Source organism: Heptranchias perlo, chromosome 40, assembly GCF_035084215.1.
Source record: "Heptranchias perlo isolate sHepPer1 chromosome 40, sHepPer1.hap1, whole genome shotgun sequence".
Lineage (NCBI taxonomy): Eukaryota > Metazoa > Chordata > Chondrichthyes > Hexanchiformes > Hexanchidae > Heptranchias > Heptranchias perlo.
In genome coordinates, this window is record NC_090364.1 from 16,800,579 (window position 1) to 17,027,242 (window position 226,664).

Consider the following 226,664-nt stretch of genomic DNA (forward strand, 5'->3'; position numbering starts at 1 on the left):
TCCCCCTCTGGATGTGTAACCCTCACTTTTTTTTTAACAGCCGTCTCAACTTGTCCTGCCACCTTTAATGATTTGTGTACACACACCCCCAGGTCTCTCTGTTCCTGCATTCACTTTAACATTGTGCCCTTTCGTTTTATTGCCTCTCCTCATTCTTCCTGCCAAAATGTATCACTTCACACTTCTCTGCATTAAGTTTGATCTGCCACCAGTCTAGTCTGTCTCTGTCCTCCTGAAGTCTGTTACTGTCCTCTACATTGTTTACTACATTTCCGAGTTTCATGTCATCTGCAAACTTTGGAAACATCTTGTGTATACCCAAGCCCATTGATATAATACTTGTAGAAATATGAGGGGATGTGACATTTATGCACATGAACTCCAAACCCACCCTTGTCTCCCTCTCATTTCCCCCCCCGAGTGCTCCCTCCTACTTCTGAACTGGTCTTTCTTCTAATTAACCAATCTGAGTGACGTGGGCTTTAGAACCGTTCACCCCTTTTGCTGCCAACCAGTTCCAATTCACTGGACATCTCTGAAACACGGATTTCTGGAGAACCTCTCCATTTTACAACCCACCTTGCCTATCTGTAAGGGTGTCGCCTACAAATATTAGGAGATGTGACCTCTTTATGTCTCACTAAGTGCCCTGTTTAGGGTGTATTTCTTCTTTCAGTCAGGTTTCCACACAGGACCAAATAAGGTGTGACATGTTTATGTCACCTCCTGAGGCTAGTCTTTCAAATGGCTTTCTAACACTGGCCTTTTCACATCGTTCACCTGACGAAGGAGGAAGCCTCCGAAAGCTTGTGAATTTAAAATAAAATTGCTGGACTATAACTTGGTGTTGTAAAATTGTTTACAATTGTCAACCCCAGTCCATCACCGGCATCTCCACATCCTGGCAATGAATGTCTTGTTTGTATACACAAGCCTTCGTGGTGTGATTAACTTCGAAGCTTCATGGCTTAATTAGCTTCAAAGCTTGTATGACATTTAGCTTTGCTTCTCAGCTACTTCCCAGCACTCAGTTAAGTTACTGACTCCGTCTTGTGGATAGCGTTCAAGCTGAAACTCCATTTTGAGAACACGTTCAGGCAGTTTACAGGGCATTTTGCCGACCAGTCTTGAAGGCTCCCTTCAGGCAATTTACGGGGCGCTCTCTCTGCGAAAGCATGGGGAGAAGAGACGTAATTACCTGAATCTTTTCACACACAGTGATAAGCGGGGAGTTCTCTGGGAACCGAGTGCCCGCGGACTGTTTATAGTGGGGCAAATACTGGGGAGCAGCTGATGGGCATGTGACTATATTTGCAGTAGTTTGGATTTGCCAGCTGGCACCTGTGTACAGTACTCTAATTTCAACAAGAATAACTGCCTGCCCCACCCTGCACCCAACTCCAGTCTGACCTCAGCTACTTTGCCCTATAACCTGAGATTTGGTAAGGTTATTTAATAATGTTACTTCCTGATACTGCCCCCGATCTTGGTTCCTGACACTATTGTTTCCTTCTAAATTCAGAATTAGAAGGTTCCATTTTGAAGCTGGGAATCTGAAACTTGAGTCAAATGGTTTAATTGCCTTGCCACACACTCACTTCAATATTAATAGCAAACAAGGAGCCCTTATGTGTCGCGATGTTTGGCGTGTTGGTGTGCGCTAATCTGATGAACGTCCCCTTGCCCGTTGCTGCGAATTTTGCAAGGGGGCGTGATTGGGCTCAATAGTAATGGCTCAAATAACGTACTGAAACTTGTGGTGTGGGATCGTATATGGCCGAGCCCCATCCTGCCCTCGTCCACTGTTCACACACACTTTGTAGCAATAGTCACCGGATAATGATCAGGTGCGGAAACCCTGCCCAGCCCTGGTCCAGAGTGTATGTTTGAAAATGGGGGCTCCTCAACGTGAACTGCTTATTTTCTCTCCGATGTGGTGCTTTCCCATTTCTCAGGCTCCCAAGTCTGTGTCACTTGGCTCTGATGTTGGCTGCTGGGAAGTTTTCAAGAATGGCCTTGACTAGGTTTGAAAGGGAGAGGGGATGGCCGAGGTACTAAATGAGTACTTTGCATCTGTCTTCACCAAGGAAGAAGATGCTGCCAAAGTTACAGTAAAAGAGGAAGTAGTTGAGATAGTGGATGGGCTAAAGATTGACAGAGGAGGTATTAGAAAGGCTGGCTGTACTTAAAGCAGATAAGTCACGCGGATGGGATGCATCCTAGGTTGCTGAGGGAAGTAAGGGTGGAAATTGCAGAGGTACTGGCCATAATCTTCTAATCTTCCTTGGATATGGAGGTGGTGCCAGAGGACTGGAGAATTGTACGTGTTACACCTTTGTTCAAAAAAGGGTGTAAGGATAAACCTGGCAGCTACAGGCCAGTCAGTTTAACCTAGGTGACGGGGAAGCTTTTAGAAACGATAATATGGGACAAAATTAATAGTCACTTGGACAAATGTGAATTAGTAAAGGAAAGCCAGCACAGATTTGTTAAAGGCAAATCGTCTTTAACTAACTTGATTCAGTTTTTTCGATGAGGTAACAGAGAGGGTTGATGAGGGCAATGCGGTTAATGTGGTGTATATGGACTTTCAAAAGGCTTTTGATAAAGTGCCACATAATAGGCTTGTCATCAAAATTGAAGCCCATGGAATAAAGGGGGCAGTGGCGGCATGGATACAAAATTGGCTAAGTGACAGGAAACAAAGAGTAGTGGTGAACGGTTGTTTTTCAGACTGGAGGAAGGTGTACAGTGATGATCCCCAGGACTAGGACCACTGCTTTTTTTGATATATATTAATGACTTGGACTTGGGAGTACAGGGCACAGTTTCCAAATTTGCAGATGACACAAAAATTGGAAGTGTAGTAAACAGTGAGGAGGACAGTGATAGACTTCAAGAGGACATAGACAGGTTGGTGGAATGGGCAGACACGTGGCAGATGAAATTTAACGCAAAGTGCGAAGTGATACATTTTGGTAGGAAGAATGAGGAGAGGCAATATAAACTAAATGGTACAATTCTAAGAGGGGTGCAGGAACAGAGAGACCTGGGGGTATATGTGCACAAATCTTTGAAGGTGGCAGGACAGGTTGAGAAAGCGGTTAGAAAAACATATGGGATCCTGGGCTTTATAAATAGAGGCATAGAGTACAAAAGCAAGGAAGGTAGATAAGGTAGATAGTCACAATCTTTTCCCAAAGGTAGGGGAGTCTATAACGAGGGGGCATAGATTTAAGGTGAGAGGGGAGAGATACAAAAGGGTCCAGAGGGGCAATTTTTTCACTCAAAGGGTGGTGAGTGTCTGGAACGAGCTGCCAGAGGCAGTAGTAGAGGCGGGTACAATTTTGTCTTTTAAAAAGCATTTGGACAGTTACATGGGTAAGATGGGTATAGAGGGATATGGGCCAAGTGCAGGCAATTGGGACTAGCTTAGTGGTATAAACTGGGCAACACGGACATGTTGGGCCGTAGGGCCTGTTTCCATGTTGTAAACTTCTATGATTCTAAGTTATGTTGAACCTTTATAAAACACTGGTTTGGACACAACTGGAGTATTGTGTCCAGTTCTGGGCACCGCACTTTAGGAAGGATGTGAAGGCCTTAGAGAGGGTGCAGAAGAGATTTACTAGAATGATTCCAGGGATGAGGGACTTCAGTTACGTGGAGAGACTGGATAAATACTTGAAGGGAAAAAATTTGCAGGGCTACAGGGAAAGAGCAGGGGATGGGGCTAATTGGATTGCTTTTATAATGAGACGGTATGGGCTCGATGGGCCGGATGGCCTCCTTCTGTGCTATAACCATTCTACGATTCTATTATACTAAATAGTTAATTTCTATCGGACTTCATGGTAGAGGATGAGGATAAAGTACCAGGGATACAAGGAAAACTAAAACTAAATCAAGGGAAGGAACTAACGAGATTCATTATAAGTTTTAAAGAAAAAGGTGATGGAGAAACTAATGTTGTTAAAGATAGACGAATCTCCAGGACCCGATGGTCCCCCCACCCCGGGTATTAAAGGAAGTCGGTGAGGAAATTGTTGATGTATTCGTCATGATCGTCCAAAACTGTCTCAATTCAGGAATTGGATTGGAAAATTGCCAATGTCACTCCATTATTTAAGAAGGGTGGGAAAGGTAAAGAAAGAAATTATAGACCTATTAATGTAACGTCAGTTGTGGGGAAGTTACTAGAATCTATTATTAGGGACAGAATGACTGAGCATTTGGACAAATATGAGCTGATCAGAGAGAGTCAACGTGGATTTGTAAAGGGTAAGTCATGTCTAACGAACATAGCTGAATTTTTTGAGGATGTAACTAACGTGGTAGATAAGGGAGTGTCGATGGATGTTATTTATTCAGACTTCCAGAAGGCATTCGATAAGGTTCCACATTAGAGAACCATGGAGGCACCCTATTGGCTTGGATAGGGAATTGGTTAGGAGGTAGGAGACAGAGAGTAGGGATAATGGGTATGGACTCCAATTGGCAGGATGTGACTAGTGGCGTCCCCCAGGGATCTGTACTGGGGCCTCAGCTTTTCACTATATTTATAAATGACTTGGATGAAGGAATAGAGAGCTTTATATCTAAGTTTGCTGACACAACTAAGTTAGGTGGTAGATGGGAACAGAAAGTTGCAAAGGGACATTGATAGATTGAGTGAGTGGGAAAAACTGTGGCAGATGGAGTTCAATGTGGGGAAGTGTGAGATCATCCACTTTGGACCTAAGAAAGACAAATCCGGGTATTTTCTAAATGGTGAGAAGCTCGGAACTGTGGAGGAGCAGAGAGATTTAGGGGTCCAAGTACAGAAATCACTAAAAGCAAGTGGCCAGTACAAAAAATAATTAAAAATGCTAATGGAATGTTGGCCTTTATCTCAAGAGGGCTGGAATACAAAGGGGTGGAAGTGATGTACAGCTGTACAGAGCTCTGGTTAGACCCCATTTAGAGATACTGCATTCAGTTCTGGGCATCACACCTCAGGAAGGATATATTGGCCTTGGAGGGGATGCAGCTCAGATTCACCGGAATGATGCTGGAGCTAAAAGGGTTAAATTATGAGGACAGGTTGCACAGACTAGGCTGGTACTCCTCAAAGGAAAAAACATTAGTTCAGTATAAATCACTGTTGCATTTAGAATACTGTGTACCGTACAGAGAGGATATTGAAAGGATACAGAAGAGAGCAACCAGAATGATTGAGTGATTATATAAACTGGGCATGTTCTCACTGGAAAAGGTTGAGAGGTTGAGAGGTGATATGATTGCTGTTTTTAGGAATCTAAAGGGACTGGATAATGTAGAAGCAGAGGACAGGGCCTGCTCTTGAAAGGATAAATTCAAAACCAATCAGTGGAAGTATTACTTCAGCGAGCGAGTGGTCAATCTGTGGAACAGAGGGAGAGGGTGGAAGCAGATAGTGTTGATTCGTTCAAATGCAAATTAGATGGATTTCTTTCAGAAAATAATAGTTTGGGATACAATGTATGAGCAATTTGAGAACAAGCCCAAATTACATAATCGCTTGTCACAATCTGATCCCTCCATTCCCTCCATCACTCTTCTGTATCCTTTCAATAGCTGCAATATCCCTTTGTGTACGGTGGCGACCAAAACTGTACACATTCTAAATGCAACAACGATTTATAAAGTGGGATGATTACTTTATAGGTAAACTCACGGGTAATGATAGCGAAATGGCAGGAATATTGAATAATTACTTTGCCTCAGTATTTGGTAAGGTGACTAATGGGGTGGACATGACATTAGATAAAGAGATCAAAAAAGATATCAAGACATTTAAGATAGAAAGGAGGAGATAATTGATAAACTAGTTAAACTTAGAGGACAAAACTCCTGATTCGGATGGATTGTATCCATGCATACTAAAAGAAGTTAGGGAAGAGATAGAGGTACAAGAAGATGTTAATAAACTTTCAGAATGGGTGTGTGAATGGCAAATGAATTTCAGTATCATAGTAGGTTAAGCACAGGAGGAGGCCATTCGGCCCATCGTGCCTGTACCAGCTCTTTGAAAGAGCTATCCAATTAGTCCCACTCCCCATCTCTTTCCCCATAGCCCTGTCAATTTTTTTCCCTTCAAGTATTTATCCAATTCCCTTTTAAATGTTAATATTGAATCTGCTTCCACCGCCCTTTCAGGCAGCGCATTCCAGATCATAGCAACTCGCTGTGTAAAAAAGCTTTTCCTCATGTCGCCTCTGCTTCATTTGCCGATCACCTTAAATCTGTGTCCTCTGGTTACCGACCCGTCTGCAACTGGAAACAGTTTCTCCTTATTTACTCTATCAAAACCCTTCATGATTTTCAACACCTTTATTAAATCTCCCCTTAACCTTCTCTGTTCTAAGGAGAACAATCCCAGCTTCTCCACATAACTGAAGTCCCTCATCCCTGGCACCATTCTAGTAAATCTCTTCTGCACCCTCTCTAAGGCCTTCACATCCTTCCTAAAGTGTGGTGCCCAGAATTGAACATAATACTCCAGCTGCAGCCGAACCAGCATTTTATAAATGTTTAGCATAACTTCCTTGCTTTTGTACTTGATGCCTCCATTAATAAAGGCCAGCGTCTCATATGCTTTTTTAACAGCCTTCTCAACTTGTCCTGCCACCTTCAAAGATTTGTGCATGTGCACCCCCAGGTCTCTTTGTTCCTGCACCCTCTTTAAAATTGTACCATTTAGTTTATATTGCCTCTCCTCGTTGTTCCTACCAAAATGTATCACTTCACACTTCTCTGCGTTAAATTCCATCTGCTGTGTGTCTGCCCATTTCACCAGTCTGTCTATGTCCTCCTGAAGTCTGTTTCTTTTTGTTCATGGGATGTGGGCGTCACTGGCGAGGCCAGCATTTAATGCCCATCCCTAATTGCCCTTGAGAAGGTGGTGGTGAGCCGCCTTCTTGAACCGCTGCAGTCCGTGTGGTGAAGGTTAGACCACACTTGGAATACTGTGGACAGTTCTGGTATCCATTTTGCAGAAACGATTTGCACTGGAGAAGGTGCAAAATGATTTACAAGGATGATACCAGAACTGAGAGGTTTTACTATCGGGAAAGACTGAAAAAGTTGGGACTGTTTTTGCTAGAAAAGAGCAGGCTGAGGGATGATCTGATAGAAGTCTTTAAAATTATGAAGGGGTTTGATAGACGTGGAGAAGATGTTTCCACTTGTGGGGGAGCCCAAAACTAGAGGCTGTAAATATAAGATAGTCACTAATAAATCTAATAAAGAATTCAGGAGAAACTTCTTTACACAGAGAGTGGTGAGAATGTGGAACATGCTACCACATGGAGCGGTTGAGGCGAATAGCACAGATGCATCTAAGGGGAAGCTGGATAAGCAGATGAGGGAGAAAGGAATAGAAGGAAATACTGATAGGGTGAGATGAAGTAAGGAGGGAAGAGACTTGTGTGGCTGGTTTCTATGCTGTAAATTCCATGTAATATGTGGTAAGTGTAACAGGCTTGGGAAGAATAGGTGACTTTGGATCTGATTCCCAAACTCTCCATCACTGGGAGTCTCTTCGCCTCATGTCTGGGTCTGTTGTAGACTAATTGATAGAACTTGATTACTCTGATTAGTCAACAACTCCATTACACAATTTGAAGTTGTACGAGGCCAGATCGAGGTTAGATGTCGGGAGGTGGTTCTTTTCCCGGGGAATAGTGGGCCTCTGGAACAGGCTGTCGGCTCGTGGGGTGGAGGCCGATTTTCTGAATTCCTTCAAGCGAGAGCCGGACCCGTTTCTGGCTGGGGCGGAGATCACCTCGTAGAAAAGGACGGTGATGGATAGAATCCAGGGCCAGAGTGATCTCCTGGACTAGTTACAATCGCCAAAGGGGTCGAAGAGGAATTTCCTAGATTTTTTTCCCCCCCAAATTGACCTGGACTTTTATCTTTTTTTGCCTCGCTCAGGAGATCACATGGTTTTAGGTGGGGTGGGGAGTGTATATATCGTGATACACAAGGTATCTCAATTGTGTGTGATAGGATGGATGGACCAAAGGTCTTTTCCTGATCGTATGTTCGTATTATCATGCGACTACCAGAATAATGGAAGGTGAACTATATGGACCTTGTCTCTTTTTGTCCAGCAATTCCTATGTTCCTATGTGAGCTTTAATATTTTATATATGTGACAATAAAAGATTTACCACAAAGAACATCTGGAATGGGTCATGAGAGATGGCAAAGGTAAAAGGGGCAGAAGTCTTTGTGAAGGGTTTGGGAGGGAACGCAGGTGGGTGGGTGGGTGGCCAGAGAACTGTAGAGAAACAACCAAAATAAGCTTTGGACGGAAATATTACCTGGAAGGTGAAAACAACACTCAAGAAGTTCGACACTATCCAGGACAAAGCAGCCCGCTTGATTGGCACCCCATCCACCACCGGCGCACCGTGGCTGCAGTGTGTACCATCCACAGGATGCACTGCAGCAACTCGCCAAGGCTTCTTCGACAGCACCTCCCAAACCCGCGACCTCTACCACCTAGAAGGACAAGGGCAGCAGGCACATGGGAACAACACCACCTGCACGTTCCCCTCCAAGTCACACACCATCCCGACTTGGAAATATATCGCCGTTCCTTCATCGTCGCTGGGTCAAAATCCTGGAACTCCCTTCCTAACAGCACTGTGGGAGAACCTTCACCACACGGACTGCAGCGGTTCAAGAAGGCGGCTCACCACCACCTTCTCAAGGGCAATTAGGGATGGGCAATAAATGCCGGCCTCGCCAGCGACGCCCACATCCCATGAACGAATGAGAAAAACAATAAGAGAAGGATCCTGTGTCCTTATTGAAGAGGCCAGCTGAGAGGAATGTCACGCTGACATTTATAAATTTAAATCTATGGATTAAAGCTTAGATACTAAAGAATTTACCTTCAAGAGTAGAAATCCAACATGGTAGAGAAAGACCTTTCAGAAAATGAAAAATAAATTGCTCCTCAGTGCAATTATTGATGTATATAAAATATTAAAGCCTTCACCCAGAGGCTGGAGCTTGTAATTGCCTGCAGACTCAAAGCAATTCTTTAAAGAATTTCATTGTTGCAGGGATGTCATAGGAACACAGGAACAGGAGGAGGCCATTCAGCCCCTCTAGCCTGTTCCGCCATTCAATTAGATCATGGCTGATCTGTATCAACTCCATTTACCCGCCTTGGTTTTGTAACCCCTAATACCCTTGCCGAACAAAAATCTATCAATCTCAGTTTGAAATTTTTAATTGACCCCCAGTCTCAACAGCTTTTTGGGGGAGAGAGTTCCAGATTTCCACTCCCTTGTGTGAAGAAATGCTTCCTGACATCACCCCTGAACGGCCTGGCTCTAATTTTAAGGTTATGCCCCCTTGTTCTGGACTCTCCCACCAGAGGAAATAGTTTCTCTCCATCTACCCTATCAAATCCTTCAATCATCTTAAACATTTCATTTAGATCACCCCTTAATCTTCTATATTCAAGGGAATACAAGCCTAGTCCAGGCAAACTGACCTCATAATTTAACCCTTTTAGCCCTGGTATCGTTCTGGTGAACCTGTGCTACACCCCCTCCGAAGCCAATGGATTGGACTTCCAGATAGAGTAGTGGAGATGAAAACCCTGGATTCATTTAGGAGCTAATTGGATGCTGCAATGGGAGGCTGTTCAGGGTTATTCTAATTGGATGAACAATGATGGGCTGAATGGCCTTCCTCATCTGTAATTATCTTGATTCAAGATTTCCAATCCCCCATTATGTAACTTTTTTTCTCTCAGTCCTTTGGCAAGTGGAGCCAAAGCCAAGCATGGAGTCTACTGCATTGAAGCATTGAGCCCGAAGAGGCTCCTGTGTCCTTACTGAAGTGGCCAGCTGAGAGGAATGTCACACTGACATCACTAACCTATGATTTGTGTGTTATAGTAATAGCAAAGCAAATGTTTGAGAATATAGCGGCAATTCTCAATGCATGTTTGGTTATGTGAACAGGACAGAGAGAGCCTCCGTTTAATGTCTCCTCCAAAAGACAGCACCTCTGACAGTGCAGCAGTCCTTCAGTACTGGACTGTCAGCCTAGAACATGCTGAAGTACTGGACTTTCTGACTCTGAGGTGAGAGAGCTATTGCCGATCCAAGCAGAAACCTTTACAACCTGTGGAGCGTTTGCTGCCTGCTCCCCTACATCTGTAGCCCTCAGCTGACTTGCCTTGGGGCTTCCATTCTTGATTGAGCTGGGATTCTGGTCTGTGGGATTGACTGAGCTAGGATTCAGGGCTGTGGGATGTTGATTGAGCTGGGATTCGGGGATGTGGGATTGACCTGAGCTGGGATTCGGGGATGTGAGATTGACCTGAGCTGGGATTCGGGGATGTGGGATTGACTTGAGCTGGGATTCGGGGATGTGGGATTGACCTGAGCTGGGATTCGGGGATGTGGGAGTGACCTGAGCTGGGATTCGGGGATGTGGGAGTGACCTGAGCTGGGATTCGGGGATGTGGGAGTGACCTGAGCTGGGATTCAGGGCTGTGGGATGTTGACTGAGCTGGGATTTGGGACTGTGGGATGTTGACTGAGCTAGGATTCGGGGCTGTTTTTCACTCTTGCCTCATCATCACTTGGGAACAGACCAGGGCAATCTTGAAATCAGGAGTTGGCTGTGTGAGGGGATCTCGGGCTCAGAGCCTCCATCCTATCTCTGGGGGGGGATTGCAGTCACTGATCGTGAGGCGATTGCAGACACAGATCTACTTTGTATCTGCATTGAAAGATCACAATTGCATAAACCTTGTCCCATCTCTCCGTGGAGGGATTCCAGGTGGAGACCTGTGTTTCATCTCTCCATGGTGGTGAGGGGAGATCATAGGCCCAGACCTGCACCCATCTGGAAATCATAGGGATAGATCCATGCGCCATTTCTCCATGGGGGGACGGGGTCTCAGGTGCAGACCCACCTCCCATCTCAACGTGGGAGATTGCAGACGAAGACCTCCCTCCCATCTCTCTGTATTGCAACATTCCTGAGAGCGGCCCTTAAACAGGATGTTGGTTGGAGTTGTAGTCCTCAAAGTTGTGAGTTGCATGAACAAAGTGGTTGAAAGACAGATTGGAGCATCCTGACTTTGGAGGCATGGAATAGATCAGATACTTTAGTACTTGAATAAAGCGCTTGTTGGCAGGCTATTTGATTATAGGGAGGGAGGGAGGGGGGGGATAATTTCTGAGCCTCATCCTCATTTGATGATCACACATTTGCGATGGTCCCTGGAGCAGGTGTAGCGACTCCACCTCTCATTGTGGAGCCCCCCCTTCGTCCTGGGTCAATACCCTGGCTAAGATTAACTGTCTCAGCACAGCCCAAGGATTGACCCTTTCCGAGTGTACAGCTCAGCCTCACGTTTACCAAGGAGTCAGAAAAGGAGCTCTGAAGTTATTTTGGTTTAATGCTCAGTCTTACCTTCTTTAGTGGAGATGCGGGGCTTTGATGTTATGTTGTGCTGTTACAAAGTGCTGTATTGCTCTTCCTGTGGGGGAGAGGGGTGGTGCACAGGTAAGTGCACCTTGTGGAGGGTCACTGAGCCGTCCAGAGCAGGGATTTTTTGATCTAAGTTGAGTTTGCTGACCTTAGGCAATCTATTGGGGGGGTTGGGGAGGGAGGCTACAGTTAGTAAATTCTTTACAAGAGGGAGTTGCCCCCAGATCACCCTATTATATCCTCGGGCCACTTGCTCAGCCAGCATTGGCACAGGGACGACCCTCAGCTCCAGGAAAAATGAGGAAGAAACAATGGTCCATTTTAAGTTTATATAAATTCTATCACCATTTGTCACATTGCTGGGGCAGCACAAGATTCCCAAGAGTGACAGAGAAATGTGGTAACTGGCATTTGTACTGATGTGTGAGACTTCCGTCCTGTAGTACTCATCATAGTAAGTACAGCACAGGAGGAGGCCATTTGGCCCATCGTGCTTGTGCAGGCTCTTCGAAAGAGCTATCCAATTAGTCCCATTCCCCCGCTCTTTCCCCATAGCCCTATAAATCTTTCCCCTTCAAGTATTTATCCAGTTCCCTTTTGAAAGTTACTATTGAATCTGCGCATTCCAGATCATAACAACTTGCTGCGTAAAAAAATGCTTCCTAGTGTCGCCTCTGACTCTTGCCGATCACCTTAAATCTGTGTCCTCTGGTTACCGACCCCTCTGCCACTGGAAACAGATTCTCCTTCTTTAATCTACGAATCCATTCATGATTTTGAACACCTCTATCAAATCTCCCCTTAACCTTCTCTGCTCCAAGGAGAACAATCCCAGCTTCTCCAGTCTCTCCACATTACTGAAGTCCCTCATCCCTGGTACCATTCTAGTAAATCTCTTCTGCACCCTCTCTAAGCCTTGACATCCTTCCTAAAGTGTGGGGCAGTTGAACACAATACTCCAACTAAGGCCTAACCCCTGTTTTATAAATGTTTAGCATAACTTCCTTGTTTTTGTACTCTATGGCTCCACTAATAAAGCCCAGGATCCCATATGCTTTTTTAACAGCCTTCTCAACTTGTCCTGTCACCTTCAAAGATTTGTGTATATATACCCCCAGGTCTCTCTGTTCCTGCACCCCCTTTAAAATTGTACCATTTAGTTTATGTTGCCTCTCCTCATTCTTCCTACCAAAATGTATCACTTCACACTTCTCTGGGTTAAATGTCATCTGCCGTGTGTCTGCCCATTTCACCAGTCTCTCTCTGTCCTCCTGAAGTTTGTTACTGTCCTCTGCATTGTTTACTACATTTCTGAGTTTCGCGTCGTCTGCAAACTTTGAAATTATACCCTCTATACCCAAGTCCAGGTCATTGATATATATCAAAAATAGCAGTGGTCCTAATACTGACCCCTGGGGAACACCACTGTATACTTCCCTCCAGTCTGAAAAAGAACCGTTCACCACTACTCTCTGCTTTTTGTCTCTTAGCCAACTTTGTATCCACGCTGCCACTGTCCCTTTTGATCCCATGTCCTTCGATTTTGCTAACAAGTCTATTATTTGGTACTTTATCAAATGCCTTTTGAAAATCCATAAACACAACATCAACCGCACTACCCTCATATGTGGGACATCCACCCTGTTGTGCTGATGGTGAGGGATGTTAGTGACAGGGGAATTAAACACTTCAGGCACCCATGTTGCCATCAAGAACGCCCAGGTTAGATACAGCAGGGGTTGGATGCAGAGTAAATCTTTATTCTGCCCCAAACCTGGAATATCACCCCTGATGCCATGTGAAATTTCTCCAGTTGCATAGCAGCTATCCTGTGGCCTCCATGACTCAGATCGCCAGTTAATACCAAATTATTGGCATTTCTGTGCTGTAGGCCGACGTCCAGTGGAAAGTGGAATGACACAGCCCAACCTTATCACATAGGATTCTTACAGACAGTGTGGTCTGAGCTGGATTTGAGAGTTTTATGATTATTTTGATGGTGAATGGATTAGAAAATTGGTAATTATATGTACTGGAAGATAATTTCTTCACTAGAGGTTGGTGGGAAGATATTATGGTAAAGACCTGCCTGGGTTTCTATTGGTTGCTGTACCCTGAAGATACAGAACATTAAAACCTTTGCTTTCAGTTTGACATTAAACTCCTGCAGTGACTGAAGAAAGGAGCCTGGCCTTACAGGCAATCTGCAATGACCAAAACAGGAAAAGCCTGTCTACCCATTTCAGCTCACATCTTGCAATCAACTCGAGTTACCAGTGAATTAATTACAAAATGGAGAAGGAAGCTTGTTTTTTATTTGGGGAAATGTAATTTCGATGATACAGGGACACCTGAGTCAGCAATATCCTCACTACTGAGCAGCTTTTCAATTAGAGATCGACCTAAACTTTACCTAAACTAGTGACAGAATTGGTCAACATGATGATGTGGAGGTGAACTAGTATATGTGCACCTGGGGATGTTGTTGTGCTGGAAGTCATTCAACAACAACAACGTGCATTTATATAGCGCCTTTAACATAGTTCCAAGGTGCTCCACAGGAGTGATTATCAAACAGAATTTGATGCAAGCCACATAAGGAGATATTAGGACAGGTAACCAAAAGCTTGGTCAAAGAGGTAGGTTTTAAGGAGCATCTTAAAGGAGGAGAGAGAGGCGGAGAGGTTTAGGGAGGGAATTCCAGAGTTAAAACCTAGGCAGGAGGAGTGCCAAGATCTCAGAGGGTTGTGGGGCTGGAGGAGGTTACAGAGATAGGGAGGGGTGAGGCCATGGAGAGATTTGAAAACAAGGATGAGAATTTTAAAATGGAGGCGTTCCTGGACCGGGAGCCGGTGTAGGTCAGCGAGCACAAGGGGTGATGGGTGAACGGGACTTGGTGCGAATTAGGATACGGACAGCAGAGTTTTGGATGAGCTCAAGTTTACGGAAGGTGAAAGATGGGAGGCCGGCCAGGAGAGCATTGGAATAGTCAAGTCTGGAGGTAACAAAGGCATGGATGAGAGTTTCAGCAGCAGATGAGCTGAGGCGGGGTGGAGACGGGTGATGTTAGGGAGATGGAAGTAGGCGGTCTTGGTGATGGAGCGGATATGGGGTCGGAAGCTCACCTCAGGGTCAGATAGGACGCTGAGGTTGTGAACGGTCTGGTTCAGTCTCAGACAGTGGCCGGGGAGAGGGATGGAGTCGGTGGCAGGGACTGAAGACAATGGCTTCAGTCTTCCCAATATTTAGTTGGAGGAAATTTTTGCTCATTCAGTCGGACAAGCAGTGTAACAAATGAGAGACAGTGGAGGGGTTGAGAGAGATGGTGGTGAGGTAGAGCTGGGTGTCGTCAGCGTACATGTGGAATCTGATGTGTTTTTGGATGATGTCGCCGAGGGGCAGCATGTAGATGAGAAATAGGAGGAGGCCACGGATAGATCCTTTGGGGATTATTCACTTGGGGGTAGGGTTACCATCATTAGTTTTACATCAAAGAAAAGGTGTGAAAAATACGCAAAGTCCTTGGGTTTCAGGTGCTCCACAGCCCGACACACTGCAGCCCTCCTCTTTACTCTTGTCTTGAGCATTAAAGTATTGAGTTGACTCAGGAGCAGTGCGAGGACAGGCTTCAAGCCTCTTGTATTGCACTCTTGAGAAAATGTTTGCGAAATCATTTTTGTTCAAGGACAAAGCGTGATGAGTTTCTTCCTGATTGTCTCTTAAGCAACCCAATGTCAAAGTTTCCAAAGAAGATTTTGCAAAAGATTGCTCACGTTTAATTGTCAGAATTTTCTGGTGATTCACCACCACCTTCTACAGCTGAATCACAAACTTGCTTGCGTGAGTGGAGATTCGAGTGGGCACAGATATTACACAGTGAGCAGGATGTTCTGACCTGCCTCCATTGATTTCTGGAGCGAATGGCAGCTGAAATTAGGACCAGCATTCACTCCTCCACATTGTCGCCATTAGATTTTGTGCTGGAAGTTCATCTGTAGGTGGGTGTGTTTTAATGATATTAAAATGACGGGAATGCATCGTCCAACGTATTTCCTGTCATTTGATCCGAAGCAGTGCTGGAGGCCAGGGCCACCTGTTCATTCTTGGTGTTCTGGAGTGCGAGATTGAACTTTTAAAAGCTGGGAAGCTTGCGATTGCACAGACCAGAGCAAAACTAAAACATTTTTTAAAAGTGGGCTTTTAGCAGCATCTCAGTGGGCGCTGGCGTGGTTATGCTGCAGATGCTAGATATCTGAAACAGAAAATGTTGGAAACACTCAGCAGGTCAGGCAGCTTCTGTCTAGCGAATACAAGTTGAAGTTTCGGGTATGTTGAACTCTATTGCCAAATCATAGTGTTAAAGCTGTCTGATGTTCTGGGCAGGCTGCACCTTGAATGCTGTGCTCAGTTCCAGTCACTAAGACACAAGCTGAAAGGTTGTTTTGCAATTCTTTCTCTTTTCAACAGCAAACTTTTCCTCTCCTTTGCTCTGGCTCTCTTCTTGTGCCCTGAGAGACGGGCAGTGATACAGAGCCAGGAGTTTGGGTGCACGAGCACAGATTACACGTAAAGGGTGTAAAACAGAAGGCAGGAGAAACTTCTTCAGAGAGAAGTGAGGCTGTGGAATTCACTTCTAGAGTTGGTGGTTGAGGCAGAAATTACGTCAACATTCAATATTAGATTGGATAGGTGGATAAAGAAACAGAGGTTGAAGGAATCTGGGAACAGGGAGGGTAAATGTGGTTAGGACTATTTGCTTGTGTGGAGGGTAAACACTGACACGGATTGGGATGGGCCGAATGGCCTGTTTCTGTGTTATAACTTCCATGTATTTCTATGATCTAGGGTTTATGCAGGGATGCTGCCTACACAAAGCACAGGTAGCCACTGATAGCATGGAGTGACTGGGATTGGGGCATAATGCAGGCTCGCAATGAATTCATCGAATGATACAGCACAGAAGGCCATTTGGCTCACCATGCCTGCACGGCCTCTTTGAAAGAGCTAACCAATTAGTCCCATTCCCCTGCCCTTTCCCCATTCACTCCCTCCACCACCGGCGCACTGTGGCTGCAGTATGTACCATCTACAGGATGCACTGCAGCAGCTCACCAAGGCTTCTTCAACAGCACCTTCCAAACCCTCGACCTCTATCACTTAGAAGGACAAGGGCAGCAGGCACATGGGAACAACACCACCTGCACGTTCCCCTCCAAGTCACACACCGTCCTGACTTGAAAATATATCGCCGTTCCTTCATCGTCGCTGGGTCAAAATCCTGGAACTCCCTCCCTAACAGCACTGTGGGAGAATCTTCACCACACGGACTGCAGCGGTTCAAGAAGGCGGCTCACCACCACCTTCTCAAGGGCAATTAGGGATGGGCAATAAATGCCGGCCTCGCCAGCAACACCCACATCCCATGAATGAATTAAAAAAAATAACCCTGCAAATGTTTCCCCTTCAAGTATTTATCCAATTCCCTTTTGAAAGTTATTATTGAATCACTGCCCTTTCAGGCAGTGCATTCCAGATCATAACAACTCGCTGCGTAAAAAAAGTTCTCCTCATCTCCCCTCTGGTTCTTTTGCCAATCCCCTGAAATCTCTGTCCTCTGGTTACGGACCCTTCTGCAACTGGAAACAGTTTCTCCTTATTTACTCGGAGTGGTTGAGAGGCCTGTTGTGTTTTGTGTTTGATGTGATTGCTCTCGGGGGCTGTCCTTGAGAGTAAAGGTGTTACTGAAATAAAAATTAAAATCGTAACCTGCCTTGTGCGGTTAACCCACCGAGGACAGACTGCAGTGTATCTGCAGGTTTCAAACTTCAGTAAAACTGGGTTAATTTTCAAATTCTCTTGAGTGGAATGATAAAATGTCTGAACAAAGCAGCATGCGCAACTTTGGTCTCACTGTCCTGTACATCAGTGGACATGTTAACCTGCTCCAGCACTGCAAGAGTTAACATTGTGTCTGATCCTTTGAGAGAAAGCAGATGTATGATGGAGACAAGCCTGTGAGTAATCCAGGCCACGGCTCTCCCTCTGTGACTTGTGGTTTCAGGTATAGCGAACTGTAATGGACTGACAGCACCATCTCCGATATGCCAAGAGTTTGATTTGATGCGGTGATTGGTGTATTGTGTATGCAGGGATTACTGGTTGGTACTGAAACTTGTCACACTGAACTGAAGCTGCTAGTTTGATTTCTGATGCTCGCGTTAATAGATTTAAGCCTGCATTAGACTCCATGCTGCACATCTTCACAACTGATCAGGTTTTCTTCTTCCTAGTGCACTGAGCGACTGAATCCAGAAAAGCTTACGCACAACAGGAGCTTGTAAAGTGAGAAATCCCTACATTCGTTGGCAAAATGATTTCAGGTATGGTACTGCATTGCAAGCAAGAACTAAGGAAGGGGAGGGAGTTTGGAAATAGCATGAAGATGGTGAAGAGTCTGTTGTAGGGTAGGGTGCAGTGAGCCTGTGTTGTGTCGACAGGTTGGTGAGAGCTTTAATAGTTCCTGATCAGTTCAGTTCAAGTAATTTAACCAATAAAATTGCATTTCACGAAAGCGAGGCAGGCCTTTGGCCCATCTTTTTACAGAACCTACCTTCCCCCCCCATCACAACATCTAATTGTCTCTTGAATAACTCCAGAGTTTTTGCCTTTATTCCCCTACCTAGCGACCATTCCAGGTAATAGTCTCAGTGTGAAGAAGTGTTTCCTGACATCAGTACTGAACTCTCCTTTTACCAGTCTCTCTCTATCTCATTTTGTCCTGCATTTTGGTTTAACTCGAAACAGTGCTTCTGATTAATCTTTTCTACTCTATATCGAATCTTATATTCTTCTATAAGGCCCCCTCTCACTTGCTTCTTTTCTAGTCTGAAGAGCCTGCGTTTTTCTAGCCTTTGCTCATAACTCAATCTCTAGAATTATAGAATGATTACGGCCATAGAAGGAGGCCATTTGGCCCGTTCAGCTTGTGCCAGCTCTCTGCAAGAGCAATCCAGCTCGTCCCACTCCCCCGCCCTTTCCCCGTAGCCCTTCAAGTACTTATCCAATTTCCTTTTGAAAGCCACAATCGAATCAGCGTCCACCTCCCCCTCGGGTAGTGCATTCCAGATCCTAACCACTCGCTGTGTAAAAAAGTTTTTCCTCGTCACGTTTGGTTCTTTTGCCGATCACCTTAAATCTATGTCCTTTAGTTCTTGACCCTTCTGCCAATGGGAACAGTTTCTCTCTATCTACTCTGTCTAGACCCTTCATGATTTTGAACACCTCGATCAAATCTCCTCGCAACCGCCTCTGTTCCAAGGAAAACAACCCCAGCTTCTCTAGTCTGTCTACGTAACTGAAGTCCCTCATCCCTGGAACCATTCTAGTAAATCTCTTCTGCACCCTCTCTAAGGTCTTCATATCCTTCCTAAAGTGCGGAGCCCAGAACTGGACACAATACTCCAGTTGTGGCCGAACCAGTGTTTAATAAAGGTCCATCATAACTTCCTTGCTTTTGTACTCTATGCCTCTATTTATAAAGCCCAGGATCCCGTATGCTTTTTTAATCGCTTTCTCAACCTGCCCTGCCACCTTCAATGATTTGTGCAAATACATCCCCAGATCTTTGTTTCTGTACCCCATTAGAATTGTGCCCTTTAGTTTATATTGCCTCTCTACATTCTTCCTACCAAAATGTATCACTTCACACTCCTCTGCGTTAAATTTCATCTGCCATGTGTCTGCCCATTCCACCAGCCTGTCTATATCCTCTTGAAGTCTATCACTATCCTCCTAACTGTTCACTACATTTCCAAGTTTTGTGTCATCTGCAAATTTTGAAATTGTGCCCTGTACACCCAAGTCCAAGTCATTAATATATAGCAAGGAAAGCAGTGGTCCCAGCACTGACCCCTGAGGAACACCACTGTACACCTCTCTCCAGTCCAAAAAACAACCGTTCACCGCTACTCTCTGTTTCCCATTACTTAGCCAATTTCATACCCATGCTGCCACTGTCCCTTTTATTCCATGGGCTTCAACTTTGATGACAAGCCTATTATGCGGCACTTTATCAAATGCCTTTTGGAAGTCCATATACACCACATCAACTGCATTGCCCGCATCGACCCTCTCTGTTCCCTCTTCAAAAAACACGATTTGCCGTTAGCAGTTCCGTGCTGACTTTCCTTAATTAATCCATAGTTGTCCAAGTGACTGTTAATTTTGTCCTGGATTATTATTTCTAAAAGTTTCCCCACCACCGAGGTTAAACTGACCGGCCTATAGTTGCTGGGTTTATCCTTGCACCCTTTTTAGAACAAGGGTGAAACATTTGCAATTCTCCAGTCCTCTGGCACCACCCCCATATCTAAGGATGATTGGAAGATTATAGCCAGTACCTCCGCAATTTCCACCCTTACTTCCCTCAGCAACCTAGGATGCATCCCATCCAGACCAGGTGATTTATCTACTTTAAGTACAGCCAGCCTTTCTAGTACCTCCTCTTTATCTTGGTAAAGACAGATGCAAAGTACTCATTTAGTACCTCAGCCATGTCCTCTGCCTCCATGAGTAGGTCTCCATTTTGATTCCTAATCAGCCCCACCCCTCCTCTCACTACCTGTTTACTATTTATATGCCTATAGAAGACTATTGGATTCCCTTTTATGTTAGTTGCCAGTCTATTCTCATTCTCTTTCTTTGCCCCTTTTATTTCCTTTTTCACTTCCCCTCTGAACTTTCTATATTCAGCCTGGTTCTCACTTGTATTATCAACCTGACATCTGTCATATGCCCCCTTTTTCTGTTTCATCTTACTCTCTACCTCTTTCATCATCCAGGGAGCTCTGGCCTTGGTTGTCTTACCTTTCCCCCTTGTGGGAATGTACCTAGACTGTACCCGAACCATCTCCTCTTTAAAGGCCACGCATTGTTCGATTACAGTTTTGCCTGCCAATCTTTGATTCCAATTTACCCGGGCCAGATCTGTTCTAACCAACAGAAATTGGCCCTCCTCCAATTATGTATTTTTACTCTAGATTGCTCCTTGTCCTTTTCCATAACTAATCTAAACCTGATGATACTATGATCACTGTTCCCTAAATGTTCCCCCACTGACACTTGCTCCACTTGACCCACCTCATTCCCCAGAACCAGATCCAGCAATGCCTCCTTCCTCATTGGGTGGAAACATACTGATCAAGAAAGTTCTCCCGAACACACTTCAGAAATTCTTTCCCCTCTCTGCCCTTTACACAGCTACTATCCCAGTCTATATTAGGATAGATTAGGATTCATCTGACGAAGGAGATAATCTCCGAAAGCTTGTGATTTTAAAATAAATTTGTTGGACTATAACCTGGTGTTGTAAAATTCCTTATATTAGGATAGTTGAAGTCCCCCATTATCACTACCCTATGGATCTTGCACCACTCTGTAATTTTCCTGCAAATTTGCTCCTCTACATCCTTCCCACTAGTTGGTGGTCTAAAGAATACAGCCAGTAGTGTAATGGTGCCTCTATTGTTTCTTAACTCTAACCAAATAGATTCTGTTCTTGACCCCTCCAGGACATCCTCTCTCCAGCACTGCAATATTCTCCTCAATCAATACTGCCACCCCCCCTTCCTTTCTTTCCTGCCCTATCCTTCCTTCTCTAAGACGAGGGATCAGCCTGTTAGCCCATCGCTGCACTCATCACAGTTCTTGGGATGTTTCTCTTGCGCCTTGGTGACCAGAACTCAATGCAGTATTAAAAGTGCGGCCTGACCAGAGCACTGTGCAACTTCATATGAGGGTCTCAGACTTGTATTCTACTGATCCTGTAATCTAGCTCAGTACTCTGTTTCCTTCGTTAATTGCTAGTCAGCAATCTCTCTTAGCGCCTCCCTGTTCATTAAGTGTGTCTGCCATTCTCTCTTCCTATATGTTCTAAACGAGTGGGACCTCCCTGTATTCATTGGCATCCCTCCTGGGTTTTGTCTGCAATCCCATTTAACACTCTGGTATATACAGGTTCCTGGGACCTTCTTGGTTTTGAGCCCTTTCAGCCTGTACTTGTTCTCCATGAAAATGATGAGCAGTCACTAAGTTTAGTGTAGTCCTCCCCCCGCACCGATGGTTAACATTTCACTGGTGTGCACTCTAGTGAATATTTCCAGGAAATAGTCATTTAGTGTTTTAACCATTTTTAGTTCATCCTGAGTTCATACCCTGTTTATATCCTTAACAAAGATTGATTCTTTTTTGATAATCCTTTGCCCCTCTGGTCCCCTTTTCAAAACTATTTCTTCCTATGTTCCTCTTGGTGCTTTCCAAGTAAATAAAGTACCTTCCTGTCTTCTGTCACTAACGGGAGAAAGCAGGAGGCTCTGACCTGTGTCGTGTCATATCAAATATTTCTGCATCTTGTTCATTTGATATTCTAGCTGAGCCATCGTACTAAGAGTTTAAACTGGAACTCTGTCAGTTGTTTATGAAAGAATTTCTTTTGCCTTTGCCTTGGGACCAAAGTTTAATACCTGGTTCCGTGGAGATAATAGCTGCTAGTTCAAAGCAAGACTATCCTAATATAGACTGGGATAACAATAATATAAGGGGCACAGAGGGGGAGGAATTTTTGAAATGTGTTCAGGATAACTTTCTTAACCAGTACGTTTCCGGCCCAATGAGGAAGGAGGCTTTGCTGGACTTGACTCTGGGGAATGAGGTGGAGCAAGTGTCAGTTGGGGAGCATTTAGGGATCAGCGATCATAGTATCATAAGGTTTAGAATAGCTATGGAAAAGGATACGGACCACTCTAAAGAAAAATACTCACTATGAGGAGAGCCAATTTCAATGGGATGAGAACAGATCTGGCCTGGGTAAATTGGAATCAAAGATTGGCAGGCAAAACTGTAATTGAACAGTGGGCGGCCTTTAAGGAGGAGATGGTTTGGGTACAGTCTAGGCACATTCCCACGAAGCAGAAAGGTAGAGCAACTAAAGCCAGAAGTGCCGAGTAGATAATCTATCTCTGCCTCCTCCCGATATCCCCACCATCACAGAAGCCGGTCTTCAGCCAATTCGATTCACTCCACGTGATATCAAGAAATGGCTGAGTGCACTTCTCAAGGGTAATTAGGGATGGGCAATAAATGCCGGCTTCGCCAGCGACGCCCACATCCCATGAATGAATAAAAAAAAGAGATAGTGAGTAAGGTGAAAAGGAAAAAAGAGGCGTATGACAGATGTCAGGTTGATAACACAAGTGAGAACCAGGCAGAATATAGGAAGTTCAGAGGGGAAGTGAGAAAGGAAATAAAAGGGGACAAAGAGAGTGTCAGTCTATTCTTATACAGCCAACATAAAAGGGAATCCAAAAGTCTGGACAGAGCAGAGAGAGAGAAACTTTCCTGTTGGAGGAAGGGTCAAGAACCAGAGGTCATAGATTTAAGGTGATTGGCAAAAGAACCAAAGGTGACATGAGGAAAAACTTTTTTACACAGCGAGTGGTTAGGACCTGGAATGCACTGCCCGAGGAGGTGGTGGAGGCAGATTCAATCATGGCCTTCAAAAGGGAACAGGATAAGTACTTGAAAGGAAAAAAATTGCAGGGCTACAGGGATAGGGCGAGGGAGTGGAACTAGCTGGATTGCTCTCGCATAGCGCCGGCACGGACTCAATGGGCTGAATGGCCTGCTTCCGTGCTGTAACCTTTCTATGAAGACGACTCATCTCTGTACGTTGTTACATTAAAGAAAACCTAATCACGTTGAGGTTATCTGGCTGGTAGCTCTTGTTTGTAAAATGATGATGTGGACAGTTTGCGACTGTGAGAAGTGAAGCTCACTGTCTGGGATTGCAGCAATCACTAAGACTGAGTCATGACAGGCAGAAACCCCAAAAGACTTTGACTCGGGTCGGACCTGGGGAACATTGCTCTAACAACAACTTGCATTTATATAGCACCTTTAACGTGGTAAAACGTCTCAAGGCGCTTCACCGGAGTGTTGTCAAACAAAATTTCATACCGAGCCACATAAGGAGATACCAGGACAGGTGACCAAAAGCTTGGTCAAAGAGGTAAGTTTTAAGGAGCAACTTAAAGGAGGAGAGAGAGGTAGAGAGGTTTAGGGAGGGAATTCCAGAGCTTAGGGCCTAGGCAGCTGAAGGCACGGTGACCAATGGTGGGGCGAAGACAATCAGGGATTTGCAAGAGGCCAGAATTGGAGGAGTGCAGAAACTTAGGAGGGTTGTCGGGCCGGAGGAGGTTACAGAGATAGGGAGGGGAGAGGCCATGAAGGATTTGAAAGCAAGGATTTGAAAGCAAGGATCAGAATTTTAAAATGGAGGCGTTGCCAGCCCGGGAGCCAATGTAGGTCAGTGTGCACATGGGTGATGGGTGATGGGTGAACGGGACTTGGTGCAAGTTAGGATACGGGCAGCAGTGTTTTGGATGAGCTCAAGTTCACTGAGGGTGCAAGAGGGGAGGCCGGCCAGGAGAGCATTGGAATAGTCGAGTCTAGAGGCAACAAGGGCATGGATGATGGGCTGCTCTCCACCACCCTTGTTTCCGCCTATTTGTATATGTCCTCCCACTTGTGTGTATTTCTGTTTCTCTCTGGGCGTGTGTGTGTCCCGGCCTCTCTGGGGTTGGGTGATCCTAAGAAATAGAAGCAGGAGTAGGCCATACGGCCCCTCGAGCCTGCTCCACCACTCAATAAGATCATGGCTGATCTTTGGCCTCAACTCCACTTTCCCGCCCTATCCCCATATCCCTTGATTCCCCTAGAATCCAAAAATCTATCTACCTCAGCCTTGAATATAAAGAATGACTCAGCATCCCCAGCCCTCTGGGGTGGAGAATTTCTCCTCATCTCAGTCTTAAATGTCCGACCCCTTATCCTGAGACGCTGACCCTCGTTCTAGACTCTCCAGCCAGGGGAAATAACCTCTCAGCATCTACCCTGTCAAGTCCCCTCAGAATCTTCTATGTTTCGATGAGATCACCTCTCATTCTTCTAAACTCCAGAGAATGTAGGCCCATTATACTCCATCTCTCCTCATAGGACAACCCTCTCATCCCAGGAATGAATCTAATGAACCTTCATTGCACCACCTCTAAGGCAAGTATATCCTTCCTTAGCTAAGGAGACCAAAACTGTACACAGTACTCCAGGTGTGGTCCCACCAATTGTAGTAAGACTTTGTTACTCTTATACTCCAATCTCCTTGCAATAAAGTCCAACATGCCATTTGCCTTCCTAATTGCTTGCTATACCTGCACGCAAACTTTGTGTTTCTTGTATGAGGATGCCCAAAACTCTCTCAACCCCAACATTTAATAATTTCTCACCATTTAAAAAATATTCTGTTTTTCTATTCTTCCTACTAAAGTGAATAACCTCACATTTCCCCACATTATACTCCATCTGCCACTTTCTTGTCCACTCACTTAATCTGTCTATAATCCTTTGCAGACTCTTTGTATCCTCCTCACAGCTTATTTTCCCACCTAGCTTTGTATCGTCAGCCAACTTGGATACATTACACTCGGTCCCTTCATCTGAGTCATTAATATAGATTGTAAATAGCTGAGGCCCAAGCACTGATCCTTGCGGCATCCCACTAGTTACAACCTGCCAGCCTGAAAATGACCTGTTTATCCCTACTCTCTGTTTTCTGTCCGTTAACTAATCCTCTTTCTATGCTAATATGTTACTCCCAACCCCATGAGCCCTTATCTTGCAACCTTTTGTGTGGCACCTTATCGAATGCCTTTTGAAAAACCAAATATATTACATCCACTGGTTCCCGTTTATCTACCCTGCTAGTTACATCCTCAAAAAACTCCATAATAAATTTGTCAAACACGATTTCTCTTTCACAAAACCAGTGAGACCAAAGTTGCGCATGCTGCTTTGTTCAGACATTTTATCATTCCACTCAAGAGAATTTGAAAATTAACCCGGTTTTACTGAAGTTTGAAACCTGCAGATACACTGCAGTCTGTCCTCGGTGGGTTAACCGCACAAGGCAGGTTACGATTTTAATTTTTATTTCAGTAACACCTTTACTCTCAAGGACAGCCCCCGAGAGCAATCACATCAAACACAAAACACAACAGGCCTCACAACCACTCCGAGTAAATAAGGAGAAACTGTTTCCAGTTGCAGAAGGGTCCGTAACCAGAGGACAGAGATTTCAGGGGATTGGCAAAAGAACCAGAGGGGAGATGAGGAGAACTTTTTTTACGCAGCGAGTTGTTATGATCTGGAATGCACTGCCTGAAAGGGCAGTGATTCAATAATAACTTTCAAAAGGGAATTGGATAAATACTTGAAGGGGAAACATTTGCAGGGTTATTTTTTTAAATTCATTCATGGGATGTGGGTGTTGCTGGCGAGGCCGGCATTTATTGCCCATCCCTAATTGCCCTTGAGAAGGTGGTGGTGAGCCGCCTTCTTGAACCGCTGCAGTCCGTGTGGTGACGGTTCTCCCACAGTGCTGTTAGGAAGGGAGTTCCAGGATTTTGACCCAGCGACAATGAAGGAGCGGCGATATATTTCCAAGTCGGGATGGTGTGTGACTTGGAGGAGAACGTGCAGGTGGTGTTGTTCCCATGTACCTGCTGCCCTTGTCCTTCTAGGTGGTAGAGGTCGCGGGTTTGGGAGGTGCTGTCGAAGAAGCCTTGGCGAGTTGCTGCATATTATGATTTTCTAAGTGTCCTGTTACCATTTCCTTAATAATAGATTCCAGCATTTTCCCCGACGACTGAAGTCAGGCTAACTGGCCTGTAGTTCCCTGTTTTCTCTCTCCCTCCTTTCTTGAATAGCGGTGTTACATTTGCTACCTTCCAATCCGCTGGGACTGTTCTAGAATCTAAGGAACTTTGGAAGATCACAACTAATGCATCCACTATCTCTGCAGCCACCTCTTTTAGAACTCTCAAATGTAGGCCATCAGGTCCAGGGGATTTATTGACTTTTAGTCCCATTAGTTTCTCCAGTACTTTTTCTCTACTGATAATCACTTTAAGTTTCTCACTGTCAATTAGCCCTTTGGTTCCCCACTATTTCCGGTGTGCTTTTTGTGTCTTCTGCTGTGAAGACAGATACAAAATACTTGCTTAACATCTCTGCCATTTCATTATTCCCCATTATAATTTCTCCTGTCTCAGCCTCTAAGGGACCCATGTTTACTTTTGCTACTCTCTTCTTTTTTACATACTTTTAGAAGCTCTTACAATCCATTTTAATATTTCTTGCTAGTTTACTCTCATTTTCTATTTTCTCCCTTTTAGTCAATTTTTTGGTCATCCTTTGCTGGTTTCTAAAATTCTCCCAATCCTCAGGCTTACTACTCTTCTTCATAACATTATAAGCCTCTTCTTTTAATCTAATACTATCCTTAACTTCTTTAGTTAGCTACGGATGAATCACCTTTCCCGTGGATTTTTTATTTCTCAATGAAATATATATTTGTTGAGAATATTGAATTATTTCTTTAAATGTTTGCCATTGCTTTTCAACCGTCATACCCTTTAATCTAATTTCCCAATCAACCTTAGTCAACTCACCCTTCGTGCCCATGTAATTGACTTTACTTAAGTTTAAGACTCTAGTTTCGGACTTAAGAACGTCACTCTCAAACTCAATGTGAAATTCTATCATATTATGATCACTCTTCCCCAGACTATCCCTGTTTCTCTGTGGGTGTGTATGTGTGTCTCCCTGTTTCTCTTTGTGTGTGGGTGGGTGTGTGTGTGTCCCTCTTTCTCTGTGGGTGGGTAGGTGCATGTCTCCGTCTTTCTCTGCGGGTGGGTGGGTGCGTGTCCCTCTTTCTCTGTGGGTGGGTGGGTGTCCCTCTTTCTCTGTGGGTGGGTGGGTGCCCTCTTTCTCTGCGGGTGGGTGGGTGCGTGTCCCTCTTTCTCGGTGGGTGGGTGCGTGTCCCTCACACTCTCTCTCTCTGGGCGTGTGGGTGCCCCTGTCTCTGTCTCTCTCTGGGCGTGTGGGTGCCCCTGTCTCTGTCTCTCTCTGGGCGTGTGGGTGCCCCTGTCACTTTGGGTGAGTATGTATCCTAGTTACTGCAAGCATACAGTCACATACACTGTGTATGATATGCAGTGTCTGGTGCTGTTGCTAAAAGCCCTGTTCCTGGGGTTCAGTACATTGCTGGTCTGTTGAAAGAGTGCTGGGCTCCACTTTAAAGGATGTGAGAGGTGTATCTTGGCAGCTGTGTTGGAATGTCTAGTTCACTCAATTGAACCCTGTTTCTATGTTGAGCAGGTACGACAGATCTCTGTGAAACAGAGACATGCACCTATGTAAATGATAATCAAAGAATCTAGTTTAAAGGCTCTGAAAGTAGACTCTAAGAATCTGAACGTGTTATTTTGGTTTTGGAAGTAGTTTAAAGTATGGTGTGTGTGTGCCCACATGAAAATACGTGCCTGTCTGCCTCTGTGTGTATGTGAGTGCCTCCATCTGCCTGTGTGCGAGTGTGAGTTTGTGCCCCAGTGAGTGTTGTGTCAGTGTCTCTGTGTCTGTGCGTTCCCATTTCTGACTGTCCGTGTGAATCTATCTGGGTGTGTGTATCCTGGTTACTGTACGTATACAGTCACATACACTGTGTATGATATGCAACCCATGGTGTTTTATGAAGGGCTCTGTAGATTTCTCGTGCACACTTTCTGCTTGTAAGTGAGCATTAACAGGTAGGAAACATTTTTTTAGTGAATTTTGGGAATTTGCAAAGTGTTACTGAAGCTGCCAATTAACCTCAGAGTGAATGCTAATTCTGGGGCATCCAGTGAGGACTGTAGTGGACTGGGTGGTTCTGTGCTGGGCTGGCCATGGACCAAACTAACAGGTGCTGCTGCTGTTACCTGTATTGTTGCTAAGTCACTTTTCTACCAAGAAAGTTCAATTTTTTTTTTGCTCCTTTCCCAAACTCTCTGGGTTATCGGTTCCACAGGTATTGGCAGCTCTCTATTACCTCACCCCAGTGGCTCACCCCTTAATGTAGGAGTTTAGAGATTGAGTGTCAGCAGGGTATTCCACCTGATGTTCATCGCCCAGTGGTGCTAAAGTCAACTGTGGCATCTAATCTACTTCCCTGACTGAGTTCAGCACAGATCAAGGATTGGACCTGGGACCTTCTAATCTGTCGGAATCAGTCACATTTAACTCTCTTTGAATAAAATGTCATACACCAACATGCTGTATGCAGTGCATGGTCCAGAATGGACCCTCTCTCCAGTGACGGTTCTCAAATTTACAAATTGTTCTAAGTGCATGAAGCTAGTGACTGTCCTGAGACCCAGTACATGCAAGCTTTGATGTCCTGTGTGCTAATGTCCTTGCCTTTCCTACTAATGGTGTCCTGGTATTTCTGCTGCTTGTCTGATCTCCTTTAACAGCTTTTGTTTTCTCCAGGGAGTTCCGTGCCTTCTGCTGGTGGCGCCTTTTCAGCATTGACTCCGAGCATGTGGCCGCAGCATATAGTGACCAAGTACCCCCAGGTAAGAGAACACCTCGTACTACACCGCACACTGAATCCGACCGCTGGGTAAATGTTCTTCACAGTTTTAGAGCTAGGATGGATCTGAAACCTCAGCATTGTGCTCTCAAAACGCACTTTGTTAGTCCTCATCAGTTAGCCGCAGTATAGAAACAAGGCATGAGTGCACTCCAGCCTGGGATGTACAGTCACTGCACATTCGTTGCAGGTCAGTCACACTGTGGGCCTCTTATTTCATTTCTTTTTCCCTTTTGTTTTTCTTGCCCTCCCCTCTCCTCTTTTCAAGCTGATGACTTTTACTGAGTTTTGATTCCAAAGGTACATTGAAACATATAAGATCCTGAGGGGATGTTTCCCCTTATGGGAGAGATTAGAACTAGGGGCCACAGTTTAAAAATAAGGGGTCTCCCACTTAAGACGGAGATGAGGAGAATTTTTTTCTCTGAGGGTCGTGAGTCTGTGGAACTCCCTTCCCCAGAGAGCGGTGGAGGCAGGGTCACTGAATATTTTTAAGGCTGGGTTAGATAGATTCCTGATTAACGAGGGAGTCAAAGGTTATAGTAGGTAGACGGGAAAGTAGGGTTGAGGTCATAATCAGATCAGCCATGATCTTATTAAATGGCAGAGCAGGCTCGAGGGGCCGAATGGCCTACTCCTGCTCTTAATTCGTATGTAGGTCACTGCCTGATCCCTTGATTAAGTAGCATTAAGTCGCCAACTGACCCATCAAGGAATGGTGTGGGGAGATTTGCCTTTCTTTGGGAGCTTTATCAAAGAAAAAATGTACAAATGCTCAATGGCTCAAAGGGTAAATGTGCTGCCTGGATTGTAACCCAGCGCAGGTCCAAGGCTTGATCCCCAGCCTGTTCTGAGTTGCTTGATTTCACCTTGAACAGCAGCAGGGTGTTCCAAGTGGTATTGTCGCCTCTGACCAGTGGGACAAATCAGCCAGGATTCCCATAGGCCGTTTTTGGGTTTTAATACTAAATATTTCCTTGGGTTCAGCATAACTGCCCCCACTCTTGTAAACATTTCTTGCATCCCTCGCAACCCAGAATGTGTCTTTACCTGCCCAATCTCTAGGCCTTTATTCCATGGTTTATTGGAATGCAGCAGTGTGATCTGCACAGGTGGATGAATGGATATGCTTTTATCTAACTGAGGTTTGGGTTATTAACCAATTAATTGAATATAGATCAGATAAATGAACATTGTGAATAAACATAAATTGATCCTTGAAACATGGCTGTTCATTTCATGCGTGGCAAAACACTACCACAAAGCTACTGCACAGCTTTCAATCCCTGAAGACTTGATACTGACTGAGCTGAGCACAGGTACCAAATATAACCTACAGTCAGAAGTTCCTGGTCACCGAGCTATACTGCAATGAATCACTGACCGTTCTCCTGTCACAGTCCAACCCATGCCCCTGGGCACAGCTGTCAATCCACCCACTATCGCAAAAAGACCCCAGGCTGTCAGTCATGTGGAATATTTGTCGCAACCACCTGGAATGATCTATAATTGCAGTGTAATATTATTTTGTCCAGATGGCCATTCGGGAAACTACTAGGTAGAATGTCACCAATAACTATGCAAAGATATTAGTACACGAAAAGCAAAATACTGCGGATGGTGGACATCTGAAATAAAAGCAGGAAATGCTGGAGAAGCTCAGTAAGTCGGGCAGCATCTGGGGAGAAAGAAACAGAGTTAACGTTTCAGGTCGAAGACCTTTCGTCGGAACTGGAAGATGTTAAAGAGTTAAAGTTTTTGAGCAAGTACAGAGCCAGGGAAAGGGGGGCGGGGAGGTGGGAAGAACAAAAGGGGAGGTCTGTGATAGGGGAGAGGGCAGGAGTGATTAAATGACAAAAGGGATGAGGGTGCAAGGCAGGGAAGGTGGTAATGGGACAAGTAAAGAAACAAAAGATCGGTTTAGAGGAGCTGCAATTGGCAGGATGTGAAACCCTCTTCTATTTGGTGTGAACCAGCCACAGACGCATATTTGCATAGCTTCCATAAATAGCTCGCAGTAGTGGTGTGCCATAACCAGCAAGCAAGAACCCAATACCAAATCTTTCATGGACTAAAATGCTTCCGTTTTAGCCACATCTCACCCTGATCACTGTTCACTAACCCGTTAATGAATCTGTACATGTGGACTTCGGGTGACGACTGGATCAGGCTTAACTGTGATGCACTCTCAGTTGATCGGCCTGCTGACACTCGATGCCCGGGCGCACAGATGAAGAGTAGCCACTTGGGCGAAGTATTGGAGAGTGGGTGACACTAGTGGGTCTGTGGCCCAGCGAGAGCAGCTTGTGAGAGTGTAGTGCGGAGGGCAGTGCCTGAAATGCACTTGGGGAAAGTCATTAGCTAAGCCTGGTCTTTCCTTCCCAGTTATGCACCTGACTGTGTGCCAGTTACCTTGTGGTGAATGGAGCTGATGGAGAGCCTTTGAACTGAGACAGGTACATTTTCTAGTAGAATGGTGGTGTGAGTGGCAGCAGGGAATGTGTTCCAATGCAGTGTATGTCAGACTCTGCACTGAGCCCACCTGTCACCGCTCCTGCTGCTGTTATTTCTTCAGCTTTTTCAAATATTTTAATTGTTTACTTGCACAGTGACATGTATGCTTTCTCTAATAGGATTTCCAGTGTTAATCTGAGATCAAATGGAGAATGCAGTTTTTAAAAAAAATGCTTTGAATCTGCAAGTATTTGCATTTGGAAGCACTGCAGTCTGGCGGTGTTGCACTGCAGTTTTTATCTTTTGGAGGCCTGATTCTCTCCGCCTTGTTTTCTGCTGTGCCAGGTCGGAAACTGTGAAGTCAGGGAGTAATCGTACACGTTACGCAGCCCCTAAATTTGAAACACGGCCTGCTGCCTGCGTTTTTTTCATTATAGAATCATTTTTTGTTGGGCCTGCTCTCTCGCTGTGAGTCAAATGATGCCATCCGATCCACCTCATGCACTGTGTTTCAAGAGAGAAATTTTAGATGGCTTCTCAATGTTTAATCTTATTATTTTGCTTCCTAAATAATTTTTGATGTAATTTTTTTCTGCTGTGCTCTTTGAAGTTAGCAGCAGCCCTCTATGTGTCAGTCCCATTTGCACGATAGCACCGAGGGGGACCTTTCAGCCCACCGTGTCTGTGCCAGCTCTTTGCTAGGACAATCCGAAACTTGCCCTGCTGGCCTTGGAAGGACTACAGCACAGATTCATCAGCATGATACCTGGGCTGAAAGGGTTAAATGAGGAGGGCAGGTTGCATAAACTTGGCTTGTATTCCCTTGAGTTTAGAAGGATGCAGGGCGATCTAATTGAAGTATTTAAGATGATAGAGATTCAATGCAGAGAAACTATTTCCTCTGGTGGGGGAATCCAGAACAAGAGGGCATAGTCTTAAAATTGATGTTAGGCCATTTAGGAGTGAAATCAGGAAGCAATTTTTCATACAGAGGGTAGTGGAAATTTAGAACTCTCTTCCCCAAAGGACTGTGGATGCTGGGGGTTAATTCAAATTTTGAAGACTGAGCTTGATAGATTTTTGTTGGGTAAGGGTATACAGGGGTATGGAGCAAAGACGGGTGAATGGAGTTAAGGTACAAATCAGCCATGATCTAATTCAGTGGCGGAACCAGCTCGAGGGACTAAATGGTCTACTCCTGTTCTTGTACACTCTCCACAAAGCTCCATATATACCAGGGCTTCAAATATTTATCCAGTTTTTCCTTAAAAGATACGATGGTCTCTCCATGTGGCAAATCATTCCGTGCTCCAACAAACCCTCTAAGAAATATCTCTTAACCTCCCTCCTCACTTTCTTAGTGATAGTTTTAAATTGATGATCCTGGGCTTTATAAATAGAGGCGTAAAGTACAAAAGCAAGGAAGTTATGCTAAATCTTTATAAAACACTGGTTAGGCCTCAGCTAGAATATTGTGTCTGATTCTGGGCATCACAATTTAGGAAGGATGTCAAGGCCTTGAAGAGGGTGCAGAGGAGATATACCAGAATGGTACCAGGAATGAGGGACTTCCCCGAGAGACTGAAGAAGCTGGGGTTGTTACCCTTAGAGCAGAGAAGGCTAAGGGGAGATTTAATAGAGGTGTTCAAAATTATGAGGGGTTTTGATAGAATAGATCAGGAGATAAGGGTATCAAGGGGCAAAGAGAGTGTATGTGAATAGACTGGCGGCCAACATAAAAGGGAATCCAAATGTCTTCTACAGGCATGTAAACAGTAAACAGGTAGTAAGAGGAAGGGTGGGACCGATTAGGGACCATAAAGGAGATCTACTCATGGAGGCAGAGGGGATGGCCGAGATACTAAATGAGTACTTTGCACCTGTTTTCACCGAAGAGGAAGATGCTGCCAGAGCCTCAGTAAAGGAAGATATAGTTGCGGTACTAGATGGGCTAAAAATTGATAAAGAAGAGGTACTTGAATGGCTGGCTGTACTTAAAGTAGATAAATTACCCGGTCTGGATGGGATGCTTCCTAGTTTGCTGAGGGAAGTAAGGGTGGAAATTGCGGAGGTACTGGTCATAATCTTCCAAACATCCGTAGATACGGGGGTGGAGCCAGAGGACTGGAGAATTGCAAATGTTCAATAAAGGCTGTAAGGATAAACCCAGCAATTATAGGCCAGTCAGTTTAACCTCAGTGGTGGGGAAACTTTTAGAAATGGTAATCCGGGACAGAATTAACAGTCATTTGGACGAGGGTGGATTGATTAGGGAAAGCCAGTACGGATTTGTTAAAGGCAAATCGTGTTTAACTAACCCGATAGAATTTTTTGATGAGGTAACAGAGAGAGTCGATGAGGGCAATGCAGTTGATGTGGTGTATATGGACTTTCAAAAGGCGTTTGATAAAGTGCCACATGGTAGGCTTATCATCAAGGGGGCAGTAGCAACATGGATAAAGAATTGGCTAAGGGACAGGAAACAGAGAGTAATGGTGAACGGTTGTTTTTCAGACTGGAGGGAGGCGTACAGTGGTGTTCCCCAGGGGTCAGTGCTGGGACCACTGCTTTTCTTGATATAAATGACTTGGACTTGGGTGCACAGGGCACAAAACTTGGAAGGGTAGTAAACAGTGAGGAAGATAGTGATAGATTTCAAGAGGATATAGACAGGCTGATGGCATGGGCGGACACATGGCAGATGGCAGATGAAATTTAACGCAGAAAAATGTGAAGTGATACATTTCGGTAGGAAGAACGAGGTGAGGCAATATAAACTAGAGGGCACAACTCTAAAAGGGATATAGGAACAGAGAGATCTGGGGGTATATGTGCTCAAACCGTTGAAGGTGGCAGAGCAGGTTGAGAAAGTGGTTAAAAAAGCATACGGGATCCTGGGCTTTATAAATAGAGGCATAGAGCACAAAAGTATGGAAGTCATGATAAACCTCTATAAAACAATGGTTCGGCCACAACTGGAGTATTGTGTCCAATTCTGGGGACCGGACTTTAGGAAAGATGTGAAGGCCTTGGAGACGGTGCAGAAGAGATTTACTAGAATGATTCCGGGATGAGGGACTTTAGTTACGTGGATAGACTGGAGAAGCTGGGTTGTTCTCCTTGGAACAGAGACGGTTGCGTAGATAGAGAGAAACTGTTCCCATTGGCAGAAGTGTCAAGGACCAGAGGACATGGATTTAAGGTGATTGGCAAGAGAATCAAAAGTGACATGAGGAAAAACTTTTTTACACAGCGAGTGGTTAGGATCTGGAATGCACTGCCTGAGGGGGTGGTTGAGGCAGATTCAATCATGGCCTTCGAAAGGGAACTGGATAAGTACTTGAAAGGAAAAAATTTGCAGGGCTATGGGGATAGGGCGGGGGAGTGGGACTAGCTGGATTGCTTTTGCATAGTGCTGGCACGGACTCAATGGGCTGAATGGCCTCCTTCCGTGCTGTAACCTTTCTATGATCCTAAAGAACCCAGGACTCAAGATGACCCAGATGTTCACCAATGAGCAAGTACCAGTGGTGCAGCAACACTGCCACACCCTACACCTCAACAAAAAGTATCTCCCACCCCCAGGGGAACTCCTCATCCTCCCAGACACAGAGAGCGCAAGGATGACACTCCCCCGCCCAACACAGGACTTTTAGTGTCCAGAGTCTACCGCTTGTTAATTACCTCACCTCTGGTTCTAAGTGTGGGTGGGCCACACCCACATCGGAATGTAGCAGAGCTCGGCCTGAACTAGTACACCGTGACTAATGTTAACAACTGTAAGTCAACAGCGGAGGAACTTCGTGCCCCATCACCAACCTTACGGACTCATAAGCCTTGGCCTACCAGCGAACCAGACTGGATACAATTCTCATACTCTCTCTTTGCCCCTCTTAGGAACATAGGAACAGGAGTAGGCCATTCAGCCCCTCGTGCCTGCTCCCCCATTTGATAAGATCATGGCTGATCTGTGATCTAACTCCATATACCTGCCTTTGGCCCATATCCTTTAATACCTTTGGTTGCCAAAAAGCTATCTATTTCAGATTTAAATTTAGCAATTGAGCTAATATCAATTGCCGTTTGCGGAAGAGAGTTCCAAACTTCTACCACCCTTTGTGTGTAGAAATGTTTTCTAATCTCGCTCCTGAAAGGCCTGGCTCTAATTTTTAGACTGTGCCCCCTACTCCTAAAATCCCCAACCAGCGGAAATAGTTTCTCTCTATCCACCCTATCCGTTCCCCTCAATATCTTAAACTTCGATCAGATCACCCCTTAACCTTCGAAACTCGAGAGAATATAACCACAATTTGTGTAATCGCTCCTCGTAACTTAACCCTTGAAGTCCGGGTATCATTCTAGTAAACCTACGCTGCACTCCCTCCAAGGCCAATATGTCCTTCCGAAGGTGCGGTGCCCAGAACTGCTCACAGTACTCCAGGTGCGGTCTAACCAGGGTTTTGTATAGCTGCAGCATAACTTCTGCCCCCTTGTACTCCAGTCCTCTAGATATAAAGGCCAGCATTCCATTTGCCTTCTTGATTATTTTCTCTTACTTCCTTTTTCACTTCCCCTCTGAACTTTCTATATTCTGCCTGGTTCTCACTTGTGTTATCAACCTGACATCTGTCATACGCCCGTTTTTTCCGTTTCATCTTATTCACTATCTCTTTTGTCATCCAGGGAGCTCTGGCTTTAGTTGCCCTACCTTTCTGCCTCATGGGAATGTACCTAGACTGTACCCGAACCATCTCCTCCTTAAAGGCCGCCCACTGTTCAGTTACAGTTTTGCCTGCCAATCTTTGATTCCAGTTTACCCGGGTCAGATCTGTTCTCAACCCATTGAAATTGGCCCTTCTCCAATTGAATATTTTTATTTTAGAGTGGTCCGTGTCCTTTTCCATAGCTATTCTAAACCTTATGATACTATGATCGCTGCTCCCTAAATGCTCCCCCACTGACACTTGCTCCACTTGGCCCGCCTCATTCCCTAGAACCAAGTCCAGCAATGCCTCCTTCCTCATTGGGCCGGAAACATACTGGTTAAGAAAGTTCTCCTGAACACATTTCAAAAATTCCTCCTCGTCTTTGCCCCTTATATTATTATTGTTATTGCAGTCTATATTAGGATAGTTGAAGTCCCCAGTTATCACTACTCTATGGCTTTTGCACCTCTCTGCAATTTCCTGGCAAATTTGCTCCTCTATATCCTTCCCACTAGTTGGTGGCCTATAGAATACACCCAGTAGTGTAATGGCACCTCTTTTATTTCTTAACTCTAACCAAATAGATTCTGTCTTTGCCCCCTCCAGGACACGCTCTCTCTCCAGCACTGCAATATTCACCTTAATCAGTTCTCCTAACTCCTTAGGGTGCCCCTTTAGAAGTTGTTGCTTTAAGTTTGGGAAGGGCATCTTCGAGGTGTCATGACATGGAAGTCTTTGTCTTTAACATAGAAATTGCAACATGGAAACAAGCCTTCCGGCCCAACCAGTCTGTGTGGTGTTTATCCTGCATGCAAACAGTATCTGAATCCCACGTCCCCGTCCTGTTCCCACATCCCTTTATCCCCCTTTCCTTAAGCACCTAAACCTATTCTTAAATGTTGCCACGGTCTCTGCTTCAATCGCTGCATTCCACAGCCTCACAACTCGCTGTATAAAAAGGTTTCTCCTGCTCTCTATCCTGAATCTCTTACATTTAATATTATGTCAATGTCCCCTCATTCTAGATCCCCCAACCACATGAAACATCCTGTTTCTACCCTGTCCTATCCCTTCATAATATTAAACGATTTTATCAAATCATCCCTCTTATCTCCTCTGTTCTAACAAAAAGAGCCCCAGTTTTTCACGTTTTTCTCTGTATTTCTATTCCCTCAAACCAGGCGGTGAATCTGCACTGTACCCTCTCTATTGCCTCAACAACCCATGCCTCAACTCAACATGCTCACTGCTTTGGGGGTATTGACGAACAGGAAGGTGTCCTCCATCATTAGTTTTAGCTTGGCAGAGTAGAGGGTCCTACATTCAATGTCCTGGTTGTGGAGGGTTGTTTGTGTGACTTCAGTGGTGATGCTGCAGCATGGTATAGTGATTGAAAGTTGAAGACAAACACTTTGCTGTTACCTCTGGGCCCTGGCCTGCAACTTAAAGCTCTTAGCTCCTGATGTCGGCATTAGAGTCAGACTGTAGTTCGTCCTGGCAGTACTAAGTCTGGGAGTTTGTGTGGAACTTGTGTCCTCTGTGTGAATTCATGAAGGTATGACTGAGTTTGGTCATGAGCTTGTAGGTGTGTCGTATACTCTGCCTGGCTATTGTCTGCCCCAAATCCAGTATCTCAGTGCTGTTTTTGGTGTTTGCTGAGTTAATTAGTTGTGTGCTGAAGGGTGTGGGTTCCTGGAAGCCAAAGGAATTGTCTGGGTGTGGTGGAGCTACAGTCACGTTAGCTGTCGATTGAGTGTTGGCCCAGAGACAACAGCGAAGATAAACAATCTCAACGAGTGAGGATGTTGCAATAATGTTTGTATTTTTAGCATCCCCAAGGGCTGGGAAATAAAGGCTCATCCCCGTTACCCAGACCCTCTTGGACCCCAACAAGCAGAATGGAAGTAAAATTGCACAGGACGTTCCTCCCCAACCCCACTCGGCCCAAGTCTGCCTCCTGTTAAGTGTGAGATGTTGTCATTGGGTGTGCTTTTAGGTTGCTGCCCTGTACTTGTGGATGATTTTTGCTTGTGGGGGACTTTAATATGATCTGTGTTCCATTGGTTGGTGTTATGGATACTTGTTTTTGCTGGGAAATGGAGAATTTTCTGGGGAGAAGATCAGTAGGTGAGATTCAGAAACCCTTTGTGCCAGCTGTACCTAACCTGGGAGTGCTTGATGCTAACATTTATCTTTTGAAGTTGCAGTGTTTACCATTCTGGGAGTAGTGCCAGCCCCAAAATTATATCGCGTCTACAGCACAGAAACAGGCCATTCAGCCCAACTGGTCCATGCCAATGTTTATGCTCCACACGAGCCTCCTCCCTCCTTACATCATCTAACTCTATCAGCATATCCTTCTATTCCTTTCTCCCTTATGTGCTTATCTAGCTTCCCCTCAAGTCCATCTATGCTATTTGCCCAAACTACTCCTTGTGGTAGCGCGTTCCACATTCTTACCACTCTTTGGGTAAAGAAGTTTCTCTGAATTCCCTATTGGATTTATTAGTGACTGCCTTATATTTATGGCCCCTAGTTATGGACTCCCCCTCAAGTGGAAACCTTTTCTCTGCGTCTACCCTCTCAAACCCTTTCATAATCTTAAAGGCCTCTATAAGCTCACCCCTCAGCCTTCTCTTTTCTAGAGAAAAGAGCCCCAGCCTGTTCTGCCTTTCTTGATAGTTATATCCTCTCAGTTCTGGCATCATCCTTGTGAATCTCCTCTGCACCTTCTCCAATATCTTTTTCATAATATGGAGTCCAGAACTGTGCACTGTAGTCTTAAGTGTGGTCGAACCAAGGTTCTGTACAAGTTTAACATAACTTCTCTGCTTTTCAATTCTATCCCTTTAGAAATGAACTCCAGTGCTTGGTTTGCCTTTTTTTGTGGCCTTATTAACCTGCCTCGCTACTTTTAGTGATTGTGTATCTGCACCCTGAGATCTCTCTGCTCCTCTAGTCTGCTCCATTTAGCCTCTTATTATCTAAGCATTATGCAGCCTCCTCATTCTTCCTACCAAAGTGTACCACCTTATCCATATTGAAATTCATTTCACGCCCATTCTGCAAGTTTATTAATGTTGTCTTGCATTTTGACACATTCTTCCTTTGTATTAACTATACCTCCCAATTGTACTTCCGATTCCTGAATCCAAATCGTTAATGTAAATTGTGAACAACAGTGGTCCCAGCACCGATCCTTGTGGAACACCACTTCCCACCTTTTGCCAGCCTGGGTAGCTATCCTTAACCCCTGCTGTCTGTTTTGTTTTGTAGCCAACTTGCTATCCATTCTGCTACCTGTCCCCTGACTCCACATGCTCTGACCTTAGTCACGAGCCTACAATGCGGTATCTTATCAAAGGCCTTTTAAAAATGCAAATATATTACATCTACTGCATTACTCTTGTCTACTCTTTCTGTTACTTCTTCAAATAATTCAATAAAGTTGGTTAAGCATGAGTTCCCCTTCTGAAATCCGTGCTGACTATTCTTTATTATATTTTTGTTTTCTAGATGTGTTTCTTTTACTTCTTTGAGTGAAGATTCCATTATCTTTCCTACCACTGATGTTAAGCTAACTGGTCTATAGTTCCCTGTGGATTTGTTCTATCTCCCTTTTTTTAAATATAGGAATCACATTCGTTGTCTACAGTCCTCTCCCATTACTAGATCCCCTATTCTAATGAATTGTTATATATAGGCACCTCTGCTACCTTTTCCTTAGCTGCTTTTAATATGCGTTAATGCAATCCATCCAGACCAGGGGTTTTATCCTCTCTAAGTTTGATTAGTTTATCAATTATCTCCCCGCTTTCTATTTTATACTTCTTCATATCATTTTTGATCTCTTCTTCTAATGTTATACCCATCTTGTTAGTCTCCCTGGTAAATACTGAGGCAAAGTAACTATTCAATATTCCTGCCATTTCGCTCTCATTACCTGTGAGTTTATCTTGTGCGTCCCTTAGTGGCCCTATCCCTATCCTGATTTTTCTTTTGTTATTGATGTGTCTGTAGAATACTTTACTACTTCTTTTTATATTCTTTGATAGTTTAATTTTGTACTTCCTCTTTGTCTTCCTGATTGTTTTTTTGACTTCTTTCCTAACCTCTTTTCCCTTTTGTCATCCTATGCTTTATTGTCTATTTACTTAGTGTATGCCTTTTTCTTTCATTTCAATTTTATCCTTATATCTTTATTCATCCTTGGTGATTCATTATTGGCCAGGTCCTTCTTGTTCTAAAGAGGAATGTATTTCTCCTGAACTCTCTTCATCACCTTTTAAAATATTTCCCACTATTGTTCAATCTCTGTCAATTTTTTTTCCAATTTACCTTCCCTAGTTCCAGTCTCATCCCCTCAAAATTAATTTTTTCCCTATCTATTACTTTGGTTTTTGTCTTACTTATGTCTCTCTCAATCATTATTTTAAACCGTATTATGTTATGATCGCTATTGCCTAGATGTAAACATAACAAGAGAGGAAGTACTAGAGGGACTGGAATCCTTGAAAGTTGATAAGTCACCAGGGCCGGATGGATTGTTTCCTAGGCTATTGAAGGAAGCCAGGGAGGAAATAGCGGATGCTCTGAGGATCATTTTCCAATCCTCACTAGATACAGGGGAGGTACCGGAGGACTGGAAGACTGCAAACATAGTACCATTGTTTAAAAATGGTACGAGGGAAAGGCTGAAAAATTATAGGCCGGTCAGTCTTACCTCGGTGGTGGGCAAACTATTAGAAACAATACTGAGAGATAAACTGTCACTTGGAAAGGCATGGTTTAATCGGGGATAGTCAGCATGGATTTGTTCAGAGAAGATCATGCCGTACAAATCTGATTGAATTCCTTGAGGAAGTGACAAGGAGGATTGATGAGGGTAGTGTAGTGGATGTTGTCTACATGGATTTTAGTAAGGCATTTGACAAGATCCCACATGGCAGACTGGTCAGAAAGGTAAAAACCCATGGGATACAGGGAAATGTGGCGAATTGGATCCAAAATTGGCTCAGTAACAGGAAACAAAGGGTAAAAGTCGATGGATGTCTTTGCGAATGGAAATCCATTTCCAGTGGTGTGCCACAGGGCTCAGTGTTGGGTCCCTTGGTATATATTAATAATTTGGACTTGAATGTAGGGGGCATGATTGGCAAATTTGCAGACGACACAAAAATTGGCCGTGTAGTTGTAGACTCCAAGAAGATATCAATTGGTTGGTGGAGTGGGCGGAAAAGTGGCAAATGGAGTTCAACCCGGAGAAATGTGAGGTAATGCACTTAGGGAGGACAAACAGTAAAAGGGAATACGCAGTAAACGGGAATATATTGAGAGGGGTAGGGGAAGTGAGAGACCTTGGAATGCATGTGCACAGGTCCCTGAAGGTGGCAGCACAGGTCGATAAGGTGGTGAAGAAGGCATACGGAATGCTCTCCGTTATTAGCCGAGGTATAGAATACAAAAGCAGGGATGTAATGATTGAACTGTATAAAATGCTGGTAAGGCCACAGCTGGAGTATTGTGCACAGTTCTGGTCACCACATTACAGGAAGGACGTAATTGCTCTGGAGAGAGTGCAGAGAAGATTTACAAGAATGTTGCCAGGGCTTGAAAATTGCAGCTACGAGGAGAGATTGGATAGGCTGGGGTTGCTTGCCTTGCAGCAGAAGAGGCTGAGGGGAGACTTGATTGAGGTGTACAAAATTATGAGGGGCCCAGATAGAGTAGACAGGAAGTACCTGTTTCCCCTAGCGGAGAGTTCAAGAATTAGAGGAGATAGATTTAAGCTGATTGGCGGAAGGATTAGAGGGGACATGCGGAAAAACTTTTTTACCCAGAGGGTGGTGGGTGTATGGAATTCGCTGCCCGAATTGGTGGTAGAGGCAGGGACCCTCAACTCTTTTAAAAAGTACCTGGACCTGCACCTAAAGTGCTGTAAGCTGCAGGGCTACGGACCGGGTGCTGGAAGGTGGGATTAGAATGGGCACCTGCTTGTTCTTTGAGCCGGCACGGACACGATGGGCCGAATGGCCCCCTTCTGTGCTGTATCTTTTCTCTGGTTCTATGTTTCCCTACTTTTACTTCTCTTATCTGCTCTGGTTCATTTCCTTACTCGATCCAGCAGTGATTCCTCTCTTATTTTTATCCTATCCAATATTGCTACTACTTCCTCCTTTACTGCTGCATTGGCAGCATCCTCTTTAGTGAAGACTGATGCGAAGTATTCATTCAGTACCTCAGCCAATCCCTCTGCCTCCACAAGAAGATCTTTTTGGTCCCTAATCGGCCCCATCTTTCCTTTGACTGTCTTTTACTATTTATATGTTTATGAAAGACTTTTGGATTCTCTTCTATTTTAGCTGCTAAACTATATGCATACTCTCTCTCTGCCCCTCTTATTCCCTTTTTTTAGATCTCCTCTGTACTTTCTGTTTTCAGCTTGTTTCTCTACTTCTCATAAGCCTCCTTTTTCTGTTTCATTTTAATCTCTATATTTTTAGTTACCCAGGGAGCTCCAGCTTTAAATGCCCATCCTTTCCCCCTCGTAGGCATGTGTTTATTCTGTACCCGGCCCATCCCCTCCTTGAGGGCTTCCCATTGGTCAGTTACTGTTTTGCCTGCCAATTTCTGATTCCAATCCACCTGGGCACGATCCCCTTTTAACTCACTGAAATTAGCCCTCCTCCAGTTAAATAATTTTCTGCTTGATTATTCCTTGTCCTTTTCCATAACTATTCTAATCCTAATATTATGATCACTGTTCCCCAAATGCTCCACTCCTGAAACATGCTCCACTTGCCCCACTTCATTCTCCAGAACTAGATCCAGCAATGTTTCCTTCCTCGTTGGGCTGGAAACACACTGATCAAGAAAGTTCTCTTGTACACATTTCAGGAATTCCTCCCCCTCTTTGCCCTTTACACTGTTACTATCCCAGTCTATATTGGGATAATTGAAGTTTCCCATTATCACTACTCTATAGTCCTTGCATCCTTCTGTAATTTGCCTGCAAATTTACTCCTCTATCTCAATCTATTTGGTGCCTATAGTCTACACCCAGCAGCATAATAGCTCTTCTGTTCCTTAATTCTAACCAAATGGTTTCTGTCTTTGGCCCCTCAACTACATCATCCCTTTCCAATGCTGCAGCTGTACACTGCTGTACAGGCAATTAAATTTTTAAATAATTGTTCCCCTTACTTTATTTATCATTTTGAGCTTATATTCTATAACTGTATTTGTTCCCTGACTGTTTATGTTACCTTTGTTCCTTACCTTGGTCTGCCCTTTATTCTCATCTCCTATTTCTTTTATGTTCAGACTTATCTTATTTCCACCAGATCCCTCTCCCTGTCTTACTAGTTTACAGTCTTATCCACAGCCCTATTTATCCTTTCCTCTGGGACTCTGGTCCCATTCCGGTTCAGGTGGAACCCGTCCCAGCGGTACAGCTCCTTCCTGTCCCAGTACTGGTGCCAGTATCCCATGAAATGGAACCCCTCCTTCCCACATCACTCTTTCATTGGAGAATCCTTTGTTGGACCATTCTTGCATCCACACCAGCAGTTTCCCCATGTATTTTGTTTTCTTTTAACCCTGATAGTGTAACTTACTTGTTTCGAATGGTGTCTCTAGCTGCCATCCTTGCTTCTAATGGTGTCTCATTACTTGTGCGTATTGATTTGCTGGTAGGAGGCATCATGTGGCACTGATCCACCTCTGCTGTGCTTTCCTTTCAGAAGGAAGAGTCTTTGGAGCAGCCAGAATTCCGATATGATGAGTTTGGATTTCGAATAGACGAAGAAGGTAAATGAGCATTTTGCTACCCTGTTAGACCTCCCAGCAGCCCATCTGTTCGCCTACCATTGCCATCTTGGTAATGGCAAGTAAGGAAACTCTTTACAGTGAGCTCCTCCATGGTATCTTTTTTATTGCCGCTGTCTGGTAGGAGGTGGAGTGTTGTTCAGAATATTATCTGGTATGTTGAGTCAGTTAGTTTCAATATAGTGTAAAAAGTACCTCTATTTCACTAACAAGTAGTGACTCACCTACTGAAGGGGACAGTGGTGTAAGTGGTTATGTTGCTGGACTAGTAATCTAAAGTCCTGGACTAGTCTTTCAGAGAACGTGAGATCTGATCCCACCGTGACTGTTTGAGAAATGATTCAGTTTAAAATTTTAAAAAATGGTATCAGTAAAAGCGACCATGAAACTGTCAGATTGTCGTAAAAAACCCAACTAATGTCCTTTTAGGGAAGGGAACCTGTCGTCCTTACCCGGTCTGGCCTATATGTGACTCCAGTCCAGTTCCACACCAATGTGGTTGGCCCTTAACTGCCCTCTAAAGTGGCCTAGAAAGCCACTCAGTTCGTATCAAACTGCTACGGGAAACTAGGAATGGGAATAACTGCCGGCATTGCGACGCCCACATCCCGAGAATGAATGACTTTTTAAAACAAAAAGTATATTTGGTTTGGATTGTGAAACTTACTTTTGGGATGACAGTTTGAGGGAGCTACTTGACCAAAAGTTTGTTCAAGAGAGAGATCCCTCGGGATATGGGCTACTGGTTACAGAACAATTAAAAGGGAATAACGATGTGCAATCAAACCCTGCCACAATTTGCAGCCAGTAGAAAAACATTCCTATTTTTAATATTTCTTTTGTCTCGTCCTCTCCTAAAAGTGCTAGCTTTTATGGTTACACAAGCACCAACATATCTCCGATATCTCACCCAAATGACTCCTCTTGCTGTTTGAGCAGAGACAGAGTGTTGTGCTTGATTCTGTCATCCCCTGCTATCCAGTTGTGAACTTTGCAGCATCAATGATTGGATAGAACGAGCTGAGAACATCCCGCCCTGTTTCAGGTTGCTGATGACAGTTGCTGCCCAACTTGTTCTCCTGGCTGATAGCTAATTCAGCAAAGACTGGGAATGGAATGTGGACCCTTCCACACACAGGTTACCTTCTTGGTCTCTAACAGGCCCTACTCTTTCCTTAGTTATCCTCTTGCTCTTAATGTATTTATAAAACATCTTTGGGTTTTCCTTGATTTTACCTGCCAGTATTTTTTCATGCCCTCTCTTTGCTTTCCTAATTTCCTTTTTAATTTCACCCCTGCACTTTGTATACTCCTCTAGACTTTCTGTAGTATTGAGTTCTCGATGTCTGACATAAACTTTCCTTTTCTGCCTTATCTCCCTGTGTGCTCCTTGTCATCCAGGGGGCTGTAGATTTAGCAGCCCCACCCTTTTTCTTTGCAGGAACATGTTTACTCTGCACCCCTTGAATGCCTCCCACTGCTCTGCCACTGATTTACCTTCAAGTAGCTGTTTCCGGTCCACTTTTGCTAAATCACTTAGCTTAGTAAAATTGGCCTTTCCCTAATTGAGAAGTTTAACTCCTGTTCTATCTTTATCCTTTTCCATAACTATGCTAAATCTAACTGAATTATGATCACTTCCACCAAAATGTTCTCCCACTGATCCTCCTTCCACCTGCCCAGCCTCATTTCCTAAAACTAAATCCAGAACTGCCCCCTCTCTTGTTGGGCTTGCTACGTACTGGCTAAAAAAGTTCTCCTGATTGCAATTTAAGAATTTTGCACCCTTTATACCTTCACACTGATTGTGTTCCAGTTAATATTCGGGTAGTTGAAATCCCCCACTATTACTGCGCTTTTTTTTGCACTTCTCAGAAATTTGCCTACATATTTAAGGTGACATATTTGCCTACATTGATTTAAGGTGATCGGCAAAAGAACCAAAGGTGACATGAGGAAAAACTTTTTTACACAGCGAGTGGTTAGGATCTGGAATGCACTGCCCGAGGGGGTGGTGGAGGCAGATTCAATCATGGCCTTCAAAAGGGAACTGGATAAGTATTTGAAAGGAAAAAATTTGCAGGGCTACGGGGAAAGAGCGGGGGAGTGGGACTAGCTGGATTGCTCTTACATAGAGTTGGTGCAGACTCGATGGGCCGAATGGCCTCCTTCCGTGCTGTAACCTTTCTATGATTCTATATTTGCTCTTCTTTCTCCCTCTGATTGTTTGGGGGTCTATCGTACACTCCCAGTAATGTGACTGCCCCTTTTTTGTTCCTTAGCTCAACCCATATGACCTCATTTGATGATCCTTCTAACATATCATCCCTCTTCACAGCTGTAATTGTTTCTTTAACCAAAATTGGCACCCCCTCCTTTTTTATCCCCTTTTCTATCTCGTCTGAAAACCATGTAACTAGGAACATTGAGCTGCCATTCCTGCTCCTCTTTAAGCCATGTTTCTGTAATAGCTAAGATATCTTACTGTCATGTGTCTATCTGAGCCCTCAGCTTATCTGCCTTATTCCTTGCATTGAGGTCTATACCTTTAAAGCACTGCCAAACTCCCTTGCTGTTTATTTCCTAATCTTTGTTTCCTCTGCCTTTCTCAGTCACTTACTAATTTTCTGCCTTCTATTTCCAGTTCTGATTCTGTCCCATCTGAATCTACACTCGGGTTCCCATCCCCCTGCTACCTTATTTACCATTCTACGTGCATTTACGCACATGCACTCCAAACTTATCTTAGACTGCCTCGAGTTTGCCTCCTCTGATGCCTCCTATTTCTGAACTGTTCTTTACTCTAGTTCTATTTGTCTCTCCTCTGTTTCTCCTTTCTAATGTTTCATCCTGGTGCCCCTCCCTCTGCCAAATAAGTTTAAACCCTCCCCCACAGCACTAGTGAACCTCCCCATGAGGACATTGGTCCCAGCTCTGTTGAGGTGCAACCCGTCCGTCTTGAACAGGTCCCTCCTGCCCCAGAACTGGACCCAATGTCCCAGGAATCTGAAGCCCTCCCTCCTGCACCGTTGCTCCAGCCACGCAGTAACCTGTCTTATCCTACTATTCCTATACTCACTAGCACGTGGCACTGGGAGTAATCCAGAGATGTAACCTCATGGCCCGGCATATTCCTCACTCTACCATTACCAACAAGCCAGGGGATCAACCCTGGTTCAATGAGGAGTGTAGAAGAGCATGCCAGGAGCAGCACCAGGCGTACCGAAAAATGAGGTGCCAACCTGGTGAAGCTACAACTCAGGACTACATGCATGCTAAACAGCGGAAGCAACATGCTATAGACAGAGCTAAGCGATTCCACAACCACATCCAGTCGTGAACGGTGGTGGACAATTAAACAACTAACGGGAGGAGGAGGCTCTGCAAACATCCCCATTCTCAATGATGGCGGAGTCCAGCACGTGAGTGCAAAAGACAAGGCTGAAGCGTTTGCAACCATCTTCAGCCAGAAGTGCCGAGTGGATAATCCATCTCAGCCTCCTCCCGATATCCCCACCATCACGGAAGCCAGTCTTCGGCCAATTCGATTCACTCCACGTGATATCAAGAAACGGCTGAGTGCACTGGATACAGCAAAGGCTATGGGCCCCGACAACATCCCAGCTGTAGTGCTGAAGACTTGTGCTCCAGAACTAGCTGCGCCTCTAGCCAAGCTGTTCCAGCACAGCTACAACACTGGCATCCACCCGACAATGTGGAAAATTGCCCAGGTACGTCCTGTCCACAAAAAGCAGGACAAATCCAATCCGGCCAATTACCGCCCCATCAGTCTACTCTCAATCATCAGCAAAGTGATGGAAGGAGTCGTCGACAGTGCTATCAAGCGGCACTTACTCACCAATAACCTGCTCACCGATGCTCAGTTTGGGTTCCGCCAGGACCACTCGGCTCCAGACCTCATTACAGCCTTGGTCCAAACATGGACAAAAGAGCTGAATTCCAGAGGTGAGGTGAGAGTGACTGCCCTTGACATCAAGGCAGCATTTGACCGAGTGTGGCACCAAGGAGCCCTAGTAAAATTGAAGTCAATGGGAATCGGGGAAAACTCTCCAGTGGCTGGAGTCATACCTAGCGCAAAGGAAGATGGTAGTGGTTGTTGGAGGCCAAGCATCTCAGCCCCAGGGCATTGCTGCAGGAGTTCCTCAGGGCAGTGTCCTAGGCCCAACCATCTTCAGCTGCTTCATCAATGACCTTCCCTCCATCATAAGGTCAGAAATGGGGATGTTCGCTGATGACTGCACAGTGTTCAGTTCCATTCGCAACCCCTCAGATAATGAAGCAGTCCGAGCCCGTATGCAGCAAGACCTGGACAACATCCAGGCTTGGGCTGATAAGTGGCAAGTAACATTCGCGCCAGATAAGTGCCAGGCAATGACCATCTCCAACAAGAGAGAGTCTAACCACCTCCCCTTGACATTCAACGGCATTACCATCGCCGAATCCCCCACCATCAACATCCTGGGGGTCACCATTGACCAGAAACTTAACTGGACCAGCCATATAAATACTGTGGCTACGAGAGCAGGTCAGAGGCTGGGTATTCTGCGGCGAGTGACTCACCTCCTGACTCCCCAAAGCCTTTCCACCATCTACATGGCACAAGTCAGGAGTGTGATGGAATACTCTCCACTTGCCTGGATGAGTGCAGCTCCAACAACACTCAAGAAGCTCGACACCATCCAAGGTAAAGCAGCCCGCTTGATTGGCACCCCATCCACCACCCTAAACATTCACTCCCTTCACCACCGGCGCACTGTGGCTGCAGTGTGCACCATCCACAGGATGCACTGCAGCAACTCGCCAAGGCTTCTTCGACAGCACCTCCCAAACCCGCGACCTCTACCACCTAGAAGGACAAGGGCAGCAGGCGCATGGGAACAACACCACCTGCACGTTCCCCTCCAAGTCACACACCATCCCGACTTGGAAATATATCGCCGTTCCTTCATTGTCGCTGGGTCAAAATCCTGGAACTCCCTTCCTAACAGCACTGTGGGAGAACCGTCACCACACGGACTGCAGCGGTTCAAGAAGGCGGCTCACCACCACCTTCTCGAGGGCAATTAGGGATGGGCAATAAATGCTGGCCTCGCCAGCGACCCCCACATCCCGTGAACGAATAAAAAAAAACTACCTGTAAGGTCCTGCTTTTTAACTTCCTCCCTAGCTGCTGAAATTCCGACTGCAGGACCTCAACCCTTTTCCTTCCTGTCATTGGTTCCCACATGGACCACGACTTCTGACTGTTCCCCTTCGCCCCACAGAATGTTCTGCACTCCCTCAGTGATGTCCTTTACCCTGGCACCAGGGAGACAACACACCATGTGGGACTCACATCGACGGTCACAGAAACGCCTATCTATCCCCCTGACTATCGAATCCCCTATAATAACTGCATTTCTTTTGCCCCCTGTGCAGCCGAGTCTCCCATGATGCTGTGGATTTGCTCCTGACTGCACTCCCCGAGGTGTCAACACCCTCACTGGTATTCAACACTGAATACCAGATTGTGAGTGCCACACTCCCAGGGGACTCCTGCACTGCCTGCCTGGTCCTCCTAGTCTGTCTGGTGGTCACCCATTCCCTCTCCACCCGAACTCTCTGTAGCTGCGGGGTGACCACCTCCTGAAACGTGATTTCAAGAAACTCTCAGCTTCCTGTATGTACTGTAGTGACGCCAGCCGCCCCTCAAGCTCAGAAACTCTGAGCTCGAGCAGTTGGTGGCACTTCCTGCACATGTGGTTTTCCAGGACACATGAAGTGTTCTGGAGTTCCCACATGGCACAGGATGTGCATGCGATGGGCCCCAGCTGTCCTGCCATGTTAGCTATAGTTATTTAAACTGTTTGTTTAGCTTTAAGGCTATTTACTGTTTATCTAACACTAAAATACTGAGCACTAAAAACATAAACCAACTCCTAAAGACACTAACCAATACGGTAACTACTGACTTACCCTTGGCGCTCCTCCTTGTGCTGCGATGTCACTTTTTGACTTTTTCTTGATTGTTTGATCCCGCTCTCGTTCCCTCCCTCAGTTCCACAGCCCTCTCTATACTCACCGTGTCTCCCGCTCTCGTTCCCTCCCTCAGTTCCACAGCCCTCTCTATACTCACCGTGTCTCCCGCTCTCGTTCCCTCCCTCAGTTCCACAGCTCTCTCTATACTCACCGTGTCTCCCGCTCTCGTTCCCTCCCTCAGTTCCACAGCCCTCTCTATACTCACCCAGTCTCCTGTTCCGTTCCACCACTCTCTTTATGCTCATGTTGTCAGACTGCTTGTCCGACATCCAGTCTTCGATGACCTGCAATTTGCTTTGGTCAATCATTGGGCAGACCAAAGCCATCAGGGGAGAAAACCAACTCATGGCTGCCCTTCCTTTCGATCTAAAATTGCCAATAGACGTCCGAATTTTTCACCATGACCTGCTGCCACTGATGTGCCCTGGAGGTGTGCTGGACATCAAATAGGCTTGAGCGACTTTTAGTGATCCGGGGTGCCTGCCTGAAACAGATGCTAGGCTCCTTAAATATGCAAATCGGAGTCCTACATCGATTGTAGGTGCCCAAGTGCAAAATTCATGTACAAGTGGGTGGAGTTTGTACCATGAAGTGGCCTAAACAGCGATTTCACCCCATGTACCCTCCATAAACTCATCCCAAACTCTGCTGCCCGTGTCTGAACTCACACCAAGTCCCATTCACCCATCACCCCTGTGCTCGCTGACCTACATTGGCTCCTGGTCCAGCAACGCTTTTATTTAAAAATTCTAACCCCTGTGTTCAAATCCCTCCATGGCCTCGCCCCTCCCTATCTCTGTAACCTCCTCCAGTCCTACAGCCCTCAGAGATCTCTACCCAGTGTCCTGTTCAACCCTGAGCTGAGTCTGCGACCCCCTAACCTCTCCATCACCAAGACTGCCAACTTCCACCTCCGTAACATTGCCCATCTCCGCCCCTGTATGAAACTAAAACCTGCATTTGTGCCTTTGTCAGCTCCAGATTCATCTATTCCAATGCTCTCCTGGCCGCCTTTCAACCTCCACAAGCTTCAGCTCGTTCAAAAATCTGATGCCCATACCCTAAACTGCACCAAATCCTGCTCACCTATCACCCTGTCCTCACTGACCTACATTGACTCCTGGCCCACCCCATGCCTCAAATTTTAAATTTTTATCCTCGTGTTTAAATCCCTTCATAGCCTCACCCCTCCCTGTCTCTGTAACCTCCCCCAGCCCCACAACCTCCCGAAAACTCTGCATTTCTCTGACTCTGGCCCCTTGTTCATCCCCTCCCTCCCCACCATTGGCGTTTAGGCCATTTAGGCGCTACGCTCTGGAAATCTCTCCCTAAACCTCTCCACCTCTCCCTCACATCCTTTAAGAGCCTCCTTAAATAAACCTCTTTGGCCAAGCTTTAAATCACCCATCCTAATATCTCCGCCTTCGGCTCAGTGCTCACTTTTGTCTGATTAGGCTTTTGTGAAGTGCTGTGGGTTGTTTTTCTACGTCAAAGGACCTAAATAAATGCAAGTTGTTTTTGTTGATGATGAATAATGAATTTCTCATGATTTATTAAAGATCAACTCTGTGTTTCCAGCAGCTCATCCACTCACTGATGAGAGGAGTTAAAGAACCCTCACAACATCACTCACTGACTGGGAGAAGAGCTCGCTGACATGCTCCTTCATTCTTCTCTTGACTCGCAGTAGTAACATTAATTAAATAAAATCTGGAATTAAAATACTGGTATCAGTAATGATGGCCATGAAACTACCGGATTGTCGTAAAAACCCATCTGGTTCACTAATGTCCCTTAGGGAAGGAAACCTACCGTCCTTACCTGGTCTGGCCTACATATGACTCCAGACCCACAGCAATGTGGTTGATTCTTAATTGCCCTTTGAAATGGCCTAGCAAGCCACTCAGCTGTGAAACCTCGCTTAAAAAAAGTCATAATAAGAATAAAACTGGACCACCCAGCATCGGTCCTGTATAACTGCAGTAAGACATCCTTGCTCCTGTACTCAAATCCTCTTGCAATGAAGGACAACATACCATTTGCCTTCCTAACTGATTGCTGCACCTGCATGTTTGCTTTCAGTGACTGGTGTACAAGGACACCCAGGTCCCTTTGTACATCAACATTTCCCAATCTATCACCATTTAAATAATACTCTGCCTTTCTGTTTTTCCTTCTGAAGTGGATAACTCCACATTTATCCACATTATACTGCATCTGCTATGTATTTGCCCACTCACTCAACTTGTCTAAATCGCCTTGAAGCCTCTTTGCATCCTCCTCACAACTCACGATCCCACCTAGTTTTGTGTCGTCAGCAAACTTGGAAATATTACATTTGGTTCCCTCATCCAAATCATTGAGATATATTGTGAATAGCTGGGGCCCAAGCACTGATCCCTGCGGTACCCCACTAGTCACTGCCTGCCACCCTTAAAAAGACCCATTTATTCCTATACTCTGTTTCCTATCTGTTAACCAATTTTCAATCCATGCCAGTATACTAACACCAATCCAACGTGATTTAATTTTGCACACTAACCTCTTATGGGGGACTTTATCAAAGGCCTTCTGAAAATCCAAATACACCACATCCACTGGTTCTCCCTTATCTATTCTACCAGTTACATCCTCAAAAAACTCCAGTAGGTTTGTCAAACATGATTTCCCTTTCATAAATCCATGTTGACTTTGTCTAATCCCATTGATATTTTCTAAATGTCCTGTTATCACATTCTTTATAATTGGCTCTAGCATTTTCCCTACTACTGATGTTAGGCTAACCGGTCTGTAGTTCCCTGTTTTCTCTCCCTCCTTTTTTAAAATAGTGGGGTTACATTTGCCACCCTCGAATCTGCAGGAACTATTCCATAATCTATAGAATTTTGGAAGATGACAACTAATGCATCCACTATTTCCATGGCTGCCTCTTTTAGTACCCTGGGATGCAGATTATCAGGCCCTGGGGATTTAGCGGCTTTCAGTCCCATTAATTTCTCTGGCACTTTTTTTTTACAATACTAATTTCCTTTAATTCCTCCTTCTCACTAGTCCCTTGGTTCCCTAGCATTTCTGGGAAGTTATTTTTGTCCTCTTCCGTGAAGACAGAACCAAAGTATTTGTTTAATTGCTCTGCCATTTCCCTGTTCCCCATTATAAATTCTCCCGTTTCTGACTGTAAGGGACTAGAACTTGACAGGAGAGTCGAATGGTGTAGTTGGTTAGACATTGACCTTTCACCTCTGGCACCTGAGTTCAAAACTAGTCAGATCAATGAAATAGAAGTTTCCTGTGTTGAATCACCTCCGACAGTGCAGCGGTCCCTCAGTACTGACCCTCCGACAGTGCAGCGGTTCCTCAGTACTGCACTGAAATGTCAGCCTGGATTATGTGCTGAGGTATCTGGAATGGGGCTTGAACCCATGACTTTCTGGCTCAGGCCAGAGTTGTACCATTGAGCCAAGGCTGACACTTTATGTACTGATGGTGTATACAAGTTGATGGTTTACTCCACGTACTGATGCATCTGTTATATTTCCTCAGATGGAGCTGAACCAAATTCCAGGAGAATTCTCGGAGTCCCACTCCCTGAAGACCCACAGCAGCGGCTGAGGTGGCAAGCACACCTCGAATTCACACACAACCATGATGTCGGTGACCTGACGTGGGATAAAATTGATGTCATGCTGCCACGCTCTCAGAAATTGCAATCCCTGATCCTTGTAGGAATCCCACACACCATGAGGCCACAGGTACACTTGCTGGGGGCTCTTTTTCCTCTCTTTAATTTCTGGGTTTTTTTCCCCCACTATATTCAGGTGAAACTATAATCCGCTTCCCTTCTGGTGATAATCTCCATCTCCCACAAGCGACCCCTCCAGTCTAACCCTCACTTTCCTCATGATCCATTCCTTTCCATCGACCTCACTTTGCATTTTTCTGTTTCTTTTCTAATTTTGCCCCCTGCACTGAAGGTTCTGGATGTTCCACAGGTGCCACCTCATCCAAGTACAGTTTTTCTTTAAATATTTGTTCTCGGGATGTGGGTGACGCTGGCAGTGTCACATCTATTGCCCATCCCTAGCTTCCCTGGGAAGGTGGCTGTGGGTCTTCTCCTTGAGCCGCTGCAGTCCTTGTGGTAACAGTACCCCCATGATGGCGTTCGAGAATTCCAGGATAACGGTGCAGCGATAATGAAGAAATGGTGAAAGTCAGGATGGTGTGTGACAGGGAGAGATACTGGGAGGTGATGGTGTTCCCTTGATATTGCTGCTCTTGTCCTTCTCGGTGATAGAGGTCACAGGGGAGGGAGGTGCTGTCAAAGTAACTTCGGTGAGTTGCTGTGGTGCATCTGTAGGTTGTACATACTTCAGTCACAGTGCACTGGTGATGGAGGGAATGGATATTCAATCCAGTGGCAGGGGCACTGATCAAGCGAACTGCTCTGTCCTGGATAGTGTTGAGCTTCTTGAATGTTGTGGCTGTATCTACGCAGGCAAGTGTTGCATCACACTCCTGACTTGAATCTTATAGATGGTGAATAAGCTTTGAGGGGTCAGGAGGTTTGCCACTCATTGCAGAGTACCCAGCCTCTACCCTACTCTTCTTGCCATGGTGTTGATATGGCTGGTCGGGTTAAGCTTCTGGTTAATGGTGTCCCCCACCCCAAGATGTTGTTGGTGGGGGACTTGGCCTTTGAAGGTTAAGGGGAGTTGGATGGGCTTTCTCTTGTTTGAGATGGTCATTACCTGGCATTAATGTGGTGTGGACGTTACCTGCCTCTTGTCAACCCAACCCCAGATGTTATCCAGGTCCTACTATAGACTGGCATGGGCTGGTTCATTATTGGAGGAGCTGTGAATGGAGCTGAACACGGTGGAATATGTCAGTGAACAGCCCCGCTCCTGACATTATGATATAGGGAAGGTTATTGCTGAAGTAGCAGAAGATGGTTGGGTCAAGAATGCTTCCGAGAGTCCTGGATCTGTGAGGACTGGCCTCCAAGAGCCACAATTCTTTTCCTTTGTGTTAGGTATGACGTCAGCCACTTGAGAGTTTTCTCTGGCCCCCTTTTGTCCTCATAGAATCATAGAATCATAGAAGTTACAACATGGAAACAGGCCCTTCGGCCCAACATGTCCATGTCGCCCAGTTTATACCACTAAGCTAGTCCCAATTGATAGAATCATAGAAGTTACAAGGACTCCTTGGTGCTAGGACTCCTTGGTGCCAGACTTGGCCAAATACTGCCTTAGTGTTGAGGACTGCTACTCTCACTTCTCGCCTGGCGTTCACCCCTTGGGCCAATGTTTTGACAAGGTCTGGAACTGAGTGGTTTTGGCGGAATTATTGGTGAGCAGGTGTCACTATTGATGACTCCTTCCATCACTTTACTGGTGATTGGGAGGAGGCTGATAGGATGGTAACTGGCTGGGTTAGATTTATCCTTATTTTTGTGGCTAGGACATAAATGCAATCTTCCACATTGTCGGATAGATGCCAGTGTGCTGGGACGGGTAGCTTTGGGGTGCAGGTCTTCAGTATGACAGTAGGGATGTTGTCAGGGTCCCCTTGCTGTGTCTAGTGCACTCAACTGCTTCTTAATCTTACCTGGCTGAACATCGGCACTATGGTGGGGATCTCTGGAGACGGCGGAGTAGAATCATCCAGTCGGCATTTTTGGCTGAAGACACTTGCAAACACTTCAGCCTTGTATCTTGCACTCATATGAGGGACTCCACCGTGGCTGAGGATGAGGATTGAACCTCATCATCCTGTTAGTTGTCTGGTTGTCCACCACCATTCTCAATTGGTTGTTGTAGGGCTACAGTCTTTGCTCTGAACTGTTGGTAGTGGCACTGCCTGACTGTCTTATAGCCTGTTGCTTTTGGTGTTTGGCCTTCATGCGGCCCTGTATAGTAGTGATACTAGGTTCATACCTCATTTTAAGGCATGCTTGGTGCAGCTCCTGGCCTGCCCTTCTACACTCAGCATTAAATCAAGGTTGGTGTCCTGGCTTGATGGTGATTAAGGAGTGAAGGATGTGCCAGGCCGTGAATCATAGAATCATAAAATGACACAGCACAGAAGGAGGCTATTCAGCCCATCATGCTTGTTTTGGCCCTTTGAAAGAGCTTTCTAATTAATCTGACTCCCCTGCCCTTTCCCCATAGCCCTGCAAATTTTTCCTCTTCAAGTATTTATCGAATTCCCTTATGAAAGTTACAATTGAATCTGTTTCCACCGCCCTTTCAGGCAGCACATTCCAGATCATAACAACTCGCTGCGTTAAAAAAAAAATCTCCTCATCTCTTTTGTCAATTACCTTAAATCTCTGTCCTCTGGTTATCGACCCTTCTGCCACTGGAAACAATTTCTCCTTATTTACTCTATCAAAACCGTTTGTGATTTTGAACACCTCTATCAAATCTCCCCTTAACCTCCTTTGTTCTAATTTGGCAGGGGACGGGCACCGGGATGAAACTTTGGAGAGGGGAAACAAGGTGCACAGACGACTGGGAGAGGCAAATAGCGCTAGAGTAAAGAATCGTTCAGAAGTAGGAGGAATCAGACATGGGGCAAATGCGAGACAGTCGAAGATGAGTTTGGAGTGCATGTAGCATGGTAAATAAGGTTGGTGAGCTGCAGGCTCAAGTCGCCACATGGGACTAAAAAGGAAGAAAGAATGACTTGCATTTATACAGCGCCTTTCATGACCTCAGGCCACCCCAAAGTGCTTTACAGCCAATGAAGTACTTTTGATGCGGCAGCCAATTATGATTTAGTGGCAATACCAGAGACCAGGCTCAAAGAAGGGGAGGATTGGGTACTTAATATTCCTGGCTACAAGGTATTCAGGAAAGATAGAGAAGGAAAGAAAGGAGGGGTGTGGCAGTATTGATCAAAGAAACTATTATAGCACTGGAAATGGATGATGTAGTTGAGGGGTCATAAACAGAAACTATTTGGTTAGAATTAAGGAACAATAGAGGAGCTATTACACTACTGGGTGTAGACTATAGGCCACCCAATTATGAGAAGAAGATAGAGGAGCAAATTTGCAGGCAAATTACAGAAAGATGCAAGAACTATAGAGTAGTTATAATGGGGGACTTCAATTATCCCAATATAGACTGGGATAGTAACAGTGTAAAGGGCAAAGAGGGGGAGGAATTCCTGAAATGTGTACAAGAGAACTTTCTTGATCAGTGTGTTTCCAGCCCAACGAGGAAGGAAGCAGTGCTGGATCTAGTTCTGGGGAATGAAGTGGGGCAAGTGGAGCATGTTTCAGTGGGGGAGCATTTGGGGAACAGTGATCATAATATCATTAGGTTTAGAATAGTTATGAAAAAAGGTAAGGAGCAATCAAACTTAATTTCAGTGAGTTAAAAAGGGATCGTGCCCAGGTGGATTGGAATCAGAAATTGGTGGCAAAACAGTAATTGAACAATGGGAGGCCTTCAGGGAGGAGATGGTTCGGGTACAGAGTAGACACATTCCCACGAGGGGGAAAGGAAGGGCATTCAAAGCTAGAGCTCCCTGGATGACTAAAGATAGAGAGATTGAAATGAAACAGAAAAAAGAGGCTTATAATAAATGAAAGATTCATATTATAATAAAGAACCAAGCTGAATACAGAAATTACAGAGGAAATCTAAAAATGGGAATAAGAGGGGCAAAGAGAGAGTATGCGTATAGATTAGTGGCAAACATAAAAGGGAACCCAAAAGTCTTTTATAAACATATAATTAATAAAAGGGTAGTTGAAGGAAAAATGGGGCCGATTAGGGACAAAAAGAGATCTGGAGGCAGAGGGTATGGTTGAGATAATATGAATACTTTGCATTGGTCTTCACTGGAGAAGAGGATGCTGCCAGTGTAGCAGTAAAGGAGGAGGTAGGAGCGATATTGGATAGGATAAAAATAGATAAAGAGGAGGCAACAAGGGGGCAAGCCGTACTAGATTTGGTAATGAGTAATGAACCAAATTTAGTTAACAGCTTAACTGTGCGTGAACATCTATCCATTAGCGATCATAACATGATCGAGTTCAAGGTAGTGTTTGAACGGGAATAAAGGGAATCAGCTGCTAAGATTCTAGACTTGGGTAAGGCCGACTTCAATGGGATGAGACAGAGACTGTCCACAGTAAACTGGGCAAATCTGTTAATGGGTAAAACGACTGATGATCAGTGGGAAATGTTTAAAGAAACATTTAACGTGATACAGAATCGGTTTATATCCCTGAGGGGCAAGAACTCTACTTGCCAAAAAAAACAGCCATGGACAACTAAAGAGGTAAGGGACAGTATAAGACATAAGGAAAGGGCATACAAAAAGGCAAAAAGTGGCGCAGATCCTGACGAATGGGAAAGATACAAAGATCAACAAAGGGTCACAAAACAGATAGTAAGAGCTACAAAAAGAGAGTATGAAAAGAAACTCGCAAGGGATATCAAAACCAATAAGAACGTTTATAGTTATATTAGGAAAAAGAGAGTGGTCAGGAGCAGTGTTGGCCCCTTAAAAACTGAAAGTGGGGATATTGTCATTGACAATGGGGAAATGGCGGACACGTTGAACGATTACTTTGCCTCAGTATTTACAGTTTAAAAAAAAGAGGATAGCATGCCGGAAATCCCAAGAAAACTAATATTGAATCGGGGTCAGGGACTCAATAAAATTAACATAAGTAAAGCAACAGTAATGAAGAAAATAATAGCACTAAAGAGTGACAAATCCCCAGGACCAGATGGTTTCCATCCCAGGGTTTTAAAGGAAGTAGGTGAGCATATTGCAGATGCCCTAACTATAATCTTCCAAAGTTCTCTAGATTCAGGAACTGTCCCTCTAGATTGGAAAATTGCATATGTCACTCTGCTTTTTAAGAAAGGAGAGAGAGGGAAACCAGGGAATTATAGACCAGTTAGCCTAACATCTGTTGTGGGGAAAATGCTGGAGTCTATAATTAAGGACAGGGTGACTGAACACCGAGAATTTTCAGTTAATCAGAGGGAGCCAGCACGGATTTGTGAAAGGTAGGTCGTGCCTGACAAACCTGATTGAATTTTTTGAAGAGGTGACTAAAGTAGTGGACAGGGGAATGTCAATGAATGTTATTTATATGGACTTCCAGAAGGCATTTGATAAAGTCCCACATAAGAGACTGTTAGCTAAGATAGAAGCCCATGGAATCGAGGGAAAAGTACGGACTTGGTTCGGAAGTTGGCTGAGCGAAAGGCGACAGAGAGTAGGGATAATGGGAAGGTACTCACATTGGCAGGATGTGACTAGTGGAGTCCCGCAGGGATCTGTCTTGGGGCCTCAATTATTCACAATATTTATTAACGACTTAGATGAAGGCATAGAAAGTCTCATATCTAAGTTTGCCGATGACACAAAGATTGGTGGCATTGTAAGCGGTGTAGATGAAAACGTAAAATTACAAAGGGATATTGATAGATTAGGTGAATGGGCAAAACTGGCAAATGGAATTCAATGTAGACAAATGTGAGGTCATCCACTTTGGATCAAAAAAGGATAGAACAGGGTACTTTCTAAATGGTAAAAAGTTAAAAACAGTGGATGTCCAAAGGGACTTAGGGGTTCAGGTACATTGAAGTGTCATGAACAGTTGCAGAAAATAATCAATAAGGCTAATGGAATGCTGGCCTTTACATCTAGAGGATTAGAGTACAAGGGGGCAGAAGTTATGCTGCAGCTATACAAAACCCTGGTTAGACCGCACCTGGAGTACTGTGAGCAGTTCTGGGCACCGCACCTTCGGAAGGACATATTGGCCTTGGAGGGAGTGCAGCGTAGGTTTACTAGAATGATACCCGGACTTCAAGGGTTAAGTTACGAGGAGAGATTACACAAATTGGGGTTGTATTCTCTAGAGTTTCGAAGGTTAAGGGGTGATCTGATCGAAGTTTATAAGATATTAAGGGGAACAGAAATGGTGGATGGAGAGAAACTATTTCCGCTTTGGGGATTCTAGGAGTAGGGGACACAGTCTAAAAATTAGAGCCAGACCTTTCAGGAGTGAGATTAGAAAACATTTCTACACACACAGGGAAGTTTGGAACTCTCTTCCACAAACGGCAATTGATGCTCTAAATCTGAGATAGATAGCTTTTTGGCACCCAAAGGTATTAAGGGATATGGGCCAAAGGCAGGTATATGGAGTTAGATCACAGATCAGCCATGATCTTATCAAATGGCGGAGCAGGCTCAAGGGGCTGAATGGCCTACTCATGTTCCTATGTTACTTAAAAGGTTGACCATGCTCAATGTCGAAAAATCACCCAGTCCAGATCCTAGGTTACTGAGGGAAGTAAGGGTGGAAATTGTGGAGGCTCTGGCCACAATCTTCCAATCTTCCAATCCTCCTTAGATATGGGGGTGGTGCCAGAGGACTGGAGAATTGCAAATGTTACACCCTTGTTCAAAAAAGGGGAGAGGGATAAACCCGACAATCACAGGCCAGTCAGCCTAACGTCAGTGGTGGGAAAACTTTTGAGAGACAGTTATCATAGTAGGTACAGCACAGGGGGAGGCCACTCGGCCCATCCTGCCTGTGCCGGCACTTTGAAAGAGCTATCCAGTTAGTGCCATTCTCCTACTCTTTCCCCATAGTCTCTTTTTTTCTGTTTCATTTTAATAGAGTCATAGAGTCATAGAGTTATACAGCACGGATAGAGGCCCTTCGGCCCATCGTGTCCGCGCTGGCCATCAGCCCTGTCTACTCTAATCCCATATTCCAGCATTTGGTCCGTAGCCTTGTATGCTATGGCATTTCAAGTGCTCATCCAAATGCTTCTTGAATGTTGTGAGGGTTCCTGCCTCCACAACCCTTTCAGGCAGTGAGTTCCAGACTCCAACCACCCTCTGGGTGAAAAAGTTCTTTCTCAAATCCCCTCTAAACCTCCCGCCTTTTACCTTGAATCTATGTCCCCTTGTTATAGTACCCTCAACGAAGGGAAAAAGCTCCTTAGTATCCATATCCATCTTAATCTCGATATCTTCAGTCACCCAGGGAGCTCTAGCTTTGGATGCCCTTCCTTTCCCCCTGGTGGAAATGTGTCTAGCCTGTTCCAGAACTATCTCCTCTTTGAAGGCCTCCCATTTACTGTTTTACCTGCCAATTCTTGATTCCAATCTACCTGGGCCAGATCCCTTTTCAACTCACTGAAAGTCACCCTCTTCCGGTTGAGTATTTTCATGTTTGTTTGTTCCTTGTCCTTTTTTATAACTATTCTAAACCTAATAAAATTGTGATCACTGTTTCCTTCCTTGTTTGGTAGAAAACATATTGATCAAGAAAGTTCTCCTGTACACATTTCAGGAATTCCTCCCCCTCTTTGCCCTTTACAATGTTAGTTTCCTAGTTCTTTGTTAGGATAATTGAAGTCCCCCATTATCACTACTCTATAGTTCTTGCATCGTGCTGAAATTTGCCTGCAAGTTTGTTCCTCTATCTCCTTCCCACTATTTGGTGGCCTATAGTACATAAGAATATAAGAAATAGGAGCAGGAGTAGGCCATACGGCCCCTCAAACTTGCTCTGCCATTCATTAAGATCATGGCTGATCTTCTACCTAAACTCAACTTTCCTGCCAGATCCCCATATCCCTTGATTCGCTTAGTGTCCAAAAATTTATCAATCTCAATCTTGAATGTATTCAACGACTGAGCATTAACAGCCCTCTGGGGTAGAGAATAGCAAAGATTCAGAACCCTGTGAGCGTAGAAATTTTTCCTCATCTCGGTCCTAAATATCCAACCTCTTATCTTGCGACTATGCCCCCTCGTTCTAGACTCTCCAGCCAGGAGAAGCAGCCTCTCAGCATCTACTCTGTCAAGCCCTCTAGGGATTTTATACGTTTCACTGAGATCACCTCTCATTCTTCTAAACTCCAGAGAGTATAGGCCCATTCTACTCAATTTCTCCTCGTAGGACAACCCTCTCATCCCGGGAATTAATCTAGTGAACCTTTGTTGCACCCCCTCTAAGGCAAGTATATCCTTCCTTCGGTAAGGAGACCAAAACTGTACTCAGTACTCCAGGTGTGGTCTCACCAGAGCCCTATATAATTGCAGCAAGACCTCCTTATCTTATACTCCAACCCTTGCAATAAAGGCTAAAATACCATTTGCCTCCCTAATTGCTTGCTATACCTGATGTTAACTTTTTGTGATTAGTATACAAGGATACCCAAATCATCCTGAATACAAACATTTCTTAGTCTCTCACCTTTTCAAAAATATTCTGCTTTTCTGTTCTTCCTATTCCACACTTCCCCACATTATACTCCATCTGCCACCTTCTCACCCACTCACTTAACCTGTCTATATCCCTTTGCAGCCTCTTTGCATCCTCCTCACAGCTTACTTTCTCACCTAGCTTTGTATCGTCAGCAAACTTGAAAACATTACACTCAATCTCCTCATCTAAAAGTCATTAATATAGATTGTAAATAGCTGAGGCCCAAACACTGATCCTTGCAGCTCCCCGCTACTTACAACCAGCCAGCCTGAAAATGACCCATTTATCTCTACTCTCTGTTTTCTGTCCATTAACCAACCAATCCTCAATCCATGCTATTATATTATCCCCAATCCCTTGAGCCCTAATCTTGTGTAACGACCTATAGTGTGACACCTCATTGAATGCCTTTTGAAAATCCAAATATCCTACATCCACTGGTTCCCCTTTATCTACCCTGCTAGTTACATCCTCAAAAAAACTCTATTAGATTTATCAAACACGATTTCCCTTTCATCAAACCATGTTGATTCTGCCTAATCATATTATGATTTTGTAAGTGCCCTGTTACTACGTCCTTAATAATAGATTCTAGCATTTTCCTGACTACTGATGTCAGGCTAACTGGCCTGTCGTTCCCTGTTTTCTCTCTCCCTCCTTTCATGAATAGCGGGGTTACATTTGCTACCTTCCAATCCACGGGGACCGTTCTAAAATCTAGGGAATTCTGGAAGATCAAAACCAATGCATCCACTATCTCTGCAGCCACCTCTTTTAAAACCCTAGGACGTAGGCCATCAGGTCCAGGGGATTTGTCGGCTTTTAGTCCCATGAGTTTCTCCAGTAATTTTTCTTTACTAATATTAATTACTTTAAGTTCCTCACTCTCATTAGCCCCTTGGTTCCCCACTATTTCTGGGATGTAGCTTGTGTCTTCCACTGTGAAGACAGATACAAAATATTTGTTTAACGTCTCTGCCATTTCCTTATTCCCCATTATAATTCCTCTTGTCTCAGCCTCTAAGGAACCCATGTTTATTTTTGCTACTCTCTTCCTTTTTACGTACTTGGAGACGCTCTTACAATCCATTTTTATATTTTTTGCTAGGTTGCTCATATATTCAATTTTCTCCCTCTTTATCAATTTCTTGGCCATCCTTTGCTGATTTATATAACCCTCCCAGGCTTACTACTCTTTTTGGGAACATTGTAAGCCTCTTCTTTTAATCTAATACTATCCTTAATTTAACTCGATAGCCACGGTTAGATCACTTTTCCCGTGGAGTTTAATTATTTTTGTTTAAATGTTCGCCATTGCTTATCTATTTTCATATCTTTTAATATGAAAGTAGATAAACCTCCCCTTGACATTCAACGGCATTACCATCGCCAAAACCCCCACCATCAATATCCTGGGGGTCACCATTGACCAGAAACTTAACTGGACCAGCCACATAAATGCTGTGGCTACAAAAGCAGGTCAGAGGCTGGGTATTCTGCAGCGAGTGACTCACCTCCTGACTCCCCAAAGCCTTTCCACCATCTACAAGGCACAAGTCAGGAGTGTGATGGAATACTCTCCACTTGCCTGGATGAGTGCAGCTCCAACAACACGCAAGAAGCTCAACACCATCCAGGACAAAGCAGCCCGCTTGATTGGCACCCCATCCACCACCCTAAACATTCACTCCCTTCACCACCGGTGCACAGTGGCTGCAGTGTGTACCATCCACAGGATGCACTGCAGCAACTCGTCAAGGCTTCTTCAACAGCACCTCCCAAATCCGCGACCTCTACCACCTGGAAGGACAAGGACAAGGGCAGCAGGCACATGGGAACGCCACCACCTGCACATTCCCCTCCAAGTCACCCACCATCCCGACTTGGAAATATATCGCTGTTCCTCCTTCATCGCTAGGTCAAAATCCTGGAACTCCCTACTTAACAGCACTGTGGGAGAGCCTTCACCACACGGACTGCAGTGGTTTAAGAAGGCGGCTCACCACCACCTTCTCGAGGACAATTAGGGATGGGCAATAAATGCCGGCCTCGCCAGCGACACCCACATCCCATGAATGAATAAAAAAATAATAATTTCCTAATCTACCTTAGCCAACTTGCTCCTCATACCTACTTAATTCGCTTTGTTTAAATTTAAGATCCTAATTTCGGACTGAACTACATCACTCTCAAACTCAATATGAAATTCTATCATATTATGATCACTCTGCCCCAGAGGATCCTTAACTATAAGATTACTAATTAACCCTACCTCATTACACAATATTAGATCTAAAATAACCGGTTCCCTAGTTGGTTCCTGGACATATTGTTCTAGAAAACTGTCTCGAATGCATTCCATGAACTCATCCTCCAAACTACTTTTGCCAATTTGGTTTCCCCAGTCTATATGAAGATTAAAGTCCCCCATGGTTATTGCATTACCCTTGTTACATGCTTCCCGAATTTCCTGATTTACACTCTTTCCAACACTATAATAACTACTGATAGGGGGCCTGTAAACTACTCCCACCAGTGTTTTCTGCCCCTTGTTATTTCTTCGCTCCACCCAGGCTGATTCTACATCCTGATTTCCTGAGCTAGCCAGTAGCGTAATAGCTCCTCTGTTGTTCCTTATTTCTAACCAAATAGATAGTGGCTTTGAACCCTCAAGTACATCATCCCTTTCCAGTGCTGTGATAGTATCTTTGAGATTACAGATTGTGATGCTTTCCAATTCTGTTACTGCTGCACCTCATGGCTGCCCAGTTTTGGGCTGGTAGATCTGTCCTTAATCTGTCCCAGTTGAGCGGGGCATTAGGAGGTGGTCAACAGGAAGTTTCCATGACCTCCTTTCACCTGAAGCCATGAGACTTTATAGTGTCTGAGGGCCATTCCATCCGACTGGACGGAGGAGTCTTTGATTATTGATATAATTATACTCACAGAATGATGTCAGTCTGTTGCTTGACTAGTATGTGATACAGTGCGCCCAACTTGGACCCCAGTCCCCAAACGAGGTGGACCTGGTAGAGTCATAAGAACATAAGAAATAGGAGCAGGAGTCGGCCATCCGGCCCCTTGAGCCTGCTCCGCCATTCAATAAGATCATGGCTGATTTTCTACTTCAACGCCATTTTCCTGAACTGTTCCCATATCCCTTGATGCCTTTAATATCTAGAAATCTATCGATCTCTGTTTTGAATGTACTCAATGACTGACCCTCCACAGCCCTCTGGGGTAGAGAATTCCAAAGATTCACCACCCTCTGAGTAAAGAAATTTCTCCTCATCTCAGTCCTAAATGGCCTGCCGCTCGATGGGGCTGAGATTGCCTGGTTCTTATCCTGATACGATGCCTAGGTTCTTACTGATCAGTCCATCCATTTTTCTTTGCACTGAAAATTGTAGCAATTGTTTGTAACTGGGTGGCTTCCTGGGCCGCTTCAGAGGGTATTAAGAGTCAACCACATAGTGTGGGACTGGAGTCACATGTAGGCCAGACAGAGTAGGGATGGCAGGTTTCCTTCCATGAAGGACATTACTTAACCAGTTGGGTTTTAGGACAATTCGGAAGCTTTTATGGCAATTATTCTGGCGCTAGCCCACAAGTTATCGGATTTATTTAATTCAGTTTCACAATTTGCCATGGTGGATTTTGCTGGGGCTCATTGGTGCCATACTTGATCCTGCTATAGACTGGCATGGGCTGATTCATTATTGGAGGAGATATTGCTGGTCAGGTACCGTCACCACGAGGCTACTGTATCCATGTATTTTCTTCATGCATGAACCAAGAGGCTATTTGATCTTGGAGAGCATCACAGCCAAGGCTTTTTCCTGTTTTCACCCAAAGTCCATGTGTATACTTTATAGCACAGGTCCATGAATAGGGATTGGGATTGGGAACATGGGAAATCTGCCTGATTGTATTTCCTAGCACAAGAGTGCGGAGAACTATTGTTGTGCCCCAGCTTAAGAGCAGTTAACTCAACATAGACAAATGTGGGACTTTCTGGTCTATGTTGGTCAGTCCCACAGCAAGTGGGAATATTGATTTACCTTCCGAGCATTTGGGGAGCTCTCCACCTTTATGTTCTCCGACCTCTGGCTTCTTTGTTCTCTCGTTCTGTTGTGCTCCTTTTCGCTCTCGTTTTTAATTTGCTGGCATTCTTACTTGGTTTATCTCTCTCTAGATGTGGATGCGGTTGTCAGGCGCTCTGCAGAAGAAGCGGAATACGGAAACTTCGTACCGTGACATTGTCAAAAACAGCTCCAACGATGGTAGCATTGCAGCTAAACAGGTGAGGGAGTGAGAGCACTCTATATAAAAACAACTTGCATCTATATAGTGCCTTTACCGTTCCAAGGTGCTTCACAGAAGCGTAATCAGACTAAAATGTATGCCAAGACATAGAAGGAGATATTAGGCGAGGTGACCAAGAGCTTGGTCAAAGAGGTGGATTTTAAGGTGGGCCTTAAAGGAGGAGAGGCAGAGAGGTTCAGGGAGAGAATTCCAGAATGTGGAGTTTAGCTGACTGAAGTGAAGGGGGGCTGGTGGAGGGGGGGTGCATAAAAGGCCAGAGTCAGAAGGATGGGGAGTTCTGGGAAGAGATGTGGATGGGCCGGAGGAGGTTCCAGAGATGATAGGGGGAGAGACCATGAAGGGTTTTAAACATGAGGATTTGAGGCGTTGCTTGACGGGGCGTAGTTCCTTGCAAATGACCTTCCTTTCCTCTCCAAGGTCCTTGAACGTGTTGTCGCATCCCATCTTTCCTGCAACTCCATGTTTGAATCCCTCCAATCAGGTTTCCGCCTCTGCCACAGTACTGAAACGGCCCTTATCAAAGTCACAAATGACATCCTATGTGACTGTGACCATGGTAAACAATCCCTCCTCATCCTTCTCAAAGTATCTGCAGCCTTTGACACGGTTGACCACGCCATCCTCCTCCATTGCCTCTCCTCCATCGTCCAGCTGGATGGGACTGTGCTCGACTCGTTCCACTCCTGTCTATCCAGTCGTAGCCAGAGAATCATCTGAAATGGCTTCTCTTGCCGCTCTTGCACAGTTACCTCAGGAGTCCCCCCAAGGATCTATCCTTGGCCCCCTCCTATTTGTCATCTACATGCTGCCCCTTGACGACATCATACGTCGGATTCCATATGTACGCTGACGACACCCAGCTCTACCTCACTAACCCCTCTTCCAACCCCTCCACTGCCTCTGATTTGTCACAGTCCTTGTCCGATTGGATGAGCAGAAATGTCCACTGATTAAATTTTGGGACGATGGAAGCCATTGCCCCCGCCACAAACACCGACCCATAGCCATTGACTCCATCCCTCTCCCTGGCCGCTGTCTGAGGCTGAACCGACCGTTCGCTACCTTGGCGTCTTATTTGACTCTGAGCTGAGCTTCTGACCCCATATCTGCTCCGTCACAAAGACCGCCTACTTCCACGTCCGTAACATCACCCGTCTCAGCCCCTGCCTCAGCTCTTCTGCTGCTGAAACCCTCATGCATGCTTTTGTTATCTCTAGACTCAACTATTCCATTGCTCTCCTGGCCGGCCTCCCACTTTGCACGCTAAACTTGAGCCCATCCAAAACTCTGCTGCCCGTATCCTAACTCTCACCAAGTCCCGTTCACCCATCACCCCTGCGCTCGCTGACCTACACTGGCTCCCGGTCCGGGAATGCCTCAATTTTTAAAATTCTCATCCTTGTTTTCAAATCCCTCCATGGCCTCGCCCCTCCCTACAACCTACTCCCTTCTCCAGCCCTACAACCCTCAGAGATCTCAGCACTCTTCCAAATCTACCCTCTTGCGCATCCCCAATTCAATTGTTTCATCACTGGCGGCTGTGCCTTCAGCTGCCTAGGCTCTAGGCTCTAGGCTCTAGGCTCTAAGCTCTGGAATTCCCTCCATAAACCTCTCTGCCTCTCTCTCCTCCTTTAAAACCTACCTCTTTGACCAAGCTTTTGGTCACCTAATATCCTAATATCTCCTTGTATGGCTCGGTGTCAAATTTTGTTTGATAATCGCCCCTGTGAAGTGCCTTGGGACATTTTACTACTTTAAAGGTGCTATAGAAATGCAAGTTGGTGCTGTGGGAATAAAACCAATGGAGGTCAATGAGCACTAGCTGAAGATTACGGAGGGTGCTAGGTGGGAGGACAGCCAGGAGAGCATTGGAATGGTTGAGTGTGGAGGTGACAAAGGCATGGATGAGGGTTTCAGCAGCAGATGAGCTGAGGCGGGGTGGAAACAGGTGATATTTGGAAGTGGAAGTTGTCATTTTTTGTGATGGAGATGATACGTTATTGGATGTTCAGCATGGGGTCAAATGGGTGTCAAAGTTTATGCCAATAGTCTGGTTTAGACTGAGACAGTGGCTGGAGAGAGGATACGATCGATGGTGAGGGTACAGAGTTTGTGGCGTGAAGACAAAGTCTTCAGTCTTCCCAATGTTTAACTGGATGAAATTGCAGCATATCCAAGACTGGATATTGGACAAGTTATTAGGTACAGCACAGTAGGAGGCCATTCGGCCCATCGTGCCTATGCTGGCTATTCGAAAGAGCTATCCAATTAGTCCCATTCCCCTGTTCTTTCCCCACAGCCCTGTAAATTTTTTCCATTCAGGTATTTATCCAATTCCTTTTTCAAAGTTACTATTGAATCTACTCCCACCACCCTTTCAGGCAGCGCATTCCAGATCATCATAACTTACTGCGGAAAAAAAATGTTTCCTCATCTCGCCTCTGGTTCTTTTGCCGATCACCTTAAATCTGTGTCTGCTGGCTACCAACCCTTCTGCCACTGGAATCAGTATCTCCGTATTTACTCTACCAAAACCGTTCCTGATTTTGAACACTTCTATCAAATCTCCTCTTAACCTTCTCTGTTCTAAGGAGAACAGCCCCAGCTTCTCCAGTCTCTCCACATAACTGAAGTCCCTCATCCCTGGTATCATTCTAGTAAACCTCTTCTGCACCCTCTCTAAGTCCTTGACATCTTTCCTAAAATGTGGTGTCCACAATTGAACACAATACTCCAGCTGTGGCCTAACTAGTGTTTTATAAAGGTTTAGCATAACTTCCTTGCTTTTGTACTCTATGCCTCTATTAATAAAGCACAGGATCCCATGTGCTTTTTTAACAGCCATCTCACTTGTCCTGTCACCTTCAAAGATTTGTGTACATACGCCCCCAGGTCTCTCAGTTCCTGCACCCCCTTTAAAATTGTACCATTTAGTTTATATTGCCTCTCCTCATTCATCCTACCAAAATGTATCACTTCACACTTCTATGTATTAAATTTCATCTGCCCTGTCTGCCCATTTCACCAATCTGTCTATGTCCTCATGAAATCTGTTACCTCCACATTTCTGAGTTTCGTGTCATCTGCAAACTTTGAAATTATACCCAAGTCCAGGTCATTAACATATATCAAAAAGAGCAGTGGTCCCAATACCGACCCCTGGGGAACACCACTGTATACTTCCCTCCAATCTGAAAAACAACCGTTCACCACTACTCCCTGCTTTCTGTCCCTTAGCCAATTTTGTATCCATGCTGCCACTGTCCCTTTAATCCCATGGGCTTCAATTTTGCTAACAAGTCTGTTATGCAGTACTTTATCAATTGACTTTTGAAAGTCCATGTACACAACATCAACCGCACTACCCTCATCAATCCTCTCCGTTACTTCAAAGAACTCAATTAAGTTAGTCAAACACGATTTTCCTTTAACAATTCCGTGCTGACTTTCATTTATTAGCCCAGACTTTTCCAAGTGCCAGTTAATTTTGTCCTAGATTATTGTCTCTAAAAGTTTCCCCACCACTGACGTTAGGCTGACTGGCCTGTAATTGCCGGGTTTATCCCTCCCCCCTTTTTTGAAGAGGGGTGTAACATTTGCAATCCTCCAGTCCTCTGGCACTGTCCCTGTATCTAAGGAGGATTGGAAGATTGTGGCCAGAACCTCCGCTATTTCCACCCTTCCTTCCCTCAGTAACCGAGGATGATCCCATCCGGACCGGGTGATTTTTCTACTTTGAGCATTGCCAATCTTTTAAGTACCTCCTCTTTATCTATTTTTATCCTATCCAATATCACTATCACCTCCCCCTTTACTGCTACAATGGCAGCATCCTCTTCTCGAGAGAAGACCGATGCAAAGTATTCACTTAGTACCTCAGCCACGCCCTCTGCCTCCACAAGAAGATCTCCTTTATTGTCTCTAATCGTTCCCGCTCTTCCTTTGACTACCCTTTTACTATTTATATGTTTATGAAAGAGTTTTGGATGCCCTTTTATGTTAGCTGCTAATCTATTCTCATACTCCCTCTTTGCTCCTCTTATTTCATCTTTTTAAGATCTCCTCTGTACTTTCTGTATTCAGCCTGGTTCTCTACTGTATTATGAACCTTACATTTGTCATATATCTTCAGTCATCCAGGGAGTTCTAGCTTTGGATGCTCTTCCTTTCCCCCTCATGTGAAAGGAGGCCACATCTTACACAACTTCCCGCTGGACTTACTCCACCAAGTTGGGGCGCTGTTCCCGCTGCCGTCCCCCTCAGAGCTCCGCCACTTTGGGACGAGGCAGGCTTTAAGAAATAGAGAACTTCCAACAGTTTCCCCTCAGGGAATGTGCCTACTTTGTACCCGAACCATCTCCTCCTTGGAGCCTCCCATAGTTCAATTACTGTTTTGCCTACCAGTTTTTGATTCCAATCTACCTGGGCAAGATCCCTTTTTAACTCACTGAAATTAGCTCTCCTCCAGTTAAGTATTTAGCACCTCCTTTCTACCTATTTTTATCCTAACTTGGTCTGCTAGGGGAAGGGAGGGATGCTGCAGAGGCAGCTGAAAGGATGGCCCCAATCTTGGTGATAAAGCAGTTGCATCTGTTGTTGGAGGTGAGGGTAGAGTGGGAGCGGGAGAGGGGTTTAGGGAGATGGTTGATAATCTTACATGGAAAGGCTGTTTGGTGCCCCAGATGGTGGTGTGGGAGGAGGTAAATGGACCATTGTTGCATTTTCTGCATATACACAGGAAGATGCCAAGGAAAAGACAAATGGAAGTGTTGGAAGAATGGACCAGACTATCGTAGAGGGAGAGTTCTTCCTCCATAGGGCAGTGTGGGAGAGAAAGAAGGAAGCAACAAAATGACTGGTGTGGTCACCATAAACAGATGAACTGAGTACAGGGGCAGAATGGTCATGTTTCTTCATGGACCATGCGCAGGAGATGATAGAAAAATTGGGGGAGGTGACTGTGAACATAGTCGAAGAGACATGCTTTTGCAGGAGAGTTTTCAATTTGAGAAGATAGATTGTGAGGTAGGTGGGGATAAGGGAGAGGGTCCCAGAGTGGTGGAAGTGTGTTGGATGAAAACTGCACCAGTGGCATTGGAGCGGAGAGATGAGGGACAATAGGGCTGGAGGAGCTGAGTTCGGGACGGTGTGAGCTGGAGGATGTCAGTGAGGTAGAGATGGTGTGAATTGGAGGATGTGAATGAGGTAGGGAGGGTGTGAGTAGAAGGAACTGACTGAGGTAGGGTAAGTGTGAGCTGGAGGTAAAATGAGTGAGTTGTAGGGTGTGATAAGTATGGAGGGTGTGAGTTGGAGGAGGTGACTGAGGTAGGGAGGGTGTGAGTAGAAGGAACTGACTGAGGTAGGGTAAGTGTGAGCTGGAGGTAAAATGAGTGTGAGTTGTAGGGTGTGATAAGTATGGAGGGTGTGAGTTGGAGGAGGTGACTGAGGTAGGGAGGGTGTGAAGTGCAGGATATGACAGGTATTGGAGGATGAGAGTTGGAGGAGATGGCTGAAGTAGGGTGAGTGTGAGTTGGAGGATGTGACGGGTATGCAGGGTGTGCGTTGGGTAGGGAGGATGAGAGTTGGAGGAGGTGATTGGTAGGATGAGTGTGAGTTGGAGGAGGTGACTGAGGTAGAGAGGGTGTGAACTAGGATTAAGATGTTGAAGAGGGTGGTACAAATCTATGTTGAGATTTGAAAGTGAGGACACATGTTTTGAAATTACTTCACTGGGGAATTGGGAACCTATGGAAGTTGTGGGGGCTCCAGTAATGGATGGGTGGAATTTGCAGTGCTATAAGATATAGGCAGTGGACTCCTGCTGTATCGGAGTCCATGTAGGGGAATAGTCCTTCTCTCCAGTAGGTTGAGCATCTTGGGGTGGGCAGGAGGTGATCTTGAAACTCAGGAGATGGAAAAGTTTTGTCCTCTGGCCAATTGGCTAAACTTTTCATGTGCCAGGAAGCACTGTCTTTATGTGAGAGTGTAGGGATTGATGGAGCAGCGATGGTTTGCCACTTAGATCAGATTGATACTTGGTGGTTCAATTGCCTATGATTTCTTTTCTGTTTCAGATCGAGAAAGACCTGCTCCGCACAATGCCAAGTAACACCTGCTTCTCCAACATGAACAGCATTGGTGTTCCCAGATTACGAAGAATCCTACGTGGGCTGGCGTGGCTCTACCCAGAGATTGGCTACTGCCAGGGGACTGGAATGGTATGGAACATAATTAGAATCTACCAGCCTTTGCTCCATATCCCTTGATACCCTTATTGGATGAGACAATGCCATTTGTATCGTCAGAGCCCATCTCTCTAGTACCCTAACTCCCATCAAAGCCCACCCTTCTAGAACCTTAACTCCCATCAAAGCCCACCCGTCTAGAACCTTAACTCACACCAAAGCCCACCCTTCTAGAACCCTAACTCCCATCAAAGCCCACCCTTCTAGAACCTTAACTCACACCAAAGCCCACCCTTCTAGAACCTTAACTCCCATCAAATCCCACCCTTCTAGAACCTTAGCTCACACCAAAGCCCACCCTTCTAGAACCCTAACTCCCATCAAAGCCCACCCTTCTAGAACCTTAACTCACACCAAAGCCCACCCTTCTAGAACCCTAACTCTAATCAAAGCCCGCCCTTCTAGAACCCTAACTCTAATCAAAGCCCACCCTCTAGAACCCCAACTCCCATCAAAGCCCACCCTTCTAGAACCCTAACTCCCATCAAAGCCCATCTCTCTAGTACCCTAACTCCCATCAAAGCCCATTCCTCTATTGCCCTGACTCTCCCATCGAAGCCCATTGATCTAGAAATCAACTCCTTGTAAAAATGCTGTGATTAATCAACTCAAACTCTGCAAGGAGTTTAAATCAAAGGGTACCAGATGGATCTTTAATCCCTTCACCTTAAGTTCTTACTAAAGAGTAGCTGGAGATTTACTTTCTATGTCCAGGGTTTGTTTGGTACCTAAACTGTAGCTTGATTGAACTGTCTTAGATTAAGAGGTCCAAATTATACGAGCAATTATTCCTGAGTGGGTCAGTTAATCTCCTCTTGACACAGCCATTAAAGAGGTCAGACAATGAAATCATGAACTGACTTTTCTTTATTGACCCACTTATTATATGATTGACAGCATCTGAAGACTAAACATTAAAGAGTGTGCGAGGCACTTGAGGAAATGTTATTCATTAAATGTATCACTAACTAAGCATCAACTGGGCTCTACTTAGTACAAAATAAAGTTATGCTCAAAGTCCAAGATTGAACATAAAGTCAGCAAGGTTAATTTACATTTAGATTCCTTATATAGAGGACAAGTTAACAGCTTTGAATAGCAAATCCAACAGATATGTTTCAAGTCTAGTTCAGCATATTGCTGATAAGATTATAACTTTAACAGTATGATTCCTTGATTTCATACAGCTGTGTTCTCCTCAGTTGGCATAGTACAGCTGGCTGTTTCACCTCCCTCTGCTCACTTGTGTTTGCCTCCGGGGAGGTTAGCTTGATAAATCTCCATCCATAGATGTGGTACTCAATTCTCTCCTGGGTCATTTGCCTTTCTTCTGGGTAGATCCAATCTTGCATGCTTGTTATATCTGAACTAGGGCTACTTCTACAGTAGAACTTGCCTTGGAGGCGGTACAACAAAGGTTCATTAGATTAATTCTTGGGATGAGAGGGTTGTCCTTTGAGGAGAGGTTGAATAAAATGGGCCTATTCTCTCTGGAGTTTAGAAGAATGATAGCTGATCTCATTGAAACATATAAGATTATTCGGGGACTTGACAGGGTAGATGCTGAGAGATTGTTTCCCCTGGCTAGAAAGTCTAGAACTAGTGGGCATAGTCCCAGGATAAGGGGTCGGCCATTTAAGACTGAGATAAGGAGGAATTTCTTCACGTAGAGGGTTGTGAATCTTTGGAATTCTCTACCCCAGAGGGCTGTGGATGCTGAGTCGTTGAATATATTCAAGGCTGAGATGGATGGAATTTTGGACTCTAGGGGAATCAGGGGATATGGGGATCGGGCGGGAAAGTGGAGTTGAGGTCGAAGATCAGTCATGATCTTATTGAATGGTGGAGCAGGCTCGAGGGGCCGTATGGCCTACTCCTGCTCCTATTTCTTATGTTCTAATTTCTGTTTCCTTGTGCTTGGGGAAATTTAGCTCTTATGTACAAGTGATACATTTAAATATTTGCCAATCTCTGGCTAGATTTTCTACCATCCTAACTCTTCCATCAAAGCCGATTCCTCTACTTCTCTTACACTTCGAGTTCAAAAGTCTTGCTTCATAAGCTATTCCTTTTTTAACCTCCTGAACTCTTCTGCAGAGATATCCAAGACTCTCTGAGTTCCTATAACTTTTCTCTCTCACGCTCGTACTCAAACTATTTCTGCTTTGGGTCTTTTTATAAAACAACATCTTTTACACATTTAATTACACAAGATAAAACCCTGTTTTCCACCAATTCAGATAACTGATCAATCTGAGGGATACAGTTTATTGCAAGGTTTCACCTTAAGGTGTTAATGACTTTAAACAGACTCATGTCGAGGACGAATGAAGAAATTTTAATTATGAGAAAAATCAGACTCACTTTTGGCTGGTAATTCGTTTCACTTTCCTGGCTTTGAATAATGACAAACCTGGACAACACCAGATAGAAGTGTCTTTCCTGTGAGCCCCTCCTGGTCCAGTGTAACCTACACTGTATGTCTGGGCTTGGTACCCTGACCGCCTAGGTTTACTGCCTGTGGTTGTGGAAGGTCCTTTGTCCTGAGACTACCACCTGAAGTACCCATCGGGTGAATTTTCAGGGCTCCTGCCCAGTGGAAACCGAGCGATGGCTTCAAAAATGGTGGCCAGTGACCTCGTGGCCAGTGACCTCACGCCCCGTTACCGCCATCGCGGGGTCTACCGTTGGGTGAAGCAGCCGTCTGAGTCAGGCCCATTTAAGATGCAGATATAGGCCTGACGACATACTGATGAATGGAGGGATGGTGGTGTCTATTTCTCACGTTTGCTGTCGGTGCACGTGAGAAAGGAAGCCAGCACCATTACCCAGCACGCTTTGGGAAAATAGGCTAACAGGGCAGCAAGGGCTCATGGGGGTGTTCATGAATAAAAACCAGAGGCAAAGATTTTGGAAAACTGCAGACTTATAGTGGGAAAAGGAGAATGCTTTCAGCTTCAAGGTGTGCGGTAAGACAGCCTTGTGTGTGTTAGCGTCCCTCGTCTGGTGGGTGAGGTCATCTCTGTGCTAAGAATGATAGTGTGGTGCATGCACACTAAAGAGGATGGAGGGGAGTGGGGGAGTGTGCAAGACATTCGCACTAACCCAGTATAAGGTCAGCCAGAGACCCCAGTTAGACAGATTTGTAGAGACGATTCGTGACGTGGGTGCTGAAAGGATGAAGACGGATCAACTCCGCCCCTTGGCACAGCTTTTGACGTTGTACTGTTTAAACCTGTGTATGTCTGATATTATTGCTTGTAATTGGTCGTAACATTTACGTTTAAGTAGGTCAATAAAACTAGCGCTTTCGAGTTCAGTGGCTCAAACTCTTTTATTTAATCAATACTGAGTGGACAAATAAAATTATACCACTCTTGCAGCGCCCCCCCGTGCCGTGCCGCCTGTCGCCGCCGCCCCCCCGCGCCGTGCCGCCTGTCGCCGCCGCCCCCCCGCGCCGTGCCGCCTGTCGCCGCCGCCCCCCGCGCCGTGCCGCCTGTCGCCGCCGCCCCCCGCGCCGTGCCGCCTGTCGCCGCCGCCCCCCGCGCCGTGCCGCCTGTCGCCGCCGCCCCCCGCGCCGTGCCGCCTGTCGCCGCCGCCCCCCGCGCCGTGCCGCCTGTCGCCGCTGCCCCCCGCGCCGTGCCGCCTGTCGCCGCCGCCCCCCGCGCCGTGCCGCCTGTCGCCGCCGCCCCCCGCGCCGTGCCGCCTGTCGCCGCCGCCCCCCGCGCCGTGCCGCCTGTCGCCGCCGCCCCCCGCGCCGTGCCGCCTGTCGCCGCCGCCCCCCGCGCCGTGCCGCCTGTCGCCGCCGCCCCCCGCGCCGTGCCGCCTGTCGCCGCCGCCCCCCGCGCCGTGCCGCCTGTCGCCGCCGCCCCCCCCCCCCCCCCCCGTGCCGAACCGCTGGGTGTTGGTGTCAGTTTCTTCTGTTCCGATAGAGACTTTGGTAATCTGTCTGATTTAGGTTGAGAATCACCAAAATACACTGCAGGTGGGCACTGCGTTCAGGCAGTGGTCTAGATGGGTCACCAGCCTGGGCTCTCCTGGTCCATGAGGTCTGATGATGTTCAGTGGTCGTGCTATGCTTAGGTTTAATTCCTCTGCTTTTCTTGCTGTCAGGTTGCAGCTTCCCTGCTGCTGTTCCTGGAGGAGGAGGATGCTTTCTGGATGATGTGTGCCATTATTGAGGACCTGGTTCCTGCTTCATATTTCAGCACCACACTGCTGGGTGTGCAGACAGACCAGCGAGTTCTCCGACACCTGATTGTACAGTACATTCCCCGACTGGACAAACTGCTGCAGGAACATGACATTGGTAAGAGAGGAGGTGGTCTTTTGATCAGGCTGACAATCCTCGCTTGGCAGATTGACGGGGTGGGTTTGATGTAAGTCACAACACTAGACAAAGTCAGTGCAAGTTAACCCCTGCTCATACTGTGTTCTCACCTCCCACTCCCTGGCCTTGCACACAGCAGTGGGACAGCCAGCAGACATCTCCCCTGTTCTTCATCAATTAAGAAGGGTACAAGAGTGACCTGGGTGGGATCCATCTGATACTCCCCCCACTCCCTGTGGGAAATGCCCTATTAAGAGTATGTATCCTACCACTCTATGCTGTAACATGTTGGAGTTTGTAAACCTGCACTGCAGGGTTTCTTATATGGAAAGCTGCCTGGTTAATCCATAAATCACCTGCCTTCACCTGTAGTTTAACCCTCACTCTCATCGGCTACTCAGTTAAGTTTTATTTCCGAGCGCTCCTTTGCTGCTAACTCGTGCTGGGGTACAGGTTACACAGGTCCTGGTCGCCCACCAGTACTTGGCTCGTTTCAGGTGTGAGCCTGGATGGTGGGTGTTGGCAGACGATTTGGTTCGATCTTTTCAAACATCCGCTTTCCAGCAGCGGTCCCTTCGTTCTCCGCAGTGGCACTGATTTTATTTTCCTCGCGTCCAGATTTCCACTGCCCTTTGTGTGAAGAAGTGCTTTCTAATGTCGCCCCTGAACGGCCTAGTTCTAATTTTAAGGTTATGCCCCTCTTGTTTTAGACTCCACCCCCACCTGAGGAAATGGGTTGGATCGAGAGAAACTACCAACTCGTTAATCGTCTTAAACACCTCGATGAGATCACCCCTTAATCTTCTATATTCAAGGGAATACAAGCCTAGTCCATGCAAACTCTCCTCATAATTTAACCCTTTTAGCCCCGGTATCATTCTGGTGAATCTGCGCTGCACTCCCTCTAAGGCCAATATATCCAATAAGGACAGTCAGCATGGATTTGTTAAGGGAAGGTCGTGTCTGACTAACTTGATTGAATTTTTTGAGGAGGTAACAAGGAGGGTCGATGAGGGTAGTGTGTTTGATGTAGTCTACATGGATTTTAGCAAGGCTTTTGACGAGGTCTCACATGGCAGACTGGTCAAAAAAGTATAAGCCCATGGGATCCAAGGGAAAGTGGCAAATTGGATCCAAAATTGGCTCAGTGGCAGGAAGCAGAGGGTAATGGTCAACGGGTGTTTTCGTGACTGGAAGGCTGTTTCCAGCAGGGTTCCGCAGGGCTCAGTACTAGGTCTCTTACTTTTTGTGGTATATATTAATTTAGGGGGCATGATTAAGAAGTTTGCAGATGATACAAAAATTGGCCGTGTGGTTGATAGTGAGGAAGAAAGCTGTAGACTGCAGGAAGATATCAATGGACTGGTCAGATGGGCAGAAAAGTGGCAAATGGAATTCAATCCGGAGAAGTGTGAGGTAATGCATTTGGGGAGGACAAACAAGGCAAGGGAATACACAATAAATGAGAGGATACTGAAAGGTGTAGAGGAAGTGAGGGACCTTGGAGTGCATAGCCACAGATCCCTCAGAGTAGTCTGAGAGCGAGTGGGGGAAGAGAGTCCGAGAGGTGAGCGCGTTGTAAAAGGAGAGTCCGAGAGGTGAGCGTGTTGTAAAAGGAGAGTCCGGGAGGTGAGTGCGTTGTAAAAGGAGAGTCCGGGAGGTGAGCGCGTTGTAAAAGGAGAGTCCGGGAGGTGAGTGCGTTGTAAAAGGAGAGTCCGAGAGGTGAGTGCGTTGTAAAAGGAGAGTCCGGGAGGTGAGTGCGTTGTAAAAGGAGAGTCCGGGAGGTGAGTGCGTTGTAAAAGGAGAGTCCGAGAGGTGAGCGCAGTGTAAAAGGAGAGTCCGAGAGGTGAGCGCAGTGTAAAAGGAGAGTCCGAGAGGTGAGCGCAGTGTAAAAGGAGAGTCCGGGAGGTGAGTGCGTTGTAAAAGGAGAGTCCGAGAGGTGAGCGCAGTGTAAAAGGAGAGTCCGAGAGGTGAGCGCAGTGTAAAAGGAGAGTCCGAGAGGTGAGCGCGGAGTAAAAGGAGAGTCCGAGAGGTGAGCGCGGTGTGAAAGGAGAGTCCGAGAGGTGAGCGCGGAGTAAAAGGAGAGTCCGAGAGGTGAGCGCGGAGTAAAAGGAGAGTCCGAGAGGTGAGCGCAGTGTAAAAGGAGAGTCTAGAGAGTGGGAAGAGAGTCCAAGAGGTGAACGCATTGTAAATCTAAGGCAAGTGGATCTGTGTAAAACAGTTGGAGTACTGTCTACAGTTCTGGTCACATTACAGGAAAGATGTGATTGCACTAGAGAGGGTACAGAGGAGATTTACGAGGATGTTGCCAGGACTGGAGAATTTTAGCTGTGATGACAGATTGGATAGGTTGGGGTTGTTCTTTTTGGAACAGAGGAGGCTGAGGGGAGATTTAATTGAGATATATAAAATTATGACAGGACTAGATAGAGTGGATGGGGAGGACCTATTTCCTGTAGCAGAGGGGTCAGTGACCAGGGGGCATAGATTTAAAGTAATTGGTAGAAGGATTAGAGGGGAGCTGAGGAGCAATTTTTTCACCCAGAGGGTGGTGGGGGTCTGGAACTCACTGCCTGAAAGGGTGGGAGAGGCAGAAACCCTCAACTCATTTAAAAAGTACCTGGATGTGTCCCTGAAGTGCCGAAACCTACAGGGCTACGGACCAAGTGCTGGAAAGTGGGATTGGGCTGGATGGCTCATTTTCGGCCGGTGTGGACACGATGGGCCGAATGGCCTCCTTTTGTGCCGTAAATTTTCCATGATTCTATCCTTCCTGAGGTGCGGAGTCCAGAACTGAATGCAGTTCTCCAGATGGGGTCTGACCAGAGCTCTCTACAGCTGGAACATAACTTCCACCCCTTTGTATTTCAGCCCTCTTGAGAAAAAGGCCAATATTCCATTTACCTTTTTTAATTATTGTTTGTACCAGCTTTTAGTGATTTCTGTACTTGGACCCCTAAATCTCTCCTCCACAGTTCCGAGCTTCTCACCATTTTAGAAAATACTCTGATTTGTCTTTCTTGGGTCCAAAGTGGATGATCTCACCCTTCCCCACATTGAACTCCGTCTGCCAGTTTTGCCCACTCACTTAATCCATCAATGTCCCTTTTTGTGTATTCGTTCATGGGATGTGGGCGTCGCTGGCGAGGCCGGCATTTATTGCCCATCCCTAATTGCCCTTGAGAAGGTGGTGGTGAGCCGCCTTCTTGAACCGCTGCAGTCCGTGTGGTGAAGGTTCTCCCACAGTGCTGTTAGGAAGGGAGTTCCAGGATTTTGACCCAGCGACGATGAAGGAACGGCGATATATTTCCAAGTCAGGATGGTGTGTGACTTGGAGGGGAACGTGCAGGTGGTGGTGTTCCCATGTGCCTGCTGCCCTTGTCCTTCTAGGTGGTAGAGGTCGCGGATTTGGGAGGTGCTGTCGAAGAAGCCTTGGCGAGTTGCTGCAGTGCATCCTGTGGATGGTACACACTGCAGCCACTGTGCGCCGGTGGTGAAGGGAGTGAATGTTTATGGTGGTGGATGGGGTGCCAATCAAGCGGGCTGCTTTGTCCTGGATGGTTTTGAGCTTCTTGAGTGTTGTTGGAGCTGCACTCATTCAGACAAGTGGAGAGTATTCCATCACACTCCTGGCTTGTGCCTTGTAGATGGTGGAAAGGCTTTGGGGAGTCAGGAGGTGAGTCACTCGCCGCAGAATACCCAGCCTCTGACCTCCTCTCATAGCCACAGTATTTATATGGCTGGTCCAGTTAAGTTTCTGGTCAATGGTGACCCCCAGGATGTTGATGGTGGGGGATTCGGCGATGGTAATGCCGTTGAATGTCAAGGGGAGGTGGTTAGACTCTCTCTTGTTGGAGATGGTCATTGCCTGGCACTTGTCTGGCGCGAATGTTACTTGCCACTTATCAGCCCAAGCCTGGATGTTGTCCAGGTCTTGCTGCATGCGGGCTCGGACTGCTTCATTATCCGAGGGGTTGCGAATGGAACTTTCTGCTCCATTCTACACTATTTACTGTGCCACCTAACTTAGTGTCATCAGCAAACTTGAATATTCGGCTCTATATTCCTTCATCCAAGTCGTTTATAACTATCGTGAAATGCTGAGGCCTCAATATAGATCTCTGGGGGACACCACTGGCCACATCCTGCTAATTTGAGCATGTTCCCATTATCCCTACTCTTTGTCTCCTACCTCCTAACCAATTCCCTATCCAAGCCTCCAATTCCATGCACTCTCATTTTTGTTAACAGTCTCTTATGTGGAACCTTATTGAATGCCTTCTGGAAGTCCATAAATCCATAGTTAATCCCTTATCTACCACGTTAGTTACTTTGTCTAAAAATTCAACTAGGTTTGTTAGACATGACTTACTCTTTACACGTCCATGCTGACTCTCTGATCAGCTCGTATTTGTCCAAACGCTCAGTCACTCCGTCCCTAATTTGTTCGGCAAGGGTATTAAGAGTTACGGAACCAAGGCAGGTGGATGGAGTTAAGACACAGATCAGCCATGATAAAATTGAATGGCGGAACAGGCTTGAGGGGCTGAGTGGCCAACTCCTGTTCCTATGTCCCTCTGTTGTTTTAACTTAATATGTTTTGGAAGTTTCCCTGTTCTATGTAAAAAGAAAAAGATTAGTGAAGACAAATGTAGGTCCCTTGCAGTCAGAAACAGGAGAATTTATAATGGGGAACAGGGAAATGGCAGAGCAATTAAACAAATACTTTGGTTCTGTCTTTGACAGAAGAGGACACAAATAACTTCCCAGAAATGCTAGGGAACCAAGGGTCCAGTGAGAAGGAGGAATTAAAGGAAATTAGTATTGGTAAAAAAATAGTGCTGGAGAAGTTAATGGGACTGAAAGCCGATAAATCCCCAGGGCCTGATAATCTGCATCGCAGAGTACTAAAAGAGGCAGCCATGGAAATAGTGGATGCATTGGTTGTCATCTTCCAAAATTCTATAGATTATGGAACAGTTCCTGCAGATTGGAGGGTGGCAAATGTAACCTCACTATTTAAAAAAGGAGGGAGAGAGAAATCAGAAACTACAGACCGGTTAGCCTAACATCGGTAGTAGGGAAAATGCTAGAGTCTATTATAAAGGATGTGATAACAGAACACTTAGAAAATATCAACAGGATTAGACAAAGTCAACATGGATTTATGAAAGGGAAATCATGTTTGACAAAGCTACTGGAGTTTTTTGAGGATGTAACTGGTAGAATAGATAAGGGAGAACCAGTGGATGTGGTTTATTTGGATTTTCAGAAGGCCTTTGATAAAGTCCCACATAAGAGGTTAGTGTGCAAAATTAAAGCACATGGGATTGGGGGTAATATACTGGCATGGATTGAGAATTGGTTAACAGACAGGAAACAGAAAGTAGGAATAAATGGGTCTTTGTCGGGGTGGCAGGCAGTGACTAGTGGGGTACCGCAGGGATCAGTGCTTGGGCCCCAGCTATTCACAATATATATCAATGATTTGGATGAGGGAACCAAATATAATATTTCCAAGTTTGCTGATGACACAAAACTAGGTGGGATCATGAGTTGTGAAGAGGATGCAAAGAGGCTCTAATGTGATTTAGACAAGTTGAGTGAGTGGGCAAATACATGGCAGATGCGGGAGAATGTGGATAAATGTGAAGTTATCCACTTTGGAAGGAAAAACAGAAAGGCAGAGTATTATTTAAATGTAAAGAATCTTACAACACCAGGTTATAGTCCAACAATTTTATTTGAAAATCACAACCTTTCGGAGGCTTTCTCCTTCGTCAGGTGAATTCACCCGACGAAGGAGAAAGCCTCCGAAAGGTTGTGATTTTCAAATAAAATTGTTGGACTATAACCTGGTGTTGTAAGATTCTTTACATTTGTCAACCCCAGTCCATCACTGGCATTTCCACATCATGGCTATTATTTCAATGGTGATAGATTGGGAAATGTTGATGTACAAAGGGACCTGGATGTCCTTGTACACCAGTCACTGAAAGCAAACATGCAGGTGCAGCAAGCAGTTAGGAAGGCAAATGGTATGTTGGCCTTCATTGCAAGAGGATTTAAGTACAGGAGCAAGGATGTCTTACTGCAGTTATACAGGGCCTTGGTGAGACCACACCTGGAGTATTGTGTGCAGTTTTGGTCTCCTTACCTAAGAAAGGATATACTTGCCATAGAGGGAGTGCAGCGAAGGTTTACCAGACTGATCCCTGGGATGGCAGGACTGTCGTATGAGGAGAGATTGGGTCGACTCAGCCTGTATTCACTCGAGTTTAGAAAAATGAGAGGGGATCTCATTGAAACGTATAAAATTCTGACAGGGTTAGACAGACTGGATGCAGGGAGGATGTTTCCCCTGGCTGGGGGGTCCAGAACGAGGGGTCACAGTCTCAGGATACAGGGTAGGACATTTAGGACTGAGATGAGGAGAAATGTCTTCACTCAGAGGGTGGTGAACCTGTGGAATTCTCTACCCCAGAAGGCTGTGGAGGCCAAGTCACTGAATATATTGAAGAAGGAGCTAGATAGATTTCTAGACACAAAAAGCATCAAGGGGTATGGGGAGAGAGCGGGAATATGGTATTGAGATAGGATCAGCCATGATCATATTGAATGGCAGAGCAGGGCCGAATGGCCTACTTCTGCTCCTATTTTCTGTGTTTCTATGTTTCTCCTTCTGAAGCTAAAAACTGTTCATTTGAGACCACAGGAATAATTAAATAAATACTCAGCTCTTTCTGGCCCGCGCTCCTCACTTGTGGATTTTGGATTTTCTGGTGAGTGGGGAAAAACTGTCCAGTAATGAATTGTTGGGCCGGCTGATTCTCCTGCTCACACTCCAAGGACTGGTGACACCGCACGCAAATATACAATCTGCGTCTCGCTGGATCCTAATTAGCAAATGTGAGTGTTAGGGAAAGAGCCCAGCGTTCGTCCAACTCGTTCACATTGCTCGAACTCTATGCCCCTGTTTATAAAATGCTAAATTCTCTTGGCCTTTTTATGGCTTTAATCTACCTGCACTCGCACTGTGGGACCTGAAACTGGGAAATCGCATTCACTTCAGAGTCCTGGTGCAAACTGAATCTGATCTGTCCGGTGATGCAAACGGTGTTTGTGAAAATTCTCCGGATATTAGCTCCGGAATAATGGATACCATTCGGGCTGGAGCTGCGATGGCTGGATGGACATGTACACTAGCTGTCTGATACAGTGTGACCATTTCTCTGTTCTCATACTGTCCTGTTTTTGTGTCTCTCAGAGCTGTCCTTGATCACCCTGCACTGGTTCCTGACTGCATTTGCCAGTGTTGTACACATCAACATCCTCCTCCGAGTCTGGGACCTGTTCTTCTACGAGGGTTCTGTTGTCCTCTTCCAGATCACATTGGGCATGCTTAAGATGAAGGTACGCGGGCAGCAGATGGGAAACGTTTGGGAAGAAACATGCAGTGCAGCCCCATCCCTACTGTGGAAGTGTGTGTACCCCATCCGTCTGGGCTACACAGGTTCCACAAATTGCGGGTGGCACAACGCCAATTCGCATTATTTACAGAGGCGCTAATAGAGGGCAGGATGTGGGCACGGGGGGCAGGATGTGGGCACAGGGGGGCAGGATGTGGGCACAGGGGGGCAGGATGTGGGCACGGGGGCAGGATGTGGGCACGGGGGCAGGATGTGGGCACAGGGGGCAGGATGTGGGCACGGGGGCAGGATGTGGGCACGGGGGCAGGATGTGGGCACGGGAGGCAGGATGTGGGCAAAGGGGGGGGAGGATGTGGGCAAAAGGGGGGCAGGATGTGGGCACGGGGGGCAGGATGTGAGCTAGCAGCTCGAGTAACTGGATATGTTCTCAACTTTTTGCAAATGTCAGTGAGCACTGACCCTGATTCTGTGGGGCTGGGTGTGTATAGTGAGCGCTGATACTGTGGGGCTGGGTGTGTATAGTGAGCGCTGATACTGTGGGGCTGAGAGTGTATAGTGAATACTGACCTCGATACTGTGGGGCTGGGTGTGTATAGTGAGCGCTGATACTGTGGGGCTGGGTGTGTATAGTGAGTGCTGATACTGTGGGGCTGGGTGTATATAGTGAGCGCTGATAATGTGGGGCTGAGAGTGTATAGTGAATACTGACCTCGATACTGTGGGGCTGGGTGTGTCCATGACAGTATTGGTAGGAGTGACCACCGCACAGTCCTTGTGGAGACGAAGTTCCGTCTTCACACTGAGGACACCATCCAACGTGTTGTGTGGCACAACCACTGTGCTAAATGGGATAGATTCAGAACAGATCTAGCAGCTCAAAACTGGGCATCCATGAGGCGCTGTGGGCCATCAGCAGCAGCAGATTTGTATTCCAGCACAATCTGTAACCTCATGGCCCGGCATATTCCTCACTCTACCATTACCAACAAGCTAGGGGATCAACCCTGGTTCAATGAGGAGTGTAGAAGAGCATGCCAGGAGCAGCACCAGGCAAACCTAAAAATGAAGTGCCAACCTGGTGAAGCTACAACTCATGGCTGCATGCATGCGAAACAGCGGAAGCAACATGCTATAGACAGAGCTAAGCGAGTCCATAACCAACGGATTAGATCAAAGCTCTGCAGTCCTACCACATCCAGTCGTGAATGGTGGTGGACAATTAAACAACTAACTGGAGGAGGAGGCTCTGTGAACATCCCCATCCTCAATGATGACAGAGCCCAGCACGTGAGTGCAAAAGACAAGGCTGAAGCGTTTGCAACCATCTTCAGCCAGAAGTGCCGAGTGGATGATCCATCTCGGCCTCCTCCCGATATCCTCACCATCACAGAAGCCAGTCTTCAGCCAATTCGATTCACTCCACGTGATATCAAGAAACGGCTGAGTGCACTGGATACAGCAAAGGCTATGGGCCCCGACAACATCCCGGCTGCAGTGCTGAAGACTTGTGCTCCAGGATTAGCTGCGCCTCTGGCCAAGCTGTTCCAGTACAGCTACAACACTGGCATCTACCCAACAATGTGGAAAATTGCCCAGGTATGTCCTGTCCACAAAAAGCAGGACAAATCCAATCCGGCCAATTACCGCCCCATCAGTCTACTCTCAATGATCAGCAAAGTGACGGAAGGTGTCGTCGACAGTGCTATCAAGCGGCACTTACTCACCAATAACCTGCTCACCGATGCTCAGTTTGGGTTCTGCCAGGACCACTCGGCTCCAGACCTCATTACAGCCTTGGTTCAAACATGGACAAAAGAGCTGAATTCCAGAGGTGAGGTGAGAGTGACTGCCCTTGACATCAAGGCAGCATTTGACTGAGTGTGGCACCAAGGAGCCCTAGTAAAATTGAAGTCCATGGGAATCAGGGGGAAAACGCTCCAGTGGCTGGAGTCATACCTAACACAAAGGAAGATGGTGGTGGTTGTTGGAGGCCAATCATCTCAGCCCCAGGACATTGCTGCAGGAGTTCCTCAGGGCAATGTCCTAGGCCCAACCATCTTCAGCTGCTTCATCAATGCCCTTCCCTCCATCATAAGGTCAGAAATGGCATGTTCGCCGATGATTGCACAGTGTTCGGTTCCATTCGCAAACCCTCAGATAATGAAGCAGTCCGAGCCCGCATGCAGCAAGACCTGGACAACGTCCAGGCATGGGCTGATAAGTGGCAAGTAACATTCGCGCCAGATAAGTGCCAGGCAATGGCCATCTCCAACAAGAGAGAGTCTTACCACCTTCCCTTGACATTCAACGGCATTACCATCGCTGAATCCTCCACCATCAACATCCTGGGGGTCACCATTGACCAGAAACTTAACTGGACCAGCCATATAAATACTGTAGCTGCAAGAGCAGGTCAGAGGCTGGGTATTCTATGGCGAGTGACTCACCTCCTGACTCCCCAAAGCCTTTCCACCATCTACAAGGCACAAGTCAGGAGTGTGATGGAATACTCTCCACTTGCCTGGATGAGTGCAGCTCCAACAACACTCAAGGAGCTCAACACCATCCAGGACAAAGCAGCCCGCTTGACTGGCACCCCATCCACCACCCTAAACATTCACTCCCTTCACCACCGGTGCACAGTGGCTGCAGTGTGTACCATCCACAGGATGCACTGCAGCAACTCGCCAAGGCTTCTTCGACAGCACCTCCCAAACCCGCGACCTCTACCACCTAGAAGGACAAGGGCAGCAGGCACATGGGAACAACACCACCTGCACGTTCCCCTCCAAGTCACACACCATCCCGACTTGGAAATATATCGCCGTTCCTTCATCGTCACTGGGTCAAAATCCTGGAACTCCCTTCCTAACTGCACTGTGGGAGAACCTTCACCACCTGGCCAGCAGCGGTTCAAGAAGGCGGCTCACCACCACCTGCTCAAAGGCAATTAGGGATGGGCAATAAATGCCTGCCTCGCCAGCGACGCCCACATCCCATGAACGAATAAAAAAAAAGTATGGTGAACACTGACCTCGATACTGTGGGACTGGGTGTGTATGGTGAGCACTGACCCTCGATACTGTGGGACTGGGTGTGTATAGTGAGCACTGACCCTGATACTGGGACTGGGTGTGAATAGTGAGCTCTGACCCTGATACTGTGGGACTGGGTGTGTATAGTGAGCACTGACCCTGATACTGTGGGACTGGGTGTGTATGGTGAGCACTGACCCTTATACTGTGCGACTGGGTGTGTATGGTGAGCACTGACCCTGATACTGTGGGACTGGGTGTGTATGGTGAGCACTGACCCTGATACTGTGGGACTGGGTGTGTATAGTGAGCACTGACCCTGATACTGTGGGACTGGGTGTGTATGGTGAGCACTGATCCTGATACTGTGGGACTGGGTGTGTATGGTGAGCACTGACCCTGATACTGTGGGACTGGGTGTGTATAGTGAGCACTGACCCTGATACTGTGGGACTGGGTGTGTATGGTGAGCACTGACCCTTATACTGTGCGACTGGGTGTGTATGGTGAGCACTAACCCTGATACTGTGCGACTGGGTATGTATGGTGAGCACTGACCCTGATACTGTGGGACTGGGTGTGTATAGTGAGCACTGACCCTGATACTGTGGGACTGGGTGTGTATGGTGAGCACTGATCCTGATACTGTGCGACTGGGTGTGTATGGTGAGCACTGACCCTGATACTGTGGGACTGGGTGTGTATGGTGAGCACTGACCCTGATACTGTGGGACTGGGTGTGTATAGTGAGCACTGACCCTGATACTGTGGGACTGGGTGTGTATGGTGAGAACTGACCCTTATACTGTGGGACTGGGTGTGTATGGTGAGCACTGATCCTGATACTGTGGGACTGGGTGTGTATGGTGAGCACTGACCCTTATACTGTGGGACTGGGTGTGTATGGTGAGCACTGATCCTGATACTGTGGGACTGGGTGTGTATGGTGAGCACTGACCCTGATACTGTGGGACTGGGTGTGTATGGTGAGCACTGACCCTGATACTGTGGGACTGGGTGTGTATGGTGAGCACTGATCCTGATACTGTGGGACTGGGTGTGTATAGTGAGCACTGACCCTGATACTGTGGGACTGGGTGTGTATAGTGAGCACTGACCCTGATACTGTGGGACTGGGTGTGTATGGTGAGCACTGATCCTGATACTGTGGGACTGGGTGTGTATAGTGAGCACTGACCCTGATACTGTGGGACTGGGTGTGTATGGTGAGCACTGACCCTTATACTGTGCGACTGGGTGTGTATGGTGAGCACTGACCCTGATACTGTGGGACTGGGTGTGTATAGTGAGCACTGACCCTGATACTGTGGGACTGGGTGTGTATAGTGAGCACTGATCCTGATACTGTGGGACTGGGTGTGTATGGTGAGCACTGATCCTGATACTGTGGGACTGGGTGTGTATGGTGAGCACTGATCCTGATACTGTGGGACTGGGTGTGTATAGTGAGCACTGACCCTGATACTGTGGGACTGGGTGTGTATGGTGAGCACTGACCCTTATACTGTGCGACTGGGTGTGTATGGTGAGCACTGACCCTGATACTGTGGGACTGGGTGTGTATAGTGAGCACTGACCCTGATACTGTGGGACTGGGTGTGTATAGTGAGCACTGACCCTGATACTGTGGGACTGGGTGTGTATGGTGAGCACTGACCCTTATACTGTGCGACTGGGTGTGTATGGTGAGCACTGACCCTGATACTGTGGGACTGGGTGTGTATAGTGAGCACTGACCCTGATACTGTGGGACTGGGTGTGTATAGTGAGCACTGATCCTGATACTGTGGGACTGGGTGTGTATGGTGAGCACTGATCCTGATACTGTGGGACTGGGTGTGTATGGTGAGCACTGATCCTGATACTGTGGGACTGGGTGTGTATAGTGAGCACTGACCCTGATACTGTGGGACTGGGTGTGTATGGTGAGCACTGACCCTTATACTGTGCGACTGGGTGTGTATGGTGAGCACTGACCCTGATACTGTGGGACTGGGTGTGTATAGTGAGCACTGACCCTGATACTGTGGGACTGGGTGTGTATAGTGAGCACTGATCCTGATACTGTGGGACTGGGTGTGTATGGTGAGCACTGATCCTGATACTGTGGGACTGGGTGTGTATGGTGAGCACTGATCCTGATACTGTGGGACTGGGTGTGTATAGTGAGCACTGATCCTGATACTGTGGGACTGGGTGTGTATGGTGAGCACTGACCCTGATACTGTGGGACTGGGTATGTGTGGTGAGCACTGACCCTTATACTGTTGAAAATAAATCTGGAAATTTATGGGTTATTAGCAGAAAAAATCTCATGAAAAGCTGCTGGATTTTGGTAAAATCCCAACTGGTGCACTGATGTCCTTCAGGGCACCAGTTGGGATTTGACCCTTAATGCCCCGCTCCGAGTATAGAAGTTTCTCCTAATCTCCCTCCTCCCTCTCAGTGACAATTTAAAATTGTTACTCCCTCAGCAATAGTCCTTTTCCTATTCGCAGAATCAAAACTCTTCATAATTTGAAAAACCTCTATTAAATCCCCCCTTAGTATTCTCTGTTTGAGTGGAAATAGTCCCAGTATCTTGAGCCTTTTCTCATAACTATATTTTCCCCATCACTGGCCTCATCCTGGGGAATCTATGGCTTTAATGTCCTTTCTATAATGGAGTGCCTGAAACTGCAGACAGTACTCTAGCTGTGGCCTAATCAGTACTTACTTTGTAGAAATTTATAATTACTTGTGTGTCCTTGTGCTCTGTGCCCCAGTTTATAAAACCCAAAATGCCGATGCCTTTTTTTATGACTTGATCTACCTGCACTGGCATTAACAAGAATGATGAATTTCTGCTCTAGGTGTCCCTGTTGCTCCTCATGTCAGTGTATTCCCATGGAGTGTCTTGCTCTCATTTCTTGTTTTTCCACCCAAGATGTATTACTTCACACTTATCCACATTAAATTGCGCCTGTCCCACCGACCCGACCCGTCCGCCCCGCCACTTTCAACCCTTCTCCCATCCGAGCCACGTTCATTTACCCTATCCCTTCGTTTTATGTCCCATCAACCAATTCGCTGTCTCTGCAGCTACACTTCCTCTTATACCAAATACTTGAATATTTCTAACAAGCCTCTTCAGAGGCTTCATCAGACGCGTTCTGAAAATTGATTTATAATATATTTCCCACATTCTCTTTATCTTTCCAATTGGTCACTTCTGCAAAAATCTATTGAATTGGTTGAATACAAGTCGCCTGTAACAAGCCCTGCGGGCTATCCCTGATTAAATCCTGCGTTTTTAAACGCACACTAATCTTATCTTGAATAATGGATTCTATCAGCTTGCCCACAGCTGATGTTCGACTAACTGCTCTGTAGTTACCCGGCCGATCTCCCTCGACCAAACGTCACCCGCTGCTCGTCAGTCATAACTCACCCGAGCTTCTGGGCATAAACTTGCTTCAACGGAGCTCTGCAAAAAGTGCAGCGTTCTTTCCCAGGCGTCTCAGAGCGGGGAAAGGATCTCGCTCTCCCCTCAACCAATCAGCTGGAAGTGTCCTCGACGAGCCGCGCAGTCGGAACCAGGAAGTGAAAGCCACAACGGTGAATTCAAATTTAAATTCAGTTGGAGAAAGCGAAATAAAGAGACAGAAAGACAAAATAAAAATATTAAATTAAAAAAAAAATTAATATCAGGAGGAACGAGACTCTACATTTTTAAAAGTTAATTTTCAGTCCCAGAGAGATTGTTTGGCCATCATTAAGACTTAGACTTAACTAAAAGTTAGTTTAGACCTAAAAAACCCAGTGTGCCTATTTTTTTGGCGAGATTAGTTCGTTTCTAGCTGGCCCATTCGGTCAGCCAGCGAGCTGCTCTTCCCACGCAGCTTTCAAACGAGCAGGGAAAATGGCGGAGCGAGTTCCGCGTTTGACTGCGCACGTGCGCTCTCCGGAACTCGCTCTTCCGTTTGCCCTGAAATGACGATGACCCCTGTTAGCCTCGCCGTTATTTCATGAGCCGTTTCCAGGTCAAAGTGTTAAATTGGCTAAGCTTGAACAGCAGAATTTGCATATTTAAGGAGATTGAAATATTCTGGCCAGAATTTTTGATATCTCCTCTCTTTCAGAAGATTTGAAAATAAGGTTGAGGGCCCAGCACGGTATCATAGAATCATAGAAAATTTACAGCACAGAAGGAGGCCATTCGGCCCATCGTGTCCGCGTCGGCCGAGTATGAGCCACCCAGCCCAATCCCACTTTCCAGCACTTGGTCCGTAGCCCTGTGGGTTACGGCACTTCAGGTGCACATCCAAGTACTTTTTAAATGAGTTGAGGGTTTCTGCCTCTACCACCCTTTCAGGCAGTGAGTTCCAGACCCCCACCACCCTCTGGCTGAAAACATTTCTCCTCAGCTCCCCTCTAATCCTTCTACCAATTACTTAAAACTATGCCCCCTGGTCACTGACCCCTCTGCTAAGGGAAATAGGTCCTTCATATCTACTTTATCTAGGCCCCTCATAATTTTATACACCTCAATTAAATCTCCCCTCTATTCCAAAGAAAACAACCCCAGCCTATCCAATCTTTCCTCATAGCTAAAATTCTCCAGTCTTGGCATCATCCTTGTAAATCTCCTCTGCACCCTCTCTAGTGCAATCACATCCTTCCTGTAATGTGGTGACTAGAACTGTACGCAGTACTCAAGCTGTGGCCTAACTAGTGTTTTATACAGTTCCTGCATAATCTCCCTGCTCTTATATTCTATGCCTTGACTAATAAAGGAAAGTATCCCGTATGCCTTCTTAACCTCCTTATCTACCTGTCCTGCTACCTTTAGGGATCTGTGGACATGCACTCCAAGGTCCCTCTCTTCCTCTATACCTCTCAGTATCCTCCCATTTATTATGTATTCCCTTGCCTTGTTTGCCCTCCCCAAATGCATTACCTCACACTTCTCCGGATTGAATTCCATTTGCCACTTTTCTGCCCACCCGACCAGTCCATTGATATCTTCCTGCAGTCTACAGCTTTCCTCCTCACCATCAACCACACGGCCAATTTTTGTATCATCTGCAAACTTCTTAATCATGCCACCTACATTTAAGTCTAAATCATTAATGTATACCACAAAAAGCAAGCGGCCTAGTAATGACCCCTGCGGGACCCCACTGGAAACAGCCTTCCAGTCACAAAAACACCCGTCGACCATTACCCTTTGCTTCCTGCCACTGAGCCAATTTTGGATCCAATTTGCCACTTTCCCTTGGATCCCATGGGCTTATACTTTTCTGACCAGTCTGCCATGTGGGACCTTGTCAAAAGCCTTGTCAAAATTCACGTAGACTACATCAAATGTGCTACCCTCATCGACACTGCTTGTTACCTCCTCAAAAAAAAATTCAATCAAGTTAGTCAGACACGACCTTCCCTTAACAAATCCATGCTGACTGTCCTTGATTAATCCGTGCCTTTCTAAGTGACGGTTTATCCTGTCAGAATTGATTCCAATAATTTGCCCACCACCGATTTATCCACTGCTTTTTTCCCATAGTTATCTCTAGCAACTGTTCCATATCGACCTCTAGTGCATCTACATTCTTACTGCCGCCGTTATTTTAAAAACTGCTGCAAAATGTTTATTTATTATCTCTGCCATATCATCATCCTCCATAGTTAGACTCACCCCTTCATCTCTGAGTGGTCATATTATCTGTCTAACTATTCTTTCACTTTTTATAAGCTTCTAAAGGCCCTCACTAGTTCCTTTTATCAGAAGAGACCTGAGCACATAATGCCAGCTGACACTTCAGTGCAGTACTGAGGGAGTGCTGCACTGTCGGAGGTGCCGTCTTTCGATTGGTGTGGACATGAAACATCCCGTGGCACTGTTCGAAGAAGAGGAGTTGAGTTGTCCTGGTGCCCTGGCCAAAATTTACCCTTCAACCAACACCTAAAACACATTGTCTGGTCATTTATCTCATTGTTGTTTGTAGAACTGTCTGCAGATCTCCCCCTTTAACAACAACAACTTGCATTTATATAGCGCCTTGAACATAGAAAACGTCCCAAGGCACTTCACTGGAGAGTAGTCAGATAAAATTTGACACCGAACCAAAGAAGGAGACATTAGGACAGGTGACCAAAAGCTTGGTCAAAGAGGTAGGTTTTAAGGAGCGTCTTAAAGGAGAGGTAGAGAGGTTTAGGGCCCAGGCAGCTGAAGGCACGGCCGCCAATGGTGGGGCGGGATAAGCGGGGGTTGCCGAAGAGGAGGAGCGCAGAGATCTCGGAGGGTTGTAGGGCTGGAGGAGGTTACAGAGATAGGGAGGGGCGAGACCAGGGAGGGATTTGCAAACAAGGATGAGAATTTTAAAATGGAGGCGTTCCCGGACCGGGAGCCAATGTAGGTCAGCGAGCACAGGGGGTGATGGGAGAACAGGTCACGGTGCGAGTTAGGATACGGGCAGCAGAGTTTTGGATGAGCTCCAGTTTACGGAGGGTGGAAGATGGGAGGCCGGCCAGGAGAGCATTGGAATAGTCAAGTTTAAAGCTAACAAAGACAAGGATATGAGGGTTTCAGCAGTCGATGGGCAGCGGTGGAGACGGGCGATATTGATGTTTTATTACCTTTAAGGTGTTAAATAAATGCAAGTTGTTGTTGATGTTCCGGAGATGGAAGTCGGTGGCCTTTGTGATGGAGATGCTGTTTGTCGCCAGGGTGCAGTTCTGGCCGATTCCAGCACCTTAACAAAGCAGCTGTTCCTCGTTTGTGAGCCTCACCACATTGAGTTCAAAATCGTTCTTCTCGTTTGCAAATACTTTCATAGCCTCGCACAATCCTCAGCCCCAGCCAAGGTTCCCTCGGATTTCTTTCGGCCATGTGCGGAATGAATTTGAGTTTGTGTACCGATATAAAGGCTGTGTGCACCACCGCAATAAAAAATCACAACTTTAAATAGAAGATCTTTTAAAAAAATATTATTCAGGGTAAATAACAAACAGAACAAATGTACAAAATAATGGATAATTGTAACAATTTAATGTTATATTGGCTGATAAATTTATACAGTTTATGAAATGGGTTTCTTAAGTTTCACTAGGATTGAGCAGGCCAGTCTCGTTATATTTTATTAAAAATTATCTGATGGGAACGATTACAGTCAGCTTTTGTTGAATCAGCTTAATGACTGATTCAAACAGAAATAAAATCATGTGCAATCAGAATTTTTAAATTGAGTCACTGTGAATTTGTGGATAGGGAACAGTTTAATTAAAGCTCTCCCTCCCTCTCCCCCTCCCCCTCCCCCTCCCCCTCCCACCCCACTTCAATGTCTCCTCAGAAGAATTTAACAAATTATTGCATTCCCATTGTATATCTTGCAGGTCTCATTAGTTTTGGCTGCCTTTATGTATGGGTGCCTGGTCTGCGATTGGGTGGAGGGTGCCTGGTCTGCGATTGGGTGGAGGGTGCCTGGTCTGCGATTGGGTGGAGGGTGCCTGGTCTGCGATTGGGTGGAGGGTGCCTGGTCTGCGATTGGGTGGAGGGTGCCTGGTCTGCGATTGGGTGGAGGGTGCCTGGTCTGCGATTGGGTGGAGGGTGCCTGGTCTGCGATTGGGTGGAGGGTGCCTGGTCTGCGATTGGGTGGAGGGTGCCTGGTCTGCGATTGGGTGGAGGGTGCCTGGTCTGCGATTGGGTGGAGGGTGCCTGGTCTGCTTTCCACGTAGCCAATCAGCTACTCGCTGACTGCATTTCCTAGCAACAGGGCGAACAATGCGGTGGCTGGGGCCGGAGCTGCGGGATTGGACACTTGGACCTCCGGACACTCCCCAACACCAGAGGCAGAGCAGCCTCCCTGGGGCTGGAGCACTGGGGACTAGGGGAGGCAGAGCTGGAGAAGGGCTGGGGTCTGGGCACTGATCAGTGTGAGGGAGGGGCCGAGAGCACTGGTGTGGCGCACGGACAAAATGTTTAAGTGCGCGGCCCACAACAGACTGCTGCACGGCCGCACACTCGCAGCTTAGAGGGAACAGTGGTCCCAGCTCACACCTTCCAATCTCTGCACAATCCTTCACACTTCTGAATGACTGGACTTTGGTGCCCCTCATCACCCCGCCCCCCCCCCTACTTCCCCATCTCTCCCCTCTTCCCCCTCGCCTACCCAATCCTTCAATCCCCTGCATTCAGGAATTCTTGCCCTAAACCCCGGTCCTGTGCTTTCTCTTTAACCTCTCCCAGCCCTCAGTCAGTTCCTCTAGTTCTTCTGCCACTTCCTGCTCATTCCCGTTACATTGCCCCCGCCTCAGGTAAAGATTGTAAATTGTTGCCGACAGCGAGTGTCGGTGAGATATTTATCCTAGGGCCTCAGAGCTGGGCTCAGTCCTCCACCCGGTATCTCCACACCTGCACTTTCTAGCAGGGCTCACTCGATGGCAGTGGTGAGCCTTGTTCCCTCCTCCATGTCCCAGAGATGTTTGAAGGATTCAGAGCTCCTGAATTGCTGCGATCGGCTCCATTTGTACAGACTGGGGATGGAACTCAGACCCTGCTGGACTGAGTCAGCCACGCGTAATATTAGCTGGAGTGCGAATTATTTCCGTAGATCAGGTGTGCGTCCAAGGAGCGGCCCATTTACTGGGGTTAAAATCCTGAAGCTGCTTTCACTGTGGGCAAATTATTGGCTGGGGGGGGGGCGGGGGGCTGATTGTACAGGAAGCCTCGAAGAATCCGTAACTGTGATATTGTCAGAAACTCTATCACAAACATTATCCAACGGGGGAGGGAGCTGCCACCGAGCTTTGAATATAAGTGGCAGAGCTGGGTAACATTCGACATTGTGATATTTCTGGATTTCAGCCTGAAAGGCATTCTACCAAAGAGTATCGTCAGTCCCTTAATCACTTCTTAAGCGACTCTTCGGCCTCAGCCTGCTCGGTCATAACTCTCTTACTGAGCAGTTTGACTTGCATCTCCCCCCAGGACAGAGTGCACAGCCTAACATACACCACGGTGCACTACTGAGGGAGTGCAGCAGTGCTGGTGGCCCAGTCTTTTGGATGAGACATTGAACCAAGGCCCTGTCTGCCTGCACAGGTGGATGTGAAAGATCCCACGGTGCTCTCTGAAGAAGAGCAGGGAGTTCTCGCGGTGTCCTGGCCAATATCCCTCTGTGAAGAAACACCACCAAAACACATCAGCTGGTTATTCGTTGATTCGCTGCTGTTTGCACGATCTTGCTGTACGTGATTGGCTGCCATGTGTGCTTACATAACAGCAATGACTGCACTTCAGTGAATGTGACGGGGCGCGGGGGAGAGCGCGACGGGGTGCGCGACGGGGTGCGCGGGGGGAGGGCGCGACGGGGGGCGCGACGGAGGGCGCGACGGGGGGCGCGGGGGGAGGGCGCGACGGGGGGCGCGGGGGGAGGGCGCGACGGGGGGCGCGGGGGGAGGGCGCGACGGGGGGCGCGGGGGGAGGGCGCGACGGAGGGCGCGGCGCGGGGGGAGGGCGCGACGAGGGGCGCGGCGCGGGGGGAGGGCGCGACGAGGGGCGCGGGGGAGAGCGCGACGGAGGGCGCGACGGGGGGCGCGGGGGGGAGCGCGACGAGGGGCGCAGGGGAGAGCGTGATGGGGCGCGGGGGGGAGAGCGTGATGAGATGCCATATAATCGGAACTTCATTGTTTCTTTAGGAAGAGGAGCTCATCCAATCAGAAAATTCCGCTTCCATCTTCAACACATTGTCGGACATTCCATCGCAGATTGAAGACGCTGAGTTCCTCATCAAGGTCAAGTGCTGTTCGAAGCCTTTAAACGGGCCCAAGTCAGGGCAGCTCAGAACATCAATCCTTTTATTGGGAGAGTTAAAATCACAGTGTTTAGTGTGTGATGGAACAGTCAGTAATAAATAACTCTAATAGCACCAATGAGCTTGGTGAGAGTTGGGTGAATCTTCTAAACAGAGTGATGACTGGAATCTGGTGAGAGTGGGCATTAGCTGCAGAGGGGGAAGGAGGTACTAAGTAATTTAAACCAAGGGGCAACAGTGAATATATAAATAAATAATCCGTAATTAGTTAGACCTAACGGGATAAAATTAAAATGAACTAAATAGAGGATGCTAATATTCAAGGTTTCCGAACTGCATTAAGTAAAAATCTGGTATACATAAATAATAAATAGGAGTTACGGGGATACTAAAATAAAGAAGTTAATAAACAAAAAAAACCAAGACTAATTAATTACAGTTTAATCTGAAATTAAGCTAAATCCATCTCCTAAATAGAATCTAGGTCTGAAGTAATTCTGTTATCTCTAGAATGAAATTACTACGAATAAATAAAAACTAGAAATGGCAGCACAGGCTATGTGTCGGGACTGCAGTATTTGGGATTTTGTGAACAGCAAGACTGTCCCAGATTGCCACATCTGCAGGAAATGTCTCTGCCTTGAGACACTCCGGCTCAGAGTTGTTGAGCTGGAGTGTGAGTGACACGCTGACACATAAGGGAAGGGAAGGAATTCCTGGATAGTTTTCTCCAGAGTACAGTCACACCTCAGAGGAAAGCACAGGTATGTAAAGAGAAGAGTGTGAGTGTTAATCAGCAGGGTAGGGGGAACCGAGGGGAGTAGAGGAGGAAGCCTCGCACACACTGGTCCTGTCCAACAGGTACAATGTACTTGATACCTGTGAGGATAAGGAGAGAGATCGTGGGGAGGACAGCCACAATGCTGACCCAGGCGCTGTGGAGCAGAGGGCTGGCCAAAGTGGGAGGAGCAGAATAGAAACGTGCTAGTTATAGGGGATTCAATAATTAGGGGGATTGATAGCATCCTCTGCAGCCACGACCGAGAGTCCCGAAGGGTGAGCTGCCTCCCTGGTGCCAGGGTGAGGGATATCTCGATGCAGCTGGAAAGGAATTTGGAAAGGGGGGAGATCTCCAGTTGTCCTGGTCCATATCAGGACCGGTGACATAGGGAAGAAAAGGGAGGAGCTCCTGCTGAGGAAGAGTATCAGGAGCGAAATTAAAAAGCAGGACCTCCAGGGTGGTAATCTCAGGATTATTACCCGAGCTACATGCTAATTGGCAAAGGGACAAACTAGGAAGGTGAGCCCATGGCTGCAAGAGTGATGTGGGAAGGAGGGGTTCCAGTTCATGGGACACTGGCTCCAGTACTGGGACAGGAGGGAGCTGGACCGCGGAGACAGGATCCACCTGAACCAGAATGGGACCAGAGTCCCAGTGGAAAGGATAAATAGGGTGGTGAAAAGGACTTTAAACTAATAATTGGGGGAGAGGAGGTCTCAGTCAGAAACAGTAATAAAAACGATAGTTTATAGATTTTACAAAAAGGGATGAGAGCAGAGTTCAGGTCACAAACAGTTCTATAGATATTCCGGGTGAAGTGAATACTAAAATACCTAAAGTAGTTACAGCGGGAGTGACAAATAAGAAACGAGTTAAGTTGAAACGTTGTGAAAAAGACAGCATCAGGGCAGAAGGACGGGCTAGGGACTCTTGCCCATATTAGAGTTTTACATACTAATGTTTTATATAAAAAATAAATTGAGTTAATTAGAGGCTCAAATGCGTCTTAGAGGGTACGACATGGTGACCATTACTGAGACATACTGGTCATGATTGGGAGTTACATATTCCAGGTTATAAGGTCTTTAGAAAGGATAGGAAGAGGAGGAGGGGTAACCTTATTGATTAAATATACTATTACAACATTAGTAAGAGAGGATATAGCTAAGGGAAAACATTCAGCGGAAACTTTATGGTTCGAATTGAGGAATAAGAGAGGACTTAAAACCTCTCGTGTTGACAACAGGCCTCCTGATAGTAGCAATGGAGTGGCAGTATGTTTTAATTCAGAGAATAGAGAGGCATGAGAAAAGCAGCTTTGTTTTAATGGGAAACTTTAATTTTCATATAGGTTGCAAAGAGCAGAATAGCTCGAGTCAGAAAGGTAGTGCATTCAAGGTAGTTTTCTGGAGCCATATGTTCTAGAACCAACAAGAGGGCAGGCCATCCTAGATTTAGTAATGAGTAATAGTATCATAGTATGTTACAGCACAGAAGGAGGCCATTCGGCCCATCGTGCTTGTGCCGGCTCTTTGAAAGAGCTATCCAATTAGTCCCACTCCCCTGATCTTCCCCCATAGCCCTGTAAACGTTTTCCCTTCAAGTATTTATCCAATTCCCTTTTGAAAGTTACTACTGAATCTGCTTCCACCGCCCTTTCAGGCAGCGCATTCCAGATCATAACAACTCACCGCGTAAAAAAATGTTTCCTCATGTCCCCTCTGGTTCTTTTGCCGATCACCTTAAATCTGTGTCCTCTGGTTACCGACCCTCCAGCCAGCGGAAACAGTTTCTCCTTATTTACTCCATCAAAACCCTTCATGATTTTGAACATCTCTATCAAATCTTCTCTTGACCTTCTCTGCTGTAAGGAGAACAACCCCGGCTTCTCCAGTCTCTCCACATAACTGAAGTCCCTCATCCCTGGCATCATTCTAGTAAATCTCCTCTGCACCCTCTCTAAGTGCGGTGCCCAGAATTGGCCACAATACTCCAGCTGAGGCCTAACCAGTGTTTTATAAAGATTTAGCAAAATAAAAGTAATGGCACTAAAGACTGACACATCCCCAGGACCTGATGGTTTCCACCCCAGGGTTTTACAGGAAGTAGGTGAGGAAATTGCAGATGGTTTGGTCATAATCTTCCAAAGCTCTCTCGATTCAGGAATTATCCCTTTAGATTGGAAACTTGCAAATATAACGCAATTATTTAAGAAAGGTGATTCAGGAAATTATAGACCTGTTAGTCTAACATCTGTTGTGGGGAAGTTATTGGAATCTAGAATTAAGAACGGAGTGACTGAGCACTTGAGAAATCTGAGCTGATTAGAGAGAGCCAACATGGATTTATAACAGGTAGGTCATGTCTAACGAACCTAATTGAATTTTTTGAGGAAGTAACTGAAGTAGTAGACGGAGAATGTCTGCGGATGTAGTTTATATGGACTTCCAGAAGGCATTCAATAAGGTTCCACATAAGAGACGGTTAGCTAAAATTAAAGCCCATGGAATTGAAGACAAATTATTGACCTGGTTAGGAGATTGGCTCGATGATAGATGACAGAGTAGGGATAATGGGTATATACTCGAATTGGAAGGAAGTGACTAGTGGTGTCCCACGAGGATCTGTGCTGGGGCCTCAGCTATTCACTGTATTTATTAATGACTTAGATAACACAATAGAGAGCCATATATCCCAGTTTGCCGATGTCACAAAGATTGGTGGCATAGTAAGTAGTGTAGATGGGAGCATAAAATTACAAAGAACCATTGATAGATTAAGTGAGTGGGCAAAACTGTGGCAGATGGATTTCAACACAGGTAAGTGTGAGGTCTTCCATTTTGGACCAAAAAAGGATCGATCCGAGTATTTTTTAAATGGTGAAAAGCTCGGAACAGTGGAGGCCCAAAGGGATTTAGGGGTCAATGGACACAGATCATTGAAATGTAGGGGTCAGTTACAAAAAATAATCAAAAAAGCTAATGGAATGTCAGCCTTTATAACTAGAGGGCTAGAAAATAAACGGGAAGTAGTTTTGATACAGCTGTACAAAACCCTGGATAGACCACATCTGGATCACTGTGTACAGTTCCGGGTACAACATCTTAGAAAGGATATATTGGCCTTGGAAGGAGTGCAGAGGAGATTCACCAGAATGTTACCAGGGTTCCAAGGGTTAGATTACGAGGAGAGATTTCATAAACTAGGCTTGTATTCCCTGGAATATAGAAGGTTAAGGGGTGGTTTGATTGAGGGTTTTAGGATTTTGAAAGGAATTGATAGGGTAGATGGAGAGAAACTTTTTCCCCTGGTGGGGGGAGTCTAGGACACGGGGACATAACCTTAAAATCAGAGCCAGGCCATTCAGGAGAGAAGTTAAAAAACACTTCTTCACGCAAAGGGTGGGAGAAGTGTGGAATTCTCTCCTACAAAAAGCAGTAGACGCTAGCTCAATCAATAATTTTAAATCTGAGATCGATAGATTTTTGCTAGCCAAGGGTATTAAGGGATCTGGAGCCAAGGCGGGTAAATGGAGTTAGGATACAGATCAGCCATGATCTCATTGAATGGCGGAACAGGCTCAATGGGCTGAATGGCCTCCTCCTGTTTCTATTTTCCTGTGTTCACACAGTATGTGATGGAACAGTCAGTCAGTAATAAATAACTCAATAGCACACAGTGTGTGAAACTTGTGGAAAAACCCAAACTGCTGGAAATTAGGTTCATCAGGACCTGAAGCAGAAAAAAGGCGTAAATGTTTCACATGAAATCCTTCATAGGAAAAGTGAGTTAGGGGCTAGCTGACTGGCTTCCTGGCAGGTGCGTTTATTTTGAGGGGTGGGTAATTTTTGGCGACATCATCTGAAAACACATCAGGTTCCACATGTATGCTGACGACACCCAGCTCTACCTCACCACCACCTCCTCCACCCCTCCACCGTCTCTCATTTGTCACGCTGCTTGTCCGACACTGGATGAGTAAAAATTTCCTCCAACCAATATTGGGAAGACTGAAGCCATTGTCCTTGGTCCCCGCCGCAAACTCCATTCCCTAGGCCACCGAATCCATCCCTCTCCCTGGCCACTGTCTGAGGCTGAACCAGATCGTTTGCACCCTTGGCATCCTATTTGTCCCTGAGCTGAGCTTCCAACCCCATATCCACATTTCCAAGACCGCCTACTTCCACCTCCATAACATCGCCTGTCTCCGCCCCTGTCTCAGCTCATCTGTTGCTGAAACCCTCATCCATGCCTTTGTTGCCTCTCGACTGGACTATTCCAATGCTCTCCTGGCCGGCCTCCCATCTTCCACCCTCCATAAATTTGAGCTCATCCAAAACTCTGCTGCCCGTATCCTAACTCGCACCAAGTCCTGTTCACCCATCACCCCTGTGCTCGCTGACCTACATCGGCTCCCGGTCCGGGAACACCTCAATTTTAAAATTTTCATCCTCGTTTTCAAATCCCTCCATGGCCCTCGCCCCTCCCTATCTCTGTAACCTCCTCCAGCCCTACAACCCTTCGAGATCTCTGCGCTCCTCCAATTCTGGCCTCTTGTGCATCCCTGATTTTAATCGCTCCACCATTGGCGGCCGTGCCTTCAGCTGCCTAGGCCCTAAGCTCTGGATTTCCCTCCCTAAACCTCTCCGCCTCGCTACCTCTCTCTCCTCCTTTAAGACGCTCCTTAAAACCTCCCTCTTTTACCAAGCTTTTGGTCACCTGTCCTCATATCTCCTTATGTGGCTCGGGGTCAAATTTTGTTTGATAATCGCTCCTGTGAAGCACCATGGGATGTTTTACTACGTTAAAGGCGCTATATAAATGCAAGTTGTTGCTGCTGTTGTTTAGTTTTGGAAAACGTTGAAATATGTTTGCTGTGGAACAGTGTGAGAAATGTACTTTATTAAATATAATGATGAGGTGTATACGGACTTCCAAAAGGCATTTGATAAAGTGCCACATAATAGGCTTGTCATCAAAATTGAAGCCCATGGAATAAAAGGGGCAGTGGCAGCCTGGATACCAAATTGGCTAAGTGCCAGGAAATAGAGAGTAGTGGTGAACGGTTGTTTTTCGGACTGGAGGGAGGTGTACAGTGGTGTTCCCTAGGGGTCAGTGCTGGGACCACTGCTTTTCTTGATATATATTAATGACTTGAACTTGGTTGTACAGGGCACAATTTCAAAATTTGCAGATAAGGTTAAGGGGGGGATTTGATAGAGGTGTTCGAAATCATGAACGGTTTTGATAGAATAAATAAGGAGAAACTGTTTCCAGTGGCAGAAGGGTCAGTAACCAGAGGACACAGACTTAAGGTGATCGGCAAAAGAACCAGAGGCAACATGAGGAAACATTTTTTTTGCAGCGAGTTGTTCTGATCTGGAATTCACTGCCTGAAAGGGCGGTGGAAGCAGATTCAGTAATAACTTTCAAAAGGGAATTGGATAAATACTTGAAGGGAAAAAATTTACAGGGCTATGGGGAAAGAGATGGGGAATGGGACTAACTGGACAGCTTTATCAAAGAGCTGGTACAGGCACGATGGGCCGAATGGCCTCCTGTGCTGCAGCATACGATGAAATTCCAAAAGGAACGGAATGATCAGCTGTTTCGGTGCCATTAACTGAACGGTGAGCACCGTGTTAGTGTGATGCTGGAACATTTCCAGGGATTGGTGTTTGGCTGGTTCCCAACTAGTGGTACAGAGAACTCCCACTGTGAGTAGGCATGGGAGTAGATGGCACAAACTACGACCTCTCGCCTCCTCTCTCAGTCGAACCATTTCAATTATATTAAGACACTAAACATTTCTGCTAGGTTAATGCCCACCGTTCAGCTCACTTTTACAGACTGGTACAATAAACTGCTGAAAATTTCTCTGCAGGAGTCGATGAAGATCGCTGGTTCATTGACAAATGTCGCGATTGAAACCCAGAGAAGGAAACACTTGGCCTACCTGATAGCAGACCAGAGCCAGCTCATCAACTCCGAAACAGCACTGCCCAGCTACTCAAAGGTGTGTGTAGTGGGGGAGGGGGCAATATATGTCAGTCCTGCGCAAACGCACGTTGTAGCATTCAGGGCACAACGTGCTGTAACTTTGTGGCGAGGAAACTGTGCTGTGGCTTTGGGTGCGGAAGCGCTGGGCGCAGTGAGCGGGCGCCAGAGCGCTGGGCGCAGTGAGCGGGCGCCAGAGCGCTGGGCGCAGTGAGCGGGCGCCAGAGCGCTGGGCGCAGTGAGCGGGCGCCAGAGCGCTGGGCGCAGTGAGCGGGCGCCAGAGCGCTGGGCGCAGTGAGCGGGCGCCAGAGCGCTGGGCGCAGTGAGCGGGCGCCAGAGCGCTGGGCGCAGTGAGCGGGCGCCAGAGCGCTGGGCGCAGTGAGCGGGCGCCAGAGCGCTGGGCGCAGTGAGCGGGCGCGAGAGCGCTGGGCGCAGTGACTGGGTGCAGTGAGCGGGCGCGGTGAGCGGGCGCGAGAGCGCTGGGCGCGGTGAGCGGGCGCGAGAGCGCTGGGCGCAGTGACTGGGTGCAGTGAGCGGGCGCAGTGAGCGGGCGCGAGAGCGCTGGGCGCAGTGAGCGGGCGCGAGAGCGCTGGGCGCAGTGAGCGGGCGCGAGAGCGCTGGGCGCAGTGAGCGGGCGCGAGAGCGCTGGGCGCAGTGAGCGGGCGCAGTGACTGGATGTGGGAGCCCTGTGTGTGAGTTTGGAGGGGGCAGAATGTGCTGGGACTTGGGGACTGTGTCGATGCTTTGAGGAGAGGCACGTGTGCATTGCATCGCACTGCAGATGGCACAGTGCAGAGTGTGCTCTCTGCTTTGGTGGGAGATGCCCTGTAATGACCTTAGTTACTTTTTGTAAAATATCAGAATAAAAACTGCCTGTCCCCAACTTTCAAAAGCTAAACTCGGGAGATGCTTGTCGACACCAGCACCAAGTGTCTGTCGAAGGAAATATGAAAAATCATTTAACTAATTGCTGTCATTCCTTCCTTTTCCCTGTAGATTGTTCGGCGCCAGACCCAACGCAGGAAGTCTGGACTGGGAGGTCTGCTCTTCGGTAAGAATATTACATCGAGTTACATTGAAACTACAGCGCAGAAACAGGCCATTTGGCCCAACTGGTCCATGCCTGTGTTAATGCTCCACACGAGTCTCCTCCCTCCCAACTTCCTCTAACTCTATCAGCATATCCTCTATTCCTTTCTCTCTTGTGTTTATCTAACTTCCCCTTAAATGCATCTAATCTATTCACCTCGACTACTCCTTGTGGTAGCGAGTTCCACATTCTCACCACTCTCTGTGGAAAGAAATTTCTCCTGAATTCCCTATTGGATTTATTAGTGACTATCTTATATTTATGACTCCTAGTTTTGTGTCCCCCACAAAAAGGGTAGACGTAGAGAAAATGTTTCTATCAAACCCTCTATCAGGTCACCCCTCAGCCTCTTTTCTAGAGAAAAGAGTCCCAGCCTGTTCAGCCTCTCCTGATAAAAATATCCTCTCAGTTCTGGTATCATCCTTGTGAATCTTTCTTGCACCTTCTCTAGTGCCTCTATATCCTTTTTATAATATGGAGACCAGAACATTGTACCAGTGCATTGTACTCCAAGTGTGGTCTAACCTAACCAAGGTTCTATACAAGTTTAACATAACTTCTTTGCTTTTCAATTCTATCCCTCTAGAAATGAACCCCGGTGCTTGATTTGCCTTTTATTTATGGCCTTATTAACCTGCGTCACTACTTTCAGTGATTCGTGTCTCTGTACCCTGAGATCCCTTTGCTCCTCTATCTCGTTTAGACTATTATCCAGGCCTCCTTCCTACCAAAATGCACCACCTCACTCTTATCTATATTGAAATTCATTTGCCAATTACAGGCCCATTCTGCAAGTTTATTAATGTCCTCTGGCATTTTGATGCATTGTTCCTTTGTATTAGTTACACCCCCCCAATTTGGTGTCATCCACAAATTTTGTAATTGTACTTCCGATTCCTGAATCCAAATCGTTAATGCAAATTGTGAACAACAGTGGTCCCAGCACTGATCCCTGTGGAACACCACTTCCCACATTTTGCCAGTCTGAGTAGATACCCTTAACCCCTGCTCTCTGTTTTCTGATTTGTAGCCAGCTTGCTATCCATTCTGCTACCTATTCCCCCAACTCCACATGCTCTGACCTTAGCCATGAGTCTACAATGTGGTGCCTTATTGAAGGCCTTTGCAAATCCATATATATTGGGTCTACTGCTTTACCTGTGTCCACTCTTTCTGTTACTACTTCAAAGAATTCAGTAAGGTTGGCCAAGCATGACCTTCCCTTCTGAAATCCGTGCTGATTATTTTTTATTATATTTTCGTTCTCTAGATATTTTTCTATTACATTTTGAGTAAAGATTCCATTATCTTTCCTACCATCAACATTAAGCTAATTGGTCTATAATTCCCTGGACTTGTTCTATCTCTCTTTTTAAACATAGGAATAACATTAGCAGGTCATTTTCAGGTTGGCAGGTTGTAACTAGTGGGGAGCCACAAGGATCAGTGCTTGGGCCTCAGCTATTTACAATCTATATTAATGACTTAGATGAGGGGACCGAGTGTAATGTATCCAAGTTTGCTGATGATACAAAGCTAGGTGGGAAAGTAAGCTGTGAGGAGGACACAAAGAGTCTGCAAAGGGATGTGGACAGATTAAGTGAGTGGGCGAGAAGGTGGCAGATGGAGTATAATATGGAGAAATATGTAATTATCCACTTTGGTAGGAAGAATTGAAAAGCAGAATATTTTTTAAAAGGTGAGAGACTAGGAAATGTTGGTTGTCAGAGGGATTTGGGTGTGCTTGTACACGAGAGTTAACATGCAGGTACAGCAAGCAATTAGGAAGGCAAATGGTATGTTAGCCTTTATTGCGAGGGGGTTGGAGTATAAGAGTAAGGAAGACTTGCTGCAATTATATGGCGCTCTAGTGAGACCACACCTGGAATACTGTGCTTAGTTTTGGGCTCCTTACCTAAGGAAGGACATACTTGCCTTAGAGGGGTTGCAACGAATATAGGAACAGGAGTAGGCCACTCAGCCCCTCGAGTCTGTTCCGCCATTCAGTGAGATCATGGCTGATCTGTGACCTAACTCCCTATACCCGCCATAGCCTCATATCCCTTAATACCTTTGGTTAATAAAAATCTATCAATCTCAGGTTTAAAATTAACAATTGAGCTAGCATCAACTGCCATTTGTGGAAGAGAGTTCCAAACTTCTACCACCCTTTGTGTGTAGAAGTGTTTCCTAACTTCAATCCTGAAAGTTCTGGCTCTAATTTTTAGGCTGTGTCTCCTAGTCCTGGATTCCCCAACCAGCGGAAATAGTTTCTCTCTATCTTAGTTCCCCTTAATATCTTGAAAACTTCGATCAAATCACCCCTTAATCTTCTAAATTCCAGAGAAAATACCCCTAGTTTGTGTAATCTCGCCTCGTAATTTAACCTTTCGAGTCCAGGTATCATTCTAGTAAATCTACGCTGCACTCCCTCCAAGGCCAATATATCCTTCCTAAAGTGTGGTGCCCAGAACTGAACACAGTACATGGACCCCTAAGTCTCTTTGGACCTTCACTGTTTCCAGCTTTTCACCATTTAGAAAGTACTCTGATCTATTCTTTTTAGTCCAAAGTGGATGACCTCACACTTGCCTATATTGAAATCCATTTACCACAGTTTTGTCCATTCACTTAATCTATTAATATCTCTCTCTAATTTTATGTTTCCATCTACACTGCTTACAATGCTGCCTATCTTTGTGTCTTTGGCAAATTCGGATTAGTGGCTCTCTATCCTGTCATCTGAGTCATTAATAAATACAGTGAATAGTTGAGGCCCCAACACAGATCCCTGTGGGACACCACGAGTCACACCTGCCAATTTGAGCACCTGCCCATTATCCCTACTCTCTGGCTTCTGTCGCTCAGCCAATTTCCTAACCAGGTCAATAGTTTGCCCTCAATTCCATGAGCTTCAACTTTAGCTAACAGTCTCTTACGAGGGACTTTATCAAATGCCTTCCTGAAGTCCATATAAACAACATCCATAGACATTCCCCTAACCACTACTTTAGTCACCTCTTCAAAAAAAAATTCAATTAGGTTCGTCAGGGATGACCTACTCTTTACAAATCCATGCTGGCTCTCCCTGATCCGCTGAAAATTTTCAAGGTGTTCAGTCACTCTATCCTCATTACTCTAGTAATTTCCTGATAACAGATGTTAGGCTAAATGGTCTGGGGAACAGATAGGGTGGATAGAGAGAAACTATTTCCGCTGGTTGGGGATTTTAGGAGTAGGGGGGCACAGTCTAAAAAATTAGAGCCAGACCTTTCAGGAGCGAGATTAGAAAATATTTCTACACACGAAGGGTTGTAGAAGTTTGGAACTCTCTTCTGCAAACGGCAATTGATACTAGCTCAATTGCTAAATTTAAATCTGAGATAGATAGCTTTTTGGCAACCAAAGGTATTAAGGGATATGGGCCAAAGGCAGGTATATGGAGTTAGATCACAGATCAGCCATGATCTTATCAAATGGCGGAGCAGGCACGAGGGGCTGAATGGCCTACTCCTGTTCCTGTGTTCCTATAATTCTCTGGTTTCCCTCTCTCACCTTTCTTAAATAGCGGAGTGATGTGCAATTTTCCAATCTAAAGGAACAGTTCCTGAATCGAGGAAACTTTGGGAGATTATAGTTAGGGCATCGGCAATGTGCTCACTACTTCCTTTAGAACCCTGGGATGGAAACCATCTGGTCCTGGGGATTTGTCACTCTTTAGTGCCATTATTTTCTTCATTACTGTTAATTTGCTTATGTTAATTACTGTGAGTCCCTGATTCAAAATTAGTTTCCCTGGGGTGTCCGGCATGCTCCCTCGTCCTCTACTGTAAATACTGACACAAAGTAATTATTTAACATGTTCGCCATTTCCTTATTTTCATTTACAATGTCACCATTATCAGTTTTTAAGGGGCCCACATTGCTCTTGACCAAAAGCAAAATACTGCAAATGCTGGAAATCTGAAATAAAAACAGAAAATGCTGGAGAAGCTCAGTGAGTCAGGCAGCATCTGTGGAGAAAGAAACAGAGTTAACGTTTCAGGTCGAAGACCTTTCGTCAGAACTGGAAGATGTTAAAAGAGTTAAAGTTTTTAAGAAAGTACAGAGCCAGGGAAAGAGGAGGGAGGAAAGAACAAAAGGGAAGGTCTGTGATAGGGCGGAGGGCAGGAGTGATTAAATGACAAAAGGGATGAGGGTGCAAGGCAAGGAAGGTGGTAATGGGACAGGTTAAGAAACAAAAGATCGGTTTAGAATAGCTGCGACTGGTAACAGCAGAACCATTACCAGCATCTCATCTTTCGTTTAGGCACTTTACAACCTTCCGGACTCGACATTGATTTCAATAACTTCCAATCATAACCACTGTTCCCGTTTTTTCGGACAGCAGTGCTGGTAGTTATGGAAAAGGACAAGGAGCAATCTAGAGTGAAAATACTTAATTGGAGGAGGGGCAATTTCAATGGGATGTGAACAGATCTGGCCCGGGTAAACTGGAATCAAAGATTGGCCGGCAAAACTGTAATTGAACAGTGGGCGGCCTTTAAAGAGGAGATGGTTCGGGTACAGTCTAGGTACATTCCCACAAGGGGGAAAGGTAGGACAACCAAGGCCAGAGCTCCCTGGATGATGAAAGAGATAGAGAGTAAGATGATGCAGAAAAAGGGGGCGTATGACAGATGTCAGGTGAATGGATGTTTTTCAGACTGGAGGGAAGTATACAGTGGTGTTCCCCAGGGGTCAGTATTAGGACCACTGCTCTTTTTGATATAGATTAATGACCTGGACTTGGTTGTACAGGGTAAAATTTCAAAGTTTGCAGATAACACGAAACTTGGAAATGTAGTAAACAATGTGGAGGATAATAACAGACTTCAGGAGGACAGAGACAGACTGGTGAAATGGGCAGACACATGGCAGATGACATTTAACGCAGAGAAGTGTGAAGTGATACATTTTGGTAGGAAGAATGAGGAGAGGCAATATAAACTAAATGGTACAATTTTAAAGGGAGTTCAGGAACAGAGAGACCTGGGGGTGTGTGTACACAAATCTTTGAAGGTGGCAGGACAAGTTGAGAAGGCTGTTAACAAAAGCATATGGGATCCTGGGCTTTATTAATAGAGGAATAGTGTACAAATACAAGGCAATTTTGTTGAACCTTTACAAAACACTGGTTCGGCCACAATTGGAGTATTGTGTCTAATTCTGGGCACCGCACTTTAGGAAGGATGTGAAGGCCATTGAGAGGATGCAGAAAGGATTGACTAGAATGGTTCCAGGGATGAGGGACTTCAGTTACGTGGAGAAGCTGGGGTTGTTCTCCTTAGGGCAGAGACGGTTGAGAGGAGATTTGATAGAGGTGTTTAAAATGATGGCAGGTTTAGAGAAAGTAAATAAAGAGAAACTCTTCCCATTGGTGGAAGGGTGGAGAACCAGAGGCACAGATTTAATGTGATTGGCAAAAGAATGACATGAGGAAAAAATTTTTTACGCTGCGAGTAGTTATGGTCTGGAATGCTCTGCCTGGTGGAAGCAGATTCAATCGTAGCTTTCAAAAAGGAATTGGATAAATACTTGGAGAAAAAAATTGGCCAACCCTGCAGATGTCCCCGGTGGCACCCTGGAACGATTCAGAGGCGAAGAAATGGATGGCAGTGGTTCCTTTTACTGCAGTGATTGGTCTCCAGGTCGAGCCGGGAGCAGCTCTTCCTCAAGGAGGCTTCGGATGTCTGCGGCAACCTGCCGATTCAATCTGAGCCTGCATGGACACTGCTCCTCATAGAGGTCCAGGAAGCTCAGCCTCTGTCTGTAGAGACCCTCTCACGTGGGTAGTGCCTCCCGCGACCTCGGCCCCTCTGTTGGTTCCCTCCCTGCTCGTCTCCAGGTTCTTGTTGAGCACCTCTGTCTTGCGCACCTGCAGATTCCAGAAGTGCACGACAGCCGTGCCTGTCATGGATGGTGATGTTCCTTCTCTTCAGATGTCCTCTGGAATAGATCCATTCTGCACCCCCCCCCTATCCTGATCTCGTCAGTTTGAGAAGCTCCAAGATGTTGGTAAATTTGTCTGAACACAATAATTCTCAGTCTCAACATAAAGAACTCCCAGCCGAAGGTTTGCCTGAGAGAACTGAGTGACCAGCTGCAATGCCTTCCCTTTTATTGAGATGTGTCAATCACAGGTTTAAAGGGTCAAAGGAGCTTTGACTGGACCTGTCCTCCGTTTTAATGGCGTGTTTCAGTAGCAGGAGACGGTACATCCGTTTTTGTTGCAGAATCCTCAAAAAAATGAATCACCTCAACTATTTAAATGACCTACATTGCCTCTTTAACAAACTGGCCGCTGGTATTAAGTGGGGACGGGACTTTCGGGTGTCTGTTGGGCGAGCATCCTAACGCACCTGTGTCAAACCTGGAATTTGGAGCTGAGATCTGGTCCCACTTCCAATATCGACTGTTTCTACCTCCCACCCAACCTCAACCCACCCCGTTCTTTGGGGTTAAAAGTCACCCCCCCCCCACAGTCTCCATATTAGAAAAAGGATATAGAGGCATTGGAGAAGGTGCAAAAAAGATTCACAAGGATGATACCAGAACTGAGAGGATATCCTTATCAGGAAAGGCTGAACAGGCTGGGGCTCGTCTCTAGAAAGGCTGAGGGGTGACCTCATAGAGGTCGTAAAGATAATGAGAGGGTTTGATAGGGTCGACATAGAGAAAATATTTCCACGTGTGGGGGAGACCAGATCTAGAGGTGATAAATATCAGATAATAAATCCAATAGGGAATTCAGGAGAAACTTCTTCACCCAGAGAGTGGTGAGAATGTGGAACTCACTACCACAAGGAGTGGTTGAGGCGAATAATATAGTTGCATTTAAGGGGAAGCTGGACAAACACATGAGGGAGAAAGGAATAGAATGATATGCTAGTAGGGTGAGAGGAGAGCATAAACACCAGCATAGACCAGTTGGGCCGAATGGCCTGTTCCTGTGCTGTAGATTCGATGTAACCCCATCCTCTCATCTCCGTGCTGCCCCAGATTGTGCATTTACACATTGAGCCATCAGGATCCCCCTAGCTGTAGGACCGAGCACCGGGATCTTGGGTTCATGTCACGCTACACGTAACCCCACCAGCAAAAAGGGGGAAAAAATTTATATGTTTTTTAAAATTCTCTCTCTCTCTCTTTCTGCCATTTTGAGTTTCTTTCTGCCTGCCTGTGTAATTGACACAATGTATATCGAGTGTACTGGGACGTGCTGTTCTCCGTGACTGGCCTGTTTGAATAACAACGACACCTTTTGATTGGTGTGATGCTGTCCCAACATAGTATAAGATATGCGATTTGAGAACCTTTTCATTCAATCATCTGACGAAGGAGATAATCTCCGAAAGCTTGTGATTTTAAAATAAATTTGTTGGACTATAACCTGGTGTTGTAAGATTCCTTACATTTGTTAATGAAGAGACCTTAATAAGGTCATGACGAGAGTGAGCTGGTGCAAAGTGACTGGATTATTGTGTTTAAACCGCGCTGTTCTCCTGATTGTTTGCTGAAGTGCTTCACTCGCCCTGCTCGCCCTCGCCCTGCTCGCTCTCGCCCTCGCCCTGCTCGCTCTCGCCCTGCTCGCTCTCGCCCTCGCCCTGCTCGCCCTCGCCCTGCTCGCTCTCGCCCTCGCCCTGCTCGCCCTCGCCCTGCTCGCTCTCGCCCTCGCCCTGCTCGCCCTCGCCCTGCTCGCTCTCGCCCTCGCCCTGCTCGCTCTCGCCCTCGCCCTGCTCGCTCTCGCCCTCGCCCTGCTCGCTCTCGCCCTGCTCGCTCTCGCCCTGCTCGCCCTCGCCCTGCTCGCTCGCTCACCCTCGCCCTGCTTGCTCGCTCACCCTCGCCCTGCTCGCTCGCACACCCTCGCCCTGCTCGCTCTCGCCCTGCTCGCTCGCTCACCCTCGCCCTGCTCGCTCTCGCCCTGCTCGCTCTCGCCCTCGCCCTGCTCGCTCGCTCACCCTCGCCCTGCTCGCTCGCTCACCCTCGCCCTGCTCGCTCTCGCCCTGCTCGCTCGCTCACCCTCGCCCTGCTCGCTCTCGCCCTGCTCGCTCGCTCACCCTCGCCCTGCTCGCTCTCGCCCTCGCCCTGCTCGCTCTCGCCCTGCTCGCTCTCGCCCTCGCCCTGCTCGCTCTCGCCCTGCTCGCTCGCTCACCCTCGCCCTGCTCGCTCTCGCCCTGCTCGCTCGCTCGCTCGCCCTCGCCCTGCTCGCTCTCGCCCTCGCCCTGCTCGCTCTCGCCCTGCTCGCTCGCTCACCCTCGCCCTGCTCGCCCTCGCCCTGCTCGCTCGCTCGCTCGCCCTCGCCCTGCTCGCTCTCGCCCTGCTCGCTCGCTCACCCTCGCCCTGCTCGCTCTCGCCCTGCTCGCTCTCGCCCTCGCCCTGTTCGCTCGCTCGCTCGCCCTCGCCCTGCTCGCTCGCTCACCCTCGCCCTGCTCGCTCTCGCCCTCGCCCCTCTCGCTCTCGCCCTCGCCCCTCTCGCTCTCGCCCTCGCCCCTCTCGCTCTCGCCCTCGCCCTCGCCCTGCTCGCTCGCTCTCACCCTCGCCCTGCTCGCTCTCGCCCTCGCCCCTCTCGCTCTCGCCTTCGCCCTGCTCGCTCTCGCTCTCGCCCTGCTCGCTCTCGCCCTCGCCCTGCTCGCCCTCGCTCTCGCCCTGCTCGCTCGCTCTCGCTCTCGCCCTGCTCGCTCTCGCCCTCGCCCTGCTCGCCCTCGCCCTCGCCCTGCTCGCTCGCTCTCGCCCTCGCCCCTCTCGCCCTCGCCCTCGCCCTGCTCGCTCTCGCCCTCGCCCTGCTCGCTCTCGCCCTCGCCCTGCTCGCCCTCGCTCTCGCCCTGCTCGCTCGCTCTCGCTCTCGCCCTGCTCGCTCTCGCCTTCGCCCTGCTCGCTCTCGCCTTCGCCCTGCTCGCTCGCCCTCGCCCTGCTCGCTCTCGCCCTCGCCCTGCTCGCTCTCGCCCTCGCCCTGCTCGCCCTCGCTCTCGCCCTGCTCGCTCGCTCTCGCTCTCGCCCTGCTCGCTCTCGCCTTCGCCCTGCTCGCTCGCCCTCGCCCTGCTCGCTCTCGCCCTCGCCCTGCTCGCTCTCGCCCTCGCCCTGCTCGCCCTCGCCCTCGCCCTGCTCGCTCGCTCTCGCCCTCGCCCCTCTCGCTCTCGCCCTCGCCCTGCTCGCCCTCGCTCTCGCCCTGCTCGCTCGCTCTCGCTCTCGCCGTGCTCGCTCTCGCCTTCGCCCTGCTCGCTCTCGCCCTCGCCCTGCTCGCTCTCGCTCTCGCCCTGCTCGCTCTCGCTCTCGCCCTGCTCGCTCGCTCTCGCTCTCGCCCTGCTCGCTCTCGCTCTCGCCCTGCTCGCTCTCGCCCTCGCCCTGCTCGCTCTCGCCCTCGCCCTGCTCGCTCGCTCTCGCCCTCGCCCTGCTCGCTCGCTCTCGCCCTCGCCCTGCTCGCCCTCGCCCTCGCCCTGCTCGCTCGCTCTCGCCCTCGCCCTGCTCGCTCTCGCCCTCGCCCTGCTCACTCTCGCCCTCGCCCTGCTCGCTCTCGCTCTCGCCCTGCTCGCTCGCTCTCGCCCTCGCCCTGCTCGCCCTCGCCCTCGCCCTGCTCGCTCGCTCTCGCCCTCGCCCTGCTCGCTCTCGCCCTCGCCCTGCTCGCTCTCGCCCTCGCCCTGCTCGCTCTCGCTCTCGCCCTGCTCGCTCTCGCCCTCGCCCTGCTCGCTCGCCCTCGCCCTCGCCGTGCTCGCTCTCGCCCTCGCCCTGCTCGCTCTCGCTCTCGCTCTCGCTCTCGCCCTGCTCGCTCTCGCTCTCGCTCTCGCTCTCGCCCTCGCCGTGCTCGCTCTCGCCCTCGCCCTGCTCGCTCTCGCCCTCGCCCTGCTCGCTCTCGCTCTCGCCCTGCTCGCTCTCGCCCTCGCCCTGCTCGCTCTCGCCCTCGCCCTGCTCGCTCTCGCCCTCGCCCTGCTCGCCCTCGCCCTCGCCCTGCTCGCTCTCGCCCTCGCCCTGCTCGCTCTCGCCCTCGCCCTGCTCGCTCTCGCTCTCGCCCTCGCCCTGCTCGCTCTCGCCCTCGCCCTGCTCGCTCTCGCTCTCGCCCTGCTCGCTCGCTCTCGCCCTCGCCCTGCTCGCTCTCGCCCTCGCCCTGCTCGCTCTCGCTCTCGCCCTGCTCGCTCGCTCTCGCCCTCGCCCTGCTCGCTCTCGCCCTCGCCCTGCTCACTCTCGCCCTCGCCCTGCTCGCTCTCGCCCTCGCCCTGCTCGCTCGCTCTCGCCCTGCTCGCTCGCTCTCGCCCTCGCCGTGCTCGCTCTCGCCCTCGCCCTCGCCCTGCTCGCTCTCGCTCTCGCCCTGCTCGCTCGCTCTCGCCCTCGCCCTGCTCGCTCGCTCTCGCCCTCGCCCTGCTCGCCCTCGCCCTCGCCCTGCTCGCTCTCGCCCTCGCCCTGCTCGCTCTCGCTCTCGCCCTGCTCGCTCGCTCTCGCCCTCGCCCTGCTCGCTCGCTCTCGCCCTCGCCCTGCTCGCCCTCGCCCTCGCCCTGCTCGCTCTCGCCCTCGCCCTGCTCGCTCGCTCTCGCCCTCGCCCTGCTCGCTCTCGCCCTCGCCCTGCTCGCTCGCTCTCGCCCTCGCCCTGCTCGCCCTCGCCCTCGCCCTGCTCGCTCTCGCCCTCGCCCTGCTCGCTCGCTCTCGCCCTCGCCCTGCTCGCTCTCGCCCTCGCCCTGCTCGCTCGCTCTCGCCCTGCTCGCTCTCGCCCTCGCCCTGCTCGCTCTCGCCCTCGCCCTGCTCGCTCGCCCTCGCCCTGCTCGCCCTCGCCCTCGCCCTGCTCGCTCTCGCCCTCGCCCTGCTCGCTCGCTCTCGCCCTCGCCCTGCTCGCTCTCGCCCTCGCCCTGCTCGCTCGCTCTCGCCCTCGCCCTGCTCGCTCTCGCCCTCGCCCTGCTCGCTCTCGCCCTCGCCCTGCTCGCTCTCGCCCTCGCCCTGCTCGCTCGCTCTCGCCCTGCTCGCTCGCTCTCGCCCTCGCCGTGCTCGCTCTCGCCCTCGCCCTCGCCCTGCTCGCTCTCGCCCTCGCCCTGCTCGCTCGCTCTCGCCCTCGCCCTGCTCGCCCTCGCCCTCGCCCTGCTCGCTCTCGCCCTCGCCCTGCTCGCTCTCGCCCTCGCCCTGCTCGCTCTCGCCCTCGCCCTGCTCGCTCTCGCTCTCGCCCTCGCCGTGCTCGCTCTCGCTCTCGCCCTGCTCGCTCGCTCTCGCCCTCGCCCTGCTCGCTCTCGCTCTCGCCCTGCTCGCCCTCGCCCTCGCCCTGCTCGCTCTCGCCCTCGCCCTGCTCGCTCTCGCTCTCGCCCTCGCCGTGCTCGCTCTCGCTCTCGCCCTGCTCGCTCGCTCTCGCCCTCGCCCTGCTCGCCCTCGCCCTCGCCCTGCTCGCTCTCGCCCTCGCCCTGCTCGCTCTCGCCCTCGCCCTGCTCGCTCTCGCCCTCGCCCTGCTCGCTCTCGCTCTCGCCCTCGCCCTGCTCGCTCTCGCCCTCGCCCTGCTCGCTCTCGCCCTCGCCCTGCTCGCTCGCTCTCGCCCTGCTCGCTCGCTCTCGCCCTGCTCGCTCGCTCTCGCCCTCGCCGTGCTCGCTCTCGCCCTCGCCCTCGCCCTGCTCGCTCTCGCCCTCGCCCTGCTCGCTCTCGCCCTCGCCCTGCTCGCTCGCTCTCGCCCTCGCCCTGCTCGCTCTCGCCCTCGCCCTGCTCGCTCTCGCCCTCGCCCTGCTCGCTCGCTCTCGCCCTCTCGCCCTGCTCGCTCGCTCTCGCCCTCGCCCTGCTCGCTCTCGCCCTCGCCCTGCTCGCTCTCGCCCTCGCCCTGCTCGCTCTCGCCCTCGCCCTGCTCGCTCTCGCCCTCGCCCTGCTCGCTCTCGCCCTCGCCCTGCTCGCTCTCGCCCTCGCCCTGCTCGCTCTCGCCCTCGCCCTGCTCGCTCGCTCTCTCCCTGCTCGCTCGCTCTCGCTCTCGCCCTCGCCCTGCTCGCTCTCGCCCTCGCCCTCGCCCTGCTCGCCCTCGCCCTCGCCCTGCTCGCTCTCGCCCTCGCCCTGCTCGCTCTCGCCCTCGCCCTGCTCGCTCTCGCCCTCGCCCTGCTCGCTCTCGCCCTCGCCCTGCTCGCTCTCGCTCTCGCCCTCGCCCTGCTCGCTCTCGCCCTCGCCCTGCTCGCTCTCGCTCTCGCCCTGCTCGCTCGCTCTCGCCCTCGCCCTGCTCGCACTCGCCCTCGCCCTGCTCGCTCTCGCTCTCGCCCTCGCCCTGCTCGCTCTCGCCCTCGCCCTGCTCGCTCTCGCCCTCGCCCTGCTCGCTCTCGCCCTCGCCCTGCTCGCTCGCTCTCGCCCTGCTCGCTCGCTCTCGCCCTCGCCCTGCTCGCTCTCGCTCTCGCCCTCGCCCTGCTCGCTCTCGCCCTCGCCCTGCTCGCTCTCGCCCTCGCCCTGCTCGCTCGCTCTCGCCCTCGCCCTGCTCGCTCTCGCCCTCGCCCTGCTCGCTCTCGCTCTCGCCCTCGCCCTGCTCGCTCTCGCCCTCGCCCTGCTCGCTCTCGCCCTCGCCCTGCTCGCTCGCTCTCGCCCTCGCCCTGCTCGCTCTCGCCCTCGCCCTGCTCGCACTCGCCCTCGCCCTGCTCGCTCTCGCTCTCGCCCTCGCCCTGCTCGCTCTCGCCCTCGCCCTGCTCGCTCTCGCTCTCGCCCTCGCCCTGCTCGCTCTCGCCCTCGCCCTGCTCGCTCGCTCTCGCCCTCGCCCTGCTCGCTCGCTCTCGCCCTCGCCCTGCTCGCTCGCTCTCGCTCTCGCCCTGCTCGCTCGCTCTCGCTCTCGCCCTGCTCGCTCGCTCTCGCCCTGCTCGCTCGCTCTCGCCCTGCTCGCTCGCTCTCGCCCTGCTCGCTCTCGCCCTGCTCGCTCTCGCCCTCGCCCTGCTCGCTCGCTCTCGCCCTGCTCGCTCGCTCTCGCCCTGCTCGCTCGCTCTCGCCCTGCTCGCTCGCTCTCGCCCTGCTCGCTCGCTCTCGCCCTGCTCGCTCGCTCTCGCTCTCGCCCTGCTCGCTCGCTCTCGCCCTGCTCGCTCGCTCTCGCCCTGCTCGCTCGCTCTCGCCCTGCTCGCTCGCTCTCGCCCTGCTCGCTCGCTCTCGCTCTCGCCCTGCTCGCTCGCTCTCGCTCTCGCCCTGCTCGCTCGCTCTCGCTCTCGCCCTGCTCGCTCGCTCGCTCTCGCTCTCGCCCTGCTCGCTCGCTCGCTCTCGCTCTCGCCCTGCTCGCTCGCTCTCGCTCTCGCCCTGCTCGCTCTCGCTCTCGCCCTGCTCGCTCGCTCTCGCTCTCGCCCTGCTCGCTCTCGCTCTCGCCCTGCTCGCTCGCTCTCGCTCTCGCCCTGCTCGCTCGCTCTCGCTCTGCTCGCTCGCTCGCTCTCGCCCTGCTGCTCGCTCTCGCTCTCGCCCTCGCCCTGCTCGCTCTCTCGCTCTCGCCCTCGCCCTGCTCGCTCTCGCCCTCGCCCTGCTCGCCTCGCCCTGCTCGCTCTCGCCCTCGCCCTGCTCGCTCGCTCTCGCTCTCGCCCTCGCCCTGCTCGCTCTCGCCCTCGCCCTGCTCGCTCGCCTCTCGCTCGCTCTCGCTCTCGCCCTGCTCGCTCGCTCTCGCCTCGCTCTCGCCTCGCCCTGCTCGCTCTCGCTCTCGCCCTGCTCGCCCTCGCCCTGCTCGCTCTCGCCCTCGCCCTCGCCCTGCTCGCTCGCTCTCGCCCTGCTCGCCCTCGCCCTGCTCGCTCGCTCTCGCTCCGCCCTCGCCCTGCTCGCTCTCGCCTGCTCGCCCTCGCCCTGCTCGCTCTCGCCCTCGCCCTGCTCGCTCTCGCCGCCCTGCTCGCTCTCGCCTCTCGCCTGCTCGCCCTCGCCTGCTCGCTCTCGCTCTCGCCCTGCTCGCTCTCTGCCTCGCCCTGCTCGCTCTCGCCCTGCTCGCTCTCGCCTCGCCCTGCTCGCTCTCGCCCTGCTCGCTCTCGCGCCCTGCTCGCTCTCGCCCTCGCCCTGCTCGCTCTCGCCCTGCTCGCTCTCGCCCTCGCCCTGCTCGCTCTCGCCCTCGCCCCTGCTCGCTCTCGCCCTCGCCCTGCTCGCTCTCGCCCTCGCCCTGCTCGCTCTCGCTCTCGCCCTGCTCGCTCCTCGCCCTCGCCCTGCTCGCATGCTCGCTCTCGCCCTCGCCCTGCTCGCTCTCGCCCTGCTCGCTCTCGCTCTCGCCCTGCTCGCTCTCGCCCTCGCCCTGCTCGCTCTCGCCCTGCTCGCCCTCGCCCTGCTCGCTCTCGCCCTCGCCCTGCTCGCTCTCGCCCTGCTCGCTCTCGCTCTCGCCCTGCTCGCTCTCGCCCTCGCCCTGCTCGCTCTCGCCCTGCTCGCTCTCGCCCTGCTCGCTCTCGCCCTGCTCGCTCTCGCTCTCGCCCTGCTCGCTCTCGCCCTCGCCCTGCTCGCTCTCGCCCTGCTCGCCCTCGCCCTGCTCGCTCTCGCCCTCGCCCTGCTCGCTCTCGCCCTGCTCGCTCTCGCTCTCGCCCTGCTCGCTCTCGCCCTCGCCCTGCTCGCTCTCGCCCTGCTCGCTCTCGCCCTGCTCGCTCTCGCCCTGCTCGCTCTCGCCCTCGCCCTGCTCGCCCTCGCCCTGCTCGCCCTCGCCCTGCTCGCCCTCGCCCTGCTCGCCCTCGCCCTGCTCGCCCTCGCCCTGCTCGCCCTCGCCCTGCTCGCCCTCGCCCTCGCCCTGCTCGCCCTCGCCCTGCTCGCCCTCGCCCTGCTCGCCCGCGCCCTGCTCGCCCTCGCCCTGCTCGCTCTCGCCCTCGCCCTGCTCGCTCTCGCCCTCGCCCTGCTCGCTCTCGCCCTCGCCCTGCTCGCTCTCGCCCTCGCCCTGCTCGCTCTCGCCCTGCTCGCTCTCTCTCGCCCTCGCCCTGCTCGCTCTCGCCCTCGCCCTGCTCGCTCTCGCCCTCGCCCGGCTCGCCCTCGCCCTCGCCCTGCTCGCTCGCTCTCGCCCTCGCCCTGCTCGCTCTCGCCCTCGCCCTGCTCGCTCTCGCCCTCGCCCTGCTCGCTCGCTCTCGCTCTCGCCCTGCTCGCTCTCGCCCTGCTCGCTCGCTCTCGCTCTCGCCCTGCTCGCTCGCTCTCGCTCTCGCCCTGCTCGCTCGCTCTCGCTCTCGCCCTGCTCGCTCGCTCTCGCTCTCGCCCTGCTCGCTCGCTCTCGCCCTGCTCGCTCGCTCTCGCCCTGCTCGCTCGCTCTCGCTCTCGCCCTGCTCGCTCGCTCTCGCTCTCGCCCTGCTCGCTCGCTCTCGCTCTCGCCCTGCTCGCTCGCTCGCTCTTGCTCTCGCCCTGCTCGCTCCCTCTCGCTCTCGCCCTGCTCGCTCGCTCTCGCTCTCGCCCTGCTCGCTCGCTCTCGCTCTCGCCCTGCTCGCTCGCTCTCGCTCTCGCCCTGCTCGCTCGCTCTCGCTCTCGCCCTGCTCGCTCGCTCTCGCTCTCGCCCTGCTCGCTCGCTCTCGCTCTCGCCCTGCTCGCTCGCTCTCGCTCTCGCCCTGCTCGCTCGCTCTCGCTCTCGCCCTGCTCGCTCGCACTCGCTCTCGCCCTGCTCGCTCGCTCTCGCTCTCGCCCTGCTCGCTCGCTCTCGCTCTCGCCCTGCTCGCTCGCACTCGCTCTCGCCCTGCTCGCTCTCGCTCTCGCCCTGCTCGCTCTCGCCCTCGCCCTGCTCGCTCGCTCTCGCCCTGCTCGCTCTCGCTCTCGCCCTGCTCGCTCGCTCTCGCTCTCGCCCTGCTCGCTCTCGCCCTCGCCCTGCTCGCTCGCTCTCGCCCTGCTCGCTCTCGCTCTCGCCCTGCTCGCTCTCGCTCTCGCCCTGCTCGCTCGCTCTCGCTCTCGCCCTGCTCGCTCTCGCCCTCGCCCTGCTCGCTCGCCCTCGCCCTGCTCGCTCGCCCTCGCCCTGCTCGCTCTCGCCCTCGCCCTGCTCGCTCTCGCCCTCGCCCTGCTCGCTCGCCCTCGCCCTGCTCGCTCGCTCTCGCCCTCGCCCTGCTCGCTCTCGCTCTCGCCCTGCTCGCTCGCTCTCGCTCTCGCCCTGCTCGCTCTCGCCCTCGCCCTGCTCGCTCGCTCTCGCCCTCGCCCTGCTCGCTCTCGCTCTCGCCCTGCTTGCTCTCGCCCTCGCCCTGCTCGCTCGCTCTCGCTCTCACCCTCGCCCTGCTCGCTCTCGCCCTCGCCCTGCTCGCTCTCGCCCTCGCCCTGCTCGCTCTCGCTCTCGCCCTGCTCGCTCTCGCCCTGCTCGCCCTCGCCCTGCTCGCTCTCGCCCTCGCCCTGCTCGCCCTCGCCCTGCTCGCTCTCGCCCTGCTCGCTCTCGCCCTCGCCCTGCTCGCTCTCGCCCTGCTCGCTCTCGCCCTGCTCGCTCTCGCCCTGCTCGCTCTCGCCCTCGCCCTGCTCGCTCTCGCCCTCGCCCTGCTCGCCCTCGCCCTGCTCGCCCTCGCCCTGCTCGCCCTCGCCCTGCTCGCCCTCGCCCTGCTCGCCCTCGCCCTGCTCGCCCTCGCCCTGCTCGCTCTCGCCCTGCTCGCTCTCGCCCTGCTCGCCCTCGCTCTCGCCCTGCTCGCTCTCGCCCTGCTCGCCCTCGCTCTCGCCCTGCTCGCTCTCGCCCTGCTCGCTCTCGCCCTGCTCGCTCTCGCTCTCGCCCTGCTCGCTCTCGCTCTCGCCCTGCTCGCTCTCGCCCTGCTCGCTCGCTCTCGCTCTCGCCCTCGCCCTGCTCGCTCTCGCCCTGCTCGCTCTCGCCCTGCTCGCTCTCGCCCTGCTCGCTCTCGCCCTGCTCGCTCGCTCTCGCTCTCGCTCTCGCTCTCGCTCTCGCTCTCGCTCTCGCCCTGCTCGCTCTCGCTCTCGCCCTGCTCGCTCTCGCCCTCGCCCTGCTCGCCCTCGCCCTGCTCGCCCTCGCCCTGCTCGCTCTCGCCCTCGCCCTGCTCGCCCTCGCCCTGCTCGCCCTCGCCCTGCTCGCCCTCGCCCTGCTCGCCCTCGCCCTGCTCGCCCTCGCCCTCGCCCTGCTCGCCCTCGCCCTGCTCGCCCTCGCCCTGCTCGCCCTCGCCCTGCTCGCCCTCGCCCTGCTCGCCCTCGCCCTGCTCGCTCTCGCCCTGCTCGCTCTCGCCCTCGCCCTGCTCGCCCTCGCCCTGCTCGCCCTCGCCCTGCTCGCCCTCGCCCTGCTCGCCCTCGCCCTGCTCGCCCTCGCCCTGCTCGCCCTCGCCCTGCTCGCCCTCGCCCTGCTCGCCCGCGCCCTGCTCGCCCGCGCCCTGCTCGCCCGCGCCCTGCTCGCTCTCGCCCTCGCCCTGCTCGCTCTCGCCCTCGCCCTGCTCGCCCTCGCCCTGCTCGCCCTCGCTCGCTCTCGCCCTCGCCCGGCTCGCTCTCGCCCTCGCCCTGCTCGCTCTCGCTCTCGCTCTCGCCCTCGCCCTCGCCCTGCTCGCTCTCGCCCTCGCCCTGCTCGCTCTCGCCCTCGCCCTGCTCGCTCTCGCCCTCGCCCTGCTCGCTCTCGCCCTCGCCCTGCTCGCTCTCGCCCTCGCCCTGCTCGCTCTCGCCCTCGCCCTGCTCGCTCTCGCCCTCGCCCTGCTCGCTCTCGCCCTCGCCCTGCTCGCTCTCGCCCTCGCCCTGCTCGCTCTCGCCCTCGCCCTGCTCGCCCTCGCCCTGCTCGCCCTCGCCCTGCTCGCCCTCGCCCTGCTCGCCCTCGCCCTGCTCGCTCTCGCCCTCGCCCTGCTCGCTCGCCCTCGCCCTGCTCGCCCTCGCCCTGCTCGCCCTCGCCCTGCTCGCTCTCGCCCTCGCCCTGCTCGCTCTCGCCCTCGCCCTGCTCGCTCTCGCCCTCGCCCTGCTCGCCCTCGCCCTCACCCTGCTCGCTCGCCCTCGCCCTGCTCGCCCTCGCCCTGCTCGCCCTCGCCCTGCTCGCCCTCGCCCTGCTCGCCCTCGCCCTGCTCGCCCTCGCCCTGCTCGCCCTCGCCCTGCTCGCCCTCGCCCTGCTCGCCCTCGCCCTGCTCGCTCTCGCCCTCGCCCTGCTCGCTCGCCCTCGCCCTGCTCGCCCTCGCCCTCGCCCTGCTCGCTCTCGCCCTCGCCCTGCTTGCTCTCGCCCTCGCCCTGCTCGCTCTCGCTCTCGCCCTCGCCCTGCTCGCTCTCGCCCTCGCCCTGCTCGCCCTCGCCCTCGCCCTGCTCGCTCTCGCCCTCGCCCTGCTCGCCCTCGCCCTCGCCCTCGCCCTGCTCGCTCTCGCTCTCGCCCTCGCCCTGCTCGCCCTGCTCGCTCTCGCTCTCGCCCTGCTCGCTCTCGCTCTCGCTCTCGCCCTCGCCCTGCTCGCTCTCGCTCTCGCCCTGCTCGCCCTCGCCCTCGCCCTGCTCGCTCTCGCCCTCGCCCTGCTCGCTCTCGCTCTCGCCCTCGCCCTGCTCGCTCTCGCCCTCGCCCTGCTCGCTCTCGCCCTCGCCCTGCTCGCTCTCGCCCTGCTCGCTCGCTCTCGCCCTGCTCGCTCGCTCTCGCCCTGCTCGCTCGCTCTCGCCCTCGCCCTGCTCGCCCTCGCCCTGCTCGCCCTCGCCCTGCTCGCCCTCGCCCTGCTCGCCCTCGCCCTGCTCGCCCTCGCCCTGCTCGCCCTCGCCCTGCTCGCCCTCGCCCTGCTCGCCCTCGCCCTGCTCGCCCTCGCCCTCGCCCTGCTCGCTCGCGCTCTCTCGCTCACACTCATTCTCTTTCTCACTCTCATTGACAGGTGACAATGAAGATGCCGAGGCACTGAAGGCAAAAAACATTAAACAGACGGAGGTGGTTGCAGATTTACGAGAGGCCATTCTGCAAGTAGCTCGACACTTTCAGTGCCTGGACCCCAAAAATTGCAGCATTGTGAGTAAACGGCAAAGGAGGAAGAGCCTCGTGATACAGAGCCACATCCCAGCTCTACCTCCATTAGAGCCCCTGCCACAGCGGTCAGGATACATCCCAAGGTGTATATTGATACACACACAAAGCAGGGCCGGAGCGCAGAACTTTTCCCACCCTGTGGGGGGGGTACAGCAGCCACCCAGGGGCTGCTGTATCTTTGCAGCAAGTTGTGCGACTTCCCAAAGTTGAACCGGTTTGGAGTCTCATCTCCACATCACTGGAGAGACCTAACTGGGAGGTTGCCCGTGCCCATTGACCCCATGGATTGGCCTGGCAGGGGGAGGGGGAGGGCCTGCCCATTGACCCCATGGATTGGCCTGGCAGGAGGAGGGGGAGCCCCTGCCCTTTGACCCTGTGGAGTGGCCTGGCAGGGTGTGGAGGGAGAGGCGTAGCCTCTGCCCTTTGACCCTGTGGAGTGGCCTGGCAGGGTGTGGAGGGAGAGGCGTAGCCTCTGCCCTTTGACCCTGTGGAGTGGCCTGGCGGGGGGGGGGTAGAATCCCTACTCCAGGGTCCCCGTGGCCATAGTAGAATTAGCAGCTTTTAAAATAAAGTCAAAGACATTCCTTGTAAGAATTTCTTCTCTTAATCAGGGGCCTTATTTGGAACAAAGAATTATCTCTCCAAGTTCTGTGGGGAAGTTAAGGATGTGGGTTTATCCCCTTTGGATATGAGGGGAGTGTGGAAATAACTGATCGACAAATTTAATAGCGATTTTGAGTTTTTTGAAGAAGTGACTGATTTGATAAAGACGTCCCACGGCAGGCTCATTTTAAAAAGAATTCATGGTATCAGGGGAAATGTAGCAGCATGGATAAATAACCGGACGGGGATTATTTCAACAGTTTGTAACTTGAGAAATGTGTTCTAAAGTGTCACGACACGGAGTTGGGATAAATGGGTGATATTCCGATTGGAAGAGTGTTCGACGTGTGCACCCTGGGGGTCTGTCCCTCGAGGATTTGGACTTGTGCCCAAGGAGCAGGATCTTGGAATTTGCTAATGGATGTATTTTAATGCAGATAAGTATGAGGTGATGCATTTTGGGAAAAAAATGAAGACTGGAACTATCGTGTTTAGTGATTTTTAAAGCTAATGAACTTGCACAGATTTAAAAAGGCCGCAGGCTGCAGGCGTTTGCAGAATGGGCATTAAAGCCAGACATTGATAGTGTTATCTAGGACAATTGGGAGCAATAGAGGAGTTGTTATCTTATCCCAGGGGCTCCCAGAAAACATTCACACAGTAGGGGGATGGAACGTCCCTTTCTGCACGAAGCTGGTGTTCTGTAGGAGGGGGCACGGTGGCAGGATTAGCAGCTGCTTTGGCCAAACCCTGGACAAGGGAGAAGGGTCACGAACTAAGCTGCAACTTCTGCGGTGATGGGAAGGAAATGAAAAAAGATCCACGTGCTGGCGGTCAGGTTTGTTAAAGGGAATGCTGTGAGGGCCTTCACTGAGGTAAATGGGTTAGAAATGCTGAGAATAGTTAGAAGACCCTTTACGTAAAGTAACGTGACCCACAGATATAGAGATGTGTGGCATGTTCTTTATTTTGTATCATTATGCAAAGATAAGTTGAACTAAGTGAATCTGATCATAAATGTTGTTCTGTTTATTCACTGTACTATGACATTAATCTGTTTAATGATTCATATCAAGACGAGGCTCACCTTGCCTCCATTTAATTGGCCTCATTGAAGAAAGCTACAAATATCAGGTTCAGGTCTCAGGGTCAATATGGTTACACCCTGAGTTATGCTCTTGCACAGTAGATATAGAGCATAAGAAATAGCAGCAGGAGTAGGCCCCTCGAGCCTGCTCCGCCATTCAATCAGACCGTGGCTGATCTTCGACCTCAACTCCACTTTCCTGCCTGATCCCCATATCCCTTGATTCCCTTGGAATCCAAAAATCTATCGATCTTATTCTTGAATAAACTCAACGACAGAACATCCACAGCCCTCTGGGGTAGAGAATTCCAAATATTCACCACCCTCTGAGTGAAGAAATTTCTCCTCATCTCTGTTCTAAATGGCCGACCCCTTATCCTGAGACTATGCCCCCTAGTTCTAGACTCTCCAGCCAGGGGAAACAGCCTCTCAGCATCGACCCTGTCAAGACCTCTCAGAATTTTATATGTTTTCATGAAACCACCTCTCATTCTTCTAAACTTCAGAGAGTATAGGCCCATTCTTCTCAATCTGTCCTCATAGGACAACCCTCTCATCCCAGGAATCAATCTAGTGAATCTTTGATGCACCCCCTTTAGGGCAAGAGACCAAAACTGCACACAGTGCTCCAGGTGAGGTCTCACCAAAGTCCTGTACAATTGTAGCAAGAATTTCTTACTCTTGTACTGCAACCCCCTTGCAATAAAGGCCAACATATCATTTGCCTTCCTAATTGCTTGCTGTACCTGCATGCTAACTTTCGGTGTTTCTTCTGCAAGGACACCCAAATCCCTCTGAACACCAACATTTAATAGTTTCTCACCACTTGAAAAAAATTCTATTTTTCTGTTCTTCCTACCAAAGTGAATAACCTCACATTCCCCCAAATTATACTCCATCTGCCACCTTCTTGCCCACTCACTTAACCTGTCTATATCCCTTTGCAGACTCTTTGTGTCCTCCTCACAGCTTACTTTCCCACCTAGCTTTGTATCGTCAGCAAACTTGGATACATTACACTCGGTCCCTTCATCTAAGACATTAAAATAGATTGTAAATAGCTGGGGCCCAAGCACTGATCCTTGCGGTACCCCACTAGTTACAGACTGCCAGCCTGAAAATGAGCCGTTTATCCCTACTCTCTGTTTTCTGTCCGTTAACCAATCCTCTATCCATGCTAATATGTTACTCCCAATCCCATGAGCCATACAGGGCAGTGTGACTCAACCCTTATAAAAAGTTAGATGGTCAGGCCGTTTCTGAGAACGACTGACACCACTGACCCCGAGAAGGTGTCTGGATTTGTAACGGAGGATATATGAACGATATATACAAGATAGTGAAGATTGTGGCGGTGGGGTCCAAATGCAAGATTTCTTGAAATGCAAGTACAGATGGATATAAAGCCTTTAAAAGGTCAATAGCTATTTGGGTTTTATAAAGGGAGCATAAATTACAAAAGCAAAGAGATAATGATAAATGGTTAGACAAGGCAGTGGTTAGACTATCATTAGAGTACTGTATGCAGTTTTGGGAACCCCATTATGGAAAGGACAATCAAATTATAAAGAGCATGGATTCACCAGGATAACAGCAGAAAGTCTAATTACGAGGAGGGAGGAGATACTGAAAGAGGAAATTCTATCGAGGTTTTTTACAATTGTGAAAGGTTTTGCTAATGTGAATGGGGAATTTCCTCTGGTTATAGAGTCAGCCGCTACAGGCCATCAATTTAAAACTGTCACTTGAAGAGAGGTTAAGAGTTTTTTTTAACGCAGCGGACTGTTGGAAACAAAGAACGCTTTGGCACAGGGAGTGGTTGGTGCGGAGACCGTTATCTTTCAAGGGAAAAGTAGCTAAGCATTTGAAGCAGAGGAAGATGCAGAGCTAATGGAAGGTTAATTTTGGTTGCTCTGGCAATGAGCTAGCTCAGACTAGGTGGGCTGAATGGCCTCCTTCTGTGGTTCTTTGAAAGGGAAATGGTGAAATGGGAACTGATCCAGATCATTATTCATTGCGATGAAGGTTCAAAAAGCAGGGACTGGAGTTACCAATAAAAAATCAGGAGTACGAAGGGAAATCAAGGGAAACTTTTTCACCCAAAGTGTAATAAAAGTGTGGAATAAATTAGCAGAGAGTATAAATGGGGTGAAGAGACAATAAGATGTGTTTCTGGAGAGAGGAGAGATTGAAGGATCTGAGGACAATGTAGGTAGATGTGGTTAAATGAGCTGGGTTGGGGGGGTGGTGAAATATGTGGGGTTAAAGAATATATTGGGTAGGTGGGGTTAAGGGAGATAATATCATAGTATAGTACAGCACAAAAGGAGGCCATTCAGCCCATCAAGCCTGTGCCGGCTCTTTGCAACCGCTATCAAATTAGTCCCACTCCCCTGCTCTTTCCCCAGAGCCCTGTAAATTTTTTCCCTTCAAGTATTTATCCAATCTCCTTTTGAAAGTTATTATTGAATCTGCTTCCACCGCCCTTTCAGGCAGCGCATTCCAGATCATAACAACTCGCTGCGTAAAAAAATGTTTCCTCATGTCGCCTCTGGTTCTTTTGCCCATCACCTTAAATCTGTGTCCTCTGGTTACCGACCCTTCTGCCACTGGAAACAGTTTCTCCTTATTTACTCATCAAAACCCTTCATGATTTTGAACACCTCTATCAAACCTCCCCTTGACCTTCTCTGTTCCAAGGAGAACAACCCCAGCTTCTCCAGTCTCTCCACATAACTGAAGTCCCTCATCCCTGGCACCATTCTGGTAAATCTCTTCTGCACCCTCTCTAAGGCCTTGACATCTTTCCTAAAGTGCGGTGCCCAGAATTGAACACAATACTCCAGTTGCAGCCTAACCAGTGTTTTATAAAGGTTTAGCATAACTTCCTTGCTTTTGTACTTTATGCCTCTATTAATAAAACCCAGGATCCCATATGCTTTTATAACAGCCGTCTCAACTTTTCCTGCCACCTTCAAAGATTTGTGTATATATACCCCCAGGTCTCTCTGTTCCTGCACCCCCTTTAAAATTGTACCATTTAGTTTATTTTGCCTCTCCTCATTCTTCCGACCAAAATGTATCCCTCCACACTTTTCTGCGTTAAATTTCATCTGCCATGTTTCTGCCCATTTCACCAATCTGTCTATGTCCTCCTGAAGCCTATTACTATCCTCCTCACTGTTTACTACATTTATATGTATATAAATTTGGATTCCCTTTTATGTTAGCCGCTAATCTATTCTCATACTCTCTCTTTGCCCCTCTTATTTCCTTGGTTGATGGGTACATTTACTACAGGAGTTCCTCAGGGCAGTGTCCTAGGCCCATCCATCTTCAGCTGCTTCATCAATGACCTTCCCTCCATCATAAGGTCAGAAATGGGGATGTTCGCTGATGACTGCACAGTGTTCAGTTCCATTCGCAACCCCTCAAATAATGAAGCAGTCCGAGCCCGCATGCAGCAAGACCTGGACAACATCCAGGCTTGGGCTCATAAGTGGCAAGTAACATTCGCGCCAGATAAGTGCCAGGCAATGACCATCTCCAACAAGAGAGAGTCTAACCACCTCCCCATGACATTCAACGGCATTACCATCGCCGAATCCCCCACCATCAACATCCTGGGGGCCACCATTGACCAGAAACTTAACTGGACCAGCCATATAAATACTGTGGCTACAAGAGCAGGTCAGAGGCTGGGTATTCTGCGACGAGTTACTCACCTCCTGACTCCCCAAAGCCTTTCCACCATCTACAAGGCACAAGTCAGGAGTGTGATGGAATACTCTCCACTTGCCTGGATGAGTGCAGCTCCAACAACACTCAAGAAGCTCGACACCATCCAAGATAAAGCAGCCCGCTTGATTGGCACCCCATCCACCACCCTCAACATTCACTCCCTTCACCACCGGCGCACTGTGGCTGCAGTGTGCACTATCCACAGGATGCACTGCAGCAACTCGCCAAGGCTTCTTCGACAGCACCTCCCAAACCCGCGACCTCTACCACCTAGAAGGACAAGGGCAGCAGGCGCATGGGAACAACACCACCTGCACGTTCCCCTCCAAGTCACACACCATCCCGACTTGGAAATATATCGCCGTTCCTTCATTGTCGCTGGGTCAAAATCCTGGAACTCCCTTCCTAACAGCACTGTGGGAGAACCTTCACCACACGGACTGCAGCGGTTCAAGAAGGCGGCTCACCACCACCTTCTCGAGGGCAATTAGGGATGGGCAATAAATGCCGGCCTCGCCAGCGACCCCCACATCCCATGAACGAGTAAAAAAAAAAGTTGATTGCTGGAAAAGGTACAGAGTTTTTTGTGCCCGATGGCCCTTTTCTTCTTAAACATTCTTATTTTGTTTAATAGCCTCTAGATTGTGAAATATTTAAAAGTTATTCCATATTTTGCAGTAAAATTCTGGTTGACGGTGACCTTTACCTTAAGCTGTGCGAGGTTCAGATTGCGCCCACCACTTCCTCATATCCCTAAATCCCTTCGGTCTCCAGCGACTCACCTCTCACCTTGCCTGACCTGCTGTGTTTGAGGTGTGTACTAAGCAAGAGAGTGAACCATCTCTCCCTTAACAGGAGCTGACCCCAGACTACTCCATGGAGAGCCACCAGAAGGACCATGAGAACTATGTTGCTGTGTCCCGTAATCGGAGGCGCAGAGCCAAGGCGCTGTTAGATTTCGAACGTCACGATGACGATGAGCTAGGATTCCGTAAGAATGACATCATCACGGTAGGTGTGAGGTACTGCTGGGTGGGACAGGTAATGTACCCCGAAAACATCCACAGGGGGAGAATTTCCATCCTCACAGCCTGGGCAGTATCCGGGCAGAGCAGGACCACCCCCGCTCTTCATACAAACCATCCAACTGTCAACATTGTGTAGAAAGGTGGAAGGAGGAGGCTCATGTGGAGCATAAACACTGGCATAGACCAGTTGGATCGAATGGCCTGTTTCTGTGCCGTAAATTCTACGTAATTTTCAATTGAGTCAAAATTAGGTGAGTTCTAGAAAGAGTGGGAGATCCACTCCCTCGGATTACTACCCAAAGGTGAGAATGAAAATCTACTCCATAGTGTGCAGAGCCCCTCACAATGGGTACAGTACCCAGAGACCATACACTGTGCAGAGCCCCTCACAATGGGTACAGTACCCAGAGACCATACACTGTGCAGAGCCCCTCACAATGGGTACAGTACCCAGAGACCATACACTGTGCAGAGCCCCTCACAATGGGTACAGTACCCAGAGACCATACACTGTGCAGAGCCCCTCACAATGGGTACAGTACCCAGAGACCATACACTGTGCAGAGCCCCTCACAATGGGTACAGTACCCAGAGACCATACACTGTGCAGAGCCCCTCACAATGGGTACAGTACCCAGAGACCATACACTGTGCAGAGCCCCTCACAATGGGTACAGTACCCAGAGACCACACACTGTGCAGAGCCCCTCACAATCTGTACTGTACCCAGAGACCATACACTGTGCAGAGCCCCTCACAATGGGTACTGTACCCAGAGACGATACACTGTGCACCAAGCACATCTGTAAAGAAAAGACTTGCATTTATACTGACCGTTTATATCTTCAGGATACCCTATAGCACTTTACAGCCATTGAAATAGTTTTGAAGGGTAGTCACTGTTGTGATGTATGTAAATTTGGCAGCCAATGTGCGGACCGCAAGGCCCCACTAATAGCAATTAGATAAATGACCAGTTTAGTTGTTATTGGTGATGTTGGTTGAGGGATAAATATTGGCCAGGATGTCGGGAGGAACTCCCCTGCTGTTTTTGGAATAGTGCCGTGCGATCTTTTACATCCACCTGAGGGGGCAGACGGGGCCTTAGTTCAATGTCTCATCCGAAAGATGACACCTCCGACATGGAGCACTCCCTCAGCCGAGATTATGTGCTCAATTCTCTAGAGTGGAGTTTAAGCCCATGATCTTCTGACTCCGAAGCAATTGTGCTCCCGCTGACCAAGGCTGACACCCGAGACCAGCACTGGCCTCGCCAGTGACGCCCACATCCCATGAACGAATAAAAAAAAGAAGCACCGTTTGAACCGAGCTCCTTGTGTTGAATCTTGTGTGCAAAGCTGCTCCTGATAAGGGATCTGTCTTGGGGCCTCAATTATTCACAATATTTATTAACGACTTAGATGAAGGCATAGAAAGTCTCATATCTAAGTTTGCCGATGACACAAAGATTGGTGGCATTGTAAGCAGTGGAGATGAAAACATAAAATTACAAAGCGATATTGACAGATTAGGTGAATGGGCAAAACTGTGGCAAATGGAATTCAATGTAGACAAATGTGAGGTCATCCACTTTGGATCAAAAAAGGATAGAACAGGGTACTTTCTAAATGGTAAAAAAAAGTTAAGAACAGTGGATGTCCAAAGGGACTTAGGGGTTCAGGTACATAGATCATTGAAGTGTCATGAACAGGTGCAGAAAATAATCAATAAGGCAAATGGAATGTTGGCCTTTATATCTAGAGGACTAGAGTACAAGGGGGCAGAAGTTATGCTGCAGCTATACAAAACCCTGGTTAGACCGCACCTGGAGTACTGTGAGCAGTTCTGGGCACCGCACCTTCGGAAGGACATATTGGCCTTGGAGGGAGTGCAGCGTAGGTTTACTAGAATGATACCTGGACTTCAAGGGTTAAGTTACGAGGAGAGATTACACAAATTGGGGTTGTATTCTCTAGAGTTTCGAAGGTTAAGGGGTGATCTGATCGAAGTTTATAAGATATCAAGGGGAACAGATAGGGTGGATAGAGAGAAACTATTTCCACTGGTTGGGGATTTTAGGAGTAGGGGGCACAGTCTAAAAATTAGAGCCAGACCTTTCAGGAGTGAGATTAGAAAACATTTCTACACACAAAGGGTTGTCGAAGTTTGGAACTCTCTTCCGCAAACGGCAATTGATACTAGCTCAATTGCTAAATTTAAATGTGAGATGGATAGCTTTTTGGCAACCAAAGGTATTAAGGGATATGGGCCAAAGGCAGGTATATGGAGTTAGATCACAGATCAGCCATGATCTTATCAAATGGCGGAGCAGGCACGAGGGGCTGAATGGCCTACTCCTGTTCCTATGTTCCTATGTGCTCGGTTCCAGCTCTATAAATATGAATGTCTGAAAACCATGTGGGGAAATGTTGGGCTTGGGTTTGTCGGCCATGTGGCCTGGCATCACTTACTGTCTCACATTGGGAATGGCGACTTGAGTGAGCCACATAAAAGATTACAGCACAAGATAAGAGCTGGGGGTAATATACTGGCATGGATAGAGGATTGGCTAACTAACAGAAAACAAAGAGTCGGGATAAAAGGGCCATTTTCAAAATGGCAATCTGTAACTAGTGGGGTGCCGCAGGGATCAGTGCTGGGGCCTCAACTATTTCCAATATATATCAATGACTTGGATGAAGGAACAGAGTGTCTTGTGGCCAAATTTGCTGAGGATACAAAGATAGGTGGAAAAGCAAGTTGCGACGAGGACACAAAGTGTCTGCAAAGGGATATTGACAGGTTAAGCGAATGGGCAAAAATTTGGCAGATGGAATGTAATGTGGGAAAATGTGAAGTCATCCACTTTGGGAGGAAAAATAAAAAAGCAAAATATTATTTGAATGGAGAAATACTACAAAATGCTGCGGTACAGAGGGATCTGGGTGTCCGCGTACATGAAACACAAAAAGTCAACATACAGGTGCAGCAGGTAATCCGGAAGGCAAATGGAATATTGGCCTTTATTTCTAGGAGGATGGAGTATAAAAGCAGGGAAGTCATGCTACAACTGTACAGGGTGCTGGTGAGACCACACCTGGAGTACTGCATACAGTTCTGGTGCCCTTATTTAAGGAAGGACATACTTGCATTGGAGGCAGTTCAGAGAAGGTTCACTAGGTTGATTCTGGGTATGGAAGGGTTGTCTTATGAGGAAAGATTGGACAGTTTGGGTCTATACTGATTGGAGTTTAGAAGAATGAGAGGAGATCTTACTGAAACATACAAGATTCCAAGGGGACTCGATAGGGTAGATGCTGAGAGGATGTTACCCCTCATGGGGGAATCTAAAACTAGGGGGCATAGTCTCAGAATAAGGGGTCACCCGTTTAAGACGGAAATGAGGAGGAATTTCTTCTCCCAGAGGGTCGTGAATCTTTGGAATTCTTTACCCCAAAAAGCTGTGGAGGCTGAGTCATTGAATACATTCAAGGCTGAGTTAGACAAATTTTTGATCAGCAAGGGAGTCAAAGAATATGGGGAAAAGGCGGGAAAGTGGAGTTGAAGTAAAAATCAGATCAGCCATGATCTCATTGAATGGTGGGAGCATGCTCGAGGGGCCGAATGGCCTACTCCTGCTCCTATCTCTTATGGTCTTATGGGGCTGCTGGCAACTGGGGAATTTACACAGCAAGAGTCCACTCCTTCAGGAGAAGAGGGGGCAAAACTAGGGAAAATAAAAATAAGATGAAATTGAAATTATTGTAATTCCATCCGGTCTTTTTACAGCATCCTTGGAGCCCTGAATGAGACTATTGGTGTCATCAATGCCAATCACACAACAGGGTCAATCAGTGCCTGTAAACAGAAATGCAGCTGAGATATGTCCTCAGGCACTGTCTGAAATTCTGGCTCGGTAGATTGCCCTCTTGTGTGTGAGTCAGAAGGTTGTGTGAGTCGAAACCCCTCTCCAGAACTTGATTACACGATCGAGGCAGACACTTTGCTGCATTCTCAGAAGTGCTGTCCCGGTGATTACATCAAGCCTTGTCGGGATGTTAACGATCCCATGGCACTATTTGAAGAGCCCGATGTTCTCCCAGTATCTCTGCAACATTTCTCCCTCAACCAACGCCACCAAAAACAGATTAACTGGTTGTTCACCTTATCGCTATTGGCGGGATGTTGCTGTTTGTAAAATGGCTTCCGTGTTTTACCCTTTAAAAACAGAGAGTGTGCTTCAAATTGTAGATCGGACACTTTGTTTTTGAAAACCATGATGAGATGCTATATAAGTGCAAGTCTCTCTCTTATTTTGGATTGCCAATGTTGTGGTTCTGTTAGTGAATGTTTAACATCCTGTTTCTGCCTGACTGAGCTGGCCATTTGTCTCTCTTAGATTATATCTCAGAAGGATGAGCACTGCTGGGTGGGAGAGCTGAACGGCCTGCGAGGTGAGTGGGAGTACGTTACTGTCAATTCTGATCGAAGCCCCGCCTCTGCCAGCTCAGCTGGGCAGGACGAGCTGTCGTGATAAATCCAACCCTGACAGCTTATGGGTGGTGACGAGATTCTTTATTGAAGTCATCAAACCAAGCACAAATTAAGACAGTTACAATGCTGGAGCGCGAGTTATAAGAACAAAACGATATTAACTCCGGGCCCTTCTTGAGTAGAGTCGTAACCCAATCCTCCGTAGCTTTATCTCTGCTACTGACCCCTTACAATCACTAGTACTTAAACTGGTCTTATTATTGGTACCAGCCTGACCCTTGCGCAGCCTCGAAATGTGACATCGTTTTTTTCCACCATAACAAGGTCAGGGAAGGTAAGGTTGATTGGTTATTGTCAGCTTGATGAGTTTAGACTGAGGGGGACAAAGCCGATCAGCCATGAGCAGCTTATCTCAACAGGCTAAACTCTTTGAGACAGGACCTTGTCCAGAGCCACAGTGACCGAGATCAGGCTGGTTGACCATGAGCAGCTTACCTCAACAAAGCATTCTTACTAGATTCTTTTAAAGACATTACTTAGGACAGCAGCAGCTACGCTAAGCACAGGTTATTTCAGCCTTTTAGTTGTAACTATGTCATTGCCAGGCACTGTAATTAAAATTATATGCACACCAAATCTTCATGGGCTCTTTGCTCGAATCTTCCTAGACCTGTCCATTCTTACAGTTGTCACCTGTTTCTCCACAGTCTGACCAGCTGACTTTTTGAAATTGCTGCTGGTTTGGACATTCTTAAAAATCACCAGCTGATGGCAGCAGTAAGCATTGAGTAAATATAAAGGCTTCTGTAAAGCCCACAGACTGGAGGCACATGTACCCTCTTGGAATGTTGCTCACAGACCCTTATTCCAAACAAATTGTGATCTTTCTCTTGTTCTCTGCCTGCCTCTGACACTTTCTCTCTCTGACTCTCTTTCTCTCGTCTTTCTGCCTCTGTGCATTTTCTTTCTCTCTCTCTCTCTCTCTCTCTCTCTCTGTGTGTGTCTCTGTCTGCCTCTCTCTCTCTCTCTCTCTCTCTCTCTCTCTGTGTGTCTCTGTCTGCCTCTCTCTCTCTCTCTCTCTCTCTCTGTCTCTCTCATAGTATCATTGTAGGTACAGAACAGGAAGAGACCATTCGGCCCATCGGGCCCGTACCGGCTCTTTGAGAGATGCTGTCCAATTAGTCCCACTCCCTGCTCTTTCTCCATAGCCCTGTAATTGTTTTCCCTTCAAGTATTTATCCAATTCCATTTTCAAAGTTAATATTGAATCTGTTTCCATCGCCCTTTCAGGCAGTGCATTCCAGATCATAACAACTCGCTGTGTGAAAAATGTTTCCTCATCTCCCCTCTGACTCTTTTGCCAATTACCTTAAATCTGTGTCCTCTGGTTACCGACCCTTCTGCCACTGGAAACAGTTTCTCCTTATTTACTCGATCAAAACCCTTCATGATTTTGAACACCTCTATTAATTCTCCCCTTAACCTTCTCTGCTCTAAGGCTTCTCCAGTCTCCATATAACTCAGGTCCCTCATCCCTGGTTCCATTTTTGTAAATCTCTTCTACACTCTCTGTAAGGCCTTGACATCCTTCCTAAAGTGTGGTGCCCAGAATTGGACACAATACTCCAGCTGCGGCCTAACCAGTGTTTTATAAAGGTTTAGCATAACTTCCTGGCTTTTGTACTCTATGCCTCTGTTAATAAAACCCAGGATCCCACATGCTTTTTTAACAGCCTTCTCAACTTGTCCTGCCACCTTCAAAGATTTGTGTACATACACCCCCAGGTCTCTCTGCTCCTGCACTCCCTTTAATATTGTACCATTTAGTTTATGTTGCCTCTCCTCATTCTTCCTACCAAAATGTATCACTTCACACTTCTCTGCATTAAGTGTTATCTGCCATGTGTCTGCCCATTTCACCAGTCTGTCTAAGTCCTCCTGAAGTCCGTTACTATCGCTGGTGGGGGAGTCTAGGACAAGGGGACATAACCTTAAAATCAGAGCCAGGCCATCGAGGAGAGAAGTTAGGAAACACTTCTTCACGCAAAGGGTGGTAGACGTGTGGAACTCTCTCACACAAAAAGCAGTAGACGCTAGCTCAATTAATAGTTTTAAATCTGAGATTGATAGATTTTTGCTAGCCAAGGGTATTAAGGGAGATGGAGCCAACGCGGGTAAATGGAGTTAGGATACAGGTCAGCCATGATCTCCTTGAATGGGGGAACAGGCTCGATGGGCTGAATGGCCTCCTCCTGTTTCTATTTTCCTGTGTTCACACAGTTTGTAATGGAACAGTCAGTCAGTGATGCGGGGCCGGGAGTCGGGGAGTGATGTGGGGTCGAGGGTCAGGGAGTGAATCGAGGTTCAGGGAATGATGTAGGTTTGGGGATCGGGAGTGATGTGGGGTCAGCGGTTATGGAGTGATCGAGGGTCAGGGAGTGATGTAGGTTCGGCGTTCGGGGAGCGGCGCGGGGCCGGCGTTCGGGGAGCGGCGCGGGGCCGGGGAGCGGTGCGGGGTCGGGGAGCGGTGAGCGGCGCGGGGTCGGGGAGCGGCGCGGGGTCGGGGGTCGGGGAGCGGCGCGGGGTCAGGGGCCGGGGAGCGGCGCGGGGTCGGGCCGTGTTGGATAACACTGAATTCAGGAGGGAGATTATTGGGTGTAGAGTGGGGGAGAGCAGGTGTTGGTGTTGAGATATACCCATTGCCACATGCTGTGCCCACCCCATGGTGAAGTCGATGAATGATTGAGGAATAAGGCTCCATGTTCGTGCTCCATTGCTGAGCTGAGTGGGTTCAGTTCAATCGATAGTCATTCTCAGCAATGTCATTGACAAAAACCACTTAGTAAATAAGTATTTGAGTAGATTGTGTGGGACTCTGGCTTGTTAGATTGGCACAGCTTCCAAATGTTACAAATTGGTTATTTTTCTTCTGAACAATCCATAAAACTGCTGAGCCATGCAGTACTGAACACTCAAATATAATGAGATTTTACAACAGGTCGAGGGCAATTTGCATATTTGTCAAGTAATATAGATTATTGTGCATCTTTTATGTTCTGCTCTGTCGTTGGATGTTACTGAAATTGTTAACACAAGAGCTGCCATATTTTGAAATCTCGACCTGCTGCTGGCCCACTGTTCTCAGTCCCTCTGTGTAGAACGAGAAGTAAATCTGAAGAACAGAAATTAAACATTTGTGCTGTGCTTGGGATTGCCGTGAGGATATGAGGACTGTTGTGTTTGCCGTACATTAACTAATCGGTACAGAAAACAATGCCAATCTCACTCTGTTTACTGCAGGTTACGTTGCCCCAGGCTGCCCTCCGCTGTTTATATCATGCTACTGCAGGATGGCTAACCCAGTACACAGAAATGAGACCCCAAATCCACCAGGAGCACTTGGAGCTCTGCACTATCTCAACCCACAGTGGCTGGCAACTTTGGCTGCTACTTACGATTAACCTTTGACTCTTTCTCCCTACAGGCTGGTTTCCTGCGAAATTTGTTGAGATTTTGGATGAACGAAGTAAAGAGGTGAGTTCAGTGATGGAGTGGATGTGTTCGTACTGAGTGAGAGAGACCTGGGGGTGTGGATGTACACACATCTTTGAAGGTGGCAGGACAAGTTGAGAAGGCTGTTAAAAAAGCATATGGGATCCTGGGCTTTATTAATAGAGGCAGAGAGTACAAAAGCAAGGAAGTTGTGCTAAATCTTAATAAAACACTGGTTAGGCTGCAGCTGGAGTATTATGTTCAATTCTGGGCACCGCACTTTAGGAAAGATGTCAAGGCCTTAGAGAGGGTGCAGAGGAGGTTTACTAGAAAGGTTCCAGGAATGAGGGACTTGAGTAATGTGGAGAGGCTGGGGTTGTTATCCTTAGAACAGAGAAGGCCCCCTCGGGTCAAGGGGAGACCTTTTGTGTCCGACTCTGGGAAGAATCTCTCCCCCAAGCCACTTACAACAGCACTTTCAAATTCCCAACTCTCCAGCCATTGGCCCTCCATTCACCATGACATTTCTGCAGCTACCGATCTGCTCAATCACACCCTCACCTCCACCTTTAATGCCCTTATCCCCACTGAAACCATCACTCTCTCTCTCTCACCCTGATCGTTCCCCCTGGTACGGCCCTCATCTCCGCTCCTTTAAGTCCAAGGGATGCAGACTTGAACGTTTATGGTGGACAACTGGTTTAGCCATTCATCGCCAGATCTGGCTGGACCACATAAAGCAAATCGGGTCCTGCTCTCCTCTTCCAAAACTGCTCACTATTCCAGGATCATCCTGGAATGCAAAGATAACCCCCGGCTTCTCTTCTCCACAACAAACCCCTCTCCACTGCCTTCTCCACCCTCACCTCCAACAGCAAGTGTGAGGAGCTCATGGATACTTTGTCACTATGATTGAGATCATTCCTTCAGCTTGCCAAATATTGGTAAGTAAAATCAAGGAAAATCCAAAGATGTTTTATAAATACATTGAGAGCAAGAGGATAACTAAGGAAAGAGTAGGGCCTATTAGAGACCAAAAAGGTAACCTATGTGTGGAGGCGGAAGATGTTGGTATGGTTCATAATGAATACATTGCGTCTGATTTCACAAAAGAGAGGGACGATGCAGACATTGTAGTTAAGAAGGAGGAGTGTGAAATATTGGCTGGGATAAACATAGTGAGAGAGGAAGTATTAAGGGGATTCGCATCTTTGAAAGTAGATAAATCACCAGGCCTGAATGAAATTTATCCCAGGCTGTTAAAAGAAGCAAGGGAGGAAATAGCGGAGGTTCTGACCATTATTTTCCAATCCTCACTGGATACAGGTGTGGTGCCGGAGGATTGGAGAACTGCTAACGTTGTACCGTTGTTTAAAAAGGGAGCGAGGGATAGACAGAGTAATTACAGGCCAGTCGGTCTAACCTCGGTGGTGGGCAAATTATTGGAATCAATTCTGAGGGACTGGATAAACCATCACTTAGAAAGGCACGGATTAATCAAGGACAGTCAGCATGGATTTGTTAAGGGAAGGTTGTGTCTGACTAACTTGATTGAATTTTTTGAGGAGGTAACAAGGAGGGTCGATGAAGGTAGTGCATTTGATGTAGTCTACATGGATTTTAGCAAGGCTTTTGACAAGGTCCCACATGGCAAACTGGTCAAAAAAGTACAAGCCCACGGGATCCAAGGGAAAGTGGCAAATTGGATCCAAAATTGGCTCAGTGGCAGGAAGCAAAGGGTAATGGTTGACGGGTGTTTTTGTGACTGGAAGGCTGTTTCCAGCAGGGTTCCGCAGGGCTCAGTACTCGGTCCCTTGCTTTTTGTGGTATATATCAATGATTTAGACTTAAACGTAGGGAGCATGATTAAGAAGTTTGCAGATGATGCAAAAATTGGCCGTGTGGTTGATGGTGAGGAGGAAAGCTGTAGACTGCAGGAAGATATCAATGGACTGGTCGGGTGGGCAGAAAAGTGGCAAATGGAATTCAATCCGGAGAAGTGTGAGGTAATGCATTTGGGGAGGGCAAACAAGGCAAGGGAATACACAATAAATGGGAGGATACTGAGAGGTGTAGAGGAAGTGAGGGACCTTGGAGTGCATGTCCACAGATCCCTGAAGGTAGCAGGAAGGTAGATAAGCTGGTTAAAAAGGCATATGGGATACTTTCCTTTATTAACCGAGACATAGAATATAAGAGCAGGGAGATTATGCTAGAACTTATAAAACATTGGTTAGGCCACAGCTTGAGTACTGAGTACAGTTCTGGTCACCACATTACAGGAAAGATGTGATTGCACTAGAGAGGCTACAGAGGAGATTTACGAGAATGTTGCCAGGACTGGAGAATTTTAGCTATGAGGAAAGATTGGATAGGCTGGGGTTGTTTTCTTTGGAACAGAGGAGCCTGAGGGATGATTTAATTGAGGTGTATAAAATTATGAGGGGCCTAGATAGAGTGGATAGGAAGGACATATTTCCCTTAGCAGAGGGGTCAGTGACCAGGGGGCATAGATTTAAAGTAATTGGTAGAAGGATTAGAGGGGAGCTGAGGAGAATTTTTTTCACCCAGAGGGTGGTGGGGGTCTGGAACTCACTGCCTGAGAGGGTGGGAGAGGCAGAAACCCTCAACTCATTTAAAAAGTACCTGGATGTGCACTTGAAGTGCCGTAACCCACAGGGCTACAGACTAAGTGCTGGAAAGTGGGATTAGGCTGGGTGGCTCATTTTTGGCCAGCGCAGACATGATGGGCCGAATGGCCGCCTTCTGTGCCATAAATTTTCTGTGATTCTATGATTCTTTCCCCATAGCCCTGCAAATTTTCCCCTTCAAGTATTTATCTAATTCCCTTTTTAAAGTTATTATTGAATCTGCTTCCACCGCCCTTTCAGGCAGCGCATTCCAGATCATCACAACTCGCTACGTAAAAAAATTCTCCTCACCTCACCCCTGGCTTTTTTGCCAATTATCTTAAATCTGTCTCCCCTGGTTACTGACCCTCCTGCCACTGGAAATAGTTTCTCCCGATCTACTCTATCAAAACCGTTCATCATTTTAAACACCTTTGTTAAATCTCCCCTTAACCATCTCTGATCCAAGAAGAACAATCCCAGCTTCATCACCCCCTCCTCAAAAAATCCACCCTTTTCTCCTCCGCCCTTGCAAACTATCGCCCCATCTCCAATCTTCGTTCCTTTCCAAAGTTGTTGAATGTGACGTCACTTCCCAAATCCGTGCCCCTCTTTCCCGCAACTCCATGTTTGAATCCCTCCAATCAGGTTTCCATCCCTGCCACTGTACTGAAACGGCTCTTATCAAAGTCACAAATGACATCCTGTGTGACTGAGACCGTGGTAAGCTATCCCTCCTCATCCTTCTCCACCTGACTGCAGCCTTTGACATGATTGACCACACCCTCCTCCTCCATCGCCCCTCCTCCATCGTCCAGCTGGGTGGGACTGCACTCACCTGGTCTCATTCCTATCCATCCAGTCGTAGCCAGGGAATCACCTGAAATGGTTTCTCTTCCCACCCCCGCACCGTTACCTCTGGAGTCTCCCGAGGATCGATCCTTGCCCGCCTCCTATTTCTCATCCACATGCTGCCCCTCGGCGACATCATCTGAAAACAGAACGTCGGATTCCATATGTACGCTGACGACACCCAGATCTACCTCACTCCCCCTCTTCCGACCCCTCCACTGTCTCTGATTTGTCACGCTGCTTGTCCGACATCCGGTACTGGATGAGCAGAATTTCCTCCAACTAAATATTGGGAAGACCGAAGCCATTGTCTTTGGTCCCCGCCATAAACTCCGTTCCCTCACCACCGACTCCATCCCTCTCTCCGGCCACTGTCTGAGACTGAACCAGACCGTTTGCATCCTCAGCGTCCTATTAGACCTTGAGCTGAGCTGCTGACTGTATATCCTCTCCATCACCAAGACCGCCTACTTCCACCTCCGTAACATCGCCCGTCTCTGCCCCTGCCTCAGCTCATCCGCTGCTGAAACCCTCACCCATGCCTTTGTTAGCTCCAGACTGGACTATTCCAATGCTGTCCTGGCCGGCCTCCCATCTTCCACCCTCCGTAATCTTATCCAAAACTCTGCTGCCCGTATCCTAACTCGCACCAAGTCCCGTTCACCCATCACCCCCTGTGCTCGCTGACCTACATTGGCTCCTGGTCTGGGAACGACCCGATTTTAAAATTCTCACCCTTGTTTTCAAATCCCTCCATGGCCTCGCCCCTCGCTACCTCTGTAACCACCTCCAGCCCTACAACCCTCCGAGACCTACGCGCTCCTTCAATTCTGGCCTCTTGCGCATCCCCGATTTTAATCGCCCCAGAATTTGAGGCCGTGCCTACAGCTGTCTAGGCCCTAAGCTCTGGAATTCCCTCCCTAAACCTCTCCGCCTCTCTCTCCTCCTTTTAAGACACTCCTTAAAACCTACCTCTTTGACCAAACTGTTGGTCACCTGTCCTAATATCATCTTATGTGGCTTGGTGTAAAATTTTGTTTGGTAATCGCTCATGTGAAGCACCTTGGGATGTTTTACTATGTTAAAGGCGCTATATAAATGCATGATGTGGAGATGCCGGTGATGGACTGGGGTGGACAAATGTACGGAGTCGTACAACAGCTTTATTTGAAATCACAAGCTTTCGGAGCTTTGCTCCTTCGTCAGGTGTTGTACGACTCCGTATATAAATGCAAGTTGTTGTCTTTCTCCCCTTGCCCTCAACTCATACTCACCCTGTTCGATGCAGTGTGTTGGGTGCAGGTGCCTCGTACTCACCTTGTTCCAGGCTGGATTATCTACTATGCTCTGAAAGGTTTTCTTTGCTGTGTATTTGCTGCTCACGGTGTGATTTATTTTTTTTGTCTGCAGTACTCGGTGGCTGGAGATGATTCTGTAACAGAAGCAGTAACAGACCTGGTCCGAGGATCCCTGTGTCCGGCACTCAAGGCGATATTTGAGCAGGGTTTGAAGAAACCATCGATTCTCGGCGGCCCCTGCCATCCCTGGCTTTTTATTGAAGAGGTAATGGAGGGTGTCCCTGAAATCTGAGAAACATTTCAGCCTCCCCACTATTTCTCACACTTTTCGTTCTTAAACAATTTGTGGCGTAATTCTCATTTTTGTTTCTTTTTCCCCTCGACCGCTCTCCCTTCCCGCCCCCGACCTCTCTCCCTTTCCCCTCCATCTCCCGACCTCTCTCCCTTTCCCCTCCATCTCCCACCGCCCATCCCTTATTTCATAGGCTGCTGGTAAGGAGGTGGAGCGAGACTTTGACTCTGTCTATTCCCGACTAGTGCTGTGTAAGACGTACAGGTACATTTTGCTGTTCAATTAATATCAAGTCATTATGTGCAAAAAGTTAAAACAAGGTTGTGCAGTGGATTTGACACTGGCCTTTCATCTTTGCACCTGGGATTAAATAGAGCCCCAGCTCCCAGCTGTAAAGGTCATAACGTGACATGAGTTTGGGCATCAAGCCAGTTCATAAATGTCACCAATTTAGCTTTAATGACTCACTCAGGCCACAGACTGGCTGGTGTGGAAAATGGTGCAGTAGCTCTCGCCCTGCGTTGTACAGAGGCATATCATTAAGATCGAGTGGAGGGAGCTTTACTCTGTATCTAACCCCTGCTGTACCTGTCCTGGGATATACATCACTTCTACAGCACAGAAACAGGCCAGTCAGACCATTTATGCTCCACACGAGCCTCTTCCCTCACTACTTCATCTCACCCTATCATCATATCCTCTGCTCCTTTCTCCCTCATGTGTTTATCTAACTTCCCCTTAAATGCATTATGCTATTCGCCTCAACTACTCCTTGTGGCAGCGAGTTCCACATTCTTACCATTCTTCTGGTAAAGAAGTTTCTCCTGAATTCCCTATTGGATTTATTAGTGACTATCTTATATTTATGACCTCTAGTTTTGGAGTGTTTGATGGGACAGTATAGAGGGAGCTTTACTCTGTATTTGACCTTTGCTGTACCTGCCCTGGAAGTGTTTGATGGGACAGTGTAGAGGGAGCTTTACTTGCATAGAACGTACAGTGCAGAAACAGGCCATTCGGCCCAAATATTTATGTCCCCCAGTTTTGGACTCCCCACAAGTGGAAATATTTTCTCTGTCTACCCTATCAAACCCTTTCATAATCTTAAAGACCTCAATCAGGTCATCCAGAGAAAAGAGCCCCAGCCTATTCAGTCTTTCCTGATAGGTATAACCTCTCATTTCTGGTATCATCCTTGTAAATCTTTTTTGCACCTTCTCCAGTGCCTCTATATCCTTTTTATAATATGGAGACCAGAACTGTGCACTGTACTCTTAAGTATGGTCTAACCAAGGATCTATATAAGTTTAACATAACTTCTCTGCTTTTCAATTCTATCCCTCTAGAAATGAACCCCAGTGCTTGGTTTGCTTTTTTTAATGGCCTTATTAACCTGCCTCAACTACTTTTAATGATTTGTGAATCTGTATCCCCAGATCCCTTTGATCCTTTACCCCATTTAGACTCTTATTTTCCAAGCACTATGTGGCCTCCTTTTTCTTCCTACCAAAATGTACCACCTCACATTTAATTATATTGAAATTCACTTGCCAATTAGACGCCCATTCTGCAAGTTTATTAATGTCGTCTTGCAATTTGTCACAGTCCTCCTCAGTATTGACCATATCCCCCAATTTGGTGTCATCCTCAAATTTTAAAGTTGTACTTCTGATTCCTGAATCCAAATCATTTATGGAAATGGTGAACAACAGTGGATAAAACTGCGGATGAACAGTGGCAGGTGTGAAAAATGTATTTGGTAAAATACAAGACCTGTGCATACCCCTAAGGGACAAGAGCTGTACAAGTGTAGTTAAACAACCTTGGTCAACAAGGGAAGTGAGAGATAGTATAAAACTAAAAGAAAGGCCTTATACAAGAGTAAAGAACTGTAGAGATCCTGTGGACTGGGAGAGATGTAAAGAACAGCAAAGGGATACAAAGAAAGTGTAAGAGCTGCAAAAAGGGAATATGAGAGAAAGCTTGCGAGGGATATCAAGGACAACACTAAAGGTTTTTACACGTATTAAAAGAACGAGGGTGGCTAAGGGTAATGTGGGCTCCTTAATGACAGACGCAGGTGATATTGTAATTGGAAATCAGGAAATGGCAGACCTACTAAATACTTACTTTGTATTGGTCTTTACAGTAGAGGAAGAGGATAAAGTACCAGAGATACGAGGAAAACTCAAAATAAATCAAGGGGAGGAACTTATGAGATTCATTATAAGTTTTTTAAAAAATGATAATAGAGAAACTAATGTTACTAAAGATAGACAAATCTCCAGGACCCGATGGATTCCCCCCCGCCCCCCCAGGGTATTAAAAGAAGTCGGTGAGGAAAGTGTCGGTGTTATTTATGATCTTCCAAAACTGTCTCGATTCAGGAATTGTCCCCTTGGATTGGAAAATTGCCAATGTCACTCCATTATTTAAGAAGGGTGGGAAAGATAAAGAAAGAAATTATAGACCTATTAATGTAACGTCAGTTGTGGGGAAGTTACTAGAATCTATTATTAGGGACAGAATGACTGAGCGTTTGGACAAATATGAACAGAGAGAGTCAACGTGGATTTGTAAAGGGTAAGTCATATCTAACGAACATAGCTGAATTTTTTGAGGAGGTAACTGATGTGGTAGATAAGGGAGTGTCGATGGATGTTATTTATTTGGACTTCCAGAAGGCATTCGATAAGGTTCCACAGAAGAGACTGTTAACAAAAATGAGAGCACATGGAATTGGAGGTAACCTATTGGCTTGGATGGGGAATTGGTTCGGAGGTAGGAGACACAGAGTCGGGATAATGGGTATGTACTGAAATTGGCAGGATGTGACCAGTGTCCCCCAGGGATCTGTACTGGGGCCTCAGCTTTTCACTATATTTATAAATGACCTAGATGAAGAAATAGCGAGCTGTATATCCCAGTTTGCCGACGATACTAAGTCAGGAGGCACAGTGTATAGTGTAGATGGGAGCAGAAAGTTGCAAAAGGACATTGATAGAATAAGTGAGCAAGCAAAACTGTGGCAGATGGAGGTCAGTGTGAGGTCATCCACTTTGGACATAAGAAAAATAGATTTTCTAAATAGTGAGAAGCTCGGAACTGTGGAGGAGCAGAGAGATTATGGAGTCCAAGCACAGGAATCACTAAAAGCTAGTGGCCAGGTACAAAAAAAATTAAAAAGGCTAGTGGAATGTTGGCCTTTAACTCAATAGGGCTGGAATACAAAGGGGAGGAAGTTATGTACAGCTGTACAGAGCTCTGGTTAGACCCCATCTGGAGATATTGCGTTCAGTTCTGGGCACCGCACCTCAGGAAGGAGATATTGGCCTTGGAGGGGGTGCAGCGCAGATTCACCAGAATGATCCCTGGGCTAAAAGGGTTAAATTATGAGGCCAGGTTGCACAGACTGGGCTTGTATTCCCTTGAGTAATGACGATTAAGGGGTGATCTAATTGAGGTGTTTAAGATGATTAAAGGATTTGATGGAGTAGATAGAGAGAAACTATTCCCTCTGGTGGGAGAGTCCAGAACAAGGGGGCATAACCTTAAAATTAGAGCCAGGCCGTTCAGGGGTGATGTCAGAAAGCACTTCTTCACACAAAGGGGAGTGGAAATCTGGAACTCCGTCCCCCAAAAAGCTGTTGAGGCTGGGGGTCAATTGAAAATTTCAAAACTGAGATTGATAGATTTTTGTTAGGCAAGGGTATTAAGGGTTACAGAACCAAGGCGGGTAGATGGAGTTAATATACAGATCAACCATGATCTAATTGAATGGCGGAACAGGTTTGAGGAGCTGAATGGCCTCCTCCTGTTCCTATCTCCCAGCACCGATCCTTGTGGAACACCACTTCCCACCTTTTGCCAGTCTGAGTGCTACTGTTAACCCCCACGCTCTGTTTTCTGTTTTGTAGCCAGCTTTACTATCTATACTGCTACTTGTCCCCTGACTCCACATGCTCTGATCTTAGTTATGATGCTGCTATGCGGTGCCTTATCGAAGGCCTTTTGAAAATCCAAGTATATTACATCCACTGTATTACTCTTGTCTACTCTTTGTTACTGCTTCAAAAAATTCAGTAAAGTTGGTCAAGCATGAGTTTCCCTTTTGAAATCCGTGCTGATGATTCTTTATTATATTTTCCTAGATGTTTTTCTATTACATCTTTGAGTAAAGATTCCATTATCTTTCCTACCACCGATGTTAAGCTAATTGGTCTATAATTCCCTGGGTTTGTTCTATCTCCCTTTTTAAATACAGGAATCACATTAGCTGTCCGCCAGTCCTCTGGCACTGTTCCCTTTTCTAGTGAATTTTTATATATATGTAATAGTGCCTCTGATATCTCCTCCTGAGCTGCTTTTAGTATGCACGGATGCAGTCTGTCCGGACCAGGGGTTTTATCCCCTCTCAGTTTGGTTATCGCTCCACTTTCTATATTAAATGTCTTTATATCTTTTTTGATCTCTTCTAATGTCATCTCCACCTTGTTAGTCTCCCTGGTAAATACTGAGGCAAAGTAACTATTCAATTTTCCTGCCATTTCGCTGTGATTACCTGTGAGTTTATTTTGTGCGTCCCTTAGAGGCCCTATCCCTATCCTGATTTTTCTTTTATTATTGATGTGTCTGTAGAATACTTTACTATTTGTTTTTATATTCTTTGATAGTTTAATTTCATAGTTTCTCTTTGCCTTCCTGATTTTTTTTTTTACTTCTTTCCTAACCTCTTTGTATTCCCTTTTTTCATCCTCTAATTTATTTTCTATGTACTTAGCCTATGCCTTTTCATGTAGATTCAATTTTACCCTTATCTATTTATTCATCCTTGGTGTCTGTGGTTAGTTTGTTCTTTTTTTTAGCTGTATCTATTTCTCCTGGACTCTAATGATCACTGTTTTAAATATTTCCCATTACTGTTCTATCACTTTGTTTATCAGAACATTTTCCCAGTTTATTTTCCCTAGTTCCATTCTCAACCCCTGAAAATCAGCTTTTTTTCCAGTTTATTACTTTGGTCTTTGCCTTACTTATGTCCTTCCCAATCTTTGTCTTAAACCTTATTATGTTGTGATCGCTATTATCTCGATGTTCCCTTACACTTACTTCTCTTATCTGCTCTGGTTCATTTCCCATTACGAGCAGTGATTCCTCTCTTGTTGGGCTTCTTACATACTGGGTAAGAAAGGAGTCCTGTACACACCCTTTCCCTCCCTCCTCTTGCCAGTTTATGTGGAGGCAGTTGAAATCTTCCATAATTATTATTCTATGTAGATTTGCCTATGTATTTCTTCCTCCACCTCCCTTCCACTATTAGGTGGTCTATAGAATACCCCTATTAACGTGATCAATCCCTTCTCATCTTGTATCTCAACCCATATGGATTCTGTTTCTAATTAGTACAGCTACCCCATCCCTTTTCTTCCTTCCCTATCCTTTCTAAATACGTTATACCCTTCAATATTTAATTGCCAGTCCTGTTCTTTTTGTAACCATGTTTCAGTTATTCCTTTACTATTGGCTCCTCACCTCCATTTTATTGCCCCCAGTTCCCCCGTTTTGTTCCGGGTGCTGTGCACATTACTCTACAGGCAAGTTTTTATTAATCGTTCCTCTCACTTTATTTTTAAGTCATTTTCTACTTATGTTCTAAAACTGTATTTGTTCCCTTACCGTTTCTTACCCTTATTCCTTGCCTTGGTCGGACCTTTACTCTCATCTCCTGTTTCTTTTATCATTAGGCTTATATTATTTCTACTAGATCCCTCCCCCCGTCTTACTCGTTTAAAGTCTTATTCACAGCCCCATTTATCCTTTCCGCTAGGACTCTGGTCCCATTCTGGTTCAGGTGGAGCCTGTCTCCGCGGTCCAGCTCCCTCCTGTCCCAGTTCTGGTGCCAGGGTCCCATGAAATGGACCCCCTCCTTCCCACACCACTCTCTCAGCCACACATTCACCTCCTGATCTGACTATCCCGTTGCCAATTAGATCATGGCTCGGGTAGTAATCCTGAAGTCCTGATTTTTAATTTATTTCCTAGCTTCTCATACGCCCTTAGCAGGACCTCTTCCTTGTTCTTCCATATGTCATTGGTACCGACATAGACCACGACAACTGGACCTTCCCCCTCCCTTTCCAAGTTCCTTTCCAGTTGCTCCAAGTTATCCTTTAACCTTGCACCAGGTAGGCAACACACCCTCCTGGACTTATGGTCGTGACTGTAGAGGACACTATCTAACCCCCTAATTATAGAATCCCCTATGACTGCAACCTTTCTATTCTGACCCCCCCCCACACCTTGGACTGCCTCCTAGCTCCACGGTGCCATCATCAGCAGCCTGCACCCTTCATCCTTATCCTCACAGGTAGCAAGTACCTCGTACCTGTTGGATAGGACCAGTGTCTGCAGGACCTCCTTCTCTATTTCCCCTAAGTTTCCCTACCCTGCTGACTAACAGACGCACTCTCCCCTTCCTGCACCTGTGCTTTCCTCTGAGGCGTGACTGTACTCTAGAGAAAACGATCCAGAAATTCCTCCCCCTCCTTTATCAGTCAGAGTGTCTCTAACTCGCACACTAGCTCAACGACTCTGAGCCAGAGTGACTCGAGGCAGAGACATTTTGTGTAGGTATGGCAATCCGGGACGGTCCTGCTGGCCACAAATTCGCACATACTGCAGTCCCAACACACTGCCTGTGCTGACATTTCTAATCTTTATTTGTTAATAATAACTAACCCATGACCTGGGAGTACCTGACTGGAAGTGTTTGATGGGACAGTGTAGTGGGAGCTTCACCCTGTATCTGACTCTTGCTGTACCTGCCCTGGTAGTGTTTGGGACAGTTTAGAGGGAGCTTTACTCTGTTTCTAACCTGTGCTGTACCTGCCCTGGGAGTGTTTGACGGGACAGTGTAGAGGGAGCTTTTCCCTGTATCTAACCTGTGCTGTAGATGACCCTGGGAGTTTTTGATGGGACAATATGGAGGGAGCTTTACTCTGCATCTAACCTGTGCCGTACCTGCCCTGGGAATGTTTGATGGGACAGTGGGGAGAGAGCTTTACTCTGTGCAGGTTAATGCATGGCTGGAGAAATGGTGCAGGAAGGAGGGCTTCAGATTCCTGGAGCATTTTGACCAGTTCTGGGACAGGAGGGATCTGTATAGCAGTGGAGTAAAGAATAGTTTAGAAATTGGAGGGGTCAGACAGGTGGCAAATGTGAGGCAGTCTAAGATGAGTTTGGAGTGTATGTGTGCAAATGCAGGTAGCACGGTAAATAAGGTCGGTGAGCTGCAGGCTCAACGCAACATGGGACTATGTGGCAATAACAGAGACCAGGCTCACAGAATGGGAGGATTAGGAACTTAATATTCCTGGCTATAAGGTATTCAGGAAAGATAGGGAAGGAAAGAAAGGAGGGGTGTGGCAGTATTGATCAAAGAAACTATTATAGCACTGGAAAGGGATGATGTAGTTGAGGGGTCAAAGACAGAAACTATTTTGTTAGAATTAAGGAACAATAGAGGAGCTATTACGCTACTGGGTGTAGACTATAGGCACCAAATAGTGGGAAGGAGATAGAGGAGGAAATTTTCAGGCAAATTACAGAAAGATGCAAGAACTATAGAGTAGTTATCATGGAGGACTTCAATTATCCCAATATAGACTGGGATAGTAACAGTGTAAAGGGCAAAGAGGGGGAGGAATTCCTGAAATGTGTACAAGAGAACTTTCTTGATCAGTGTGTTTCCAGCCCAACGAGGAAGGAAGCAGTGCTGGATCTAGTTCTGGGGAATGAAGTGGGGCAAGTGGAGCATGTTTCAGTGGGGGAGCATTTGGGGAACAGTGATCATAATATCATCAAGTTTACAATAATTACGGAAAAAGAGAAGGAAAATACAAGGTAAAAATACTTAACTGGAGGAGGGCTAATTTCAGTGAGTTAAAAAGGGATCGTGCCCAGGTGGATTGGAATCAGAAATTGGTGGCAAAACAGTAATTGAACAATGGGAGGCCTTCAAGGAGGAGATGGTTCGGGTACAGAGTAGACACATTCCCACGAGGGGGAAAGGAAGGGCATTCAAAGCTAGAGCTCCCTGGATGACTAAAGATAGAGAGATTGAAATGAAACAGAAAAAGGAGGCTTCTGATAAGAATCATAATATAAAAGAGAACCAGGCTGAATACAGAAAGCAAAGAGGAGATCTTAGAAAAAAAAGGGAATAACAGGGGCAAAGAGAGAGATTGAGAACAGATTAGCGGCTAAAATAAAAGGGAACCCAGATGTCTTTTATAAACATATAAATAGTAAAAGGGTAATCAAAAGAAGGGTGGGAATGATTAGGGACAAAAAAGATGATCTTATGGAGACAGAGAGCATGGCTGAGGTACTAAATGAATACTTTGCATTGGCCTTCACTAGAGAAGAGGATGCTGCCATTGTAGCAATAAAGGGGGAGGTGATAGTGATATTGGATAGGATAAAAATAGATAAAGAGGAGGTGCCTAAAAAGATTGGCAGTACTCAAAAGTAGGAAAGTCACTCGGTCCGGATGGGATGAATCCTCGGTTACTGAGGGAAGGAAGGGTGGAAATTGCGGAGGTTCTGGCCACAATCTTCCAATCCTCCTTGGATATGGGGACAGTGCCGGAGGACTGGAGGATTGCAAATGTTATGCCCCTGTTCAAAATACCTGGCAATTACAGGCCAGTCAGTCTAACATCGGTGGTGGGGAAACTTTGAGACAATATTCCGGGATGAAATTAAAGTATAGCTTGTTAAATGAAAGTCTGCACAGATTTGTTAAAGGAAAATCGTGTTTGACTAACTTGATTGAGTTCTTTGATGAAGTAACAGAGAGGGTTGATGAGGGTAGTGTGGTTGATGTTGTGTATATGGACTTTCAAAAGGCATTTGATAAAGTGCCACATAATAGATTTGTTAGCAAATTAAAGCCCAAGGGATTAAAGGGACAGTGGCAGTGTGGATACAAAATTAGCTAAGGGACAGAAAGCAGAGAGTAGTGGTGAATGGATGTTTTTCAGACTGGAGGGAAGTATACAGTGGTGTTCCCCAGGGGTCAGTATTGGGACCACTGCTCTTTTTGATATATATTAATGACCTGGACTTGGGTATAGAGGGTATAATTTCAAAGTTTGCAGATGATACGAAACTCGGACATGTAGTAAACAGTGAGGAGGATGGTAACAGACTTCAGGAGGACATAGACTGGTGAGTGAAATGGGCAGACACATGGCAGATGGAATTTAACGCAGTGTGAAGTGATACATTTTGGTAGGAAGAATGAGGAGAGATAATATAAACTAAATGGTACAATTTTAAAGGGTGCGCAGGAACGGAGAGACCTGGGGGTGGACATACACAAATCTTTGATGGTGGCAGGACAAGTTGAGACAAGCATATACGATCTTGGCTACGATCGTTCCTCCTCACCCCCCCCCACCTCTCCCCGTCCCCGTCCCCCCTCTCCCCGTCCCCGTCCCCCCTCTCCCCGTCCCCGTCCCCCCTCTCCCCGTCCCCGTCCCCCCTCTCCCCGTCCCCGTCCCCCCTCTCCCCGTCCCCGTCCCCCCTCTCCCCGTCCCCGTCCCCCCCTCTCCCCGTCCCCGTCCCCCTCTCCCCGTCCCCGTCCCCCCTCTCCCCGTCCCCGTCCCCCCTCTCCCCGTCCCCGTCCCCCCTCTCCCCGTCCCCCCTCTCCCCGTCCCCCCTCCCGTCCCCCCTCTCCCCGTCCCCCCTCTCCCCGTCCCCCCTCTCCCCGTCCCCCCTCTCCCCGTCCCCCCTCTCCCCGTCCCCCCTCTCCCAGTCCCCCCTCTCCCCGTCCCCCCTCTCCCCGTCCCCCCTCTCCCCGTCCCCCCCTCTCCCCGTCCCCCCTCTCCCCGTCCCCCCTCTCCCCGTCCTCCCTCTCCCCGTCCCCCCTCTCCCCGTCCCCCCTCTCCCGTCCCCCCTCTCCCCGTCCCCCCTCTCCCCGTCCCCCCTCTCTCCCGTCCCCGTCCCCCCCTCGTCTCCCTCCCCCTCTCCCCGTCCCCCTCAATGGACACTCTGTCTGCCTGTGGAGCCCAAAGCAGAACAAATCAGTGCATTCAGGAGGGGACTGGATGAAAAAGGGAGCACCCAGTCCACAGTTGTGAATCCCAGCAGGTGCTGCAGAGGGCGGTGGTGAATCCCAGCAGGTGCTGCGGAGGGCGGTGGTGAATCCCAGCAGGTGCTGCGGAGGGCGGTGGTGAATCCCAGCAGGTGCTGCGGAGGGCGGTGGTGAATCCCAGCAGGTGCTGCGGAGGGCGGTGGTGAATCCCAGCAGGTGCTGCGGAGGGCGGTGGTGAATCCCAGCAGGTGCTGCGGAGGGCGGTGGTGAATCCCAGCAGGTGCTGCGGAGGGCGGTGGTGAATCCCAGCAGGTGCTGCGGAGGGCGGTGGTGAATCCCAGCAGGTGCTGCGGAGGGCGGTGGTGAATCCCAGCAGGTGCTGCGGAGGGCGGTGGTGAATCCAGCAGGTGCTGCGGAGGGCGGTGGTGAATCCCAGCAGGTGCTGCGGAGGGCGGTGGTGAATCCCAGCAGGTGCTGCGGAGGGCGGTGGTGAATCCCAGCAGGTGCTGCGGAGGGCGGTGGTGAATCCCAGCAGGTGCTGCGGAGGGCGGTGGTGAATCCCAGCAGGTGCTGCGGAGGGCGGTGGAGAATCCCAGCAGGTGCTGCGGAGGGCGGTGGAGAATCCCAGCAGGTGCTGCGGAGGGCGGTGGTGAATCCCAGCAGGTGCTGCGGAGGGCGGTGGTGAATCCCAGCAGGTGCTGCGGAGGGCGGTGGAGAATCCCAGCAGGTGCTGCGGAGGGCGGTGGAGAATCCCAGCAGGTGCTGCGGAGGGCGGTGGAGAATCCCAGCAGGTGCTGCGGAGGGCGGTGGAGAATCCCAGCAGGTGCTGCGGAGGTCGGTGGAGAATCCCAGCAGGTGCTGCGGAGGGCGGTGGAGAATCCCAGCAGGTGCTGCGGAGGGCGGTGGAGAATCCCAGCAGGTGCTGCGGAGGGCGGTGGAGAATCCCAGCAGGTGCTGCGAGGGCGGTGGAGAATCCCAGCAGGCGGTGGTTATTTTCAGTAATTAGAATTGATCTGTTAATGAAGGTTCATTTTTTCAGGTTGGATGAAGATGGGAAGGTGCTGACTCCAGAGGAACTTCTGTACAGAGTGAGTACAGTGGGGTGTACGGAGTGAGGGCTGGGGGGGTGTGTATGGAGTGAGGGCTGGGGGGGGTGTACGGAGTGAGGGCTGGGGGGGGTATGGAGTGAGGGCTGGGGGGGGGGTGTATGGAGTGAGGGCTGGGGGGGGTATGGAGTGAGGGCTGGGGGGGGGTGTACGGAGTGATGGAGTGAGTGCTTTGGGGGGGGTGTATGGAGTGAGGGCTGGGGGGGGTACGGAGTGAGGGCTGGGGGGGGTACGGAGTGAGGGCTGGGGGGGGGTACGGAGTGAGGGCTGGGGGGGGTACGGAGTGAGGGCTGGGGGGGGTACGGAGTGAGGGCTGGGGGGGGTACGGAGTGAGGGCTGGGGGGGGTACGGAGTGAGGCTGGGGGGGGTACGGAGTGAGGGCTGGGGGGGGTACGGAGTGAGGGCTGGGGGGGGGTACGGAGTGAGGGCTGGGGGGGGTACGGAGTGAGGGCTGGGAGGTGGTGTATGGAGTGAGGGCTGGGGGGGTACGGAGTGAGGGCTGGGGGGGGTACGGAGTGAGGGCTGGGAGGTGGTGTATGGAGTGAGGGCTGGTGGGTACAGCGTGCGTACTGGGTGGGGAAGAGAGAGAGAGTACTGGGGGGGTACAGAGTGGGTATGGGGCGGGGTGGGGGTACAGGTGACTGAATTGGTAGGTGGTGTCGAGAGTTAATTACCGGGAGAGAAGGTGGAGGGGAATAATTGGGGAGAAACAAAACCAGACTGGTGGGGGTCTGGATGGGGAGGGGCGCCTGGTCTGGTTGGGGGGAGGGGGGTGGTTAGTCTGGAGGGGATTCTCGACTTGGAGTCTGGTGGGGCGAGTCTGGTGGGGCGAGTCTGGTGGGGCGAGTCTGGTGGGGCGAGTCTGGTGGGGCGAGTCTGGTGGGGCGAGTCTGGTGGGGCGAGTCTGGTGGGGCGAGTCTGGTGGGCGAGTCTGGTGGGGCGAGTCTGGTGGGGCGAGTCTGGGATGAGAGTAGACTGGAGTCCAGGATTGTGACTGCAGTGAAAGAATGTGGAACAAATAGCACAAAATGCAGGAAACACAACGGGACAGTCAGCGGCTGTGGAGAGGAAAAGGAAAGTTAATGGGCTCGATTTTCCCAGGAAATTGCAAGTGCGTTGGGGATGGGGGTCTCTGAAAATCGGGGAAATCCCGTTCGGGTTCGGAGCCCGGCTCCAACCCACCGCCTTCCGTCTGGGTGTGTGCGTGCCTCCCAAATGCAGAAGTCCCACCGGCAATTAAAGCCAGCGGGATGATACTTTACATAATTGTTCAGTTACTTTAAGTACTTGATGTACTTAATTTTCTCCAGATTTTGGCAGGGGTGCGATTGTGAAGGATCCTCAGCGTGTTTCCCGTGCTGTGGGAAGCTTTCCATGTTGCAACAGACGTGTTTCAGCCAGCAGCCAGTGGGAGATTCAAATGCTTAATTGACAGATGGACTAAAAGGTCACTTATTGCAGCAGGGCACTCTGTTATTTCAGACAAAGTTTTGGCTGCAAGATCTTTGTGTTTGCACTGAAAATTCTTACTTTCCTTTGAGGAATCGCCCTCTGCCATCACAGCGGTCGCTGAAGGCCCTGTAAGAGAACAGAAGGCAATATTAAGCATCATCTCAGATGTGTCATGTTGCGATGAGCTTACTGAGGTGCTGAAGGTGATAACATCAATTCATATTGTGTGTGTGAATGTTAAAGTTCTGTCACCAGTTTGTCGGGTACCGGTCTCGGCATCCCTGACGGACAGGCACTCGAGGGTTCGGCTCAGCTCCAGCGCCTCCTGCTCCGCGTCTGTGGGGACGACGATTTGTTGCGGCCCCCCTCCAGCCTCACCCTCTCCCGTGCATTCTGGGTTCTCTTTTCCTATAAGGGGAGAAAGTACAGACGCGTGAGTGAGGGATGGTGACCTGGCCAACCGATGAATGCATTGGTCTGGGTGAGGCTGACCCTGAAAGAGATGCATCAGAGGGCGGGTATGAGACAGAGCCATGACATTGTATGGGGATTGGGTTGAGTGGTAGTGGTGGGATGAGTAATGGGAGGTGAGGAAGTGCAGGATGAGCTTTGAGTGGGTGTGAGGAGTGATGTGATAGAGTAGTGTTGGCAGTGTAGAATGAGTTGGGGGGTGGGGGCGGTGATGTAGGAGAATGAGTAAGTGTACACACTTTGACTGACCTCGTCAGGTCATTGAAGCGCTTCCTGCACTGGATCCAGGTGTGGGAGATGTTGCTGCTGCTGGTGACCTCCTCTACAACCTCGAGCCAGGCCTTCTTGGTGGCAGAGGCAGGCCACTTCCTCCCGTCCGCTGGGTAAAAGAGATCCCTCCTCCTCCTCACCCCATCCAGTAGCACCTGGAGTGAGGCATCACTGAATCTTGGAGCAGCCTTTCCCCTGTGCTGCTCCATTGTGGTGTGTGGGTGTTTGCTCCAGGAGCAGCCATTGGAGGACTGCCCCTTTAAATAGAGCTCCTCCGGCTGACAGCCTGTGATGCGGGTGTGCAGTCCGCCCGCTGCGCAGCTTTCGGACGGCAAACCCGGAAGCCACGGTAAGTGGCTCCAATTGGCTCACGGTCGCGTGGGGAGCGGACATTTTTTTACTGGGCTGGTTACCCACCCCCCAATCACCCCCCCCCCCCCACTGCCATCCCACCTCCCCGCTAATATCAGGGCCAATATTTCAGAGACGAGGTCCTTCTTCAGAACTGAACAGCGAGAGACAAACAAGAATTTCAGTAGAATCTGGAAAAAGAAGGGAGGAAATGAAGGTAAAAACAACACATACTGCACTCACAGGGGGAGCTGATGGTGAGCAATCTGCCATCTGTTTGAAAGTAAAGCTCGAGATTGTTAGAATATGAGCCAAGCAATAGATGGACAGTAAAGAATTTGTGTTGCAAATACCTAAATTAATGAGAGGCCGACCTGTGGGAAAAGGAGGGAAAGTGGTGGACAGTTGAAAAAAGAGGGACACAGTTTAAAAGAGCAAGCCTCGAATTAAAACGGAAATGCAGGAAAATGGAGGTTATAGTAAGGTCTGAGGGCAGGAGAGTAACTGGAGAAGGATTTGATATTGGTCTGAGCACTTGCATTGTGTAGAAAATCAAAGTCAGAGTGAGAATGGGAGGGGGATTTAATGGAGAGGCATAGTGAGCTCAGGGTCACAACTTGCAGACCAGAAATAAAGTATAGAGCAATACACCCCCTAATCTATTGGTCTCCACAATGCAGAGGAGACTGCACTGTGAGCAGTGAATCATTGTCCTAGATTGGAGGAGGTACACGTGAATTGTTGTCTCTCACATCAGTCCTGTGTGACTGTGACCGTGGTAAACTATCCCTCCTCATCCTTCTCCACCTGTCTGCAGCCTTTGATATGGTTGACCACACCCTCCTCCTCCATCGCCTCTCCTCCATCGTCCAGCTGGGTGGGACTGCGTTCACCCCTGGTTCCATTCTTATCCATCCAGTCGTAGCCAGGGAATCACCTGCAATGGCTTCTCTTCCCACCCCCTCACCGTTACCCCTGGAGTCTCCTGAGGATCTATCCTTGGCCCCCTCCTATTTCTCATCTACATGCTGCCCCTCGACGACATCATCCGAAAATACAATGTCAGATTCCACATGTACGCTGACAACACCCAGCTCTACCTCACCACCACCTCCCTCGACCCCTCCACTGCCTCTGATTTGTCACGCTGCTTGTCTGACATCCAGTACTGGATGAGCAGAAATTTCGTCCAACTAAATATTGTGAAGACCGAAGCCATTGTCTTCAGTCCCTGCCACTGACTCCATCCCTCTCCCTGGCCACTGTCTTTGACTCAACCAGACCGTTCACAACCTTGGCATCCTATTTGACCCTGAGATGAGCTTCCGACCACATATCCGCTCCATCACCAAGATCACCTACTTCCACCTCCGTAACATCGCCCGTCTCCGCCCCCGCCTCAGCTCATCCACTGCTGAAACCCTCATCCATGTCTTTGTTACCTCTAGACTGGACTATTCCAATGCTCCCCTGGCCGGCCTCCCATCTTCCACCTTCCATAAACTTGAGCTCATCCAAAACTCTGCTGCCCGTATCCTAACTCGCACCAAGTCCCGTTCACCCATCACCCCCTGTGCTCGCTGACCTACATTGGCTCCCGGTTTGGCATCGCCTCAATTTTAAAATTCTCATCCTTGTTTTCAAATCCCCCCATGGCCTCGCCCCTCCCTAACTCTGTAACCTCCTCCAGCCCTACAAACCTCCGAGATCTCTGCACTCCTCCAATTCTGGCCTCTTGCGCATCCCCGATTTTCATCACTCTACCATTGGCGGCCGTGCCTTCAGCTGCCTAGGCCCTAAGCTCTGGAATTCCCTCCCTAAACCTCTCCCCCTCCCTCTCCTCCTTTAAGACGCTCCTTAAAACCTAAGTCTTTGTCCAAGCTTTTGGTCACCTGTCCTAATATCTCCTTATGTGGCTCAGTGTCAAATTATGTTTGATAATCGCTCCTGTGACGTTTTACTATATTAAAAGCGCTATATAAATGCAAGTTGTTGTTGTTTGGGGCCCGGGATGGTGTGGGAGGAGGTGAATGGGCGGGTGTTGCACCTGCTGCAGTTCCATGGGAAAATGAGAATGGAAGAGCAGCGGAAAAGCTGGTTTGGAGGGATCAGTCCCTCCAGAGAGAGGGGAGGAGAGGGGAGGGGAGGGGAGGAGAGGGGAGGGGAGGCTATGCTTCAGCTCCAGGGATCGACCATGTCTAAAATACTCAGCTCTCTTTTTCTCCCCACAGATACTTCACGAGCTGAGTGTTTCCTGATTTTATTTTCTCTGTGTCAAGTCCTCCAACATTTGTAGTTTTCTCATTTGTAGAAGGTGTAACTGTGGCTGATATTGGGACCAATAAAGATGCAATATTTCTACTAATTATAAACCCTAAAAATCAAAGTGTGTGATTGATTGGCCATCCTCTGGTCTGCCACTGGACGCTCCCTCCAATACCAATCTCTGCTTCCCTCCTCCCAGGCTGTCCAGTCAGTGAACATGACTCACGATGCTGCACATGCACAGATGGATGTGAAATTCCGCTCACTGGTCTGTGTGGGACTGAAGTAAGTGAAAATCTTTCATCCTTGACTTTCTAATCCTAATCCTTTGAGACCAAGGTGGACTGCGTCACACAGCGGTGTGCTGTATAGAGAACAAATGGTGCTGGGTGTGGGGTTCAGGGCTGAACCCACCGGCTTATTGCCCCAAATTAAACAGGGCACTAGGAGTAAGAAGGGATGTTGGGCAAAATTTCTTTGTGGAGTGAATTATCAGGGAAGGACAAAGAACCAGATAATATCGACAGGGACAAGGAACAATTAGATAGCGAGAAGGGATTTAGAGAGATGGTGAAAAGATGTGTCATTGAGATCAGCCAAGAAAGGAATTTACTTGTTGGTCTAATGTCCTTCTCCAGGTTCTAAAAATGCTTATTCCACTAGCAGACCTCCTGGGTGGTTGCTCGTAGTAAATGACAGGCTATCTTGTTTAACCAGGGTGGCCGTTATGCCATGCAGTAGTGTTGTGCTGCTGAGGTGGAGATTTGTCTAAATTGACCTAATTTATAATTAGACTTTGTGGCCTAAACTTTTAAGCCGCAAAGTCTAATTATAAATAGGTAGAACTTGAGGTCAATTAGAGGAAAAACTTTTTTTTTACACAGCGAGTGGTTATGATCTGGAATGTGCTGCCTGAAAGGGCGGTGGAAGCAGATTCAGTCGAGGCTTTCAAAAAGGAATTGGATAAATACTTGAAGGGAAAAATTTGCAGGGCTGCGGGGGAATGGGACTAACTGGATTTCTCTTAGAAAGAGCCGGCACAGGCTCGATGGGCTGAATGGCCACCTCCTGTGCTGTAACCATTCTATGATTCTATTCTATAAGAGGCAAATAGTCAACACTGAGGGAAATTTGTGGAATGGCAGCTGCTTGGTGAGAGGTCAGGCTTTTGAAGTCAGAAGTAACCAGCAGGCAAAGACTCGATTTTTAAACTTAATTTGTTCATTGATCAGTTCCCCAATAGTTCTGTTGTGATTTATCGATGTTATCAATGTGATACTTGTGCCAAATGGGAGCAAGTATTTTACAGATTTTGACAGACTTGCCAGACACACGATGTATAGATACCCGTCGATCCTGTGGTGTTGCTCACGGGATGTGTTCTGTGTCTCCCTGTCCGTGCTCCCCAGGCCTCCCTCCCTCCCTCCCTCGCGCGCGGGCCCAACCCCCCCCCCCCACAGGCCAGCCTGCCCGCCTCCCTCGCATGCCCTCAGGCCGCCGTAGGGGCACGCACGCCCACCCTCGCCTTTTTACTCTGCAAACTGAGGGATATATTGTTTGGAATAGATCGTATTCCAGTCCAGGTATCCAGTGTCTGCATTGAGCCGTCCCGGTGAGGTACGGCACTGTTTGCTGCAGGGTAATGTTCCATCTCAGTCGAGCACCCGGACTGTACTCGTGTGTTAGATTTCCATTTCCCACACCAGCTGCCTCGTGGCCTTTCTAAGTGCGATTGGCACGTTTGTCGTTTGGTGCATTGGTCTCACTCCCTCTGGTATCTGGCGTACTCGGTGTGTTCGTTATGATGGTCATTGATGTAGAACAGTAATGTAAGGTATGGTTATTACTAATGGTGCCTTTGTGCAGTGAGCAGGTTCTGCCCCTCTGGCTGGAGGTGCTGTGTTCGAGTATGCAGACTGTGGAGAAATGGTACCAGCCATGGTCGTTCCTGCGCAGTCCTGGCTGGGTTCAGATCAAGTGCGAACTGAGGTAAGCAACAGCCATGCGTTATGTTGCTGTACGGGAGTGAGGGCAGCTCCTTCTGGGTGCGAGGCCCATCAGTGCCAGTATTTCTTTGCCAGTTTCCTACCCTCTTGTCGGGACACTGACCTTTTCTGCTGTGGTTATACGATGACCGGAGCCCTCAGTGCCACGTTTGCCTGAGAGGCCGGACAGTGAGTGAGGTGAATGCTTTTTACTTCGATGCAGATTCCAAACCTGACACACACAAAGATCACCTTCCAGCAACATTGACTGAATTGTCACAGGGAGCAGGAACTCTGGCTGCTTTCCCAGCCTGTTGGCAGGACTGAGACCAGTTGTAGCCACACAACTGCTGTTCCCCCCCCCCAGGGATCAAACCTGCGTGTTTCAGTTATACAGTTAGACTCTGCCTTAACCTGCTGAGACATCAATAACCTCCATGTGTCCCTCTGATAGCTCCATTCTGCTCTCAACCTTTAATTTTCCCTTGCTTGCTGCGGCTCTTCCGGAAATGCAATTCTGACTCTGTTGTCCCTTCGAAAGCCTCGCTTTGCTCCAAGAAGCTGTCACTGACATCCACCATGAATGTGCCCCCCTCAAAGATGCCGCCCTGCATGCAACCTCCCCAGGAGCTGCTGCTGTGCGCTGCCGAGAGCCCCCCTCCCCCGGAGAGGTGTCAGCGCGCCCCCCCCTCCCCCGGAGAGGTGTCAGCGCGCCCCCCCCTCCCCCGGAGAGGTGTCAGCGCGCCCCCCCTCCCCCGGAGAGGTGTCAGCGCGCCCCCCCTCCCCCGGAGAGGTCTCAGCGCGCCCCCCCCTCCCCCGGAGAGGTCTCAGCGCGCCCCCCCTCCCCCGGAGAGGTGTCAGCGCGCCCCCCCTCCCCCGGAGAGGTGTCAGCGCGCCCCCCCTCCCCCGGAGAGGTGTCAGCGCGCCCCCCCTCCCCCGGAGAGGTGTCAGCGCGCCCCCCCTCCCCCGGAGAGGTGTCAGCGCGCCCCCCCTCCCCCGGAGAGGTGTCAGCGCGCCCCCCCTCCCCCGGAGAGGTGTCAGCGCGCCCCCCCTCCCCCGGAGAGGTGTCAGCGCGCCCCCCCTCCCCCGGAGAGGTCTCAGCGCGCCCCCCCTCCCCCGGAGAGGTCTCAGCGCGCCCCCCCCTCCCCCGGAGAGGTCTCAGCGCGCCCCCCCTCCCCCGGAGAGGTCTCAGCGCGCCCCCCCCTCCCCCGGAGAGGTCTCAGTCCTGTCCATTTGTTGCTGGTTTTACTGCTGGGGGGACAGCTGTCGTGTTCAGCAGCGAAGTGTGTCATGGTGTGAGATATCTGGGCTTCAAGACTGAAGGACTTGATTAACAGGAAGGATTACACTCGTATAAACTGTCCATCACTGAGAGATTGTTGCAGCATTGTGATTAAAATCTTCGAAATGTTTCATTGCTCGGTGAGGTCCTGATCGTGATTTAATTCTGCCACAGAGCATCTCCGCTGAATGAGCTTTCTCCTTTTGTATTGCAGGGTGCTGTCAAAGTTTGCATTCAGCCTTTCTCAGGACTGGGAATTACCTGTGAAGAAAGAGGTAAAGAGAAAGTAATTATGAAGGTGGTGTGTATCTCATCTACAGGACAGTATATTCCTACAGTGAGGGGGGTACGGTCAGTCCCTGGTCTGTTGGGGGGAGGGGTCAGTGGGGGTGTGCTGAGCTGCGGGGGATTTGACGGGGGTGGGGTCAGTGTGGGGGTCTCCGAGCTGCGGGGGGGTCTCCGAGCTGCGGGGGGTGGTTCTGAGCTGCGGGCGGTCTGTGTCGGGGTTTCTGAGCTTTGGGGGGGTCTGTGTCGGAGGGATTCTGAGCTTTGGGGGGGGTCTGTGTCGGAGGGGTTCTGAGCTTTGGGGGGGGGTCTGTGTCGGAGGGGTTTCTGAGCTTTGGGGGGGTCTGTGTCGGAGGGGTTCTGAGCTGGGGAGGTTCTGAGCTTCATGTCTCTTACTGTTAACTGCAGCCTGAGAGGGGCTGAGGCCTTGGACACGTGATAACAGGCTGAGTTCTGTTACTGGTCACTTGCCCCAGCTCCGTTTTTATTGGATGATAAAGTCTGAGTGTAGCGACTTGCTTTTTGATTTATTTTTTTACCATTATCAGGAGAAGAAGATGCCGCTGAAAGACGGAGTCCAGGACATGCTGGTCAAACACCATCTCTTCAGCTGGGATATTGATGGTTAAACAGCTCCTCTCCTCCAATCAAACACTCAACACCAAATCTCCATCAGCATGTGACACTCCCAGTGCCTGTGTACATAGCGATGACCCAATCAGAATCAGGATTTGCAAAGTGCTGCCTTGGACCCACACAGCCCGAGTGAGAAGGGACGGTCACCTCAACAGGAAACGCTGCGTCCTTGCAATCCTGCAAATATTAACCTTCACAAACTGAGGTCCTATCTCTTCCCCCGCCCCCCGCTCCTCAAAATAACATGAGTTATACAGAGCTCTGTGCATAATTCTCACTAATGGGCAGTAACCTGGCTGGAGGTATTTGCTTACCGAGATCAGGAGGCACTTTGATCTGGTGGAGTTGATCTGCACTGTAATCTTCCCACTCTGTGGGGTCCAAGCCCCTGCTAAAGGGGGGACTCTCCAGCATCACATCACACCCAGAGCTCGGGCTATAATGCTGCTGGCGGGCTGTGACTGTACTGGGTCAGCCTGTTTGCTGGTGGGCTGTGCCTGTACTGGGTCAGCCTGTTTGCTGGCGGGCTGTGACTGTACTGGGTCAGCCTGTTTGCTGGAGGGCTGTGACTGTACTGGGTCAGTCTGTTTGCTGGTGGGCTGTGCCTGTACTGGGTCAGCCTGTTGGCTGGAGGGCTGTGACTGTACTGGGTCGGGCTGTGACTGTACTGGTTCAGCCTGTTTGCTGGAGGGCTGTGCCTGTGCTGGGTCAGCCTGTTTGCTGGAGGGCTGTGACTGTACTGGGTCAGCCTGTTTGCTGGAGGGCTGTGACTGTACTGGGTCAGTCTGTTTGCTGGTGGGCTGTGCCTGTACTGGGTCAGCCTGTTGGCTGGAGGGCTGTGACTGTACTGGGTCGGGCTGTGACTGTACTGGGTCAGCCTGTTTGCTGGAGGGCTGTGACTGTACTGGGTCAGCCTGTTTGCTGGAGGGCTGTGACTGTACTGGGTCAGTCTGTTTGCTGGTGGGCTGTGCCTGTACTGGGTCAGCCTGTTGGCTGGAGGGCTGTGACTGTACTGGGTCAGCCTGTTTGCTGGAGGGCTGTGACTGTACTGGGTCAGTCTGTTTGCTGGAGGGCTGTGACTGTACTGGGTCAGCCTGTTTGCTGGAGGGCTGTGACTGTACTGGGTCAGCCTGTTTGCTGGAGGGCTGTGACTGTACTGGGTCAGCCTGTTTGCTGGAGGGCTGTGACTGTACTGGGTCAGCCTGTTTGCTGGAGGGCTGTGACTGTACTGGGTAAAACACACAGCATTGGATGGGCATTCAAAAGATTAGATTAGAGAAAATAATGGTGTTCTTTGCAGATTACCGAGACTGCTAAATGAAACATTAGGGACTGCCTCAGGTAACAAAAACCTCCAGCCAGCCTCTACAGAACACTCGATGCTTGTTATCAGGGGAACAGTGAATGTAGATAGTGCAGGAGGAGACAACTGAGAGCAAGGGATCACTTTGTGTCACTCACTGTGATTTATGCTGTCGGAGCTACTTATGTATTGTTGATAAATACAATCACCCAACTTCCCTGCACATTCCCCGAATGTGTGCTGACCAGAGATTCCTCCCCTGAAATGGTCAATAGTTGTTCAATTCCAACAGGTGCAAGTCACAAATACCAACTTATGGATGAAAAGGCCCATAGTCTGCCCGAAATGTCCTGAAATGATTAAAAAGGTACATCAGTCTGCTTTTCACAGAGTGAGCTGAGTGAATTACTCTGAATATTTTAAATTCAAGTTTGTTTAAATCTGAGTTTTAGTCCCTAATTAAGCAATCATTAGCAGTGTCTCCTGTAACAGTGTGCGCTAGAGATGGATAGTCCCAGTGTCTCCGGGAGATTGGTATTCCATCTTTTCATTGCTTCTCAGAGCCCCCCCTAGCCCCCTCCCCCCGAGTTTGGACAATACCCTTAGTGCTTTGTCCGGTGATTATTTGGCTGTATCTTGAGTTTCCTCTCACTGCTAGTATGTCCCCTGACAGTTGCCGACCCATGTGCTTTCCCTGGTCTTCCTCAGTTGCCGATGAACCCAGTAAAACCTGCTCCCTGTCAGTGTCCAGCCAGCACATACTCCCGAAGGCCTCAATAACGTGGAAATTGTTGGTGCTGATGTAAATGTGAAATTACTGTGTAATTGGTTATAAAAATTACAAACTAAACTTTGTGACAGCTGTTCCACCTTTTCACCAATTCCTGGAAGACCCATATTATTCCCATTTCAGACATTCCTGAATGAAAAGAAACTTAATTCCGAGTCTAGCAGCGAAAAGTGCGTGGAGTTTTTAGGCAGGACCTTGGATTTCAGCAGATTCACTTACCATTCGTACACCTCACAATTTGACTCCTGATATCAGGCTTTACTTTATTCCTTGACTTTTATTTAATTGTTGCCCAGTCTGTGTACAAACTTTATATCATGATAGCTATTTGTAAATAAGAAATAAAGGAACACTGGGTTACTGGCGTCGTGTGTTACTGGCGTTGTGTGTTACTGTGCTTTACTGCACCCCTCCCCTTACAGATGGTGGCCTGCATCTTCTGGTTGGCTGTTGGACAGAGGAAGCCAGGGGCCCTACTCCGAGTCTCGGGGGTCCCACTGAGCCAGTCTGGGGCACATTCCCGCTAAGATTCTGCCAGTGGATGGTGGTCCGCTGGAGGGACGGAGCGGAAATCTTGATGCTACTGCGATAGCTTAAAGGGGCAGTCGGGAACGCAGGAAAAACAGGTACATGCTGGCCAGTGCTCAGCCTGTGTTAATGATGGGGAGAGGGATGGGCTGGGTGTTGAGGCAGGAATTCATCCAGACCAGTGGTGGCAGCACAGTGCAGGGTGTTGGCTTTGGCTGCGAGTGCAACCTCCACAACTCCCTGTTCAGCTGTGCAGTGCTATAAAAAAAGGTTAAACAGTCTAACGATGATGGGCAAGATATCTGAATAGTCACATGCAGCGTCTGAGAAGCCTTTGTGCGACCATGTGCGTTGAAACCTCAGTTATCGTGTACTCTGGGCCTCCCTGCCCGTGTTTATCCCAGCTCGCTGCTATCTTGCTAACCCATCCTGCTCCTACACATGGCCCTTTCTCACAACCTGAACTGCATGCTGCATCTTGGACCTGTGACCTACTGTGTCTGCCTATTGATGGTTGACTTGCCTGAAGTAGCGAGGATATTAAGAGCCAACTGCATAGTGTGGGACTGGAGTCTGATAGAGAGCACGGTCACAGGAGGAGTGATGATAGAGAGCACGGTCACAGGAGGAGTGATGATAGAGAGCACGGCCACAGGAGGAGTGATGATAGAGAGCACGGCCACAGGAGGAGTGATGATAGAGAGCACGGCCACAGGAGGAGTGATGATAGAGAGCACGGCCACAGGAGGAGTGATGATAGAGAGCACGGCCACAGGAGGAGTGATGATAGAGAGCACGGCCACAGGAGGAGTGATGATAGAGAGCACGGCCACAGTAGGAGTGATGATAGAGAGCACGGCCACAGGAGGAGTGATGATAGAGAGCACGGCCACAGGAGGAGTGATGATAGAGAGCACGGTCACAGGAGGAGTGATGATAGAGAGCACGGCCACAGGAGGAGTGATGATAGAGAGCATGGTCACAGGGTAGCGGGAGGAGCTCTGACTGCGTGTCGGAGCTCAGTCACTGACTTACTTAGAATCTATAGCACAGAATCAGGCCATTCGGCCCAACAGGTGTTTATGCTCCACATGAGCCTCCTCCCTCCCTACTTCATCTCACCCTATCAGCATATCCTTCTATTCCTTTCTCCCTCATGTGTTTATCGAGCTTCCCCTTAAATGTATCTTATGCTATTCGCCTCAACCATTCCTTGTGGTAGCGAGTTCCACATTTTAACCACTCTCTGGGTAAAAAAGTTTCTCCTGAATTCCCTATTGGATTTGTTAATGACTATCTTATATTTATGGCCCCCTAGTTCTGGTCTCCCCAAGTGGAAACATCTTCTCTACATCTACCCTATTAAATCCTTTCATAATCTTAAAGATCTCTATCCGGTCAAACCTCAGTCTTCTCTTTTCTAAAGAAATGAGCCAGAGCCTGCTCAATCTTTCCTGATAGGTATAACCTCTCAGTTCTGGTATCATCCTTGTAAATCTTTTTTGCACCTTCTCCAGTGCCTCTATATCCTTTTTATAATATGGAGACCAGAGCTGTTCACAGTACTGCAAGCGTGGTCAAACCAAGGTTCTATACAAGTTTAACGTAACTTCTCTGCTTTTCAATTCTATCCCTCTAGAAATGAACCCCAGTGCTTTGTTTGCTTTTTTTATGGCCTTATTAACCTGTGTTGCTACTTTTAGTGATTTGTGTATCTGTACCCCCAGATCCCTCTGCTCCTCTACCCCATTTAGACTTTTATTATCCAAGCAGTATGTGGCCTCTTTATTCTTCCTACCAAAATGTAATACCTCACACTTATCTATATTAGAACATAAGAACATAAGAAATTGGAGCAGGAGTAGGCCAATCGGCCCCTCGAGCCTGCTCCGCCATTCAATAAGATCATGGCTGATCTGATCCCAACCACAAATCTAAAGAACACAAGAAGTCGGAGCAGGACCCGGCCACATAGCCCCTGGGCCCTCTCCGCCACCCACAGGGCATTGACCGATCCGAACTCAGCTTCATGTCCAATTTCCTGCCTGCTCCCCATAACCCCTAAATATTGAAATTCATTTGCCAATTGCATGCCCATTCTGCAAGTTTATTAATGTCTTCCTGTATTTTGTCGCAGTCCTCCTCAGTATTAACTATATCCCCCAATTTTGGTGTAGTCCACAAATTTTGAAATTGTACTTCTGATTCCTGAGTCCAAATCATTTATGTAAATGGTGAACAACAGTGGTGCCAGCACTGATACCTTCCCACCTTTTGCCAGTCTGAGTGACTGCCTTTAACCCCTATTCTCTGTTTTCTGTTTTGTAGCCAGCTTGCTATCTATTCTGCTACCTGTCCCCTGACTCCACATGCTCTGACCTTAGTCACGAGTCTGCAATGCCTTATCGAAGGCCCTTTGAAAATCCAAATATATTTACAGCTACTACATTATCCTTGTCTACCTTTTCTGTTACTACTTCAAAGAATTCAAAAAGGTTGGTCAGGCATGACCTTCCCTGTTGAAATCCCTTTATTATATTTTTAGTTTCTTGATTTATTACTATTACATCTTTTAGTAAGGATTCCATTATCTTTCCTGCCACCAACTTGTGTGTGTGTGTGTGTGTCTCTCCCTCTCTTTATCTATCTATCTATATATAGTGCCTCTGATATCTCTTCCCTAACTTCTTTTAATATGCGCAGATGCAATCCATCCGGACCAGGGGTTTTATCCTCTCTAAATTTGATTAATTTATCAATTATCTCCCCCCTTTCTATCTTAAATGTCTTTATATCTTTTTTGATCTCTTTTTCTAATGTCATGCCCATCATGTTAATCTCCTTGGTAAATACTGAGGCAAAGTAATTATTTAATATTTCTGCCATTTCGCTGTCATTACCTGTGAGTTTATCGTGTGTATCCCTGAGAGGCCCGATCCCTATCCTGATTTTCCTTTTATTATTGATGTGTCTGTAGATTACTTTTTATATTCCTTCATAATTTAATTTCATAGTTTCTGTTTCGTTAAAAAATTCCTAACCTTTTGTTGTCTATGTACTTAGTGTATGCCTTTTTCTTTAGTTTCAATATTGCCCTTAATTCTTTATTTATCTATGGTGTGTCATTACCGGCTGGTGTGTTCTTGTTTTGTAGTGGGATATATTTCTCCTGGACTCTAATGATCACTGTTTTAAATGTTTCCCACTGCTGCTCTATTTTCTTTGTCTGTAAATTTTTCCAGTTTATTTTCCCTAGTTCCAGTCTCATCCCCTTAAAATCAGCTTTTTTCCAATTTATTACTTTGGTCTTTGTCTTACTTATGTTCTTCTCAATCTTTATCTTAAACCTTATGTTATGATCGCTATTGCCTAGATGTTCCCCTACGCTTACTTCTCTTATCTGTTCTGGTTCATTTCCCATTACTAGATCCAGCAGTGATTGCTCTCTTGGGCTTTTTACATACTGGGTGAGAAAGGAGTCCTGAACACACTGTAAAAACTCCATTCCCTGTATCCCTTTACCTCCCTCTTCTTTTGGGGATAGTTACAATCTCCCATGATTATTATTCTATGTCCTTTACTCATTTCACACATTTGCCTACATATTTCTTCCTCCACCTCCTTCCCACTATTAGGTGGTCTGTAATATACCCCTATTAATATGACCAATCCCTTATGTTTTATTTCAATCCATATGGATTCTGTTTTTAATCCTTCTGTTAGCTATGTCCCTTTTTTCTACTGTCATTATGTTACCTCTCATTATGTACAGCTACTCCACCCCCACCCCTTCCTATCTGATTAGGTTATAACCTGCAATATTCAGTTGCCAGTCCTGTTCTTTATGTAGCCATGTTTCAGTTATTCCTATTACATCAAGTTCCTCACTATGGATTATTGCCTCCAGTTCCCCCGTTTTATTTTGGACACTGTGTACATTACTGTACAGGCAGTTTAATTCAACTTTAATAATTATTCCTTCTAAACAATCCTTTTATATTTCTGTTTTATAACTGTATTTGTTCCTTGACTTTGTTATCTTTATTCCTTACTCTGGTCTGACCTTTACACTCATCTCCTGTTTCTTTTATCTTTAAGCTTTTGTTATTGCTACCTGATCCCTCCCACATCTTGTTATTTTAAAGCCATATGCACTGCCCTATTTATTCTTTCCACTGGGACTCTGGTCCCATTCTGGTTCAGGTGGATCCTGTCCCAGTGGTTCAGCTCCTTCCTGTCCCAGTACTGGTGCCAGTGTCCCATGAAATGGAACCCCTCCTTCCCACATCACTTTCAGCCACACATTCACCTTCCTGATCTGTCCATCTCTATGCAAATTAGCACGAGGCTCGGGTAGTAATCCCGAGATTACCACCCATGAGGTCCTGCTTTTTAATTTAGCTTCAGATATTCCCTTAGCAGGACCTCCTCCTGTTCCTCCTCCCTATGTCATTGGTGCCGACATGGACCACCACAACTGGATCCCCCCCCCTCCCTTTCCAAGTTCCTCTCCAGATGCTCAGAGATGTTCTTTCCCCTGGCACCAGGTAGGCAACACACCTCCTGGACTCCTGGTAGTGACTGCAAAGGACGCTATCTATCCCCCTGATTATAGAATCCACTATGACTACAATCTTTCTACTCTTAACCCTCACCCCCAATGATCTCTCCTCCTCTGGACTGCCTCATGCTCCACGGTGCCATGGTCAGCATTCTGGGCTTCCTCCCTGCAGCCTTCATCCTTATCCTTACAGGTATCAAGTACTTTGTACCTGTTGGATGGGACCAATGTCTGTGGGACCTCCTCTATCTCCCTTATGTGTCAGAGTGTCTCTAACTCACACTCCAGCTCAAAGTCTCTGGGCCAGAGTGTCTCCAGGCAGAGACATTTCCTGCAGATGTGGCAATCCGGGACAGTCTCACTGTCCACAAACTCCCACATACTGCAGTCCCGACACACTGCCTGTACTGCCATTTCCAATCTTTATTTCATCAGTAGTTTATTTCTAGGACTAATACGATCACTTGAGATCTACATTATATTTAGATTTAGCTTGATTTCAAAATAATTAGTAATTACTTATTTTTTAAAATGTTATGTATTTTTTATTTAAATTTTAAAAACTGATAGATTTGTTTATAGTCCCTTGGTTTAAATCACTGAGCACCTAATTCCCAAACTCACCAAATTCCCTGTTGAAAGTGCTCACTCTGTTAGGAATTCACTCTCTGTCTTTACCAACCTCTGTGTTTTTGTAAAGATCCTTGTACTATATACCTTTCTGACACACCCCAGTAACAATTGATTAGTCAACTTCTAGCCACAGTAATTAACAGCTAGTCAGGAAGCTACTTATAGCTGATTATCTGTTAACTATTAAGTGCCACTGACTTGCAGCTTTTTAAGGTTAGTAAACCAAGTTACATTTCAGTTTGATAAAAATAAAACACATTTGCTATTAACCAGTGAATTCCCAAACTCACCAAATTCCCTGTTGAAAGTCCCCACTTTGTTAACAATTCACTCTGTTAACAGGTTCACTCTCTGTCTTTACCAACCTCTGCTTTTGCAAAGACCCTTGTACTGTATACCTTTGTTGGAGCTCAGTCTCTGACTGTGTGTCGGAGCTCGGTCTCTGACAATTAAAATTCAAATCAGACAGGAGACTATTTGAGGAGATTAAAGGGTGAGGAATTAGTGGAGGGGAACAATTTGGATTGGAGAAAACCGAGAGTGGGAGTTAATGGCAGTTTCTCAGAGTGGCTGGACGTAGGTGGTGGTGTCACACAGGTTTGGGCCACTTCTGTTCACTGTACATCAAAGATTTGGATCTAGGGCTAGAGGGAGTGGTGTCGAAACATGCAGACAATCCTGAACTCGGAGGAATAATAAATAATTCTGAGGACCAAAGGAGGCTGGAAGGGGCCATATTTTTTTGCCCGATAAAATGGGCAAAAAAGTGACAGATGGAATTCAATGTCAGTAAATGTGAGGGGGTTCATTTTGGTGGAACAAAATAAAAGCAATAATTACACTTTGAACAGGGGAAGGTTGGGTGATGTGGAAGAGCAGAAGGATTTGGGGTTCCAGGGGTCACGAACATTAAAGCAACACCTGATGAAATCCTGGGTTTTACGGCAAGAGGTATAGAATATAAAAGGTGAGGTTTAATGGCGAATCTACTTAAAACCTCAGACTACAGTTGGAGGACTGTGTGCAGTTTTAGGTTCCACACTATTGGAAGGATGCGGAGGCTATAGAAGGGGAACAGCACAGATTCACTAGGATGCTGCCTGATGTGAGGTGATATAAATACAAGGAACATTTGAAAAATTGGGGTTATTTTTGTTGGAATAGGGGACATTATGGGGTGATTTGAGAGAGGTGTTTAAAATTATGGAAAGGATGGGACAGAGTAGATAGAAACAGATTGTTTCCAGTGATAGAGGGGTCTAGGAAGCACAGGATAGATACAAGATTAAATGTAAGATTTAGGACAGAGAGCAGGAGAAACATTTTTACACGGTGGGTTTTGAAGCTGTGGAATGCACCACCAGCAGCAGAGACCAGGGCAACATTTAAGAGAGGGTTAGATAGGTAGTAGGAGAAGGGGTGTAACAGGAAATGGGAACAGGGCAGGTACAAGGGATTAGGGCTAACGCTCATGAAGAATAAACACCAACACAGACTGGTTGCAGCGAATGGCCTTTTACCTTGTTGTAATTCCCATGTAATTCTGTCATCTACTGAGGGAACAGGGGAAAAGCCAGAGAATGGAGGACATCACAGAGAATGAAGGAGCTGGAGACGACCGATAAACCCCAGAAAGGACAAACCGGGGAAGCAGGACCAACCTCTGCTCTTTAGTCATAATCTGTTAGCAGCAAATCAAACAGTCAATACAAAGTCTATCTGTTAGAATAAAGTTTTATTTGATAAACTCTACCCATCATTGAAAGTGCATATTTCAGTAGTTTGTGAATACAGGAAGCATGTTTATCCCACTTTATAATCATAAGTCAGTAAGTTTGCAGATGACACCAAAATCGGTGCAAGGGTTAAAACAGTAGAGGAGTGCGATCAAAATGCAAAAAGGTTTAGCTGTGCTAGGGGAGTAGGCCACACAATGGCAATTGGGGTTTAACTTGGGTAAATGTAGGGCCAGCACAGAATGCACGTATCATTTACAGGGAACAATACTGAAAGAGGTTGAAAGACCTTGGTATTATTGTGCACAGATCACTGAATGTTCATGACCGACGTAGAGAAACTGTAGCTAAAGCTAACAGGGTATTCATGGAATCTTACAGCTCAGGAGAAGGCCATTCGGCCCATCGTGCTTGTGCTGGCTCTTTGATAGAGCTATCCAATTAGTCCCATTCCCCTGCTCTTTCCCCATAGCCCTGCAATTTTTTTCCCCTTAAAGTATTTATCCAATTCCCTTTCGAAAGTTATTATTGAATCTGTTTCCACCGCCCTTTCAGGCAGCACATTCCAGATCATAACAACTCGCTGTGTAAAAAATCTCGCTTCTCATCTCAACTCTGGCTCTTTTGACGATCACCTTAAATCTGTGTCCTCTGGTTACCGACCCTTCTGCCACTGGAAACAATTTCTCCTTATTTACTCTATCAAAACCCATGATTTTGAACACCTCTATCAAATCTCCCCTTAACCTTCTCTGCTTTAAGGAGAACAACTCCAGTCTCTCCTCGTAACTGAAGTCCCTCATCCCTGGTATCATCCTAGTAAATCTCTGCACCCTCTCTAAGACCTTGACATCTTTCCTAAAGTGTGGTGCCCAGAATTGGACACAATACTCCAGCCAACGTCTAACCAGTGATTTATAAAGGTTTAGCATTACTTCCTTGCTTTTGTACTCTATGCCTCTATTTATAAAGCCCAGGATCCCGTAAGCTTTTTTAACAGCCTTCTCAACTTGTCCTGCCACCTTCAAAGATTTTTGTATGTAAACTGCCAGGTCTCTCTGTTTCTGCACCCCTGTTAAAATTGTATTGGGTTGTATTAATTGAACCATTCAGTATAAATCAACAGATACCATTTTGACGATATACAGTTCGCTGGTCAGACTGCATCTGGAGTACTGAGCCCAGTGTTGGTCCTCCCACATGGTGGGTGACATAATGGCCTGGGAAAAGGTCCAGAGAAGAGCTACAAGAATAACTCCTAGCTTAAAGAACCTCAGCTACTCAGATAGGTTCAAGGACCTTGGTCTATTTACTTCAGAGCAGCGTAGACTTTGAGGTGACCTGATAGACGTCTATAAAATAATTAACGGGCTGAATAGTGTCCCTATTGATAGATTATTGGAGTGTAACAGGTTGGGGAGGTCCAGGAGACATGAGTTTAAACTATGTAAGAGAATGAGTAGACTGGATGTTGGGCGGTTCTTTGTTTCCCAGAGTAGTGAGCCTCTGAAACACATTGCGGGCTGGTGTGGTGGGTGCTGACTCTCTGCCTTCAAGAGGGAGCGGGACAGATTCCTGTCTGTTGCAGAGATCACATCATATAGAAGATAAGGGTCTTTATAGATAACACTTGGTCCATGTGATCTCCTGGATTGGTTTCGATTGCCTGAAAGGGTCGGAGAGGAGTTTTACAGATTATTTTTTCCCTTATTGGTCCTGGATTTTTTCTCGCCTCTTCCAGGAGATTACATGGTGGGGGGTGGGGGTGCTGGGGGCAGGGGTGGGAAGAGTCTAGTCATGATGGTCCAGCCATCATGAGGTGTGGGACAGGCTTAATGGACCGACTGGTCTTTTCCTGCCCATCAATTTCATACAGAGAAAGACTGACAACAGCCAGTGAGTGTGATACTGAGGGCGAATTGTGATCGGGAAGTTAAACAGTCATCACAGAGGACCAGAATACCCAGTGTCAGATTTATTTCAAACTGAAATAAAAAGTAACTTTTAAACCTAACTTTTACATAGTTGCATTCTGAACACTGAGAGGTTAACAGCCTTTGGGCAGGAGTTTTACATGAATTATCTCTGGGCTGCTCATTCCCGCCAGGCATTAGAACACTGTGTCAGGTCAGTGGTCCCTCTACAGAGAGCACTTTCACTGAGTCAGCACAGGGAAGCCTGCTTTTAAGCTACTTTGGTCTTGGATAGGTTAATTGCCAAGCTTGAATGCGCACTGAGAGGGAGCAGCCAGACTGCATCATTTGGTTAAACCTTTTACAAAGCAGGAACAGAAAAGAATGCTTCAAACATCCTATAAATATTTTAAAATTAAAACAAGTTTTTCATTTTATTTAAATAATCTATTGAATGCAGAAATGCTCTCTGGGACCTGACTTGTGAAAGTCTAGCTGTAATAATGAGGATCAAGTGTGCGAAACTTCTTCCCAATGTTCCTGAAGGGAAATGCTGGACTCACATCAGGAACCGTTCTCAACTTTGGATCCAAACAGATTGGAAAGTGAGACTCAGCCCAGACCTCTCAAACATTATAACCCACTTACTGCACCTGAAGTGTTGACTGTTTAACTCTTCAATGCACAGGGAGTTGACAGCAGGTCCCAAAATTCAATGATTGGCCAATATTTTATTTCAAACCCTGCGTAGCATCTAAGTTATTAAAACCAGCAGTAAGAGCATCTGTGAGATTAAATTTCAGATTCCCTTCGATAAGAGACAGTGTCCGATGGGATGGTAGTTTGCAGCCTGTCAAATTCCGAACGTTTGTCTACATCCAACACCCAAATCACTTCCTCCTCCTCCTCCTCCTCCCGACTCAACATTGCAAGCTCGTTCTCATAACAGACGGAATTGTTGACTGGCACTGCTGAGAATGTATTGTCTACCAACTCTTTGGCACTGCACCTCGGTGTCGAGGGGACTTCATAAGTCTTGTGGAACCGTGAGTAATCCACTTTGTAATGATTCTTCTCCTCAAACAACACAGGCTCAAACCGGTGGCTCCAGAGAATCTCGTTGGCCAAGTATGAGCTGCGTGCCTGTGTTGTCATCGCTGTGGCTTCAACCATTCCTTCTAGGATGACCACAATCTCAAAGTCTGCTGTCTCCAGATCTTGCTTACTTATACCATACAGAGGGCTCTCTTCATCAATCTCATGGACTATAATTATGGGAGACACAAGAAAGATACGGTCTAACCCAAGGTCGTAACCAACATTAAGGTCTTTCTGGTCCAAAGGGAGGTATTCCCCTTCTGTCGTCACGTGAGGTTTAATCAATTGGGCCCTGACATGAGCTTCCACAATATGACTTTTTCTGAGATTCCCTACTCTCCACATCAGACATAACTTGCCATCTCGAATCGATATCACAGCATTGTGACTGAACAGAAGTGTCTGGGCCCTTTTCTTTGGCCGTGCCATCTTTGCCATGATGGTGCCAATCATGAAAGAGTCAATGATGCACCCAACAATGGATTGGAAGACGACCATGAAAATAGCAGCTGGGCATTCTTCAGTGACACAACGGAAGCCATAACCAATGGTGGTCTGTGTCTCGATGGAAAAGAGGAAGGCAGCTGCAAATCCATTAACTTGCATGATGCAAGGTTTGAAGGTTTCATCACGCCCTGCTTTGTCCAGGTCCCCGTGCATCATGGCAATGAACCAGAATGCAAAGCCAAAGGTCAACCAGGAAATGAGGAAAGCAGTGGAGAAGATCAGAAGCATGTATCTCCAGCGGATATCTACACATGTGGTGAAGATATCGGCCATGTACCTCTGTGACTTGTCACTCATGTTGGTGAAGTAGATGTTACACTGACCGTTCTTCTTCACAAAACGGTTGCGGCATTTGGGCTGAGTTTGGATCTTGCCGTTTCCATGGTCATTGGTCACTGACAAAGGGCTGAGTTTGACGCCACCTTTGTCTAAGGACACCATATTGTACTGATTGACCCGCACTGTTCCCATCGCTGGGAATATCATGAGTCTTTGGAGACAAAGGTGGATGGAAAGTTTTTGAAAAGGCTGTCGATACTCTGCAAACACCTCACGCAGTCAGACCAGCCATGGATCGATCACCCAGATACCATGGCCTGAAGAGAAACAAAATAAGTTTCACTATTTAATTATTACTTATATCTTACTTTAATCACAATACCCACCCACTCATGGCATTCGGCCCATCTACCATCACACCAAACCCACTGAACCCAAACACCCACCGTCACACCAAACCCACTGAACCCAGCCCACCCACCGTCACACCAAACCCACTGAACCCAAACACCCACCGTCACACCAAACCCACTGAACCCAGCCCACCCACCATCACACCAAACCCACTGAGCCCAGCCCACCCACCATCACACCAAACCCACTGAACACAGCCCACCCACCATCACACCAAACCCACTGAACCCAGCCCACCCACCATCACACCAAACCCACTGAACACAGCCCACCCACCATCACACCAGACCCACTGAACCCAGCCCACCCACCGTCACACCAAACCCACTGAAACCAGCCCACCCACCATCACACCAAACCCACTGAACACAGCCCACCCACCGTCACACCAAACCCACTGAACACAGCCCACCCACCATCACACCAAACCCAGTGAAATCAAACACCCACCATCACACCAAACCCACTGAACACAGCCCACCCACCGTCACACCAAACCCACTGAGCCCAGCCCACCCACCGTCACACCAAACCCACTGAACACAGCCCACCCACCGTCACACCAAACCCACCGAACCCAGCCCACCCACCCTACCTAACTACCTCACCTATCCACTACATCTACCCTCAAACTATACACACCAAAGTACCATACTACACCCACCCATCAGATAGAAGGGGTTAAAAGCAGCTTCACTCACGGAAATCATATCCCAAATTAACCCCGGGCACCACCACCCTCTCCCTCTCCTCCCTGTGCCCCACCACCCTCTCCCTCTCCTCTCTGGGCATCACCACCCTCTCCCTCTCCTCTCTGGGCACCACCACTCTCTCCCTCTCCTCCCAGTGCCCCACCACCCTCTCCCTCTCCTTTCTGTGCCCCACCACCCTCTCCCTCTCCTCCCTGTGCCCCACCACCCTCTCCCTCTCCTCCCTGTGCCCCACCACCCTCTCCCTCTCCTCTCTGGGCCCCACCACCCTCTCCCTCTCCTCCCTGTGCCCCACCACTCTCTCCCTCTCCTCCCTGTGCCCCACCACCCTCTCCCTCTCCTCCCTGTGCCCCACCACTCTCTCCCTCTCCTCCCTGTGCCCCACCACTCTCTCCCTCTCCTCCCTGTGCCCCACCACCCTCTCCCTCTCCTCCCTGTGCCCCACCACTCTCTCCCTCTCCTCCCTGTGCCCCACCACCCTCTCCCTCTCCTCCCTGTGCCCCACCACCCTCTCCCTCTCCTCTCTGGGCACCACCACCCTCTCCCTCTCCTCCCTGTGCCCCACCACCCTCTCCCTCTCCTCCCTGTGCCCCACCACTCTCTCCCTCTCCTCCCTGTGCCCCACCACTCTCTCCCTCTCCTCCCTGTGCCCCACCACCCTCTCCCTCTCCTCCCAGTGCCCCACCACCCTCTCCCTCTCCTCCCTGTGCCCCACCACCCTCTCCCTCTCCTCCCAGTGCCCCACCACCCTCTCCCTCTCCTCCCTGGGCATCACCACACTCTCCCTCTCCTCCCAGTGCCCCACCACCCTCTCCCTCTCCTCCCAGTGCCCCACCACCCTCTCCCTCTCCTCCCTGTGCCCCACCACACTCTCCCTCTCCTCCCTGTGTGCCACCACCCTCTCCCTCTCCTCCCAGTGCCCCACCACCCTCTCCCTCTCCTCCCTGGGCATCACCGTGTTCTCTCCTTCCTGGGTATCACCACACTCTCCTTCCTGGGCACCATCAATCCTTCTCTCTCTCTCTTCCCTGGGCACCATCACTCTTTCTCTCTCTCCTCCCTGGGCACCATCACTCTTTCTCTCTCTCCTCCCTGGGCACTGTCACTCTCTCTCTCTTCCCTGGGCGCCATCACTCTTTCTCTCTCTCCTCCCTGGGCGCCATCACTCTTTCTCTCTCTCCTCCCTGGGCACTGTCACTCTTTCTCTCTCTCTCCTCCCTGGGCACCGTCACTCTCTCTCTCCTCCCTGGGCACCACGCTCTCTCTCTCTCCTCCCTGGGCACCACCACGCTCTCTCTCTCTCTCCTCCCTGGGCACCGTCACTCTTTCTCTCTCTCCTCCCTGGGCACCGTCACTCTCTCTCTCTCTCTCTCCTCCCTGGGCACCATCACTCTCTCTCTCCTCCCTGGGCACCACCACACTCTCTCCTTCCTGGGCACCATCAATCCTTCTCTCTCTCTTCCCTGGGCACCGTCACTCTCTCTCTCTCTCTCTCTTCCCTGGGCACCATCACTCTCTCTCTCTCCTCCCTGGGCACCATCACTCTTTCTCTCTCTCCTCCCTGGGCACTGTCACTCTTTCTCTCTCTCTCCTCCCTGGGCACCGTTACTCTCTCTCTCCTCCCTGGGCGCCATCACTCTTTCTCTCTCTCTCCTCCCTGGGCACCACCACGCTCTCTCTCTCTCTCCTCCCTGGGCACCGTCACTCTTTCTCTCTCTCCTCCCTGGGCACCGTCACTCTTTCTCTTTCTCCTCCCTGGGCACCGTCACTCTCTCTCTCTCTCCTCCCTGGGCACCATCACTCTCTCTCTCCTCCCTGGGCACCACCACACTCTCCCTCTCTCCTCCCTGAGCACCGTCACTCTCTCTCTCTCTCTCTCCTCCCTGGGCACCGTCACTCTCTCTCTCTCCTCCCTTGGCTCCACAGCAGGGAGCACCCACAGAATTAACTGCAGGTTTCCCCAGTAACGGAAGTGATTCAGTGAAATCTCTGATTGCAACAATTACAATCACTGGAGCTTTGGTCACACGGGGACTTCGATAGATCAAATTATGGCAATTATTTTAAAAGAGACCCTGTATCGCTGAGAGAGAGAGAGCAGGAGTGGGACAGAAATAGACGGATTGTAAACTGCGCTGTACAGGATGGAGCTCAGGACAGAATCTCCAATACATTCACATTCGAAACATTCAGAGAAAGGGACAGCAGCAAACATGCCAAGTTCCAATTGGAAAATCAATCAATCGTGGGATATCTGAGCTTAAACAGAGAAATAAAGAGATGGTGAAGGAGACTGAGAGTAACTGGGGGATGGATATGCAGGAAGATTAAAATAGAATTGAGTCCATGCCCTAGATTCTACGCTCACACTGGTCACAAAACCAAATTGCCGACTTTACCTGCTCCTTCTCTCCCTCTCCGCGGTTTGCTCAAGGTAGAGGGAAAGGAGACTTCACTCCTCTGCAGATATTCCAAATACAATTCTCCAAATTCCCAGACGCAGCCCTGGATTCTCGAGCTGTTTGCACTCAGATTGGCAGCGTGTTGGAGAGACAGTTTTAATTGGTTTATACGAGGAGCCTGCCAGAGGCTGGAAAAGCTGTTCTCCCTCTCCCACTCTCCCTCTCTCCCTCTCTCACTCTCACACTCTCCCTCTCACACTCTCCCTCTCCCTCTCCCACTCTCACACTCTCCCTCTCACACTCTCCCTCTCACACTCTCCCTCTCCCACTCTCCCTCTCCCACTCTCACTCTCCCACTCTCCCTCTCCCACTCTCCCTCTCCCACTCTCCCTCTCTCCCTCTCCCACTCTCCCTCTCCCACTCTCCCTCTCCCACTCTCCCTCTCCCACTCTCCCTCTCCCACTCTCACTCTCCCACTCTCCCTCTCACACTCTCCCTCTCCCACTCTCACTCTCACACTTTCCCCCTCACACTCTCCCTCTCACACTCACACTCACACTCTCCCTCTCCCACTCTCCCTCTCACACTCTCACTCTCCCACTCTCCCTCTCACACTCTCCTCCCACTCTCCCTCTCCACCTCTCCTTCTCCCTCTCCCACTCTCACTCTCCCACTCTCCCTCTCACACTCACACTCACACTCTCCCTCTCCCCCTCTCCCTCTCCCACTCACACTCTCCCTCTCCCACTCTCACACTCACACTCTCCCCCTCACACTCTCCCTCTCCCACTCTCCCTCTCCCTCTCCCCCTCTCCCTCTCCCTCTCCCCTCTCCCTCTCACTCTCCCTCTCCCACTCACACTCTCCCTCTCCCACTCTCACACTCACACTCACACTCTCCCTCTCTCCCACTCACACTCACACTCTCCCTCTCCCACTCTCACACTCACACTCACACTCACCCTCGCCCACTCTCCCACTCACACTCTCCCCCTCACACTCTCCCTCTCACACTCTCCCTCTCACACTCTCCCCCTCACACTCTCCCTCTCTCCCACTATCCCTCTCACATTCTCCCTCTCCCACTCTCCCTCTCCCTCTCCCACTCTCCCTCTCCCTCTCCCACTCCCACTCTCCCTCTCCCTCTCACACTCTCCCTCTCACACTCTCCCTCTCACACTCTCCCTCTCTCCCACTCTCCCTCTCACACTCTCCCTCTCACACTCTCGCTCCCCCTCTCCCACTCTCCCTCTCCCTCTCACACTCTCCCTCTCACACTCTCCCTCTCACACTCACACTCTCACACTCTCCCTCTCCCAATCTCCCTCTCCCTCTCCCACTCTCCCACTCACACTCTCACACTCTCCCTCTCCCAATCTCCCTCTCCCTCTCACACTCTCCCAATCTCCCTCTCCCTCTCACACTCTCCCTCTCACACTCTCCCTCTCACACTCTCCCTCTCCCTCTCACACTCTCCCTCTCACACTCTCCCTCTCACACTCACACTCTCCCTCTCACACTCTCACACTCTCCCTCTCCCTCTCTCCCTCTCACACTCACACTCTCCCTCTCTCCCTCTCCCTCTCCCAATCTCCCTCTCCCTCTCACTCTCACACTCTCCCTCTCCCAATCTCCCTCTCCCACTCACACTCTCCCTCTCCCTCTCTCCCTCTCACACTCACACTCTCCCTCTCTCCCTCTCCCTCTCCCAATCTCCCTCTCCCTCTCACTCTCCCAATCTCCCTCTCCCTCTCACACTCTCCCTCTCCCTCTCACACTCTCCCTCTCACACTCTCCCTCTCACACTCTCCCTCTCTCCCTCTCACACTCTCCCTCTCTCCCTCTCACACTCTCCCTCTCCCTCTCTCCCTCTCACACTCACACTCTCCCTCTCTCCCTCTCCCTCTCCCAATCTCCCTCTCCCTCTCACTCTCACACTCTCCCTCTCCCAATCTCCCTCTCCCACTCACACTCTCCCTCTCCACACTCTCACACTCACACTCTCCCCCTCACACTCTCCCTCTCCCACTCTCCCTCTCCCCCTCTCCCTCTCCCTCTCCCCCTCTCCCTCTCCCACTCTCCCTCTCCCACTCTCACACTCACACTCACACTCTCCCTCTCTCCCACTCACACTCACCCTCTCCCACTCTCACACTCACACTCACACTCACACTCACACTCTCCCTCTCTCCCTCTCATACTCTCACTCTCCCTCTCACACTCTCCCTCTCTCCCTCTCACACTCTCCTCTCCCTCTCCCACTCTCCCTCTCCCTCTCTCCCTCTCCCTCTCACACTCTCCCTCTCACACTCTCCCTCTCCCAATCTCCCTCTCCCTCTCACACTCTCACACTCTCCCTCTCCCAATCTCCCTCTCCCTCTCACACTCTCCCTCTCACACTCTCCCTCTCACACTCTCACACTCTCCCTCTCCCAATCTCCCTCTCCCTCTCACACTCTCCCTCTCACACTCTCACACTCTCCCTCTCCCAATCTCCCTCTCCCTCTCACTCTCACACTCTCCCTCTCCCAATCTCCCTCTCCCTCTCACACTCTCCCTCTCACACTCTCACACTCTCCCTCTCACACTCTCACACTCTCCCTCTCACACTCTCCCTCTCACACTCTCCCTCTCACACTCTCCCTCTCCCTCTCACACTCTCCCTCTCCCTCTCACACTCTCCCTCTCACACTCTCCCTCTCACACTCTCCCTCTCTCCCACTCTCCCTCTCTCCCACTCTCCCTCTCACACTCTCCCTCTCCCTCTCACACTCTCCCTCTCCCTCTCCCACTCTCCCTCTCCCTCTCACACACTCTCCCTCCCACACTCTCCCTCTCACACTCACACTCACACTCTCACACTCTCCCTCTCCCAATCTCCCTCTCCCTCTCACACTCTCCCACTCACACTCTCACACTCTCCCTCTCACACTCTCCCTCTCTCCCACTCTCCCTCTCTCCCACTCTCCCTCTCACACTCTCCCTCTCCCTCTCACACTCTCCCTCTCCCACTCTCCCTCTCCCTCTCACACTCTCCCTCTCACACTCTCCCTCTCACACTCACACTCACACTCTCACACTCTCCCTCTCCCAATCTCCCTCTCCCTCTTCTCACACTCTCCCTCTCACACTCTCACACTCTCCCTCTCACACTCTCCCTCTCACACTCTCACACTCTCCCTCTCACACTCTCCCTCTCACACTCTCACACTCTCCCTCTCCCAATCTCCCTCTCCCTCTCACTCTCACACTCTCCCTCTCCCAATCTCCCTCTCCCTCTCACACTCTCCCTCTCACACTCTCACACTCTCCCTCTCACACTCTCCCTCTCACACTCTCACACTCTCCCTCTCCCAATCTCCCTCTCCCTCTCACTCTCACACTCTCCCTCTCACACTCTCACACTCTCCCTCTCACACTCTCCCTCTCACACTCTCACACTCTCCCTCTCACACTCTCACACTCTCCCTCTCCCAATCTCCCTCTCCCTCTCACACTCTCCCTCTCACACTCTCACACTCTCCCTCTCACACTCTCCCTCTCACACTCTCCCTCTCTCCCACTCTCCCACTCTCCCTCTCACACTCTCCCTTTCCCTCTCACACTCTCCCTCTCCCTCTCACACTCTCCCTCTCCCTCTCACTCTCACACTCTCCCTCTCACACTCACACTCACACTCTCACACTCTCCCTCTCCCAATCTCCCTCTCCCTCTCACACTCTCCCACTCACACTCTCACACTCTCCCTCTCCCAATCTCCCTCTCCCTCTCACACTCTCCCTCTCACACTCTCCCTCTCACACTCTCACACTCTCCCTCTCACACTCACACTCACACTCTCACACTCACACTCTCCCTCTCTCCCTCTCACACTCACACTCTCCCTCTCTCCCTCTCCCTCTCCCTCTCTCCCTCTCACACTCTCACACTCTCCCCCTCCCTTCTCTCCCCCTCTCTTCTCTCTCTCCCTCTCTTCTCTCCCTGTCTTTTCTCTCTCCCTCTCTTCTCTCTCTCCCACTCTCTTCTCTCCCCCTCTCTTCTCTCCCCCTCTCTTCTCTCCCCTCTCTTCTCTCTCTCTCTTTCACTCCCTCTCTCTAGCACTTTCACTCTAGTTTTCTATTTCTATCTCTCTCACTGTCTTGCTGCATCACACTCCTCTTCTCTCACTGTGATGCTTTCTTTCTTTCTTCTCTCTCTTTCTCTCTCTCTCTAGCTTTCCCTATATCTCGCTCCCTTTCTCGTCTTTTCCAACTCTCTCTAGTTCTGTTTCCCACCCCCTGTCTTTCTCTCTCTCTTTCTTTCTCTCTGTCTGTCTATATTTATAGAGGAAGAAAATCAGAAAAAACTAGAGAGACAGAGAGGAGCAAGACCCACAGTGAGAGACAAAGAGAGAGAGAAACAGAGAGAGAGGATCATAGATTCATAGAATGGTTACAGTGTTCAAAATCATGAACAGTTTTGATAGAGTAAATAAGGAGAAACTGTTTCCAGTTGCAGAAGGGTCGGTAACCAGAGGACACAGATTTAAGGTAATTGGCAAAAGAACCAGAGGGGAGATGAGGAAAAAATATTTACTCAGCGAGTTGTTCTGATCTGGAATTCTCTGCCTGAGAGGGCGGTGGAAGCAGATTCAATAATAACTTTCAAAAGGGAACTGGATAAATACTTGAAGGGGAAACATTTGCAGGGCTAAGGAGAAGAGCAGGGGAGTGGGACTGATTGGATAACTCTATCAAAGAGTCAGCACAGGCATGATGGGCCGAATTGCCTCCTTCTGTGCTGTATGATAATATTCTATGACGCCAACTTGGTTCTGCCGCTCTGGAGGCTTCCCTGGAATCAAACACTAGGCCGCTTGCATACGCTGATGAGACAGCTAACGTCTGAAGTTGGGCTGCCCTGAGTGGAGCTGCAGCTGGGCCTGTTCCAGGGGTAGATTAGGCCCAACCTGATGTGGAGCCAGGAGGTGCTGCCCTGAGGGTCTGCTGCTGACCCACCATCAGCCTGTCCCGTTCTCCCCCCTCCCCCGATGGACCTTCTTTATGTAATTATGGTCTGGCCACAGCAAGCCCTCAATCATATAAAATGGACTTATCGATCTGAAAGCTTCCTCGATCCCTCTGTCTTGCTGCCGTTTGTCTTGTAGATTTCAGAGAGTGTTTTTACCTGCGTCGTGTGTATTTCTGACGACTATTTTTACTGATCTTATCAGAAGGCAGGAATTCAGCATGTGTCACTTGCCTGTAGTGCTCAGAATCACAGATGCTGCCTCTCTCTGTCAGAAGCAAAATGAATAGTAAGAACATGTAAATGAAGAAATGGGGGGGCCATGTAAAGATCCTGGGGATTCTAGGGGTACCCTAGTGGGCCTGGGAAGAGACGCCATTACAGGAGATGCTCTGGCTGTATTCGGATAAATAAGAGTGGAACTGATCAAGAGCAGTGCCGTGGAGCTGGATGATGGCGGTGCAAGATTAGAGGAGCAAGGTTTGGTCGACCATGTTGATGGTTGCAGACAGATTGAGGATGGCAGAGAAGGAGGATGCACTCTCATCACCAGTCCGGACTTCGGCCAGTACTGTTTTGGTGCTGTGAGTCAGGGGAGAGCCAGATAGGGAGTTTTGAGAGGGATTAGAGTACAGCTGGGGGGGCAGCAAACCTTGGAGAGAAAAGGGAGGCTGGAGATGGGGTGGCAGTTGGAGAGGGCAGAAGGGTTAAGGGTGGATGTTTTGAGGAGGAGGCTGATGACAATAGTTTCAAATAGAATAGGGTCAGAACTTGAAGAAAAAGAACAAGCTCTAAACATACCTGTCCCAAACTCACCCGTCCCAAACTCACCCGTCCCAAACTCACCCGTCCCAAACTCATCTGTCCTAAACACACATAGTATCATAGTAAGTACAGCACAGGAGGAGGCCTTTCGGCCCATCATGCCTGTGCCGGCTCTTTGAAAGAGCTATCCAATTAGTCCCACTCACCCGCTCTTTCCCCAGAGCCCTGCAAAATTTTTCCCTTCAAGTATTTATCCAATTCCCTTTTAGATGTTATTATTGAATCTGTTTCCACCGCCCTTTCAGGCAGCGCATTCCAGATCAGAACAACTCGCTGCGTAAAAAAATGTTTCCTCATCTCACCTCTGGTGTTTTTGCCGATCACCTTAAATCTGTGTCCTCTGGTTACCGACCCTTCTGCAACTGGAAACAGTTTCTCCTTATTCACTCTATCAAAACCGTTCATGATTTTGAACACCTCTATCAAATCTCCCCTTAACCTTCTCTGTTCTAAGGAGAACAATCCCAGCTTCTCCAGTCTCTCCACATAACTGAAGTCCCTCATCCCTGGCACCATTCTAGTAAATCTCTTCTGCACCCTCTCTAAGGCCTTCACATCCTTCCTAAAGTGCGGTGCCCAGAATTGAACACAATACTCCAGCTCGGGTTTAACCAGAGTTTTATAAAGGTTTAGCATAACTTCCTTGCTTTTGTACTCTATGCCTCTATTAATAAAGCCCAGGATCCCATATGCTTTTATAACAGCCTTCTCAACTTGTCCTACCACCTTCAAAGATTTGTGTACGTACACCCCCAGGCCTCCCTGTTCCTGCACCCCCTTTAAAATTGTACCATTTAGTTTATATTGCCTCTCCTCATTCTTCCTACCAAAATGTATCACTTCACACTTCTCTGCGTTAAATTCCATCTGCCATGTGTCTGCTCATTTCACCAGTCTGTCTCTGTCCTCCTGAAGTCTGTTACTATCCTCCTCACTGTTTACCACATTTCCGAGTTTTGTGTCATCTGCAAATTTTGAAATTATACCCTCTATACCCAAGTCCAGGTCATTAATATATATCAAAAAGAGCAGTGGTCCCAATACTGACCCCTGGGGAACACCACTGTATATTTCCCTCCAGTCTGATAAACAACCGTTCACCACTACTCTCTGCTTTCTGTCCCTTAGCCAATTTTGTATCCACGCTGCCACTGTCCCTTTAATCCCATGGGCTTTAATTTTGCTAACAAGTCTATTATGTGGCACTTTATCAAATACCTTTTGAAAGTCCATATTCACAACATCAACCACACGACCCTCATCAACCCTCTCCGTTACTTCATCAAAGAACTCAATCAAGTTAGTCAAACATGATTTTCCTTCAACAAATCCGTGCTGACTTTCATTTTTTAGCCCATACTTTTCCAAGTGCCAATTAATTTTGTCCCAGATTATTGTCTCTAAAAGTTTCCCCACCACTGACGTTGGGCTGACTGGCCTGTAATTGTCGGGTTTATCCCTCTCCCCCTTTTTTTGAAGAGGGGTGTAATATTTGCAATCCTCCAGTCCTCCGGCACCGTCCCCATATCGAAGGAGGATTGGAAGATTGTGGCCAGAACCTCTGCAATTTCCACCCTTCCTTCCCTCAGTAACCGAGGATCCATCTCATCCGGACCGGGTGACTTTTCTACTTTGAGTATTGCCAATCTTTTAAGTACCTCCTCTTTATCTATTTTTATCCTATCCAATATCACTATCACCTCCCCCTTTACTGCTACAATGGCAGCATCCTCTTCTCTAGTGAAGGCCGATGCAAAGTATTCATTTAGTACCTCAGCCAATCCCTCTGCCTCCACAAGAAGATCTCCTTTTTTGTCCCTAATCAGTCCCACCCTTCCTTTGACTACCGTTTTACTATTTATACATTAATAAAATACTTTTGGGTTCCCTTTTATGTTAACCAGTAATCTATTCTTATACTCTCTCTTTGCCCCCTTAGTCCCTTTTTTTAGCTGTCCTCTGTACTTTCTGTATGTAGCCTGTTTCTCTACTGTATTATAAACCTTTTTCTGTTTCATTTTAATACCTATATCTTTATGTTTTCTATGTTTCTATAAAGTGGGATTGGGCTGGATAGCTCTATTTTCCACCGACACAGAAACAATGGGCTGAATGGCCTCCTTCTGTGCTGTAAATATTTCTATGTTTCTATGTTTAGTCATCCAGGGAGCTCTAGCTTTGAATGCCCTTCCTTTCCCCTTCATTGGAATGTGTCTACTCTGTACCCGAACCATCTCCTCCTTGAAGGCCTCCCATTGTTCAATTACTGTTTTGCCACCAATTTCTGATTCCAATCCCTTTTTAACTGACTGAAATTAGCCCTCCTCCAGTTAAGTATTTTCACATTTGATTGTTCCTTTTCCTTTTCCATAACTATTCTAAACCTAATGATATTATGATCACTGTTTCCCAAATGCTCCTCCACTGAAACATGCTCTACCTGCCCTACTTTATTCCCTAGAACTAAATCCAGCACTGTTTCCTTCCTGGTTGAGCGTAAAACACACTGTTCTAGACTCAACTGTCCCAAACACACCTGTCCTAAACACATCTGTCCTAAACACAGCTTTCCTAAACACACCGGTCCCAAATTCACCTGTCCCAAACCCTCCTGTCCCAAATTCACCTGTCTAAAACCCATCTGTCCCAAACACATACCTGTCCCATACTCACCTATCCCAAGCCCACCTGTCCCACACTCATACCTATTCCAAACTCGCACCTGTCCCAAACTCACACCTGTCCCAAACCCACCTGACCCCCACACACCTGTCCCACACACACCTGTCCCAAACTCAAACCTCTCCCAGACTCACACCTGTCCCAAGCCCACTTGTCTCAAACCCACCTGTCCCACACTCACACCTCTCACACACTCACACCTGTCCCAAATCCACCTGTCCCAAACCCATCTGTTCCAAACTCACACCTATCCCAAACCCACCTGTACCAAACCCACCTGTACCAAACCCACCTGTCTCAAACTCATCTGTCCCAAGCCCACCTATCCCAAATTCACCTGTTCCAAACTCAAACCTGTTCCAAACTCACACCTGTCCCAAACCCACCTGTACCAAACCCACCTGTCTCAAACTCACCTGTCTCAAATTCATCTGTTCCAAACCCACCTATCCCAAATTCACCTGTTCCAAATTCACCTGTTCCAAACCCACCTGTACCCCAAATTCACCTGTTCCAAACCCACCTGTCCCAAACCCACCTGTTCCAAACTCACCTGAACCAAACTCACCTGTTCCAAACTCACCTGAACCAAACTCACCTGTCCTAAGCACACCTGCCCCACACCATGATTCTTTTCCTTTGCTTACAGGTGAGAGGCAGATGGCTGGAATCCCAAGCAGATCAGGGCTACACTCTGTAGCAGGAGCCAATGACCCTGCTCAGGACCCTGAAGCTCATGGTGCCAGCAGGCTTCTCACTGAGCAGACCACGGCCATTCTGAGGGGCACCAGGTGTCTTGATCGTTCTAATAATACCGTCCAAATGCAAGCTCCATAATTTTGGCATTCACATTGGGCTCCTCACGAATGCCCCGGTGGAGGAAAAGAATGGAGAAGTAGGCTAGCAGGGTAATCAGACAGCTGAGGCCCTGCTGGAGGAAGAAAGCGTTCATGGGAAGCCATTGCCCACTCATGCCAGCTGTGGGTGAGGCTCAGAATGGGACTTTTCCCAACTACCCCTGTGGCCACAACGGAAATGGTCCTCTCTCCGCATTGCACAAGAACATAGGAGCAGGAGGAGGCCATTCAGCCCCTTGAACCTGCTCCACCATTCAATATGATCATGGCTGATCTGCACCTCAACTCCATTGGCCTTTGCTCCATATCCCTCAATACCCAACGAAAATCTATCGATCTCAGTCTTCAAATCTTCAATTGTCCCCCAGCATCCAGAGGTTTATGAGGGACAGAGCTCCAGATTTCCACTCCCCTTTGTGTGAAAAAGTGTTACCTGATTTCCCTCTTAAATTTCCTAGCTCTATTTTGAAGATTATGTCCCCTTGTTTTGATTTGCCAGGGGAAATAGCTTCTCTCTATCCCCCCTATCGAATCCTTTCAACATTTTAAACACCTCAATCAGATCACCCTTCAATTTCCTAAACTCAAGGGAATACAAACCAGGTCTGTGCAACCCGTCCTCATAATTTAACCCTTTTAGCCCCGGTATCATTCTAGTGAATCTGGGCTGCACCCCCTCCAAGGCCAATATCTCCTTCCTGAGGTGCGGTGCCCAGAACTGAACACAATCTCTCCAGATGGGGCCTGACCAGAGCTCAGTGCAGCTGGAACATAACTTCCACCCCTTTGTGTTCCAGCCCCCTTATACATTACACAATACATATTATATAATACACAATGTACATTACACAATACATATTATATAATACACAATGTACATTACACAATACAAATTAAACATTACACAATGTACATTACACAATACAAATTATACATTACACAATGTACATTACACAATACATATACATTACACAATGTACATTACACAATACAAATTATACATTACACAATGTACGTTACACAATACATATACATTACACAATGTACATTACACAATACATAGTATATATTAAGCAATGCACATTACACAATACATAGTATACATTACACAATGTACATTACACAACACATATACATTACACAAAGTACATTATACAATACATATTATATAATATACAATGCACATTACACAATACAGATACATTACACAAAGTACATTATACAATACATATTATATAATACACAATGTATATTACATAATACATATACATTACACAAAGTACATTATACAATACATATATAATGCACAATGTACATTACACAATACATATACATTACACAATGTACATTACACAATACATATTATACATTACACAATGTACATTACACAATCATATGCATTACACAATATACGTTACACAATACATATACATTACACAATGTACATTACACCATACATATTATACATTACACAATGTACATTACACAATACATATTATACATTACACAATATACATTACACAATACATATTATATAATACACAATGTACATACGCAATACATAATATACATTACACAATGTACATTACACCATATATATTATACATTACACAATGTACATAACACAATACATATTATAAATTAGAATATGTACATTATACAATGCATATTATATAATACACAGTGTACATACACAATACATATCATACATTAGACAATCTACATTACACAATACATAGTATACATTACGCAATGTACATTACACAATACATATTATACATTCCACAATGCACATTACACAATACATAGCATACATTACACAATACATATACATTACACAATGTATGTTACACAATACATATTATACATTACACAATGTACATTACACAATCATATGCATTACACAATATACGTTACACAATACTTATACATTACACAATGTACATTACACCATACATATTATACATTACACAATGTACATTACACAATACATATTATACATTACACAATGTACATTACACAATACATATTATATAATACACAATGTACATACGCAATACATAATATACATTACACAATGTACATTACACCATACATATTATACATTACACAATGTACATTACACAATACATATTATACATTACACAGTGTACATTACGCAATACATAATATACATTACACAATGTACATTACACCATATATATTATACATTACACAATGTACATTACACAATACATATTATACATTACACAGTGTACATTACACAATACATATTATAAATTAGAATATGTACATTATACAATGCATATTATATAATACACAGTGTACATACACAATACATATCATACATTAGACAATCTACATTACACAATACATAGTATACATTACACAATGTACATTACACAATACATATTATACATTACACAATGTACATTACACAATACATATTATACATTCCACAATGCACATTACACAATACATAGCATACATTACACAATATATCTTATACATTAGACAATGTATGTTACACAATACATATACATTACACAATGTATGTTACACAATACATATTATACATTACACAATACATATTATATGTTACGCAATGTATGTTATACAATACATAGTACATATTACACAATGAACATTACACAATACAAATTATACATTACACAATGTGCATTATACAATACATATTATATAATACACAATGTATATTACATAATACATATACATTACACAAAGTGCATTATACAATACATATTATACAATACACAATGTACATTACACAATACATATACATTACACAATGTATGTTACACAATACATATTATACATTACACAATGTACATTACACAATACATATTATATAATACACAATGTACATACGCAATACATAATATAAATTACACAATGTACATTACACAATATATATTATACATTACACAATATACGTTACACAATACATATACATTACACAATGTACATTACACCATACATATTATACATTACACAATGTACATTACACAATACATATTATACATTACACAATGTACATTACACAATACATATAGAATACACAATGTACATACGCAATACATAATATACATTACAAAATGTACATTACACCATATATATTATACATTACACAATGTACATTACACAATACATATTATACATTACACAGTGTACATTACACAATACATAATATAAATTAGAATATGTACATTATACAATGCTTATTATATAATACACAATGTACATACACAATACATATCATACATCAGACAATCTACATTACACAATACATAGTATACATTACACAATGTACATTAAACAATACATATTATACATTACACAATGTACATTACACAATACATAGTATACATTCCACAATGTACATCACACAATACATATTATACATTACACAGTGTACATTACACAATACATATTATACATTACACAGTGTACATTACAAAGTACACATTATACATTAGACAATGTACATTACACAGTACATAGTATACGTTACACAGTCTACATTACACAATACATATACATTACACAATGTACATTACACAATACATATACATTACACAGTGTACATTACACAGTACACATTATACATTAGACAATGTACATTACACAATACATAGTATATATTACACAATGTACATTACATAAAATATATTGCACATTAGGCAATGTACATTACAGAATTCTTATTGTACATCACACAATGTATGTTACACAGTACATATATGTTACACAATGCACATTACAAAATATATAATACATTAGACAATGTATGTTACACAATACAAATATATTACACAATGTACATTACACAATATATATTATACATTACACAATGTACATTACACAATACATAGTATACATTACACAATGTGCATTACACAATGTACATTACACAATCCATAGTATACATTACACAATGTACATTACACAATATATATTATACATTACACAATGTACATTACACAATACATATTATACATTACACAATGTACATTACACAATACATAGTATACATTACACAATGTACATTACCCAGTACATATTATACATTGCACAGTCTACATTACACAATACATATTATACATTACACAATACATATTATACATTACATAATTTATATTACACAATACATAGTACACCTTACACAATGTACATTACACAATACATATTATACATTACACAATGTACATTACACAATATGTAGTATACATTACACAATGTACATTACACAATACATATTATATGTTACACAATGTACATTACACAATACATAGTATACATTACACAATGTACATTACACAATATGTAGTATATATTATGCAATGTACATTACACAATACATATATATTACACAATGTACATTACACAATACATAGTATACATTACACAATGTACATTACACAGTACACATTATACGTTGCACAGTCTACATTACACAATGCATATTATACATTACACAATGTACATTGCACAATATGTAGTATACATTACACAATGTACATTACACAATACATATTATACATTACACAATGTACATCACACAATACAAATTATACATTACACAATGTACATCACACAATACAAATTATACATTACACAATGTACATTACACAATACATAGTATATATTACGCATTGTACATTCCACAATACATAGTATACATTACACAATGTGCATTACACAATATGTAGTATATATCACGCAATGTACATTACACAATACATATTATACATTACACAATGTACGTTACACAATACATAGTATACATTACACAATGTACATTCCACAATACATAGTATACATTACACAATGTACATTACACAATATGTAGTATACATTACACAATGTACATTACACAATACATATTATACATTACACAATGTACGTTACACAATACATAGTATACATTACACAATGTACATTACACAATACATATTATACATTACACAATGTACATTACACAACACAGAGTATACATTACACAATGTACATTACACAATATGTAGTATATATTACGCAATGTACATTACACAATACATAGCATATATTACGCAATGTACATTACACAATACATAGTATACATTACACAATGTACATTACACAGTACATATTATACATTGCACAGTCTACATTACACAATACATATTATACATTACACAGTGTACATTGCACAATACACAGTATACATTACATAATTTACATTACACAATACATAGTACACATTACACTGTACATTACACAATATGTAGTATACATTACACAATGTACATTACACAATACATATTATACATTACACAATGTACATTACACAATACATAGTATACATTACACAATATGTAGTATACATTACACAATGTACATTACACAATACATATTATACATTACACACTGTACATTACACAATACATAGTATATATTACGCAATGTACATTACACAATACGTAGTATACATTACAGAATGTACATTACACAATACATATACATTACACAATACAAATTATACATTACACAATGTACATTACACAATATGTAGTATACATTACAGAATGTACATTACACAATACATAGTATATATTAGGCAATGTACATTACACAATACATAGTATACATTACACTGTATATTACACAATATGTAGTATACATTACAGAATGTACATTACACAATACATAGTATATATTACGCAATGTACATTACACAATACATAGTATACATTACACTGTATATTACACAATATGTAGTATACATTACACAATGTACATTACACAATACATATTATACATCACACAATGTACATTACACAATACATATTATACATTACAGAATGTACATTACACAATACATAGTATATATTACGCAATGTACATTACACAATACATAGTATACATTACACAATGTACATTACACAATATGTAGTATACATTACACAATGTACATTACACAATACACATTATACATTACACAATGTACATTACACAATACATAGTATATATTATGCAATGTACATTACACAATACATAGTATACATTACACAATGTACATTACACAATATGTAGTATACATTACACAATGTACATTACACAATACACATTATACATTACACAATGTACATTACACAATACATAGTATACATTACACAATGTACATTACACAATACATAGTATATATTACACAATGTACACTACACAATAGATATTATACATTACACAATACATATTATACATTACACAATGTACATTACACAATACATAGTATACATTACACAATGTACATTAGACAATACATAGTATATATTACACAATGTACATTCCACAATACGTAGTATATATTACACAATGGACATTATACAATACATAGTATACATAACACAATGTACATTTCACAATACATAGTATACATTACACTGTATATTACACAATATGTAGTATACATTACACAATGTACATTACACAATACATATTATACATTACACAATGTACATTACACAATACATATTATACATTACACACTGTACATTACACAATACATAGTATATATTACGCAATGTACATTACACAATACGTAGTATACATTACACAATGTACATTACACAATACATAGTATACATTACACAATGTACATTAGACAATACATAGTATATATTACACAATGTACATTCCACAATACGTAGTATATATTACACAATGGACATTATACAATACATAGTATACATAACACAATGTACATTTCACAATACATAGTATACATTACACTGTATATTACACAATATGTAGTATACATTACACAATGTACATTACACAATACATATTATACATTACACAATGTACATTACACAATACATATTATACATTACACACTGTACATTACACAATACATAGTATATATTACGCAATGTACATTACACAATACGTAGTATACATTACACAATGTACGTTACACAATACATATTATACATTACACAATGTACATTACACAATACATAGTATACATTACACAATGTACATTGCACAATACATAGTATACATTACATAATTTACATTACACAATACATAGTATACCTTACACAATGTACATTACACAATACATATACATTACACAATGTACATTACACAACACATATTATACATTACACAATGTACATTACACAATACGTTGTATATATTATGCAATGTACATTACACAATACGTAGTATATATTACACAATGTACATTACACAATACATATTATACATTACACAATACATATTATACATTACACAATGTACATTACACAATACATAGTATATATTACGCAATGTACATTACACAATACGTAGTATACATTACAAAATGTACATTACACAATATGTAGTATACATTACACAATGTACATTACACAATACATCTTATACATTACACAATGTACATTACACAATATATAGTATACATTACACAATGTACATTACACAATACATATTATACATTACACAATGTACATTACACAATACATATTATACATTACACATTACATATTATACATTACACAATGTACATTACACAATACATAGTATATATTACACAATGTACATTCCACAATACATATTATACATTACACAATAGATATTATACATTACACAATGTACATTACACAATACATAGTATACATTACACAATGTACATTACACAATACATATTATACATTACACTGTATATTACACAATATGTAGTATACATTACAAAATGTACATTACACAATACATAGTATACATTACACTGTATATTACACAATATGTAGTATACATTACACAATGTACATTACACAATACATATACATTACACAATGTACATTACACAATACATATTATACATTACACAATGTACATTACACAATACGTATTATACATTACACAATGTACATTACACAATACATAGTATATATTACGCAATGTACATTACACAATACATACTATACATTACACAATGTACATTACACAATACACATTATACATTACACAATGTACATTACACAATACGTTGTATATATTATGCAATGTACATTACACAATACGTAGTATATATTACACAATGTACATTACACAATACATATTATACATTACACAATACATATTATACATTACACAATGTACATTACACAATACATAGTATATATTACGCAATGTACATTACACAATACGTAGTATACATTACACAATGTACATTACACAATATGTAGTATACATTACACAATGTACATTACACAATACATCTTATACATTACACAATGTACATTACACAATATATAGTATACATTACACAATGTACATTACACAATACATATTCATTACACAATGTACATTACACAATACATATTATACATTACACATTACATATTATACATTACACAATGTACATTACACAATACATAGTATACATTACACAATGTACATTACACAATACGTAGCATACATTACACAATGTACATTACACAATATGTAGTATACATTACACAATGTACATTACACAATACATCTTATACATTACACAATGTACATTACACAATACATCTTATACATTACACAATGTACATTACACAATACATAGTATACATTACACAATGTACATTACACAATACACAGTATATGTTATGCAATGTACATTACATAATACATATTATACATTACACAATACATATTATACATTACACACTGTACATTACGCAATACATAGTATACATTACACAATGTACATTACACAGTAAATAGTATACATTACACAATGTACATTACACAATACATATTATACATTACACAACGTACATTACACAATACATAGTATATATTACGCAATGCACATTACACAATACATAGTATATATTACGCAATGTACATTACACAATACGTAGTATACATTACACAATGTACATTACACAATACATATTATACATTACACAATGTACATTACACAATACATAGTATACATTAAACAATGTACATTACACAATACATATTATACATTACACAATGTACATTACACAATACATAGTATATATTACGCAATGTACATTACACAATACATAGTATACATTACACAATGTACATTACACAACACATATTATACATTACACAATGTACATTACACAATACATATTATACATTACACAATGTACATTACACAATACATATTATACATTACACAATGTACATTACACAATACATAGTATATATTACGCAATGTACATTACACAATACATAGTATACATTACACAATGTACATTACACAATACATATTATACATTACACAATGTACATTACACAATATGTAGTATATATTACGCAATGTACATTACACAATACATAGTATACATTACACAATGTACATTACACAATATGTAGTATATATCACGCAATGTACATTACATAATACATACACATTACACAATGTACATTACACAATACACAGTATATATTACGCAATGTACATTACATAATACATATTATACATTACACAATACATGTTATACATTACACAATGTACATTACACAATACATAGTATACATTACACAATGTACATTACACAGTACATATTATACGTTGCACAGTCTACATTACACAATACATATTATACCATACACAATGTACATTACACAATACATATTATACATTACACAATGTACATTACACAATACATAATATACATTACACTGTACATTACACAATACGTAGTATACATTAAACAATGTACATTACACAATACATATTATACATTACACAATGTACATTACACAATACATAGTATACATTACACAATGTACATTACACAATACATATTATACATTACACAATGTACATTACACAATACATAGTATACATTACACAATGTACATTACACAATACATATTATATATTACACAATACATATTATACATTACACAACGTACATTTCACAATACATAGTATACATAACACAATGTACATTACACAATATGTCGTATACATTATGCAATGTACATTACACAATACATAGTATACATTACACAATGTATATTACACAATACATAATATATATTACGCAATGTACATTACACAATACATAGTATACATTACACAATGTACATTACACAACACATATTATACATTACACAACGTACATTACATAATACATATTATACATTACACAATGTACATTACACAATACATATTATACCATACACAATGTACATTACACAATACATATTATACATTACACAATGTACATTACACAATACATAATATACATTACACTGTACATTACACAATACGTAGTATACATTAAACAATGTACATTACACAATACATATTATACATTACACAATGTACATTACACAATACATAGTATACATTACACAATGTACATTACACAATACATATTATACATTACACAATGTACATTACACAATACATAGTATACATTACACAATGTACATTACACAATACATATTATATATTACACAATACATATTATACATTACACAACGTACATTTCACAATACATAGTATACATAACACAATGTACATTACACAATATGTCGTATACATTATGCAATGTACATTACACAATACATAGTATACATTACACAATGTATATTACACAATACATAATATATATTACGCAATGTACATTACACAATACATAGTATACATTACACAATGTACATTACACAACACATATTATACATTACACAACGTACATTACATAATACATAGTATACATTACACAATGTACATTACACAATATGTAGTATATATTACGCAATGTACATTACATAATACATATACGTTACACATTGTACATTACACTACACGGTATATATTACGCAATGTACATTACATAATACATATTATACATTACTCAATACTTATTATACATTACACAATGTACATTACACAGTACATATTATACCTTGCACAGTCTACATTACACAATAGATATTGTACATTACACAATTTACATTACACAATACATAGTACACATTACACTGCACATTACACAATATGTAGTATACATTGCACATTGTACATTGCACAATACATATTATACATTACACAATGTACATTACACAATACATATTATACATTACACAATGTACATTACACAATACATAGTCTACATTACACAATGTACATTACACAATATGTAGTATACATTGCACATTGTACATTACACAATACATATTATACATTACACAATGTACATTACACAATACATATTATACATTACACAATGTACATTACACAATACATAGTATATAATACACAATGTACATTACACAATACATAGTATATATTACGCAATGTACATTACACAATACGTAGTATACATTACACAATGTACATTACACAATACATATTATACATTACACAATACATATTATACATTACACAATGTACATTACACAATACATAGTATACATTACACAATGTACATTGCACAATATATAGTATACATTACACAATGTACATTACACAATACATCGTATACATTGCACTGTACATTACACAATATGTAGTATACATTACACAATGTACATTACACAATATGTAGTATACATTACACAATGTACATTACACAATACATAGTATACATTACACAATGTACATTACACAGTACATATTATACGTTGCACAGTCTACATTACACAATAGATATTGTACATTACACAATGTACATTACACAATACATAGTATACATTACACTGCACATTACACAATATGTAGTATACATTGCACATTGTACATTACACAATACATATTATACATTACACAATGTACATTACACAATACATATTATACATTACACAATGTACATTACACAATACATAGTATATATTATGCAATGTACATTACACAATACATAGTGTACATTACAAAATGTACATTACACAATATGTAGTATACATTACACAATGTACATTACACAATATGTAGTATACATTACACAATGTACATTACACAATACATAGTATATAATACACAATGTACATTACACAATACATAGTATATTTTACGCAATGTACATTACACAATACATAGTATACATTACACAATGTACATTACACAATACATATTATACATTACACAATACATATTATACATTACACAATGTACATTACACAATACATAGTATACATTACACAATGTACATTACACAATATATAGTATACATTACACAATGTACATTACACAATACATAGTATACATTACACTGTACATTACACAATATGTAGTATACATTACACAATGTACATTACACAATATGTAGTATACATTACACAATGTACATCACACAATACATATTATAAATTACACAATGTACATTACACAATACATATTATACATTACACAATGTACATTACACAATACATAGTATATATTACGCAATGTACATTACACAATACATAGTATACATTACACAATGTACATTACACAATACATAGTATACATTACACAATGTACATTACACAATACATAGTATACATTACACAATGTACATTACACTATACGTGGTATACATTACACAATGTACATTACACAATGCATATTATACATTACACAATGTACATTACACAATACATAGTATACATTACACAATGTACATTACACAATATGTAGTATACATTACACAATGTACATTACACAATACATATTATACATTACACAATGTACATTACACAATACATAGTATATATTACGCAATGTACATTACACAATACATAGTATACATTACACAATGTACATTACACAATACATAGTATATATTACGCAATGTACATTACACAATACATAGTATACATTACACAATGTACATTACACAATATGTAGTATACATTACACAATGTACATTACACAATACATAGTATATATTACGCAATGTACATTACACAATACATATTATACATTACACAATGTACATTACACAATACATAGTATATATTACGCAATGTACATTACACAATACATATTATACATTACACAGTGTACATTACACAATACATATACATTACACAATGTACATTACACAATACATATTATACACGACACAATGTACATTACACAATACATATTGTGCATTGCACCTTACAACCTACAAATTTCTTACCAGATAAAATAAATTCTCGAAGGGCAGTTTGTCTGTCTCCTCTGTTGCCTCTGTGCTTGTCCAGATTACTCATAACATTAGGGATTAAACAGAGAAGGTGCTTGAATCATTTTATTGTAGTTGTAGAAGGAGTGGTAAATATTCCAATCGTTTACAAGTAGAGATCTTCCCTGTAAATGTCGTACGTCTTCTTGATGTGTGACCATGTACTGTACGTATGTCCTGGACAAAGCATTGGTCACATTGCCTGATTTGCAGAGTATGAGGGAATTGAGTAGCTCCAGACGTTGCCATGGAGACTGGGCATTTAAATAAATATGACCAGAGCTCGCTGATGTCAGAGGCAGGCTGTGGGCCTGATGTGTTGTATTTAGACCAATGGTTATCAGTCTCTGCTCATTGCTAATGAAAGACCAGCACACTTCCCATCAGGTCTGATGGAACCTTCTCTCCTGGCTGACTGCACTCTCTTTCCAACCTGTACAGCTCGGCCACTGGGCTTCTTAGTTCAGGAGGGTTGATTTTCTGACTTATTAACAGAATTATTTGTACCAGTGCGGAATGAACAAACAAGGGCCGAAAGTTGGGAGGAGCTCCATATTGCGGGGTCTCCACTGAAATGGGACTATACTTCATGTTTTATCCGAGTGCCATAAGAAATAGGAGCAGGAGTAGGCCTGTCGGCCCTTCAGGCCTGCTCCGCCATTCAAAATGATCACGGCTGATCGTCTAACTCAGTATCCTGTTCCCGCTTTTTCCTGCTTTTATCCCTTGATCCCTTTAGCATTAAGAAATATATCTATCTCCTTCTTGAATACGTATAATGACTTGGCCTCCACTGCCTTCAGTGGTAGAGAATTCCACAGGTTCACCACCCTCTGAGTGAAGAAATTTCTCCCCTGGTTCTGGACTCCCCAGCCATCGGGAACATCCTCCCTGCATCTAGTCTGTCTAGTCCTGTTAGAATTTTATATGTTTCAATGAGATCACCTCTCATTCTTCTGAACTCTAGTGAATATAGGCCTAGTCGACCCAATCTCTCCTCATACGTCAGTCCTGCCATCCCAGGAATCAGTCTGGTAAACCTTCGTTGCACTCCCTCCATGGCAAGGACATCCTTCCTCAGATAAGGAGTCCAAAACTGCACACAATACTCCAGATGTGGTCTCACTAAGGCCCTGTATAATTGCAGTAACACATCCCTGTTCCTGTACTCAAATCCTCTTGTAATGAAGGCCAACATACCATTCGCCTTCCTAACTGCTTGCTGCACCTCAATGCTCGCTTTCAGCGACTGGTGTACAAGGACACCCAGGTCTCGTTACACCTCCCCTTTTCCCAATCTATCACCATTCAGATAATAATCTGCCTTTCTGTTTTTACAACCAAAGTGGATAACCTCACATTTATCCACATTATACTGCATCTGCCATGTTCTTGCCCACTCACCCAACTTGTCTAAATCACATTGGAGCCTCTTTGCATCCTCCTCACGGCTCACATTCCACCCCAGCTTTGTGTCATCTGCAAACTTGGAAATGTTACATTCCATTCCCTCATCCAAATCATTGATATATATTGTGAATAGCTGGGGCCCAAGCACTGATCCCTGCGGTACCCCACTAGTCACTGCCTGCCACCCGGAAAAAGACCTGTTTATTCCTACTCTCTCTTTCCTGTCTGTCAACCAATTCTCAATCCATGCCAGTATATTCCCCCCAATCCCATGTGCTTTAATTTTGCACACTAACCTCTTGTGTGGGACCTTATCAAAAGCCTTCTGAAAATCCAAATACACCACACCCACTGGTTCACCCCTATCTATTCTACTAGTTACATCCTCAAAAAAACTCCAGTAGATTTGTTAAGCATGATTTCCCTTTCATAAACCCATGCTGACTTTGTCCAATCCCGTTAATGCCTTCCAAGTGTTCTGTTATCATATCTTTTATAATAGACTCTAGCATTTTCCCCACTACTGATGTTAGGCTAACTGGTCTGTAATTCCCTGTTTTTTCTCTCCCTCCTTTTTTAAATAGTGGGGTTACATTTGCCACCCTCCAATCTGTAGGAACTGTTCCAGAGTCTATAGAATTTTGGAAGATGATCACCAATGCATCCACTATTTTGATTCCACTATTCCTTGATTCCCCTAGAGTCCAAAAATCTATCGATCTCAGCCTTGAACATATTCAATGAATATGTTCTCCTGTGCCTTTGACTGACATTGGCAATGCCATTCTTATGTTTCAGGTTGGCTATAGGTGTGTTTGCAGCAGATGGCACAGTTGGAACCTGTATAGGCAGATATCCTCGGTCATTGTGGTGTAGATGAGCCAGGGCCTGCAGAGACAGTGGGTGGCAGAACTGTGGGTGCAGGAAGTCTGGCTCTGTGTTCCTGATGTCCGAAGGAGTGATTCTTTCATGTTGTATGACCATAACTGAAGCCTTTGAAAGCAATCCCCTTCATCGATTTGAAATGGTTCCACTACCCAGTACGAGGTTCTGTAGCTTGTTGCTTCCTGAGCCGCAGTAAACATTAATATTGTTGGTACTACTTTCATTCCCCCTCTTTGATTATTTTCTTGCTCTGCTTTAATATGGGAGAGGATAGGTAAAGTCTAAACCTGGTAATCGAGAGGGCCAATAAAGCAGTTGGAATGAAAGAGAAAGGGAAAGAAAGACGCATTGAAGGAGAGAGAGATTTTTAAAAAACCCTGCTGTAGAGGGGTAAGGAAAACCGAAGAGTTAAATGAAAAAACAGGAAAAATAATAATAATAACAGACGGGATTGAGTGGTGCACAAAAACATTCAAACTAAATTGGAAAGCTGGAAGTGTTAATATTTAAGGAGGGGTATGATACGATAGCCGGTATACAGACATATATTTTAGGAGGTTGTGTTCAGATAGAATCCAGGCGAGTTAAGGAAGAGGAAGGGAATTGGTACAATTCACGGCCTGCATTACAAACCAAACAGTGGAGCTGGGAAAGAGGCAGAGATCTGTAGACAGCTTAGAGAGATATGTAAGAAAGAGGACTTAATGCTAGGTGACTGTAATGATCCCGAGATGATTGGATTAAAGATATACATGCAGTCCAGTGGTGAACGCTCGAGAGGATCCAAAGTGGCTTCCCAGATCAGAATGTTTCTGGTCCAATTTGGGATTAATACAGGGCTACAGGGAGAGAGTGGGACAGTGGGATTAGTTTGGGATTGATACAGAGCTAATGAGAGAGAGCGGGTCAGTGGATTAGTTTGGGATTGATACAGGGCTATGGGGAGAGAGTGGGACAGTGGGATTAGTTTGGGATTGATACAGGGCGATGGGGAGAGAGTGGGGCAGTGGGATTAGTTTGGGATTGATACAGGGCTATGGGGAGAGAGTGGGACAGTGGGATTAGTTTGGGATTGATACAGGGCTATGGGGAGAGAGTGGGACAGTGGGATTAGTTTGGGATTGATACAGGGCTATGGGGAGAGAGTGGGACAGTGGGATTAGTTTGGGATTGCTCTAGCAAAAATCCAGCACAGAAACAATAGGCTGAATGGCCTCCTTCTACTCTGGGAACTTCTGTGATTCCATGGTTTTTAATTTTTGTAAGCGCTTTAATTGCAGTTCAATTCCAAATAATTTTGCAGATAATATTCACACAGTCAACACCTTCTGATACCAAAAAGAAGAAAAAGCTACAAAAAACCCCAGAAAAATATAAAAACCAACAGTAAAAATCCATTGCAAAAAGTATAATAGATATTCATTAAAAAAGCTTCCGGTCCCTTTAAGAGTGCCAGAATACCAATTGTCTCCCCTCTTCATTGGTACCCGAAGCCTCTGCCTACCTCAACTAGGCTATTCAACTGTGGATGGCATCACAGTCGAGCCCAATTGTGTCCTCGCGCATGGAATTTTCCAGTAGGGGATCACTGGATAACGATGAGGAACAGAAATCCTGGCGGATTCTTCCTCTTCCCTAATCCAGGAGTGCTGTGGCCAGATGTTGCTGCACACCTGTTACTCTGAGATCGGGACTCTGTAGTTTCTAACCTGCAGTTAGGACATATATTCCTGGTGTGGTGATTGCTGCGGTGGGTCAGATACAACAGGAGATATATTGACCATTCCCCCTCAGGAAGTGCATCCTTCCAAAGACCAGAGTTTAAAAAACTCTATTCCCTGTATTGTCTTTGCTTTTAAAAAGTTGGAAAAGTGTCCTTGTCATTCCCAAATCTCCAGTTAGGTTGATCAGCTTCGAAACAAGAGAAGAGCTAACCCTCGGACGACAGTGAGTCACTATCATGAACATCACTTTCTGTGGTAAGTTCTGGGCTAATCCCAGGCCCACGGCAACTCAATTCCATGCTGGTTTTTGAAGATTTTGAAAATGATTTTCTCGCCTGAAAAATGGGCAACCAGCAGAAGAAAATCAGGTGGGAAACCCTGGACCATTTCCTCTCCTGATTCAGTTTTCAGGCTCCCCTTTAAATGGGTGCCCAGCTCTCCCACCGAGCGCAGGTGTTAAAATAAACTGATTGTGGAAATCCGATTACAATTTCCTTGGGGAAATGGGCGGAGTGTGCAAAGAGCATGCTGGGCCTAGCTGTTCCAGGAGTTGACCATACGTTGTTAAAGGGATCTTACAACACCAGGTTATAGTCCAACAAATTTATTTTAAAATCACAAGCTTTCGGAGATTATCCCCTTCGTCAGGTGACGAAGGGGATAATCTCCGAAAGCTTGTGATTTTAAAATAAATTTGTTGGACTATAACCTGGTGTTGTAAGATTCCTTACATTTGTCCACCCCAGTCCATCACCGGCATCTCCACATCACCGTTGTTAAAGGGACCACTGGAGGCTACTCAGAAAGGGCAGTCTGGTGCCCGACGCTCTTGCCTTTGGATGGGAGCTGTGTGTACACCACCAACACCACCAATGTTGGGCTGGTTTTGGCCTGAGTTGAAAATCTCTCCCTTTCTGTTTCGGATTTCTTTTTATTTTTTGTTATTTTACTCTTTATTTTATATTTTTTCTGGATCTTTCTGTTCTTCCTCTTTTCTCTCTTGAACAATTGTTCATTCTTTCCGAGAGATTTGAGCATTTGATATTTTTCTTTTATTGTGTATATCAAGGGGTATTAGACTATCAGGAGCTTGGCAGCTGGAGTCTGTTGGTTAAACTCCATTGGGTGCAGTCCATTGACTGGAGTCTGTCGGCTGGCGTCTGTCGGTTGGAGTCTGTCGGCTGGTGTCTGTTGTTTGGAGTCTGTCGGCTGGTGTCTGTTGGCTGGCATCTGTCGGTTGGAGTCTGTCGGTTGGCGTCTGTCAGTTGGAGTCTGTTGGTGGCGTCTGTCGGCTGGAGTCTGTTGGCTGGCATCTGTCGGTTGGCGTCTGTCAGTTGGAGTCTGTTGGTGGCGTCTGTCGGTTGGAGTCTGTCGGTTGGAGTCTGTCGGTTGGAGTCTGTCGGCTGCCGTCTGTCGGCTGGAGTCTGTCGGCTGGCGTCTGTCAGCTGGCGTCTGTCGGTTGGAGTCTGTCGGTTGGAGTCTGTCGGTTGGAGTCTGTCGGCTGGCGTCTGTCGGCTGGCGTCTGTCGGCTGGAGTCTGTCGGCTGGAGTCTGTCGGCTGGAGTCTGTTTGTTGGAGTCTATCGGCTGGCGTCTGTTGGTTGGAGTCTGTTGGCTGGCGTCTATCGGCTGGCGTCTGTCAGCTGGAGTCTGTCGGTTGGAGTCTGTCAGTTGGAGTCTGTTGGTGGCGTCTGTCGGCTGGAGTCTGTCGGTTGGCGTCTGTCGGCTGGAGTCTGTCGGCTGGAGTCTGTCGGTTGGAGTCTGTCGGCTGGCGTCTGTCGGCTGGAGTCTGTCGGTTGGAGTCTGTCGGCTGGCGTCTGTCGGCTGGAGTCTGTCGGTTGGCGTCTGTCGGCTGGAGTCTGTCGGCTGGAGTCTGTCGGTTGGAGTCTGTCGGCTGTCGGCTGGAGTCTGTCGGCTGGCGTCTGTCGGCTGGAGTCTGTCGGCTGGCATCTGTCGGCTGGAGTCTGTCGGCTGGAGTCTGTCGGTTGGAGTCTGTCGGTTGGAGTCTGTCGGCTGGAGTCTGTCGGTTGGAGTCTGTCGGTTGCAGTCTGTTTGTTGGAGTCTATCGGCTGGCGTCTGTCGGCTGGCGTCTGTTGGTTGGAGTCTATCGGCTGGCGTCTGTTGGTTGGAGTCTGTCGGCTGGAGTCTGTCGGCTGGAGTCTGTCGGCTGGAGTCTGTCGGCTGGAGTCTGTCGGCTGGAGTCTGTCAGTTGGAGTCTGTCAGTTGGAGTCTGTCAGGTGGCGTCTGTCGGCTGGAGTCTGTCGGCTGGCGTCTGTCAGCTGGCGTCTGTCGGTTGGAGTCTGTCGGTTGGAGTCTGTCGGCTGGCGTCTGTCGGCTGGCGTCTGTCGGCTGGAGTCTGTCGGCTGGAGTCTGTCGGCTGGAGTCTGTCGGCTGGAGTCTGTCTGTTGGAGTCTATCGGCTGGCGTCTGTTGGTTGGAGTCTGTTGGCTGGCGTCTATCGGCTGGCGTCTGTCAGCTGGAGTCTGTCGGTTGGAGTCTGTCAGTTGGAGTCTGTTGGTGGCGTCTGTTTGTTGGAGTCTGTCGGTTGGCGTCTGTCGGCTGGAGTCTGTCGGCTGGAGTCTGTCGGCTGGAGTCTGTCGGTTGGAGTCTGTCGGCTGGCGTCTGTCGGCTGGAGTCTGTCGGCTGGAGTCTGTCGGCTGGAGTCTGTCGGCTGGAGTCTGTCGGTTGGCGTCTGTCGGCTGGAGTCTGTCGGCTGGAGTCTGTCGGCTGGAGTCTGTCGGCTGGCGTCTGTCGGCTGGAGTCTGTCGGCTGGAGTCTGTCGGCTGGCGTCTGTCGGGTGGCGTCTGTCGGCTGGAGTCTGTCGGCTGGAGTCTGTCGGCTGGCGTCTGTCGGCTGGCGTCTGTCGGCTGGCGTCTGTTGGTGGCGTCTGTCGGCTGGAGTCTGTCGGCTGGAGTCTGTCGGCTGGAGTCTGTCGGTTGGAGTCTGTCGGTTTAGCCATACTAGATTGAGTAATGAGAAGACATGGTTAATAATCCAATGGTAAGGAAACATGTGTCTAACAATGATCATAATATGATCGAATTCAGTGTTAGGTTTGAAAAGGAGAAACGGAACACAGTTACTGTGATTCTAGATTTTGGTGAGTCTAACTTTAACGGAATGAGACAGAGACTGACGACAGCAAACTGGTCAAAACTGTTACTGGGTAAAACTACAGATGAACCGTGGAAGGTGTTCGAAAAAGAATTGAGCTTATTACAGGACCAGTATATACCCCGAAAGGGAAAGAGCTCTACTTACCAAATAAAACAGCCATGGTCAACAAAAGAGATGAGAGATAACATAAAATTAAAGGAAAGAGCACACAACAGTGCAGAGAATATTGTAAACAATTTTACAACACCAAGTTATAGTCCAGCAATTTTATTTTAAATTCACAAGCTTTCGGAGGCTTCCTCCTTCGTCAGGTGAACGATGTGAAAATGAAATCCTCGAAATGAAATCGCATTTATAATTCACAGAACAATGCTTGGTGATTACAGACAGTTTTTTCAACTGCCCGTTGCCAAGGCAATCAGTGTGCAGACAGACAGGTGTTACCTGCCAGGTCTCAGAATATACAAATCACCAAAAAAAACAACAAACAAAAAAAAAACAGAGATAGAGAGGTAGAAACATAGAAAAGACAGCAACTGACCCGTTATATTAAAAACAGATAACATTTGTTCGCTGGTGGGGTTACGTGTAGTGTGACATGAACCCAAGATCCCGGTTGAGGCCGTCCTCATGGGTGCGGAACTTGGCTATCAATTTCTGCTCGACGATTTTGCGTTGTCGTGTGTCTCGAAGGCCGCCTTGGAGAACGCTTACCCGAAGGTCGGTGGCTGAATGTCCTTGACTGCTGAAGTGTTCCCCGACTGGGAGGGAACCCTCCTGTTTGGCGATTGTTGCGCGGTGTCCGTTCATCCGTTGTCGCAGCGTCTGCATGGTCTCGCCAATGTACCATACTCTGGGGCATCCTTTCCTGCAACGTATGAGGTAGACAACGTTGACCGAGTCACAGGAGTATGAACCATGCACCTGGTGGGTGGTGTCCTCTCGTGTGATGGTGGTATCTGTGTCGATGATCTGGCATGTCTTGCAGAGGTTACCGTGGCAGGGTTGTGTGGTGTCGTGGACGCTGTTCTCCTGAAAGCTGGGTAATTTGCTGCGAACGATGGTCTGTTTGAGGTTGGGTGGCTGTTTAAAGGCGAGTAGTGGAGGTGTGGGGATGGCCATAGCGAGGTGTTTATCCTCATTGATGACATGTTGAAGGCTGCGGAGAACATGGCGTAGTTTCTCCGCTCCGGGGAAGTGCTGGACGACAAAGGGTACTCTGTTGGTTGTGTCCCGTGTTAGTCTCCTGAGGAGGTCTATGCGATTTTTTGCTGTGGCCCGTCGGAACTGTCGATCGATGAGTCGAGCGTCATATCCCGTTCTTACTAGGGCGTCTTTCAGCGTCTGTAGGTGTCCATCGCGTTCCTCCTCGTCTGAGCAGACCCTGTGTATTCGCAGGGCCTGTAGATCCAGGGGACTGGGAGAGAGATAAAGGAAGACAAAAAAGACAGTAAGAGTAGCAAAAAGGGAGTATTAAAAGGAACTTATAAGGGATATCAAGATTAACACAAAAAGTTTTTATAAACTATATTAGAAGAGAAAAGGTAGTCAAGGGTAATGTGGGCCCTTTAATAACAGGTGCAGGTAATATTGCAAATGAAAATAAGGAAATGGCAGACTCGTTAAACAATTATTTCTTTGTGTCAGACTTCACCGTAGAGGAAGAGGATAAACCTGACATTCCAGGGAAACTAATAATGAATCAAGGACTGGAACTCACTAAAGTTAACGTAAGCAAGAATACAGCATTAGAAAAAATAACAGCGCTAAAGACTGACCAATCCCCAGGACCTGATGGTTTCCACCCCAGGGTTTTAGAGGAAGTAGGTGAGGAAATTGCAGATGCTTTAGCCGTAATCTTCCAAAGCTCTCTCGATTCAGGAATTATCCCTTTAGATTGGAAAATTATAAATGTAACTCCAGTATTTAAGAAAGGTGAGAGAGAGAAACCAGGAAATTATAGATCTGTTAGTCTAACATCTGTTGTGGGCAAGTTATTGAAATCGATAATTAAGAACAGAGTGACTGAGCACTTCGAGAAATTTGAGCTGATTAGAGAGATTTATAACGGGTAGGTCATGTCTAACTAATTGAATTTTTTGAGGAAGTAACTAAAGTAGTAGACGGAGAATGTCTACGGATGTAGTTTATATGGACTTCCAGAAGGCATTCGATAAGGTTACACATAAGAGACTTAAAGCCCATGGAATTGAAGGCAAATTGTTGACCTAGTTAGGAGATTGTTTAGGTGGTAGTGACAGAGTAGGGATAATGGTTATATACTCGAATTGGGAGGAAGTGACTGGTGGTGTCCCACGAGGATCTGTGCTGGGACCTCAACTATTCACTGTATTTATTAATGACTCAAATAACGCAATAGAGAGCCAGATATCCATGACACAATGATTGGTAGTAATCCCTGGATAGACCACATCTGGATCACTGTGTACAGTTCTGGGTACAACATCTTAGAAAGGATATATTGGCCTTGGAAGGAGTGCAGAGGAGATTCACCAGAATGTTACCAGGGTTCCAAGGGTTAGATTACGAGGAGAGATTTCATAAACTAGCTTGTATTCCCTGGAATATAGAAGGTTAAGGGGAGATTAGATTGAGGTTTTTAGGATTTTGAAAGGAATTGCTAGGGTAGATCGAGAGAAACTTTTTCTGCGGGTGGGGGAGTCTGGGACAAGGGGACATATCCTTAAAATCAGAGCCCGGCCATTGAGGAGAGAAGTCAGGAAACACTTCTTCACACAAAGGGTGGGAGAAGTGTGGAATTCTCTCCCACAAAAAGCACTAGATGCTCAATTAATCACTTTAAACCTGAGATCGATAGATTTTTGCTATCCAAGGGTATTAAGGGATCTGGAGCCAAGGCGGGTAAATGTATCCACGGGTCAGCCATGATCTCATTGAATGGCGGAACAGGCTCGAGGGGCTGAATGGCCTCCTCCTGTTTCTATGTTCCTACGATTGGAGTCAGTTGGTTGGAGATTGTCGGTCGGAGTCGGTCGGTTTCTATCACTGGGTACTGTCGGTCTGTCGGTGAGACCTTCAGCCGCTGTTTGATTTCACTGTTTTCTTGTTTTCTGCTCTACTCTTGCATGAGTTCCTTTGTTTGGGGATTGAGAGACCCCAGGACAGAGGCTGCTCACAGTCATGGCCTGTCCATGACAGGTACTCCCAGCCAGTGCGAATATCACCTGCTTTCACCGCGAACATCACAGCATTTATATCCCTATATCCCCCCCCCCACAGGGACACTGTCCATTTATATCCCTATATCCCCCCCCCGACAGGGACACTGTCCATTTATATCCCTATATCCCCCCCCCCCACAGGAACACTGTCCATTTATATCACTATATCCCCCCCCCCACAGGGACTGTCCATTTATATCACTATATCCCCCCCCCCACAGGGACACTGTCCATTTATATCACTATATCCCCCCCCCCACAGGGACACTGTCCATTTATATCACTATATCCCCCCCCCCACAGGGACACTGTCCATTTATATCACTATATTCCCCCCCCCCCACAGGGACTGTCCATTTATATCACTAAATCCCCCCCCCCACAGGAACACTGTCCATTTATATCACTATATCCCCCCCCCCACAGGGACACTGTCCATTTATATCACTATATCCCCCCCCCACAGGGACACTGTCCATTTATATCACTATATCCCCCCCCCCACAGGGACACTGTCCATTTATATCACCAATATCCCCACCCCCACAGGGACACTGTCCATTTATATCACTATATCCCCCCCCCCACAGGGACACTGTCCATTTATATCCCTATATCCCCCCCCCCACAGGGACACTGTCCATTTATATCACTATATCCCCCCCCCCACAGGAACACTGTCCATTTATATCACTATATCCCCCCCCCCACAGGGACACTGTCCATTTATATCACTATATCCCCCCCCCCACAGGAACACTGTCCATTTATATCACTATATCCCCCCCCCCCACAGGAACACTGTCCATTTATATCACTATATCCCCCCCCCACAGGGACACTGTCCATTTATATCCCTATATCCCCCCCCCCACAGGGACACTGTCCATTTATATCACTATATCCCCCCCCCCACAGGGACACTGTCCATTTATATCCTATATCCCCCCCCCCACAGGGACACTGTCCATTTATATCACTATATCCCCCCCCCACAGGAACACTGTCCATTTATATCACTATATCCCCCCCCCCACAGGGACACTGTCCATTTATATCCAATATCCCCCCCCCACAGGGACACTGTCCATTTATATCACTATATCCCCCCCCCACAGGAACACTGTCCATTTATATCACTATATCCCCCCCCCACAGGAACACTGTCCATTTATATCACTATATCCCCCCCCCACAGGGACACTGTCCATTTATATCACTATATCCCCCCCCCACAGGAACACTGTCCATTTATATCACTATATCCCCCCCCCACAGGGACACTGTCCATTTATATCCCTATATCCCCCCCCCCACAGGGACACTGTCCATTTATATCCCTATATCCCCCCCCCCCACAGGGACACTGTCCATTTATATCCCTATATCCCCCCACCCACAGGGACACTGTCCATTTATATCACTATATCCCCCCCCCACAGGGACACTGTCCATTTATATCACTATATCCCCCCCCCACAGGAACACTGTCCATTTATATCACTATATCCCCCCCCCCACAGGGACACTGTCCATTTATATCACTATATCCCCCCCCCCCACAGGGACACTGTCCATTTATATCCCTATATCCCCCCCCCCACAGGGACACTGTCCATTTATATCCCTATATCCCCCCCCCACAGGAACACTGTCCATTTATATCACTATATCCCCCCCCCCCCACAGGAACACTGTCCATTTATATCACTATATCCCCCCCCCCACAGGGACACTGTCCATTTATATCACTATATCCACCCCCCCCACAGGGACACTGTCCATTTATATCACTATATCCCCCCCCCCCACAGGGACTGTCCATTTATATCACTATATCCCCCCCCACCACAGGAACACTGTCCATTTATATCACTATATCCCCCCCACCACAGGAACACTGTCCATTTATATCACTATATCCCCCCCCCCACAGGAACACTGTCCATTTATATCACTATATCCCCCCCCCACAGGAACACTGTCCATTTATATCACTATATCCCCCCCCCCACAGGAACACTGTCCATTTATATCACTATATCCCCCCCCCACAGGGACACTGTCCATTTATATCACTATATCCCCCCCCCCACAGGGACACTGTCCATTTATATCACTATATCCCCCCCCCCAACAGGAACACTGTCCATTTATATCACTATATCCCCCCCCCCCACAGGGACACTGTCCATTTATATCACTATATCCCCCCCCCACAGGGACACTGTCCATTTATATCACTATATCCCCCCCCCCACAGGGACACTGTCCATTTATATCACTATCCCCCCCCCCCACAGGGGACACTGTCCATTTATATCACTATCCCCCCCCCCCACAGGGACACTGTCCATTTATATCACTATATCCCCCCCCCCAACAGGAACACTGTCCATTTATATCACTATATCCCCCCCCCCCCACAGGGACACTGTCCATTTATATCACTATATCCCCCCCCCCACAGGGACACTGTCCATTTATATCCCTATATCCCCCCCCCCCACAGGAACACTGTCCATTTATATCACTATATCCCCCCCCCCCACAGGGACACTGTCCATTTATATCCCTATATCCCCCCCCCCCACAGGGACACTGTCCATTTATATCACTATATCCCCCCCCCCACAGGAACACTGTCCATTTATATCACTATATCCCCCCCCCCACAGGAACACTGTCCATTTATATCACTATATCCCCCCCCCCACAGGAACACTGTCCATTTATATCACTATATCCCCCCCCCCACAGGAACACTGTCCATTTATATCACTATATCCCCCCCCCCACAGGGACTGTCCATTTATATCACTATATCCCCCCCCCCACAGGGACTGTCCATTTATATCACTATATCCCCCCCCCCACAGGAACACTGTCCATTTATATCACTATATCCCCCCCCCGCACAGGGACACTGTCCATTTATATCACTATATCCCCCCCCCCACAGGACACTGTCCATTTATATCCCTATATCCCCCCCCCCACAGGAACACTGTCCATTTATATCACTATATCCCCCCCCCCACAGGGACACTGTCCATTTATATCCCTATATCCCCCCCCCCACAGGGACACTGTCCATTTATATCACTATATCCCCCCCCCACAGGAACACTGTCCATTTATATCACTATATCCCCCCCCCACAGGAACACTGTCCATTTATATCACTATATCCCCCCCCCCACAGGAACACTGTCCATTTATATCACTATATCCCCCCCCCACAGGGACACTGTCCATTTATATCACTATATCCCCCCCCCCACAGGGACACTGTCCATTTATATCACTATATCCCCCCCCCACAGGAACACTGTCCATTTATATCACTATATCCCCCCCCCACAGTGACACTGTCCATTTATATCACTATATCCCCCCCCCCACAGGAACACTGTCCATTTATATCACTATATCCCCCCCCCCCACAGGGACTGTCCATTTATATCACTATATCCCCCCCCCCACAGGAACACTGTCCATTTATATCACTATATCCCCCCCCCACAGGAACACTGTCCATTTATATCACTATATCCCCCCCCCCACAGGGACTGTCCATTTATATCACTATATCCCCCCCCCCACAGGGACACTGTCCATTTATATCCCTATATCCCCCCCCCCCACAGGAACACTGTCCATTTATATCACTATATCCCCCCCCCCACAGGGACACTGTCCATTTATATCACTATATCCCCCCCCCCACAGGAACACTGTCCATTTATATCCCTATATCCCCCCCCCCCACAGGGACACTGTCCATTTATATCACTATATCCCCCCCCCACAGGGACACTGTCCATTTATATCACTATATCCCCCCCCCCACAGGGACACTGTCCATTTATATCACTATATCCCCCCCCACAGGAACACTGTCCATTTATATCACTATATCCCCCCCCACAGGGACTGTCCATTTATATCACTATATCCCCCCCCCCACAGGGACTGTCCATTTATATCACTATATCCCCCCCCCACAGGGACACTGTCCATTTATATCACTATATCCCCCCCCCCACAGGGACTGTCCATTTATATCACTATATCCCCCCCCCACAGGGACTGTCCATTTATATCACTATATCCCCCCCCCCACAGGGACTGTCCATTTATATCACTATATCCCCCCCCCACAGGGACTGTCCATTTATATCACTATATCCCCCCCCCCACAGGGACACTGTCCATTTATATCACGATATCCCCCCCCCCACAGGGACTGTCCATTTATATCACTATATCCCCCCCCCACAGGGACACTGTCCATTTATATCACTATATCCCCCCCCCCACAGGGACACTGTCCATTTATATCACTATATCCCCCCCCCCCACAGGGACACTGTCCATTTATATCACTATATCCCCCCCCCCACAGGGACACTGTCCATTTATATCACGATATCCCCCCCCCCACAGGGACACTGTCCATTTATATCACTATATCCCCCCCCCCACAGGAACTGTCCATTTATATCACTATATCCCCCCCCCCCCACAGGAACTGTCCATTTATATCACTATATCCCCCCCCCACAGGGACACTGTCCATTTATATCACTATATCCCCCCCCCCCACAGGAACTGTCCATTTATATCACTATATCCCCCCCCCCCACAGGAACTGTCCATTTATATCACTATATCCCCCCCCCCACAGGGACACTGTCCATTTATATCACTATATCCCCCCCCCCCACAGGGACACTGTCCATTTATATCACTATATCCCCCCCCCCACAGGGACACTGTCCATTTATATCACTATATCCCCCCCCCCACAGGAACACTGTCCATTTTATATCACTATATCCCCCCCCCACAGGGACACTGTCCATTTATATCACTATATCCCCCCCCCCACAGGAACTGTCCATTTATATCACGATATCCCCCCCCCCACAGGGACTGTCCATTTATATCACTATATCCCCCCCCCACAGGGACACTGTCCATTTATATCACTATATCCCCCCCCCCACAGGAACTGTCCATTTATATCACGATATCCCCCCCCCACAGGGACTGTCCATTTATATCACTATATCCCCCCCCCCACAGGGACTGTCCATTTATATCACCATATCCCCCCCCCCACAGGAACACTGTCCATTTATATCACTATATCCCCCCCCCACAGGGACACTGTCCATTTATATCACTATATCCCCCCCCCCACAGGAACACTGTCCATTTATATCACTATATCCCCCCCCACAGGGACACTGTCCATTTATAATCACTATATCCCCCCCCCACAGGGACTGTCCATTTATATCACCATATCCCCCCCCCACAGGAACACTGTCCATTTATATCACTATATCCCCCCCCCCACAGGGACACTGTCCATTTATATCACTATATCCCCCCCCACAGGGACACTGTTCATTTATATCACTATATCCCCCCCCCACAGGGACACTGTCCATTTATATCACTATATCCCCCCCCCACAGGGACACTGTCCATTTATATCACTATATCCCCCCCCCACAGGAACACTGTCCATTTATATCACTATATCCCCCCCCCACAGGGACACTGTCCATTTATATCACTATATCCCCCCCCCCACAGGGACACTGTCCATTTATATCACTATATCCCCCCCCCACAGGGACACTGTCCATTTATATCACTATATCCCCCCCCCCACAGGAACACTGTCCATTTATATCACTATATCCCCCCCCCCCACAGGGGACACTGTCCCATTTATATCACTATATCCCCCCCCCACAGGGACTGTCCATTTATATCACTATATCCCCCCCCCACAGGGACTGTCCATTTATATCACTATATCCCCCCCCCCACAGGAACACTGTCCATTTATATCACTATATCCCCCCCCCACAGGGACACTGTCCATTTATATCACTATATCCCCCCCCCCCCACAGGGACACTGTCCATTTATATCACTATATCCCCCCCCCACCACAGGGACACTGTCCATTTATATCACTATATCCCCCCCCCCACAGGGACACTGTCCATTTATATCACTATATCCCCCCCCCCACAGGAACACTGTCCATTTATATCACTATATCCCCCCCCCCACAGGAACACTGTCCATTTATATCACTATATCCCCCCCCCCACAGGGACACTGTCCATTTATATCACTATATCCCCCCCCCCCACAGGGACACTGTCCATTTATATCACTATATCCCCCCCCCCCACAGGGACACTGTCCATTTATATCACTATATCCCCCCCCCCCACAGGGACACTGTCCATTTATATCACTATATCCCCCCCCCCACAGGGACCTGTCCATTTATATCACTATATCCCCCCCCCCACAGGAACACTGTCCATTTATATCCTCTATATCCCCCCCCCCACAGGGACACTGTCCATTTATATCACTATATCCCCCCCCCCCACAGGGACTGTCCATTTATATCACTATATCCCCCCCCCCCACAGGGACACTGTCCATTTATATCACTATATCCCCCCCCCCACAGGGACACTGTCCATTTATATCACTATATCCCCCCCCCCACAGGAACACTGTCCATTTATATCACTATATCCCCCCCCCCACAGGGACACTGTCCATTTATATCACTATATCCCCCCCCCCCACAGGGACACTGTCCATTTATATCACTATATCCCCCCCCCCCACAGGGACACTGTCCATTTATATCACTATATCCCCCCCCCCACAGGGACACTGTCCATTTATATCACTATATCCCCCCCCACAGGGACACTGTCCATTTATATCACTATATCCCCCCCCCCCACAGGGACACTGTCCATTTATATCACTATATCCCCCCCCCCCACAGGGACACTGTCCATTTATATCACTATATCCCCCCCCCCACAGGGACTGTCCATTTATATCACTATATCCCCCCCCCCACAGGAACACTGTCCATTTATATCCCTATATCCCCCCCCCCACAGGGACTGTCCATTTATATCACTATATCCCCCCCCCCACAGGAACACTGTCCATTTATATCACTATATCCCCCCCCCCACAGGGACTGTCCATTTATATCACTATATCCCCCCCCCCACAGGGACACTGTCCATTTATATCACTATATCCCCCCCCCCACAGGGACACTGTCCATTTATATCACTATATCCCCCCCCCCACAGGGACTGTCCATTTATATCACTATATCCCCCCCCCACAGGGACACTGTCCATTTATATCACTATATCCCCCCCCCCACAGGAACTGTCCATTTATATCACTATATCCCCCCCCCATAGGGACACTGTCCATTTATATCACTATATCCCCCCCCCACAGGGACACTGTCCATTTATATCACTATATCCCCCCCCCCCACAGGGACACTGTCCATTTATATCACGATATCCCCCCCCCCACAGGGACTGTCCATTTATATCACGATATCCCCCCCCCCACAGGGACTGTCCATTTATATCACTATATCCCCCCCCCCCACAGGGACACTGTCCATTTATATCACTATATCCCCCCCCCCCACAGGGACACTGTCCAGTTATATCACGATATCCCCCCCCCCACAGGGACCTGTCCATTTATATCACGATATCCCCCCCCCCCACAGGGACTGTCCATTTATATCACTATATCCCCCCCCCCCACAGGGACACTGTCCATTTATATCACGATATCCCCCCCCCCCACAGGGACTGTCCATTTATATCACTATATCCCCCCCCCCACAGGGACACTGTCCATTTATATCACTATATCCCCCCCCCCACAGGAACACTGTCCATTTATATCACTATATCCCCCCCCCACAGGGAACACTGTCCATTTATATCACTATATCCCCCCCCCCCCACAGGAACACTGTCCATTTATATCACTATATCCCCCCCCCCCACAGGGACACTGTCCATTTATATCACTATATCCCCCCCCCCACAGGGACACTGTCCATTTATATCACTATATCCCCCCCCCCACAGGGACACTGTCCATTTATATCACTATATCCCCCCCCCCCACAGGAACACTGTCCATTTATATCACTATATCCCCCCCCCCCACAGGAACACTGTCCATTTATATCACTATATCCCCCCCCCCCACAGGGACACTGTCCATTTATATCACTATATCCCCCCCCCCCACAGGGACACTGTCCATTTATATCACTATATCCCCCCCCCCTACAGGAACACTGTCCATTTATATCACTATATCCCCCCCCCCACAGGGACACTGTCCATTTATATCACTATATCCCCCCCCCCACAGGAACACTGTCCATTTATATCACTATATCCCCCCCCCCACAGGGACTGTCCATTTATATCACTATATCCCCCCCCCCACAGGGACTGTCCATTTATATCACTATACTCCCCCCCCCCCCACAGGAACACTGTCCATTTATATCACTATATCCCCCCCCCACAGGGACTGTCCATTTATATCACTATATCCCCCCCCCCACAGGGACTGTCCATTTATATCACTATATCCCCCCCCCCCACAGGAACACTGTCCATTTATATCACTATATCCCCCCCCCACAGGGACTGTCCATTTATATCACTATATCCCCCCCCCCACAGGAACACTGTCCATTTATATCACTATATCCCCCCCCCCACAGGAACACTGTCCATTTATATCACTATATCCCCCCCCCCCACAGGAACACTGTCCATTTATATCACTATATCCCCCCCCCCCCACAGGGACACTGTCCATTTATATCACTATATCCCCCCCCCCCACAGTGACACTGTCCATTTATATCACTATATCCCCCCCCCCCACAGGGACACTGTCCATTTATATCACTATATCCCCCCCCCTCACAGGGACACTGTCCATTTATATCACTATATCCCCCCCCCCACAGTGAACACTGTCCATTTATATCACTATATCCCCCCCCCCACAGTGACACTGTCCATTTATATCACTATATCCCCCCCCCCCACAGGGACACTGTCCATTTATATCACTATATCCCCCCCCCCCACAGTGACACTGTCCATTTATATCACTATATCCCCCCCCCCCACAGTGACACTGTCCATTTATATCACTATATCCCCCCCCCACAGGAACACTGTCCATTTATATCACTATATCCCCCCCCCCACAGGGACACTGTCCATTTATATCACTATATCCCCCCCCCACAGGGACACTGTCCATTTATATCACTATATCCCCCCCCCCACAGGACACTGTCCATTTATATCACTATATCCCCCCCCCACACAGGACACTGTCCATTTATATCACTATATCCCCCCCCCCACAGGGACACTGTCCATTTATATCACTATATCCCCCCCCCACAGGGACACTGTCCATTTATATCACTATATCCCCCCCCCCACAGTGACACTGTCCATTTATATCACTATATCCCCCCCCCCACAGGGACACTGTCCATTTATATCACTATATCCCCCCCCCCACAGTGACACTGTCCATTTATATCACTATATCCCCCCCCCCACAGGGACACTGTCCATTTATATCACTATATCCCCCCCCCCACAGGGACACTGTCCATTTTATATCACTATATCCCCCCCCCCACAGGGACACTGTCCATTTATATCACTATATCCCCCCCCCCACAGGGACACTGTCCATTTATATCACTATATCCCCCCCCCACAGGGACACTGTCCATTTATATCACTATATCCCCCCCCCACAGGGACACTGTCCATTTATATCACTATATCCCCCCCCCCAACAGGGACACTGTCCATTTATATCACTATATCCCCCCCCCCACAGGGACACTGTCCATTTATATCACTATATCCCCCCCCCCACAGGGACACTGTCCATTTATATCACTATATCCCCCCCCCACAGGGACACTGTCCATTTATATCACTATATCCCCCCCCCCACAGGGACACTGTCCATTTATATCACTATATCCCCACCCCCACAGGACACTGTCCATTTATATCACTATATCCCCCCCCCACAGGGACACTGTCCATTTATATCACTATATCCCCCCCCCCCCACAGGGACACTGTCCATTTTATATCACCTATATCCCCCCCCCCCACAGGGACACTGTCCATTTACGGCGACCCCCCACAGGGACACTGTCCATTTATATCACTATATCCCCCCCCCCACAGGGACACTGTCCATTTATATCACTATATCCCCCCCCCCACAGGGACACTGTCCATTTATATCACTATATCCCCCCCCCCACAGGGACACTGTCCATTTATATCACTATATCCCCCCCCCACAGGGACACTGTCCATTTATATCACTATATCCCCCCCCCCACAGGGACACTGTCCATTTATATCACTATATCCCCCCCCCCACAGGGACACTGTCCATTTATATCACTATATCCCCCCCCCACAGGGACACTGTCCATTTATATCACTATATCCCCCCCCCACAGGGACACTGTCCATTTATATCACTATATCCCCCCCCCACAGGGAACACTGTCCATTTATATCACTATATCCCCCCCCCCACAGGGACACTGTCCATTTATATCACTATATCCCCCCCCCCACAGGGACACTGTCCATTTATATCACTATATCCCCCCCCCCACAGGGACACTGTCCATTTATATCACTATATCCCCCCCCCACAGGGACACTGTCCATTTATATCACTATATCCCTCCCCCCCACAGGGACACTGTCCATTTATATCACTATATCCCCCCCCCCACAGGGACACTGTCCATTTATATCACTATATCCCCCCCCCCCAGGGACACTGTCCATTTATATCACTATATCCCCCCCCACAGGGACACTGTCCATTTATATCACTATATCCCCCCCCCCACAGGGACACTGTCCATTTATATCACTATATCCCCCCCCCACAGGGACTGTCCATTTATATCACTATATCCCCCCCCCACAGGGGACACTGTCCATTTATATCACTATATCCCCCCCCCACAGGGACACTGTCCATTTATATCACTATATCCCCCCCCCACAGGGACACTGTCCATTTATATCACTATATCCCCCCCCCACAGGGACACTGTCCATTTATATCACTATATCCCCCCCCCACAGGGACACTGTCCATTTATATCACTATATCCCCCCCCCCACAGGGACACTGTCCATTTATATCACTATATCCCCCAACCCCACAGGGACACTGTCCATTTATATCACTATATCCCCCCCCACAGGGACACTGTCCATTTATATCACTATATCCCCCCCCCACAGGGACACTGTCCATTTATATCACTATATCCCCCCCCCACAGGGACACTGTCCATTTATATCACTATATCCCCCCCCCACAGGGACACTGTCCATTTATATCACTATATCCCCCCCCCCACAGGGACACTGTCCATTTATATCACTATATCCCCCCCCCCACAGGGACACTGTCCATTTATATCACTATATCCCCCCCCCCACAGGGGACAACTGTCCATTTATATCACTATATCCCCCCCCCCACAGGGACTGTCCATTTATATCACTATATCCCCCCCCCCAACAGGGACACTGTCCATTTATATCACTATATCCCCCCCCCACAGGGACACTGTCCATTTATATCACTATATCCCCCCCACAGGGACACTGTCCATTTATATCACTATATCCCCCCCCCACAGGGGACACTGTCCATTTATATCACTATATCCCCCCCCCAACAGGGACACTGTCCATTTATATCACTATATCCCCCCCCACAGGGACACTGTCCATTTATATCACTATATCCCCCCCCCACAGGGACACTGTCCATTTATATCACTATATCCCCCCCCCACAGGGACACTGTCCATTTATATCACTATATCCCCCCCCCACAGGGACAACTGTCCATTTATATCACTATATCCCCCCCCCACAGGGACACTGTCCATTTATATCACTATATCCCCCCCCCACAGGGACACTGTCCATTTATATCACTATATCCCCCCCCCACAGGGGACACTGTCCATTTATATCACTATATCCCCCCCCCACAGGGACACTGTCCATTTATATCACTATATCCCCCCCCCCACAGGGACACTGTCCATTTATATCACTATATCCCCCCCCCACAGGCACTGTCCATTTATATCACTATATCCCCCCCCCACAGGGACTGTCCATTTATATCACTATATCCCCCCCCCCACAGGGACACTGTCCATTTATATCACTATATCCCCCCCCCCACAGGGACACTGTCCATTTATATCACTATATCCCCCCCCCCCAACAGGGACACTGTCCATTTATATCACTATATCCCCCCCCCCACAGGGACACTGTCCATTTATATCACTATATCCCCCCCCCACAGGGACACTGTCCATTTATATCACTATATCCCCCCCCCCACAGGGACACTGTCCATTTATATCACTATATCCCCCCCCCACAGGGACTGTCCATTATATCACTATATCATCCCCCCCTCCACAGGGACACTGTCCATTTAATATCGACTATATCCCCCCCCCACAGGGACACTGTCCATTTATATCACTATATCCCCCCCCCACAGGGACTGTCCATTTATATCACTATATCCCCCCCCCCCACAGGGACACTGTCCATTTATATCACTATATCCCCCCCCCCACAGGAACACTGTCCATTTATATCACTATATCCCCCCCCCCACAGGACACTGTCCATTTATATCACTATATCCCCCCCCCACAGGAGCAACTGTCCATTTATATCACTATATCCCCCCCCCCACAGGGACACTGTCCATTTATATCACTATATCCCCCCCCCCACAGGGGACACTGTCCATTTATATCACTATATCCCCCCCCCCACAGGGACTGTCCATTTATATCACTATATCCCCCCCCCCACAGGGGACACTGTCCATTTATATCACTATATCCCCCCCCCCACAGGGACACTGTCCATTTATATCACTATATCCCCCCCCCCACAGGGACACTGTCCATTTATATCACTATATCCGCTCCCCCCACAGGGGACACTGTCCATTTATATCAA

The 226,664-nt window shown here is 47.3% G+C and overlaps 2 protein-coding genes across 2 annotated transcripts; one reads left to right on the forward strand and one right to left on the reverse strand.

Annotated features, from left to right (window-relative positions):
* Nucleotides 1-17,784: 17,784 nt before the first annotated feature.
* sgsm3 (small G protein signaling modulator 3) lies at nt 17,785-166,339 on the forward strand. The gene is made up of 22 exons (XM_067974707.1): nt 17,785-17,870; nt 28,909-28,994; nt 43,914-43,980; nt 53,581-53,789; nt 66,501-66,608; nt 72,706-72,849; nt 76,990-77,185; nt 84,474-84,619; nt 97,371-97,466; nt 104,152-104,283; nt 105,261-105,315; nt 124,014-124,144; nt 130,449-130,604; nt 135,021-135,075; nt 138,600-138,649; nt 143,500-143,652; nt 143,873-143,943; nt 154,818-154,866; nt 159,893-159,978; nt 161,560-161,682; nt 163,175-163,235; nt 163,794-166,339. Exons 1-22 carry the CDS (start codon nt 17,861-17,863, stop codon nt 163,872-163,874), a joined length of 2,265 nt encoding a protein of 754 aa, XP_067830808.1. The 5' UTR covers nt 17,785-17,860; the 3' UTR covers nt 163,875-166,339.
* A 9,798-nt stretch (nt 166,340-176,137) lies between these two features.
* LOC137305390 (ATP-sensitive inward rectifier potassium channel 12-like) lies at nt 176,138-177,436 on the reverse strand. Its single transcript, XM_067974223.1, has one exon. It carries the CDS (start codon nt 177,434-177,436, stop codon nt 176,138-176,140), a length of 1,299 nt encoding a protein of 432 aa, XP_067830324.1.
* Nucleotides 177,437-226,664: the final 49,228 nt, after the last annotated feature.

Coding starts and splice junctions, on each gene's coding strand:
- LOC137305390 (XM_067974223.1), bottom strand. CDS start 177,436: ATGATATTCCCAGCGATGGGAACAGTGCGGGTCAATCAGTACAATATG.
- sgsm3 (XM_067974707.1), top strand. Junction 43,981..53,580: donor ATTTCGAATAGACGAAGAAG/GTAAATGAGCAT, acceptor ATATTTCCTCAG/ATGGAGCTGAACCAAATTCC. Junction 143,653..143,872: donor CCTGGCTTTTTATTGAAGAG/GTAATGGAGGGT, acceptor CTTATTTCATAG/GCTGCTGGTAAGGAGGTGGA.